Source organism: Pelobates fuscus, chromosome 2 (genome assembly GCF_036172605.1).
Source record: "Pelobates fuscus isolate aPelFus1 chromosome 2, aPelFus1.pri, whole genome shotgun sequence".
Lineage (NCBI taxonomy): Eukaryota > Metazoa > Chordata > Amphibia > Anura > Pelobatidae > Pelobates > Pelobates fuscus.
In genome coordinates, this window is record NC_086318.1 from 183,691,608 (window position 1) to 183,979,965 (window position 288,358).

General features: G+C 38.8%; 1 protein-coding gene across 4 annotated transcripts; it reads right to left on the reverse strand.

Annotated features, from left to right (window-relative positions):
- Positions 1-23,278: 23,278 nt before the first annotated feature.
- On the reverse strand, positions 23,279-188,627 carry COL12A1 (collagen type XII alpha 1 chain). Of its 4 annotated transcripts, none has more exons than XM_063442995.1 (66): positions 188,416-188,626; positions 181,326-181,436; positions 172,851-172,967; positions 172,077-172,220; positions 165,897-165,956; positions 165,150-165,413; positions 164,470-164,634; positions 164,185-164,358; positions 163,789-164,079; positions 163,028-163,630; positions 161,664-161,936; positions 159,673-159,945; positions 158,852-159,124; positions 134,656-134,928; positions 131,549-131,815; positions 130,601-130,793; positions 130,177-130,298; positions 128,056-128,205; positions 127,391-127,510; positions 126,941-127,105; positions 123,976-124,122; positions 123,321-123,463; positions 122,948-123,077; positions 119,768-119,913; positions 119,438-119,567; positions 119,079-119,218; positions 118,781-118,910; positions 118,309-118,451; positions 117,771-117,903; positions 117,642-117,668; positions 116,474-116,616; positions 106,323-106,452; positions 105,588-105,727; positions 104,611-104,740; positions 102,890-103,032; positions 100,533-100,662; positions 94,679-94,821; positions 91,795-91,924; positions 89,733-89,852; positions 87,664-87,810; positions 84,560-84,676; positions 83,776-83,922; positions 83,062-83,136; positions 82,598-82,737; positions 80,662-80,785; positions 80,252-80,395; positions 79,163-79,327; positions 74,220-74,258; positions 73,993-74,131; positions 72,031-72,173; positions 69,087-69,196; positions 57,433-57,582; positions 55,545-55,622; positions 51,370-51,456; positions 49,857-49,910; positions 45,941-46,036; positions 45,461-45,514; positions 45,158-45,211; positions 39,165-39,218; positions 38,848-38,919; positions 32,946-32,981; positions 32,744-32,810; positions 30,703-30,891; positions 30,347-30,424; positions 26,728-26,898; positions 23,279-24,601 (listed from the first exon to the last, which is right to left on the reverse strand). In XM_063442995.1, exons 2-66 carry the CDS (start codon positions 181,396-181,398, stop codon positions 24,432-24,434), a joined length of 9,378 nt encoding a protein of 3,125 aa, XP_063299065.1. In that variant the 5' UTR covers positions 181,399-181,436; positions 188,416-188,626; the 3' UTR covers positions 23,279-24,431. The 4 variants fall into 4 exon arrangements, with proteins under 4 accessions (XP_063299065.1, XP_063299066.1, XP_063299068.1 ...); XM_063442997.1 differs by lacking the exon at positions 23,279-24,601 and adding an exon at positions 25,290-25,774 and having other exon boundaries at positions 188,416-188,627; XM_063442996.1 differs by lacking the exons at positions 181,326-181,436; positions 188,416-188,626 and adding an exon at positions 176,665-176,740.
- Between the last annotated feature and the right edge of the window lie 99,731 nt (positions 188,628-288,358).

Consider the following 288,358-nt stretch of genomic DNA (forward strand, 5'->3'; position numbering starts at 1 on the left):
ATAACCAACTCTAAGTAAAACAGCATACAGTGATATTTAAAATCCCCACATGTAGGATATCCTTCTGGTGATGTATGGAGTGCAGGATTTATGAAAGACAAAAGCACAAAAGAGGGCCCATAGTGTTCTCAGTGAATAAAATAGTGCAAAAGGTAAAAATGAAACGTACTTACAATAAATAGAGCAGCCACACTGCTCTATGAACCAGGCGTGAGTGGAATAATCCCCACCTAAGGATTTCTTTGTAGTACTGGATCTTTAAAACAGTAGAAAACAGCCAGGATAAAAGTAGCAAAAAATAAAAATAAAAATAGAAGGACTGACCAAAAGAATATAGGTAGTCTAAAAATACTTTAATAATAACAAGTTTGTAAAAACACAACGCGTTTCGCCCAAAATAGGCTTTTTCAAGTGTAGATACTCCTGGCTGGTTACATTATATAGGCAGCAGTAATGGCTTGAATTTGAAAATTGGCGCCATAATGACGTCATTAGCATGTGATCGCGATCACATGACATGTACACATATACAAAATAAACATAAAAGATACAGAATGATCGTTTTACATAAATGAATACTTAAAATGGTTACAATCCCTTGTATAGTGCTTATAGACTATTAAAAATTACCTTTTATTTGACAGAAAAAGAGAAAGATATAAATGAATCCAAAGGTGAAAGGTCGCAAAAGCGCGGCCGTGAGTGGGGTCAAATGTAAGAAGTGACCGAGGTGCAGTATGGGGAGTGAGGTTGTGATCGCGTCCCACATAAAGGGCGTGATCTAAAAAAAGGGGGCGGACCTCGTGGCCGAAATAGGGGAATATGGTGTGATCGTGGCAGCCATCTTAGTTGTGGGCAAAGTGAGGGAAAGTGTATTAGATAAAATATAAGTGCTATTTGTAGCAATGTGGATGTGTATAATAGGTTATAGCATTTATATAATGAAGGTGAATGTTAAATAAACTTGTAAAATTTAATAATATTATATATACAATTGATGTTCAAATAAAATGTAATACAGAGCAGATATAAAGTTTAAAAAGGCTATTTGATGGTTGTTAAAATATATCCTAAGGTTATATAACATTATAAGTGGATAAAAATAGCAAAAGAGAACAGATATTTATAATTAATATATATTAAAAAGTTATAGTTATTAATTAGGAAAATTTATTTTAAAATTTATTAGAAATTAAAAAGGTCAAACTCTGCATTTAAACCGTTAGGGGTAAGTGTCTTGAGATTAAAAACCCATTCCATTTCGGATTTACCTAAAATATTCTTAATGTCCCCACCTCTCCATGGGATTGTACATATTTGGATAGGGGTCAATTTGAGGACACTTGAGCTTTTTTGGTGATGTGTTAGAAAGTGTTTTGAGACTGTGTGGTTCTCAAAACCATTTTTGATATTGCGACAATGTTCGGCTATCCTGGTCTTTAGATTTCTGGATGTCATACCCACATACTGGAGGCCACAAGGGCACTCCAGTTGGTATATGACATTTTTTGTACAGCATGCGATAAAGTGTTCTATATTGTAACTTTTATTTGTTATATTAGATTTAAATTTGGTGATTTTATTTGGCACTGACTTTTGGGTGGTTTTACAAACAATGCATTTTTTGAATTTGAAAAAACCTTTGACATTAGATAAAGTGGGTGATTTATTTTTTTTACTTGGTTTTGGTGAAGTTTTTGGTTAAAAGTGTCTTAAAATTAGGGGCACCACGAAAAATAATTTTAGTTTTTTGGGGAATAATTTTATTAAGAACAGGGTCTTCTAATAAAATGTGCCAATGTTTTTTAATGTTTTTTTTATGTTTCTGTTTTTGTTATTATAGTCAAAGATGATGGGCAAAAGTGAGGTAGTATTTTGAGTTTCTTTATTTTTATTTTTATATTTTAAGAGGCTGCTTCTGTCATTGGATTTTACTTTAGTGATAATAGTGTTAAGTTTATCTTCTGGGTAGTGTTTCTCTAAAAATTTGTTTTTTAAAATGTTACTCTGTTCATTAAAATCATCATTGAGTGTGCAATTTCTTTTGAGTCTTATAAATTGACTTTTAGGGGCACTTTCAAGCCAAGGTGCGTGGTGGCAACTTTTTTGTTCAATAACTGTGTTAGTGCACACCTTTTTAAAAAAGGTTTTAGTGTTTAATTGTCCGTCTTTAATAAAAATATTTAGGTCTAAAAAATGAATTTCTTCCTTACTAAACTCTGAAGTTAAAACTATACCTCTGTCATTTTGATTTAGGTGTTTTAAAAGCAGTTGTAGCGAGCTGTTTGTGCCATTCCAGATAAAAAAACAGGTCGTCAATATAGCGGAAATAGGAGATCAGGTTTGCCCTACATTCATGGTCACCCCAAACTGCCTCAGCTTCCCAATCTGCCATGAATAAGTTTGCATAGCTGGGGGCAAACCTGGTTCCCATAGCCGTACCCCTTTTTTGGATATAAAAGGAATCTAAAAACCAAAAGAAGTTATTGTCTAAGATAATCTTAATACCCTCTATAATAAAAAGAATTTGAGATTCTGGCAATCTTTTTTCTGCTTTTAGTATTTTAGTGACTGCTTCGCAACCTTTTTCATGGGGAATGATCGTGTAAAGGGATGTAACGTTGCAAGTCACCAAAATATAGTCTTTTTGCCATATAAAATCTTTAAAAAAAGAGAAGGAGGGACATGGTGTCTTTCAAGTAGGATTTCATATTTTTTACAGAGGGTTGAAGTAAAATATCTATGTATTCAAACAAATTGGATAAGATAGAGTTTATACCTGAAACGATAGGGCGGCCTGGGGGATTGGTCTCGTTTTTATGAATCTTAAGGAGAAAATAGATAACTGGAATTTTAGGATATGGTTTATATAGATAGTTAAATTCTTGTTTGTTGAGAATATTGGAGTTGCTACCTTCCACTAAGTAATGGTATAGGGTAGCTTGGATCTTAGAACTGGGGTCTGTGGGTAACTTCTCGTATATTTCGTTATCATTTAATTGCTTAAGAGCCTCGTTTATATACATATCTTTAGAAAGAATAACAAGGCCGCCTCCCTTGTCTGCTGGTTTTATGACAACATCTGTGTTTAATTGTAATTATTTTAGGGCCTTTTTTTCTAGATGATTTACAGTATATACTCGAGTATAAGCCGACCCGAATATAAGCCGAGGCCCCTAATTTTACCCCCAAAAACTGGGAAAACTTATTGACTCGAGTATAAGACTAGGGTGGGAAATGCAGCAGCTACTGGTAAGTTTCTAAATAAAATTAGATCCTAAAAAAATTATATTAATTGAATTTTTATTTGCAGAGTGTGTGTATGAGTGCAGTGTGTGTATGAGTGCAGTGTGTGTATGAGTGCAGTGTGTATATGAATGCAGTGTGTATATGAATGCAGTGTGAGTGCAGTGCGTGTGTGTGAATGCAGTGTGTATATGAGTGCAGTGTGTGTGTGTGAATGCAGTGTGTATATGAGTGTGTATATGAATGCAGTGTGTGTGTGTGAATGCAGTGTGTATATGAGTGCAGTGTGTGTGTTTGAATGCAGTGTGTGTGTATGAGTGCAGTGTGTGCAGTGTATGTATGAGTGCAGTGTGTGTGTATAAATGCAGTGTGAGTGCAGTGTGTATATGAGTGCAGTGTGTGTGTGTGTGTGTGAATGCAGTGTGTATATGAGTGCAGTGTGTGTGTGTGTGTGTGATGCAGAGTGTGATGCAGAGCCTTGGTGGGGGGTGGGCATTTTAATATATTTTTTATTATTATTATTTTTAATTTTTTTTGTTATATTATTTTTTTATGACTATTTTTATTATTATTATTTTCATTTTTTTTGGTATATTATTTATTTATTTTTATTACTACATTTTTTTGTCCCCCCTCCCTGCTTGCTAGCGTGCCAGGGAGGGGGGCTCCTTCCCTGGTGGTCCAGTGGGATTGGTAGTTCAGTGGGGAGGAGAGGGGGGCTGTGAGAGATGTTACTTAACTCTCCTGCAGCTCCTGTCAGCTCTCTCCTCCTCCGCGCCGTCCGGACAGCTCTTCTGTCAGCTCACAGTGTAAATCTCGCGAGAGCCGCGGCTCTCGCGAGATTTACACTGGGAGCTGACCGAGGTGCTGAACGGACGGCGTGGAGGAGGAGAGAGCTGACAGGAGCTGCAGGAGAGGTAAGTAACATCTCTCACAGCCCCTGTCTGTATTATGGCAATGCAAATTGCCATAATACAGACTATTGACTCGAGTATAAGCCGAGTTGGGTTTTTTCAGCACAAAAAATGTGCTGAAAAACTCGGCTTATACTCGAGTATATACGGTAAGTTATATTTGTCTGATTTTTTTCTTTTGATACTGTTAAAATCTTTTAAAACGAGTTTTTCAAATACTTCTATAGATTGGGGTTTAAGGTTAGTATTTATTTTAGTCGAGGTATTTGTTGTAGTTGAGGTAGTGGTTGGGGTAGACTGTGTGGGAGTGTTGGAGGGTGCAATATCTTTCCCCATAAAAAATCTTTTCAAAGTGGCCTTTCTAACAAATTTATTTACATCCAAAAAGGCTTGAAATGGTTTAAGATGTGGTTGGAGCAAACTTGAGACCTTTGCTGAGTACTGCTAATTGCGTAGATGTGAGAGATATTTGAGATAGGTTAAAAATTCCCCTTTCTTTTTCAGTTTTTTGGTTTTCTATTCTGCTATTTTTTCTCTTTTGCTCTCTTCTTCCACTTCTCCTTCCTCTAATGTATAGCTTCTTTTTCTGACTCGTGATGGTAGGAATGAGAGTGGGTGTGATTGTGGATTGGATCTTATCTCTAAAAAATTGTCCTCCATGTCAATTTCTGAATCTACTGATAAAAGTTGGTATCTGTTTGGATTTGTGATTGGAGATTTTGATTGGTCTGTGAAGCCATAATTTCTGTGTGTAAATCGTGTTCTTTGTAGTCTTGGAGAAAAATCTTTGTAGGTTTTGTTTGTATCATTTTTATAAGAAGTATGATTGCTATAGTCCAAGAGATTCTTATGATCATGGTAGTGGGGTGAGTGTGTGAACTCTCTTTGAGAAACGTGATAATTTTGTCTGGGTTGTCTGTTTAATAGAGGCTGGGGTATGGGTTGTTTATAGGATCTGTTTGCATTATCATAGTGAGATTTGGGATAGTAATGGGATCTATATGAGTGGTGTGATGCACATTTGGATATCTGGTGTTTGGGTGGGTGTTCATGTCTCATAAAATGTGTAGTGTGATTGTTGCGGTGATGTACTGGGGAACTTCTGTTACTTTGATTTGGTAGTGCTGAATTGTATTTTGTATTTTGGTGATAAGTTCTGATTTGGTTGTGGACATAGTCATATTCATCTCGAACATATTTTTTTACTTTGATGTGTTTTGTATCCATCTCTATTTTTTCTATTTTGCTTTGAATTAGGATTGAATTTTATTTAAACACCGGTGTGTGTTTCAACAAGCTATAGGCAGGTTTATTTGGCAGAATAAAAGGCAAAGGATTTCCCATACCGTCCTGTATAGGGCAAAGGACAGGGGAGGCCTTGGCCTCCCTAACCTTTATTTTTACTATGTGGCAGCTCAATTGGCTCAAATCACTCTGTGGCACTCTCCCCCTGGGGAGAGGAGATGGGTGGATCTGGAATTCTCCATGATGGGCCCAGACATGCCACAGTTCCTTATGTGGATTCCTAAGGAATACTGACCAATAGACCAAGCGGTATGCCCGGCGATATGTACGTCCCTCAAGGTTTGGGATGCCGCAGCCCTTAAATATGGACTGGCCTCTGATCCGTCGCCCATGACCCCATTCTTACGAAATAAAGCGTTCCTCCCGGGCATGTGTCCCCGAGATTTCAAGGGTATAGAAAACTCGGGACTGCAACGACTGTGCGAATTGTTTGAAAGCGGCTCCTTTATCACATTTGATGCACTAAAGAGCAGAGCTCCATTGCACCCCTTCGATTACTTCCGGTATTTGCAGCTTAGGGATTTTGCCCGACGCCCCCAGATCAAAGCGGCCACATTGACACAATTAACGTTCTTCGAAAGGATGTGTAAGAGAGAACAATTCCCTAATGGCCTAATTTCATGCTTGTATTCCCATTTGAGCACACGCACATCAGAATGGGGAGATATCACATATACAAATAGATGGGAGGCAGACCTTGATGAGGTATTGGAAGGATTGGAATGGCAAGAGATATGGGAAGTTTTTGGTAGGGAGGTACGGTTAGACCCATGGGTGTTTCTGTTGTCCAGATCCATGGACGGTTGGACAACCGCGGAACAAACCCTTGTCCACAAGATAAATCTGTCGGCTAGAAGAGCCCTGGCGCAGATATGGCTACAGGGGGAAACCAAAAAATAAAACAAAAAATAAAAGACACTTTTCTGATGGATAAACTGATGGCACAGGTGAGGGGGACAATGAGGAAATTTGACAAAGTTTGGGGCCCCTGGATAAATAGCACTGCAAGCGATTGAGACAGGCGGGACTGACGGGGGCGACCTGACTCCTCTAAGGGACCTATGAGCTAGGTGGCGAATTATACTGTCTTGATCTGACCCACGGGGCGAGGTATTACTTGCCCCTATAGGCGACTGTGGCGAACGGGTAACCTGCCCCCCACGAAGCCTCTCTACAGGGCTCCACTCCTCGGGTCCCCCCCCTCCCCTTAACCCTCTATCCTTTTCTCTATTGCCTCGGCCTATCGGGCGCTACCTCTAACTCTTTCTCTCTTTTCCTGTATCTCAGTTTATTATTTTATCGGATAGGCCGCGCACAACGGAAACATTACAGTATGCCGATTGAATCTTGGGAGGGGTAGTTCACTGGAGTACCAAGCTCTGGCGTACTGCTCTTTTCCTTATATCTGCGATGAGCGTGTGGCCTTCCTTACTTACATGTTATCTGACTATTGTTTTATATATTGTTAAACACCAGGCGGGACATCCAAGCGCCCAGAGAGATATGATATACGTGGTAAAATGAAGATAAACATGTCAATGGTAGTCTATGATCGCGAGCTATGGGAGTTCACACCAGCTCACTCCTTTTGCTGTCATTGCATGTAATGTTTTCAGCATGCTCGCTTGTTGATTAAGTACCCTGTGTTATTTTTTGTGTATTGCTTGTGATGTCTTGTACTGGAATAAATAAAGAATTAAAAAAAAAAAAATACCGGTGTGTCGATGAATGGGGATAGTTGTTCTTTTAGATCATTGATTTCTTTGTCTAGAATTGACAATTTTTTACTTTTCTTAATCACTAGTGTGTCCATGAGACCAAATGTACATGTCTTATTGAACCATTCATTCATAAACTCCTCATCCTCTTGATCTGAGGAGGGGAGTTTGAATAATCTGAGGCCTCTGGGAGTGATGCCTTCATCTATATATTTTTTGAAAGTAGTGATTCTTGTTGCCTAAAAATTGGAGGTCTAAAAATGATAGGACTATGTTCTCTATTGTCAAAGACATTTATGTTAATAATGTGATTATTTCTGTAATCAAAAATGGACATGATGACTGTGATCTGAAGGGAAGCAGCTGAAACCAGAGGGAAAATGGTAACTATAACAAAGAGAAATAGAATTTGGGGTGGAACAGCGCTACAGTACTGATCACAGAGGTGAAAGGAGCTGCACACCTGAGGGGAAGGGCAACCCTCAAACCCTTCAATAAATCTGGGAGCAGGAAACAACAAAAATACAGGGTGTGCTAGGTGGAATTGGAGGTAATAAAAAGACAAGTCTCTGAAAATACACAAGGGGGTCTTGGGTAGGTCTTCTTAGGTTGTTGATGAGGTCTTCACTGGTTGATATGAAAAACAAAATTAGACAAAAAGGAAGTCCAATAGTGCACAACCGTTAAGCATAGTGTCACGGACAACACAGAAGAGAAAAATGCCAACTCACAATCAGTAGAGCTATGCCCAGCTCTAGGTAAAACAGCATACAGTGGTTTTTGAAACTCCCCACATGTAGGATATAGCTGGACAATAGGTGATTCTTCAATACTTTGTACAACGACTCAAATGCGTGTCAGCATATAAAAAACATAAAGGAAAAAAGCAGACCAATGGTACAATAACGTTTGACACCTGCAGCTACAGACAAACACTGAAGTCCTGAGAGTGCTAACTTACAATAAAAAGAGCTATAACCAGCTCTGAGTAAAACAGCATACAGTGGTATTTAAACTCCCCACATGTAGGATATCTTCTGGTGATGTATGGAGTGCAGGATTTATGAAAGACAAAAGCACAAAAGAGGGCCCATAGTGTTCTCAGTGAATAAAATAGTGCAAAAGGTGACAATGAAACGTACTTACAATAAATAGAGCAGCCACACTGCTCTATGAGCCAGGCGTGAGTGGAATAATCCCCACCTAAGGATTTCTTTGTAGTACTGGATCTTTAAAACAGTAGAAAACAGTCAGGAAATAAGTAGCAGAAAATAAAAATAGAAGGACTGACCATAAGAATATAGGTAGTCTAAAAATACTTTAATAATAACAAATTTGTAAAAACACAACGCGTTTCGCCCAAAATAGGCTTTTTCAAGTGTAGATAGATACTCCTGGCTGGTTACATTTTATAGGCAGCAGTAATGGCTATATATAACCTTAGGATATATTTTAACAACCATCAAATAGCCTTTTTAAACTTTATATCTGCTCTGTATTACATTTTATTTAAACATCAATTGTATATATAATATTATTAAATTTTATAAGTTTATTTAACATTCACCTTCATTATATAAATGCTATAACCTATTATACACATCCACATTGCTACAAATAGCACTTATATTTTATCTAATACACTTTCCCTCACTTTGCCCACAACTAAGATGGCCGCCACGATCACACCATATTCCCCTATTTCGGCCGCGAGGTCCGCCCCCTTTTTTTAGATCACGCCCTTTATGTGGGACGCGATCACAACCTCACTCCCCATACTGCACCTCGGTCATTTCTTACATTTGACCCCACTCACGGCCGCGCTTTCGCGACCTTTCACCTTTGGATTCATTTATATCTTTCTCTTTTTCTGTCAAATAAAAGGTAATTTTTAATAGTCTATAAGCACTATACAAGGGTTTGTAACCATTTTAAGTATTCATTTATGTAAAACGATCATTCTGTATCTTTTATGTTTATTTTGTATATGTGTACATGTCATGTGATCGCGATCACATGCTAATGACGTCATTATGGCGCCAATTTTCAAATTCAAGCCATTACTGCTGCCTATATAATGTAACCAGCCAGGAGTATCTGTCTACACTTGAAAAAGCCTATTTTGGGCGAAACGCGTTGTGTTTTTACAAACTTGTTATTATTAAAGTATTTTTAGACTACCTATATTCTTTTGGTCAGTCCTTCTATTTTTATTTTTATTTTTTGCTACTTTTATCCTGGCTGTTTTCTACTGTTTTAAAGATCCAGTACTACAAAGAAATCCTTAGGTGGGGATTATTCCACTCACGCCTGGTTCATAGAGCAGTGTGGCTGCTCTATATATTGTAAGTACGTTTCATTTTCCCTTTTAGCACTATTTTATCCACTGAGAACACTATGGGCCCTCTTTTGTGCTTTTGTCTTTCATAAATCCTGCACTCCATACATCACCAGAAGGATATCCTACATGTGGGGAGTTTAAATACCACTGTATGCTGTTTTACTCAGAGCTGGTTATAGCTCTTTTTATTGTAAGTTAGCACTCTCAGGACTTCAGTGTTTGTCTGTAGCTGCAGGTGTCAAACGTTATTGTACCAATGGTCCGCTTTTTTCCTTTATGTTTTTTATATGCTGACACGCATTTGAGTCGTTGTACAAAGTATTGAAGAATCACCTATTGTCCAGCTATATCCTACATGTTGGGAGTTTCAAATACCACTGTATGCTGTTTTTCCTAGAACTGGGCATAGCTCTACTGATTGTGAGTTGGCATTTTTCTCTTTTGTGTTGTCCGTGACACTAGACCCCCTTGTGTATTTTCAGAGACTTGTCTTTTTATTACCTCCCATTCCACCTAGCGCACCCTGTATTTTTGTTGTTTCCTGCTCCCAGATTTATTGAAGGGTTTGAGGGTTGCCCTTCCCCTCAGGTGTGCAGCTCCTTTCACCTCTGTGATCAGTACTGTAGCGCTGTTCCACCACAAATTATATAACTCTACTACAAATTGGGCCTCCTGGGTTTTCAAGGCAGAGTTTTGTGGTTAACTCACTTGTCTGGGACCCCAGGGAGAATATTGCTAGGCATCCCCACTGTTATCTTTTTTTTTTAATTCTTTATTTTATTTGTGCATGGAAATTCACAGATAGCATACCTTGCCACAATAGCCAGAGTATGCAGAGTCAAACAAAGGTATACATTAGTTATGCATTGGAAAAAAAACTGCACTTTTTTATATTATTAACGCTGACCTCTGAGTTATATCTAGGCTGAGTAATAGTAAAAATAAGGAACAGGATTAGCGTAAGACATGTTATGTTGGTAAGCAAACATTGCAGGCTATAAATGAGAGTCTAATATATGCTTAATTAACACGGTTAACAATATTGTTGTTGTCAGGGAGCCCCTTCATTGCTCTAGCAGGTATAAGAAAGGCCTTAGTGGAGTGTGAGCTGTTATGCAGCAGAAACTACAGTCGTTCCTCTATTTGCACATGGGGGTTTACATGAGTCATGCAGGGTTTAGAGTAGGGGAAAAAGAAAAACCAGGGAAGTGAAGCTACCAGAAACAACATATAAGTGGAGCTGTTACCGCTCGTCGTTAAGTTCAACCGATGCCCCTGGGGGGTAATGCATAGCGTTCCAGTGTTGTGCCCATCTGCTCTCTGGCTTGAGGGCTTGTCCTGGGATGCTTGGGGCCCGATCTGCCCATCAGGGCCCGATGGATCCTCCTCGCTGTTGTTAGAAAACTGTGTGAGTAGGCTTGCTGGTTCCTCAGGCTTTCTGTGTTTGTCGGTTGGCTGGACTGGGGTTTTGCTTGTTTGCGTGGGGTAGCAGTCATCTCTCGGCGCTGATGCGCGTGTTTGCTTGCGGGTGGGTAGTGCCGTATTTGGCGCCTTTTATGGGTCTGCTTCTTCAGGCTATTTGTGTCTCTCGGATGAGAGCAGGAGGGCAGTGCCACATGTGTGTACCCGTCCGGGATCTGTGTGAGTGATTGCCTTCCTCTCAGCTCGAGCCTCCTCCAGAAAGCTGCAAATATAGCCTCCAGCCTTGCTTGGATCATGCTTGGTGGCGGTCTCCGCCATTTTGTGGTCGGTTGGCTCTGCCTGGGGCTGCTGCCATTCTGCTTGGTCGGGCTCTCCTGGGACCGAGATAACCCCCATCAGCCCATAGGGGGGGGGAAGAGGGCCTGTGTTCAAGATTGTAGCCGTTGGTGGCGGCGGGGGAGCGGCCGCCTCCTCCGCGCCGTCCATGTTTGTAGGCCTTAAGCATCGCCCAAGTGAGTCCTGCAGGGTAGGCTGCTTGTTTGGTGCCATTGTGAGCCCCGCGATTTCACTTTGTGGTTTGTGACCCGTTTGCGGCTTTTAAGGTCTGTCTGCGGCTTATAGTCAGCAATATGTACCGGGCATAGCAGGAGCAACACACTCCTGCTTCCACTCAGTTCAGTGGCCAGGCCCCCCCCCCCCCCCCCCCCACTGTTATCTTGAAGTCATGTTTTCATGTTTTATTTTGTATGTGCTATTAGTCATTGCATGTGCAGTGCTCATGGTACTCGCAAGTACTAGGAAGTAGCGATTGACGGAGGTACCTGGTTGGAGTGCCAGGCGGTCCATCACATCATATTGCTGGTAAACATAATGTTTATTTGAATGTGTTTCTTTAAGTTTTTTTTATTGCAAGACACTATTAATATGTACTTGAATGCAGCCGCGCCTAACTTAAGAAAGCCTGATTTAAGGAGGGTGAAATGTATTGAAGCGCAGGGTCCACCCACACGCCTCCCCCGCCGACGTCATCCGATGGTGGAGACATATTGCCCATGCGCGGCTGCCGGCAGGGGGGAGACCTAATGCACATGTGCGCCAATACTGCACACGTTCATTAGACCTCCCCATTGGAAAGCAGTGAAAAAGCCACTAGACAGCAACTAGAGGAGGAGTTAACCCTGCAAGGTAAATATTGCAGTTTATGAAAACTGCAATAATTACACTTGCAGGGTTAAGGGTAGTGGGAGTTGAAAATATTTCAATAGCTGTATCTCCCCCCACCCCCCTCACTAATTTTGCAGGATACCTAACACTGCTCAGAAATAGACAAAACATTGATTGAGTGACCAAGATTTACAGCAAGGCTAAAGGAATAAATGCAATGTAAAATGTTGCTGCACATTGTGGGACAGCTAGTAGCTTTCAAATTGAATAATGGAAAATACCATCAAAAATCATCCCAGCAAGTCCACCCCTAAATGTGTCTAAAACTGTGATTCCAAAAGAAATCTGGTCTGGATTTCAAATACACATAGTTAAACAAGGTAATTTGGGGGCATGCCTAGTACATGCATTTATCAGCAGTAGTGCTCCTGTAAAAACAAAAAAATATACAAAATACAGATTTTATTTTTACTTTACAGCATCATCACTGCTGAGAAATACATGTTCCAGGTGTGTCCACCAAGTCCATTTTTTCTGTGTAATTTGGAATCCAGACCAGTGGTATACTAAAGGGGGGGTGGGGGGGATGGGAAGGGGCTGTGCGCCCTGGGTGCCACTCACTGAGGGTGTGTGCCATGATGACCACGGTCGAGTTTAGGATGTGTGATCTGTGCGGCTCCACAGGTCGCCATGAAAGCCAACACAGCTCACACAAGCAGGGACAGGTAGCCGAATTACTGCAAAACCACACCGGGTGCACGGTAGGAAAGTCGGGTCGGAACTAATCAAGAATGGGGGGCAAGGCCTAATAGTGTGTGTGTGTGTGTTTGTGTGTTTATCTGGGAGCTGCTTGATCTGGATCTCTGGGTTCCGAATGACTGAATCTGCACTGGATGAAATGGATCTGTGTTTAGCATCTAATATGATTCCTAACCAAGAAATGTATCAGCTCTGAAACTATTTAACTTCTTAATTCTAATCTATGTATGCTGAGCACCTGCTAAACATTAATTCTGTCAACTTATCAGCAAAGACTCATATTTTCTTTGTCATCCTATTAACCCTCTGTGAACCTTGACATCACATTAACCATTTCTCTGCCTTCTTTCTTTAAACATGTTCCCCAGGGAGAAAAAAACTGACAGCAGGCTTGTGGGCTCACGATGGACAGGCTGTGACTCAATATGATGCACTCACCTGTCACAATTAGACTGGGTACACATGATGACACAAGAACAGATATGGCAAGGGATGATGGTAAATGTAACAGGGGAGGTGTATGGACAATGGTAGGGAGGGCTGGAGTGACATTGGCACCATGACATGTGGGAACTAATTCTACAGATATAGGCCCAAATCTCACATGCCCCATGGTGGCATCAATGCTTTATATGCGGAGGTACAGAGTGACAGAAATATTAATTAGCATGTGATACATGAGCTGGGAAACATGACTGTCCTATCCGCTAACATACTGAGGCCACCTTCTTCAAACACCACATTCTCCATAACACTGACCCAGACAAAATCAGGATCTGCCCCTAGTGCCAAATGCTCTAGGTACACCTCTGATACAGACCAGATACATTTTGGGTTGAGTATCCTCCCCCTCTCCTCTAGATACACCTCTGGAGAATTGCATGTTTTTTTCTATGTATATTTGGAACCTAGATCAAATGCTTTTTGGATTGAGCACCCTGGACTTCCACTTTAGGTTTCCCTTTGGTAATGATTACAAGAAATCATACATTTAGGAAGAGTTTCTGGGAGCAGTTTACGCATTAAGTATTGCAATTAATATGTTTATTTCCCATGCCATATGGGGTAACTAAATACCCATATTTGTTTGCCAAAATAGATGATTTTAAAGGGACACTCCATTGCCAAAATACTTTTTTTTTTAAATCACTGATTAGTATAAATACCCCAAAGGAAAATGTCTATGCACTTAATTATGCATTTTTTTCATTGGAGCTATATCTAAAAACATGTTACAAAAGATGCATCTCTCGTGTCGACTACCTTTGCAAGCCCTCTCCTTCTTGTCCAATCACAGACTTACTAATGCAGCTCAATAAGAAATCTTTGCAAGGTAGAAGCTAAGAGTAATTACTGCCTCTTGACTGATGTTCTAGCCCTAAAAAGGGCTTTTTGGGGTGCTGTTCTTACAGCAGAGATCAGATGAGTCCTTCAGGACTGTAGTGGACACTGAATACCCTAGCCTAGCCATCAATTTCCCTATCTAATGAGCAGCAGCTACACTTTCCCTCCTCTCACTAAGAATTCAGCTTCAGAATGAATCTAAAATGGATGCTGGGAGGGAGGTGGGAGGGTGTGGAAGGGAGGGTCTGCTGCTAATTTGCTGGAATGTGTCTGCTGACCGCGAGGCACAGGGTCAAAGTTTGCTCAATGATGACGAATAGGGGGCGGATCGAACCGCGCATGTGTTCGCCCGCCGCAGCGAACGCGAACACGCTATGTTCGCCAGGAACTATTCACCAGCGAACAGTTCGGTACATCACTAATGACCAGTTGTCTGCTGGAAAGCTGGGGTGGTGAGGGACAAGATTTTTTTTTTCCTTTAAGTAACCTTGTAAGATTTAAATCATGTTTGTTTGTTTTTTTTGGTATAAGTGTGTGTGTGCTGTTCCTTAGTCTCTATTTTGTATATCTATGTATATATATATATATACAGGTGATACTTGAAAAAATTGAATATCGTGCAAAAGTTAATTTATTTCAGTAATGCAACGTAAAGGGGAAACTAATATATGAGATAGATGCATTACATGCAAAGCAAGATAGTTCAAGCCGTGATTTGTCATAAGTGCGATGATTATGGCTTACAGATCATGAACACCCCAAATCCACAATCTCAGTAAATTAGAATATTGTGAAAAGATGCAATATTCTAGGCTAACAGTGTCCCACTCTAATCAGCTAAGTAAGCCATAACACCTGCAAAGGGTTCCTGAGCCTTTAAATGGTCTCTCAGTCTGGTTCAGTAAAAATCACAATCATGGGGAAGACTGCTGACCTGACAGTTGTGCAGAAAACCATCATTGACACCCTCCATAAGGAGGGAAAGCCTCAAAAGGTAATTGTGAAGGAAGTTGGATGTTCCCAAAGGGCTGTATCAAAGCACATTAATAGAAAGTTATGTGGAAGGAAAAAGTGTGGAAGAAAAAGGTGCACAAGCAGCAGGGATGACCGCAGCCTGGAGAGGATTGTCAGTAAAAAGGCCATTCAAAAGTGTTGGGGACTTTCACAGGGAGTGGACTGAGGCTGGAGTCAGTGCATCAAGAGCCACCACACACAGACGGATCCTGGACATGGGCTTCAGATGTCGTATTCCTCTTGTCAAGCCGCTCCTGAACATCAAACAATTTCAGAAGCGTCTTACCTGGGCTAAAGAAAAACAGACCTGGTCTGTTGCTCAGTGCTCTAAAGTCATCTTTTCTGATGAGAGCAACTGTTGCATCTCATTTGAAAACCAAGGACCCAGAGTCTGGAGGAAGAATGGAGAGGCGCACACTGCAAGATGCTTGAAGTCCAGTGTGAAGTTTCCACAGTCTGTGTTGATTTGGGGAGCCATGTCATCTGCTGGTGTTGGTCCAATGTGCTTCATTAAGTCCACTGTCAATGCAGGCATCTAATAGGAGATTTTGGAGCACACAGACGAGCTTTTTTGGAATGCTGATCTCATTTTCCAGCAGGACTTGGCACCTGCCCACACTGCCAAAAGCACCAAAGCCTGGTTTAATGATCGTGGGATTACTGTGCTTGATTGGCCAGCAAACCCGCCTGACCTGAACCCCATAGAGAATCTATGAGGCATTGCCAAGAGAAAGATGAGATACATGAGACCGAACAATGCAGAAGAGCTGAAGGCCACTATTGAAGCATCCTGGTCTTCCATAACACCTCAGCAGTGCCACAGGCTGATAGCTTCCATGCCACGCCGCATTGAGGCAGTAATTGCTGCAAAAGGGGCCCAAACCAAGTACTGAGTCCATATTCTATATTGAATATAAATCTATATTGTTAGATTTTATCGCTTGCATGTTTATTGGGTTTGTAGTTTTAGATGTTAAAGCTTACAGGGTTATTGAGTTTGTAGTGTTAGATTTTCTAGCTTACAGGGTTATTGGGTTTGTAGTGTTAGATTTTATAGCTTACAGGGTTATTGGGTTTGTAGTGTTAGATTTTATAGCTTACAGGGTTATTGGGTTTGTAGTGTTAGATTTTATCGCTTACATGTAGTGATGTACCGAACTGTCCGCCGGCGAACAGTTCCCGGCGAACTTAGCGCGTTCGCGTTTGCCGCGGCGGGCGGACACATGCGCAGTTCGATCCGCCCCCTATTCGTCATCATTGGGCAAACTTTGACCCTGTGCCTCTCGGTCAGCAGACACATTCCAGCCAATCAGCAGCACTCCCTCCCTTCCACACCCTCCAACCTCCCTCCCAGCATCCATTTTCGATTCATTCTGAAGCTGCATGCTTAGTGAGAGGAGGGAAAGTTTAGCTGCTGCTGATTATATTGGGAAATTGATAGCTAGGCTAGGGTATTCAGTGTCCACTACAATCCTGAAGGACTCATCTGATCTCTGCTGTAAGGACAGCACCCCAAAAAGCCCTTTTTAGGGCTATAACATCAGGCTGCTTTTTTTTTTTTTCCTGTGTAATGTAATTGCAGGTGCCTGCCTGCCAGCTTCTGTGTGAGGTTCACATTGGATACTGTGCCTACTTGCCCAGTGCCACCACTCATATCTGTTTTAACAATAGGTTAAGCTTTACATTTAAAATAAATATTTTATTTTCACTGTAATAGAAGAGCAGTTGCCTGCCTGCCAGCTTCTGTGTGAGGTTCACATTGGATACTGTGCCCACTTGCCCAGTGCCACCACTCATATCTGTTTTAACAATTGGTTAAGCTTTAGATTTAAAATAAATAATTTGTTTTCACTGTAATAGAAGAGCAGTTGCCTGCCTGCCAGCTTCTGTGTCAGGTTGGATGCCTTGCCCATTTGCACAGTCAGTGCCACCACTCATATCTGTTTTAACAATTGGTTAAGCTTTAGATTTTAAATAAATAATTTTTTTCACTGTAATAGAAGAGCAGTTGCCTGCCTGCCAGCTTCTGTGTCAGGTTGGATGCCTTGCCCATTTGCACAGTCAGTGCCACCACTCATATATGTTTTAACAATAGCTTAAGCTTTAGATTTTAAAGAAATCATTTTTTTTCACTGTAATAGAAGAGCAGTTGCCTGCCTGCCAGCTTCTGTGTCAGGTTGGATGCCTTGCCCATTTGCACAGTCAGTGCCACCACTCATATCTGTTTTAACAATAGCTTAAGCTTTAGATTTTAAAGAAATCATTTTTTTTTCACTGTAATAGAAGAACAGTTGCCTGCCTGCCAGCTTCTGTGTCAGGTTGGATGCCTTGCCCATTTGCACAGTCAGTGCCACCACTCATATCTGTTTTAACAATAGCTTAAGCTTTAGATTTTAAAGAAATCATTTTTTTCACTGTAATAGAAGATCAGTTAGTTGTCTGCAAGCGTCTGGGTGTCAGGCCTACTTCAGCGTGCTTTGACAGTTGCCAATCATATCTGGTGTCTCTTTAGCGTGCTTTTACAAAGAAAAAAGGTTTCCAGTGTAAGCTAATAGCAGACAGTCAGTGTCCTTCAAGCGGCTCTGTCAGGCCTTCCTTCAGCGTGTGCCCTGCACAACCCTGCCAGCGTACTTTGACAGTTGCCACTCATATCTGGTGTCTCTATAGCGTGCTTTTACAACCAAAATTTTGTTTCCACTGTAATAGAAGAGCAGTTGCCTGCCTGCCAGCTTCTGTGTGAGGTTCACATTGGATACTGTGCCTACTTGCCCAGTGCCACCACTCATATCTGTTTTAACAATTGGTTAAGCTTTAGATTTAAAATAAATAATTTGTTTTCACTGTAATAGAAGAGCAGTTGCCTGCCTGCCAGCTTCTGTGTCAGGTTGGATGCCTTGCCCATTTGCCCAGTCAGTGCCACCACTCATATCTGTTTTAACAATAGCTTAAGCTTTAGATTTTAAAGAAATCATTTTTTTTCACTGTAATAGAAGATCAGTTAGTTGTCTGCAAGCGTCTGGGTGTCAGGCCTACTTCAGCGTGTGCTCTGCTTTGAGGACAGGTGTCAATCCATACCTGCCAAGTGACCCTATGTAGGGAGGACAGTCTCTATTCTGCTCTGTGTCAGTGTGTATCATGGTCTCTGTGGACGGGGAACAGTCTCTATTCTGCTCTGTGTCAGTGTGTATCATGGTCTCTGTGGACGGTGAACAGTCTCTATTCTGCTCTGTGTCAGTGTGTATCATGGTCTCTGTGGACAGGGAACAGTCTCTATTCTGCTCTGTGTCAGTGTGTATCAGGGGTTTTGAGGACAGGTGTCAATCCATATCTGCCAAGTGACCCTATGTAGGGGGAACAGTCTCTATTCTGCTCTGTGTCAGTGTGTATCAGGGATCATTAGGATAGGTGTCAATCCATATCTGCCAAGTGACCCTATGTAGGGGGAACAGTCCCTATTCTGCTCTGTGTCAGTGTGTATCAGGGGTTTTGAGGACAGGTGTCAATCCATATCTGCCAAGTGACCCTATGTAGGGGGAACAGTCTCTATTCTGCTCTGTGTCAGTGTGTATCAGGGATCATTAGGATAGGTGTCAATCCATATCTGCCAAGTGACCCTATGTAGGGGGAACAGTCCCTATTCTGCTCTGTGTCAGTGTGTATCAGGGATTTGACTATCTTTATTCAGATTGAAAAATTACAATTCCAGGAAAAATTTAACAAACATTTACAAGAACATGTTATGCACATCATAGAAACAACGTAAACCTCTTTAAAGCCACAAACTTAAGACAAAAAATACGTACACACAATGTGTAAGGGTTTGAAATAATATTCTGAATCCTTACACGTTTACTTTATCGTTTGTTTGATTTTTGTGAACCATATATAAACTACAAGCAGCGTGAAAACTATAAAAACTCAAGTGGCCATGCTGATCAAATTAAATAGTATGCTTTACACAGCGTATAAGGGTGATGTCACAGCACAACGGGAATCTAACAGGGGAAGAGGTGAAAGTCATCCTCCCCCTCCCACGACCCCGCCATATCTGCCAAGTGACCCTATGTAGGGGTAACAGTCTCTATTCTGCTCTGTGTCAGTGTGTATCATGGTCTCTGAGGACGGGGAACAGTCTCTATTCTGCTCTGTGTCAGTGTGTATCATGGTCTCTGAGGACGGGGAACAGTCTCTATTCTGCTCTGTGTCAGTGTGTATCAGGGCAGGGCTTTGAGGACAGGTGTCAATGTTAGGTGATTTCTGCCCTTTATGGATTAAAAGCAGACTCTGCATCAACTGTGCAATTTTCCATGGGAGTTTTGCCATGGATCCCCCTCCGGCATGCCACAGTCCAGGTGTTAGTCCCCTTGAAACAACTTTTCCATCACTTTTGTGGCCAGAAAGAGTCCCTGTTGGTTTTAAAATTCGCCTGCCCATTGAAGTCAATGGCGTTTCGCGCGGTTCGCCGGTTCGCGAACATTTGCGGAAGTTCGCGTTCGCCGTTCGCGAACCGAAAATTTCGGGTTCGCGACAACACTACTTACATGTTTATTGGGTTTGTAGTGTTAGATGTTAAAGCTTACAGGGTTATTGAGTTTGTAGTGTTAGATTTTATAGCGTACAGGGTTATTGGGTTTGTAGTGTTAGATTTCATAGCTTACAGGGTTATTGGGTTTGTAATGTTAGATTTTATCGCTTACATGTTTATTGGGTTTGTAGTGTTAGATTTTATAACTTACATGTTTATTGGGTTTGTAGTGTTAAATTTTATAACTTAAATGTTTATTGGGTTTGTAGTGTTAGATGTTAATGTTTATTGGGTTTGTAGTGTTAGATGTTAAAGCTTACAGGGTTATTGGGTTTGTAGCGTTAGATGTTATAGCTTACACGTTTATTGAGTTTGTAGTATTAGATGTTAAAGCTTACAGGATTATTGGGTTTGTAGTGTTAGATTTTATAGCTTACACGTTTATTGAGTTTGTAGTGTTAGATTTTATAACTTACATGTTTATTGGGTTTGTAGTGTTAGATTTTATAGCTTACAGGGTTATTGGGCTTGTAGTGTTAGATTTTATAGCTTACACGTTTATTGGGTTTGTAGTATTAGATTTTATAGCTTACATGTTTATTGGGTTTGTAGTGTTAGATTTTATAGCTTACAGGGTTATTGGGTTTGTAGTGTTAGATTTTATAGCTTACACGTTTATTGGGTTTGTAGTGTTAGATTTTATAACTTACATGTTTATTGGGTTTGTAGTGTTAAATTTTATAACTTAAATGTTTATTAGGTTTGTAGTGTTAGATGTTAAAGCTTACAGAGTTATTGGGTTTGTAGCGTTAGATGTTATAGCTTACAGGGTTATTGGGTTTGTAGTGTTAGATCTTATAGCTTATAGGGTTATTTTGTTTGTAGTGTTAGATGGTATAGCTTACAGGTTATAGAGTTTGTAATGATAGATTGCAAAGCTTGCAAGGTTATTGGGTTTTGTAGTGTTGGATTTTAAAGCTTACATGATTATTGGGTTTGTAGTGCTAGGTTTTAAATCTTACAGGGTTATTAAGTTTGTAGTGTTAGATTGTAAAGCTTTCAGGGTTTGGGGGTTTGTAGTGTGATTTTTAAGCTTACAGGGTTATTGGGTTTCTAGTCTTAGATTGTAAAGCTTACAAGGTTATTGGGTTTGTGGTGCTAGACTGGGGAACCCTGAAGAAATCATGTTGAGGGTTTTATATAGATATTGTTGTGGAGCTGGGTGTTTTAACAATTCCAGGCATTCTATATTGACTGCAGCCTGAGACTATTAATCACTAAACACATACTGTCCTCAACAGCCCCAGATAAAGTAATTGTCATTGTCACCAAACACAAATTATAGCAATATCTTTAACAAGCAAGTTTATCTTCCTGATAAGCACCTTTAACCTGCACTAATAAATAAGTATACAAATAAGTACCGTATATACTCGAGTATAAGCCGAGTTTTTCAGCCCATTTTTTGGGCTGAAAAACCCCAACTCGGCTTATACTCGAGTCAAGGTCTGTATTATGGCAATTTGCATTGCCATAATACAGACTGGGGGGAGAGGGGGGCTGGCAGAGCTGTACTTACCTTTCCTGCAGCTCCTGTCAGCTCTCTCCTCCTCCGTGCCGTCCGGTCAGCACCTCGGTCAGCTCCCAGTGTAAATCTCGCGAGAGCCGCGGCTCTCGCGAGACTTACAGTGTGAGCTGATAGAAGGAGCTGCACAGACGGCGCGGAGGAGGAGAGAGCTGACAGGAGCTGCAGGAAAGGTAAGTACAGCTCTGCCAGCACCCCTCTCCCCCCCACTGAACTGCCACTGGACCACCAGGGAAGGAGAGCCCCCCTCCCTGCCATATATCAAGCAGGGAGGGGGGACGAAAAAAAAATATATAAATAAAATAAGAAATAAAATAATAAAAAAAAAATTAATAATAAAAAAAGGGGTATAAGGACCACTATGGGAGGGGGGGGGTATAAGGACCACTATGGGAGGGAGGGGGTGGGTTAAGGACCACTATGGGAGGGAGGGGGGTATAAGGACCGCTATGGGAGGGAGGGGGGTATAAGGACCACTATGGGAGGGAGGGGGGGGGTAAGGACCACTATGGGAGGGAGGGGGGGATAAGGACCACTATGGGAGGGAGGGGGGGTATAAGGACCACTATGGGAGGGAGGGGGGTATAAGGACCACTATGGGAGGGAGGGGGGGGATAAGGACCACTATTGGAGGGAGGGGGTATAAGGACCACTATGGGAGGGAGGGGGGGTATAAGGACCACTATGGGAGGGGGTGGGATAAGGACCACTATGGGAGGGAGGGGGGGTATAAGGACCACTATGGGAGGGGGTGGGATAAGGACCACTATGGGAGGGGGGGGGGTATAAGGACCATTATGGGAGGGAGGGGGGGGTATATGGACCACTATGGGAGGGATGGGGGGGATAAGGAACACTATGGGAGGGAGAAGGGGGATAAGGACCACTATGAGAGGGAGGGGGTGGGATAAGGACCACTATGGGAGGGGAGGGGGAAGTAAGGACCACTAGGGGAGGGGAGGGTAAGGACCACTAGGGGAGGGGTGAGTCAGGACCACTGGGGGGGGGGGAGTGAAGGAACACGGGGGTGGGGAGGTAAGGACCACTGAGGGAGGAGGAGGGGAAGTCAGGACATATGGGGGGGGGAGGGGGCGGCAAAAATTGTTTTGCCTACGGCGGCAAATATCCTTGCACCGGCCCTGCACACACTGCATTCACACACTGCATTCATGCACACACACACTGCATTCATGCACACACACACTGCACTCATACACACACGCTGCACTCATACACACACACATACGCACACACTGCATTCATTATACACACACTGTAAATAAATATTCAATTAATATATTTTTTTTAGGATCTAATTTTATTTAGAAATTTACCAGTAGCTGCTGCATTTCCCACCCTAGTCTTATACTCTAGTCAATAAGTTTTCCCAGTTTTTTGGGATAAAATTAGGGGCCTCGGCTTATATTCGGGTCGGCTTATACTCGAGTATATACGGTATGCAAAACATTTGTTTTGCTTTCTTTTATACAGCTTGTATACCGTTTTTACAAAAAAAAGGAAAATTAATTCCCTTGCTATTCTGTTTCTTTTTTATTGTAGTTGAATGAAAATAATGAAGACATGTTATCATGGGGACTCGTAATCTGCTCTTTAGCTATTTCCCATGTTCTTCAGTCAGTCTTAAAGGGACACTATAGGCACCCAGGCCACTTCAGTTTACTGAAGTGGTCTGGTTACAGTGTCCCTTTTGCACTTAGTACTGCAGTATAAAACATTGCAGTTGCAGAGAAACAGTGAGGATGTCAATGAGGAAGGACGTTTAAGTGGGTTTTAATAAATCTAATACAGGAGCTAGTAATTGTACGAACCCCCATGAACAAATGGATGTTTGAACTATGATTGTGACATTGCTGTACACTAGCTGAGAAGACACTGCCAAATAATATACACATAGAAACACAAGAAAAGCAAGCACACATATATTTTCAGTAGTTTTATTGAAAAACGCCTTTGGTTTCAGAAATAAATAAAAAATATAAGGCAGTGAAATTCACAATTTGCAGTTAAAAATCTTAAAACAGCAAATCTATTTTCATAGTCTTGCAAACAATTTCAAACTGCTTTGAGAACTAAAATACTATATTCTGAAAAATGTCCATACTAAATATACAGCACAAACATGCAATTCCTTTTTTTGCAGGACTGACTGCAATTTGGCATACATGTAACTGTTTAATGTGTCTACAATATAATCTGGCATCTAAATGATGCAGTATGTTCAGCTATGTTGAAAGGTTTCTGGATTTTAAAAGAGAAGCATAGTATAAAAGCAGTATATCTCCTATAAAGTATAACTGAAACTTGGAGTAGAGTAAATTATGAAATAAAAGGACTGTTGTTGCAATGTATAGGATCTGTTCCACTCTCCGTGCAAAGACTTTCAAATTATTGTCCAAACAGGTAAGAGTGGAACATCTGAAGTGTTCTTTGGTTCCTAACATATAACATTGCTACAAACTGTTGTCTTTATTTAAGCACATTCAAAATTAAGGCACTGCAAGCACAAAATAATTTACAAGCACACATAAAGCATTAGAAGCTTTGGCTGTGCTCAAAGTTCAAAGAACCTGAGACATTAAACTTGTGTTGATACTATTACCTGAAAGCAATATAACTTACAATTTGTTTTGAGTTCAATGTTCAGTGAGCCTGAGCATATAAAAATTGGGTTTTATGGTCAAAAAGCAATAAACCATCTGTACTATAAATTTAGAGAGTATAGATCAGGTTTGTTAGGAATTTATGTTTACAGCTTATAGGTCTTTTGTGTTCTAAGGAAAGATATCTTTGGAACAAACACATTGTTTGCGTTATAGTTACAGAAATTAGGAAAGAACTTAATAAAGTTTGAGATTCAAAGAGTCATGTATTTGAATATATTCTAAAGTTGGAAATAATTAGGAAAAAGTCTATATATCTCATTTTTGAAGTAAAATGTGTTACTATGATAAAGTGCATGACCTGATTGATGTATTCTGGAATGGGAAGGCATGCAATCCACCTGCTACAGATATCTACCTTCACAAAAAAAACAATGAAAATTGAACATATACTAAAAATAAAATACTTTATATTAATTCACAATTTTTCTTGCTAAGGACCTCTTCCACCGCATATGTTCAGCATATCCAGCCATTTCATGTCCATAGTCATCAAAGTCATCATCAGTCCTTTCTAGCTGCATTGGTATTACGTAGGGTTGGTTTTCAGGTTCCAGGGGTCCACTTTCAGGCTGGTAAGGTTCTGGTTGAAAATATTTTTTCCGATTGAACAAGATAATTATCTAATTGCATAAATCTATTTATATTTTCATGCAATTTCTTTTTTTAACATACAAATAATTTGGGGACTATATATTTTTTTAACAAAGCCAGTAAAATAAAATTTCATTGAACCACAAAAATGCTTTAGATAAATACGTTTTTGGTGGGGTTTTTTTTTCTTTTTTTTTTTCTCAACCCAAAACTGGTGATAAAACTATCATTAACACAAAAAAAAGTACAGCGTTATACAATATTAGCTGGTTAAAGGTGAGTGTCAAATCAGTCATTGGCGGTGTATAACACAATGTTAGTCTAAAGTTCAGGCTTAAGTAAGCTTTGGTATTCCAACTGTTTCAGAAGAATAACTAATATTATCGTCAGCTGCATCTTCAGCCATTTTACACTGGTCTGATGTTCACTTTGACAACTAGAATTCCAAAGATCACTAATGCCTTCTTTAGCATTTGTTCAAATTTATTTTCTTTTGCAGTTTAGAGGCTCATCTGAATTGTGATACAATAAAATATGATGAATTACCATACACCATTATTTATTGTAGATACACATAACTCAAATGAAATGGATTGTTCGAGCAGTAATGTTGTTATTCAGATTTGCAGTAGCACCGTAAATCTTGTAGGTTGTGAAATATTGTTATTGTAGCAAACAGCAAGAAGCAAGCTTTAATGTATTAGCTTATTGTAAAATAATGTTAACAGATTTTAGTGGATATGATCTCGTACAAATCATTTACAAGGCACAATTAGTTTATTATTTACATAAATCATTTCTATTATTATTTTTAGGTTAAATCTCTCTCTTTCTTTTAAAAGGGTTACCTCTGAAACAGTAGTTAGTAGTTATATTGGCCCCATGTATAACTGAGACCTTAAAGATTTCTTGTATTTGTCATGGCTTTTTTTTACTACAGAGATGCAACAGGCTTTGTAAGTTGACAATGCTGTTCTTGATCCCACTTGAGAGTTGTTAGTATGATAGAGTCTCCCCTTTCTATGATGCCAACATAAAGTCATTAGCTATATCCATGGTGTAATTTTCACAAAAGTATCATTTCAGAGTAAGTACGTGCAGGATTTTCATGAATTCAAACTGTAAGCAGCACTGGAGACTTAGAAAATGTGTTAGCCGGAACCTGAAACAGGTCAAAGATGATGTTAGTATGTAAAAGTAAGAGATAAATATATTATTTTCCACCTATACAAACATACACGGTGTACAGTTAAATAAATTAAAATTATTTTACTGAATAAAAGGTGCCAAATTAAAATAGTATTATTTAATTTTTTTACCTATTAGAATATTTTTTTTAGTTAATATTTTGTCAACAGTGTAAGTAGATATCAAATAATTCTTTAAGAAGGAAATAACAGGTTCTAAAGATATTCCCTATGAGTATGATTTGGGAAATCCCTCAGTACTGCACCTCTGATGGTTGGAGAACACAGGCTTAGAACACACAAAAAGTGCAAATTAATTAATTTCATGTATGCCTCTAAGGGACACACCACTGCCAAAATAAAAAATAAAATAAAAAATAATTATTTAGTATATGTGCCCCATTTTTTTGTATTTTTTTTATTGTAATACCTTTTTTATTAGACTAACAGATTTTTTTACGGGAGAAACTCCCTTTCTCAAGTCTGAAGTATTTCTGAGCAAGACGACACATAGAATTCAAAGTTGAGTTGTGATACAGGGGTTAAAGCGACATGAGTGCAGATAAGACACAGGTATTACAGGATACAAATTGTATCTGTTTTTTACATCTATATCACTGGACTAATACGGCTACAATCTCTACTTGAACACTATATATATCTATATATATTGATATATATATATATATATATATATATATATCTATATATATTTTATATTATACCACTATATATATACATATATATATATATATATATATATATATATATGTATATATAAAGTGGTATGTATATATAAAGTGGTATAATATAAATTGCTTTGGATTTTATGTGTTGACTATTAGCATTGTCATAAACATGATGATTGTTTTGGTAAAGACCCTTGTTTACATCTGCTGTAGCAAGATTGTTCTGCAGGGTTACATACCTGGATATCCTTGGCCGTTGTAAGGGATACTCGCACACATTGATGCATCACAATATCCAGCTGGACCAGGGGGACCTCTGATACCATGATTACCTGGGCGACCCTGAGATCCTGGAGGACCTGTGGAGCCTGAAGGACCTGGTGGCCCTGTTCTGGAATCACCCGGTGGTCCTGAATTTATGGAAAATAACAATTCACAATGCTTTTAGGTTTGTATTCAATTGTTTTAGTACACAGTGAATCATGCATAAGACCTGTCTAGACACATCCTAGTATACTAACCCGAAGAAGAATGTATATCCGGTATCAATGGAAACAATAAAATTAACCTTAATTAATTTTTTAATTAATGTCAGACAAATAATTGTTTTCAATTTGAGTTTCATATTCATAATCTAATTTATTCTGAGCTACATTTGGTGAGAAAGGACTAAACTAGAGACATCAATGAAGTATTTGGTTTGTTTCCACTTTTAAGATATAAAGACCTCTGGGGACACAACTGCATAAGAAAAGCACACTGAATTTCAATTAAAACCAAGAAGTGCATCAACTCTGCTGCCCCACAGCCCAAGGGCAGGTGAAGTAATGTTATTTTTGGAGCAGTCTCTATTATGGTTAAATGAAATGTAAAGCTTGAATCAAGTGAGGATAAAATTGTAGCAAGCTTCTTGTAGATCTCATAATGAAAAAATCATGTTTTAACTAGTAAATTAAAGACAGTAACAGCCAGACAGTTTGTTTTCCCTGCCAAGACACCCGCTAATAATCAATGGATATAGCAAGGAATAAATTAGCAACACTGCAAATTGAATGTTTAGTACTATTTGTTAATTTGTCTTCTGTCCAATGATATTTTAAAAGTAACATTGCAACATACAATTATTTATGGATTTAGAAGATAAAATAAATATCCATCTCTATATAAAAGTAAAAAAATGTTTAGGAAAATAAAATGCTTTAATATGTAACAGTATTGAAGAAGATGGTTTTGTTACCTTTTCAGTTTTGCAGTGTGATTGTACAACATAGAAAATATCTACAAACTTTTAAAAAATGTACAGCACATATTTAAAGAAAAACTAGATATTGAATTTGTTATTTCTTTCCTTATTTATGACCATTTATTACCACATAGTGATTTTTACAAATTAATTATTTTCCTTTATATTATTTCATTTGCACATGACACATGGGTAATGTCACAAAGAAGGGATGACAGGAACTAAAAATAACTTTAAATTGGGTTAAGTTAATTAAGTTCTCCAAACTTAATGCAACAATTAGTGGCTCCTAAGCTTTTTTAACAGTGACCCATTCCATGTACACAACATTAGACTGGCAACAACTCTTGTTTCAAATCAAGTTTCAGTATCAGCTCATGTTGTGTACATGAAATAAATTATGCAAAATACAATTAAAACACTATTGACAATGGATTCTGCCCCATACTGGGGATTGCAGTTCAATTTCAGTAAGGATTAATAGTGGGCAGATGCCATGGGTGACTAGTATGTAACTGGTTCAAAAAGTTCGGTCAGCTCTCATTACAAAATAGATTCAATAAAAGAGACACTTACTGTCAAGAACCACAAATAGTCTTTGAAAACTGGTGTCCTCAGTATTGTGACATAACAAAGGTAAAATCATGTACCAACCTAACTATAGGTTTTCTTTAAGACAAATCTCCAAGAGTGCAAAACTTTTTTAAATTTCATGGTACTTGTATACATGGAAACTGGGCATTAGAAAGCCTTGTCTAAAATTGCATCTTTATATATATATATATATATATATATATATATATATATATATATATATATATATATATATATATATATACCATATCAATGAGAGCACAATTCTTCCAGAGATTTCATAGTTGGCTTTATTTGCAAGTGAATGTTCTAATAAGTGAAGATCCACTGAAAATAGCATGGGAACTGAATGATGACTCAGAACCACGGGCATAGATCATTTGTAGGCATTTATTTCCCACTGTAAATACTGTTTCTTTGACAGATTCCCTATTTTACAAGTGAATAGAATGTTCGAAACAATGATTAAATGAAATTTTAAGCAGAGAAAAGATAGAGACATACAAAGCCATCTAAGCTCTGTAATAAGACTGGCGAACGGCATGGGTTTTCAATGAAAGCAAACCTTCGTGATTTTAACGTCACCAGTGTAAAAGGGAGTTAAAATAAAAAAATACACATTAATGGATAAATTAAGAAATTCTGCCAGCTCCCAGGGTATGCTAGGGAATGTATCAATCAAACTGTTTTTTCAAATTTAAAAATATATATTTTCTAGAATAATGCAGCTAACATCGGCCCCCACAGAAATTCGTCAAGGGATTGAGGACTCCTTTCCTAGCTTGCCTTCATTTGTGATCTAGTAAAAGGACCAGAAGTCCAGTGATTCCAAAAGAGGCATTAGGCAGAGGTACTATATCTAGAACTCTGCCCATTGTGCATTTTATGCATCAAGAATTCTAGGGAGATCGCTACAGGTGCTTGTGTCTGCTCCATCAGGATTAGGATGTTCCTTCAAATAAAAAGCTTTCTTTGTAGACACCCATAGTAGCTGGACACCATTATGGAGCTTTATCACATGGTTTATCACACAATTTTCTTGTCAGTAAAAGTAATCTATAGAGTCCCTTTTTACCCCCAATTGGTCTGAACACACTTAGCATGCAGTTTTGTTCTTACTAGATTGCAGCTAATAAAAATATATTACCATTATCAATCCCACTCATATTACCTATGAGGCCGAATAGCTGAGTTGACATTCAATTTCTCTTATTGGGGCATGAACCATGTTCAATTGCTGGATTACCACTAGTAGGAACACCAATAGCCTGTTTATATTACGTTTCTATTTGGGATATAGGGTTTATTTAGTTAACAGTAGTTTTTTATTTGGAACTATACAAGACTTGACTTGAATAGTCTGTGAACTTTCCTTTCTTTCTTCCATTAACTAGATGAGATATATTTTATCAGCTTAATTTGACTAAAGAGTTCCGTATAGAAAACATCATGCTTCCAAACCTTCTATAATATTAATATAATACAATATTCATATGTACATATTTGCATGAGTTTCCATTAAATGATTTGATTTGCAGATCATAGAATATGATTAAATGTCTTACAAACTATTTAGTCACCAAACATCAATGCAGGGTACTTGTATTTAAAGACACTCACTTGTTTAACCTCAATATGATAATTATAGTATTTTAATATTATTCTAGCTGCCATTCAATAAGAAGCACTAATAACTTTAGTGCTCTAGGAAAGTTATAAAATGTGTGAAATGTTTGAAGAGGCAGAAGCAGGTATAATAGAAAACCCTGCTCTCAAGGGCTTTCAGTGTATGGGATTAACCTATGATTAACGGGTCTGGTGATATATAATTCACACCAAAACATTTTAACATATCTGGAATCTTTTCTGAAGGACATAATTTAAGAGTAATATGATGCCTTGCTACTACAATATTGCACATACCTTTAAATACGTATCAAGAGCTCTTCATTGAGGTGTTGCATTTTTAGCTTTCTGTCTAACCCATAGAAATTTGTACAAGAGAAAATAAAAAAACTAACCTGGAGGCCCAGTCAGTCCTCTGGGTCCTTGTGTTCCAGTTCCTGGATTGCCTCTCTCTCCTTTCTCTCCTGGTATTCCTGTTGAACAAACAATAAGCACACAATGACAATGCATATTGGCATATTGGTCTAGTTCCATGTTATGCTATAAATTGCACACTTTTCTAAAAATGAATCCATGCATTATATTCTTACATTCTGCCATCATTCTGAGTAATTCTACCACATCTTAATTTGTAGATATGTATGTGTTGCGTTCACTGAAGTCTATGGATTGAGATTGTATATTGTCCTTAAGCCATATCCTATGTTCCATTGTGTTATTTTTGAGGCCTAATCATATCTGTATAACATACCTCTTTCTCCAGGTGGTCCTTGAGGACCAGGTGATCCTGGGAATCCAGGTCTTCCTGCACCTCCAGGCTCTCCTCTAGTTCCAGTGCTACCTTGTGGACCAGGAGGTCCAGGAGGTCCAGGCTGATTACGGTTTGAATAATAATCATTTGGAATCTGGTTCAGAATCTGATTAAATCTGCTTGTGTGACCTGAAAGCACAAGAAAGAATGACATGTTAGACACAGGAACCATTTTTCTTTACTCTAACAAATTAATCTAAACTACATTGACAAGTTCGTGTTTTTGAACCGTTAAGAAGCAGGATATCAGATATCAGTATATTGTCTCATTCTCATTTATCTGATTACAATAGCTGTAAAAAATGTAGTATGTGAGTGAAATGATCCACTTTTAAAAAGTTAACAGCATTGTATGGGTGATGCAAGCTCAGTAAAGTATAGTTGTATTAGAAAATTTTAATCTGAATGTATCTATAATACATTTAACTAGTTAAATCACAATTTCATGGGAGCAAACAATGTAATGTAAAACAATGTGTTGCACAGTCTCCTAGGAGTCTTTCACTTAAGCGTCTGTTCATTGGACATCTACCCAGTAAATACTGACTTTTAAAAAAGGTACAGAACTATCCAACCATCGTTATTAGAGCTGACACATTTTGGATTGTCTTAGTTATGTATTGCTACATCCTTGTATTTAAATGGTTCCGATTTATGTAGTTATTTAAGCTTAACAAACACTCTGAAAAATACAGAAGATTTGGGGAAAAAAATACCGCCTTCCACTGAAAAGATAATGTATGTTACAATAATTGCATATTTTGGTCTACATACTGCAAATGAATTGTCAACTCACAACAAAAATGCTAAGCCACAATGGAAAATCACTATATCTATGCAATACAATGTCCCATACATACATTACTCATGAGGAAATGCTGTGAGCTACATAACAAAGTATACATGTTAATCAAGAAATACATGTATCAATGAATTATGGATCATTAGCTCTATTCTACTTTAACAAGTATGTAAAAGTAAGTGCAGTGTAATACAGTACCACAATGGCATGTTGCCAGACTGCAGGGACAGTAGAAAAACAAGGCGTTTGTCTGCCAAGATTGTCACACAGTACTGGGTATTTATGTTTCCTGCAATTATTTTATTCTAATACAAATGTGGCATTCCCTTTTAAGAATATATTGAGAAGAGTAAATATTTTTTTTTACATTTTAGTTTCCACAAGGGATCTATTTTTAAAAGAATGGATGTGCCATTGCCAATTTTAGAGCTAAACTTTTGCAGTGTCCCATGGGACCTGGACCTATGCCTAGGGTAATGCAAAATTCATTGACAGCTTCTCAGATTGCGCAGCCTGGGACCAAGATACTGCCAACTGAGTGCGGTGAGTTTCCCCAAGCTGACCTCCTGAACATTCATTACCAATAGGGATTTAAATAAAGAAAGATAAAGCAAATGAAACTGTACTAGAACATACTAGAGTGTTATGCATCTAACTAGAGCCTCAAAGCCATAATATCATGATATAATGTGAAAACCACCTAAGATAACATCATATGTGCACTAAGTATGAGACACAGCACAATGTGTATGATTCAAGATAGAAGATTAAATACAGGCTATTTTTCTTTAAAGTATTTATTACTTGTAGAAACCTTCTCTCCCTCTCACTATCTTTCCCTCTCTCTCCCTTTTTTCTTTTAAACACCTATATTACTTTTTTTTTCTTTCTGATTTTTGTATGTGAAGATTTAATTATTACCTTGTCATTACTTATGTATAACTAACCTAAACTGGCAATACAACAATGTAAAAAAAGATTATACACAATAAATGAGTTTTTATTTTGTAATGTACTATGAGGTTATATTCCATAACAAATAAGAAGCATGATGGATCTATTCACGAAATAGTGAGTTGTGGGCAATAATGGAGTTTGTTGGGAGTTTTTGTGAGGGCCTGTATGTTGCTCAATTTTACAGTTAGGCTTGCTTCAATATAATACTTCTTAAAAACTTACTGTTTATCATCTGTTCACATACTTGTCTTGCCACCGATCTCATCATATTCTGAGAAGCAATATCTCCCTAGAGGACACAACATGTACATAAATAAGCATATCAAAGTTTATACTGTTTTCAACACAATTGCATTGAAAGAATGTGTATAGAATACCAATAGACTTAAAAATAATGGAGATATTAGATTTTTGGTGTACTTACCCTTTCACCCTTTTCTCCTTTCTGTCCTGTCGGACCCTATAAAGAAACAAACTAGCATTATTTATATGACCTTCAGAACAAAGAGAGCAATAAAAGTGACTGACACCTTCTGTATAATTCTTGTCCTCATTTTAAATCTGAGACTAATGTCTCCATAAACCTCAGTCATAAAATCTACATTCCTGCTCAGCTCCCCTGAAGTTACATTAACTTTTACTCATTTTAATGAATAAAAGTGACACTTTCACCTGACCTCAGCTTTTAAAGGTGTCTCATCCGTTAATAAAACAAATTCCTAAAGAGAACAGTTCAATATCCTGAACGTTATAGTGTCATTTTTCATTATAGGAAAAATAATTTGTATGAAATCTGTCACTTCTCATAAATGTGTTGGCACCCATATCAGGCTAGAGAGTTGCATTTTACACTTTAAAAGATGTCTGCAAAAGTAATGAAACAAAATGGAGGCATTTATCCTGTTATTAGTAAAACATGTTTATTTGTCTAATTATTAAGAAACATAATACCTAAAAATATTACACTAAACATATTACCTTATAATATATAGTAAATATACTTCATAAAATAGCCATGATTCCATTAAAGTAGTTATTTTGTGTGATGTGTAACTTCTAGTGAAATTAATTCCATTAGTCTATTCTTAAGGAGTCATACATACATATCTAAAATACTGTTTCCTGGAGTATAGGTTATAGTTCTTATTAACCTATCTAGGAACTCAAAGTGTATCCAACATATTACACTATCATTATTATATATCATATATAATATATATCATATATATAAATATAATAGAGATAGTGTAATATGTTGGATAAACTTTGAGTTATATTACACTATCTCTATTATATATCATATATATATATATATATATATATATATATATATATATATATATATGATATATGATATATAATAGAGATAGTGTAATATGCTAATATATATATTAATTTTTTTTCTATGAATTATAACAAAACTAAATGTCTATATGGGATTTTAAGATCTGTATCTATGATCTTGCTGTAGATAAAAGTTTTGTAGCTTTTTCTGTTATGCTAAGTTTCATACTGCAGACATTTAATTAAATATTAATTCCTGCATATTACAGGCTGGATTCTCTTGGCAGAAAAAATGGTTTATTCTGCTTGCTGAATAGCAATTCCTCCATTTAAATATAATATTGAATTAATGTTACTAAGCTGAATAAACCATTACTCTACTAAGAGAATCCAACCTACTATATGCAGGTCATGACTAAGGCCATGTAGGCCAAATGTTTTTGTTGTATAGTGTGTGCACCAATAAGCTTGATTATGTAAAACCTCCATTGTGTAGCCCACTGATTATACTTAGACATAGAGTTCAAAAAGATGTTAAGAAATGCAGACTCACAATTACATAAAATTATTTTAAAGCTGTATAGTTACAACCCCCCACTCCCCCCTTCTAAAATAAGCATATCATAAGCATAGAATCTTTATGAAAGATTCATATTGATTGTGTTGGAATTTCACTGAAATTCCAATCCAGTCAAAAGATATACTGGGGCAAAGTAGGGACTACATAGTCTCAGGTTTTCTCCTACACTTGACACTGGACAGAGCAACTGCCACAGAGTAGTGTAATTTCCCCCGACTCCTGGTAGCTGAAGGGCCAGGAGCCAAAGAGGGCTAGCCAGAAGAGGATGGCTAGTCCTCTTCTATGATGGAAAGGTTCAGGTAAATAAAACTCCCATTTGAATGCCCCTCCCCTCCTCCTGGCCAGATCCTCAGTGACAATGTCACCATTGGGTCACCCCAGACAGTGACAGATCTGTTTTAAAGGTAATTATTTCACGTTGCAGCTCACAGTAAATTATATTGAAATGTATTTGACAATAACGGCTTAGTTAGTTCAGATTGTGGTGATAATATCATATGGGAATAGAGTCAGAATTAGTGTACAAGAGGTAAACTTACTTCCTAATGACCTTTTCATTTGCTTAATGTCTGCAAGCACCGTGTACATATATTTCAAGCAACATGCAACTATACGATAAAGTACACCAACAACGCAATTACTTTTATTACTGTTAATTATAAAGCGCCAACATGCACTGCAGTGTTATACAATGTGTTTTGAGAGATATGAAGGCATAGTTTGCCAATCATAAGAAATCTCTCTTTTTGTGACCCACTATTTTTTATGTATACCATGCTTATACAATATAATCTTTGGTGCTATTGTATCAAATCAATATATCCATCTAATTTAGCTGCTTTTAACAAATTCACTGCCAAGAAATCATTCTACTAAAACTATTACACATGCATTTTGTAAGTTTGGCAAAGAAAACTTACACCCCCTCCCTTGGATAATGAATTATCTTTGAACCTGGGCAAACTAAGTTCAATGCTGTGTATTAGAGAAGCCAAGTACTAAAATTGGTTGCGTAACATGTTTTAAATAAATATTTGTATTAAATCAGTGTAGGTGGTCCTGAGAATAACATTAACAGAGGGAAGAAATGCCCTCTCTCCTTTTTTCATACCTATGAACCGAAGGTCAGTGGATGGAGAGAACAGCAGGAATTCCCAAGACCCTTGTTAATCTTGGGTGAACTATTTGATGTATCCTCAACTCTGCACTCTGTATGTGGGAGTGGAGGGGTTAAATACACTAAACCAGGAGAATGTCTCTCCCTTTCTCCTTTCCTCTTTCCTGACTGTACAGGATATAGAGGTTATTAAAGAACAATCAACTGGATAGATTATTATATTATGTTATAGAAAAGCTGACATACACACATTCTATATTCCGAGAAATCCACAGTTTTTCATATTACTTATATTACAAGGCAACAAAGTATGCAAAATACTTGTACAAAAACAAAATGTTTTTTTTGTTTGTTTGTTAGTTAGCATAATCCCAATAACTACCTAATTATACTGCCATTTACAATTATTAAAATAAAAAAAAAACTAACTAAAAGCTTAAAATGATAAAACATTCAAGTTAAGGAGATATCCAATCCTCCTTTCTAATTTGCTTCTACACTAAATCTACATAACCACTTTGCTCGGAAACCACAGGAATACTGGGACGAAGCATGGAAAAGAGAACAAATGCCAATTAATGTATGGAACAAGAACATGATGTCACTGTCTGTTCCTCCAAATTTGGTCTGCAAAAACCATACCCTTTATTGTGGCTCAAATATTCTGAATAGAATACAAGTGCAATTGCTGTACCAGTGATAACTTGCATTTGAATAATATTGTTCTTCATTGGATGGAAGGTCTGTGCTTATATTTCGCTTCAGTTGAAGGATACTGTGGTCTTTCTTTACTGTTTGGTTGTGGGATCTATAGATTTTTGACCTTATTCCAAGACTATAACTCACTCACACAAATGGTCAACTTTAATAGCTTCTCTGTAGCAGAGGGAATTCATATCACCCACTAACCACACATTACTTGTATTACTTGTATGTGTCAGGCAAGTGATGGTGAGCCACTTTGTATTGCAGAGGGCTGTAAAGTTTTTTTAGATTTAGCTTTCTATTTAGAAGATTCTAAGTTTATATACTCAACTTTCACAATTTATATTGACCTTATATGGTCTGACTACCCAGCATCTAAATTGAGAACAGCATAATAAAAAAAAGTAATATTCCATCAGCAGTTCTTTATTTCATCAAGCTTCTCATTCTACTTTACATAAATGTTCAATAATCAACTCTTTAAACCAACACACAGAAACATCTGGAAGCCACCCATATTAATTTTCCTTTGCCCTTTCATCCTGGCATGCCAGTAATAGAAAGTATTTTAATACTTTAAAATGATTAAAACCAGCGGCAGACATCAAAGTCACCAAATGCCTTCGTAACAATGCCATTTAATCATGCACTAATTAACGTTAAGACTTTCCATTTGAAAATATTTTCAGTTTTCTACATGTATTAACAACTTATTTTCCATGCTAATGCAGCAAATTTGAAGTTGTTTACATTCCCATTTGCCATACTGAGGTTTCCAAAGATTATTTTATGTTGTGAAATCATTTGGGGGCAGTAGAAAATAAGATTTTTATATACATTAGTATTATGAAAACATCAAAACATAAGTAGTACAAGTAGATGGACATTTATTTTATTATTCCCACGAGAAGCTACCAAAAGTGTATAAACTTTATTAAATGAGCTGTCAATTCAATAACTAATAAATTGCATTTGTGTATCAATCTATGTATTTTTACATTTTATTTGTATAAAAGAGAGGGTAAAGGGAATGGTGAATTGGCTATTGTGAGAATGCGTAGAGTTGTTCTCCCGAACAATAGCTGCTATTATTCAACTCAGCTACTGGTAACAAAATGATGGGAGAGGAGCTGGGGATATATACAGTTTATATCTCCTCTGTTTCTCTCCCTCAATGTCATTATTAGAATACAATACCTCTTAACATGCAGACTCCGCAATTCTGGACTGGTGGGTAGAGTCCCGAGGAGGCATCACCAGTCACATGAGTCGTGTCGCTAGTATTGACCACAATGGGTGGAGCCGCCCAGAGTATGGTGAGGTCTCATCAGAAAGGTAGCATAAAAAGAGGTTGGTACACCACCTGACAGGCAATCTGGCCACCCCAAATATCAGGACCATGTAGGAAGTGCTGCTCAAGCACTTTCTGCATGGTCCTAGTGCCTGCTGCACAGTGCGAGTATAATGATGTGCTTGCATTGTGCTGTCCTGGACAGTTCCCTGGTGTCCCTAGATGCAGGACACCAGGGTCTTAAAGATCGATGACAGAACAGCTTCCCAAAATCAGGACTGTACGGCTTAATTTGGAACAGTTAAGAGGCATGGAATAGTGTTGAGTAATAGCAGTACCTACAGTGTTCTGGCACTTCTCTTAGATTAGTTGTCACCATACTGCATGTTAAATGTCAAACCAGACATTACAGAGAACAATACACAGATGACATCAAAGTAATCCACAGTGATATCAAACTGCGCATTATGGGGAATAACTGCATTTGTGATATCACTATTCATGCACTATATGATTCTAAAGCATGATGATAGACAGACATAGTCATGTTTGTCCAATAATTCAGATGTCAAAATAATATGAATATTGCGGTATGCAGTGAAACTATTTAAAAATACACTTTTCAGAGTTTGCTCTCTTCTTTAAGTAAGAAGCAATATTGATTAGCATTTACTTCTGTTTATTTTAAATATGTATTGTTGGTACAATTGCTTGCTGCAATACTCCTTTATTGTTAATATGTAATTTGCCTCTCTATCAATATATACAGAATACATATACATAAATATATATAATAAAGTATATATAATATATTTTTTTTTCTATTTTTTTTTTTACTTGGCTTGGGCTACAAATATCTTTAAATATACCATCAAATAACTGAATTAAATAATAGAAATGTTAGCATTATTAACACACTAATATCATGGTTGATGGACAGCCAGCCATCAATATGCACTGAGCAATAATTACAGAGAGATTTAATCACAGTGGAATCAAACATACGTGTGTGAAATTGCCTGTGATTTAAAGAGCAGGAGCAGTATGTAGTCTCAGAAAGCAGAGGAACATTTCCTGTAAAAGTGCTGATCTGGTTCTTTGTGTTTACACAGTACAGAAATATATGTCTTGGCAGATGAACTTGGTACGTGTTCAAATGGAAAATGATTACCACAATTTCCAAAGGACCAACTAACTCTGTAAAAAAAAGATGGATTGCAAATTCTTACATCTAGGAGTCTAGCTGTTCTTACAACCAGCAAGCTTAGCAAACAAAAGTGTTGTCACTGAGAGTATGTTTGTCTATCCCTCCTCTCGGAGCCGAGGTTAATTTGTAGGTATTGTCTTACCGTTAATCCATTATCTCCTGGTTTTCCAGGTTTTCCGCTTGGGCCTGGCACTCCTTGAGCTCCTGGAGCTCCCTACAATGCAAGAGAAAGCCTAAGATGAATTCAAACTCTGGAAATGTTATCAGGATATTGAATGTTAGATTAACAGTCTATTTCCACATGAATAACTGATGGAAAAATGTTTTAGCATTCTCATATTTCATGCACTAGCAAATATATTTACTAAAATGTCATTTAGCTGCCACTGTAAATGCATGTGTGCAGAAACTGATGACAGGTTGCCTACTTCTTAAAAGATAGACAATAATGTAACTTACCATTGGACCTGGTGGCCCTCTGGGTCCCATAGCACCATCTTTTCCTGTAAAACCCTGATAACATATAAAAGAAGATAGATACAATCATTACTTTTGCATGAGATGGGCATTTTTAATATTGCATTATTTTCTGTAATATTATTTATTGTCTCTTACTGAAATTGTAAAGGAGATAAAAGGTGAATGGTTTCCTAAGTGTGGATTAACCCCTTAAACGGTTTTCTGATCAATACTAACATTTAGACTAAAATAACTAAACTCTTACTTATTTAAAAAAATGTTGCTACCATTCAGAGTTTAGTAAATAACGATGCCTTATTTTAAAAATATTTTATTAATGGCATTAGACTCCTCGATATATCTATCTTAATAGTAAGAAAGAACTCATTATGAGGCATGAATATATGTTTGTTTGTTTTTTAAATGGCAAGTCTACTATAATTCAAAGATACCCTGGGGTAGATTTATAAAATCTTTCTGAAAAGTATATTTTATTTGAGTGTGTGGGGGGGAAGGAGGGAGGGTGGGTGTATATAGTGAATATAGTCCAAGAAGGGTCATCTTTCACCTTTGTATATTCAGATTTGTTTTGCCCCTCTATGATTATGTACCATAAACTAAGAGCGTTGTGCATACATCTCATACAAATTAGGCCTGCCTTTGCACTACAAAAAGGATGCCAGAAACTAGAATACGTTTTGGCATAAAAAATGCATAAAGATAAAAAAGTGGAATACACAACACAAAAGTACTGTCAAATAAAAATGTCAGAAAAGGAGCAAAAGGAATAAATACTGGTAGTGGAAAAGACTCAGGAAAAAAACTTCTCACTGGCTCAGATTATTTGACAACACTTGGTTGTTTCTGATTAATTTCTACAAAATTGTCAACCCTGACTACCTAGTTTCCCAAGTGTAGATAAGAAAATATGTTTTGCACCAACAAGTGCCATGAAAGTACATATAGGTGTGTTTGGTTTCAGTCTCTCATAATTATTATTATTTTTTTTAAGTTTTAATAAATACTTTACATTTCAGTTTGGGAATGTAGTAGTCTTGCCAGATTTCTAATTTATATATACATATTTTTTGACATGGATATTAAAAAAGCAATACATTTTTATCTTATGGATTTTTAAATATTTTGAAGTCATAATTTGTTTCTGTTTGTTTTTTTAAATGCCCCATTCGACAGTCTTATATACTTTATTGGACATACAAAATGCTTATTTATAGATTAGAACATCAAGCCTGTTTTCTGTTGTAAGTAAAATAATTACAGTGCGAAGGTAAAAATCCCATTCTCTATATGAGGTTAGGAAAAAGGATTTTAGTGTTAAGTGTCTAATAAAATCAAATCATTTGTTTATCTCTTTTCTGTTTCTTTGATATTTGCGTCCAACTTTTTCCTTTGGTTTTAATCCAAATAAAACTCGCCTTTCTTAATTCCCCCCATTGCCTCCTAAAATAAAACAATAAACCGCCCATCACTTTTGAGAAGCAAGAATGTGGTTTGTGGAAGTAGCATAGTGTGTAATTTTGGTCCATCTTTTAACAAAAGGGTCTGTGGTGTCAGAGCAACATTTAAAGTTGTATTGTCTGCTAGTAGACTCAACAGAGGTGTCCAGAGAAGATATAGCATCATCATTGAGTACAGGGTAACACCATGATTATTGTCAATCTCAGTGACATAATTAACAAATTGAGAATGCACCACAGAGAACTAATGTTTTAGAACATGGTGGTACATACACTGAGAGCATAGATTAGTAACATGATAACAGCAAGAAACAAATAACTCAAACATATATCACGATGCAAACAAAGACAAAAATCGTGTTAATAGAAGGGCTCAAATAGTCTTATACTACTAGATAATTCTAAAAGGTATATGCCACTGCAAGCCTGTAAGGTCCATAACACAATCAGCATGAGTGGATTTTCACAAACTTGAATTTTTACTCGCTTATCTAATCAACAATGCTTTCAGTTTGGCCACTTGGGTCTTAAATTTGAATTTCATTTTGCCATCACTTTACATTTACAACAATTCTCAGTTTAGTAAACAACCCTGATAGTGTTCATCACCCCATGTCGTCATTGCCACCCAATTCCTGTCCATCCAAAGGACAATTTTTGTCTGACCTTTTTCGAAACGACTCATTTCTGCTTTTTCGTCTTTCTCAGCTTAATCCTGTGTAATACACTCTGCTTTCTTCTTTTTCACTGTTAGTTCTGCTTGTACCTCAACTTCCGCAATGAGACTGCCTTTGGGCACACTGGCTTCCATTTCTAACCGCAGCATTGTGGGTCTGCCTTGTGTTACTTGATATCACACGTAACACTAATTTCATTATTATATACATATGTCGCTCTTCTGTTACAGATTTAGCCACAAATGGCTAGGCTGAAATGGCATGGGAAAACTTTTGTCCATACCAATTGAAAAAGCCCCATCGGCGAAAACACATCTTGAACTGCACATAGACAACAAGGACTTAGTGCTTTTGTTTTACTTTGTTTGTTTTTTAATGTATGTTTACACTTTATTCAATTTTAAATTCATTTGGAAATAAATCCCATTTTTATCAGCCATGTCCTACTTCCATTGTATACCCTGATTCCTGTAAGGAAGTGTCACCCTATAATTTGATACTAGACAAATATTTTGGGGCCAGTTATCGAACAGGCTCCAAGTAAGGTGATCAGGTATCTGTATAAAATATATACTTACCTGTTAAATACAGTCTGCACCTTGATTGCTCTCTTTTGTGTTTTATATCCTCATATAGCACTGTGGAGGAGTACTGTGAAGCCTTCTAACATCACAGAAGAAGGTATTTGGTGCCACCTTAAAGGCCCAGACGTCCCTTTTGTGTAGAGTCTATACCGAAAAAAAGGCTCTAACGAATGTGAATTTTTCGTACACTCACTTGGGTGCATGTATAAATAGACTTTATACATTTTAAAAACAATATTGTACTATTTGTAAGTATACTCTTTTCTCTTACATGTTATCAATCCCCCGTATGCATTGAGGGGTAAGTGTTTCAATTATTACAAGCGCTGCACTTGGAGTTTTCTGTTTTGAATGGTGGGGTTGATCACCTAAGCATTAAGTTCGTTTTTTTGTGAAATGGCACATGAACAGCCACAAGACAAAAATGATTTGGGCTTTTCAGCTAAGGATATTCGCTATCTATTTAATGATGAGCTTATATCAGAATATCAAGGTGGTTTCTAACAACCCTGGATTTCTTTGGGCTGTTTGTAAAATGCAGTAAAAGTTCCAGTGGTCTTCAGTGCAGGTAAACTTGTCAATAACTTGAATCTGGCATGTTTCCAACAAGATGTGCCAAAGTTCCTATTTAAATCTACAATGGCTTATCTTAAGGGAGCTCCGAGTACGTTGGAGATACTATGAGAATAAGGATGTACTCTGAGCACTCTTTGCTGCTCTATTAACAAGTTAATCCTTGGACTACTAGGAAAAACAGAAACAGATGGAAATAAAATTTAAAAAAAAACTTAAATATCTCAGCTAAGCTAAATAACCCTGGTTTTGCTTGGCAAGCAATGTCCACATAGTCACACCTCCGCCTTGAACTTCAATGATTCTAGAGAGCTCTTGGTTCTAAAAATGTATATTTAACGGATTTCTGTTATCTTTACATATTTTATTATTTATGTTATTATATTTGTTATGATGATCAACTAAACAACTGTAATAGTAAAATGCAAGCACTGGGGAGTTTCTATGTGGATTATTTATTGTAAGAAGGGATTACAGGATAGACGTTTTGGCTGATGAGGAAGTTTTCCAGCTTGAGCGGTAGAGTGGCTGTTGGTATTTTGTCTAAAGTGTATTTATTCTATAAGGAATTATGGACCATTATTCCACAGATTCCAGAATAAAAAAATAAATGTAGTTTTGTGTCCAGGGCATCATCCATCACCTTGTTATGCTTGTTGGCATGCTTATGTGTGTTCAAACAATGTGTATATGTAAAGATGAACAAACTACTACAAGTAATTGTGGATGCAATTACCTGGAATGTCAATCACATGTTTAGCCTACCACTGCATCCAAGCACATCGGTTTTAACTTCCCAAAATAGGAGATGCATGGGCACTTTAAGCATACTGTTATATACATTTGCCAGTTGAGCTAAATCTGTTAGGTAACTTTAACTATTCAAAAAATAATTATTTATAGAGTGTTTCATTTAGAGCAACATTTTCTTTCCATTTTTTTCTTAACTTGTAAGTAAATAATTTAAGTCTTTATGCTCATATGCTTTTCACTTAAGCATTTATATTTTATTTTTTACAATTTACTTTATAAACTAGTTGCTTTTTTATGCCAGGTTTGTTCCTTTTTTATGTCAGGTTACCTGTATTGTGCCAAAATTGAAATGAATGAAATACTAACTAAAAATGTGTAGATTTGTACATTGATATACATCAATATTGGCTTTCTCAAGGAACAAACCTTTCTTAAACTGTTTTGTGAATGGAAAACTAGTGATAGGCTGATAGTGTCATGTGATAGTGATAGTGATAGTGATAGTGTCATGCACAGGCGTTGGCTTCTCCAAGTCTTCCTCAATGGAACTTTGGACATCACCAGACACGGGGGGGCAGTGTGGATGGGCAATGTCTTAAATCAATGTCTCAAATCATTCATAAATAGTTTACCCTCTAAAGGTAAAATGGAACCCCTTCAGCAACCGGGGATTGGGAGGTGGGATGGAGAGGGGACCTGCAGTGCCAGGAAAACAGATTGTTTTCCTGGCACTGGAGAGTCCCTTTAAGGCAAAAAAATGCAACAAAGAATTGGCTAAAAATTTAAAGAAACACTTGGCGGACTTGCATCATTTTAAAACATATAATACTATGTTACTCTGTAACATTGCAATATGCAACTTGATTCCAACCAGTCATCTCCACTTTAAAAGGGAAGCAGGGAAAAAACTGATGGCAAATACTTATGCAGATGTTTATGGGACACACTCCCATATGCCTTTCAAGAGGAGAAAAGAGTATACACTGAAACATGCATGGACAAATAGATGTATTTGCCTGTATATGCATTCAAGGAACACGTGACAGTTCCTAAAAATCTTTAAGTACAGGGTTGCATTTTTTTGGCATGTATAGCTTGCTGTACTTATCACATGAGTTACATACAACACTTTTATTGACATTGATACAAGTGTCAGAAATGACTGCCAACAATTGCATTTCATGAGTCATGATAACATGAAACCAATAATACTACCAATGTTTTTTTTTTTTTTAAATGTTGTTTTCCCTGTGTTATTTGTTTATTTACTTTAAATTTTATAATAAATTATTGTTTAAAAGCTAAGGAAATTGCTTTATTGACTGACAAGTGGTAAATTGGGTGTCAATGGAACATTAATGCCCTCCTGTCATTACATACCGTCCTCCTTACTGTTTCTTTTAAGGCAGTAGTAATTAATGTTCACCCAAATGATGGATAACAAGGTTTGGGGATGTGACATAAGAACAAATGTTGGATCATATTCTAAAATGTAAGCATCCCCCAAGAAAACCAATGGAATGTTTTTTATGATGCTCTTATAGAACTTCACCCTAGAATTGCTTTTTATGTACATTTGGGGAGTTACACTGCAGTAACAAAAACCTACAGGTGTAAAGTCTCTATCAGCATTAAAAAACTAAATCCACTTCGGATAACAGAGTTCAAATAGATTCTTTACTTTATCTGGAATGTGCATGCTGTTGAGAACATAGTTCAATGGCAAGAGCACATATTTAAAAAAAAATGATATTTACTATACAAACATAAAATATTTCTCATTCCTTATACTTTTTTTCCATATCATCATTTATAAACTATACAAAATAAGACTAATGACAGCACAAAAGGATAAGCACATTAAAAACACATGCCATTTAAAAAAATGCCAGTTGGCAATAAACTATAAAATTATTTTATCAATTTACCCTTTGTCCTGGTGGCCCCATAGGACCAGGTGGTCCAGTTACTCCAGGTGATCCCTGAAATAAAAATAAATAAAATATTTAGACAAATGTGCACATGTAGCTTTGATCAGAGATTAGTAGCGTGTTCTACCCACAGTTAGCTTGATATAAGATAAGAACCGAAGGTGATCCTGAGCTGATGAGAAATTAAGATAACACATTCATACTGCTTCAGTTTGCTTTCAGATAGATTGCATTTAACATGAACAGTAGAAAATGTAAAGAGAACATAACACACATATACAAATAAATAAAAGATCATACCATCCTTCCTGGTATTCCTGGGTCACCAGAATCACCCTTAATTCCTTGACGACCCTATATGACCAAAAAAGAAGAACCATTTATTAGTAAGTGTATATGAATTACGGTTTAGGAGCCCTTTAATTTCCCATATATGTATTCTGTTCAATGTATTTACTAGTTGTACTAAGTAGTTTTACATAAAACGTGGTTCTCACAACACTTAAAACCCAACCATTCGGCTTCCATAATATTGTGGAAGCTTCACTTCCTCATCATCCATTCAAGCCTGCACAGTAATGAAAGGCTGTGAACAGTAATGAAAGGCTGTAAACTTAGCTATAGTGCTTATATAGTGCCTATAGTGTTTATGAGTACAAATGAAACATGCCTCAGAATACAATTATTAAAATGCATTGTTATGTACACTCTTCTACTCTGTGTATCAGAAGGGTTTACCTAGATCAAGTGTATTTAAGATGTAGAAAAAAATAAACTTACAGGTTCTCCAGGAATAGAGAGTCCAGGTGGTCCTTGAGGTCCAGGTGGTCCTTGGGGTCCAGGTGGACCTTGGTCACCTCGCTGACCTGGAGGTCCCTATAAATAGCAACACAAAGTGAAAACAAAGTGAAAACTTAAGGGCTTTGTTTTAAATATATTTAGTCCAAGATGTTGTCATAGGTTCGGTAACATGCATTTCTTCACATTTGATAGCATTTACATAAACACGTCATTTTCAGCAATGTAATACAGTAATCATTAAATAAGTGAAGCTTATATCAATGAAGTGAAGACATAGTGAAGAATAATAAACATCAAGTGGGTGGTCTGCCTAATATACTTATTTAATTCAGGGTAGACCTCATCTGCGTCTTGGATGCTCCCCAGTTAGTGTAAATAAATCCATTGATCCTTGATTTTAGATATGGGTACCTTAAATAATTTATTTAGCCCCCCTCAAAGTCTAGAACTGCCCCGGGCTATTAATTCTAGGAATAGAGGCCCATATTATTGGAGTCATGAATTGTACATCACTTGTGAAATACAAATTACAAGTTTTCTTCAAAGTTATCCTTATATCTAACACTATCAGTAACCTTTTATATTCTAAATTATTATTTAGTTAATTTGGAACATGTAATTCAACAGAAAGGAGCTTACTTCATTTTAGAAATATGGAGCCAAGATAATTGTTTAACCCCTTAAGGACCAAACTTCTGTAATAAAAGGGAATCATGACATGCCACACACGTCATGTGTCCTTAAGGGGTTAAGCATACTTTGTACATCTACTAAGATGTATTCCTGATTGTAAAACGTTCTGAAAAAAATTGTGGTTTCATAGCCAGTAACTGAACACATATTTGCTGAAAGGCACGTATGGTTTGAATGCCTTAAGTTAAAAGGAGTAGCCATTGAACACAATCACTTAGGGTTATTCTATAAACAGAGAACTTTCAGGAAATTAACAGTAAATCACAAATGTATTTCAAGCAAAGTAGAAAAATAAATGGAAAATAATAAAACAAATGAAGAATTGTTCCAATGTGGCCTAAAATGTGGCCTAAAAAAGCTCTGGTCAATTCCCAACAATCTCCGGTATAGTGAGTAACCATGATCGTTTATCCTTACACATCATGCTCAATTACAGGGTAATGCATATTATCTTAGCCAATCACCCTGCTCAATTACAGGCTGATACAATATGTGATCCTATAAGCATGCTCAATTACAGACTGATTCAATGTGTGAGCCTATCAGCATGCTCAATTACAGACTAATTCAATGTGTGAGCCTATCAGCATGCTCAATTATAGGCTGATACAATGTGTGATCCTATCAGAATGCTCAATTACAGACTGATTCAATGTGTGAGCCTATCAGCATGCTCAATTACAGACTCATTCAATGTGTGAGCCCATCAGCATGCTCAATTACAGACTGATTCAATGCGTGAGCCAATCAGCATGCTCAATTACAGACTCATTCAATGTGTGAGCCCATCAGCATGCTCAATTACAGACTGATTCAATGCGTGAGCCAATCAGCATGCTCAATTACAGACTCATTCAATGTGTGAGCCCATCAGCATGCTCAATTACAGACTGATTCAATGCGTGAGACAATCAGCATGCTCAATTACAGACTATTTCAATGTGTGAGCCTATCAGCATGCTCAATTACAGACTGAGTCAATGTGTGAGCCTATCAGCATGGTTAATTACAGACTGATTCAATGTGTGAGCCTATCAGCATGCTCAATTACAGGCTAATACAATGTATGATCCTATCAGCATGCTCAATTACAGGGTGGTACCATATGTGGGCCTATCAACATGCTTAATTACAGGTTGACACTATATGTGAGCCTATCAGCATGCATCAGACCTCAATGCACCTGGGAGGTCTGGGATGTCACACCGATATTGTCATAAAAGACAGCATGTGAAAACAGAAGCCTGTTGTATGCTTAAGGTGAACTGCATTTTGATTGATTTTTGTCTCAATTCAAAACATCAGTGACTGAATTCAATTACTTAAAACACATTGACATCTGTTAATAATTTTCAAAATCTTCCATAGACCATTATACAAAACTTTGAGACAAAAAAACAGTAGCGTGTCTTATCTTGGATAATTGAATCCAGTCCAAACTTTTGTGAACAATACAGGAAATGGCATTTTTTTATATTATCCTTAAGAAACTCTGATATCAACCATACACAACTTTATATCTATGATTTAAAACAGAGTTTCTCAGCATGGCAGGTTTCATTAAATGTTAATTATTTATTAACTATTGCCTATTCCATGCTCTGCGATGTTTTGTAAAACCTCCAGCTTTATTAAAAGTATACTGAAACAAAATTAATAATACTACTGTTTCAGTATAATAAGTTTGATTGGCCTTGCATGGCCAAACCATTATTATGGATGCTACATGCATTAAGCACGCCAAGTCCCCGTCGGGCAAAAATTACTAATTTCACTGTGAGCAGTGAGCAGTGAAAGAATATGCACCCCACTTACTTTATTTGTATCTTTTTCATAGGCAAAAAGGTATAATGTATCAATTCATATACAGTTTATTTGGGGAAAGCTGTTGACAAAGCACTTGTATAGACCAACACATGTTCAGTGTTAATGTCTACTACCCTCATACCATACCATCAAACAGTATTTACAAATAAAATATGAATTAGGTAAGTGGAATTGACTTTCTGGTGTACATCATGATGGAGTAACTACCGTATTTATCGGCGTATAACACGCACTTTTTCTCCCTGAAAATAGGGGGAAAATGATGGGTGCGTGTTATACGCTGATATCCCATATTTACTTACCTGTCTTGAAGCGTGGGCCGGTGTTCAGCACGCACCACGGTACTGGAACTTAAATTTCAGGTTCCGGTTTCCGGCGGGACTGAAAGAAAGTGTGCACACTATTGTGTGCACACTTCCTTTCAGTCCTGCCGGAAACCGGAACCTGAAATTTAAGTTCCAGTACCGCGGTGCGCGCTGTGAAGCCGGCCCACGCTTCAAGACAGGTAAGTAATTATGGGACAAGAGGGAAAGTGCATTAGGGGACACTATGGGAGGGGGGGGAAGAATACTATGGAAAGGGGGGGAACACTATGGAAAGGGGGGGAACACTATGGGAGGGGGTGGAGAATACTATGGGAGGGGGGGAAGAATACTATGGAAAGGGGGGGACACTATGGGAGAGGGGGGGGGAGAATACTATGGAAATGGGGGGAACCACTATGGGATGAGGGGGGAACACTATGGGAGGGGGGAGAATACTATGGGAGGCGGGGGATAATACTATGGGAGGGGGGGGAGAATACTATGGGAGGGGGGAGAATACTATGGGAGGGAGGAGAATACTATGGGAGGGGGGGAGAATACTATGGGAGGGGGGGAGAATACTATGGGAGGGGGTGTAGAATACTATGGAAAGGGGGGGGAACACTATGGGATGAGGGGGGGAAATACTATGGAAGGGGTGGAAATTTCCTGGAATTTCCTTCTGAAAATGAGGTGCGTGTTATACGCCGGTGCGTGTTATACGCCGATAAATCCGGTATATCCGAAGAGCATTGACTGCAGCTGATAGTAAATGCCTGATCTTTTTTATGCTAGAGATACTGTTCAAAAGCTATTTTTAATACATTACTATATCAGAAAGATGAAGCTGATCACTTGCAGAGTTCACTATGTAATTTTGGTTTGGATTTATGAAGTGTAACTTTCACTCACAGTTGTGAATTTCCTTTGAGCAACAACAAAAAAATATTTACTTAATGACCACTTCATCAATAGCTATTTCTAAATAATAGGATTCTGCATAATAGGAGTACATATAAAATATATATATATATATATATCTACACACTGCAACGTTAAAATATACTTACACTAGGACCATCTCCTCCCCTTTCACCTCTGGGTCCTTTGTTACCAGGCATACCCTAAAAATAGAAGGGGAAAAAATTGAATATTTGTTGCACCATCTTGTTAGAATCTTTAACTCCTAATAAAATATCTTTGACTCTGAGAGGTCTAGGATTTAATTTTCTTGCACTTTAAAAGAAAGATATTTCACATGAGGCCATTCGAAATTCTTTACATGAGCACATTTGTGTTTCATTATCGCTGCCAATCTTACTCAGTCAGCTTGTGAGTTTGGATAAGCACTAGTTTCCTATTGAGAATCACGACTTGTGCTTTATATTTTTCAGATGATTTGTGGAATTATAGTTTAAAAAAAGAAAATTGAGAACATGTCAGTACTGGAGGGCTGATAATTGTATCAATATATATAATATTTACTGATCCTGAAAAGGCAAGCCTGCTCCATTTATCCATGAATGTAAACAAAGAAAAAGGTGACACCATGAAGAAGGCAAAACAATGATATCACATAACTGTAACTGCATGGGGTTATATTAGAGGTTAGCGAAAACAATGAGATCACCCAACTACACTGGTGCAAAGTCAAACAAGAAGTTAAAATATGTCTTTAACACACAGTGTGAGTTCCACATTATCAGAAATGCTAGAGCTTTATTTGGTAGAGTTATATTGACAAAGCAGTTAAACATTTTAAAGACTTCAGTGAAAACATTTCTGTTTTTCTATTGAGTTCATCAATGTGGACCCAGGAGATAGAAACCAGTTAGGAGAGGATTAAATGTGAATGCTAATAGAGGACATGGGGTTCAGTTGGGGAGTGCTAAGAAGTAGGGCTAGGGTAAGCAACCTTAAGTACTTCTGATGTTGTGGACTACATCTCCCATAATGCTCTCAGAGCCATAATGCTGGCAAAGCATTGTGGAGATTTAGTCCACAGCTTCCGGAGTTCCTAATATTGCTTATGTCTGAATTAGGGGAATATTTAGAAAGCTATAGGTCAGAAAGGAGGGTACACTGAATTAGTGTAATGCGTTCAGTACTACATCCCACTCACTAGTTTAGAATGGTATAGCATGAATGTTGGTCTCCTTGTGTGTTTACATGTGTCTTTTACAGCGGTTAATGTTTTACTTTCCCAAAAAAAAGATGTTTTTGTCCCACACATTGAAAAAATATTCATGGCAACTACAGCATTGTGCTAGGCTGTTATCTATGTTTAGTTGAATGTGATAATTCCTCATATAAAGTGGACTAGGGTCATATATGTAAGTAGTTGATATTCCTAAGTAAACACTGATCTGGATAGAAATGCGGAAAGAATAGATAGTAATGTGTGATACATGTTGTGTTTTTGTTGAATAGTTGGAACAGTCTTTGTTTCTTTCCATCTATCCTCTTTAAGTTAAAACTAACCAATTAACATAAAAATTGTAACCACTGAAAAGTAAACTGTCTGCTCAGTTTTCTGAGTTAAAAAAATGATATATTTATATAAAAAACTTAAAGCAAACTCACGGATGGGCCAATGGGTCCAGGTGCTCCGATGCTGTCTTGAGCACACGTACAGGCATGTGGTAAGGGTGGGCACTTGGCTTCATCTCTCTAAAAAAAAAGACACACTACATGGTTAAGTTGTTGTTATTATATGATATCGCAATGCTTTGTAACGAAACACATTTATTGAATTAGGAAATACCATAATAAACACCATAACATAATAATATTATAATTTTTTTTCTAAAATACGAAGTTTTAGATTCTACACATTTCACAGCATCGATTATGCACAAGAATATGTATTTTTGTTTCAATTACCAGAAAATTATTTTTGTGTGCGTGCGTGCGTGCGTGCAAGCATGCATACATGCATGTGTTGTATTTTTTTTGTTGTGTTTTGGGGAAGACTTTTTCATATTCTTTGCCTCCACCATACCTGACAACCCTTAAGGTTATTTTGTATTTTATTAATGATATATTATGACCTATGATCTCAGGCTATGCTGCTTAAATATATGCATGCCTCAACCTGCATTTCTGTACAATATAACTATGTGAAATGATCACCTTGTATCCAGCTATGTTAATGAAATGGGACAATTTAAGAAGTAGAAAGTGTTATTTGCATAAAATGGGGGGGGGTGCTAAAATGTAGTAGGCTGTGAGTATTTGTTTCTTTCATAACATTTTGCTATGACTATGCAGGGTGCCAAAAAGGTACATTCCAAGATATTGTAAAAACTACACTTCCCAAGATGTATTGCCAGCCTTCAGAATTGCAAAGCATCATGAAAGATGTAGTTCTAGAACATATCTTTTGGTCATCCTTGCACTAATACACACCTGTGCTAAAACATTTTAATACTGTGAACAATAGTTACTCTTTACTGTTAATTCGAAAGCAGAGACTAACATACAAAGTACACACAAACATGTCTTAATCATTGTAAAAACATGACATGTGTAAAGGCAAAAATCTGATAGAATGATGTGTCAAGAAAAGGTTGAGGGGAAAATATACAGGAATCAAATCCTATAATTTTATTCCTACAGTGAGGGGGAAAAGTATTTGATCCCCTGGTGGTTTTGAACATTTGCCCACTGACAAAGAAATGATCTGTCTATAATTTGAATGGTAGATGTATTTTAAAAGTGAGAGACAGAATAACAATAAAGAAATCCAGAACAATGCATATCAAAAAAGTTATATATTGATTTGCATGTCAATGAGAGAAATAAGTGTTTGACCCTTTCGACTTAGTACTTGGTGGCAAAACCCTTGTTGGCAATCACAGAGGTCAGACTTTTTTTGTAGTTGGCCCCCAGGTTTGCTCACATCTCAGGAGGGATTTTGTCCCACTCCTCTTTGCAGATCCTCTCCAAGTCATTAAGTTTTTGAGGCTGATGTTTGGCAACCTTCAGCTCCCTCCACAGATATTCTGTGGGATTAAGGTATGGAGACTGGCTAGGCCACTCCAGGACCTTAATGTGCTTCTTCTTGAGCCACTCCTTTGTTGCCTTGTCTGTGTGTTTTGGGTCATTGTCATGCTGTACTACCCATCCACGACCTATTTGCAATGCCCTGGCTGAGGGAAGGAGGGTCTCACCCAAGATTTGACGGTGTATGGCCCCGTCCATCGTTCCTTTGATGTGCTGCAGTTGTCCTGTCCCCTTAGCAGAAAAAATACCCAGAAAGCATAATGTTTCCACCTCCATGTTTGATGATGGGGATGGTGTTCTTGGGGTCATAGGCAGCATTCATCCTCCTGCAAACATGGCGAGTTGAGTTGATGCCAAAGAGCTCGATTTTGGTCTCATCTGACCACAACACTTTCACCCAGTTCTTCTCTGAATCATTCAGATGTTCATTGGCAAACTTAAGATGGCCCTGCACATGTGCTTTCTTGAGAAGGGGGACCTTGTGGGTGCTGCAGGATTTTAGTCCTTCACATAGTGTGTTACCAATTGTCTTGAGATCATTAAAAAGATCCTCCCGTGTAGTTCTGGGCTGATTCCTCACCGTTCTCATGATCATTGAAACTCCACAAGGGGAGATATTGTATGGAGCACCAGACTGAGGGAGACTGACAGTTATTTTTTGTTTCTTCCATTTGCGAATAATCGCACCAACTGCTGTCACCTTGTCACCAAGCTGCTTGGCGATGGTCTTGTAGCCCATTCCATCCTTGTGTAAGTCTACAATCTTGTCCCTGACATCCTTGGACAGCTCTTTGGTCTTGGCCATGGTGGAGAGTTTGGAATCTGATTGATTGATTGATTGCGTCTGTGGACAGGTGTCTTTTATACTTGCAACGAGCTGAGATTAGGAGCACTCCCTTTAAGAGAGTGCTCTTAATCCCAGCTCGTTACCTGTATAAAAGACACCTGGGAGTCAGAAATCTTGCTGATAGGGGATCAAATACTTATTTCATTTATTGACATGCAAATCAATTTATAACTTTTTTGAAATGTGTTTCTCTGGATTTTCTTTTCGTTATTCTGTCTCTCATTTTTAAAATACACCTAACATTAAAATAATAGACTGATCATTTCTTTGTCAGTGGACAAACATTAAAAATCAGCAGGGGATCAAATACTTTTTCCCTCACTGTAGATGCAAGTTGTATTAAATCCAGTTCAGTAAAATCAATAAACTTCAAATTAGATAAAGTATTATTTTCCTTGGTCGTAAACTATAAATATTTCATTCAATTGCAAATACTCTTTAAACTCTTTATACATTTTAAACTCTTTAATACAGGCATTTCACGCAGAGCACACAATACAAGTACATGTGATGTCACAGAGTGGTAATCAGCATCTTTCTTGGCTTATGATAGGTAAACAACATTTATCATTATCATTGTGGGCACAGGGTAAACCGTTGTTTGTAAATGGGCTTAAACTCGATTCATGTTATATGTAATTGAGATGCTACACATGGTTTGAAGTAGGGAGTGCTTCTCTAAGTATGTTTGTTCTATTATTTAAAAATTGGCAAAACTGTATTTGCTATTCTAGCCTTCCTTTGTATAACTTAACAGTTTCTTAAAGTAATTTGATATTTGAAAAGCTTTTGTGACCTTTTAAGTTTTGAGGATTTTTTTTTTAATTAATGACATTCAGATTGGCTACAAGTAAGCATCTCCCCCTGCACATAGTAAAGAAGTATTTATTCAATCAAAAGCACAGTAGATACATTTTAGTGATTTATCATTAAAGTGGTCTAATTGCTTTAGCAGAAAAAAAAAAAAAAAACTTTTCTTGGCAGCCTGTTTAGGGGCTTTATTTCTCAGGTGACATTTTACCATTGTGAAAGGCAGCAATGATTTATCATAGACGTGTAATCCTACAAAACAAATTGAAGACAAATCCTACAAATGCTTAGATATAGTTTTTTAACTTATTGGAGATAACTAAAAAATGTAGACATTGCTTGCTAGTAATGGGTTTAGCAACTGTGTGTATCGTCATCTAAGATCCGTAACTCTTCTACTAGATTACTATTATTGTAAGATGTGTCTGCCTATAACACCTCTACATCTTACTGTCTATGTAACAGTAGGTGTTTCTGTATAATGCAACTCAGTGCTAGTCCACTATCTGTAAAAGTCACATATGATTTTAATATATTTTGTGTAAAATCACTTTAGAAATTCATGTCGTGCAACATATTATTTTGTTTACAAAATTTGGGATGATCATTTTCACTCTGGAAGCTTTCGCCTACTACCTACCTAAAATGTTTATAGTTTAGACTGGCAAACTAAATACTTATATTCAATTATTTTATAAAATAATATATGCATAGTAATGGAGAACTATGATAAAATGTTAAATCAGGCCTTGCTTTTTGACCTATGAATACCCAAAGGTCAAGTCTCTAGCCGACATCTCCATTTCAGTTACAACAGGAGTAGACAACAGGTATTTATCTAACTTTGGACAACTTCAATTTCCATGATGCTTTGCCACCCAACAGGCAGAGCATTATGATATTTTTAGTTCTACAACAGCTGGAGAGTAACCTGCTTCCTACCACCAAGTTATTGTCATGTATGATGCATTGCAATATGATTCATTTACTTGCATTACTTGATAAGTTCATATCCAGAATTAGATCTAAGATCTAAAAAGTATAAAATAAAATATTATATAATTTTAAGGAAAAAGTCATTATTTTCTCAACTCACCATTGATGGAATATCACAGCATCTATCCCTACTGGTCCAGGTGACAGTGCACACAATGTCAAACATCTGGAGCAAGAACTGAGGAGAGGGAAAAGAGAATTGTGTTTATTTGTCAGACGGCTTGTATATTTCTTAATCAGACATTTCAAGATATTTCCCTAGCGTCTGCATCTGAGTAGATGACAAATGAACATCTGCAAGAAATTACAAACTATGATGTCAGCTGGTAAAATCATTTAAGTACTACTTGTTTGGCAGGGGTTTCTATTGTTTAACTGATATTTCTTGTTTTATTTGATGTGGCACATGAGATCGCAGAAAAAAACAAAGGCAAAGAAAAATAGGGAAAATTAAACACTGTCAATTTAACAAAATATATGTTTTGCTAGTATGTTTAGACATCAGAATAAATACATAAATAAATAATTAAATCTATCTATCTTCATATCTATCTGACGGGTATGGGGTATTAACGTTTGAGCAATTGCTGTCTGTCCACCAGTTAGGGCAGGGGTGCCCAAATGGATGTTTTGAAATGACAACTTCCATGATGCTTTGTCTTTCTAAGAGCATCCCAAAGGGCTGCAAAGCAGCATGGGAGTTGTGATATTACAACATCTAGGGAGCTAACCTTTGGGCACCCCTAAGTTAGGGCTTAGGCCTCACTTGTGGCATGCCAATGGAGCCAAAAATCTAAAAAAAGCAGATGGTACAAAATAGTGCAAAATCGTTTAAAATATAACGAATTGGCTCCATTGGAAAGATCCTTACCATCTCTAAATGCCCTGGAGGGGAGACAGGCGCATTATTCCTTACGTTTTGTAAGTTCTCTACCTCATGGAGTTTTTATCTTATTCCTATGTACTTCACCATATTTTTTCCTTTCTATTTGTAGCTTTATACCATACCATCATTTTTGCCACACAGGTTGCATTGTTCTTATCTGGGTGTACCACATAACCCCGTATCCTATTATATAGTATATCGTTTTTTGTCTCAGTTGGCTAGTAAAAACTGACCAGTCTCACACTACCGATGGGGTTTTAACTATTTGCTCGCTTGCTGACAGTGCTATCAGTAGGTACATTTTGCCTCCAAATGCAGATGAATTTCGTTTGAGATTTTGCTTTCAACCAAATTTGATTTTAGTGAATTCAGTTGAAAGTTGGTATTTGATAAACGAATGAATGCCACATTTTATACATGATTCTATATTTTATATACAACTTGAATTCTAGCTATAGTCTTATTGACAGAGAAGATCAAGCTAAACAAGACAAAAGAAATGCAAAAATCTGAATATTTTTCTAAATATAGCTCTATACGGGCCTATTCTGAAATTAGACTTATTGTGACATAAAAAATGCCAAGCATGTTACGCCAATATTTCACATTTAAAATTATTTCAAGTTCCAGTTTAATATAACTGTTTTTTGTTAAGACATTTAGTCTCTTTAATAAGTATGTATGTATGAAATGGTGTTGCATGTTTTAATTTGAATACCATGTGAAATATTGTGTCCCGGATTGCTCTGCATTTTGTACCCTTTATTTATTTCTATACAAAACTTTTGTCTCAGTCTGCAAGTTAAAAATTGGAGGTCTATTTACAAGAAGCAGAGGTACATCTGTTACAAATAATATGCATAGTTTGTCTCCATCTTTATTTCATTGCATTTTAATAAATCATTTAAATTCCCCACACAGATACAATCTAGTTTATGAAGGCATATGAGAAAATGATTTCATCTTAATTATATAAACTTCCATTTTTATTACTCTTGCTATTTAAAAAAGCAATTTTTTAGAGGAAAAAAAAAACTCCATGGTTAAATTAAAAGAATAATTTCTATTTTATATTAGCCATAATTGTCTATAGAATTCTTACTGGTGCTGATTTCTTGTCACCCTTTGCTAATTTCCCAAGCACTTCGTATCCATCAGTGGTAATGTTACCAGCTTCTTTAATTTCCTTTTCCGCAACTTCACTGCAGTCCACATAGATGCGTACAAATTTTGGAGATACCACAATATTGACCTGAGAAAAAAAGAAACAGTTTTATAAATTTTTGAAGCAGTTTATGTTTTTGTTAATAATCAATATGAATGTGAAGTGTATCATTATTTGTTTAAAAAGAATATGTATAATTGTCAGTTTGTGGTGGTACAGTATTTACGTGATATCTATGGAGATGAACTGTGATATCGTGATGAGTGAGCATGAAAATGATATGGTGTTTAGCCTAACGAGACAACCTATTATTTATGGAATTAGAGAGTGATGGTGGGATTCACAATGAGCTTTAATACTGCAGACATTAGTAGACCTGCAACCCCTCTCATATCTGCATAGAAAAAGTGCAGAGACGAGCTACAAAATTGATAAAAAGGAATGGAGCATTTTAGTTATGAGGAAAGGTTAAACATTTTTAATCTCTTTAGTTTGGAAAAACAGCGCCTCAGAGGGGATATGATAACATTATACAAATATATTCAGGGCCAGTACAAACCATTCTCTGGAAATCTATTCATAAACTGGTCTATTCATAGGACACGAGGTCACACATTTAGGCTTGAAGAAAGGAGATTTCATCTAAGGTAAAGAAATTGTTTTTTTACCGTAAGTGCAATAAGGATATGGAATTCCATACAGATGTTTAAACTGTAATTGGATAAATACTTGCAAAAACATAACATACCGGGATATAATTTATAATTAGTGGTGGACATCTGACTGCTATTTTGGGGTCAAGGAGGAATTTTTTCCTAGTTTGTTGCAAAATTAGAAGTGCTTCAGACCAGGTTTTTTTGCCTTTTTTTGGATCAACAGCAAAAACTTATGTGAGGAAGGCTGAACTTTATGGACGCAAGTTTCTTTTCAGCTATGTAACTATGCAACTATGTAATCTGCCTTTACTGACCTGAATAATGAGAAGCGGAAACTTTTGAGATGAATTGTGGTAGCAAGTTATAAATCTCCTACAGCCCTTTCCACAAATTTCCCAATGGATACACAGAATGGCTAAATGTATAACTAGAGTATGTCTCGGTCTAAGTTTTATCTGAGCACTCCATTGGCATAAAATATGTCCCAAAATTACCCTAGTTTCTAAAATGACCCAGTGTGACATATTGTGAAATCTACTGATGCGTAATGTAATACATAAAACAAGACAGAGATTGAAGTATATAATGAACCACACATGTATTAAAATCTAATTATCAAAACATGTTTGCCAAGAAAATGACCTTTTGGTAAAGCTGTTAAACATTAACAACAATTATTTCCAGCAAACTGAACAATCCTGGAGACCCACCATCCTCAAAACCACAACAATGTTGTCAATCTTCCATTTCAACACAAGAAGACTTTCATGGTCTGATGTCTCCAGTGTTTCAATGTCTATTTAAAGCAATGTTATTGTATAAAACGACTCCAATAAAATACTTAACTTTTGAAGTGTTAAATCATCAAACAAAAACTAATGGCCAAGCTTTTGAACTGTGCATGTGTTTTCTAATTATCTATGTATCATTAAAATATAGATACCAGATGCCTGGGAGAACACAAGACACTAGCTCCCATATGAAGTGAGAATACTATGCTTTATGCTCCAATCACAACAGATAGGGCATGAGTTTAGAGTGAACTTGCTAAAGCAATGCATGCTTGATGGTCAGTCATCACATCTACCTTCTCAAGCAAGCTGAGCATCAATGAACCAGACAGCATAAATCGTTATGTTCACTCTATCTATCTCGATGCGATTTGATGAGTAAAGAACATCCAACATATATTTCATAAAATTATTTACTATACAGCCAGGTCACTGGTAAGCAGATTTGAATGTGCATAACTGTGTTAATGATATAGCCAACCTATCAATTTAACTTGAAATTTTTCACGTCTGACTCCAAGGCTGTAAAACATAATATTAGTACCCAAAGAATATTATCAGATAGCAATTCATATAGCACACAATCTGAGACTGGCTACACTAAAATCCAGCTTAAGATACCTTAACATAACATACTTTGTTTATTTCTATTTTTTGTTGTGATTAGTAAGTTGTTAATACGAAAAGTTTAGCTCAACGGTTTTCCTTTATATTATTAAAGATTACTTGTTGTGAAGTTTGCCATGATACACATCTCTAGAGCTTAACTCATCATTGCTTCATAGAGCACAAAAGAATTGATGTGCGTTCATATCTTTGGTCGATTAATCTTGTGAGATCTACAGCATATACAAAATGTTACATCAAGGATTTACCCACAACAATAACTCCAGACGTAATTAAGTTTGCAAATCATCTGTATTATTACATTAGCACCATAAACATTTTAAACACTACATGACTCATGAAGTGTCTGTATCATCGTGATAAAATGAAATCTGCCTAATTACTTATCAATGAGGCTTTAAGTCAGCTACATGTCTTTTCATCAGGGCTCCAAAAGTTTGTGCATGCTTGATGTCCTGATGAAATATGGTGACATTCTTAATCTGTACATCTGGTCCACACACTGCACATCAGTGTGTTTACTTTAAATCCCTTGATAGAACTTGTCACAACAATAACCTCACACCATACACACAAGCCTCCAGTGAGCTACCACCGATCAAGGCCCTCGGATTTTTTTCTTTTGTTTATTTGAATTTGAATTCTTCTATTATCAAACGTGTGTGCATGTTTTATTCATTGTATTTGCATTTCAACATGCTAGGGTATTTCAATAAATCTCCCTGAATATTTTTTTCTTTATTTTTTTTAAAGAAAAATTAAAATGAAATTGTCTAAATATTTAAAGATTAATTAGTGGAATCTTAAAAGTAGAATGTAAAATTACCAGTGAGCAGAATATCAAAATGTATAATCGTAAAAGACATTGTAGGATTTATTAACGTTACAGATTAATTTTAATGATATTCCCAATGAGTAATGTCAAATAATAAAAATAGCTATATTGTATGAATCAGTGACAGTTAATATATTTATTTTTCCTTGTTTTCCTACTATTTTAGCAAAAAATTGTGTTATTTAAATACAAGTCTATAACACTGCTAGCAGCAGTTCAGACTGTGCAACAAATTAAATATTTTATCAAGCGTTTTAAAAGACTGTAGCTGATTACCTATAATTTATGCAAACAAGTTATTTTTGATTGCAGAACTAGAATACTCTAAACAGAACGTTAGTTGGACTAAAGGAATAGTCCATATTCCCCTCTTGGGCTTAGTGTAGATACCCTTACATCATTAACACCTTTAATTAACTATGAAAACAAAACCATAATCTGGTATTTAAGACTTTTTAAAATCGGTTTTAAAACACACTATATTTTCTCTACATTTATGAATATAATAACAACCAAATGAGGTTGAAAATCACAGCAACATAAGCTGACTGAGCTCACATTCTGTCTGGAAACCCATATGGTTTTATTCACACTAAACCACAGACACGTCCTCTGAAACACCGAGCACTGTTCTATTCAGTAGGTTTCCTCTCAGTACCAATCATTTAAGATTTATGGTATTGTTGGTATATTCCACAATATCCATGGAAATAATCACCAGCATTGGAAACATGGATATTTCTGAACCACCGCTGATGCTTGGGAGCGCCTGAATGTCTCCCTGCAGCCATTAGCCAATAATGGATTGTTCTGTGGAAGGTTCCTGAATATTTATTTAATGTCACTTGAGGTGTTCTGACTGCCTCCTCTGCTACTATAGTCCCAGGAATGCATTAATTAAATAGTGAGTTAATAATATAGGATTTACACTGGAGTTGTAATCACGGGATCATAGACATTGTAGAAATAAGGAGTAATTCCATATGTACATAAAGGTAAAAGATGGCACCATTTCAGCTACAAGATGTAAATACAATAAATGTGATTTATGTAGCAGTTAACTAGGCAGAATTAGACTTTATTTTGACATAGTGTGCCAATAATGCTATCTCATTTACATCTAATGAGGTCACAGGGAAGAAGTTAAATCTAAATGCACGCTTCCTTTCTCTCTCCCTTCCTGTGTGTCATCATGGAAAGGTGTTGTTGTTAAACGGGGTCTTGCTATGGGTGAGATCTAATGGGGTATCATGTGTTTAGTTGTAAATAGTGGGTTTGTTACTCTAGTTTGTTTGTCTGCCATTTACTTGTATGTTGCTGAGTGTTTGTCTCTGAATAAATATTTGTTAAAGTAGATAGACCAAAGTGAATCTATTTTCTTATAAATGGTATTTCAATACTTCATAAGACACTACACAGTGGTGCCTTTGGCATGGCCTTCATAAGCCCAACCGTCCTGTATCCCAATTTTATACCTCTCAATGGGAGATATGCCATAGCACTTACTTTGTTATACAAATTTTGTGTTGTTTCTCCTAACTCTTTTCTTATTTTATGTATCCCAAATGCTATGTTTTTAGGTTAATGCAAACAATCTGAGTAAAAATTAAGATTATAAACGTCGGTTCATATTTCCCAAAGACTCACAGAGCAATTCCTTACAATAGAGCCAAACATCTTTCTGCATCTTGTGACATTGCTAGTTCAACATCTAGAGAACAGAAAGGCTTTAAAAGTCTATGACCTAAGCCACAATTTCCCGCTCACGCCAAGTCTGCACTAATTATATTTTTCTGGAAGACAAGCAAACTGACATAAAAACAAACAAGGAAGTTGTTCTCTATAATAATGCCAAACTGTACAGACATCATAATTATCTTTGGAATATGACAGAGCAAAGGGAAGTAAAATAAAAGCTTGTTCTACTACATGTGTTTCCAAAACATATTTAAGGAGGTTTCTACTAATGCTGACTAAAATATGTCATACAAAATCACAATTAAAGAGACATCTCAATCAAATCAAACACACGATCTTGCTCCTGGTAAACCTCCCAAGTTTGGCCATTTCAGACAACCTATAGCAGTGTTTGGTTTGGGATGATTGGAACTATAGTGCAGAAAATCTGGATCACTGGATCTATAGGATGTCTGTCCCTCAAGTAATAAATACCAGTATTAGAAAAAGGGTCCAGGCACTCCAATGTCTTCAGACATCTTTATTAGAACATGTGGAACACTGCTGGCCCTTGGTTCAGTTAAGCACCCTGTCTTAAGGGAATTGAGTGTGGTTCCTTTTCAATTTTTGCAATTGTGCCTCAAGTAATGTACAGAGTTAATCAAAGTGAGTTTTCAAACCAATGAGGCCTTAAAGTTGAAATTCACTTTGAATTCTCCCTTTAGTGAATAACTTGGTCGGTTTTAGGGCAGTATTATTTTGCAATGGTTATATCATTGAAGCAATAGAAAAATCATACTTCAGGTCATGCACACATCTGCTAGTGTATGTTCTGCATTGTGTATATATAAGAAAGAAAATTGCACTTCTCATGGTTTCAAGCTTTCAAAACAAACATACTTGAATCTACCTTTATTGTTAACAGGATCCTCAACTAGCATGCTTTGCTAAATCATATCCATGCTTTATAAACATGCATTCATTTTGTATATCACATGGGATATTAGAACTGCTATGTTCTATGAAATTGCACGGTTTTCTGTAAAATGTGCATAAAATGGGGGCGGAGCCAACTGCCGAAGGGGGCGGAGCCAACTGCCGAACCGACAGGTCGCATCCACAGAGAGCTCCCGGCGAAATTGACCTAAAAGACCCCAAAAAACCCGACATATCACCCCCAAAAGCGGACCAGCCACCTACATAGGCAGTGAACATGGGCAGGAAGAGCAAGAAACCCAAGCCCGATCCACCCCGACAGGGCACCAGCATAGGGGACCTGTGGCGGCGAGCGCATGGTGCCTAAGAGCCTGTCATGGCCGCCTACATGGACGACTTGGAAGATTCAGACGACTTGCTCTCTGAGCCGGACGAGATATGCCTGCCCGCGATGCGGGCACCGGAGAAACCTACCGTAAACCCTGCTCTGCAACCCGACACAGCTCCGGTCACGAAATCGGAAATGAAGGAGCTGCTGGCAGAACTCCGACGAGGCTTTCAGGAGGACGTGGCGGACATGCGGCGGGACATAAAAGGCCTCACCGATCGCGTGGCAACCGTGGAGCACAACTCCCACACGCATACTAGGCAGATAGCCTCACTCCAGCAGGAGACGAAAATGTTGCAACAACAACAAATAAAGGTGGAACAGGCCATGGCAGCAATGGAAGACGCCAGACGCGCCCAGAACCTCAAGGTAAGGGGCATAGCCGAATCAGTCCCTGAAGCTGAACTCCCCCACCTAGTGAGGCGTCTGGTGAGCACAATATTGCCGCCAAAGCAGGCCAAAGGAGTAGGCCTAGAGGGCATATTTAGGATCCCTAAACCACCCACTGCCCCACCAGCAGCAACCAGGGACCTAATCATTAAATTCCATAAGCGACAGGACAAGGAATCCATACAGGCCGCAATCCGAAACACCGCGCCGATCGTCTTCGAGGACATGACCTTATCAATTTATTCTGACCTATCAAGGGGGACTATGGCCTGGCGATCTACCCTGAAACCCTTCACCACCCTGCTCCGCGAGAACGACATCCAATACAGATGGCGCTCACCCTGTAAACTCCAAGTGCTGCACGGAGCGGCCACACATCTAGTAATGGACTTGCAGGAGGCGGAAGCCCTCCTCCCCACCCTAGGCCTTCCAGCGGACGCCATGCGGCGACAGCGTACAACCCACAAGCCACACAGATGGAATCCTGCTACCTCCGAACCCTTTTTTCCAGGCGGACCTGTCCGCACTACGCAGACTGTCACGACCGCCTGAATCCTTCAGGAGGGGACTGTCCAACAACTAAAGCGGCTAATGATGTGAATGCCTTATTGTTCGCATTTACCTATTTCTTCTGCTCCAATTAATGTTCTCAGATAGCATTCTCAATCTGTATTTTGTGTAAAGTACTACGTTATAAGCGAATGTTCGGGGGATGAGTCCCGGGGACGCACCCGCCATAAAGGCTACAGTATGCACTGTAAGCCATGCCTTAGACTATGCACGTGCGGCTCCATTGCATAATTTTTACCGAGCCTATAAGCCACTGCTCAACTACACCCCTGCGCAGACAAAGGCAGTGAGATAGCGCAGCGGACTCCGCACAGTAAACCAAACACCTATAGGTACCGATATTTGCAGACTCGCATTTTAGTTATTTTAGTTTTAGTTTTTCTGTTTCTATAGACCTAGCTCGATTAGCTTAGTAAAATACATGCATAATTGACACACAACGTGCTTAGCGAAACAAGAGTGTAGACCTTATTCTGGCCCGCGCACTGGACGAGCGAGACCGCTTTGTATTCTGCAGGGCTATTGACCTTATCTTGTGTTTAATTTTGTATTAACCCGTTGTACCTCCTTGACTAACCTGTTCTTCAAGTAATACATACTTAAAAATGTGCCGAAACCCTTATGCCACAGAAGCTCAGTTAATGTATCTTAATTTTTACTGCATAACTTAAAATGTACTGTATACCATTATGCCACGTTATGCCGGCTTGTGACTGCTATTGTGGCTGACCAAGCCGATTGTTATATAATGCACAACAAAAATAAAGAATTCAAAAAAAAAAAAATGTGCATAAAATTCCTTAAGAGCAAGGAAGGGGATATACAAATTTTCACCCTTCAGTCGCACAAAAGTATATGCTGCCATTAGCAGTTGAGCAAAAAAAAAAAAAACTATGGAGATAATGGTTTCTGTCTTAAATGCCTTTAAAGTAAGACTATGTATTTGATTACCTAATTATTTTTCCATGCTTTCAGAACACCTTTAGGTCTAGAAAAAGATTAACTGTTATGATGAAAGATGTGCCATTCCATCCTTTAGGCTCCAGCATATTTCCCATGCAAGGTATGTACACAAAGTACTGGCATGCAGCAAGAATCACGTCATTATAAATTCATCAGATTAACTGTTGATCCTGGTGCTGTCACAAATTGAGCAGAGACTATAATTTAGAATTAGTGGTGATATATTTATTTGATCTATGTTCACAAAATTAAGGAATGCAGATATCCAATTACATTGCATGTGTTAGAACTCGCTAGCAGAAAAAATATTTAAATGGAAACTTTAGCTAAAATGTTAAAAGATGCTAAAAAAAAAAAGTTTTCAATATCAAAGGATATTTGGTAACTTGCACAATGTACATGCGAAGCTTTCAAAGTTATATCAGCAGAATTGACTGAGGAAGCAAATTTCTTAATCACACTTTATGATTAGCTTAGTGGTACAGAAACCAGCTGTTTGAAAACTGCCCAAAAGTCATTTTGAAGAACACATATAGCAGAAATTAACTTCCATCACCTGGTGGAAAGGTTTTTGAAGGAATGGAAACATTTATGCATTCATATTGCTGAATATGAACATATTTCTCTCATGAAACAGTTGAAATCTTAATCCATCCCAGTTTACATGCATGACCATGACTTAAGCTGGAGTTGACTCTGTTTTAATGTATTACTATTATTACAAAGAAAATGCATTCAATATATAAAATAACCCAATAAAAAGTAAAAAGATCACATATTTGAAGTTCCTTTAAATCCCCAGAATCCCATTATTTGAACAGAGCATATCCCATAAAACCTTGACTACCATGGGTTCCTTGGGATTTTAATTTGGTTCTTGGAAAAATCTCCAGTCATTGCTGTAACATAATATTACTATATGAATGGAACGTGTTAATACTATCTTTCAACAATATTCATATGAGCAGCCAAGGCTGTGAAAGAGAGAACCTATAAGAGAAAGTGGGAACTTATTTAATACAAGAACACCAAACCAGTGTATCGAAGAAGCTTTTTTTGCTTCATGTAACATTGCTTAGTGATGGTGGGGTTACAGCTGCATCCATTTTTACAAATTGCTCCACTTATAAGCAATTGTATGCACAGGGACAGAAGACTTCCTTTATATCCTATTCATGTGATTTATTTATAACTGCCAGAGGGTCATTTACAGCTCCTGGCGCCTTAGTCACAGGAGCTGATGTCACTGCTGAACTCTTGTGCAAGAGTACAGCATTGAGGTCTATGGAAAATCCTCTATATACAGAACCAATTCCTTGCAGCCGAGGTGACACTTCTTCACGGCGGTAGCACCACCAGTGTCAATAAGTGTTAAGCAGAGTTGAGTAGTAGTCCCTACTTTGTCCCAATATTTTTTTTTTACTGGGTTGGAATTTCAGTGGAATTTCAACAAAGTCAATATGAGTATTAATAAGGATTCTATATTTTTTAAGGATCATTTTTAGTGGGTGGGGGATTACAGTATAATAGAACTCATAACAAATGTCTAATCTTTATATACATTGCTACATATCTCCTTTGCAGATTTGTACATTCTATTTTTTAATTTCCTTCCAGTGTACACTAGAAGCCTTCCATTAATATATCAGTACAGGGCTTGGACAGTTCCCTGTGATTCTATTAAGGGCTTCAGCAATGCAAATGCACATACTCAAAGTGGATAATTATTAATTTACAATTACAACTGATTGCTACAAGACTCATTGATAATCATAAATAAATGCTTCCCTTAACAACCATATACTAAAGCAATGCTCTTTTTTTTCTGCACAGCAGTAAGCACGGTTTATCTAATCTATAGACTAATTTTATTATTCACTCCATGTCAAATCGTTGTTACCAGTATTATGAGACACTAAGGCAATGGTTTGCACTTTCCAGAATAATAGAATTACATTTTAGTAAAAGTTTCACTTTAATTCCGATGTTGTAAAATTTGCACTGCATTCAAAAACTATTAGTGCATGAATTTGATATCTAGTGTTCCAAATAGATACAAGATAGTTCCAAATAGACGTTTGTTTGCATTCCATAAGAAAGGATTTCATATTTTGACAGCATGAAGATTTTTACTGCTGTAAATCAACAAATTCAGAAAAAGGTCAAACATCTCTGAGGCTTAAGACCTGTCAATAAAACAGCCAAAATATTACTATCCAGACAAACCAAGACCACCGCAGATATAAGCAGTGAACAGCTGTTATTTAGTTTACTGGTACTTTTCATTACTTCTCTCTAGACTTTCTATAAAAGTACAAAATACAATGAAAACAAACTGGATACGTAATGAATAATAACTGTGTCCAAAATATCACAAAGCAATCTGCTGCCGTCTTAAAAACGTATATTCTCTCAATGCCTCTTAAATAGGTTTATGCTGGCATTGGGATAATGTGTTTTTGATGACACAATAAACTGCAATCACCAACCTTTTATGATTATTTTTCAGTTTCCAATAAATACCATGCACATTTGACAACATTACTGTAAACAACGATATCCCCAGGCCTAACCTGTATTAGCTCTATATTAATATATACTTTGAGTAGTAAAGTTAAAAAAAATGCTTCACTAACTGAGAAGTGATGTAGAAATCGGAGCAATCACTAAGATTATCTATAACATATTCCAGCTAATCCACTGGTTCCCATGGCTTGTCACTGTTTTGGCTACAACATTTTTTTAAATCTTCATATTGCAAGCTCTCACTAATCGCTGTGATTATATATAAATATATATTTATGATATATGTTATTAAATCTCAAATGTACATTTCAATGTATCTAATATAATCAATCTGTAGATTTTAGTAGATGCAAGTTTGATTATACCTCAGACACATAAGGAACATAATTTAAACATAGCCAATTTTTTAATCAGCATGAACCACTTTGTGCTGTACTATAACACATTCACAGGCATTCAAATGTTTAACAATGGCATTCCTTTCTACAATATCCAAAATTCAGTCTCTAAGCTCTATGTTACCATACAAGGAAGAGCATGCATACCCAAACAATGGATACAATGGGGTCAGTTTTCAGTTTACAATTCGTCATTGTTATAGGTAGATTGTTACCCAAACGGTCACACTTTATTTCCAAGAGCTACCTTTGATTGTTTTTCTGAAGTGATTAGACAGCCATTGCCTACATTTTCATAGCAGTTTATTTCTGCTTATGTACTACTGATCGGAATTACAGTTTACACTCGGTAGCTAACATGACAAGTCATACAAGCATACAATATGGACGGAGGGGAAATAGGGCACTAGGAGAGACATTGAGTTTTGAATGTAAGCAAAGGGACAATGCCAGTAGCCTACTTTCTAAAGAAACTGTCCAATTCCATTAAAACCACAATGCAATTGAATCAGATGTATTACTAAAATCATAATGATTGTATAAAAGCTTAAAAGTGGTAACAGCAACTCAGCTGAATCCCCCAGGCTGATACTTGATGCCTTTGATCTTATTCAGTATTTGGTAAAGACTTTAACTAAGCTTTGATTAGACCAAATAACATCATTATTATGTGTTGTAACTCTTTTCCTCTTTCCTCATTTGGCATCAATAAATTAATTATGTGAGCTACACTTTTGGAGTTATTAGTAACTTGATTTTACAGGAGCAGATGAATGAATGTTTTACACAAATGTAGCTGTCAATTGATGTATATATTTAACTTGAATTGGTTACCTTGTGGAAGCTGCCATAAAATAGTTTCTTAATTTCATCACCATCAAAGGTTACTGTTTGTGTTTCTCCATTAACTCCTTTATTGAAGAAAGACAATGTTTTTTTGGAGCCTGGAAAATAAATAGGCAAAACAAAATGAAAAAAACGGAATTTTTCAAATGGCACAATTCAAAATAATGAATGCTAATTTGAATTCCAAGATGTATGGCAATCACATTTAAAAAAAAAAAAAAAAACATATCAAGCAATATTTCACATCAGACACACAGTATAGAATCAACCAGGTTGGAGTTTCACAAGTCCTCCTACAATCTAATCAAAGAGAAACTATAGTATTTTTCAGGCAGCATAGGGGCACATAAGATTTCATGGATGTGACATCCAGTTTGCAGACCATCAAATGGTCAATAATTAAAGTGTGTGTACTTGTATGCCTGTATATTTTATTAATTGAGTTAATTTGCAGTGACCGTTCATATGTGGAATGAGTGCTGTTGTAAAGTTGAATCACTCTGCAGCATAATTCTTTCACCGACTTTTTGCAACTACTTTGGGAAATCCGTCTCTACAATGAAAGGATCACGTAACCGGACATTCAATGAGATTCTGTCACTGGCCAACTCTTCATAATTACTTTTTGAAAACATGGAGTCATGTTGGACTATGGAAAGTTTACAATGCCAGCTCCAAACACCATTACAGTACAATACGGGAATAGAAAGTCATTACATCATTTCACACACTGTAATCTCACATCACATATGCTGACTGAGTGCCTAGACTTTAGCATTGTAAAACCAAGGATTTCTAGTTTGCAAGGGTGCTTCCAAAAAAAAAGCCATACAGACTTTTTTCTTTATGTGTGCCTATTTTCGGTGTGGTACCGGAGCCAAAAAATATATTACCTTCATGTGTCTAAATTATATATTGATGTCGCTCATATTCTGGCAACTTTATCATCAGCTTGTAGCTGACAGCAGAACTGCTTTAGTAATATGGTTAAGTTGTGTTGTGTTTTCATTACATTTCAAGAACACTTGCCCACCATTTTAATATAAAACAGAACTAAACTAAAACATTTATACAAAGTTTATTCTCAATCAGCATGTGAATATACTGAGGTAGTGTTAATTAAACTTGCACTGTGCACCGGTTGAATGCAAAAATTAAAGGAAATCAGTCATACTTTTTTTTATTATTATTCAAAATGAAAGACTAAATGTACCAAAACCTCTGTGTATTGCTTTGTAATGCATAGATAAGAGATAATATATATTTGCAGTGCAACTCTTGGCTTACTATTACTCTATGGAAGCAGCCATCTTTAAGCCTCTTTCATCAGAAGCTCAGCTTATACAAGAAAAACATATTATAATCAAGAGCTAGCTCAGAACAAACAAAACTGGATGATTTCATATCTTCAAAGTATGCGTAGTGTTAGCAAAGTAGTTGTGCTTCTGACCAAACAAGACTAAAGGTTGCAAAACTCAAATAAACCAAGAAACGCACTAAAAAGAGTTATTAAATATATGTATATATGCCTCACAATATAATTTACACATAGACTATATTACATGCATTCTAATGATAAAAACACTGTCATTTTTTTCTTTAAGGAATTATTTGTGTTAGCAGAGATACACTTAAAGCTGCACTGTCAACCCAACTCCCCCTGAAAAATTAGTATTTCATAAGGGTAAAATTTTGATGAAATACTCAATTTGACTATGTTGGAATTGGAGATGGAGATATACTGAGATAAAGTAGGGATTGTTTTGTTTTAGTATTTTTCCTAGGCTTAACAAGTTTGATAAAAGGCAGAGCTACCTCAATGGAGCCACGTCTCGGGGGATTCCATACATGAGATGATAATGCTGAGCCGAAGCACCAGGAGCCACAAGGAACAGGTTCAGGTCAGTATGACTCACCTTCACCTGCACCCCACGGCAACTAGACAACCAGTGGAGCAGTCACTGTCAGGGATCTTAGCAGTTTATGCAAAGACCCCAGCCAGTGTCAGAACTGCTGTAACACCTGTTATAAAATGGCAGTTCTCTTATTGATGCCTATGAGAAAAATACAACCAAGTTACAAGATATAAGCTTAACTTGTTTATAGAATCTATTCCCGAGTGGGTTTCTTTTTCACAAATTTAGGAATTGAAGAGAATTGAACAATTTATTGCACTGTTTAGATGAAAAACATCTCTGAAATAGAAAATAGGCTTTTACACCTTGACATCTTTTGTTGCCTTTAGTCAAGGCAACTGTTTGTAGCCCATGCTTATTACTCAATTTAAACCATAATGTTTAATAATTTTGTGCTTGGCTATAGTTGTAAGCAGGTTCTACCTTATCAATTTCATCATAATCAGATACAATAACACATAAATACTCCTTGCTATGTCTGTTCTAGAAACCAGCAGAATATTTTAATGGAATGATTTAGATGGGATTTTGACTACCAAACAAAAAAACACTTTTGGCAACATGCAGACTGCTCATCCAATGATGGTACAATTAAGAAAACAAATTAAATCAGACTAGATCTATAAAAAGTTACTATGAACTAAATGCCTGGAATTGTTGTCTGGGAGGATTTACCATCGTATCATAAACTACTCTAAATAAAGTCTTGAGATTGCCCAGCAAATCATGAATTAAAGCTCACAAAACATTTCTGAACAAATTAGATGTTTATACATTATCTCTATTGTGGAATTTTAATGATAACTTGTAAACTTGGTTTGCGTTATCAAGTGTAATTCATTGATAGGGGAGTGGACTCTAGTGTATTCTAGTAAAATAAGCTTGCATCCTTGGCTACATTAGCATTTCTCTAGCAATACTTAGATTTATGCAGACAACTGGAATGCTGGAAAACCATCTGATGGATATGAACCTATATTTTGTTATTGAGCAAAAGCTGTGAAACAAATACTTACCATCAAGGCTTACACCTGCTTGAGGCTTGTAACCTTTGTCGGTAATCTGCCATATTGAAAATGGTTCATTGGGAGTTTCTGGCAGCAGACGGAATAACAAAATGATGGTGTATGAGGGAGGCAGTCCGTCAGGATGTAGCTCTCTGTGTCAAGCAGTAAGATATCATCAGGAAGCAGTTAAATGTGTTAAGTACACTACTGTATGTAACATGAATATTGTTAATGCCCCGAGACATATAAAATAACATTTCAGAATAAGACTAGTTTACTCAGAGTGGTTTTAATACTTTTGTGACAACACTGTCTGAAAGATGATTTGTATCACTAATTCAAAACACATTGCACAAACTATTTTCACAAAAAACTATTAATGGTTTATCATCCTCAATTGTGCAATAATAGCACTCGAGGTATTTCACAACTGTAGAACAATACACCAATAGTGACGGGTCCAGGTGCAGAATAAAAGCACTGGACTCAATCATACAGCCTAAAAGTCATCCTTTCTTTGAAAAACAGTTTTACATAAAAACACACTATCTAGGGGGAGCACAGAGAAGGGAGACACTAGCTCGTTTTTGCTGTGCAAGTCACTTCCTGGAAAGGAAGCCTGTATGACTGAGTCCAATACTTTTGACCTGCATCTGCACCCAGTGCTATTGACATACTCATATGATGAGTGGGAGGTGAACCCACTTGTCTGGACTCTCAAATGGGACCATTTTTATTGTAATATTGTTTGACACTTGATCACTGCACTGTATATTTTGGAATTTTACACCTGCAGCCCATGAAACAGGAAGGTTGTACATGTTAACATGAATGCAACAGAAATGATCTAGTTGGCAAAAAGCCCAATGACTTCATCCCAATGGTACTTTTTGTGGGTCCTATTAGATATGTGAAGTATCTACTTAAATCATACCCCACATCATGACCTTTCTTCAACATTAAATATTAACATGTTCTATGAATCAAGTTATGTCAAGAACAAAGTTATTTACTAAAGTGAGAATTCAAAGTGGAGTTTATATTTAAGGCCAGAATAGCCAAATTGAAAGCATAGCTGTCATAGAGAATTTTCCAATTTGGCTACTTTGACCTTAAATTTAAAATTCACTTTGAATTAATTCTGAATTCTCACGTAAGTGAATAAACCTATTATCGTAAACTCCATATCTTCTCTATTAAGCAAACACCATGCTGTAATAACCCAGCATCTGCAGCATTATTTCAGAACTTTCAGCAATAAACCAGTGCATTACAACAATATTAACCACACTCTATACTGTTTGATTACATCCTTTCTCTCAATATTTCAGGGGACTTAAAGTTAACAATGAACGATTATAAATCGGACCTGGGACATGTCAAAATCCAACTTATGGCTCCAGCCTAGGCAAGGTCAAACCCAACAACACCCATGAGAAAGGGTTCCAAGTCTAGCAACAAAGGAGCAGTACCACTTTCAAGGTATAGGTTTTCACTCCCAGAGTCAGTGCTATAGGACATATAAAATACAATACAACTATATAAAAACGTATTTTAGGATCTAGTAAAACCAATGAAGAGGTTTTCAGTTGCAGTAGTTTATGCAAAGAGGTAGAGGTGTCCAACTTATCTGGTTACAAACACATGTTTGTTTGTCCACCCACTGTAAAGCGCTGTTGAATTTTTTGGCGCTATATAAATAATAACATAATAACATCATAATAAAAATAAAAATAATAATAATTAATAGATTCATTAAAGGTACAGTATCCACTCAAAACAGGATGATGAGAAGCCATAATTATCTCTAGGGTTCTAACAGAGATAATTCCCCCCTACATTGAAGACTATTATTAATGATTGGTAGAGTCTGATATTCTCATGGACTTTGTTCTTCCCTTATGGTCACCAGTCACATTTTCTACTTTGGTTGACAAATTTCCTTCATCTAATTTAAAAATGGATACTTACGAAGTAGGAATAGAAAGTAAAGAATCTTGGTGAAGATTGTAAGCAGGGAAGCTGTTAAAAGATCCTGGCTGCATGGACACCCCTTGGACAGAAGCAAAGGTCTTCTCTGTAAGATTATATGCTTCCAGCATCCTAAAGCCTATAGGGAAACATGTTATAGCAGTGTTAGAAACATAAAGGCCGTCAGCATGGTAATGTTTTCATAATAAATAATACATAAGGCTTACCAGGTGAGGTGTATCCTTCCAGGTAAATAAGAGGACAGGCTGGAAGGCAAGCAGATATTTTGTGTTAGTTGTCTGTGGACTGGAATTGTTTATTGTATGTATGAAATTATCAACTTGAGTAATACAAATGTATATTTGATATACTCAATGAAATATAACCTATTTAATGAATTTCCGGGAATCAGTAGAGCTTTGTGATTTATTTTGTTTTCACCTGGATTAAAATGTTTTAATTTTATTAAGCATTTCTGGTTTAATTATAATATATTGGCACTGTAAAGAGCTTCTGGAAATTTGGTTTATTAAATCTTTTAAAAAGTTAGGTGAGACAACTTCTAGCATATCAAAAATGTATTTCAGATGTTCAGCTTGTTGTAATTTAAAATATAAGATTAGTTTACAAAAGATTTTTTTTATTGATGTTAAATTCCTTATTCACAACTTGATTTGAACTTGGAACATTGCGTGATAGCATTTTTTTTATAAATCCATGGAAGTAAAATAATTTGATTTTCAAAATGTGCCTGTTCTTCCTAGAATTTCACTCTTCTGGCATGTATCTAAGAGAGAGGTCAGCATGACCCTTTTACTCACAAATTCACTGCTTGCCAATATTTTTTTTTCCTGTTTGTGGCATAATCCCACATGAATGTGGTGTTATATGAGATATTTTACAAAGAAATAAAATAACCAGATAAAAAAAATAATAATGTATAGACTAAAGTTAAAAACAAAAAAGTATATATATGTAAAGGTTAGTTATGTCTTTAAGAACTGATAATCTAAAATATATTTTGAAGATCAATTTTTTTTTTTTTTTTTATTAAAAACAGATTCCCGTCAATCTTGACATTGTTTTGCATCTGGATGATATATTACTTTAAATGTCTATATAATTTCAACAAACTTTTAAGAACAAAGGGAAGTCCATTGAAATCATAACAGATACCAATTACAGAGGGCATGTTTTCATGCAACACAGAATAGAGATATATGGGCTTGTGGCTTCCTGCTCAAGGAGAATGGCCACTTGATTATTGGGCTATGCTGCATGCTCTCTTCAGACATATTGCCTAATAAGCACCTGCCTCTACCCATGGGGAAATCGAAAAGGCCTCACATGTCACCTTCCACCCCCAGATCACAGAGGGAACTCCAAACGCCTTGCTTCTGCAATTTTCATAATTTGCAGATGCCGGTGGTAGACGCCTCTTCTCTCAACAGAGTAAAGACAATATGGCGCCTATGTCTCTGGCCTCTACGGCCACAGACCCAAGCACAAAGGCGGTTTCACTACCCGCTCTACAACACTATTCACATCACAACTGGACTGGTATTCCATATTTACCTCCTTCCCAAAAGAAGGAAGACTTCTTAAACTTGATTTCAGAAGAAAAGCAAACATTCTGGATTAAACTTGCTAAATTGAGGCAGGAGATGACCTGCCAGGACTTGACTATCCCTGCTACAGACAATTTGGCAAGAACTCATACCTGCTGAATTCAAGAATTAAGGTACCACATGGAAAATCTTGAAAACTACAGCAAGTGGCATAATATTAGGTAAAAGGGTAAAGGGAAGTGGAGGGAACTAAAAACCACAAACCACTACTCGCTGATCTCTTTAACCACATATTGGGATGCTCTCATGACCACCCAATAAGTCGTAATAGGGCATACCCTAGGGACATTATATGCTGTGTAAATGACTGATTCTTCAAGGAAGCTATCAACATCCAGCTACCACAGTCCCAGACTGGACAACTCTACCACTGATGGATGCACTGAACCCTAATCAGTCCAGAGCACCACTAACAGAGAGGGATCTCAGACCCTTCCCCTGAACAAGCACTATATGTGCTGCCATAAGGGCCACTCCTCTTGCGGCAAAATATACCATGCAGCATATATCTGTTTTATGTTCCCACATCAGGGAATATGATCTACCTAACTAGGGTACCTTTGTCTGTCAGGTACCACCCTGGCCTCACGGATCTACATTACATTTTCTTAAGATACTGTTTATCTTTCCTCATGTTTACCCTAATGTTAAAATCTTGCCTAAATGTTAGGTTTCCAATGTGAAGACTTGGTATTTACTAGAATGAAAAGGTTTTTTGTTTGTTTTTTTTTTTATCTCTTATTTATGCTATACAGAGATTTGAGGAACGATTAGCATTGTGTGAGGTAATACCAACTCACAACAGTTACATTTTTCAGCCTACAATTAGGGTCCAGGAGCTTTAACATTTCCACTGGTTTCTATGACAACTAAACCCAATATTCCCGCTGATTGCCAGATACAAGGATCTTCCCTGGTAAAATAAGCATAGGTGTTGCTATAGGGCTCACTCCGCTTAAGGCTAATTACAACACACAACACAAACCTGTTATATACTCCCACATATGGGAAAGTGATCTACCTAAATGGGGATCCATGAGGGACCTACAATCCTGCAATATTGTTTATGGAGATATGGCTACTTAAGCAATGCCGGGGAGGACTTAGCATACTGGGACATTCTTTGGACTACTAGGAGGCGAGAGGAATACCAACAACATGACTGCTAGTCAATTTTTTATTAGACAATATTTTGGATGTCCCAGTGTGCTGGTGCACTCTATCTATCTGGAAGGAGCATACACTCAGTAAACTTGGACTTTCTCATTGTTCTGCAACACAAGGTGATACACACTGTAAGTTCTTGTCACTAAGCTCCATAATTTTGTTGGCATACTTGAGGGATGGTGGGCAGTGGGGTCTGTGAGCTCTTGTCCTGATTACAATTCAGATGCAACCCACAGTGGGGTCCTGAGACATCTCTTAGGAGACTCTATGGAATAGACTCTTGGGGCACATTGTCCCTGCCTCCTTTTCCTTACACTCTTATTTTGACAGTTCTACTCTATCCTCTTATGTGTCCCTATATCTCCTCCCCACTTCCTCTCAATCCACCATGGATGCCCAACACCTTTAGATAATGTCTTTTCATGCTAAGGGACTAAACTCCTCACAGAAAAGTGCATGTGCACTGAGGGATCTTAAAGCACGAAGAACAATGGTGGCTTTCTTCCAGGAGACGCACTCCCCACAGGTTTCTTCGCCCACAATCCTGAAGCTCACACAGAAGGAATGGCTACTCTATTGTCCACCAATGAACACCTGTAGTGCCCTCCCTCCATGGCGGCATTCCTATAGCCCTCTGCCACTCCCCACCCCCCCGCACCCTTCTTCTGTATTACATTTCCTTTCCGACTACTGTCCGCTCTCTCCTTTCAATGTTTTATTGACTTACTTAATACCAATAGGCATACACTCAAACTATGGCTTAAATCTACTGTTAAAAGAGTAATAACAGCAAATGGCAAAATGCTAAACCTAGTTTTTGATTACTGTACACATGTTTTGTTTAGTTTTTATGTTTAGCTTTGATAATATCTAGTTTTTGATAATATCTATGTAAAACGGTACCACTTGTTAATTTGCTGCTCAATAAACATTGTATGATTAAAAAATAGAATAGAGATGTAAACAGGATGTTACACAGTTTGGCTGAAAACTTCAAAAACTGTTATTTAATGAGCCATGGATACTGGCTTTGTTATGACAAAGGCACATTAAATATAATTTGTCTTCTAGAAAGATGTACTGAAGCACCTGCAGCTGCTAAATGTATTGATGCTTGATAGAAAACCATCACCCTTACTAAAACAAGATTTTCAGACCAGCTGAGACACACATGTGTATTTGAAATGTAAACTGTCCTCTGTCAGATTTTCGACCTTGGCAGAGGTCAAAGAAAGAAAAAGGTCCAAAAAACAAGTAATAGTGTAATCAACTCACCGCAATCCTTCAAAATGTATACTCCTGAGCTATGCATTGATTTACAAGATGGTTCAGCACACATTTAACACATGTAGGGTATGTATTACTATTGCTTTAAGACTAAATGTGAGAGATGTAACTTTTCTTTGCTGTTGTTGCAGATGCAATCAGGTTGCAACTTTCATAACTTTATATCGAATACCTACTGTGGCACTTCAAGAAGTTCAGTTTCACACAAGATACCACTGAATCTCAACGAATGAGATAAATATGAGACACTGAAACTTTTTATTAAATGTTTAAAAACGCACTTCTTAATTTACGCTAGTATAAATGTATAAATATGGTGCTAATAAAATCAGGGGATTAATCACCATGCAAACAAATGGAATGTTTATGTTGACTACATTGGTTTCCATGGTATTTATTCCATTTTAGAAATCTTCCAACCTGTCTTTTAGATAAACATTTATAAAACTGTATGCCCTTATTTATACATGGAAATATTTTGGACCAAAAAAATAACTAGAATGACAGTTTATTAAGGAAAAAAACATGATAATGTTCACTGCTGGGCAAATAAATGTATAAAGTTCCTTGCATCTTCAATGAAAATCAATGCCTTAGATTACGGTGGCATAATAGAAACATAAAAATGGAATTAAGCTGTTGCTAATTCTCCACTTTTCTGGTTGACAGTTATAGGAGATGCAACCATCCGAGCTTTGCTTTCAATAATCTTTTTTTCAATGTTTTTAAACATTCATAGAGAATGTGAATGTAGTGAGCTTTTGAATTTCTTGTAAAAATATTTTACATTTATCACTTTCCTACTATACTATTTATTACATTAAGCATTTAGAGACAAATGGATAAAAAAAAATGTCACCCAAAATACAAGTCTAATTCTAAAATATGTATATGGATTTTTTTTCAATATTGTAATTATTATGTTATCTTGTATTTTATAACAAATTTATTTTTGTGTTTGTTTCTTTTGAAATATTTAATTTGAAGTTTATAGCATACACAAATTTTGTATGACCTTTGATTTGACCATATTTAATTTTCATGATTTCTGAAATAATTTTTTTTTTTTTATTAATATACGTTCTTACTTGATGTTGCTGTTTCGCATACAAATGTAATTAAATTGTCTTCAATCTTGTCAAAAGCATCAAAATCATCGACAATGAAAACATGACGTTCACTTGGTTTGCTGCCTATATTTCTCAGCTCGTTGTAATCCACATCAGCCACACCAATCACGAAGACACTAAAGCCTACAGGTATAATGGAAACATAAACAGTCATAAAATGCATGGATTTATCAAGAAGGTTTAAATGCAACAATCTGGAAGTGCTCTGCACACAGAATTCCAGCCTTTCAAACTAAATAATAGAAGATTGTTTCTGCAGATGAGGTGAAAATTATTCTATTCACTAGCAGGAACTCTGCATTTTTTTAGTCAATTTTAATCATTTATGGGGTGAATCTGTCAAGAACATATGGCAAGTTTACTTTGGATGGTTATTAAATTTTGACTGTGAGAGCCAAATTGTTAGAAAATATTGCTAAAAATATTTTTGCTTAGTTTTGATTCTTTGCAGTCATCTATGAGCTGTAAATTCTAACTGTACCTGTGAGTATGTAGGATGTATGTATGCCTATTTTAAATTATTACAATACATTTTATAAGCAGTTATTTAGCTCCATCATTTTCTTCAACGTGTTGCTATTATATGGGGAAATTTAACAAAAACACAATCTATGTGAAAGAGAGAGTGAAATGGACATTTGAAACAAGTGAAGTTTACAGGGACAGGAGGGATACTGTAGTAAGAGGATAGTCACTATAGAAGATCATAGGCTTCTCTAAAGATGCAGGTTTTCATGACTTATTTTAGGGCTGGAGGCTAGAAGAAAGTGTAAAAAGAAACAGGGCATGGTAGGGCATTCCAGAAGAATTATGCAGCCTATAAGAAAATCCTGCAGAGGAGAGTAACTAATGTGGAAATAAGAAGAAGGCAACAGGTCACTCGCAGCCCAAAGGGAATGAGAAGGGATGCATTTGTTAAAGTAGACATGTAATGATGGCTTTATAAATTAGTGTCAGCAATTTGAACTGAAGGATCCTGTAGGATATGGAAAGAAAATTTAAGGTTTGGCAAAGGGGGAGGTGTGAAAATTATCAAAGGTGTCTCACCAGAGTGCTGTATGTCCTTGGCAGACTTCATTACTTCATCCTGAGATCTTCCATCAGTGACTACCACTAGAACCTTAGGAACAGACCTTCTCATACCATTTTCAACTGTCAATACTTTGTCACGGACAAACTTTAGAGCTTTGCCTGTAAAAAAGACATACATTTGTGTAGATATGTTAAAGAAGCACACACTGCAAAGGTTTTCATATTTTAAAACACATTACCAGCAGAACTCACTAATTTGACAAAAGCTTGGACGTTCTCAATACGAACTAGAGGAAGTCCTTACCTTTAAAGCTTTCTTTCCAGTCTCCTTTTAGATTGGAGATTTCAACAATATCTTTTCTATGTCTTATAGGGTAAACAAAAGATGAACATACTAGAGAAACACGTTGTAGTTGATTGTATACCTGTTTTTGTGTTTCCTCCTCTGTATCTGATATTTGCAAGAGCTCCAAGAGCCTGGGATTTGTCAGCATATGTATTCAGTTTAAATTCAGTTTGAGCTTCATCGCTGAACTGTACGTAGGATACCTGCAATAATTCACACAGAAGGTATTCAATAACTAATTCTTACAAAAAAAAATTGCATATTCAATCAAAACAAGTGAATATCGGTTTTCAATTTAAAAAAAATAAGTCATTTATTTTCACAAATATTTGGTAAGGCTGTGCATTACTAATGGCATAGCTATTTCAATTATGTCAAAATAAATGATTATATAGATCTAACAATTAACTAACAAATTAATAAAGCAACAAAAACAGATAACATTATGTTAATAATATTATGAACGGTACACCATTGCTAATGAATAAGCATAATATGGCAATTCGAGGGATAAAGCATATTGATATCTAGTTTGCACTTTTTGATCCAGATAATTTTCTAAATATTTAATTATATTTAGAAATAAGTGATTAAGGAGACTATGAAAAGTGCTTTACTTCATCCTAAAAAAAGTGTTTGTCTATTTGGCATCATGTAATGGGATATTATAGGAATACATTAGAAAACACTTTTGAGTCATCAGTGCCTATAAAATGGTCTCATAGTTCCATCACTTAACAATGAAAAGCAGACCTAATGATTACCATGAAATGCCTGTCCATATTATTAAAGAGCCCCTGTCATGTGTAACGATAGGAATGAAGCCATCATTGGCTTTTTTTTTGCTTTTTTTTTTTAAATATAGGCCATCTACATTTAGAAACTTTAATGGAAGATGCATTTTTCATTGTTCGGGAGTCCACATGTTCTCCTTGGACAATAAAATTGTGTAATGGTGAATTTTAAGCTTTGCCACAATTTCCAACTTTTTAAAAGGCATAATATGTATTTTTATTGGGACTATGCTAGTGAAGTTCTGAGTCAAGTATATTTTAACTGTTTAGGTTTCACTTTTGTTGGATTTTGTAACTATCCATCAATCATGATTAATGACATTTGTTACCACTGTTCCTCTTTACTACTGCAGATTTTAAAAAATTCAAAAAGAAAAAGAGGTCAGTGCAATTGAAGGTGTGCAAAGTCTTACACACACTCTTTGAAGGAAATCAATAAGTAAGAAATGTTTTGGGTTCTCGCTTTCTCAAGATGCTCTTTCTGCGTTTTGTATTTTGTGGATCCTAATCCTCTGAGTAAGCAAAATAGAGTTGGCATGTCAGCAGCACTGAAGAATATTTTTTTGTATCTTTTTACCACAGTATTATATCCTCAATACTCCTGTGTGGATGCAAATTTCACAAGTGTGGCACATGCGGTCAATATTTTTAAGACATGTTTTCCTTTGAAACACAAATAACGTATGGGGAATAACTAAGTGTACCTAAAAAATGTTTTCCAGCTATTTCCTGAGATCAGATTATGTTGATAAATATACTGGCATGGCCTTCTTTGGTTCCTATCGATCAACACTGCTCTATTTGAAATATTTACCGATAGGCACCATTAAACAGTCAGGGAAGAAGGGCACACATGTAAACTGCTTACCCCACATCAGAAAATACAGCCCTAATATAAGCTACTAAGAGGGGGAGATTCATCAGAGTGTTGGCGTTATGAAAAATTATGCTAAGTACTAAAAGAGGGGCAGTCACAATGGAAACCAGTGGAACCAGCAGGCTCATAGCAAGGTGACTCCTTTCCTTTTACATATTTGCACCATTTTTGTAAGCATGAAAATTCGAAAAATCAACATATTTCTCTCAAATGTCAGGGTCGTATGTTACTGATCACTGCAATACTGGAGGTCTAAGGTCCACTCAGCAAAGGTTAATGCAGGGCTAACTTTTGATTGCTGAGGGCAAATTCTAAAAATGTTTTATTAATACTATTACTCCCACCTGAATTCCAGCAGGATTAATAACATCGAAAGCTCCAATGGTATTGAAAATAAACTGCCGAACTTTATTGAAGCTTTCATCACCAATGCTCCAGGAGCTGTCAATAAGGAATACGATATCTGCCTTTGCTCCTTTGCATACTATAAAAGAAATGAAGAAAAGTTAGTCTGTGAAGTGTGGTTACACGCCAGAGTCTAAGGACATCATTAAATGCTGCAGAAGAAAAGGGCCATCTAAAACTATTTAACATAAAACCAAGGACAAAAGGTTATGTTTTGGATTCATTTGGCAGAAATGTAATTCCAAATAAGTATAGCTTGAATAAATAATATAGAATAGCTTGTGAAGTGATAAATGTATAATGTTATTTAGTATAATTTACTATATTTAGCACAAGTCTGTCTATATTCAATTATTCCACATGTGTCAAATCAAATTGGAAAATAAATATATCAAATACTTACCATCACGGGCAGGAGGGACGGTAGGAGGTGGTGGTGGTGCAGGGGGCTCCGTTGGTGATTCTGTTGGTTTTATCACTAGAACATTAAAATGAAAAAATGTATTTCCACTGATCCAAGTAATTACTATGTATTTTGAATAGTTTAGCTACTAATTATAATGCAATATTTCTTTAAACCCAGTATAATTGTCAGTACAAAAACTTGCCATATCAATAAATATACATTAGACTAAAAAACAACTCTACTTTAGTTATAAGGATGACTTCTAAGTATGTTGAATGCAGTTCTTTCCAAAGCTTTTTTTTTTATATATATATATATAATTGGACAGCTGCTGTAGCATGGTGATTGTATGAAATGCAGTAAAAAAAAATGGTAGCATTTTGACTGGGCAGGTTTTCATTGATGTTTTCATATAGTTTGGTTAGGGTTAGATGCTGAGGGACATCATTCTCAGGCATGTGAACAGTGATAAGAGCTACAGTCTACAACAAAGTTAAAGCAGTTACCCCTTACTCTAGGTCCCAAATCACCCCAAGCCCCATTACAAAAGGTACTTGTTAATCCGAACTCTATATTCCTATAATATTACATTGTGCTGTTCACTGTGGCACCTTGTGTACTTTAACAATTGCACAGATTGTGATGCTACAGTCCTTTTGCATCAGTGTATTTATCAATACTATGTCAAAGGAAAAAACAAAATAGGCTTACAAGTTCTCTCATTTGTTGAAACTGATGGACCCTCTAGATTAGGTGTCTGCACGAAAACTGTTGCTGTGTATTCTGTGTCAGGTGATAGTCCGTTAAAGCAGTGGGATGATTCGGACCCGGTGACTGTGATTTCTTGACCCCGAGATCCTTAACATGAAAGAAAATTAAGACACTCAAAAACTAATATTGAAAATAAGTCAGAACAACAATCTATAATATGAGGTAGTGTGACACAACAGTGTTTTGGACACAATATAGTACGAACTGGAATCAAATCTATCATGATATATAAATTTTCATAAAAGTTTAGAGTATATATCCTTTTTCATAAATTCTACATATTTTGTATATAGGAGGAAAGATAATAGTCTAGTAAGGGTAAGCCTATGATACCTGATAATAAGAGTAAGCCTATGATACGAGACTCAAATACACCAAAATGCAACAATCATGAGCAATTCTGAAATAGATAATGTATGCATTGGTATAATTATATTTTAAGAAACAATGCACTAAATATTCTATTAATTTTCAAAAAGTTATTTGGTGATACGTCACCAGAGACAGAGTGTTTCTGTAAACCTTTCAACTGTGGTATCTAATCTATATTTACGTGCTTATGTAAGACATGAAGAGTCTATAAATACATTGTTAATGGAAAGTTCTGATACCACTTCTCTACTGTTAAAAGTTATTATAGCTTCTTTCTGAAATAAGGAAATTATCCACAGCAATAACATACATTCCATGTTTTGCTTTTCTTTGTTTAACAAGAAATACATACCATCTACAGGATTAAGTTTCACCCTGTAAGATGTAGCTGCTCTGTGAGGTGTCCATCTAATGCAGAATGAGTCCCATCCAACCTGGTAGCTGGTTAAGTCAGTTACATTCAAGTACACTGCAAATGGAAACAAGATATTATTCTTAAGAATTATATTGTATTTTGGTTGGCAGCCAATTACTCTTAGTGTAACCTTCATTCAGTACTGTACAACTGATTGTGTGTGATAACTCATATTTTCTCTTTTTGAGTAAGACACAGCTAAAACAAACATGCACAGCTATGTAAATGTCTACATTACGGGCTCCCAAGCCAGCCCCAAAGGCACACCAGCAGTCCAGGTTTTATCTCTACGGAACAAAACTGGGAAATGTCCCAATCTGCTCCTGTATCTTGAGTAGTGAGTTGGGAAACACTGGTTTAAACAAATGAGCAGAAGAGACACATAGCAGAAATCAAGATGACTTCCTTTCCTATACTGCACAGAATTTTACAAACTGTTTTATGGGTGCCATATTACACAAAGCAGAGATTCAAGACTTAATTATCTTTACATTTAGAAATTAAGAGATAAGGCAGGAAACTATTTCAATGACTTATTTACAAAAAATAAAATACACATTGCTATTAAAGGGACACTCCAGACCCATAAAGTACTTTAGCTTGCTGAAAAGCCTTATGTGGGCAGTGTGTCATATTTAATTCATTTTTTTTAAACTGCAGATTTGAATAGAAATTGACACTTTTGTACTTTGTTACACTCCCTTGCTTTCAAGTAGACAGCGGGTTTTGTTACTTCCTCGTTTAGTTATTCCAGTTTAGCTAAATTCAAGAGGCAGCAATTGCACATGTCTTGCAAAGACTTATAATTTAGCTTCATTGGGAAGCCTGTGATTGGACAGACACAGAAAGGCACTGGGGAAGAAGGGGGGGGGGGGGGGGGGATTGGAAACGATTCAGACAAGGGATCTGCAGCATTTGCAAGCTGTTTTAGATATACCCCCAGTGAGAAAATGCCTGCATGTTTTTATTTGGTTTATATCTACTAAACTGTGATTTTATTTATTTTGTATTTGGGCACTGGAGTGTCCCTTTAATTATAATAAGTGCATACATAGTTCCTTGCAATATATATATATATATATATATATATATATATATATATTTAGTTATTTTTTAAATAGAGAAAGAGAAGCAATGAACTCCAGCCCTCTTTATTTATTATATTGTGATAAACTTGAACAGAAGTACACAGAAGTACAAAGATTAATTTATTATCTATGACAGCAAAGCAAAATGTAATGAAATAAACAGGGATCATGGTATCGAAATAACAACTCTTTATCTCGAATTCTAAAAGTACACCATAGTCACACTTCAAAAACAGATCTATAAATCATACAGTTCACAAGTTTGCTTACACATTTCATAATCATATCCATGTAAACAGATTAACCATGTATCTCTCAGAGATAAATGATCAATTCAACCACCCTGTTTATTCCAGATAGTTCTTGTATGGATGGTTTATTACATTGTGTCACAGAAGGCCATGCTAAATCTTTTTTTTTTTTTATGAAAAATAAACAATGATATCATGATTGGCCCTGAGAACTCTGGGAAATCATAGTGTAATACAGAAGAATGTCTATAAATAGCCACTAATTCTGTTGATATGGCATAATCAATTATTCACATCATCACCACATCATGTCTTTAATAAATCATGTCTTTGCTCTTGTTACTGATCTACATCTCTCCCGTAGCATTCAGACAATCCTTGCCTGGGAAATTTAATCTCTATACTATCACTAGGTCAAAATGCAAAATATTCTTTTGTCCTACGTTTGGCCATACAGGTAAAACAAGTACTTTAGCGGCTGACATATTTCTTTGCCTGTTGTGTCACTTCCAAATCTTAAAGGATCACTTTAGTGTCAGGAAAACAAACCCGTTTTCCTGACACTACAGTGCCCTAAGGGTGTCCCCACCCTCAGGGCCTCCCTCCCTTGGTACTGAAGGGGTTAAAACCCCTTCAGTTACTTACCTTTATCCAGCGCCGGGCTCCCTCTCCTCCCCCTGCCGATGTCAGCTCCTGAGTGGAGCGGAATGCGCATGCGTGGCAAGTACCGCGCACACATTCAAACAGTACATAGGAAAGCATTTCTCAATGCTTTCCTATGAATGCTCTGCACGCTAGATGCGAAAATCGCATCCAACATCGCAGAAGCACCTCTAGCGGCTGTCAGGAAGGCAGCCACTAGAGGCTGGATTAACCCTGCTATATAAACATAGCAGTTTCTCTGAAACTGCTATGTTTGCATCTGACGGGTTAAAACACCCAGGCATTGCACCCAGACCACTTCATTGAGCTGAAGTGGTCTGGGTGACTATAGTGTCCCTTTAAATAACATAATAATAATCACAATTGCTGTCATTTGTGTTGTTCTCGTATTGGTCTTGGTCACAATAAAAATGTTGACTTTAAGGATACTGTCATTATATCAATACTTGAATGTTACCACATTTAAAGTGTTCCCTTAAACGCAAGCCTACTTTTTTTTTTATAAAATAACCACACAAAGAAATTCAGAATACCTTTTATAAAATGTTCCCTTGTCTCCCAATTTGATAGGACTTTGAAGTAGGGTTTTACTAAACTGTCCTAAATGAGAGCAGGGCACACCATCACCATAAAAGTTTAAAACTGAAATAGGACATCCTTATTTCAGTCATTAATGTTACAACCCAATAGTAATCATATGCACTGCTGATGTCAAGGCATGTATCTGAAAACATTTTTATTGCAGTTGCACACACAATATGTAGCAACAAAATGTAATATTGGTGAGCCCAACAAGTTATCAATCCTACATCAAAGCATTACAAAACATATAACAGAGGATCCAATAAAAGTCTCATATCATCATACTCTCATTAGGATATCTAATAAAGGTGATATATGTGTAGGTGTAATAAATGAGAAATTAGTAAATTTTGGTTATACATATTCGAAAAGAGCTAAATTGTTGTGGCACTGAAAATAAAAAATAACATTGGTCCCCAAATAAGTTTATACATCTCTATATGAAATTTTAACTTACAAGTTGTTCCGTCACCAGACAAAGGTCCACTTAATCCTGTGTCATACTGTGCATAAACTTTCACATCATATATGGTTCCAGGAGACAGGTTTTGCAGAGTGTAAGAACTTACATCACCAACAAACACTTCAAAAGAATCATCAGCATCTAGAATTTAAAAAAATGAAAGTCTACGAAACATATCAAGTAATAAAATCTAAGCCCCCCAAAAAAGAAACTTTAAAAAGGTAGGCAAGGTGCTTAATATTTTTTTTTTTTTTAAATCAAACAGTGACACAGCTGCAAACACCAAAAAAAAAAGCAAACAGTAGAAAACAAACAAACAAAAAACACATAAAACAGTGTTGCACTCAATATTACATACAATGTGACATAAATAATTCTTACATAGCCATGTCAAATTCTGATGTGCCTAAAAAAAAAACTCTAAATAGCGCAGAAAATCCTTATATAGCCACATATAATCCTCATATACAATAATTTTCTGCAATGTGTAGTGTTTTTTTTATTTTTGGCGCATCCAAATTTTACATGGCTATGTGATAACTTTCTATTTTATGTAACCTTGTATGTAATAATGAGTGCATTACTGTTTTTTGTTTCTTTAATGAATTCAAAGCATTCACAAACATAAAATTATATGAAATACCAATATTAATAATACAAAACAGATTTTAGTTTATATTGTTCATACTCAAGATTATGGCCATAATATACTATGTTTGGATACGCTTTTCAAATGATTCAGTATTTTTTTTTTTTTAAGGTTCTAAAATATATATTTTAAATTATTAAAATATGAAAAATATATCAATATATCAACATATTTAAATATGTCTTGAAATATTGTCATTTGATACGCGTATCCAAATATATTAAATTGAGGCCTATGTTATTAAATTTTAACTCTGCATTCTACGGCTGTTAAACATCATAGGAATTGTATTGTACCAGTTTGCCCATCACCTACCTACACCTGTATATTAATAAATATTTGTATATATACTGGTTCTAGAAATGTATAATCCACCATAATTACAAGCATTTTGATATTATCCGACATGTGAAGCTGGATCTGTCATTATTGAAGAGGCTAACTCACTTAATGTGACTGGAACATGTTGGAGTAGACAGTGGCAAATCCCATTCTGAAAGGCCAACCATTTATTTCAGTGTCCTATTCTAGTGCTTGTCTATTCCATAATGTTGAGTGTATCCCATTGCTCGTCATCAGCAATGCAACTCTTAATAGTACACAGAGTAACTGGATTTAAGAGTTATTGTGTAAGGGCTCTATGACTTCAGATGCAGCTGATCCATACCAGTGTACCCTTCAACTTGACTTCTACCATTTCTTCATTCTTACATTCCCTCCTTCTGTAATTACACCTAATCCTAAGGTTATCATGTGTGCCATGGGTGTGTTGTATGTATTCTTAAATAATGTATAATGACTGTATTAGAATATCAACCCAGTCTAGCTCCACCTGATTGTAAGGTTTATGTGATTTTTACAAAAATACAGACTATGTGAACTCTGAGAATGGCAAAAGCTTAGAGAAAATCAGTAGTTTGCTCTTTGGTTAGTCTCTGGTCGCAAAACTGTGTTTGCACACTTGTGCCATTACAAAGAACTTATATAATTTGCATATCACACTGATGCTATGCATAAAGGTAGTGAGTTCCCACTGCACAAGAGATATAACAACCCTGAACAATTGTTTCAACCTTCTTTCGACCTTGTCAGCCAGGTGAGGCTGATACCCGTCTAGGCACAGTGAGCACGGGATCCATGTCTGGATTACCCTTTTAGCTTAGGAGAGCCAAAGCAAATGCATTGCAACAATAACAGAGAATATGAGAACTCTGAGAATGTGATTTTTACAATATCATAATAACACCATGTAATCTGTGATTATATTACCAATTTACTTCTTGATGTGTGTTTTATCTTAAAACTGTGTAAAGCTCCCTTATCTAATAAAAGTTAAATAAAGAAATACAAGATCACACAGCCAAACCAATTACATAAACACATTTAATTTCAATCAACATTATAGTTTACTCACTACGTGGCTGATATAAAAGCTTGTAGCCCAAAACGGGAGATGCAGCTCTGTCCCATGAAACCCTGAATCGTGTATACCATTCATCAGATACTCGTAGATTCTGTGGTGCAAGCAAGCCAACTAAACCAAACAGAGTAAGAGATAGAAACATATGTAATTCCACCAGAAAGGGAAAACCTTATTTATTTGTACAAATTTGAGTATATTAAATGGAAAACCAATCGTATTTAACCAATTTTTTCATAAGGTCATGTGCTGTCATGGTCATGTTTCTACCAGTTTTAATATTTGCCATCTTTTCTGCTGTGTCCAATGATATCATTGTAAATCAAATATGATTAGCAAAATTAACTGAACTAAATGCAAATTAATTTGCAACTCCTAATTAATAATGTCATATCTGGTGAAAATGGTGTTGTTTCAACTGACTGAACAGATCTTACTTTCTAACTTCTGATGTCTGCGTCTGCTTTAGATGTCAGGGACCACTAAATGGTCCAAGACCACATCATCTCAATAACATGGTCTGTGTGCAGTGGTACTTTTCTTTTAGCATTTCAATATAAACCATTGCCATTTAGTAGATACAGCAATGTTTAGATTATGGGATTATGTGATGTGCAACGTTCACAACAACATCAAGCATCATCAATTGCTGCATTGAATTAAATTCTTCCCTAAGTGAAGCATTTGATAGGACAACGCATGTCATCCCCAATGCTCCTCTATGAGTAGTATTGAATTGAATAAGAAACCAGGAAGCAACACATCTAGGATGACATTGCATGAGGAAGAGCAGGCAGCAGCACCAAGTGAGTCTTGGTACTGGAAGAAAGCTAAGTTCGGAGCCACTGACGGCTCCGAACCCAGGTTCGGAGCCACTGACAGGCTCGAACCTACCAACCACGTGCAACACTGCCCAATCCACACTAAACCTCAGGATGCCCACTTTCTCCTCCATCTACCCTCCGATTTAACCAGGCCATTCCCCGCCGCTGTGAAAAAACGGGAAATCAACTAACCTAACCAAATACAGGGAGGGTGGGAGGGACAACTGACAGGTAAGCTTAGGTTCAGTTAAAATGGCCACTTCATATAATGTCTGGTAAAAATACTCCCCTTATGGCTGCGCCCTACCCAGCATGCTAGCTGTCACTAACTTCCTGTGGCTGCTATGCCTACCTCCTTGCTCTGTCAAGGCCTATTCCTCTTAGCTGCGCTGATCCATGGGCTACAGTTGTTCTCTCTTTGAGACCATGCAAAAAAAACTTTATTTTCTACACATTTTTTTTTTCTCCTCATAGAATTATATCCAAACCCAAACAACCTGCGGAGCTAACCACTTTCAAGCTGGCATATATTTAACAAAGGGGTAATTACAAGTTACTTACTAACATATAAAGTGGCTAAACACCACACTTATATACACTGGCACTTTAAACTAGTAATTAGTCCCATAAAAATGTCAACATCTGTCAGAGTTTTCATTGAATACATTTCCTGTCTGTAATCTTATCATTGATTATCAATCAAATCAGTGGAATATGCCAACAACCTTAGGTTGTAAATTCAATTATGCTTCTTAAGTATTATTCCAAATGAAATTTGTTTTTGACCTGTTATTGGCAAAGGTAAAACTTTAACTAAGGGTTCAATGGCAGCACAAAATGACGATTGGCAGGCTTAAAACAAACATATGCTGATATTTAGTTAATATAAGCATCTGGGTCCAATATAATGATTCTGAGATTATTTATATCACACAATGCAAAAGGGAAACACACAGAATTTCTATGCAAATTATAAACAACTGTACTTGAGCTCTTTCAGAAACTAACAAGGGACATGTTTAGCATGCTCCAACATTAAAAATAGATAGTGAGCACATCTTATTATAAGTCAGATATGTAAAGACACCAGACGAACTAAATCAGTTATAAATCCAAACCAAGAAATATTGCAGAAAATTCCAGGGCATCAAAATGTTAGCAAAGGCACATACAGAGTCAAAAATGTATTTCCCCAATGTGTATGGTGGCATTTAACAGTGGAAATATCTTACCTGTTTTTCCATTTCCAGTTAGTTGTCCTCCATCTCCATCGGCATAAACAGCGACAACAGTAATCTTGTAAGGAGTGTCCGACAAAAGTGGCTGCAACACAACATTATTTCTTCTGCCTGGCACAACCGTCTATAAAAAAAACAAAAAAAAAAACAACAGGAATAAAATTTACACTTTATAACACCAAAGTCGTTGTCTTTGTATTAAAATTAATGTCTTCACTGAAAAACATAGTCATCCTGATTTCATTGAGTCTGTTATTTGGAAAAATGTACTGAATATGAGAACATTGTCTTAGGTAGGTAATTATGGTATAACTAAAGTCTGTTAATATGATTACAAAAGCGTATTACAAAAATGAAAGTCTCACTTGGCAAATTACAAATTATTGTTGGTGTTTTCAGGGGGTGCTGGTAATTAATTAACTGTGCTATAGTATTCATTCAAAAATAAAAATAAATAAGAAACATTTTATAAATAAAACTTAATATAAAAAGGCCCTTGAATAGAAATAAGTGGGGTACATATATATTAAATATTTCTTAGACTCAACTACAGACAATGTATTGCACATCTGTTCAGAAAAAAAGCATCTTCTATTTCAATAGAAATAATATTGTCTTCAAAACTAATAACATATGGATATAAGTGGTGTGTCAAAGCCTGCAGTCTGGTCTGGTTATATGTCTGAATCCTTAGAGATTCTAAGAATGCAGCACATCATTCCTATTAAAATGTAATGCATTTTGTATAGAACCATGGGATATAAATGTATGGATCTAATTTACTTGACGTTATAGTCAAAATGATGATTACTATGATATTATGCTTTTTTATGTGCTGTGTTTTCATATGTAGCCCATATGTCTTTTAGATAGTCTTTGCCTAGTTGTGTCATTTATTTCAGGTTATGTCTTTAGATTTCGCTTGTCAAGTCTTTTTTAATCACTTTTGGGTGTAGAGATTAAGTAAATCCCTCATTCAAATTTGGAAACTTGAGAATATTAGCACCATTTGCCTATAATAAATTTAGATGATGGAAACAGCGCTTATTAATAGTACGTAAATAATAATATAAATATATCTTATTTAATTAATATAGCTGCTAAACATTCAGATAGTCCTATCCAAAATAACATACAAAACAAATTAAGAATGTAGCGCTTATGTAAAAAGAAATTAATCACCTTTTAGAGTGTAGGAGCAAAATTTCACTGAAAAATCAGCAGGTAGAATATCTATAAAAGATAATCATACATAGTATAGATCACACTTATATATATTGGTTGATATGTGTATATAATATATAAACTCACAAAAGGAGAGCTATGGACCTAGCTCTAGTTTGAATAGCCTCTGGGTCCATACAGGTGACCCACCCCTCTTCACGATATAGTTCTGAGGTCTGTGGATAAATAGAAATACACCCAATTGCGCAGTATAGTTGCAATATCTCTAAAAATATATATAATTCTCTCAAGTAGGTACTCACAAGTGTGGAGTCAAGATGTATTGACTCAATTTTGTGGCGTTGTGCAGGTTTGAAACAGCACTGCCCATTCAATATAACAATATCAGGAACCAGGATCGTTAAAATAATAAACAGATTTTATTAATACACTCTTATATATAAATAAAAGAAAGCCTCAATGTGCTAAAAATACCGGGACGCGTTTCGCCACTCCAAACGTGGCTTCTTCAAACCGGATTGTGATAAAGCAATCCGGTTTGAAGAAGCCACGTTTGGAGTGGCGAAACTCGTCCCAGTATTTTTAGCACATTGAGGCTTTCTTTTATTTATATATAAGAGTGTATTAATAAAATCTGTTTATTATTTTAACGATCCTGGTTCCTGATATCGTTATATTGAATGGGGAGTGCAGTCCCGAACCTGCACAACGCCACAAAATTGAGTCAATACATCTTGACTCCACACTTGTGAGTACCCACTATAGAAAATTATATATATTTTTAGAGATATTGCAACTATACTGCGCAATTGGGTGTATTTCTATTTATCCACAGACCTCAGAACTATATCGTGAAGAAGGGTGGGTCACCTGCATGGACCCAGAGGCTATTCAAACTAGAGCTAGGTCCATAGCTCTCCGTTTGTGAGTTTATATATTATATACAAATATCAACCAATATATATAAGTGTGATCTATACTATGTATGATTATCTTTTATAGATATTCTACCTGCTGATTTTTCAGTTAAATTTTGCTCCTACACTCTAAAAGGTGATTCATTTATTTTTACATAAGCGCTACATTCTTATTTTGTTTACCATTTGCCTATAAGTCTGATTAAGCAAAGAATGTGAACAATTTTCCCCATCTCTATTAATGTTTCTTAAGCTAACATAATGGCTATCAGCAACTACCCAAACAATGTTTGAAATCTGATGTAGTCATTTAATATGGACATGTTGGAACTCTTCAGCTTTTGCTGCTTTACAATTGCCAACATCTAACTATTCCTCTTCAAGATGATGATTGTTGCATGTTGTCTGTATTAACTATACTCTTACAATATGTGATTGTCAATAATCATCACACAAAAGTGAAGTAGAACCCTAAAGACACCATAGGCTTTTCTACCTTGATCCAGGTTAAATGGCTCTGAATATTGTGAGTATAAAATTCAAAAACACTACTTTATTATATATTTTTTGCTGTAAGTAGTATACACTATGTGATGTTTATTTTTTCGGGTTTTTTTTCCAAGCACATGTTCTATACATACTTTTGACTGATAAATTAAAATCACAATTTACACACTCTTCACTTTTTTTTTTTTACTGATTATTACTTTTACAATATGTTGCCACATATTTTGTAAACAGAGTGAAAATAGCTTCTCTGTTTAAAGAAAACTTACAAATTCATCGATAGGGTCACCGACAGTTGGAGAATAGATGATTCGATACTGTTGAACTGGTCCGTCAGCATGATCCCAACTTACAGAAAGGCTGTCAGTTGTTTCTCCAAAAACTTTAATATTTTTTGGGCCACTTCTGGGTACTAAAAAGATAATAAAACCAAACAGCTATAGGTATTATTCTTTAAACTGCAATAGCACAATATTAATTACCAACATACGAGTACAAAATAAAGAGAAATCCAAATTTCCAACCACATTCTTGGTGTCTGGTTACTATACAAAAGCTGTGGGATAGGAAGCTGCCAGCTAGAACATACTTGTTGATTATTATGAAATAAGCCTACCACAGAATGAACAAAATGTGGAAATAGGCATACCATAAGCATTTGGAAAGTGTTCTTTTTGCTTCAAGAATATATAAAGAAGTCTGCAAAAGCAAAGGAAATTCTAATAGAACGCATACCTATATTTTCCACTGGGAATCCTTTAAACAGCATCACATAGCTGAATTACCAACTACAAACTACAGATGTATTATATTAAGAGGATGCTCTACCCCAAGTTTATTTTTTTTTATACCCAAGTTAGAACAACATCACTTGAGAGGAGCCAGATCCCACTCAAACAGAACTGAACTCAATTTACAATTCACTAAGTAGAATCGACAGCCTTCAATCAATCAGTGGACGCTCATCCATTAAGACAGGTGGGGTTGGAGGGGTATCTTATATTTTTACAATTGAACCAGTGTTTTAAGATTTTTTTTTTACAAATATTTAAAGTAGGATTCATAAATGTATGTTTGTAAAGATTTATGGTGTTGAACAGGGCACTATGTCTCACACAATCATGGATTCCGTACATGCAGATTAGTGGTCAGTGGAGTCTAGCTACTAAAACATCACCAACCTCCACTAATTTCATTTAACTTTCATCTGAAAAAGCCCAAACTCGACCCCAACTCCCCATACAACTACCACCCTATATTGCTACTGATGTTTGCCTCCACGATCCTTGAGAGAGTTGTGTATGCAAGATTAACAGACTTCCTCGAATCTAACTCTCTGCTTGACCCTTTTCAGTCTGGATTCCGCGCTCATCACTCTGTTGAAACAGCTGTGACCAAAGTATCCAACGATTTAATCGCTGGTAAATCTTGCGCCCATTACTCTATTCTAATTCTCCTTGATCTATCTGCTGCCATCAACAGCTTCTTCTCATTCTCCATAATCTCGGTCTACGAGATACTGCTCTCTCTTGGTGCTCATCCTACCTCTCCTAGCGCTTTTTCAGTGTTTCTTTCTCTGGCTCTGCCTCTTCTCCCCAACTCCACTTTGTTGGTGTCCCCGAAGGTTCAGTCCTTGGTCTCCTAATATTCTCCATATATACTGCCTCCCTTGGTAAATGTCAGGGTACCTGTAGTCTCTACCTCTGATAAGAGGAGACTCCTGTGGCAAGACACTTTGTTCCTCCTGAACTCCAACGGGAGCTCTTACAGTGTTTTCACGAGAGTAAGGTGGCGGGGCATCCTGGCATTCGCAAGACATATTCCTTAATCTCTAAAGATTTCTGGTGGCCTTCTTTACGAAAGGATATTAAGGATTTCATTGCAGTGTGTGAGATCTGTACTAAGACTAAGCAACCTCATACTCTTCCATGTGGTCTATTACAGCCCTTGGGCATTCCAGAGAAACCATGGTCCTGTTTGGCCATGGACTTTATTGTTGATTTGCCTATTTCTAAAAGACAGACTGTTATTCTCACTGTAGTTGATAGGTTTACTAAGATGGCTCATTTTGTGCCTTTACCTAAACTTCCGACTTCTCCTGAATTGGCGGAAATATTCGCTAAAGAAATTTTTCGTTTACATGGGATACCTTCCGAAATTATTTCTGATAGAGGTTCCCAATTTGTTTCACGTTTCTGGAGATCCTTCTGTTCTCAATAAGCATCAAATTGAATTTTTCTTCTGCTTATCACCCTCAGTCTAACGGAGCTGCTGAACGTACCAATCAAAAAATTGAACAATATTTGCGTTGTTTTGTTTCCGAACATCAGGACGATTGGGTCGGTTTGATTCCTTGGGCAGAGTTCGCACACAATAATCTTGTTTGTGATTCCACTCGCTCTAGCCCCTTTTTCATGAATTATGGCTTTCATCCTTCCATTCCTCCCTTGGTCTCTCCTTCCCAAGGGGTACCGTCGGTTGATGTTCATGTTGCCAATCTGAGGAAGTTGTGGGATCAGACTCGACAAATTCTCCTACATAATTCCATGTTGTTCAAGAAACACGCTGATAAACGCAGAAGGGTGGCTCCTGTTTTTGTTCCTGGTGATAGGGTATGGTTGAGTACAAAAAACATTTGTTTAAAGGTTTCTTCTATGAAATTCGCTCCTCGTTACATTGGTCCTTACAGGGTCCTGACTCGTATTAACCCGGTTGCGTATCGCCTAGTACTTCCATCTGCCTTACGCATCCCTAATTCTTTTCATGTTTCCTTGCTGAAACCGTTAATTTGCAACAGATTTTCCTCCACTGTTTCCTCCCCTCGCTCTGTTCAGGTTGAGGGTCAGGAGGAATACGAGATCAATTCCATCATCGATTCTCGAATTTCTCGAGGGAGGTTACAGTATCTTGTCGACTGGAAGGGATATTGTCCTGAGGAGAGGACTTGGGTACCTCAGGAGGATGTACATGCTCCTCGCCTCCGCAGGGCTTTTCACTCCCGCTTTCCATCTCGTCCCGGTTGCTTCCGCCCGGTGGGCGTTTCTGAGAGGGGGGGTACTGTCAGGGTACCTGTAGTCTCTACCTCTGATAAGAGGAGAGACTTAGACGTTTTCCCGTTCAGAAGGGCTGTTTCCTCCGTTCCTCGTGGTTCCTCCGCGAGGGATCCACGCCCTTTTATCACGTGACGCTCAGTAGCCGACGTCATGACGCCAAGCCTGCTCGACCTGTCACTCAAACCCTGAACACGAACCAGGACTCGTCGGGGGTGTGATTACCTCCTAGAACCGGGGTATTTAATAGAGCTTCCCGCATTTGCTCATTGCCCTGTCGTGGTTCTAGCCAGACTAGTCACTCAGTGCTCTTGTATGTCTATTGTCTCTTTGGTTCTGACCCGGCTTGATTGTATTACTCTGCTTATCTCTGTTATCCTTTGACCCGGCTTGTCTCTCGCTTACCTGTCTTCTTGTTCCCTCGACCTCGGCTTGTCTCTGACCATTCTCTACTTACTCCTTACGTTAAGTCCGGCCATTCTAAGGTCCGGTATACGTACCTACTACACTTTGTACTCTGCGTGTTGGATCCCTGTCCCGATCCTGACAGTAAACTCATCAGCTCCTTTGGCTCCCATTATCATTTATATGCAGATGACACGCAAATCTACATGACCTCTTCTGATCTCTCTCCTCCCATCTTGACTCATGCCTCTGACTGCCTTTCCGCGATTTCCAATTTGATGGCTGCTCACTTCCTTAAACTCAACCTGTCCAAAACAGAACTTCTGGTCTTTCCTCCGTCAAGTGTTGCTACTCCAGTGTCTGCCTCCCTCCAAGTCAACGGCACCACCATCACCTCTACCTCACAGGCTCGCTGCCTAGGTATTCTTTTTGTCTCCGACCTATCCTTCACCCCTCATGTCCATTCGATTGCCAAATCCTGCTGCTTCCATCTAAAGAAATTAGCTTGAATCCGCCTCTATTTAACACCGGACGCAGCTAAGGTGCTGGTCCATGGCATTGTTCTTTATCGTCTTGACTACTGCAATCCCCTTCTCAGTGATCATACGTGTTTCCCAGATTGCACCACTGCAAGGCTCATTTTTCTGTCTGCACGCACCTCCCACACCCCACCCCCACCCCATGTCAGTCCCCACATTGGCTTCCAGTTAGATATATGGCTCATTTTAAGATTCTGGTGCTTGCTTACAAGACCCTACATAATGTTGCTCAAACCTACCTATCCTCCCTAATACAAAAGTATGTCCCGTGGAGGCCCCTTCGCTCTGCTGAAGACCTACATCTATCCTCTGTCCGTACTCGCACATCTGATGCTCACCTCCAAGACTTCTCTAGGGCTGCACCTTTTCTGTGGAACTCCCTTCCCTTCTCTGTTAGACTTTCACCCTGTCTCCACTCCTTCAAAAAATCTTTGAAAACACACTTCTTTAGGAAAGCATATAATTTAAACTGTTTAAGGATTTTCAATCCCCATGACTTCTCGTCTGCAACTGTCAAAAATAACCTACTAAGTTCTCAGTGATTACTATTCTAGCAACCTATTTTATTACCCCTACTTATACCCTTTGTGCCACTATACCCCACTCCCTCTAGCATGTAAGCTCATTGCGCAGTGCCATCAACACCTCTGTTCCTGTGCGGCCATTTGTCTTTTTACGACTACATGTCTGTTAGTCCACCCATTGTACAGCACTGCGGAACTTTGCTGGCACTATATAAATAATAATAATAACAGTTACTTACTTGACATAGGAACTCATCTTGACAGTTAACAGTTAGATTTAAGCACTTTTTCCCCAAAGTTGATGTTACATTATATGGAGACTTAATCTATTCTTTTCTTTCAATTGCTGACATAGCTAAGTGAATAACTGTGAAAGTCACTCAGATCAGGATGCCACCACCCCAGCTTTTAGGGAAAAAGAGGTTAGAGAAAGTGGCAAATAGTTTAGATGCAAAAAACTCTAAATACATCTTGGTGCATTGAGCTCAGCTAACTTTATTCAACAAAGACCTAGGCCGGGTAAAATGTATAACTGTGCTGAAGGATTTTTAATGATACACAAGGTATTAAGGCTGAGTCAATGCAACCCAATCTGGGTGTAAAAAAATCAGGAGTCTCTTTATTTTAAAATGCAGCACTCAATGATATTGTAATGTTACCAACCCTTAGCAAACAAGCTGTGGTCATTTATGAATTACTTGGTATACAATCTAATTCAATGCATTTTAAATGGCAGAATTAGCATGAGGAAAATGGGAGAAGAGAAAATAAGGTACTGGCAGCTCTATATCACAGGAGAGAAAAGGTTTTGAATACCGATGAGCGCGTTGGGATACACATCACCGGAGCAAGTCGAGGCAGCGGGGAGGTAGGTGATTTTAGGAAGCATTGGTCCGGTTGCACAGGATATAGTTATCTTATGTGCACAATGTAGTAGATTGTGCCCATGGGTTAATTATATCTTGACTGCAAATTAGTTAAACCATGAGCTCACGTTAAATGTCTTGTGGGCAAAATCTCAAAACTGTGTACATGAGATAGTACAGTGTGCCCATGGTTTAAAGGAAAAATAAACTTCACAATGTCAAATAGTTTTTTCCCCTAAAAAAGAAACTTTTTTAATGTGCGTTTACACCAAATATAAAACTGGCATTTCATAGGAATCAAGTACTATGATTCAGTCCATATGATGCACAGCACAGTGACAAAAATATGCCACAAACATAAGCACTCAGAGTACATGCATTAAGGATAGTGACACCAATTATGTAGAAGTAAATACATCTGCATGGGCCTCGTCTTTTGCATCATACAGAATCCCATGAATATAAGCATGTTGTTTGTAATGTCTGCCTTTTTCGTGGTTATGTTGGAGCCAAAGCCTCTTAAGGAAAAAAAAAAACTACTGTATAAACCAGACCTCAGCTAAGCAGGAAAATATTAGTAAAATTGCAGTACAGTAGGAGATAAATTCTTGTTGCGCTTTTGTTTCAGTTATCACCAGCTGTGCAGTACTAAAGCATGTAAACATTTTTTATGGGTTCCATTTCTGGCCAACTCTTTGTTGGTGATATAAAAATTATATATCACAGATATTTTACTTACGTGTTTTTCCTTGACTTTCGCTTGGATTCCCTTCTCCATCAGGATAAAGAGCCACCACATTCACTGAATATGGAGTGTCCGGACTCAAACGTTCCAGTAATACATTGTGAGTGTTGCCTGGTACTATGACCTGGAAATAATGTCAAACAAAATGTGATAATTGTGGCAATTGGAAATGTATGGCTCTTGTATAAGACCACAAAAACAAATCACCAATGTTAAAATAATTTTGAAAGCTCAATATAATTTTCCTAACAAAACAAATTTATGTGTGGCTATTACACTACAAAAAGGCCTACACCTTTTAACAAGAGATTTCAACATACTTCCACTTGTCCTACCTAACTCTTACATTTAGATTTTTTACTTCTATTAAAAAGGAAGTGGGTTGTAAATAAGTATATGCCTTAGATGCCATATACTTGCTTTTGACAGATTAAATACTAGAACACATAATTAAACATATATTCACTTAATGTAAATTAGAGGTCATATTTGGGGAGTAGCCCTAAATTGCAATTAAAGTTGATGCATACTAAAAGAATAGCCCTGTAAATGTCTGTATTTATCACGTAGTATAGAATTCTGACAATTGTTAAGCACCGATCTAGCTTGGCCATTATAGACTAAATCACTGGGGCTCCAAGTTAAGAAAACATGATTATATTTCATCCGAAATTTTACTTTTAGAAAGTTAACCAAGATGTATACCTGTCAGGATTACTGTATTATCCAGCACATAGAACTGTATAGCACAGATGACAAATAAGTAACGTATTACCGGTCCTTAGAATGTCCGGATTTAACATACATAGAATAGTCAAAATACTAGGCGAGGTCAGGGAACACAGAAAGGGACGCAGTGATGAGGAAAGCCAGGAGTCAGGATACCAGAATATAGAGAAGTCAATAAACAAAGCCAAAGTAAAAAAACAGGTAGAAAACTATAAACAGGATCGCGCTCTCGGACAACCACAAGGAAAACCACGACAGGGCACTGAGCAGGATGAGAACTAGGCCTAAATACCCCTCCTCTAGATCTGATAGGCTGTAACTGGCCTTTGACCCCAAAGTCAGTTACCAGGTTTCAGTTGCATAATTGCTGCTCAGCATTAACCCTTCTGTGGATTAGGTTGCTGCTCTGCACAACTTTTCCTGTGTGGACAGTAAATGTCAATAACCACATTTTTCTAAGCGGATGAATACGTGACAATACCACCCCGGCAAAGCAGTACCATATGAAATTGATCTCCACAGATGCCTGCTGGCATCAGTGTGGCAACAAGGGAACCTACATCCACATGTGGTGTTCCTGTCCAGTGATAGTGACCTTCTGGTAAAAGGTGATAGAGAAGGGATCTCAAATTATGCAACGGAGACTATAACTAGCATGTCTGCTCTCAAGGCCGACTGAGGGCCTAACCAGGCATGAGCAAAAACTCTTGAATATGATATACCTAGCGGCCCGAAGGGTCATGTTTAAAGGCCCTTACACTTACACTAGTCACTAATAAATCAGGGACAACTATCCCATGTCAAGGTAACCGCCCAAGAGTGGAATACTACCAAAACTTTCAGCAAAGTTTGGGATCTGTGGGAAATATTCGACACTAGCTGAGACCCCACCTTGGACACTATGGACACAAGATGAAGAGAAGGCCAGGGGATAGAGGGCAACACACTCTAAGTCCAGTCAATGCAGCAACTTTCCTTTCTTTTCTTTCTTTCACGTCCTGTACTGCATAAACCCTGATTAAAGCACTCTGGGCCCCTGGGGGAGGAAGCGGCACCTCATATTTCAGGGATTTCCAGCCAAACCGAATGGGGAGACCTTATAATCCAACCGCCTGAGAGCATGGGGAAGAAAGGGGTTCGACCCACCACCTAACAAGACAGCTAACAGTTCTATCTTAACTTCACTCTATCTCTATCCCTAACACCTATTTTTCCTCTCCTATTTCCTACTCTACTGAAAATATCAAATGAGGCAGTAGACAGAGTAAACCAGCGAAGTTCAACGACAGACCCTCAACATCGCCTGAGTGCGATCTATCATTCCTTATTATGTACCAAAGGTTCATTTAACAGTATTACCATGAGCTGCAATGTTACACGCAACATGCTGTACAATGTTATTGTCTCTTGACTTCTGTACTCACTGAACAATCTGATGTTTACCTCATCTACTTGCCTTTTTTGAAAATAAAGATAATTTAAAATAAAAAGTTAACCAAGACGCTGATAAGTAAATAAGATGAGAGCAATCCATGACAGCCTAGTGACATAGAGTGACGTCAAATTTAAGACATGAGAGCTCCTTCTTTGAGTGCTTGAAACCACAAAGTAAAAATACTCACAGACTCTGTTCCTTGGGTTCCCAGCAGTGGAGAATAATTAACTTTGTATTGCTGCACAATTCCAGGGGCAGGGTCCCAGCGCACATTCAGAGTGTTCGGTGAGGGGTTGTACACTTGCAGGTTCCGTGCTGATCCTCGAACCACTAAATTAGAAACATTATCCCACAATGTCAACATTAGTCTAATATGTCTTAATAAACAGTTCCTAAATAATTAATGTCTAACATAAATACTTGGAAACTTACAAATTGCAATCAAGTAAAATACTTAGCTAGGCATTTTTGACCATGACAAGACTTGGTAATTTTGGTTCCAATAATGCAAATATGTTTATTTAATTTAAACAAATAAACTTATTTGACCAAGAGTTTTACAAGGTGCCATATGACAGAGACCAACTGATTTAGTGGTCGAGTAGTATAAAGTGAAAAGTAAAATGCTGAAGAGGCTGTGAGAACCAGTTTGGTCAGTGAAGACATAAGGTGAGAACTGTGTCAGCTAGTTAGTTGGTATCAGTAATGTGCGAGGTATATAGGGCTGTAATAGCATAGTGATGTCTTGACAACAGTGTAGCAAATGTGTTCAAAAGGCACATCACTTTCAGAGGCCTTCACTTTCTTTGCTACTCATTAGCACTTGCTGTGATTCATGACAGAAATAAAATAATGATTAAAATGTTATTATAATTGTCTAAACATAATGGAAAATAGTGTAATTTGACTTTGATCAATATAGGATGTGATGTGTATTTTTACATTCCTTTCTGACAAATAAAATATCTTGAGAGCTCAACCAATCTAATGATGCCCCTACTACATAGTTATTTGTTATTCACAATAATTTTATCCTAATTATATACATCAAGCATACGAATGCTGCCTAGCCACTAGGTAATCACTTCCATTAAGTGCACAGCCTAATTAAATCATGTTTGAGATCAAAAGGTTGATAAAAGCAAGTTTAGCAGAGTAACCCAATGTCCCAAATCGTCAAGAAAGAAGCTTCGGAGACTGTGCGACCTTCTATATCCTTATAGATCTGTTTATTGGTGCATATTTTAATAGTCAAATACATTTACCAGGAAGGATATTTAGGAAGTGGGGGATACTAATTTTGGGATACAGGAGAGGCTATTGATATTGAGGTATAAGGTAACTAAGAGAATATGAGAAAAAAAAGGCAAAGGAGGGGGAGGATATTAGTATGAAAGGATAGGAATATTGATAATCAGAGGTAAGTTGCTTGATACTAATATATCTATGGAACGTAAGCTCGTTTGAGCAGGGTCCTCTTCAACCTATCATTCCTGTAAGTTTTCTTGTAATGGTCCTATTTATAGTTACATCCCCCCTCTCATAGTATTGTAAAGTGCCACGGAATCTGTTGGCGCTATATAAATGGCAATAATAATAATAATATGATAAGTGAGAGGATATCGATATTCACAAGGAGAGCTGATACAGATCTTAGGAAAGACAGCTATGGGAATGTATAAATATTCATTGTGAAATTACATACTAATATTAATTCACTTATTTAACAGTACTCTTGTTGTACTCAGGAGGAGCACTTAAGCTTCAACACACATCTTCTATGTACTCATTTCATTTCATTTGGTAAGTTTTTATTTGACCATCTACATTCAGTGCCATAAACAGCAATTACAACTTGTAATTAACTCTATAAAAGTAATAAAATCAAACTAGGATGGCTTTACATACATGTTTTGCCAGTTTCTGACATACGTCCACCATCTCCATCAGAATAAACAGGGACAACTGTCACTGTGTATGAAGTGTCAGGTTGGAGACCCCTAAGAACAGTATTTATTGAATTTCCAGGCACAGTTGTCTGCATAAAGATTAAAGAAGAAAAAAACATAACATACATCAACATTAGTTTGGCACTGTGAGAATAATTAAGCAATCTACGGGCTGGAAGTTTGGAAATGGACGATGTAAGTCACAGCAGCAGGACGGACATTGGTTGTTTGGTATTGTCCAATGTTCTAGTAGTATAAAAATGTCAAATTATCCATTTGCACGTGTCCCAGACTCGGTTCTGCTGCAGTATTGTATTAGGAATGTGGGAGAAGTCTTTATCACATAATAGATAGACTTGATGTAATTTATAAAGCTTTTATATTACTACCGACAGATACTTAATAGCAAAAGTATTTATTCAGAGTGACAGCTGGTGCTTTAGAATATGCTAAGGACCTATGGTTTATGTAAGCAGGCACAAGAAAGTACATTTCCTAATTTACTTATTTTCAGTGACATCCATCTTAGATATGCAAACTCCATTTTCTTTCTGAATAATGATATGCATCTTTAGCAAAAATATATACCGTATTTATATTTCCATGGTATGTATGTGGTAAAATATTTATCAAAAATGTATAAGTAAGACAAATAGTTATTTATTACCTAAACGGTGAGTTGTGGTGTGTTGACAAAAAGTTGGAAATATTAAGCCAAAATCTGTTTGTTTAGGAAGAACACCTGAGTGTTTTTTTTTATTTTAACTTGGCTGCTTTGCATTTAATTCTTTAAAGTTCATCTTTATTGAATAAACATCTTGGATTAGATCTCATTTTATTCCTTGTCTATTTTTTTTTCAAAACAAGGTATCCCTTGCAGGAAAAGTTTTGAGAGCACTACACATTGACCATCATCAAAGACACCAATATAATTACCATTTCCTCGGGCCCTCCAGCTGTCGGCACATAGTAGACTTTATATTGGCGCACATTTCCTTCTGCTGCCTCCCAGCGAACATTAAGAGTACTTGTTGTTGGATCATACACCCGGAGATTCTTCACAGTACTAAGAGGCTCTAAAATGCAAGAATGTATACAGTTAAAGCTAAGCTTTGTAAAAATAGAAAACGTGTGTGCAATATGCACAAAAAAAAAAAAAATAATAATAACCTGTGATGAGTTTCCAACTGGGTTGCCAAATGTAGGCCAACTAATCCATTTTGAACAAAGCTGGAGATTTTTTATAATTTAGTTGTTTAGTTTTTTTTGCTAAACTTTGTTCTAAAGACTGAATTTAGCACATATATGTTTAAACATTCAAAGGTGAATTCACTAAACTCATTATGAATCTAAACGCTGATAATTCCTTGTTGAAGAGAGAGCAAGGATATAGACTGTTGCATGTAATAGAAAGCATTAAGGAATTTGCAAAGATAGTTATTTTAAATAACCTCAATGGCAATGCATGGTATTACAAGTAAAAGGGAAAAAAGCATCCAGGCCTATTTTATGCCAGACGGCATATGCCATCTGTATCATTGCCAACCACGCGTGAGCAAAATATAAACTAGGAAATCACCACAACAGGCATTTTGCCACGACAATTCCGAGCCTACAGCAATTGGCTGTACACAGAGAGACTTGTGGCTGGATTAATAAATAAGTGCTTACTTGTCTTTCCTCTTCCAGAAATTCTCCCTCCTTCTCCCTCAGCATATTGAGATGCCACCGTGATCGAGTACTGCGTATCTGGCTGTAACCGTTGCAGGACAACACTGTTTTGCTTTCCTCCGACTGATGTCTAATAAGGCAATGAATGTATTAGACACTTTGACTGTAATGTTGTTCATTAAGCACTTTCTTTTTGCTTTCCAGAAAATGATACTTTGTAATTCTTGTAGCTATATGGAAAATTGATGACTACATGTTCTCTTTAAATCAGCACTGCTCAATATTTTATGGATTAAAGTCTAAGAGAACAAAAAGCTTTGAGTTATACTTACAACTGGCAGCTATCCTTTACTTAATGGCAAAGAGGTGTTGAAATGATCATTTATAATGGGCATTGAAATGCCCCAGTTTTAAAGTTGGACGATGAACAATGCTGAAAATACAGTTACCAGAGTTATCAAAGGAACATTCATTTTTTACAGAGTTTTATTTTTTTTCCCACATGTACAGCTGAGAATTCTTTATACATAGACCTTTAAACCTGACCCATGGAGTTCCCATAGGCCATGCTGACATAGCCTTCTGAGATAAACACGTAGGAAGATGGCTGTGCCTTTGCCAATATTTTAAATCAGTATGCTTTGCCATTTAAGATTTAGAGAAACAAATTCAGCTGTAAGAATGTGTTTTAGTAGCAGCTGGAAACAACTTCAAGGGCAGGCCAGTTGCACAATACAATATTAAAGAGAAATAATCTTAAATGGTATATCATGCTAGACAGCACGATTCTAGCTAAAGTATTTGTCAAATAAAGTATTTTACTAGAGATAATAAATGATGGCATTTCTTCTCTTAAATTGCATTGGTCAATTTCAGCTCCTGCAAATATTTTCTTGTGAAAATGTGCGTGAGTGCATGAATACTTGGATCTATTACAAGTTGCTGCTGGATTCTCTAAGAATAGAGCAAGTGTTTCTTCTGCTCACTGAATAGCAGTTTCTCCATTTAAATCTTCAGTAAGCTGAGTGGACAAATTGTTTGGATAAGAAAATTCAACACTTGATGTCAAACTCATCCTACACTATTTACAAAAAAGAAATCTGCCTTTAATAGTTGTATAGTAATATTGGCATTATGTTTTAGTGATCCCTACCTGCAGGCTCACTATCTGAGTTGACCCTATACACAGTACTTGCGTCTGGCTTTGTGGGTTCACTCTAATGCCTCCTGGCTCTTAAAAAATAGGTCTGCATGGTCTTTCTTCCATGATCTCTCCCTTGTTGGAGAGATGTTTTTACCTCCTATGACCAACACTGTTAAGTGTAAGATTCATGCTACTATCGCCAAAGGTTCAAGTGGCTTTGTTCAATGGCTAGCTATTGCTGGCACATCATATCGGGGTTCATTACCTCTAAATATGTCTTTCCTGTACCCTGTTTTTTTTTTATTGTAAAGTCCTTGCCTTTTTACTCTGGACATGTGTTGTGATTAACTGAATGGATCTTCATTTGCATTCCTGATATTCAATACCTCATGCTTTTTGGACTGCATTTAAAACGTATTTTCAGTAAAATATATATCACCAAAAAAAAAAAAAATCATCAATAACTTGTGTTGAACTTTTTTTTATGTGATTTTTTTTTTTTAAAACATACAAAAAAATGTAAGAATTGATGTCACATTTCTAGCCAGGGCATAACCAAGGTATACCATGCACTGGAGGAGAAGCAAAATTTACATTGGTTCCGTTTCTACATGTCCACGCACTACGTTCAATACAAAAAAATGTATAACAATGACTGACTGGGAGGCAAGACGAAGATGCCCAGTTCCAGAATAGAAGTAAATACAGGTGTGTGTATATCTACGCACTCTTTTATTTACATATCTTCAAATCTCTGTTGTTTTTTCTTTGAATATAAAAATAAGAGAGCCTGGTTTTAAAAATGAGAAGCTGACAGTTTCCCTTTGCATTTGTTCTGATCTATTGTACATAGATAACAATAGTTTAAATGGATGACAAATATGATTACTAAAAACTTAAATAGTCTGTGAGAAAAGATTAGTAACTGCCCTATGATATAACTTCAATTTCCTACACCTTAAGCTCTTACATTCCTATTTTCTTGTTGTCTGTTATTTAAGGACTAGTATAACTTAAAAAAATGTTGGCATGAACATAATTCTTTTTTTTTTTTTTTAAATAAAATAAAGTTTAAATATCCATTTGTTTTGAGACATTTTTATAAAGGAAAGCAAAACATTTCTGAAATGTTTGTAGATTTTCATTAGTGCTCTGAGAAGTCTATATTTAACTTTATAAATGCGCTTAATTGGCACAGTTTTGCCAATAAATAAAAAACACTGGCAATCATAAATGCCCCTATAAATTCCACCACGAGCCTGTTTCATTAGATTCTTTTTAAAACATCTGGCTTACTTGAAAGCCACCTTCAGGCAAATCCCCATAAATGGTTTATTATGACACCTCCTAGGCTGTATGGTATCTCTGAGGCTGTATTAAGTTTATAGAAAACCCATTTAAAGGCACTTCAAGCTGTCAAAAGTAGTGCACTTTTTTTCATAAAGTCTGCATTCCTTGTTTTATAGTTCCTTTCACTGTTCATTAACCATGTGCAGTTGATTGGTTGCCACTCACAAACTGCACATTACTATTACAATTGCTTGTCTTTGGTACTTATTCATCAGAGTATCAACCTCACTGGTTCTAAATATTTACACCTTGTTCCAAGTTTACCTAAATTCAGTTATAGAGTTTGAAAGGGGCAAAATATCCTTCTGATTCCCCTTAGCTATTTCAAATAACGTTACTGATGCAATTTAAAAGCACCATAACAAATGTAAATGTAATATATATATATATATATACTGTTTTTTTTTTCAATTTAGAATTGTAATACTGTAATATATTGTAAAGAGGTTAACTAATGTGTGTGAGCATATTTCACAACCTCCATGCCTCCTATACAGATGCTATCTTGAAGTATAGCAGTGATGATATTGGTGCATTCCTATACATCATCACTCATATTCGGTAAAATATGCATTTAAGATAGAGAGTGCATCAAATTACATCTAAATATCCAATTACAAAACATTCAATGCTGAGAGTACATTTGATTACTAGGCATTTGTATATCTAAGTTCCTTCTGTGAGAAGTTAAAATAGCAAACGTGAAATTTTCAGTTATATACGGTATGTACAGTTATGTCCTAAACACAACATTTAACATGTATTTAATTTGTAAATGTCATTGAATTTAAATCCCAGTATTTATAACGAAATAAAATGCTTTGTCTTTAAGGTGCATGGCCAAGTCAGCAAAAGTTCAATTTTGGTGGCATGATCACATTTCCTGTATAAAAATATACAGCTTTACTTATGTGTCATACTCAATACAATCCTGAAATACATTTTAATTGACCAGTTAGGTAAAAAAACTTATATGACAAAACAGATCATATAAAAAGGTATCCTTTACTTTTACAGCTAACTTTTTTTTTTTTAACTCTTAACTTTTAAAGGCAAGCAGCAGGCTGCAGCCACAATACTTCCTGTTTTTAGCTTTAAATTCTCTGCAGGTATCAGCTTGTTAATGGCTGTCCCTCTCTGAAATGGCATTGTGAGGGAAGCTGGCTTCTTCTGTAGAAGCCAGATGTTGATCCAGCCACTCGTTCAATGGACGATAGTGTCAGCTGATCGCTCTCAGCCAATGAATGACATTCTATGCATATAAATAAATAGTAGTCACTTTATTTGAGAAGCCTTAACAAAGGCTAGTCATGATCAACACATTAGTACTATCAGTTGTAAGGCACTAATAAGGGACCCGTTTTTACTTGAGGATTACTGAACCATTCTTCCTAATCTGTATTTTGTTGCCAGTTGGCAGAACAATGGACATTGCGACTCACGGTTTGATTATTTAGATTTTCTAAGTGAGATTTACAACATAGGCATCCATAAAGACAAATACTGGAGACAGAAAGGGATTAAGTGGAATAGGTAAGACAAAACAGAACTGGCTTGGAATTGAGAAGAATAAGATGTAAAAGGATTCACTATCCTCCTGCAATAACCATAAAATAAGAGTCTTGGAAACTGCCTTTTGTGGTTTGTTTTAAATTATAGTTAAATTGATTTGGTTTTAAAATGGGAGATGGATTCTTGCGAGAGAGAATCATTAAAGTGACTCTGTCACTGTGATATAGCTTTTTCATAAGAAAAGAATCTTTATGAAATACTCATGCTAACAGTGCTAGAATTCGACATTCCAACACAGTCAAAAGATATCATAAGACAATGTAAGGAATAGTCTTGAAAAATACTTGAAAATATTTGGAATTTTGTAAACACTCACTGCTGTCACTAGTGACAGTTGTGGAATTTGGGCATCTTCTTGTACTTAAAAAGAGGTGGTCTATAAAGGATCATGTTTTCTTGCAGGATCCACAGTAAAACTCAACATTGCACTTGTGTACAAGAGTACAAGAAGTGATGCGGCTCCTGGCAGATGAAGCTACGGGTGCTGAAGAAAGAAGATGGTGGTACCCAGAAGGATAGGTTCAAGCAAGTATATCTAACCTTCAGCTTTAACCTGAGGGCACCTCACATCAAGCGGGAAGTCACCCTTGGGGGTCTTTGCAAAACATGCAAAGCGCACCATAGGTGACACAGCCACTTTAAAAAAAAAAAAAAAAGATGGGTAGGAATAAACAAGACTCCTTTAACTGATTCCAAATTTTCTCTGTATAACCCTCTAACTGTACTGTGCTTTATAACAGTCATTCTACAAATGAGTTTTTTTACTTTTACCATTAAGAGCAGATGATGGATCTATTCTGACTTTTGAAAGGTAATTTGGCCTGGACTAAATTGTTCTCGTCATGCCAGACAGCTATTTTTATATGGGGTAAACTATTTTTCTTATGTCTTTTTTTTTCATTGTACAAACATATCAGATAAAGTGGGGAGAAGGCAATATTTCCTGCTGAGCTCAGAGGATTTTATTATAATTCCTTTGATTTATTTTTAAACAAATATGTTCTATCTTCATACTTTCCACAGATGCGTTTTTATAGAAACAGCTGGAAGTGCTTTGATCTAAGCATCCATACTATTAGATGATAAAAACAGTCTTCAACTTCATGTTAAATAAACACAAATTTCATTCATTTTAGGGCCTACCCACAAATGTTCTCCAACTGGTGTACTCACATACCATTTCATATTCGATTCAAGACAAATACTCATGATGTTAACAGTACTACTATGAAGGTAGTCTTAGTTGGTAGTAGGGATGTCCCGAATGGTTCGCTGGCGAAAAGTTTCTGGCGAACATAGCTTGTTCGCGTTCGCCACGGATGGCGAACATATGCAATGTTCGGTCCGCCCCCTATTCGTCATCATTGAGTAAACTTTGACCCTGTACCTCACAGTCAACAGACACATTCCAGCCAATCAGTAGCAGACCCTCCCTCCCAAACCCTCCCACCTCCTAGACAGCATACAATTTTGATTAATTCTGAAGCTGTATTCTTTTTTTTTTTTTTTTTTTAGACAGAAGTGTGTTATATTTCAGCATGCTAGGCTGAACGTGTGTATATCATGGCTAGTTGCACTGAGGGTATGAGTATATAGCAGTACATTGTTGTGAAAGATGGCTGTCATGTTCAGGGTGTAGCTTGCACGTCAGAGGCGGCTCTCTAATTAGGCGGTTTAGGCGGATGCCTAAGGTCTCGCGCTGGCTGGGGCCTCGCGGCCGCCTAAACCGCCTGTGGGCAGACTGTGTCAGGTCCTCGGTCACTGACTCTCACTCTCACATCAACCCCCCTCCTTCTCACATCACCCCCCCCTCCTTCTCTCATCACCCCCGCTCACTCTCACCATCACCCCGCTCTCCCTCTCACCATCACCCCCCTTACCCTCTCACCATCACCCCCCTCACACCATCACTCACCATACACACAACACATTTCAGTCTCAGACAAAAACGCAAACATGCTCACAGAGACATACATTCTCACACACAAGGATACTCTCTGTCAGACACACTCTCAGGCACATACACAGGTAAACTGTGCATCAATGTGTATATGTAACACTTTTTTGTTAGTGGGGCCTCATGTTTGAGTTTCGCCTAAGGCCTCATAAAGTCTAAAGCCGCCTGTGTTGCACGTTATCAACTGTGTATTTATATCAGTAGCTCCACCACTAGCTATAAATCAAGTGTGAGTCGCCCCATGAGATGAGACTAGTGAATAACATAATACATGAACGGTTAAGGTAAAGGCATGTAAGGAACTACGACAATAAACTCTTTAGGAGGTGAAATAATGACATGTTTAAACGCTTGCTACTTCACGATTAGTTAATGTGCAGAGAGCAGTTCATGTGATCAAAGGCATGGTGTGGAGGATCAGCTATAGTGGGACATGCTTGGCAGGCTGCTGTTTACTGCTTGTGCTCATCCGATCCCTTCTGGGCGCCAGGTGCAGACCCTGGGAGTCCCTGATACCTGGAACAACGAAGGCAAGTCTCTGGCTGAGTGCCGGGTTCGCGGCTTGAGGTGGTGGAAGCTTGTTTTGTTGGGTGGTCGGATCTGTCCCGATGGTGCTTCACTGTCAGGATCGGGTCAGGGATCCAACACGCAGAGTACAAAGAGTAGCAGATACGTATACCGGTCCTTAGAATGGCCGGACTTAACGTATAACTACGATAGAATGGTCAGAGACAAGCCGAGGTCGAGGGAACGAGAAGACAGGTAAGCGAGAGACAAGCCGGGTCAAGGATAACAGAAAGACAGGAGAGTAAATACCAAAGCCGGATCAGAACCAAAAGGCAAGAGAATAACAAAGCACTGTGTGACTAGGCGGACTAGAACCACGACAGGGCAATGAGTAAATGAGAGAGCCACTGTTAAGTATCCTGGCTAGGGAGAGAAGACACGCCTCCGGCGAGTCCTGATTCGTCTCCCGAGATTTGAGTGACAGGACGTTCCGGGTTGGCGTCATGACGTCGACCTCCGGTCCTCCTGCTATAAAAGGAAGTGACTCCCTCGCGGCCGGCGTTAGCAAGACCGAGTGAACCGCGAGGGGCCGAGGAGACATGCCGTCCGGACGGATAAACTTCTACGTCTCTACCTCTCTCAGAGGTAGAGGCCTCAGGTACCCTGAAGTCCAGTGCGGGATTGTAGTGGCTTAAGGTGGGGGCGAGTGATTGACGTGGGGCAGGCTCTGCATTTCTGTTTGTGCCTCCGGTCCCGTCTTCAACACCTTTTGCGTTGGTGGATTTTAATGGGGACTGCTTCGCTTAGCTGTGGTGGAGTTTGTTGGGGCTTCCTGCTTGTTATTTGCTTCCAAAATTAATTAAAGAGTCTGTCCAGTTTAGACTCAATATCCTGCCATGCTTTGCTGGTACCAGGAGGACACGCGGATGCCGCCATATTGGGAGAGTCGCAGATGAGTATGTCAGCCTGGGCGGCTGTGCTCTGTGCGTCCATTAGCTCCAGACAGCCTCTCAGGGGTGGACCGGGATAACCCCCACCGGTCCGAGGGGGGTGGGTAACGGAGCTCCTGCCGGGAAGTAGCTGCTCCTGGGCATCCCAGGATCGGGAGATCGACTGCCTCTCCCGCCCGGTGAGCACCAGGTCACACTTGCCACGCGGAGGTAAGTAAGACTTTGTAGAGTTGCTGACCGCTATTAAGCATGTCGGGTCAGTCAGGTAGGAGCAACATTGCTGGGTCATCCCCTTCTGGGGTGAAATTCGCTTGTTGATAGCTGCGTAAAGTGAGATATTGAGGGAGCTCACACGAAGTGCATCTTTCCTCCATGACAGCTAGGCCCCGCCCCCCGGAAGCTGCATTCTTAGTGAGAGGAGGGACAGTGTAGCTGCTGCTGATTTAATAGGGAAATCGATAGCTAGGCTAGTGTATTCAGTGTTAACTACAGTCCTGAAGGACTCATCTGATCTCTGCTGTAAGGACAGCACCCCAAAAAGCCCTTTTTAGGGCTAGAACATCAGTCTGCTTTTTTTTTTTCCTGTGTAATCTAATTGCAGTTGCCTGCCTGCCAGCGTGTGTGTCAGGCTCACAGCATATACTGTGCCCACTTGCCCAGTGACACCACTCATATCTGGTGTCACAATAGCTTGCATTTAAAAAAAAAAAAACACTTTTTTGACTGTAATATAATAGCAGTCAGTTTCCTTCACACATGTGAGTTTAAGGGCCTGCCAGGGCACAGTGTCACACCAGTGCAACTCATATCTGGTGTAACAGTAGTGTACATTAAAAAAAAAACCTAGAAATTTGACTGTGAAATAATAGCAGTAAGTTTCCTTCACACGTGTGCGTTTCAGGGCCTGCCAGGGCACAGTGTTACACCAGTGCAACTCATATCTGGTGTAACAGTAGTGTACATTAAAAAAAAAAAAAAAATTTGACTGTGAAATAATAGCAGTAAGTTTCCTTCACACGTGTGCGTTTCAGGGCCTGCCAGGGCACAGTGTTACACCAGTGCAACTCATATCTGGTGTAACAGTAGTGTACATTTAAAAAAAAAAATACAGGGGGCTTGTTGTCACCTTTCGGGGACCCTTGTGTACGTGGCTGGGTGAAGGAAGAGACCTTCCATGACATCAGTGAGGACAAGGAACGGGACATGGCTAGCTTGGTATCCAACCTTGTGCAAATGGGGAGTTTGCGGTTGTGCAAATGGACTGTTTGCGGTTGTTTGCGGTGCGTTAAACAGGGAGTTTGGTCTGTCACTGTGAAGCGGGCGTAACCCTTACACTACCTGATCGATACAACATCATACCTGATGTTTTAAAGCACGTTATTCCAAACTATTTAGGAATGTTAGGTGATTTATGCCCTTTATGGAATAAAACCAGACTCTGCATCAACTATGTAATTTTCCATGGGAGTTTTGCCATGGATCCCCCTCCGGCATGCCACAGTCCAGGTGTTAGTCCCCTTGAAACAACTTTTCCATCACTATTGTGGCCAGAAAGAGTCCCTGTGGGTTTTAAAATTCGCCTGCCTATTGAAGTCTATGGCGGTTCGCCCGGTTCGCCCATTTGCGAACATTTGCGGAAGTTCGCGCTCGCCGCTCGTGAACGGAAAATTTTATGTCCGCGACATCACTATTGGTAAGGAGCAGAGATGGCACAAAAACATTTCCATTGCTTAAGTCACAATAAGAGAAAAGAAGAAAAAGCCTGATGCATTTTGCCGATTGCAAAAGGATTTACAAAATAAAATGTTGTTAAGGTTTTTCTCCTGCTTATAAGTCTGGTTATAAGTATGTGACCACATTTTAGGAAAGTTTTCCTTGATAGCATTTGTGACTATGACAATTGTGGCTCTCTAAAATTGCTGTTATATTTTTTTTTCTTGAACTTGAGGACTAACACAGTGCATTGTTGATTGGTAAGCAATTGTATTGCAGATTGTATTGTCTCTCTGATTGTATCTCCTCTTAAGGCTACAGTGAATTATCTCATAATAAAAGGTTTGGATAATGCAAAACCCTTTCACCTTTCGATTCCTCAACAAACTGTTTTCTGTTCTTTAATTGTACAAAGGTGTCAGTGGATTCTGATGTACTACTACTATAATTTAAAATTCCTTAGATCTGTATATAATTTACTTCTCAATATTGCTCCTTCCAACTTCTTCTGAATTATTGGCCTCTTTATCCCTCCTCTTCCTTACACCATATTTGTTTCTCATACCCCTGCCCCATGATTTCCCCAATTACTCTTACTCCAAGCCTCCAACTATTTTAACAACTTCTTCCAGCTCTCTTACACCATTTAATAACTTCCTAAAATGTACTTCTTTACAAAAGTCTTCTTTAACCTTTCATTATTCAGCCCCTCTCTTTTCAGTCAACTGACCTCCATACATTGACCGTTCCTCAGTTATAATACCACCAACTCTAATTCCAAATAATTCTAAAGTTTTTTATCTTATGATAATTGTACAATATTAATTAATTCTGTATAATCTTCAATAATTATATAATTAATTTACTGTCTAAACCATATTATCATATTGTATCAACCGAGTCTGACCAAGTCCAGAAGATTTTAAGGTTTTATGTATCATAAGAAATTAAAACTCACTGTTTGTTCAACGGCATCACCATCAAGAGGCTGATAAAAAATTCTGTATCGTTGTACTTTGCCACTAGCATGATCCCATCTTACAGTTAAACTGCCAGAAGTTGCATTGAAGACTTGGAGGTTACGAGGGCCAGTTCTAGGACCTGAAAATGAAATGCCAACTATTATAGTAACAAAAATCTTGATTGAAAAAATACATTAAAATGCCAATAAAAATAATATCACATTCAGCCTTAATGGGAGTGCAATATCCAACTGTTCTCTATTAATGAATGTCCATTTTATATTATTTGTGCCAAACTTGTTGGATAGTTTTTGCTGCTAAAAGTTAGAACGCAAAATTGATTCTATGCTTCTACTTTTTTGTATGGATTTATAGATGGAGGCCTGGCTATTGCTTGGTTACTACTGGAAAGAACCATAGAATAGACACACAAAGACACTTCAATGCTAATAGAAGCATTATTCAACTCTGAAAACAATCTCTGTAACATTTTATATCTGTCAGCACAAGGAAGGAGAACCAGTCAGTAGATGTACAACCAGCCACAATGCAGGAAGTAACAAAATAAAATGTGATTTAGAAGCATTTCACAACCGTATATCGGGCCTTAGAATGGCCGGACTTAACGTTAAAGAGAAAGGTCAATAAACAAGCCAAGGTTGGGGAAACAGAAGGATACAAAAAATGAAATACTAGCCAAATGTCAGGAATACCAGAAGCAGGGAAAGTCAAATACAAGCCAAAGTCAAATACCAGAAATTTCAATTAACAGGAACGCACTCTGTGACAACCAACAAGTGGAAACCTTGACAGGGCACTGAGAAAAGGCTAGTCAGGGTTTCAATATGCCTCTCTGTGTATTGATTGGCTAGTATGTGACTTTTGACCCCAAAACATACATGTGCGTCAATGACGTGACGTCACACAAACGTTGGCGCCATCTTTGTTATGGACAATAGGAATACATTATATAACTCGGGACTGCAGCGGCCGGCGTCCTTTAGACACGCCGATACGAGCACCAGGGGGCGTGACACAAAAATAAGCAGTAAAACATAGTCATAATATAACTTCAAAAACATGGCCATTTACATCAGAATAAAAACATTACTCTCTCTCTTTAACATATGCTCTGAAAGTGGCATTGTAAATTATGCAACTTACTTGGAGCTGCAAGGATCACATCTGGCACTAGAAAAATGAAAAAAAAAAGTTATACTGAGTAGTAATATTAGCGATATATGATGCACCAATTTTAGCAATATTTTTTATGACAAAATAAATAATAATTACCTGTTCGTGCGTTCCCAATTAAATCTTCACTTTCTGATTCATCTGGGTAAATGGCAGTAACTGAGACTTCATAAACTGTGTTTGGATCCAATTCATCAAAAACAAGAGTGTTCTTATCACCATCAACAATTGTCTGTAAAAAAAATGTTTTGTTTGAAAGAACACAATATGGCCATATGGTTTAACTGAATCCTCACATTTGTTTGCCAAGTAAAGGTGATTTTAAGTAGCCTTGTAAAATTATAACACTATTTTTATTTGTGTGCACTGTTCCTTACTCTGTGTTAAGTAAAGTGTAATCACCATGGCAATCAATGGAACACGCTTCTACATTTAGCACTTTGTAATACAGAATAGTACCTGGTTTGCCTTGATAAATATCCCATTATTTGTGTAATTCCTTAAATCTGTCCAAAACAGTGATTTTTTTTTGGGGGGGGGGGCTGTTCCCACACTTTGCCCACAGTTTCCTGTTATTAGTATATTACTGGTAAAATGAGTTTAGCACATTTCTATTTTTCTGAGTTTTGGAACTTACCTCACTCTTTTTTCCTGGTTTCCCAACTGGAGCCCATGTTAATCTATATAAGGCTACATCTGGTGCTCCATGTTCCCAGGTACCGCGAAAACTTCTATTTGTTATTTCAGAAAACTCTAGATTTGTAGGAGCTGGTACCGGTGCTATGAACATTTAAAAATGAAAGAGTTACTTTGGTATTGAACATTTTATGTTTTCTTACATTTTTGTCATTTCATTGTTTTGATTTATGCTTGAACTGTGTTGGATTTATTTTTTTTGCTCAATAACAAGCTAAAATATTGAAATAGAAATAGGGTTTGGTAATTTTCAAGGAATTAAAATGCACAAGGATGATGTTTAATAGGCTTTCTAATTACTAAAGTGCAACATGCAAAATCTGATATAGCCACATATAGAACTGTCTTAGCAGGACAGGGGAATCAAGATAGGATCTATCTCACATTTCAAACATAACAATGGTTCAACACACCTGTGGTCCCTCGAGTAGGTCGTGGAGGAGATTCTCCCTCATCATATACAGCTGTCAACTTGATGTCATACTCAGTTTGCGAAAACAGATCAGTGAGTGGAGAAGTTGTTATTGCTCCATCCACTTCCAGCTAAATAAGAAATTGATATTTTAAATAGTTGTAAAAAGCAGTAAAACTCAATAATGGTCTAACATGTTATTGTCAGGAAGAAAATGAACACTTGTTAATTAATAAAACTATAAGAGATATAGTCAAGGTAAAATGATTTTAAAGGGTTGCATAATGTACATGTCATACCTCTTTGAAGTCTTCTTCATCTACGGTTTTATATTTCAGAATATATTTTCTGACCTTCCCAGGGGCTGCATCCCAGTGCACATTCATTGAGCTGTGAGTTATATCTCTGAGTCTTATAGCTCCCACACCTTGAAGGGGCACTATAAAAAAAAAAGTAAATATTAGGCAAATGTACTAACCTGATCATAGTGTCAAACATTTAATATGTTTTATCTATGTGTGCTCCCACTGTGTGTTTGGTTTTCTTTCTTCAACACCAGTGTGCTAAAATCCAACCACTACTTTACTCACTATTGCATAACATATTTTATTCTACAGCATTTACTAAATGATAAAAAGATAATTTTATAAAATCTTACAAGTAACATCCTGAGTGGTAAGAGGATCGCTAGTTAGTTCATCAAATAAGGCATAACCAGTCAAGGTATACTCCGTATTCGGGACTAAGTCATCTAAAAGCACATCAGTCACAGATGGTCCAACCCGCATCTGTTTTAAAGATAAACAAAAAGAAACATAAAATCGAAATTATGATGCATTAAAATAACACATAAAACTAGAGAAAGTAATTCCTTTGAAGACAATGTTAAAACCATCTGCCTTTATTAAAACGAGGATAGTTTCCTGAACCATAATACAGTGGTTTTAACATTTTTATGGCAACTGACAGATAGAACAGAATTCCTCACCTCTTTCTCTGTTGCAGGTACACTGGCGTTAACAGGATCGTATAACAATAAATATCCAGTGGCACCCTTTACACCATCCCACCTTACTTTCATTGTTTTTGTTCCAACATCGTAAGTGTTAAGGTTTCTCATTGAAGGGATGGGCACTGTTGACATAAAAAAAGATCAGTGGATTGTGGTTTAACATTACAAAACTTAAAATTAAAAATATATACATCATGCCATTATGAACGGGAGGAAATTATTGACGTTTTAAAGTAATATTAATTATTTGTATTGTTTAATAATGATGATTTTTACTTATAAAGATCCCACATGCCCCTCGGCTCCGTTCAATGAGTAAACAAAGCACACAAATAATTCCAAGACAAAATTTAAATAAGGAACAACTGGAGAAAGTCCTACTCAAACAAGGTTGCAGACTAAAAAAGTTGGCAATAATTACAGGTAAAATGCATTCCATTGCAGGTGACCACAATACATTTAAAATTAATTCCAAATGTTATAGAAAATCAGTGTAATAACTGCAACATTAAATGTGAGAAGAATAGTAGGTCACCAAGATAAGCTCAATAGCATCATTCATTATGGACATTAAATGGGCCATGTGTGCAGTTGCAAGACAGATGAATAGAGGGTTGCCATATATGAGACAAGAGATAAAAAAAAAAAAAAAAACATGTACAGGTGCTTTAGTTGCATCTGCAATAAAAATGGATGAATATGAGCTATTTTTTAAGATGAAATCTGCACGATTTAAAGACTGATCAGATATAAGTAGTGATACAGGGGTCATTATCATAAAATATGCTAGGGTATAAAACCTACAGAGTAGTACATACGGCACCACGGCTGTGAGTGCCTAAGGCTGGCAGTACTTGTGCCTATTTCCTGGGCATTTTAATTTTGTGGAAATGCACTGACTGACATTTGGACTGGTTATGGACAGGATATGGTTGCAGTGCTTAAGATCTGGCAACACTAATATTTCCATGAGTGATGACCTTGTACTTATTTATAACAAAATACAATTTCTACATTTTTACAGTTCCATATGCAGGACCTAAAAATATATATTTCCAGCCTATTCACCAAAAGCATATTACTAAATAAACTCTATATGAAGAGGACATTGCATTTATTAGTTATTTTAACTTGAAAAAAACTGTTAACATGGATTTAAAAAGGAATTACTTCTCTATGTCTTAAGCCAATAACAGTAACATATTTTAGACCTCTGGTAGCAAAATCTACATTCTGTTATATTTTAAAGGCATTTTTGGGTCTGAGACTCAATATTTAAGCACTGTTCTAACCATATGAATCTTTGAAAACTACTTATGTTGTAAGTGGCGAACACCTTCTTTTACATCATATTTAGAAATAGATTATAATACAATTGCAATACCAAGAAGTATGTTATAGTGTTGGCTGTTTGCTTAGGCAAAAAAAGAAAGAAAAGATAGCAATAAAAAATGTAATCCTGGTAGAGTTGAAGTTTATTCAATGAAACAGAAATGATGGAAAATTGGAAATGAAATTGGCCAAAATAGTTGAACTGGAAAAATGAATTACTTGGGGGTATTTTTTTTCCTAATTGTGGTCTTAAATGACTAATTCCCTTGTCAATTTTCCCCAATTCCTAGTTTGTCATAAAGTACCAATTATCTAGAACCATGAATGTGTTGGCTGATTAAAGGTATTAAGATACAACAATAAAATTACGCTATTTACTGGCTTTGTTTCTCATTATTTACTATTATATGGTGAAACATCATACTTGTTAGATCAATCACCTTGGTCATTTCCCGGTACTAAACATGTTTCAGATTTATACAATTACTTGTCAAATACCTTTAGCCACTCTAAGCATGAGTAAATTGGGACCACATGCATTAATCTTATATCTGAAAATGAGTAAAGTGTTCAAAAATGTGGGGTGGATGACCCATGCAATTACAATGGAAGAAGCACATTTCCTTAATTACAGACACAGAAAATAATTATCTGTTTGCGATGTTCCTTACTCAAGCATTATACCATTAATGGTTTCCAGGAGCTCACTTAACTAGATGCACAGATAACTTGTATAAAGTTGATTCTCCTTTAATTGCATTAATGGTTCTCTAGTTTGTTTATTTGTAAGCAACTGTTGCCATGGTGGCATTCACAGACTTTACTAGGTTCCTAAAATCAGCATGTCTTGAGTCTAAAGCAAAATTTTATAATTCCTTCCCCCCCCCCAAAGACTGCTTCAAAAACACCGTAACTCCTTAGATTCTGTCCCAATTGGCTCCTACTTAGAGTTGAAAATTATCTGCCCTTTGAAGATATAATTGGCCACACCAATGTCACTATTTTCTTCCTACCAAGTGTCACCTTCTCGCAACTTCTCCCCACTTTAATTTTACAATTTGTCCCATCTCACCTCGGTTTCACCCTTGTCTTCACCATTGTGTCACCCTATCCTCCTCCAGATGCCATTATTAAATTCAACTCCACAGAACCTTGGTGTGTCCTCTCACCTCATTCTTGAGTTTTCCCCAACCTATGTTTCCACTGTTCCCCACCTACTGACATAATGTCTCCAACTCCTTATCTGATTTCTCACCATGTCTCCACCTCAGTCTTACCCATTCACCAACTCCTCGCCTTAATGTCATAATTACTGAGTGAGAGCCAGTCTCTGTCTGCCTTTTCAAGCAAGTCCGAGAGTCTAAAGCTTTACAAAACTTAATGGTACTCTGTTTGTGCGTACTGAAAAGAGGAAAGGCTAACCCGACTATAGCAGAAATTAAAATCTGAACGGTAACATTTTGACTAAAATAGATCATCTGAAAGAAATTCAAACTTAGTATAGTCGCTTGATCTTAGTTTAATTTTTGCCATTTGGAATTTGAGCTCACTTCAATTCAAAGTTTAGTGCATCATCCTGTAAGTTGCTGCAGATGAATCCATATATATTAAGCTACTCAGGTTTTCTGAATTTACATGTATAACAGGAATAGAATGTCATAGTAAAGACACGCATACTTCTTAAATAATTATAAATACAGTTTGGGCAAAATGTTATATTCACATTACATACCCTTTGCTAGAAAGTTGTAGTGAATTTTCAAGGCAAATAAAAAGTGCACTATCTACATATGGGTCTCATGCTATTTGTGAAAGATAACTTACAGGTTGTCTCTCTGCCAGATAGAGGCTCACTGCTTTCCCCCTCGACCACAGAGAACACATTCACAAAGTATTCCGTTTCTGGTTTTAGATCAATCAATACAGTACTTCTTTCCGATCTGCCGACAATTACCTGGAAACAACAGCTTTATGTAACCACAAATGTATTTTGGAAAACGTTTATAAATAAAAAAGACTTTCACAGTAAATATATTTATTGTATTATTAACAGTGAGCAGCCAGGTTTTAAATCACCCTTATACTAATGTGGAACTCAAATTGAAAATAATAAATTGATTAAATAACAAGGACTTAAATCACAATCTAATGGTTTAAAAAAAAAAACTAAAAATGACTTATTGTTTGAGAACCTCACCTCCTGCTTTCTGCCTCCAGACACTGGATAATATTCCACTCTATATCTGTCCACACTGTGAGAAGGTGGAATCCATGAAACTCTGAAAGTCCGAGGGGTAGGCTCCGATGTCTCCAGGTTTGATGGTGGCTCTAATTCATCACCTATGTTTAAATTTAAATGAGATTCATCATTTGAAATGTTGATATACACAAAGACAGGGTAGGCAACCTTCGGCACTCCAGATGTTGTGGGTTACATCTCCCCTGATGCTTTACCAGCTTTACGACTGTGGAGAGATAGTCCACAAAATATGGAGAGCCGGAGGTTGCTTACCTCTGCACTAAGATTCTTGCAGAATTAAAAGTTATGTTCAAATCATTGCTGTATGACATGAATAAAGAACGTTTTCTTGATATTAGGTTTGGAATGTCAACATATATAGAATGGAGTGCCAGGGAACGGCAATATACACTATTTTAGGAGTACTTATATTGTACTTCAGTGATGAGCTTCCTTGGGCATTTCCTTAGAAGATAATAAATGTGTGGAAAATGAACAATTTCAATTACTATATATATATATATATATATATATATATATATATATATATATATATATACATACAGTTCTTTCATAAAATTTGCATATTACAATGATATAGTATAACATTTACCTGAGCCCTTAACACTGTTGCACAGATTTGTTGTGAGGTCTTCGACAATATTACTAAGGAGAGAGAAATCTGCAACATTGTACACGTATATATCATCTGGATCGGTAGCAATCTCTTTCAGCTCGTTTTCATCTGCATTCTTGATACCTGTTAAATATTAGAAATTAAATAATTAATGTACCATGTTATTGACACCTCAATTCATAAAGATGGATGAAATATGTATTAAATGAATTCATAAATTGAAACTGTAAAATCCATATAGATGGCTGATGGATGGATGAATTAGTGGATAGATGGGTTGTTTTTTTGGTTTTTGTTTTCAAGTGATGCATTTTTTTATAGATACTTTTTTATCAAGCGATGCAGAGAGTGTATAGATTTTAGGGCAAGTAAAGTTGACCATCTCCACATTGTAAAATGTCTATATTTTAAACTGAATGTTATACATTACACAATTAGGTTAGATTTAAGCAGTAGTAATGTGTTGGGAATATTATATTAAACTGTTTTATGTAAAAAAAATAGACTGCAGATGACGGATTTACGGTAATTTAAACTTAGTCCAATATATATGCTACCAAGTTCCCTTCACTGATTGCCTGTCGGCTTTCTTTATTCCACATTCCAAAAGCTATAAGAAAGCTATAACGTCCATATTAGAGATTAGGATCCTAAACTGACATTTTATAATTTTGTTACCTTGTAATTCATTTAATTTTCACACAATTTGTATAAGCATTACCTGAATAAACCTATTTCATTTGATAGCATGTTTTGCTCAATATTGGATCTAAAAGAAGTCTATATTTAGATATTCATGGCCAGATGGTTTATAATGCACTGGATTTTTCTGCAGAACATGTCTGGCAAAAATTCCGATGGAGTTTTTTCTGGTTTAATCTTATATTAATCCTTCTTCATTGAACTAGAGGTCATATGTTTTACAGCTCAGTGTTTAGCGAAATGCTAAAAGTACATTCATCATGTGCCATTAAAATATTTTTCTTATTCAGCATTACATTTACGTACAATGTATTGAGACATTCCCAGTAATAGTGCATTTTACTCCTTAAAAGATTCTAATCTAATTCTTATGAGGCACAACAGGATTTATTTGAAAGAGAGCAGTGATCAGTCACAGTGATACTCAGTAACACTTTGAACTATCTGCAAAATGTATTCAAACCTCTTTTCCATAACACATTAGATGACCCTAACAGTATTAGTAAAAAATCATAGGCTTATTGGTTTCTTGATTTTTTGTGTAATGTGTGCAATTCATTATCCTCTGTTGGGCAGGAGGTTGGCAGATGTTGCTCATATCTTGGGCATTCAGCCAGCCTCACAGCAAATAATTTGAGCCTGGAGGGAAGTTGGCTTTTTTAACTTTTTTTTTCATTAAAGTATGTTACTGCTGCACTCATGCTTTGCCAGCTATACAACTTTGAAAGTGAAAAAAAAAACAGAAATAAATAAAGCATAAGAAAAGAAAATACTCTGTTTCATTCATATAGTATTTGTAATTCTATGTCTGCTAAACATTGGCTGGCTACACAGAAGCTGTTTCAAAGTTATAAATTGTAATTGTGATTGGATTTGAGCATAGTTAACCCCTTAAGGACACATGACGTGTGTGACACGTCATGATTCCCTTTTATTCCAGAAGTTTGGTCCTTAAGGGGTTAAAGCAATGGTAATGAATTCTATTTATTTTTGTTTTGTGTTTGTTGTTTTTGTTTGTTTTTTAATTAACAGAAACAATGCGGCAACTTACTTCTACCTGCTTTGTGGCTTGTATAGGGTAGTATAGTATAGTCAACAGCTTAAAGTTATGTGTGTACATTTTGTGAAGGTTAGTAGCCAGTGTCAACTGGTGAAATTTAAAGATAGTGGGGTGCTAGACTCTACCCGAATTTCACTCTGCTCCTGGACTTGTTGGATTCTGCTAATATCATCCCATATACTTATCCAATTAGATTTCACACCCTGTTCAAAACTATAAACCTATAATATACGTATATGAAAAGCAACAACCACTTTGAAGAGGCCAGACTCCACTCCTCAAAGTTATTAACCAATGGCAGTCCTAGAAGACAGTACAACAATATGCCTGCTTGTGTTTTAGGGAGTTCGTGATCTGACAGCCCAATGCAAAACGAATGGGTGAAGTCAGAAATTCTGTTAAAACAAGCTTAACATGTTTGAGAGGTCTATACTTGGAAAAATATCCCAACTTCTTGAAATTATTAGTTGCTTAGTCTGCTAAATAAGCAATGAAAACTCTAATCACTTAAGGGTGCACAGACACTGGTTCCACCTACACCCAACAATAGCATAAACAAATAAGAATGTCCAGCACAAACCTTAAAGTCCACAGATCCTTAAATAAGGTGTCTTAGAAAAAAAAGGTTATGAGAAAGGCATTTTGTGCATGGCCAAAATGTCAGCTTTTTTCATTGACACCTTCATAAAGGATGTGAGGACTTAAAGGTGTGAGCAGGACAATCGTATTACTTATAGTTACTTAGCATGTCAGTACTATCTCCAGCCATCAATAAAGGGTACGGGGACAAAACTGCAGAACAATAACACACACTGATCACTGTTCCTTAACACAACAGATTTTTTTTTATTGCAACAAAAACTGGGGGAGCACTGATCCACATGCACATATGGACCAGCCTGCACTAGTAGGAGCTATCTTTAATAATAGTTATTGTGAGGACTAGGTAGACAATTGCTTCCTGCTTTTAACCTTTTACCAAGCAGACCAATGATATGCCAATGTGATACTATAAGCCATATAAATCCTTAGGTTCCTAATCGGTTAATAAAGTAGGAAAATGGGCAAATCAATAGTTAGAGCTATAGACATGTTTGTGTATTTGTTCCTTTAAAAATAAATTAATTTAATTTGGGATGAGAATCACAGGACATTTCCCTAAACAATATCTCTTCTTACCAACAGCATATAGCTCTATTCCTTGATCCCGCAGTCTTTTCGATGGTGCAACAATATCATCTTGTGATTTTCCATCAGTTATGAGTACACCAATTTTCCGTGACTTAGTCCTCATGCCAGCCTCTGCCTTGAAGTTATTGTTCAGGATGAAATTTAAAGCTAAACCTATTGAAACATCAGTGCATGTTATAACATATAATTAGAACATGTCATTTATAATACACATCTTGCACGTGTAATATATATTGTTATTTAGGATTATTTTGGTGAAGGAAAGTAAAGTACCTTTCACGAGTGTGTTTATTTGAGCTGCTTGTTTTTAATGTTTTGCACACACTTAATATGTTCTTGTTACGGAACAATAACTTGATGATAAAATACAAAATACCAATAAATATAGCCAACTTAATCTTACAAATTAGAAGAATGTATTCAATAGTGAACATTTACCTGTAAGAGTGTTGCCTCCTTTATAGGGCAAATTTGTCACAGCATCCAACAAAGACTGCCTTGTGCTATGAGCATTTAGTTGCCATTCAGTTCTAGGGTCTCCACTGTATTGGGCAAGAGCTGAAATGAAAATATACACAGAAATCAGAGTTAGTTTTCAAAGGTTTTATTTTTGGCTTCAGATCTCAAGAACATCAAAATATTTGGCAGTTCAGGCTCTAACTGCACTAGATGAAGAAAACCGTACAGGAAACGACTCGGCCAAAAGCAATCAATAAATATGTGCAATTCACAGGAAAGTATTTTCAGAATTTCAAACATAATCTTCACTACCAATGGTTCATGTTAGAACCATACAAAGATGTATTCTCACTTATACACATAATATTGTGGTGAGAGCAAAACATGATAAAACTCTCAATAGATTGATGCAGATTCAGAATTTATTGTTATGCATCACCTACAAAAATATATATCTTATAAAAATATATATGTCTTGGGCACAGCAGTACTGAGGAATATGTTACAACAATTCTCCCAAAATGCTCTGCTGGATATGCAAAAGAGCACAGATGGGCATCACGTTTCAGACTTTTCAGACCCTGTTTTTCTGCAGGCACCCTTAACAATAGAGCACTTTTATTTACAGGTATAAATAAACTTACCAATCTGTACTCTGTCTGTACCAATGTCAAAAACTTCAACCAGTCGTGAGATAAAGCTCCTGACAGTTCTGAAATTTGGTCGTCCAATACTCCAAGAGCCATCTACCAGCAATACTATGTCTGCAGCAGCTTTAGTTTTGCATTCCAAGCCTGCCACATTACAAAATAATAGAATTTAAAAGTGAGATCAAGACACTGGTGCTTTGTAAAAATGTTTAAAAAAAACATTTCTGATTATCATCTGTAAAACAGCTCCCCATGTAAACTATAATGCACCCCCGTTGCTCTCCAATAATCTGTATATAAATGTATTAAATGTGTTCAAAATATAATAGTTGTAGTAGCTTTTCTAGATATAAGTATAACAGTCAACATGTTCACATATATTAAGTCATTAGGTAAAAAAGAATACACATAGCTGAGGAATAAAGAACATATAAAAGCACATACACATCACATATAAAGACAAAAAAGATGAACGAATGAAAGGAACACATTTTGAAAGAGTTATTAGAGGACCAAGGTGACATTTACAAAAATAAATCATCAATTTAAACTCTCTGTGGAGGAAAAAGTAAATTTAAACATGTAACAAAAACCATAACATAGCAACATATAATACATTATAAAAAAAAATAAAAATTATATTGTTCTTCTATCATTGATATTTTTTATTTTCCGTTGTGTCCTGTGATGGTTAAGTGACCATTTCATTTAGAGAGCTCCTGCCACATTCATTACTCGTGACGTGAGATACTTTTTTCAGGAATGCTTCATAACATTGATCCAATATTGTTGAAAGTGTGAATATATTCTTAGTATTTAATGATACTACAGATTTTTTTCTTCTGTGTGAAAAATAAAATACCTAGACTTTATCAAAGAACAGAAACAAGTTACATTTATGAAACAAAACACAGACAGCATAATGTGTCACTACAAACATATTAAATAAATGACAAATTATTATTACAAGTATTTTGAGCCCATGTTATATCTCATCTGCAAATCTGGGGAAATTACAAAATTCAGTGGATATTGAAGCAGTTTTCTCTTATTTCTTTAAAATGTGTATCTATAGAATATTGGCACTTGGTAAATCTCTCATTGTGATAAAACTTATAGTCAATTTGCAGTATTTGTTTGTTAAAGAGATGATTGTTAATAAAGACAACTCAGATACTATTATTTTGTTTATTATAATAAAACAAAAATTGATTTTCTGCTGGCTTTTAAGAAAACGGGTTCAGATAATAGCAGCTATGTACATAAATTACAAGGCCAAAATCAATTAGCCAATTTGACTATTTCAACATCAGTTATTGTGGGAATTGTATAAAACTAAACACACAGCAAATTCAATTTACATAGAAAAGTACTGACAGCAGAATGGCCTCTCCTACAGCAGTCAAGGACGCTCAGTATCACCTTTCCACCAGATGAGTTCATCCCATTTCTACCTGCTAGAGCTGCTCTGGTCAACAGGACAAAAGTGTTGATATTGTGAGGTGAAAATATCCAGGGTCAACAACAGCTCAGATGCAAATTGGGAGGACATATAACAGGACAGTGGTAGTGGTTAAAATATAACAAAAATCCTCTGTCCATGGTTGTACTACTAAAATATATCTAGAAGCATCATCAGAACAATTACAGTCTGTTATGAACTTCACACAATGGTTTTCTATAGCCAAGTAGCAGCACTGAAGCCTAATATGCAAAATGTCAAGCTTAGGCTGTAGTGGTTTTAAGCTTGCCATTATTGGACTCTGAACCCTGGAAATGCCATATAAGGACTAACAAACAGTGCATCATCAGTTAGCAATCTGATGGGTCTGGCTGATTCCAAGAAAGCATTACTAGTCTGACTGCATGGTGCTATGAGAAATGCTTGGTTGGGGGACAAATTCTGATTTTGATTCCAGTGGAGAGAAATTTTTATTTTACCGCATGCATGCCACTGTGTCCAAGCAATGTGTCCCAAATCTTGACAGTGCCTTGAACCCTTTACTTCACTTCCACAGAATGTGGAATGTGTTTTTAAACTTAAAGCCTGAGAAAGTATTATGATTGACTGTCCAGTTTGCTATGTTCTATTAGGGAATTTGATTGTCATGTTACCTGTAGGACCAAAAACAACATCAGGAGCATCGGACATTGTAGTCATTTCCTGTCCAACCAAAGGAAAACTTTCTCCTTGATCAAACATTCCTTTAACAAGTACTTTGTAAGATGTTCCAGCCCTGCAAAAGTAAAAAACTATTTTAGAAATATAGACAGAAAGGCAGATAAAATCGATAGATAGATAGATAGATAGATAGATAGATAGATAGATAGATAGACTATTCCCTAGTCTTCAATCATTTAAGAAGTCCATCAAACCCCATCTCTTCAGAAAAATGAATGGCCTCCCAAAGTAACTTCTACCTCACAAACATGTTGCTTGCTCTCTCCTAAAGGGACACACTTTACTCTCACTTCCAGTCCTGCTACTTTCCCACATTGTTATGTTTAATATCAATAAGTTGAAAAGAAGATGTTCTACCTGAGCTCTTCTAACACAACAGTATTATCATACGGTCCAACTACAAGTTCTCCAAGTTGTCTATCATCTCCAGATGGATGGAATGTGATTTTATATCCTTTAACTTCACCAGGAGCAGGCTCCCAGGTAACTCTGAAAGTTGATGTAGTTGGATCAGATGTTTTCAGATTTCTTGGTGGCTTGAAAGGAGAAGCTAGGAAAAATTATAGCAAAAATATATATTGTAGAAAAATAAAGCTAAATATTTCTTTATTTTATAATTTGTATCATTTACAGTTTATATCACAAGCAAAATAACAGTTTCTTAAACCTAATACATTTTTTTAAAAGTACATAAAATTATTTCACATTTTTTAATAAGGTAATCAAATGTTCTATTGCATAAAGATATTATCAAATGTTATTCGGCACACATTTGCAGATAATATTCCCCATAACTATATACACAGTATATAATTCTGAGTTAAATATTATGTTAAATGTACTCAGAAAAAAACTGAACATAACCATTTATCTCAGACCGCACGAATGATTCACTGTTAACACAATACCAAATGGTTTTATCAGCCTAAATCATTGAAACAAAAATACAGGATTTTTTAACTCTGTATCTGCTATAGAAATGCTTAATCTTGGGAGTGCTCCAGTATAGTCCCATAGGAAATGAATCCCCACCTACTATGGATACATAAATATTGAATTCATATTTATATAGGAAATGCTTACTGAATTATTTGTTTAAATGATTGAATTGTGGACCAGTAACACAACTAATCACATGCACCGCTTCAACTTTATCTAACTGTAACTTTTCTACAAGTATCAACAAATTATGTTTTTTATATATATAACAAGATACAAATTTTATCTGTTTTTTACATCTATAAATATATATATTATTTATGATTATATATTTCAGTATACAAAATTTGTTCATAACAACCATACCTGTTGTCCCGTCTCCTTTTCTAGCTTTTCCTTCCCCTGTCCTATACACTGGGATAACTGTGATATCATAGGTCGTTAGAGGCTGAAGTCTTTTTAACACCGTAGAGGTGGCTGATGGTGGCATTTTAGCAACTAGTTGCCTTCCTCCAGTTCGTGGACGATAAATAACACGATAATTTACAACATCCCCTGGAGCTGGTTGCCAGATTACTTTCATTGTATTTTCTGTTTCATCGTTGACTTTCAAGGTCTTACCCTCTGGAGATACTAATTGACATGAAAATTAAATATTATAAAATAAAATACAACTTTAATGAATATAGCCCACTTAAAATTAAGCTAACAAAAAAAAAATTTCTTCATTAACTACCGTATTTATCGGCGTATAACACGCACTTTTTCTCCCTGAAAATAGGGGGAAAATCATGGGTGCGTGTTATACGCCGATATCCCATATTTACTTACCTGTTTTGAAGCGTTCAGCGCGCACCGCGGTACTGGAACTTCAATTTCAGGTTCCGGTTATTGTGTGCACACTTCCTTTCAGTCCCGCCGGAAAAACGGAACCTGAAATTATAGTTCCAGTACCGTGGTGCGCGCTGTGAAGCCGGCCCACGCTTCAAGACAGGTAAGTAATTATGGGACAAGAGGGAAAGTGCACTAGGGGACACTATGGGAGGGGGGGAAGAATACTATGGGGGGGGGGGGTGAAGAATACTATGGGGGGGGGACACTATGGAAAGGGGGGAACACTATGGGATGAGGGGGGGAACACTATGGGAGGGGATGGAGAATACTATGGGGGGGGAAGAATACTATGGAAAGGGGGGAACACTATGGGAGGGGGGGAAATACTATGGAAAGGGGGGGAACACTATGGGATGAGGGGGGAACACTATGGGAGGGGGGAAGAATACTATGGAAAGGGGGGGAAACACTATGGGATGAGAGGGGGAACACTATGGGAGGGGGGAGAATACTATGGGAGGGGGGGGAGAATACTATGGGAGGGGGCGGAGAATACTATGGAAAGGGGGGGAACACCATAGTGATGAGGAGGGGGAATACTATGGGAGGGGGGGAAATTTCCTGGAATTTCCTTCTGAAAATGAGGTGCGTGTTATACGCCGGTGCGTGTTATACGCCGATAAATACGGTAAGTACTAAACTTGTTCATCTGAATCTATCCGTCTGTAAAAAAATCAATGTGGGGTTTTGGCTCAGTCGAATTTGGTCCATGCAATAGTTTTCAGGAAGAATGATTGAGATGAACCACAATGGTCAAAATTGGACAGTGTACTGCAAGAAAAAAAATGTATGTGCATGTTTTGCAGTACACTCAATGGTGCATGTTCATGTAATTTGGGTCACAAACCAAGTGAGAAGAAGTAAGAGGAGAAATAGAAGATGGAAAAAGAGGGAGCAGTAACAAAAAAATGTGTGTGTATATATATATATATATATATATTTATTATATTGTTATTAAAAAAAAAAAAATATATATATATATATATATATATATACATATATAAATTCCATTTTCATTTCATTTTTAGTGCTGCCCCTTTTTACCCTTTTATTGGTCACTGCTCACTTAATCTGTGAATAAAATTAACATTTAGTGGCTGCCCCCTAATGATCAGTCATTGTTTTTCCAATCACTCATCTTTTTTGAGTGCACATGAGTCTACTAACTACTAAATTAATGGATCTACTGCTTTATGAAGGCATCAGTGGTAAATTTATTGGGCATGCTTAACATATATACTATATGTGGATATGTGTACTCCATATGTCTCATAATATTATAATATTAATTTAGTAAATCAGGCCTTTGACTTATAATTACTCAGGTCTTGCCCAGATAAATGTGCCTCTTTGTGTAAAACACATTACATTCAAGGGTATACAAAGACTTCTTCAATGTAATTTCTCTATAGAATGATGGAAATTCAAGACTTTGTCCACATGTTTCACACATGCTTTGGAAAATAAAAAAAATGCTTGGGAAATTTCCCACCAGATGTCTTCAAGAGAATTTCCTGAAATTCTTTAGATATAAATTTTTGACAAAAAATTATTTCTCTCTAAAGGCTGCAATGCTACAGCATGCCCAAATACTGCAAGATAATGCAATTGCAACAGCTGCACTGAATCCACGACTAAGTTCAAACTATACAATCAACTTAGTAATAAGCTGGCATACTTAAAATTACTTTTGCAAGCAGGGTTGAGACCAGTTTATGTGGTTGTTTATGAGAGTTTTCAGATACTGATATCCAAAAATGTTAATGGAGTGAAAAGTGAAAAATATGAATGTCATATAAACCAAAATGACTTTAACTGTGTTAATTATTGTGTGAACATTGTGTCTTGTTGATTGAAATGTAAAATGAGTATTAAAAATACTTTCTTTGCAGGATGTTGTATAAATATACCAAGTCAAAAAAGTTAATTACTATAAAGTCTTTATATCATATATATGGAATTTTAACTGTAAATATATTCTCAAACACGAGCTTCAAAGGAGTTCTACCATTCAGATAATTCTTCAGCGATATATTTTTGTCAGCTAATTGGATACCAGACATATGGAGCATTTCTTTTTATTTTTGTTTGTTTAGCTGGGAGTACACCTTTACTATAGGCACACGTAATTTTAAGTGAAAAAATGCATGCCCTTGGCCATAATGCATTGTGTTCTCACAAGGTATGGCCTCTTAATATGAATATGTGCACAGAAACCCATGTACGACAAGATGAGAAACCAACACAAAGCATGAAATATATAATGTATACATTTTCTAGATATTCCATATCAGTGTGATTCTAACATGTTTGCAAAGTAGCCCAATCATCGAGCTATCAGGACCAAAAACTCCAGGTAAAAACCTTGAAAGTTCTCAGCTTGTCCACATACATTTTATATACAGAAGCTTAAGCTTGTCCACATACAGAAGCTTAAGGTCTGGATAAAATGTCAGTAATACAGTAAAGCAACACTATTCACCTTATTTAAACAGGTTCACTCCTTTAAGCGTGTGTTTCAGAGTGTGAGTGTGTGTGTGTGTGTGTGTGAGTGTGTGTGTGTGTGGTTGTTTGCATACCTTCAGTAGTAGCTTCTCCTTCAAGAGGACTTCCTTCTCCACTTTTGTAGTTGGCAAATACTGAAATTGTATACTTTGTTTCAGGGGTAAGGTTATTCAGGACCGTGTTTGTTACATCACCAGGAACAATCTTTTCCCCCGACTCATCATCATCAAATAGAGATTTCCATGCAATTCTATAACCACGAACCATTCCAGGTGCCGCTGTCCAATATGTGCCAATTGTTGTATCTGTTATGTCTTTGGTTATCAAGTTTCTTGGTGAGCCACGTTCTAGATTGAAATAAATGTCAGTTACAGTTACTGTATTGAAGAGCTTTCCAAAATTTTCCTTATGATACTATGATAATGCTTATGAATTGTTTATGAATATCAATGTGTATATAACGTATGTATATAAATATACAGACAAAAATAGATAATATATATTATCATAGAAGCACACAATTACAATGTACAACTGTGTAAAGGTAAGGAAAAGGCAATGGAAAATTCAATAAATGGAATTAAGTCACTACAACTTCTAGTTGTTTTAAAAAAAAAACATTTAAATAAACCACAACTTCTTAATGGAGACGCTTGACTGGAAACTAAATGGGCCGAGATGCTGACAAAGTATTTTACTTTCCAGTTGCAACAAAATATTTGAAGAGAAAACAATGTGGTTGCTGCAAAGTTATTACTGGGTTGTAAGCATTTCACACTTTGAATGGTAGGCAGTGTGTCCCATGAAAATCAGTAAGATGAAAAATCTTTGGCTCCGCAGAATGGATAAATATGTCAATTCTCGAACAGTTTGATTTAACACTCCAGTTGTACAATGATATGCAGAAAAAGAGTACTTGTTACTTTGGATAACATTGGATGAAAACATAATAGGACACTCCCTTAAAGCCACCATATGGAATACCAAAAAAGTACATCTGGATAGGTCTACTCAAACATGCTGAACTACTAGATGGCAAGGCACAGACACCTCTGCAAAACTTCAGGTACTCAAAACTCAGACACTTCTACCATTCGATCCAAAACAAAGCCGCCATTCATAGAGAACTTACATGGTTTGAAAGCTTATATAATGATAAGACCACCATAGAGAAAGCAATATCTTTGCTATACGAACACGTAGAGAACAATCACACTTTCAAAAGATCCTGGGAGACCATTCTAGAGAAGACTATATCAGACTCCTTATGGGAGAAAATCCTGATACTAGCACACAAAGCTCGGTGAGCACCAGGTACCAGGTACCAGGAAACCAACTACAAACTCCTCTCCTCCTGGTACCGCACACCGAAATATCTCCACAGGGTGTTCCCCACTGTACTCATCAACTGCTGGAGATGCGAAGGGGCGGTGGGAACAATCAGACACATATGGTGGGACTTCCCCCGAGTAAAGCCGTGCTAGGAGTCGGTGGGCACCACAATTGCAGACATATTGGGAGAAACCTTACCCCTCGAGATAGAACACGCACTGATCCACGCCACCCGTCCCCTCTAGCTGCTTTTAAAAAAATCAATCTACCGTCACCGCCTAAACACAGCCAAATCAGTGATACCTGCCCTCTGGAAACAGGACAAAACCCGGACAGTGGAACAGTGGTTAAATAGAGTTATGGAAATCCAATCGACAAAAGCAATGCAAGCATCCCTGACACTGATACGAAACACACAGAGCGCTGGCAACCATGGTTCGTGTATGTGACGGGTGCGGGTGCTGCAAGCGTAGGGTGTGCTGGGGCCGACCCACGAGACCATACATGAATACTTGACTATGTGAATCCCGTATCTCTCCGTCTCTATAAATTCACCCTTCTAATCTCTTCACTGCACAACTTACTGAGGACCTCACGACATTAGTTTTATGACACCCAAACACAAACCGAAGTGGCCCCGACGGGAATTTGGGGACACCAGGTTAAAATAATCACCATTAAAGATGATGGGGACATACCAAGCCAAACCTAGGAAGCTCAGCCTAAACCAACATAGGTGAAAAAGGTACTAGCTTTGACGCACACATAAATAACCACTACCTACCAGCTGTAATACGAACCACACATAGAGAACCTTCCATATCCATTCGAAAACACAGCACACATGATTACCAATGACACACTCATGTAATTAGACACACTGCTGACCTGATACAACGACGAACACTTAAATCCTATCGGCAACTTTGCAATAGCAATATCTGTCACGTCAGAATTCTTACTTAAAGGACCACTATAGGCACCCAGACCACTTCAGCTTAATGAAGTGGTCTGGGTGCCAGGTCCAGCTAGGTTTAACCCTTTTTGCAGTAAACATAGCAGTTTCAGAGAAACTGCTATGTTTATCTCGGGGCTAATCCAGCCTCTAGTGGCTGTCTCATTGACAGCTGGTAGAGGCGCTTCCACGCTTCTCACTGTGATTTTCACAGTGAGAAGACGCCAGCGTCCATAAGAAGGCATTGTTAATGCTTTCCTATGAGACTGGCTGAATGCGCGCGCGGCTCTTGCCGATCATGCGCATTTAGCCGGTGACGGAAGAAGAGGGAGGAAAGTCCCGGCGCTGGAAAAAAGGTAAGGGATTAACCCCTTCCTCCCCCCTCAGCGCCACGGGAGTGAGACCCTGAGGTTAGGGGCACCCTCAGGGCACTATAGTGCCAGGAAAACTAGTATGTTTTCCTGGCACTATAGTGGTCCTTTAACCCCTTAAGGACCAAACTTCTGGAATACAATGGAATCATGACATGTCACACATGTCATGTGTCCTTAAGGGGTTAAAGCACTCTTTATGTCTCATTACACCACTACCACACAGTTAGGAGACCTGCGAGTCACACACTAGCAGTAACTGGAATGTTAATATACTGCCCCTTATTGTTCAAGCTTTAATAATGCTAGGAAACAGTGAAGAGCCTGGCTAACCTCCCCACCGGAAGGGACCCACCCACCTACCGAGGAATGCTGATGGCTTTAGGTACCACACTAAATTAGTCCCTAATGGGGTGTACGCACTATGCATGTTGAATACCAATAACCAAGCTAGGCCTCAAAACCTACAAGTTGATACGCTATAGCACCTCATATGTCCTATGACTTATTGATTACTGCATCTCTATGCTCCATTGAAATGTTAATACCCAGTTATGGGACCTGCAAGTCTCACATTCGCTACTATAGCACCGTTATACTATTGTGATTATATATTCCTGCCATAATAAAGCCTTGAATCACAAAATCTCTTAATGTGACATAGTTTTTATAGAAAGAAGGAAAAGAATATGGGACATGTGTGAAAGTAAAGGGACTTCCCTGTGCCCCTTTTTATGATTCCCAGCATAACCAACTGATATCCACGTATTCTTATCTTCTTTATATAGAACAATTGCAATTATAAAACATTATAATTTCTGGTCTAACTTGCAAAATAATATAAAAATGTCTGCTCCTAAAATAGATTTTACTGTGGAAGAGCAGAGTAGTTGGCTGGGCTGTTTAGCTAATCAAATTGCTGCTTTAATTTCTCACGTAGACAGTACTTTTTTTCTTAACACACTTGAAACTTGATTGTCACTGTTGCTACTTGCTGATAGCTCATAGGCCACAAGAAGGCCTTACATTTAGTTCAGGATGGCTTCTTTTTCATACTCAACAGTTAGTGCATAGCACTGCTATATGTCAGAGTCAGCAACTAGCTTAAATAATCTTAAAATAACTTTTTTAACCAACTTTCCTTCTGATGTAAAATTTAACCATACATTTCAGCAAAGCATAAACAATAAAGATTGCTTAATTATTTAATGTACAGAGCAAATATAACATTATTTTAAGTCACAAAGTATTTAGCAATGATGGAATGCTTCCAGGAAAATATATTTACTGATTTTCTTTTTTTTGCTGTATGAAATATATTTTTGTTCCATGAACTACAAAGAAAAAGAAACTAAAAGATTACTACATGGCAAAGGAATTTACTCTCCTCATTGTGCTGCTATAATTTAAATTGTACCAGTTTAGCAATCTATCACTATGCTTGTAATCAATAACATCAACATATTTTTTTAGACATAGTTTATAGATTTTACTTCCTTGTTTAGGAAAGAATAGTATGTATTTCATTTATTTTTATGAAAAAATAAAAACGAGAAAAAAAACAGGCTGGATTCTGAAACAGGCTGGATTTCCACCAATTTGGAAATTATCATGAAATCACAAAGGCATTACATATTTTAGTACTGTGACAGAACACTGTCACTGAGTACCATGCCCACTGCTTATTCGTGTGTTTTCCCCTGTGTAATGTACAGTTCCCCCGGTATTTCTATGTATTTCGTGTTATATACCCTGTTGACCGTTCGGGAGCGCTCACGCGAACGAAACCCGTTCGTCTCCTGAACACGGACAACCCCGGTACCCCATTAGAATGTTCACAACAATCAACCAGAACATTCGCACCTGCATCATAAGTGTGAAATCACAAGGGAAGTAACTAATGAGTGCTCCCCTGGGTGGCCACCATTCGTATAGGCAAATGCCACCCAGTGGGGAGCATTCGTATATCAAAAGGAGAGGCTTCTCTTGCAGGATCTTCGCATCAGGACTCCACAAACGGGTCCCTTGGGTTGGTGGGGACACTGTTGGGGTACTAGCGGTTTGGGTCGCACTACCTGCTCCTAACAGAGCTATAATCACTGCTCTCCCTACCCGGGAACTGCGAGGCCAGGCTCATATCTGCCCAAAGAGCTCTCTCCCCGGTGCTACCTAAGTGGAAGTATGCACCAGAGAGAGAGACGCTGAATTCCTAGAGCTGTGAATCGGCTTTGCAGCCTCAGGTGTCCCACTGGCCGCCTGGAAGTCCATGACAACTAATGGGAGAAGGAGCGCCCATTTAAATTGGGTTTGCGCCATTCTCCTGATAGGTCGGCACGAGTGAGCGCTGATTGGTCGCTGCGGGGCACAGGCGACCAATCGGAGAAGAAGGGCCCATTCAAACAGCGCCCATTTCTCCTGATTGGGCAGCGAAACCCCTCTCCTCCCTGAGTGCCAATTGAGGCACCGGGCTTTTGCGCCCTTTCTCTTGATTGGGCAGCGACACCCCTCTCCTCCCTGAGTGCCAATTGAGGCCTAGGGCTTTTGCGCTCTCTCTCTTGATTGGGCAGCGACACCCCTCTCCTCCCTGAGCGTTGATTGGCACGAATTGGTTTTGCGTCTTTCACCTGATTGGCTATTGCTTGGTTTAGGCGCGAAAGTTGAATTCACCGGTCTAAACCAAGAAATCCCATTGGAACTGATTTCAGGGATGTACAGAGCCTCGAGCCCAGACTTTACATGATGGTGTCTCAGGCTCTGTACATCCGATAGCCCCGCTATTAACAGGGATCTTAGATGGGACCCTGGGCTATTCAGTGATGTGTGTTTTATATGTGTAACTCCTTCCCTTCCCAGGGTGCAGAGCCCCTGAGTGTTCCCCATATTTGTAATGTGTTTAAATGTGTGTAACTGCATGTGCTGTTGGTATCTCCCAGGGAGGGAGATGGTTATCTGTATGCCATCCCTCTCCAGCCTGGGAGTATGTTGAACTGAATGGAGACCCCCTGTGTGTGGTCTGTGCATAAAAGAAAGCTGTACCAATAAAGCATTGTCAGTGTTTTTACCTCCAGTGCTGTGTCTCGTCCTGTTACTGGGGGGAAAGGGTTAATCACTGTTCCAGCTCATGGAGGATGCAGTGGGAAAGTCCTTGTAAGGACTAAGAAGCACCCAGGGCTTTGTGTCGTCCAGCCCCTGGGAGTGCATAAAGCTAGTCCCCGTATCCGTTCCCCAGCTAGGAAGCAGTCCCTGGTGGAGGTACCCAGCCGGGGTACAGGGAGCTCCATTACAAGTACAATATAAATAAATTAGGAATATTATACAACTCTTTTTCTACTTTTACGTTATTTTGACAAAATCCCGCAACTTAGTCAATCCCCCAAATTACCACATATCTGAAAGCAAAGGGCCATAAAACTATTTAGCCAAAGCATGCCAAATTGACAAAGGCTTTCTACATATAAACATTGACAGATAATGGGCGAATTAGATTTTTTCATTATGACATGAAAAGGGGATTCCTCTGGTTTTTGCCAAGCTGATTAAAAATGTTTGACAAAAACAATGACATACTGTTTTCTAGCATCATACCGACTATAATAAGCTACAAGTAAGATGTGAGAAATCTCTCACAAGTAATCTTTTGGAGTTTAATGGCATATAAATTATTTTCTTACTAAACCATGCTATAAAATAACAATCAAATAGCAGATTTGGAGAGGATGATTAAAACAAAAAAAATAATTGTGCAAATATCAGGATATCGGGTGGAAAAAAATAGGAATTATTTCTACTTATTTTGAACCACATTTTGAAATTCACCACAAAGAATAAGGTCGTCCACTTTTAAACAAATCTTTGCAATTGTCACTTGCTATCTCAACAGACTCTAACATAAAAAGCATTCTGCCTTCAGACATGAAATAAAACTTGGTTAAAACTAACTAATGAAAATGGGATTTAATCATGGTTCTAAATATTTATTCAGTGGTGTTAGTTTCAGATGGAACGCGTATTTACTGCCTTCTCTGAGTCAGCATAATTGAAAATGCATGTTGTACAAGCCCAATGAAAATAGTTAATGGAGCCATTGTCTTTTTTCGGTCAAACGTAATATGTGTCTTTTTCTTACACAGGATCGTTTTACCAGAGTAGAATCCAGATGCAGTGCTTTTTTTTTCTTGAAACACTGTAACACATCATAAAACTGACAAAATGTTTAACAATAATCCTTTGCCATTAAAAATTCAGATTTATGTTCCTGAACCAAACACATTATTGAAATTTATAATGAAGTGGCAATTAAATGAGGAACCAGCGGGGTATTTAAAAGCAGTGGGGAACTAGCTTGGGCAGATTCAAAAACGTTCAGATAATAGCAAAATACCATGCTGTGAGGCTTGTAAAGTTTCAAGTAAGAGTTACTTCCTAAAAACCTACATGATTGATAAAAAAAAACGTAGATGACCAATATATCACATTCTAAAATATACTTCTCAATGAGTATTTATGCAACCAAAAACAGTCCAAAACAGTCTCTTTCTTTCTATCTATCTATCTCGCAATCTATCTATCTCTCTATCTATCTATCTGTCTATCTATATATATATATATATATATATATATATCTGTATGTCTATCTATCTCTCTATCTATCTATTCTGTCTTTCTGTCTGTCACACTCACACATATACTATACATCACCTTCACAGCATCAACTTTTAGATCATTACACAGTTCTTGATCCACATGAGGATCAACATTATTAATATTTGCCTTATTTTTAAAGAATACTAAAACAGTTAATTATAACATTTATTTGTATTTTTGTGATTTTTTTTGTCATATTCCATAATGTTGTTGCATTTCTTGAAGGCATAATTGATATATTTAAAAAAAATATTGAATTATGTGCATTGTTCATATTTATGGCAGTTCACTCCAAAATGTGTTTTTCATAAATCTGACAACTTCGAATATCTTTATTTGAATATTTTTTTGTTAATCATGAGGTTTGCTTAAAATGTCAAGAACCCAGACGCTGACTACATAGTTCAAGAAATGAATGAATCAGCATAAAATCTTTACCCTTTATGCAAAGAAACATCTCATTGTTATCTTCTCAGGGAAAGCACAATTTCTACTAAGCGCTTCCTGTTATATGCAAGGACTTTATTATGCAGAAAAAGTCATTCTCTATGTATTTCAGCCTGTAGGAGGGAAGTGATTTCTAAAAACATTTTGTGTATCCTAAGCAACAGAAAAAAAAATACATACTTTTAAGAAAATTGACTACTTCCTGTCTATGACCAAATGCTGCCTATTAAATATTTTAGACGATATACAGTCATTTCTTTAAATTAAATATGGGCTTTTGAACGGGGGTTTAATGTACATCTCTTTAGCTAGTTATACAGGCTTATGACTACAATTCAGAATATGTGATGCATCATACTAGAATTTACCATTTCTAAATAATAAGAAGTAATAAGAATACCTCAACCAATTGCCACTTTGCTCAACTTTACTTGAATGTATTTGAATGGACAGAAAGAATTCCCATAGGGGCTCAGCAAACCTAATTTCTTCTTCTATTAGCAGTATTAGTAGAGGGCTATAATAATAATAATAATGCCCCTACTTTTTCCTCCACCATTTGGCTTTTGGGAGAGTTATCTGGTGGACTAGGGACGCACTAAACACTTAACCAAATACAGGGCATGGATATGCACAGCCTTCTGTTCCTAAAATAGATGGAAACAGGGGGGTTCCTTGGCTCTAATATAAACTCTGCACCTTTTTGTTTAATAAATGACCAGATTATAATAAGATCCCTTGTTCTAGATAACATTAGCCCCAAGTCCTCATATCCCAAGTAGGTCAAGAATCCCCAACTCCCAAGGAAGTCTAGAATCCAAGAATGTTGTGAGTCAATGAACATTCTCTGGTTTTGGGGATTCTACTTGTTTTTGCACAAATGGTTCCATTGTGAATCGACTCATGTTACTGTAATATTTTGAGTTTTATGTATTTACTGTATGTGTAAGTGTTTCCGTTTAGTGCTTTAACTTAAAGCTACACTTTCTATCCATTGCAGCACTGTAATATTTATGATAGCGTTGGCTAGCATGTAGCACTTGAGTGCAGATGGATTCACATACCTAAAGTGCTTAATGAGTGTTTCTGTCCTTAAATGTAGGGTATCTTTAGTCACTATGAGGGCAAACACTTTTTGACATTAAATAGCCTTTTATAAGTGAGTTAGGATTTAGTAAAGTGGCAGGCATGTCATTGTATACGGATTTCTCCATCCAATTAGGTTTTATGGTAGAAAAAACAGGTACTTGCAATGCCATGAAATCTGGAGAGTGATGTTATGCTAATGTCACAGCTTGGTTATTGCACTTCAGTTATGTTATTCAGATTTTATAATGTAACTATTGTTTACGCTTTAAAAAATAGAACTCACTTTCTGGATTTTTGGAACAAATGGTTATATTCTCGAAGATTTACAGTTGTTCATCTCTGACCTGGCTTGCAGCTTTGCTATTTACTGCCTTTGGAAATATTGGGGCAGTTAAACATCGGGATCAAAGTCTTTGCTTACTGTTGAGACAACTTTGCTACAAGTGGTCAAATGGTCGATAATGCTCTTGTAACATTTGTCTCAATAACTATGTGACAGCAGGCTTTCAGACTAGAAGTGGAAACTGGATAGTTTACTGAAATGGACTAGGAATATTTAATAAGGCAGCAACATTTTCATTTTCATAATTATTCACAAAACCAGGAATTGTCGAGAAATGTCACGGGAATTGCACAATTTTGGCCAAAAAATCCATACTAAAAACATATTGCAAATCTGCTATTTTCTTCAGATTGGCTACTTTGGGCTAAAATTTGTTATTCCCTTGTCAATTCTCCACAATTTCCATTTTAGCTAATAAACCTGTTTGGCTTATTACATCTAGATAAGCTATATTTTTATTTTTAATCTAAGCCTTTCTGTTCCCCCGATAAATCAAAAATGTTATGCTAGCGTTGCTGCTTTGGTAATGAGCATAAATCTACTCATTGTAAGTCTTATCAACATCTTAAGATGGTTAAATGTAATCATTGTAATAACTTGTATCTGAACTACAAATTATACTGTTCCCTTACCACAAATATTGACGCTTGGCATTCTTTGCAAGAACTGGAACAGTGAGATAAAGAAATGTTAACATTTTTTTTCTTGGCTTTTGAACTCATAATAAAATGATAAGCATTCTGTCCAGCTCTAATTAATTTCCAGATGCCGCTCATCACATTCTAACCAACAAAATAGGAGCACAGATAGTAATATAAACCTGCAACCATCAAAACATATATATGCATGCATACATCACGGGGCTAGTTTAATACACTGGGCAGGATATTAAGTTTTGTCTGCCTTCAATAATGCGAGAATTGTATATAAAGGCTATTCAATAAAGTTAGAACTAGGGCCGGATTGGGGGAAAAATTTGGCCCGGGCATTTTTCAATCACAACGGCCCCCTGAGAAGGGGGAGGGGCCAGAGAGGATGTGTTTTGTCATCAATGATGACAAGCACGCCCCCTCTCAAAGTGAGCATGTTTGTTCAATGCGCAGAGCCCCGCTGAAGAACTCTAGCATGAGAAAAAGGCCCTGTATTTGTTCTGCTCAGCGCAAGCAACTTTATTAACATGCTTGCGCTGTGTTTGCTTTTAACTTGTCTCATGGAATACCAGAGGACAAAAGGGACAGGATAGTGTATTGTGCATGTGTTTGGAGCCAGCTTGTGGGATTGCGTGTGTGTAGAGTGATCTGATTGTGGTGTGGTATTGTGTAAATAGGTCGATTTCATTCGTGTTTGTGGTGTAATATGTGTGGCTAGGGGCTGTAGAGAGTGTGTGTATAGGGGCATAGTGTGTACGGGCTGTAGTGTGTGTGTGTGCCTTTCCCACCGGCCCATGAAGGCACACACAGCAGGGCCGGCGCTCGGATAGTACTGGCCCTGCAGGGGCTGGCAGGGGAGATCCTGTGATCTCCCCTGCTGGCCTCAGCCCATGGCCATCATGGCCCATTGGGCATTTGCCCAGTATGCCAGGTGGCCAGCCCGGGCTTGGTGAGAACTGTAAAAACTCAAAGTGAATATAATAATGGATGAGGCCAATTATAATATAGCAAAAACACAATACTAGAGTTTTCACACTGGACTCTTAATCTGATTAAATATTTAGACATATTTTCTCTGATTACGCATAGGCCACAATAACATTTTACTTTTCCTTTTTATTTACATGGATGCTCTAAGCACCAAAACATTTAAGTGTATCTTAAATTAACACTTCATTGTACATTTTTTTTTTTTTTTTACATTTTAGTACATATACCTACAAAGAAAGTATCCATCTATTTTCTTTTGCATGTTTTCTCTGGGGGTATATGAATGGCTTTTTTGAATAGATGCAAATCTAGTATCTATTGCATCCTTTTTTTCTAATTGCAGACTTAAAAGGACAATGTAGTCACTATAGCCATTTCATCTCTTTGTATTAGCTATAGTGCTTGGAGTCACCTGGCACTGTCCCTCCAAGCAGTGTTAAACCGCATAAGAGCAGTTTTGACACTGTACAAGTGTCCTCGTGGCCACCCACAGACCGGGCCCCTTCTGAAGGTATGGCTAAGGCAGAGATTACACACTTCCTTGAAGTCATACCCATTCAAACTATCAGTTGGAGCTTTGATAGGTTAAGAACAGTCAGCTGACACTCTCACAGAATCAAAGCTGCCCATTTCTGCTCAGGCTAATATCCCCTCATTAGCCAAAGAAGCACAGATGTGATGGGCAGCTGGGGAATCTCATTTAGCATTAAAACATAAAAACATTAAAAACTGTTTAATACTGAATGAACTGATGCCTACAGTGTTCCTTTAATTTGACTGAAAATGATTAGTTGTTTCTCACTGCTTCTCACAGCTTACACATATCTCATTGAGTTGTAGTGCATGTGACTCATTTGAAATTCAAATTGAATTTATGTGAAAGAGGTGGGAATTGCTGGGAATTTGAAGTGAAATTTAAGGCCAAAATAGCCAAAATGAAAAAAGGAATGATCAAATTTGGCTAGTTTGACCTAAATTTTACCACATGACAGGAGGCTTCCTATTTTGCATTACTCTCTTTACTAAACTCCACAGCAGTAAAGAAAGTGAAAAACCATTTAAACCAATGAAAATGCAACAGGGAGTATATTATCCCAGCAAATAGGCTTCTCCTCCTCTTTCTTTACTGCTCCATCGCAGACAGGTCAGAGTTTTTGGCTCTTCCCTTATCATACCTGATCTGAATGTTTATTTTATTTTATTATTATTACCACTATATTATATATTTGTTATCTGTATATTTCTCAACTAATCCTGTATTTGACTTCACTACTTTATCCTGTTTACTGGGGCTACTAGGGTTACTCTCTCCCTAGTATTGACCCCCCCCCTTTTTCCTTTTCTCTATTTTCACCTTTGTTTCCCACTCGTTTTTCTTTCCGCCCCAGGTTTATTGCCCCCTTCCCTACCTCACCGTCACTCGGCGGCCCCTTCTGGCCGCTTTTGCCACGGCCCGATTTCAGCCGCGGCTATACTCGCGGTGGCCATCTTTAATCCCGCGTCTCGCGAGATTACGGCCGCCATCTTGGATTCGCTGCGAATTGCCGCGAGTTGCCACACAGGACGGCAATACCGACAAGCTACTGCAGTGACAACTTTCCTAACAGTCTGCTACAGAGGTCAGTTGAGATAAGCTGTTTAAAGGCACATAAGGTGATTAATCTGTGCCTGACTGGGGTGCTGCCCCTATACTGTGCTGCTAAGGAGGTCGCTTTGTGGCCACCTCTATCATACTGGGTGAGGCCCAGAATATAAAAAATCACAACAAGTGGTTAATTCTGCCCTGCTGGAGCTAATTTACACTACAGAGCCCATTGGCACTATACACCCTGCTGGGGTGCTTATACAAAAAAAAATTATTATACTCATAGACCCTGCTGGGGTACACTTTCTTCTCCTGCATACCACTACCCATACCCTGCTGGGGTACCATTTAATTACAACCCTGCTGGGGTTATTTGGTTTACATCCAACCAGTTATTATACCTTTTAGACCCTGCTGGGGTACTCGGTATTATCATATCACTACTATACCCGCTGGGTATTATATATATCTGCTAACCCTGCCGTGGTTCTTTGTACTCAGTACAACATTTAAACCTAATTGCACCCTGCTGGGGCCCGCATAACGATATCCATACAGTCAATACTGACTAAAAATCTGGCATACTGACCTCTACCACCTACGCCGTGTGCCAAACACATACTCAGGCATTATGGAGACCTCTCAAACAACAGATCTCCAAAATATGGTGAATGAGGCAGTTTCCGCTCCATGGAAAAAGTTCTCTCCAAAATGATGGCCTCTGGTTCCGACAAGAGGAAACCATCAAAAACCCACCTATCCTGCCATGATTCGGATTCTGATGCACCAGAATCGCATAAGAGCCTAGAAGCCCACACTGGCAAACGCCATTGGAAAGGAGATAAGGGTCACCAAAACCCAAACAAGGGCAAACACCCCGCTAAACGCACTAAACCCGCTACAGCCACCACCCCGAACCCGCAACATGAATATTCTTCTAAGGAAGAAGAGACTCACTTTAAATCCATGGCCATCTTAGATGAATGGCAAGCGGACAAGTCTGACTCTAATGAGGACGCTTGGGGCTCGGACTCCAGATCCCAATCCTTTTTTCCGCAGAACATGTTCATGGGAGAACCCCAAGAACCAGATACCGCGGAACCCCCACAGGAAGACGAAGACACCATCTTCGACCCGCTGGGACAAAAACTTTTTGACCCGAGAAAAATAAGACATCCACGCTCAAGGGACTGGACACCACCAGACCACCTAGCGAGGTTCATGCACCTCTGGATACGAAAATCCATGGATAAGACAGTCCACAACCGATTGCGGTCAGAGTGCCCACGACCTTTTCTACCTGACCACGTTGCGGAAACACCAGAATTCGACCAGGTGATGACAACCTTTATGTCACGAGGTGGCCGTGACCCACGCAAAGGTGTGCAGAAAGGCTTTAGAGGGGTGAAAGATAAACTTCTGGATTCAGTAGGACCACTGTCCAGAATAATGTACTTGGCCGACGATGCCCTGGCCAAAGCCGATCAATTCAACGCTACTATGATACGCGAATGGGCTCATGATGTGCGGGAGTGGGCACAAAGATGCTTCTGCTTTGTGGGTAATGCCAATGTCGCTTATCATCCGAGCGATGTAAAGCAGCACTTCTCCGCATAGACGGGAAGTTGGTGGAGTTAGGCACCAAAGAACTAGGTCCTCTGGCACAGGGCAAACTATTTGGAGATCCCTTCGTAAAGGTTTGAGCAGACATGTAAACATATTCACAACTCTAAACAAGGCTCAGACTTCAATGCAAAGAGTCTTTAGACAAAACCCCCCCAACGGTGTCTTTCGACGGGCTGGCCGCCAAAGGGGCCATGCAGCCAGCCGCTTCTGGCCATCAGGCCCCCGCTCTACGAGACCTCAACCTTTCTACCCAGAGGTGGGATATCGACCATCCTCCTACACTCGAGGTGCAGACAGAGGTCGCGGACCACGCGGTCCTCAGGTAAGCAGCCATTTCACTCACTTTTTTCTTCCAATGCGTACAGCAGGTCGCATATCTCTTTTCTTCCAAGAATGGACCTCCATCTCCACGGACGCATGGATCCTACAGACAATACAAGGCTACGTCATCGACTTCGTAGACCAACCACTACAGAAGGAACTACCACGTCCCATCAACTGCTCAACAGAAGATACCTTTCTCATCAACAACGAACTACAAACCCTATACTCGAAGGGCGCGATCGAACCCGCCTCCGAACCTCGAGGGTTCTTCAGCATCATCTTCTTAGTAAAGAAGAAAACGGGAGATTTCCGCCCCGTCATAAACCTACGTCACCTCAACGAATACGTCACATACAAACACTTCAAGATGGAAGGCATACATCTTCTACGGGACCTCTTACAAGACAGAGATTGGTTCACAAGACTAGACCTCAAGGACGCGTACCTATCAGTACCCGTCCACCAATCCTGCAGAAAATTCCTACGGTTCCACTGGCAAGGCCTTCCTTGGCAATTCACATGCCTCCCCTTCGGCCTCAGCTCAACCCCATGGTGCTTCACCAAACTACTGAAGCCCGTGGTCGCACATCTTCGAGCGCAAAGAATTCGCTGCATTATCAACCTGGACAACCTCCTGCTGTTCTGCTCAGACAAATGCAGACTGATACGACACACACGCTATACCACAGATCTCCTGTCATCCCTGGGCTTTATAGTGAATTTTCAAAAATCAGCTATCTCCCCATCGCAGACAATACAATTCCTGGGATTCGAGATAGATTCCACCTCCAGCACTCTGCGACTACCGACATCAAAGATCGCGGCCATCCGCAAGGGATTACGCAGAGCCATCCGTTGCCACACCATTCCACTCCGTGCCCTCGCCCGCATAGTGGGACTTCTCTCTGCTTCCATACAAGCCATATTCCCCGGCCCACTCCACTACAGGGCGATGCAATGCCTCAAAGCCTCCTTCCTCAGGGTAAACCCCTCATACGGTCAACCAGTCCCGATGACAGAGGAAGTCAGAGACGAACTCAGATGGTGGTTAGACAGCATGGAGGCATGGAACGGCCGAGCCATCTTCGGAAAGACACCCGACATAATATTGGAATCAGACACCAGCCTCTGGGGATGGGGCACGACGAGTGAAGATACATCGACAGGAGGCGCCTGGACCTCCCAGGACCTCAACATGCATATAAACTGCCTAGAACTCCTAGCCGGGTCATTCGCCATCCGCAGCCTAGCAAAGGACAAGTCGGACTGCTGCATCCTCCTCAGGATGGACAACATCTCCGCAGTCTGCTACATCAAACGCCTGGGCGGAGCCCGCTCCCGTCTCCTGTTAGAAATAACGAAAGAGATCTTCGATTTCTGCCTACCCCGCAACATCTCCCTTACAGCGGAATACCTCCCAGGAGAGACGAACCTCGCGGCAGACTGGTTCTCACGCCACTGGCGGGACACCAACGACTGGAAACTGGATCCACAAATCTTCGACCACATTGCGGAACGCCGAGGTCCACTTCACCTGGATCTATTCGCATCCCGCAATAACAGACAGACGACACTTTACTTCAGCTGGCTCCCGGACCCGGAGAGCACAGCAGTGGATGCATTCCTCCAACCTTGGCCCATCACGGGAGCTTACGCCTTCCCTCCCTTTGCCATGATAGTGAGGACCATACACTACCTGAGACGTCAACAAACCTCTCTAGTGCTCGTCACCCCACTATGGAGGGGACAACCATGGTTCCCGGACCTTCTAGCCCTATCATACAACGATCCTCTCCTACTACCTCATCATCAGTACATTCTCACAGATCCGAAAGGCAACCCTCACCCACTCATCTTGGACAACCGTTTCAACCTGGTGGCTTGGACACTTTCAGGGGTGCCTGGCAAGTCGGTGAACTATCGCAGACTGCTAAGGAACTACTATGGGACTCATGGGCTCCTGGAACCAGGAGATGCTACCTATCTGCTTGGAATTCCTGGTCCACTTGGTGTATGGAATGGAACCTCATTCCATTTATGGCCTCTATTCCAGGCATTTTGAATTTCCTATCTCACCTGTTCTCATCAGGTCGATCTTATAGATCACTTAACGTAATTCGTTCAGCTATCTCTGTGGCTCATGTCCCCATACTAGGGATCCCGGTAGGTAAAGACCCACTGGTATGTCAACTCCTACGGGGCATCCGATTACAACGCCCCCCAGACCCTAGATACTCACGACTCTGGGACGTCAAAATAGTCCTCCAATTCCTGAGAGACTGGCCACCTAATGACAGGCTCTCTCTCCGACAACTCTCAGCAAAACTCACAATTCTGCTCTGCCTAGTCTCCTTCCGCAGGGTATCGGACATTCAAGCGTTCAATATAGACGCGTTCTCAGTCTCCCCAGAAGGGGTAACATTCCGGATATCCCGTCGCACGAAGACGGACTCCACATCGCTGTTCTACCCCTTTTTCCTTACCGATCCACCAAACTCCGGTGCGGCCATGTCTCTTATTCATCAGCGTTAAAAAATGCAAAATAGGAAGCCTCCTGTCATGTGGTAAAATTGAAGATTATGCTAGCGCTAGTGTACTTATAATCTTAATTTTAATAATGACAGGAGGTGAGTATTTTCCCACCCTTCCCACCCGGAGAGGAGGGGAACTACTCTATTCATACATCTTCACTTTTCTCCATTATCTCCGGTTTTTTACTCTCCCTAAACCGCTATGTCGATATGTTGTCTACATTGTTATCATTAGACTTTCGAACTGCTATAATACAATTAGCACGTAAATCATACTATTTCAAAGTTATCTGATGGATCACTGTCATGACTACAAACAGTTTTAAGACCAGTGCCTAACCTTTTCATATTCTCCTTTCAGTTTAACTTTGTAAGAAGGTGGACCACCTACGGCATAACCCTAGGATTACGATTCCTCACATAAAGACCTATCGGATGTTCACCCGTTGGTGCCTGTTTTTCCGCTCATCCCGAGAAATTTCATCATTACCTTTAACAACCACTGTTGATGTTTTGCTACAGACTTTACTTGATAATCTACTTCCCTGTTCCGATGTCGCTTCCGAAAGAGGAGGGGGAGCCTAATTGCTGGGATAATATACTCCATGTTGCATTTTCATTGGTTTAAATGTTTTTTCACTTTCTTTACTGCTGTGGAGTTTAGTAAAGAGAGTAATGCAAAATACTCGCCTCCTGTCTTTATTAAAATTAAGATTATAAGTACACTAGCGCTAGCATAATCTATAATTGTGTAATCAGTTTCAAATTTACTTTGCATTCACGGCAATTTAGATAGACCTGTATGTAAATTTCACATTTTACCCCACAATAGGCAAATTAAAAAAAATCCTTAAGTCAGCTATGCTTTTAGTTGAATTATTTTTGAATTTGCAACAATTCACACTTACGCGAGGGTATTTTTGCTTATAGAGTAGTGTGGACTATGATACATATTACTCTCACTCATGAAGCACCATGAGGCAATGAGGATCCCAGAGAAGAAGATGGTGGTGGCTGTGAGACACAGGTTAAGGTAAGTAACTTTCACCTGCACCACATGGCCACCACACTGTCAGTGGCAAAGTCACCATCGGGGATCTATGATATATGCAAATAAAATAGGCAACGATCCCATAGGCGACAAAGATGCTTTAAAATACAGCTAGGTAGAACATTTTTAAATATGCCACAACATATAAAAGGTTATCCTGGGAAGAGTTCCCCACATCAATGCTAAATCGTGTTTGGGAGATATGGTATTTTAGTTATTACTAACTGCCTGAAAACTAACCAATGCTAAAATATACTGTGCAAAATAGTATTTTTGCATTAAAATGATATGCAGCAACAGTAGAAAAATGTTGTTAAAAAGTACCCTTTGGCTTGGTTTATCTATCTGGTACTGCTCTTTTTTCTTCGTCTGCTGAACATGTCCTGTGTCTGCTTTCTCTCTGCTAAGAACAGCAGCTAGATCCGCAAAAAATCTGAAACAGCTGGCAATGGCACAGAATATGACTCATATACACGTAGTATCCTAAAACAGATGTTTCGGATTAAAATCTGGCTTCCTATTGTTTATAACTATAAAGCAAGGTAAAATTAAAATGGTTTCCAACTAAACTTCATCAGATCGATATCTGCACACAAGCTGTTTTTACAAGTAATCTTGTATTTAAAGTTAATTAGTACTATAAATATATTTCGGAGATGGGTTTATTTAACCTTCTAAGGACTAATAATGATCATATTCCAAAAATGAAAATACCTATTTATTTATTTAAAGGGAAATTCCATCACCCAAGTAATAAATAAATAATTAAATCACACTACTTATTACATATAGCATCAATGAAAACACGTATGCATTTAATTATGCATTTTTTTTTTTATTGGGGATATATCTGAAAACAGATTGCAAAAGCTCTGCAGATCGCTTGTCTGAAGCCTTTGCAAGTTCTCTGCTTTTCCATCAGCAAGACTTTCTATGGTTGTTCAATCAGTCTTTGCAAAGCAGTTACGCAAAGCAATTGCCTGTCTCTTGAGTTTAGCTTCACTTAGCTAATCAAACCAGGAAGTAACATGACTGGTTCTCTGATTGACAGCCAAAGGGTAGTACCCAGGTTAATTTGTAAATGTGGCAAATTCAAAAGCAAGGTGCAGTTTTTGTAAAAAAAAAAAAAAAAAATATGACACCTTCTTCACACATAAAGCATTTCAGCAAGCTAAATTGCTCTAGAGGGTCTAGGTAGGTGACTTTGATATCATGTCTATAGAATGGAATAGCGTAGGATGTTGGTAAAGAATAAGGCTGATTTTTAGTGGGTTAATACAAGTTGCAAGAGTGCTAGATATTGGGTTTAAACTACATAGCACTGGATGTGTTTTAATTGCCTAATATGTTGTCATTTAACATAACTCTGAATTGTACCAATTACATTTTAATGGCAAAATTGAGGCAAATTTTGGAAAAATTCTCCAGCTCAACTATAGACAGTCACAGCTTGGATATTTTTACCTCTGTTTTGCCATACAGGTTTCTTAGACTTCGGAGTTTAGTGAATAGCTCTGGGAATTTCTGAATTAAGGACAAAAGGAATGATAAACTGTTTACATTTGCACTCGATGTATTTTCTATTTTTTTGTTTTAACTTGGATATTGCTGGTCGTACATCTTTCATTTGATGCTCGTCTCCCTCATCAGGCTACGTATGGACTGTTTTGCCATGTGTTACATGACGCCAGCAGTGAGTAGAAGAAACATGGCTGAATTCTCTTGATAATTAACTCTTTGCACTACAATGACTATAACCACATTCCCCTTGTCTAACATTTAGACTACTTGCTGATTGCTAGAAAAACAATCAAGCTGTTTCTATTTGAGAGATTAATGACCAAGGAAACGGTCCAAGGATGGAGAGAGCATCTGTTATATCATTCTCCAGGGTGTGAGTACAGTCCCAAGACAGAGCTCTAGGGAACCATGTAAGAAAGCTTTGAAATCTACACACAAAGTCAGACTGCAATAGGTTTTCATGGAAATAATTTGTTTCCTGCCTAGTTCTACTAGTTTATTACCAAAAGGATATATGCAACACATGATCTGTGGTGAGATCATTACAATATTTCCCTCAAACACAGACTTGTGCATTTGGCTCTGACTTCACTTTCTCACAATGGGGGTTCTGTATATAGAGCAATTCTCATGCAACATCTAAAGTGAAGCAATTAGCAGGAATATTTGATGAGTTTCCATGGTGATTGCTCCACTGTTACTGCACTTAGCCCCACAAATGCTCTTTATGCCAATCGGATGGATAGCTAGTGCTCTGGTCTGAAGAGGACAAGACACAGTCATTTGTATTTGCTTTGTAAGAAAGACAGTGCAGAGTGAATATATAGACAGGGTTGCTGAGAAATAGAAGGACACTCCATCTGGAATACAAATTACTCCCACACATACATTTTTATTGCAATATGTAACTAATGCATCGCAAAAATATGTTAATACAGATTTAAATAAATGTAAGTCTGAAAAGTTTGCACTTTCACTCTTTGTATATGCTTATGTGCACGTGATGACTTTGCCTTCGTGATGGTGTGTGAATGGTAGGTTTTCTACATTGTACTTCCTACATAAAGTCAATGTGCACTTGTACGGCAGGCACATGGTAATACCTGGTCATTTCTTCTACCTACAGCACGCCACATTCTGTTGGAAGCTAAATTCTCCAGGTTATGCTTGCAAAGTCAATCAATTAATTAAATGAACACAGCAAGATCCATAACCACTATACCCTGGCACCCTCTTAATGTAGGTGGACAAGCCATTTGCAAACAATTTGTTAGTTACTTTGATAGCTTAGTTACATAGTTACATAGCTGAAAAGAGACTTGCGTCCATCAAGTTCAGCCTTCCTCACATATGTTGTTGCTGTTGATCCAAAAGAAGGCAAAACACCTAGTCTGAAGCACTTCCAATTTTGCCACAAACTAGGAAAAAATCCTTCTTGACCCCAAAATAGCAGTCAGATGTCTCCTTGGATCAAGTAGCTGTTACCTCACTAATTAGAAATTATATCCCTGTATGTTATGTTTTTGTAAGTATTTATCCAATTGCAGTTTAAACATCTGTAGTGACTCTGACAAAACCACCTCTTCAGGCAGAGAATTCCATATCCTTATTGCTCTTACTGTATAGAAACCTTTTCTTTGCCTTAGAAATCTCCTTTCTTCCAGCCTAAATGTGTGACCTTGTGTCCTATGTATAGCCCTACAAGGAGCTTCCATTAGTTCGACAGACCCCAGGTGAGTTGTCAAACAGTTCCTACTCGATTTGACTACTTAAACTGGGAGAGCACCTGGGCACTGCTGGCACCATAAACACAGAGGACTATAGTAGGTATGATACTTGGAGTATTCCTTTAACTAACTAGTTCCCAAAATATGAAAAATGTACACCATGCATATTATACAAGGTAAGTAGTTTTACCTTACATAGCAATGTGCTTGTAAGTTATCTAGGTGCTTGGAATTTCCCTTAATTATCATCTCTATTTATAATGCTTCTCTAGAAAATCTGAGTTGGACATAAATATATGAAAATGTATAATGTCATACCGATTCTTCTGAATGCAGAATGTCAGCTTTTAATGCTGAGGTCTGGGTCTGTTCAAAACCACAATTTACTGTTTCTGCATTTTTACTTTTACCAGATGTCCCATAATTCCAAGTTGCCTTAGGCGCCTAGCTGTGTTGCCTAATGTAAATCCAGCCGTGATCACTATCAATTTCTTTCCTTCCGTGCATGCATATTATAGATGCCCTGCATTCAGTCAACTGTAGAGATGGATACACTTTGCCTATATATTGTATAACCCTGAACCACTTTCTTTTACTCTGCCACGTATGTCACGTAGATAGATAAATAGCCATAAAACCCTTTAAGCATGACTATATGATATTAGATTTACACTGGTAGAAATGTGACTGTAGGATTGTATTAATAAGACTGAATTATAAGATTTTAAACTTATTTGAGCAGGGCACTTGCTACTTTCTGCCTCTGTACGTCCAACCTTTCTTTTTTTGCAACTTTTTGTTTGTTAGTTCATCTGTTGTCGAGCGCTGTGGAATATGTTGTTGCCTTATAAATAAGAATAATACCACACAGCACAGATAATGATTAAGAGGAATCTAAATAGATTTGTTTTTTCGTTCATCCGCAGTACAAAAAGTTCATCTAGGTACAAATATAATGTTTTTATTACAGTTGCTCCGTAGCCAAAGCAAGTCTTTAGCCTTCAGCTACAGCTATGGAATTGTAAGTAATTATTGTCTGTGTTGTAATCCGATGGCACATATTTAAGCACTCTGGGTTGGGCTATTCTCAATTTTGCTTTCAGCAATGGAAAGAAAGAAAGTATTTCACCTCTGTTTTAATCCGAACAAACAAAACCAAGACTGACTTAATATATTAACAACTTGAAATCCAGTCTGTGTTTGCTTTTCAAATCTATGCCTCAAGGTAATAAAAGAGAACTTATGCCAAAGTTCTTCTTACCACCTCCTCGCCCTTGGGAGAGTAGATCGCAAAACCAGTAGCATTCAACAGCAGTATATCCTTATTACATTTCCAGCTCTTAATCTTCCTGTATTTTCCATTACATTTTCTATCTGGACTATGACATGTGGTTTTGGCATGGCTTACATAGTAAAAAGTGGAGCCTTCAAACAACTGGACAAACAGAGAATTACAGATCTGCCTGCAAATTTCATTAGGTCTCGGCAATCATAAGATAATTTTAACTTGGCCATCATTAAATAGTAAAGTAGCTCAGACTTTTAATGCGGTGGGGGAAGGGGAGTTTAGAGGGCTGGAACATATCAAAAGTCTTTTCACCCACATAAGCTTAAATAGTTATTTTCCTTCAGTGCACAAACAATAAAATAACTTTGTCAGCTAAAAATAGAGTACATATCCCATTAAAGATGTAAATTGTCATCATTTAAGAAATATTCAAGTTTTTTCCAACTGTCTTTATATTTTATTTGCACAGCTAAAAAATGTGTGAAGAACGATTCACATGGTCCATATATGTATTTTACATTCTTGAGAGATTAGTTTCTCAATCGGCAGAAACTACTTTATAGACTGTTATATAAATGGTAGCTAGAAAGAGTGGAAGAATAAATGGAAGTGTTGCCATTACTTCTAATGGTAATCCTAATCCAGATTTGCTTACTAGCCATTGGCAATGAGAAAATTCAGCCCCTGGTGAGTATGCCATTGGCCCTCCAGTTTAGTAGTGGTAATTAATGTTTAAGTCTGGCTACTAGCTTAAGATATACACATTTTTCCCTTGCCCTAAACTTCATACAATGTTTCAGTCTTATGATTTGGAGAAAAAAAAATTATTAAAAATGAAGACATTCAAAAAATTATATTTATTTCTGTTTTATTATTGTATAAATGAAATCCTAACATGTTTAATAATAGCAGTGGTGACAAGGGATAAGCAGCAAGGGATTTGGTTATTAGCAAAGTCAAGATGTAAAACCAATTTGGAGTGGTATGTTCTTAGACATTCTTAGAATAGAATATTTAAAAAAAGTTACTGAACTGATGGCATATGGTTAGAGCCCAATGATGAATGAAAGCGTCAAACAGAGTTGTCAATATTTCTCGATTACTTGAATCAGTCCTACAGGATTATTAAATAGCAGATTCCTAAACAATGTATTGTCACATTGACCAAAAAATGTTATAATTTAGAGCAAACAGCTGAGTAGGAAGATTCTCCAAATTGTTTATTTTTCCACTTGGCTATTTTGGCCTAAAATTTGTAATGCTAGTTTAGTAAATATTAGCCAATTCTTGGTTTATTAAATAACCCTGCTTATTTGTGCTCCTCAATTCGGAATCATGTTGATCAATATTTTCATAGGAATCAGGAATTTAACCCATATTTTAAGATGAGTTACCGTGGAGTGGCGTTATGTGTTATGTCATCAAATAATTGATATGTTGTTCATTCTCCGACCTTTCAACTTTCAGGAAGCCATTGCAATGTCACCTAACTCTTTGCTTGTCTCTTATGTATTTACTAAAATTAGACTACTGGGAACTATAGTCTAGTTCACGAACAACCGGTAATTACTACTGATCTATAACATGTGTGAACAAGTCTAAAAAAAAAGTAGAAACTCTCCAATACAGCTAAATACAGCTCTATACCTAAAATACAACTAAATACAGCTCTATACCTAAAAGTTCACATTTCAAGTTTAGTATGCTAATATCTCACTCTGTTGATGAAGGCATTTTTTTTAATTAAACTAATCTCTTATGTGATGTTAAAGAAAAAGCAATAAAATATATCTTACCATCAAGAGTTGTTCCTTCTCCGGGCAGGGAGGATCCAGCTCCTGAATTGTATAATGCCTTTACAGACAGTGAATATATGGTGCCTGCATCAAGGTCCTGTAATATTGTATTGGAAACATCTCCTTTCAGGGTAACTTCTTTAGGTTCCCCTCCTTCAGCTGGGGTGTAAGTAACAAGATAGTGCAATACTTTGCCTGGAGCTGGTGACCATGATAACTTCAAACTAGATGTTGTAGGGTCAGAGACAATCAGATTTTTTGGTTCTCCAAGTACTGTAAAATATTCAAAGAATGTGATATATTAAAAAAAGAGGCTATATTTGTAAATACAGAATTTCCGATTGGTAGGAACATTCTATGAGATACAGGGTTTTAGTATTTATTTCCCCTTTTTAATATAATATACTTATTTTCACTGGCTGAAGCCCCAGTTGGGAGTGATGTGTGAGTATCTGTGCAGTAGATACATTACAGTTTATATATATCAGGGCAGGATTTGTAAAGAGAGCAAAGACTGTCTAGATAAGTGAAGAGGAGTGGAGTCTTAGGTTACAAAAAAGAGTGGGGTAAAGTGATGGGTCAAAGGCTGGAGCATTTTTCTTTGTGCTTAAGCCACAGGTACTTATGGAACCTAAGGACACCCTTGTAAACCTAGTTCTAAACAGCCTTAATCAACATGTAATTATTCTACTTTCTTCTACTTGTGTAATCACACGTAATGTGTCAATCATTTTCTAAAAACTTGCTTGCAACTTGCCATCAGCATGTGTAGACATACCTCTTATTAGCAAATACTGTATTTCTTAATAGATTTACATTACCTTCCTCTGTAGCTCCAAATCCTGTTAGAGCCTTTCCAGGACCTGAGTAATATTCAGGAGTCACAGATACTTGATACTTTGTATCAGAGAGGAGGTTTTGTAATGTTGTAAATCTGTTATTTCCTGAGACTGTTACTTCTTTTCTTTCTCCTCCAGCTACTGGTCGATAACCAATCCTGTATCTCAAGACATTACCAGGAGCAGGTGACCATCCAACTTTAAAACTATCAGTTGTTTCATCTGTCACTCTTAAGTTTCGAGGTGCACCTTTTACTGTAAAGATAAAAAATAAATAATCAGGTATTCAATTCTAGATTTATTAACTCTACAGAGCAAATGCACTCTACAAAGCAAGTTATTTCATTGACAAAGAAAGGTTTGGTAGGCTGTATGTTTTGCAAACATTATTTTCAATATAAATTTCTTTTCAATATACATAATAACAAGGTCAGTTCAGAGAGCTAGGTATCTCCTCAGTTACAAGAGTGAAAATATGCACTTGCATCACAATTCTAAGCAAACTTGCAATAGGCACCTTGAAAACTGCTAAATAGGGTTGCAATGTTCAGACAATGTGTTGGTTTCAGCACCCCACAACAGACTCGCCCTTCATGGTATGGCTCAAACTTATTACATGCATTGAATGTTCTGGAGTTACATCTTCCAAACTGTGTTATCATATGTATTTTATAGAGGATATTAATATGATTGACATAAGAGCAATTCAAATGTAAATTTAAGAACAACTGTTGATTGCCAATAAACCTTAATGCAAACATAGAACTAATATAAGATGTAACCACCCTGACCAATTATTTTTTTATTATTCCAAATACTGCCCATCCTTTCATTTCTGCTTCTGAATTTAAAGAAGATGTAATCATCAAAGGAACAAAGCTACAATACAGTCTGTATAACAGAGTTATAAACTTTGATGAAGTGTTGTATATGTCTCACAAAATATTTGTTTATAGAAATATGTTTAAGCTAATCAAGTCATCGCACATCATTAAGCAGATAACAACTTGACTCAGAACATGTCAGAACTTTGCCAACTTGCATTTATTTCATGATAGACCATCTGATAACAAAGAAGACTTCTCAGCAAGCATTCACTAACAGGCTCGAACGATGAGTCATTTCATTTCTTCCTCAAAACACTGTTTATAACATGTGCACTATGATAGTTTATGCGACATGTATTGTTTATTATCCAATAACTTCCCATTGTCACCACACACTGTAGATCAGCTGGTGTGTCAGAGAATACATATGTCAACCCCTGACTTCTACGGAGACTGAAAATACCAAATGGGTATTAAAAATGCTAACTCTTTCAGGTGTTATCTGCAAACTTTCAAACATTGCTTCAATTAATTACTTAACAACCACAAACAATACTAATTGCCTGTATTTAATTTGAGAGACTCATGTTTTTATTAATATAGCAATGCAAAGGTTAAACCATTATATTTTGGTTTTTCAGAAGACTGATGAAAAAATTTTTTATGTCATGTGATTCATAATTACATGAAAGACACTAGTATTTTATCATGCTACCTACAAAAATATACTTTAGATGGGTTGGCATATATTACTTTCTTCATAGTAAGTGGTTACCTCTAATGTGCACAGGAAGCGAAGCCAGGACAAAGAGAGAAAACAGTTATCAGTTAGGTTAGTGATTGAGGAGGATGAAAGCAAGACGATTTCTGAATATATATATGGTCAAGTGAATGAAAGAACAAACGAAGACTTAGAGGGTATCATTGAAAAGAGTCGGACTGGGTGAACAAGGGAGCAAGATGGTAATGACTATACATGGTATGACCATATCACAGGCTCCTCAGTAGTGCATAATGTGATAAGCGATATTTTAAGCACCACATTCAAACTCTAAGTTTGGTAATCAATAGTAACAGAAAAACACATCTAATTAAAAATATATACAATGTTTCTATTAGTGTGTTCCTTTCATAATTATAAATTACCTTCTAAAGTTGTCTCTTCTCCATTCAAAGGGGGGCTTCCTCCTAGATCATATTCTGCAATAACTGTAACATTATATGTTGTTTCTGGAAGTAGATTTGAGAGAACCGTGGTTGTAGTGTCCTTTGGAACATTAACTATGAAATCTTCTCCGCCCACAGCGACGTGATATTTAATTACATAACTCCTAACATCATCTGCTGCTGGAGACCACCTTACCCGGAAACTGGAGGACGTCACCTCAGAGAATGCCAAGTTCTGAGCAGGAACCAAAGCTACAAGAAAAATTTCACAAAAAAACAGAGATTACACAACTTTGGTAATTATTTGTGCGAGTTTGAACATTGCTTCCTGGACTGCTAATTGTAACAATATTGCAAACCTATCTAAGTGTTCTCGGTCACAATGGATGAAAGTGATATTGATAATGTAAATATCATATTATTTGAAGAAAACTGGAAAGAAGAGGCATTCTCGGGTGCCATGGAGAGCATATTTTCTCTCAAATCACTTTATATTGTTTGACAAAAAACAAGATACAGCAACCTTTGACTCTTGGCAGCATAACTATGACACTGAGATGTAATATGGGCTCAGCACACACAGAACATTGTTGAGCAATTTTTCAACATTTATTTTCAAGGCTATTTAAAGTCTTATATCTTTTGTACAAAATATTGATATTTATTCACATTATACTTGTGTTTAAAGGGAAACTCTATTTTTCACAAATGTTTCCTAAGCCCTAAAGCTAATGAATATATGCCTCTTTAACCCCAGCACATACTTCCTTTATAGTGCTTGGAATTATCCAATCAAATGTTGCTCATATACGAGGACTGAGAACAAATCACCAGCCCAAACCTGGTCATTTAATTGAGATTTAGGGTTTATTCTACTGACAATAATTCATAAGTTATGACTGTATTATTTCATGTGCTGTATTTACATATACAGTTTTAAAATTGTAACTTGCTATATAAGGGTATTGTGGACTAAAAATGTTATCAGACTTCGTGAATCACTGGATGAAGTTGATAGGATATTTATTCAACAAAAGATGTTTAGCAAGTTGTTGCCTCGTTAGCCCACTGCATCAGAGGTATATCTAAACTCCCACCAGCCTCAGTCAGAATCTCACTGAACATGATAGGAGTTATAGTACAGCAGTGACAGGCAACTTCCTGCACTTAATTTCATGGGACACATATTACCAAAAGAATGTCTTTTTTTTTCTTCAGGTCAATGTATCTAGTAAGGACCAGGGCCAAATCCATAACTGATTTGAGTTTTTATTATTTATTTTCCCATTCTGGACTGTTTACATCATGAAGTAGACATGCTTTGTTTTGTTTGTCTTGTTTACCTCTCTTCTTCAATTCATCTAACTGCTGTTCAATTTTTAGACAGATGGAGTTTGTAAGCTGTAAAGATATCTTTTGGAAAGCATCAAAATCTTCTACAGTGTACACATGGTTATCAGCAGGCGGAGAGGCAATTGCTTCCAATTCAGTTCTTACTGCATCTTTAACTCCAACAGCAAAAATGTCCACACCTAAGTCCCGCAGTTTGATTGCTGGATCTTTAAAGGCATCTGATGACTTCCCATCAGTAATTAGAATCATGACTCTTGGAACATCTGACCTTGCCCCTTTGCTTTCAACAAACACCTTTTCTCTCACATAGGTCATCGCTTTGCCTGTATTGGTTGAGCCCCCTCTGTATGGGAAAGTGTTCACTGCCTGTAGAATGTCTTCAATTGTGTCATACTTGTTTAGAGTAAATTCAGTAAATGGATCTCTGCTGTATTGAACAAGACTGATCTGCACTTTGCTGGGTGAGACGTCAAAACTTTTTACCAAGACTTCCAAAAAAGCTCTAACTTTAGCAAAGTTGGCAATGCCAATGCTGTATGAGCCATCAACAAGAAAGACAACATCAGCCTTTATGTCCACACCTTTAGCACACTCTGCAAAACACAAAATAGCGTTTGAAAAAGCATGAATATTTATGTGAAGTAGTATTATACCTGTTTAATCAGATAAATATTTGTTTCACTAAGATGAGTAAATCTAACATATTTTGCTTGGCGAAACGAATAGGAAAAGTAGCAGATGACAAACTTACCAACTCGTATTCTGACAGCCAGGGTTTTTTCCAGTGTTGAGACTGGTTCACTTGCTGTGAGCCCTTTCATTGCATATAAATTAATCTGGTATTCAGTATCTGGGGACAGATCCTTCATAGTGATGCTTGTGGTTTTTGGATCAAGATTTAGAACGTGTTGTTTACTACCCGCAATCATTGGAATAAGCTGAATCCTGTAGCCTGTGATTTGGCTTGGGGAAGGTCTCCATGTAATTTTCATGGATTTGGATGCAGTTTCTGTAACCATCAAACTTGAAGGAGGCTCAACAGCTGTTGAAAATGAAATGTATCAAAATTGTAAAATCTTTGTATGCCTAGAAATGAGATGGATAGATAGATAGATAGATAGATAGATAGATAAATAGATCAGCTTACCTTCTTCTCCACTAACAAGTTCGCTCAGTTGCTCATCAATCCCTGAACAAACTTGAGAAATTATTTCATTTTGAACTTCCACAATAGCATCAAAGTTGGCAACACTGTAGACATGTTTTAAAGAAGGCAGAGAAGCCATTTGTTTAAGTTCTTTTGCATCTGCAGCCTTGATACCTACAAAGAAAAAGGGCATTTGGCAGAAAATGAGTGAGAATGTCTACTATGCTGAAGTTTACTTGGAAAAAATATATGTTTAGTAAAATTAACAGATTTATTTAAAATTACCAAGTGTGAAAACTTCAACTCCTAAATCCCGGAGTTCTTTTGCAGGGATTTCCACTTCATCTTGGGATTTTCCATCCGTAATAATTATTGCAACTCTTGGAAAACCTTTTCTTGAGCCGGCAGATTCAACAAAGGATTTCTTAATAAGAAAATCAATGGCCTCACCTGCAATTTAATTTTGTATTCTTTGTTACTTTGCATTAAAATTAATTACTAAAATAATTATGTAACTGTTCATTAACAAAAATAACATACATTTTGTGTAACAGAATATATTTCTCATTAATACTTGATGACCATGTAATGTTTGTTCATGTGCAAATATATTACCTGACTATTACAAATCAACACTTTCGAACCTGTTTCACATTGCAAGAATCATACGAGATAAAACTAAGTAAATCCAAAACACAAAATGAAATGAAGGTAATGACAAATATGAGTTCAATGAAGTGGGCATCTCACTATTTCTAGTGCAGAGAGGGAGGTAAAAGACGTATACGTGATTAGCTTACTGTTCCTGATATACTAACCATTTTCTAACATAGTGAGTCTTTACTGAACAATTCACAACATGCTTTTTAATTCAATAAACAACTCAATAGACAGAGTTATCTTATTTCAAACTTGCAATGATTAGTTTCAATACTTCACTTTGAAACTAAAAATAAAATACTTACCAGTCATTGTATTTCCTCCCTTGTAAGGTATTCTTTTTATTGCTGATAAGAGATCATTCTTTTTATAGTATTTATTCAGGGTAAATTCCGTCCTTGTATCAGAACTGTACTGGACAACTCCAACTCTGGTCCTATCTTCTCCAATGTCAAAAGCAGATACCAAGGAAGTCATGAAATCCAGAATGTACTTGAAGTTTGTTCTCCCCACACTCCATGAACCGTCCACAAGAAATACCACATCAGCAGTTGCACTTATAGAACAGCCTTAACATTAAAATAATATATATATATATATATATTAAAATGAGGCAATTTAAGCATGGATCATAGTTAATTTTAGAAGAAAATATTTATTTTACAAAGGGTATATGTGACTAAAGGACATCACTACTCATCTTGACATATGATCTGCTCTTGATTTGAGTTATTATTATAGCTACAAAAACCCAATTGTTAATTATATATAACACTTCTGTTAGGGCTATACAGTCTCCTTTGAATTTACACAATGCAAAATGGGAAAGACGCTATTAAATTGAAATGGGGGGGGAGGGAATGTGTCTGTGGAGCACGTTTTCAGTAATTCAAGTGAAGTTTTAACACACTTCACAAAGTAGTAGGCATGTTACACAACTGGAAATATCACCCTTTATAAGGATCAATAAATATAACCCAAACTAACTGCATATTATGTATAATTACTAGAACACTAGTATCAAATTACAATAATATGTATAATTTACGTACGTGGTTGGTCAGTTAAAGTTGGTTTCTGTTCATCAATGGTCACTCGGCCTCCTACTTGAACTTAAAGCAAAATATTTTCATTAGATACCAAACCTTTACCTTGGGAGAGAATTAATGTAAATGTACAAAATAATGGAAACATATACAATAATATCCTTCCGGTAGAATGGTAGCCTATTTTATAGAGTAATCATTCAACTTTCACTAATTGCACACAATACATACACAAGCAATTCGTTGCCCTGTTTTATAAAACTGGATAATTGTAATTACTTTTCATACTTCATCTGTTTCCTTCGATTTGAAAATAATGCCCATTATAAAAGAGCATTTGTAGACCCATCACATTGTACATGGGACAAAGTTATATTACAATTTAATAGTAGCATGATTTTTAACCCAGGACTAAGTGTTCTAGAATACCCAGATCGAACACAGCCTTTCTGTCTTTTTTTTTTTTTTTTAAAGAAACATATTCAAAAAGAAGACACAAAGAAAGAAAGAAAAGAAAAGTAGAGAACCACTCATTAAACAAGCATGTATTAGAAGATATAATGATGAAATACTGAATTGTTATAGGCTATACAGAGGGGAATCAATTCTCTCCATATAAAATAAGCCACATTTCTATCAAAGCTACAGAATATAAAACACATCTCAGATGAAAAATAGGGTTTTGGTCACACATTGTGGCCATAAAATGCTTAGCCTGCCAACTCTGGCAAGTCTTAACCTAATGTAATTACACTCAAAGGAGTTAGTAGAATTGTGGGAAAGACTAAATGTATACAGAATAATCTCCTAAAAGAATAAATTAGGTTAGAAGTTGCCAAAACTGAGGTAATTTGATGGAGTTGGCAGGCTACGCATTTTATGCCATGACATGTGAAATACTTTTTTTTAAGTAGCTCTGATGTATCTCTACTGTGTTTTACATTGAGAATGCTGCTCCCACTATGCATCTTGTATTTCTCAAAGTCGGTTAAATTAAGCCCATGTTGGAAAAATTCTAAAATTAAAATCAAGTAATTAATACTGACTGTTATCTAAGAAAGTGAAATGTAATGCAATCATGCCCTAAATCTTTATCAAAGCTCAATCTCTAGCTTCCACTTTTCTCTTTTATATTAAATTATCTCTATTTAATTAGTAGATAATCAGTTACAAAGATCTGCCAATGCGTTGGACAGAATCTTGTTTTCTTACTGACTGGGTTGATTCATAAAGTGTCAGTGTAAGATGTATGCTTGTAGCTGGCCTAAAGTTTTACTATTCACTACTTGCCAATTATGGTAACATATGTCAACATATTGACGCAAAAATTATAGGCTTATGGTACGTGAAATTGCGTACGTGAGTGCTGTCTTGATCCTGGAAAGTAATGCTAGATGCCACAAATGCCACAAATACATGTTAAAATAGTTGGGCTCTTCGGGACTTGTGAAACAGGCAGTGAAAAAAGAAGTAGGCCTCAATGTATTCAGTATTCTAACAGTTTCCTCGAGTTATGATGTTAGATAGATAATCGCAGAGGGCCAATTCTCTCAGACATGTAGCTGGCAGCCCTAGATCTTATTTTTTCAAATGCATGCACAGTCTCAAATCTCTCTATCACTCCATTTCCTCTATCTTACAACCACCTCCTATTATTTGTTCTTGAGTGCCGCCACACCCAACATGCTCAACCTAACCACCCTCAACTCAGAAGGAACATGAATTCTCTTAACCTCCAGCAACTCTCAACTGATATCCATACTGAACACTCATCCATCCCTACCTTCTCCTGTCCCTCTCTGGCTATCTACTCATATAATGCTGCCCTCACCTCTGCCCTTGATGCTGCAGCCCAGCTCCAAGCATGCATCTCAAGGAGGGTATGCCTCCAACCGTGAAGCGATAAGTCAACCCACTACCTGCAGTGATGTTCCCGAGGAAATCTTGCACCTAGTCAGACTTTGCATTATAAATTTGTTTTGCATTCATACAGAGCAGCCCTCACCCTTGCTAAACAGTCTTACATTTCCTCTAATATTAGGTCATACTCCCGCAATCCTATGTAAGTATCTTTAATACCTTCAATTCTCTTCTTCAACTTGCTGTGACCACACCCCAAATTAATCTTTCAGCTGATAACTTTGCATGTTACTTTACTGACAAGATTGAACAGTTAAGGAATGAATTATCCTCCCTTCACTCCTCTCTATCTCAACCTCACTTGGACCATACCATCCCTACCCTCCAAGCCTTTTCTGCAGCTACTGAACAGGAGGTGGCAGCACTTCTCCTTTCCTCTCGTCCCACCACATGTCCATTTGATCCCATGCCGTCTCACCTCATCAGATATCTGACCCTTAGTCTTGTGCCATCCTTAACACACATCTTCAGCTGCTCTCTTTCCTCTTAAGCATGCTACTGGTGTACCAGTCCCATAAAAGCCATGTCTTGACCCAGTTTCCCCTTCCAACTATTGTCCCATATCCCTGCTCCCTTTTTCCTCAAAGCTTCTGGAAAGACTTGTCTTTAACCGACTGACTTGCTTCCTCAATTCTAACTCTCTCCTTGACCCTCTTCAGTCTGGTTTCTGCCCCCACAGCTCCACAGAGACCAGCTTGATTAAAGTTATAAATTATCTAATTATGCAGCTAAATTCAAAGGCCACTAGTCCATACTAATTATTCTCGACCTCTCTGCTGCCTTTGACACTGTCGATCATAGCCTCCTTCTCCAATCTCATCAATCACTTGGTCTCTGTGACAAAGTCTTCTCATGGTTCTCCTTCTATCTCTCCCAAAAGTCATTCAGTGTCTCCTTTTCCAATGACACCTCCTCCCCTCATCCTGTCTCAGTCGGAGTTCTTAAGGTTCGGTTCTTGGTCCCATTTTGACTCTCTTTATACTGTCTCTCTTGGCAAACGTATTACTTCATTTGGATTCCACTACCACCTGTACGCTAATGACACCCAGATATATCTCTCCTCCCCTGACCTCTCCCCTGCTGTCCTACAATGTGTCACTAATTGCCTTTCTTCCATCTCTGACTGAAATCCTTGTCTTCCCTCCTCCTAATACTGATCCTCCTCGTTCACTCTCCTTGGCTGTCTTGGCGTTATACTTGACTCTGGCATTACCTTTGAGCCTCACATCCAGTCTGCCACCAAATCCTGTTGATTCCATCTTAAAAACATTGCCCGTATCCACCCCTTTCTTACGTAAGATACTACTAAGGAGGTTGTCCATACTCTAGTAATCTCTCGCATGGATTCTTGTAATGCTCTCCTAATTGGTCTTCCCTGAAGCTGCATTGCCCCGCTACAGTCTGTAATGGATGCTGCTGCCAGACTGATTTTCCTCTCCAGTCGCTCCTCTCACACCTCACCCCTCTGTCAGTCCTTCCATTGGCTTCCTGTATCCTATAGGAGCCAATTCAAAGTACTAATCCACACCTATAAAGCACTGAACGATTCTAGCCCTCCTATATCTCTTCACTGATGCATAAGTATGTCCCGTCTTGGTTTCTCCACTCTCTCTATGACCTTCTCCTGTCCGCTGCTCGCACCCATATGGCCAACTCACGCTTGCAGAACTTCTCATGGGTGGCTCCCTTCCTTTGGAATAGCCTGCCTACCAGCATCAGACTCTCCCCTAGTCTTCAATCATTTAAAAAGTGCCTTAATACCCATCTCTTCAGGAAAGCTTATGGCCTCCCAGAGTAACCTCCACCTCACATACCTGTCCCTTGCTCTCTCCAAAAGGGCTGCACTCCTCTCTCCTCCAGCTCTGCCTCACTCCCACCTTGCTTTATTGCTATTTCCTGTCCTATTGTGTTTTATACCCCACCTCCTCTAGACTGTAAGCTCGTTTGAGCAGGGTCCTCTTCCTCATATTGTTCCTGAAAGTTTTTGTAATTGTCTCATTTATTGTTAAATCTCCCCCTCCAATAATATTGTAAAGCGCTACGGAATTTGTTGGCGCCATATAAATGCCAATAATAATAATAAGAGGGAGACATTACAGAAGCCTCCCCTCGAATGGTTAACTTGTTTAGTTTCAAAGCTGGAATGTACTGACAAGCTGGCTGTTTCACTTTACTTTAAGAAACAGTTGGTTCTAAGTTGAAACTTTAGAAACAAAGACAGGCAGATTTATTGGATGAAAGGCAACAATGTTTCGGCTCCTAACAGAGTCTTTAGAAAGCCAAAACACTGCTAGTAAAACGTTGCAAATGCTGAAACATTGCTGCTCTTCGTCCATTAAATCTGCCTGGATTTTGGCACTGTGCCCAGTCTTTTCCTTTGTTTGTAATTATGTTTGGAGTTTAGTCAGCTCCTCACATGAAATATGGTCGCCATTTTTAATACATTTTAATTAACCTTTCCACTTAGTTGAAACTTTGTCTCCATTGCATGTGCCAGTAACTCTCTAACCTTTTGAATTATTTCCTACTTAAAGGAACACTATAGTGTTAAGAATACAAAGCTGCATTCCTAACACTATAGTTAGTTTGCCCCTGTACCCCCCCCCCCCCCGCATTTCACTCAAAGAGTTAAATAAACCTTTAAAAACTAATCTTATTCCACATGTGGTCCCTTGGAACATCTCTGTCTCTGCCTCCTCCGATGTCATCACGACATTGGGAAGGCGCATTTAGCCTTCCCCATAGGAAAGCATTGAATCAATGTGAGAATTGTTGAGAATTCAAAGTAAATTAAAAGTGATTTTCAAGTTTAAAGTCAATTTAAAGAAAAATTGGAAGCAGAACTGACTTGAAGAACTTTTCCAGTTCAGCAATTTTGAATTTAACTGTAAAATTCAAATTGAATTCACTTTGGGTTTCTGACAATTCTAACTTCAATAAGTAAGCCTGATAGCAAACAAAGCACCCAGGTAATTGAAATTGGACCGTTTAGTAGGTACTGGACATGAAGCAAGGAGTAGTATTAGAACAGTCACTTGATATGCATATTTAAGTATAGCAAATAAGTTAAGCAAATAGGTACTTTCATTTGCTTACTAAATGCATGTTTTGAATTCCTTGTTATATATAACAGAAATTGAGCAGAGTAGCACAATAGAGTAGGACCATAGTATCCCATATAGCATGTTGCATTGTATTCATATTATATAGATTTTATGATTAAGTATCATGGCAAAATAAATTGGGTGGTATGTATCGAAGTAAAACTGGAAAATACAAAAAAATGGTTCTATATGTTGGCGCTATATAAAGGGCAATAATAATAACAAATAATAACAATAATATATGTTGAACAGTTTTCAAGGAAACCCATGGATTGCTCTTGCTAATTGTTCACCATGAATCTGTCTCTCTGTGTTATAGCTCACAGTTAGCAGGTTTTACGTAACATGGATACATTTGTAGTTGAATGCTGACAATGGGCATACCTTTGTTATGAAATGTCAGCAACATTACTAGCATCTCACCATCTATGTAAGTGTTTCTTGTAGAGAACATGTGTTTGACTTTCACATAAAGTCTACTTCCACTATGGATCCGTCACAGCGTGATACCATAACATGCAGAGTTCAGGACAGCACGGGTAAAGACAAGTAAATAGTGTATAACCTGGCCTTACACTGTCAGGAGTTAACATTGGATAGAGAAAAAGCAAAGTCGGAAACGAGCTGAGGTCAGGGTAACAGAGAGACAGCAAACACGATAATAGGCAGGAGTTAGGTACACAGTAATCATTCAACACAGGAAAGGGTTAAAGATAAGCGCAGAGTCAGAACAGAGGCAAGGTCAATACTACAACAATATAATACAAGAGAACAAGGAATGTACTAAAGCATACTGGGACAGAAACCACAATAGGGCACAGTGCACAGGGCTGGGGAGGTTTAAATATCTTTAAGGTACTTGTGACTGGTCCACGTTAGGCCTGCTCCCCAAAAATCTGTGTGCATGGGGGCACTGGAAAGACGTGGACCAATGGGAGCCTGAAACTATCTGTGGCAAGCAGCGATCTTAATTAAATGCGATGGGCCATACAAGCATTCATTACAGTCTGCACACACAGCCTGTTCAGCATATGGAATGACCGAGGCACACGTGGCACGTGTGACTGCAGGAGTGCTTGAGCCGCACGTGGCTCAAGCAGAGGATCACGGCCAGCCAGTTAAGCGGGTAAGTACCGCTACAGGATCTCTGTTAAGTACTTACTTGTAAGCTGTCCAAACACAGGTACACTTTCCTCTTCATCATCATAAGAAACTATTGTTACTGCATATTCTACATCTGGTATAAGCTCAGTCAGCACAGTTTCGGTTGCTGAAGCTGGAATTTCCAATTCTTTGACTGGTCCATCTGTAAATAATTAAACAAATTATTCAGTTGTCATATGTCAAGAAGTGAAGGTTCTCACTTTTGGTTTACAATCCAATAAAAATATTTACATTTTACAAATCATCAAAATTATTTATTTTCCTATATTTTACAGTTTAAACAAATATGTTGTCTTTATGGGTTATATGAGAACTTTTAATATAAAGATATTTTCTGGTACTAATTGGCCACAGATTTACTGGAAAACATTGATATTCTAGCAGAAAATGACGTATACCTGAAACTGACAAAAAAAGAAAAAATATTTATATGTGTAGCCTGGTGTTTGCTCATTGTGTACTTATCTTTAATTGTGACAATCAAAAATAATTTTTAAAAAGCACCTATATTTTTTTCAAAAAGAACAATTTTACATAATGCAGCCATGGGTGTAGTGTAATCTGCAAAAATTACTTATATGGCTCTATCTGTTGTAAATTGACTTTAAGTGTTATCAATAAAAAAAAATTAATTAAAAAAATAGGAATGTCCGTGTGTGTGGAGATAAGCAAGATTCACATAGAAGTATGAAGATGCCTAAAATAGCCAGAACACTTTGTAAAGTCTCCAACTTTGTAAGGTGTAGAAAGCAAGATAATTAATATAACTTACCAACTGTAGGGACTAATGTGATCCTGTAACCTCTTATTCTTTCAGCTGGCCTTTGCCATGTCATTCGAACTGTGTTTTCATTTACTATTTCAAAGTTTAATTCTGTAGGAGGACCGACTGAAACAACATGTAAAAATAAAACATTAATACAAAATAATTGCATAAGTATATAGCAAATGATATTGCGCCCCCACATACACAGAAATGTGTATTTGTTTTGTCTTCTCAAGAAACATATACAGCACATTACTAACGCAGGCAGTACCTGCAAAAGTAAGACATGCTGTATTATAAACCATGGGGTGTGCAATAGCATCAGCTATTTCACTAGAGATTATCAATAATTATTGTCAATAATGCTGAGAGCAGATACACAATCACAAGAAGCAGCGCTTACAAAGCTGGCTTTGCATACGTTTCCAACATCATGACAAAGTATTGTTGGAAACAATTTGAGAAAAAGCTGACATAACGACAAAACACAGTAAATGCGGTTTACAAGGCATGGCACACACACAAAAAAACACATAAACATAAATTTTCAGTTGCTAAATCATTCGAGAATGATCAGCATAATCAAGCACATTAGAAACACATTTGATTGAATCACAGAACGTTACAAGATGTGAAAACATTCGATATGACAACTTTGTACATGCTGAGTACAGATCATGCCAAATACATTCACTGGCTTGCAATGAATCAATACACACAGCAGGGTGTCTCCTCTGATGTACACGCCATATTTTAATATTACCTGAGTGTTAAACAGTTTGTCATGTAAGGACTGCAACATTTTTTTATTTAACACTTGCCCTGCAACTGTTCGGTATTCAAGCATCAAAGTAAACAAGATGACAAAGCATCATGGGAAATTTAGCCCTAAAGCAGTCAACCATTTGGGCTACCATTTGGGGTTCTTAGAATGTATGCTTGTTAGAGCATTTTATTCATTGTTTTATTTATTGTATGCCTTGTTATAGGTTAACACAGCTCTTTTGTATTAGACAGAGCTACATACTATGAAATTGCCTTTCAACAGTGAAGATTAGCCCAGATATACTGTTGCAGTTCACTGTAGAACCGATTTTACAATGCATTCTTTTAAACATTGTCTTGGTAAACTGAATTTGTAAACTACTTTACTATCTTCAAATCTATCTCAACTATCACCGATATTATTACCGATAGATTGTATTTCAGAAACTCTATGAAGTAGCCCACAATTACAAAATGCTCCTTTGTTTTGTGATAAATCACAGATGCTATAAACAAAACATGAACATGTATGTAATTGTGACACGAGTATTACAGAAATGGCGTACTTTCTAATTATTGATGTAATCTGATATACACTATACACTATAGAACTGGGATAACCCATTAAAGGACGGAATACTATGTTTGCAAAAGGTACACATGAGTCCCATACTTGAAGCAGCATTTTAATGACAAAATGCCAGTATGGGTTTTTAACAAAACACTGGTTAATGATGGAAAGACAAAACCAGAGCATGTTGATGCACATTTATTTAGGGGAATACGAGCAAACAGTAGACAGGGTACTTTGACCCACATGTAACTGCATACAGGAAAAAAATCAAATGAGCCAATGGAAGAAATGATTGGAAAGTAAAAAAAGTATTTTGCATGTAGTTTATTTCATGGCATCATGCAATATTCATGAAATTTCGATTTGTTTGAGCTCTCCAAAATGAACAAAAGCCTCCATGTACAGATTGCGTTACATACAGACTTTTTGTGTCTTATTTTATAATGATATTCACTCGTTTAGTAAATCAAGCTTATCATCAGTTCACATTAGTATTTCTTCAATATTTATTTGGGTTTATATATTTATATATAATTAAAAAAAAAAATATAAACAAGTAAATGTATGTCAATGGTTACATATTATGGAGAGGGCCAACTATAGATTAAAGAATGCTTTGACTATTCTAGTCTTGAGTAGAATTTGCATTTGGCATGCATTTGAAATGAGAATCTGAGAATTATTATAATCATGAAATTTCTATTCTACATGTGTACCTTTTAACTTCTAATGGTCATTATTCTATTTTAGGATAAGGAGAATTAACCAGGCCGACATCCCAGTACAATGGTTTTCCATGAAAGCAATCTATCTCAAAGGTCAGCCTTGATGTAAAATCGTAATTTGCAAATACTGGCTATTGTAGTTAAAAAATATAAATTTACTTCTAATTAAGTCAGGAAGAATAAGTCAGAGCTTGCAACATCTGTTTACTAAAGCTTTCAAAGAATAAAGAATATTCAACATATGATATGGCCATAAAGAAGTCATTTTCCATGTCTATCCATAAGCTACCATGAACTGATATTAATTATGTTTTCATCTTGGATAAGGCATTTCATGCGAGGCCAGATTATTTTTTTTTCAGTGCAAATTTATTTCATACTATCTGTATTTACATCTTGTTATTTCATAACTTCTATCTATTAAACAGATGTTTTATTTTATATTTTACCTCTGATATGTATGCATGTGTATACATTGAGATGGTTTAGCATGCAAGCTGGCCTCAGGCTGGTTCTCAGTAATTATTCACTTCAAATAGGAATATTGGAATATTGTTAAAAAAAAAAATAGAGTATAACTATTTCTATGATTTCTGCATTAAACCATCTTTAACAATTTCTAGTAATTCTGTTCTATAATGTATTTATATATATATATATATATATATATATATATATATATATATATGTATATATATATAGAGAGAGAGAGATAGAGAGAGAGATAGAGATATGTATATTGTTTTTTTTCTTTTTATTTCTATTATTATTTTTTTGCTTATATATTTTTTTTATTTGTTATTAGAATTAGCTGTAAAATGTTCTGTTTTTAGCAGGTTGAGCAAAGTTTCCTTGTACTCTTTAGGTTTGTACAAGAAGGGCTAGTTAAAAAATGTTTAAAAACAATTCAAGTATTTTTTTTCCTTACTTTTAGATTTGTCCCTTACTTTTAGATGTTGCAATTTGCAAGTAAATGCAGTAATAATAATTGGACCATATATTTTAGTTATACTTATCCTTTGCTTATCATTAACATTTTGACATTTATTGTTTAAAAAATTCCTTTAGGTATCACTGCAGTGGGATATATATTTTACAAAGATAGTTTAGCTATTATTTTGTTGGACTGAGATTCGACATGCTTCCTAAAGTATTATTATTACACTGTTGGGCTATTTCTCTTATTACTATTCCTATATTTTCTGTCTTCAAATGAGTGGTTGAAATATATATTTTTCCTATATTTAAAGATACCTAACACTTACTTGTTATAAAATATCAAATATAAAGTACTTAACATTTCCAGCTAACAATACACATGCACTAAGATTATAAAAAGACTTGCATGCTTAGCAGAAATTATAATCCTTTTATCTATGTTCAAAATGTTAGCGTTAGGGAGGCCAAAAGGTAGATCCTGGTGTAGAACTACGATTCGCAAGATACTTTCCCAACCTCGTGGAATTGTAGTTCGGCAATGGCTGGGAGACTGTCTTTTGGCCACTCCTGTATTAGGATAAAGCCGTAGTCGTGATATCAAATGCATGCAGAAGCTGTTTTAAAATGTTATATTTTTATAATATTAATCTCTACGTTTAGAGCTTGTAAATAAATCTAAGCTTATATAAGGAATATCATTATAAAATACTATTTCGGTAGCAATGGCTCAGGACAAATTTAATGCAAAGGCAGACACAACTGACCTGAGCATGCTTCAAAAAAATGGCTCAGTACATGGCGAAGAAGAAACACCAACCTGTACAGAAATTTGACCTGTTGCTGTAGAACATTAGGCTTTAACTGCTGGTGAACAGTAACAGCCCAACATGGTCAACTCCAAAAGACCGGATTCCGAGAAAAAATGACTGTGGGAAAAAATCTTTAGCATCTGAAAAATCTTGCAAAAATGTTCAAGAACATATGGATGCTGTGTTCCAACATTTCCAGTGGAATTCCCATCATGTAAGACCATTTCTGAAAATAGCTTCTGACATATCAGTGGTACCACTTCATTTAATAGTATAAACATTGTCAGGAATGCATACCTATCCATATGCATCATCATCGTCATCATCTTAACAAGTACATTTTTTTTCAGGTAACCTTTAAAGTTCTTTCTCATCCCTCCGGAGACACTCACAATGTTATGGAAAATTAGTCAGAAATAACATTTCTACTTAGCAAGTCCAAGAATGGTTAAAAGAAAAGTATAATTTAAAATAAGCAAATCAACCATTAAATTGTTCCATCTTAAAGGAATGAGCGATATCTGTTAGGAGATGCTGCATGTAATTTAAATTGCAACTAGAAACAAATAGCTATAAAGACTGTAGCTACGGTGTGCTTCCCAGTGTTTATACGTTACGATAACAATGGTTGCTATTGCTGTCAGCGAAGGACATTTTGTCAGTGACAGATATTAGCATAAACAACACTAATAAGCAGTTATATCCCAAAATGGAAACATTGTGAAAACACATCGTACCCAGATTTCCTTATAATAATAATGAAAAAGACTTTTCTAAATGGTAAGATTACAGAATGACGTGTCTACATACTGTTTAACAAAACTATTGTGACAAGTTAAAGTGTGATATTAACACGTTGGTTTTGCTAGCATCATTTATTTCCCGTTCGTGACATTTCAACTTTTATAGTGCAACTTTATTGTCTGATATTTGACTGTACGATGAACAGAAGAACAGGACCAGGCAAAACAAAACTGATTAGAGATAAATTTTGGGGTAACGATCATAAGTAGAGTGATCACCATGGAAACCAATGGAATATTCCTGCTGATTGTTCTACTATTAGAGCTTAGCCCCAGAATATACATTTAATTTCCACCGGGTGTTAGATACAATCATTTAGTATAATTAACATTATATGGATTGCCCAAAATAACATTGGAATTGCAGTTCATTGCACCATGGTTAAAACACTCCAGTGTATTTAATAACTCATAGCATATCCCTTATAGTCTTTCCAGCTTATATTTTACTTTAAAAAATGAAAAAAGCCAAAGACGGGTGTTTAATAAATCATGTTTAAAAAAAGAAGAGGAAACACAGAATGTATCACTGCTTAGTACATCATCAGCAACAGTGATGAATGTCGTGAGTAGCAGTTTAAAGTCATTAAAGTCTTGTTTTACATTTATAGGAGAGGTATTTTCAGGCTTCTGTAATATAACAAGATACACCCTGTAATTTAGTCTTACTTTACAGTGGTTTTAATTGGAATCGAATGTAATTAAATGTAAACTAAATCTCATTCATTACATTAAGTAATTGAACTAAATCGTTACATAAGATTTGCTAAAGCAACATTGTTAGAGATATGCACTTTCTTTAACTGCTATTCCCAATATGATCAGCCAGCTGAACACTGGGAATAAGAGCTGTAACTAGAGAACCTATCTATCCATAAATGCAAATCCAATGCAAATTCAAATAAACATCATAACATTCTTGTTGCCTTGTTGTCATTTTGCAGGGTTGCATGTAGAAAGCGTGATCAGTGGTACAGAAAAACAACAAAAGTGTTCTCCACTACTGTCAATGTCCCATCCTGCATAGCAATGGTGGAACAAAATGTTCTCATAGGCATTTCATTATTCAAAAAAATAAACTTACATTTGGCTAAATTGGAAATGTTTGGAATTTTCTCCAGGTGCATATGAAGATCAAATCAGAAGAAAAATCATTGTGTAATAAATCAAAACGCTTACTGGGTCATACTCAGATTTTCGATGCTTACGTAAATCATTTGGTCAAAAGCCAAAAGCAGAAAGCTCTTCAAGAGGCGGGAAGAAAATGCACCTGACATCACACCCAAAATCTGAGGTTTCAGTCTCTCCACCTATACTCAATGGAGACCTGGGAAGCGGTCAGGAAATCCCATTATAGAAGTCTAATTTCAGATGTTAATGTAATTTGGTAGGGAATTTTAATATTAGCAAAATTAGCTGATTTGAAGTTTGACATCAGCAGTCCTTAGGAGGGAAATACTGTACTAATTGATCTTAGTTAAATAATGATGTGAAACATTGGATTAGGCCTCTATCTAAAGACGCAGGGGTATATTTTAGGTACAAGTACATGTGTCTGCCTCTGTGATTGGCATAGCACTGTGTATGTTTAATAGTGCCACTTACCTATCTAAAGTCTTGCTGTTAACCAAGCAAGTTATGTAAGCATAAGACTGATGTATATTATACAATCCAAGTTATCAGCTGTGTTGTTTGTGTGTTTGTTTTCATATAAATATAAGCTACATTTTATGTGTTTTTATTTTTATGCTGAATTACTTTTTTAGATGTATTATGTATCCTGTTCCTTATCCCAGTGAAAGATTGTTAATCGGTTTTGCAAATTTAGGCAAAACTGCATGTTAACATACAAAAACACAAATAATCTATCCAGTCCTTCTGTTCATAAACAATCCAGATATCACCTTTTACACTCATGTCAATCAATATTAATCAGCAGATTAATATTGGTAAAAATTATTATAGAAGAGCTACTTAACCCCTTAAGGACACATGACATGTGTGACATGTCATGATTCCCTTTTATTCCAGAAGTTTGGTCCTTAAGGGGTTAAAAAAAAGTATTTACTAAGTTATGAGACTATATGTGTATTTTTAGTTCCTGGTGTCTAAATGACAGTTAGACACGTTCTAATGGCTTGAAAAGAGTAGAGGTATGCAATGCGTATCCCTCCATTACTTGTACAACTAAAACTACCAACATACTTTGCAAGCCTATTGCATCATGGTAACTCTAGTTCTACGATTGATGGAGGAGCTTTTCAACTACCCTTGTAACAGGCCGTTCTAACATGAAGATAGGTATAATACCCATTACTAACAATAACCTCTACATATACAGTAATGTCAAAGTGAATTACATCACTTACTTTTTCTTAAAGGGACAGCTTAGGCAGAATGAGGCACCATAACAACTTCATCTACGGCTAACTTCATCTAGGAGGTCCCAGGTGTACTCTTGCCTTCAGGGGTTAATCTCGCTGATTGGCTGAAAACAATCAACCAACATACTCAGCCAATCAGTGACTCCCCATTCACAAAACTAGCTTGGAAAGAAACATACATTTTCCAAGTCAGTATTATGAATTGCTAGTCACTGGTTGGCTGAGAGGGACAGCTGGCCGCTCTTAACCAATCAGCAGCACCCTTGGTGGCAGCACTCTGTGCTTCCTAAACTTTCAGAAGCCAGATGCCATCTGGGGCGAGTTGAGATCAGTGCTAGAGGCAACTTTGGTGTTAAACCAATCGAGAACGGTTTACCCCTAATGGTAAGAGTTTGCACAGGGTCCTCCTGGCACCATTACAACTTCCTTTAGATTAAGTTGTTTTGATGCCTGGAGTGCACCTTTAAACCTTTTGATACTATAGGTAGTGCTATCAGGCCCTGCCATTAACTGTGGAGGTTTGTGCCATGCAACTTTGTTCAAGCATTCCCGAATAAATAAATGGCCTGTAAAGCCTTATTTTTAAAGTAACTGGGAGTTATGGATACAGAACAATTCTGGAGAAAAGTAAAGTTGTAAAAGAAGAGGAATATTACATTAATTCCCATGGCAATTGCTCTACTTTTAAAACTTTATCAATATATCTTAGTGTTTCAGTTAAACTGTATGTGTCTGGGTGTAAGAAAGAGAGGTGTAGTATGATTAGACATTTATTGACATACATAAACAGTGGAAGGTGTTCATTATTAACCCATTATATCAATAAATGACATATACTATAGCATGTGAACATCTACATCTATCAGAGCATTCATACTGTTTACAAATCAACCAAAAATAAACAGTTTTGGGTACTGATTACAAAATCTCCAAATTATAACATGTATTTATTGCCTGTGTGCTGTATCTAAACAAAGGATAAAAGCTGTAAACACAAAGTAAACATGTTAGTAGGTATAATACAAGATCACAAAGGCTATATTTTGCACAAAAAAAAAGAAGACAGAGGCACAACATGTACGCACACTTTATAAAAAAATGTTTTATTAAAACTTGGATGTTTCTGATTTCACATTGCGCCAGTGCCAAGTAGGAGGGGTGTGGTAGTGCTAGAGGGCTCCTGATTTTTTTTTAAGATTCATGCTTACACACGTTCTTTCTTCCAGAGCCATACTTCTTGGAGAGTGCAGCGATCCCTTGCCAAGTATGTATCTCTGTTAATGTTGTACTATAGAGAATATGCATTTGAGTTTTTATCCTAGAGAAAAAAATTGTTACGAACACAAGACATGAGAAGACAAAGAGAAAAGACGAACAACAGAGATGAAATTAAATGACTGGAAGACAGAAATAAGAAAGGAGTCCTGACACTTCTACACCATTATTCAATGTGTGTGTTATATGGAGAAAATGATCAGTTACCTTCAGCCTCTATAGATGATAAGAGCAGTACAGCACAGAGTGCTGTCACTGCTGAGCAAAGCCGTATTTTCATTTTTCTGTCTTTATCGGATCACAACAACATGAATGGATCTGTAATCATAAAAGGAATAATGTTTAAGAGAGGGAATCAAAGGTTATTATATTATTTTTATCTCAGCTCCTACTGAGCTTGGAACGTGCTAGTGTCATGCAACCAGGCCACTTGTCTTGGAATCAGCACCAGATGACCACAAAGTTCCAGACAACTCTTGCCTGTAGCAACCTGTCCAGTATATAACTCTAAACTAGAGGCCTAGCTAAAGTGGTAATGTTATTTTTGAGTTGTTATTTTTTGTTCATTCAAATTTTATATTTCTGAAAAAAAAACTCACAGGCTGCATTGAAATTTCTGTAATGCTCCACAGCAATCATAAGTTGCACAACAAGATATTATGAGACTACTTTATCTTAAGTCCGAGACATTTATTTTCAAAATATGTTGTCTAGAACATTCCTGTACACTAGTGACTCAGCTTATGGCAGTTTCTTCTGCTAGGTGCTAAAGATATTGCTGAACCAGAAGTTGTAGTCCAGGAGGACAAAGAGTTTCAAATAAACATGTCTCCGATCGTCCTCTCTTTCTGGGTGCAAGAATGTTATCAGGCATTTTTGCACTCTTGTCTTCTTGTCATTCTTGTTTTTGGGGGTCGTTGGAAATACACCACTAGTCATGTAGAGAATTTTCACTACTTCGACTCATCAGAACTTCGATAGCAGAAAAACAATTCGGGAAACGAATCAGACAAACCAAAAGGGCATAGAAAATGTGCCAATCAGTATCCTTCAAAATATAAACATAATATAAATAGTATGCATATATTTTGCAATACACAGATAGGAGCATTTTCCCACCATTTGGATCATAGATCAAGTGAGAAAAAGTAACTAAAAGAGAGAAGGAACAGTACAAAATCTATATTTATATATTATATATTTATTAAAGGGACACTCTAGTCACCAGAGCAACTACAGCTTAATGTAGTTGTTCTGGTGAGTATACCCTGTCCCTGCAGGCACTTTGATGTAAACTCTGTCTTTTCAGAAAAAAAGGCAGTGCTTGCATTGCTGCCTAGGGATACCTCCATTGGAAATCACTCAGACGGTCACTAGAGGTGCTTCTTGGGTCAGTGCTTATTGTGCAGCACTGACATTCAATGTCTCCACGCTCTGCGTGAAGACCCTAAACTTTCCCAATAGAGTTGCATTCATTCAATGCATCATTATGAGGAAATACTAATTGGCCTCCTATGACGAGATCATCAGTATTGATGATCTCAGCCAATCCAATGCTTTTCTGTGGTACCCGGACCCATGCGGTGCTTGAATAAAGGTACATGTTTTACCTTTTTAAAAGGGGCAAGGGGGTGTTCCTGACTCTATAGTGTTCCTTTAATGTATAACCTATAAATATCGATTTATTTATTTTTTAAATTTATTGATTCTCCTTTTTTCCCATCTATTGCTCATTTTTAGTTGATTAGTGAATGAAATCAACTTTAGTGACTGTGCCATCAACCAGCTTTTTCCCCATTAATTATCTCTTTGTTTGGGGCCATTCACGTAATCATGTATCAAAATGAACATACATTATACTAATTTTGTTTGGTTCACGTTTGACTACATTTCGGCTCAGAATTTGGGAATTCGAACGATCAACTGATCAGCACAAATTAAAATGAATTGCAGTTTGCAACAAAAAGAATCTCCAAAAGTAGTACATAGTATATGCAATACTTAGACCAAAATGGCAACTTGGTTTATTTTGAGATATTCTCCAACTCAGCTATATTTTCCTGTGTATGCTATTCATTTGTCGATTTATTGCAGCTAATAGAGAATAGATAACACTTTAATTAAAGTGGTGTTATACATTATTTTCAAATGAACAACAGACGCAAGTTTCAACTATGAATAAACTCTACATTAATGGGTTTATGTTGACATTATGCACTGGCTAATGTAGATTATCCAGTAAATAAAGACTGTGGCAAAAGGTTATACAGGCTAAAGCAGCATCAGCCATTAGGAACCAGACCAGTTTCCCTCTCAATACTAATTTGCTTTCTTTGACATCAAAAAGTGGGCTGTCAAGAAAAATCCTACATGCAGTAGGATGGAAAAAAGGGCCATCCATGCAACAATACTGCTTAATGGAGAAATACAAAATATTGTATTTTTCAAGTATTTTTCTAGGGTCGTGTTAGGGAAGACTCTGACACATTAAGGGGTATGTGGTAAGGTATATTATTTTTAGTAGATTATTTGCATTTGTTTTTAGTGGGAATATATTATCAGGGGAAACAGACATGGCCCTAGCACTGGAGTTGGAGAGGTTATGGGCAATGTTATTTCTATAGGGCCTTGGTATCACATAGGCCTTTTATAGGCTGACAACCATACCAAACAGTGCATAGTTGAAAACATAGTGAGATAAGTTATTGTGAATTCCTTGGTCTGTACTTTAACCCCTTAAGGACCAAACTTTTGGAATAAAAGGGAATCATGACATGTCACACGTGTTATGTGTCCTTAAGGGGTTAAACACATCTTATAGGTTATGGTGCAGGTACAGGGGTAGCAGTGGCTAACTTTAGATGATAGCCACATGGAGGTTTTTCTCCAACACAACCACTCACCTGGCATTAAAAAAATCAGTTCAAAGTTAATTAGTGGATAACCACCAAAATTATTAGCGGTTCTGTATGTTTGTGCTGTTGGATTTAATAAATTAACATTTTAATTTGGCATATTTAACATAAACAGTTTTCATATCAGAAATGTGTTGTTTTATTAATTAGAATGGTTCCATGCACAATAACTATGTTTTTTTTTTTTTATATTTTAACGGCAACTCCATTTGTAACCTCACATTGTATAATTTCAGGGCTAACCAGCAAAGATCTAAATTTGATGATTTATGGGGTTATCCTCTAAACTCCAAGATTCCAAATTATTGAAAGAAAGTTGCTTGAACAACAATGCTGAAGATTAGTTCAATATGGTATCTTAAAGTTACTGCATACAGAATTGAAGGGAGGCCAACTCAAACCATGCAGTAAAAAAAAACAATGTAGACCAACTTTAACTGACCTGGACAGCCCTCTTAATGTTGACTGACTGTTAGGTAATGTTCCTTGATGCTAACAGGAATAGCCTGCTGACAGTATTGGGCTGCCAGCTGGCACACATTAAAAAAATAATAAATAAAATCAGCATGGGGTTCCCAGGAACTCCACTCAACCAGGAGGTAACCATGCAGCCCCCACCCCATTCTCGACACAGGGGTCCAAGAGGAAAATCACGTGGTCCCTTGAGAAGATACTTTATCGATCAATCAATCTAACATATCTAGTCTAAAATGACTACTGTACATGGAGGAATATTAATTTAGTTATCCATTACTTATATACTGGTATAGTATAGCATACTCAGGCACTTCAGGTTAGTTAAATATTTATTTCATTTTTTATTTTATTTTTTTAAAAGCTGGAGGCACATTATTTTATAATTACCCTGATATTCACATGGATAGTATTTCTCTTTTTCTGGTATTGGAAAGCCAAATAGGACTGCCGGGACATCCTAATTTGAAACAGTTATTTAATGTCTGCATGCCTATAAGGTTTCGGCAAGGAAAATGTTAGACATATAATCTTATTATTATTATTATTGAACCTTTGTCCAAGTAATATGTAAATATTGTATGGGTAACAATTGACAGATGACTTATTTTTGGTCAATATTGGGTTAAAAACAAAAGACTACATTTTTAACCAACAGTTGGTCAGACGCCAGAAATCCCGGTAGTGTAAGACTAATTCCAGCTTCCACAGCTTCCAAGATTCAAGTATTTTCCAGCTTAGTCTGAAAATAATTTACAACTGGAATTTGTAGATTTTTATTTTAACTTTAAATCGCTGAAGATAAAACAACTCTATGTCTGCCTCTAATAGATGGACTTGGTAGAAAGGGAAAAAGATTTTCAATAAAAGCTTAGAAAATACCATTATTACATCAATAATACAGAGCAGCTCTTGGTATATAAACCAGTGTGATGCTGACAATGTAAGAAACATGAATCATCAGTCTCCCTACCACCAACATGGTTGAGGAAGGAACCCTTTGGACCCAAAGGATAGCACAACCATGATGTAATGCCCACAAGGGAGTCTTTCAAGTCATCCAAGGATTATAAAACATCCTGATTGCTGCTACAGATGTAGCCAGAGCAGTAAAACAGCAATACAAATGTAGAGCTTGTAGGATTAAGGGTCACAGTTTAGAATCCCTCGATTAATCATCTAGCCAGACACAATAGGGGTATTTCAGGTAAAGATGGCAAAACCCATTAGCAAGATAGACAGGGGCAGAATCCCATGAGCTCAGATACATTGCACAAATAGTTTCTGGGGAACAATTACCCTATGCTGAACTAAAGCCTGTGATTATTCCTTATTTTAACCCTCTGAGTGCCAAGAGGCAAGCAACAGACGTTTTGGCCATTAAACCAATGGAATGCATCTTCCATATTGCTTCCTTTTTAGAATTTTACCACAGAATTGCTCTTCAGGCATCAAATCTATAATGAATTGAACACATTGGTCTAATAATTACTCCTTGAATGCATCAGGTAAATCAATTCATATTAATAGTTGGTTGAAATATTTCACAGCAAGGCAAAAAGAAGACGTACAAGTTCTAAATAATACAATAAATGATTTAAAAAAAAAAAAAAAAGTAATACAACTACAAAAGAATCAACCAAGACAGGGTGGGTTAGGGAGGGAGGCACATTTTACAACATCTTCATCTTGTTAGCCACAGTAAAGCAATACCATCCTATCAATAACAGCCCTGTTTCACTCAACAAAAGGAAACAAGTAGACAAGCAGGCGAAAGGCCATATAATAGGTTTAGTGTTGCAAATTAGTCACAGTAAATTAGCAGAGAGATTAGATCTGTACACAGTGATTCATAAAAAAAAAGTCTCATTTTCAAGCAGGAGGCTGACTTTGCTACACACAAACAGCATCAAGGACATTCGTTCTTTGTTACTTCTGGCTACGATAACATATTGCCATCTTCTACTTTAGATACAACAACTTAGTGTTCTTTAATATAAACTAGAAATGTACTGCGACAGGTATCATATAACACAAAGACTTTATTCTGTCTCACAGCGACACCTATAGGTTAGAAAAAGAATGAATCGTGCTTTAAGAAATGAAACAGATTCCTGTGATGGTATAAGCCTTTTGCCAAAAAACTTTTCCTTCAGTTTTCTACTTATTTTACACATTTTTAACCCCTTATTGACCAAACTTCTGGAATAAAAGGGAATCGTGACATGTCACACATGTCATGTGTCCTTAAGGGGTTAAAGGAGGTTCATTTAGAGACGTCTGGAGTGATTGTGTATGAGCTGACTAGTCCCAATACTAAATATACTAAACGGAAATGATATTATACTTGGATATGTTGCATTGAGATCTTTTTTTATTATTATTTTAATTGAAAGCAATGTAAAGCTTTGGAAAATGAACACATGGTGAGATCAGTGCATTCATTTGCAATCAGGTGCTGCAGTAATGTGTTTTAAAGCACAGCACTCCTGGCTGTGGATAATGGGTATGACTGCATGCACAAGGAATTCGAGACGGTCAGCTCTTTATTACAAACCGACGTGCGCTGATCCTGTAATAAATCATCAGAATTTTCCAAAGTTATCTTCCATATGATTTTTGGACTTTAACACCTTTGTTACCAGGAAAGGTGGGTAGGGGGCTAAAATTTCCAAACTGGACGCTAGGGCATTTTTTCTTATTTTGTCTTATTTAGTAAATATGTAGCCACATTTGGTGCACAAAGTGCCATTTGGTAAACTATCAAAATATTAACCCTTTGAATATCAGAGGTGTGCTCAAGGCATTGAGCAAGCCAGTTAAATACATCGCTGGCACTCAAAAGGTTAATCGTGCATTAAACAAATAGTCTCATACATGCTTTAAAGCTTTCGTGATTTAGTTACCAAAGCACATTTCTTTTAGGATTAGATTACCAAATGTATCTATGCTACACACCAAAAGCATCGTCTCATTTCCCCAGGATGTCCTAATTGAAAAACTGTACCAGGGTTCCAGATGTCCCAGTTTACATTTTTCTTTCAGAATACGTCATGCATGTCATGACGTAATACACAAGTCATGCGTTTCTGTCCCCAACTTACACAGACCTTTGTTCTTTTAATTGACATCGAACCAGCACATTTACTGGAAAGTCAAACTACAAACAGAACATTTAATCCACCCGAAAGCATTTGCAAACCAGCAGAGACATTTACGGAGAGCAATTTAACTATTAAATTACTAACATACAAAAAGCAAGAAGAGTGGAATAGGGCTGACTCTGGCAGTCGCGTTCACCATCTCCCGTTAAGCCCAGGCAGAGACTAACAGGGTAAGCGTGATGGGGAGTTGCGCTCTGCACCGGTCTGCGCCAAGTGTCCACAACTCCCATTATGCTCAGCCAAAGTTTGGTTGGTTGAGAGTGGTAGGAGTTGTAGTTTCTAAGCAAATCGATGCAGAGCTGCAAATATTAACTATCCTTATTGCATCCATGAGGTTTTTATTTTTGCGTTTATAGCATAGAAGAACAAAGGGCTAAACTTATACTTCATAAAAGTAAATCAACCACAACCTCTTAACACAATAAAAAAAAAAAAAGCACAAATCAAAAACAAACAAGCTGTATTCCAGCTAATAGTTTTAAAAACAAGAACAGTGTAGCTGAAAGAACAATAAACTGGACCAATACTAAAAGCAATGCTGTGTTCTTTTTGAGAATGCTCCTAGAACCCCACTTACTGATGTAACAAACTGAGAGTTAACCGATCTCTATATAAAGACTATGTATGGGAATAGCTGGAGCTCTGCATTTCAGGAACTAGTTTAGCAGTAGCAGCAGCTTAACCCTACTACACTATGACCCTCCTGATCCCAGAAGAAGACACAGCAGTGGGGTCCTGGCTGACCTGCTTTAGCCGCTGCTCTGCTGAGTGGTCTTCTGGTACCTCCTCGCGGTCCAGCTAAGGATACAGTCAGAGCGATGCTCAGGGTCTCCTCCTGCGTTCCAAGGATGCTCCGTGCTGATGGACTGTCTCCTTTCAAGTGGGAAGCGCCTCTCCCCAATCTGCTCCTTAAGAGAGGGCTGTTCCCAAATCTCGTAAGCTCTTACGAAATAGCTGGGGAAGGTGGACTGTTGCCACTGGGTGATGGATTCAATGCTTCTGTATGAGGGGGTGGGGGGGGTGGAAAAAAAGGGGGAGGGGGTATTCTTACTTTTTTGGAAAGTTCCACATACTTTTCAAAATTCCTTCTCCATGATTCCTGCTCAAGTACTAGTGCCAGGGGGTCCTCTGTGTCTTCTCAGAGCCAAAAAGAGCAGCCACACTTGGAAGGAAACTGGAAGTCCTCTTAGGTTTTCCCTGGCTCTTTCACAAAGGGAGTTCTCAGACCAGAAGAACAATGGAGATGGGAAGAGAGGGGGGGGGGGGGGGAGTTTTAATATCCAAATTCTGTTTGTTTCATAATACTCACACAATAACCTATGAGGTTTACAAATCCCCAGACCTTGTGGTGGGTGCATTGAAAAAATGCAGGTTTTCCATTAAGTAACTGTCTGCTTATTCCATGCATTTTGCTGTGCCTTGTAGGTTTATTTGGCAGGAGCTGAGAACATTTGTAGAACTAATAAAAGTAAATTGTTTGGAGATGCAATGATTCTCACAGCCTATTTCTTTCAATGAGTTCTATAAAAAAAAAAAAAATAGAAAAAAAAACTTTTCCACCGACCCTGAAAAACACATAACTCCCTGGTTTGCTGGCTGCGCTGGAAAAAAAAAATATATACTGGGGATGGAAGGAAACAGTGTAGCTATGATCGCAGTGGGGAACTGATAGAGGACAATCTGTTTACAGTGATAAGGCAGACATAGTTTCGGAAAACATGCAGTTCATATAGGTATATTGAATGATGGGCTTGTTTGTGTGTGTTACATATTGCCACCATCCACAAATGTACAGGTAGGTACTTAGAAAGCCACAGAGAAACAGTTTGGGATACGGCTGTGTAAATCTACAAAGGGACATAAAACAAAATATAGTGTGATACTGTGTAAAAACACAAAATAGTGTGCAACAATATATACACTAGATGTAGACAGATAAAAGCGTTCTTAGGGTGCCTCCCCCGATGTAGTGGGGGCCCATGAGATCCCTCTATTTTAATAGGGTTTAGCCTGGTGATGGGGTAAGGAGTCAAACATTCATCATCTTCTGAAAACAATCTAGCACCACCATCATCAAGGCAAAAGAAAAGTAAACTGGGTGAGGGTGATGGGAGTTGTGGAGTACACAATCTAGAATGGCAGAAGAACCCAGTACTTTTGTTATTTCTTCAAAGGAAGTGTCTGGAACAAGATCTACACACTCAAAAACATCCACGAAGAGTCCAAAATCACTTTAAAAGGAAGGTTTTGGAATTGGCAGACACATTTCTGATCATTTATCATTTCTCCAACAGCACACAAGTATCCAATCCCCATAAAATGATTACAAAGCAAGGGGAAACTGTTACCACAAAAAGTTGGTTTTTGTGGATAGTTTTGAAAGGAAATTACCTCACTGTCTCTTGATAAAACCAGGCTAATGCACATGCCACAGGAATGCATATCTCAAGTGGAGGTGGCCACACATAAACCCTTCTTTTGTATAAAGTTTATAAACTTGCACACCAAGTAGGTTTAACCATTTCATGAGTACACAGTGGAGATTCTAAAAACCATCTTAAAGGGCAAACGTCGGTTCTCTGCAAATTACATCACTTGATGAAATGGTGAACATCACCTATAATGTATATTAACCTTTGTTTCACATTCGGCTCCATTTTCTTTTATTTACTAAAGATATACAGATAAATCCCAATCCAGTTCAGTCATGGCACAGCCAGGGCACAGATTGTTTGCAGGAAGTGCAACAGAAGCACTCTTTTTCTACTCCCCCACTTGATATGTTCAATGACAGAAGGACAGAGTTTATAGTAGTGATTGACATAAAGTCAAGATGGAGGCACTCATTTAAGGCAAAGTGCATTAGGGTCCTGGCGGAGTGTGGTTCCATTACAACTTGGTAATAATTTCACAGCAGAAATAGGTGCTGGTTCCATAACATATAAAATAAGTGCGGATTCCACCAAGTGTGTGAGGTGTCAGTCCTTGATCATTATTTAGCCGTGGCAATGCAATTATATAATACAAAGTGGGTTCTAATCAGTTACCACCAGGATTAAATATCCAGTAATACACAGTGAGTTTCAAAATTTAGTAAAAAAAAAACTGCGAACTTAGAAAATTTGTTGTACAGTTTGGGGATTTTGACCTTACATTTGAAATGCACTTTGAATCCCCAGCAATTCTTATTTTAGTGACTAACTCTGTGAATGTTTTCATTATAGAAATTAGACTACATTGACCTAATCTGTACATTTTAACATTCCACATTTGTACAATTTTACCATATAGAGAGAGGATACCCCAAACATGTTCCATCAACATTCTTATCACAAATAGTGACAGCAACAGAACATCAACCCACAATTAAAATAAGAAGCAATCTCTCCATCGTTATTCGGCTATACTAAATGTGATAGGGATATCTTATCATGTCCACTCTAGTTGCAGAATTTACAATACTGGTTCAAACCTAATGGAATATTCTGACATTTTATAAAATATCAATAACAACACATTGCCCCAAGTTAGCCTGAATCATAGCATGACAACTCTGAAATGCATAGACTAAAGACACATGAAATGGTAATTTAGATCCAGACAAGCACTGAATAAGCCCATCAGCAACTGAATAATAATTTATCACATAATAAACAGACTAATACAGGTAATATAGTGCAGCACACATGTTAACATTCTCAGATCTTGTGCTAGCTGCCCTAACAAGCAAGAATCACACCCCTCTAGCTGCAGACACAACTTGCTTTTAAATAGCTCACCCCCGGGCATATTGCAAAGAAACAGAGTGATTAAATTTTACAGTGTCGTGAAAACAACTAAAAAATGGTGTTGTTTTGATCGTCATATTTATTTCATGTAGTAAAACAATTAAATAATAATAATAATTTAAACTTGAACATAACACTTGTTTGAAAGCTGTACGACAAGTGTCATTATTCTGTCACGTTTCAGCAGACCTTCACGTGACTGCAGACAAAGTGAGATAAAGAGGTGGAAGGTTAAAGAGGAACTGTCACTTTTTTTTCTATTTTTAGAGTTTTATTATCATTATTATTTATAAAGCGCCAACAAATCCCACAGAGCTGTACAATTGGTGGACTAACAAATAAGTACAGGTTACCAGACGAGTTGGACGCACAGGAGCAGAGGCTTACATACTCAAGGGAGCGGGGTTTAGTGACACAAAAGGTAAGTGTAGGGTAGAAAAGTAGGTTGCTAGAATAATATTCAATAGGGGTTAAGTGGGTTGTTTTTATTGTTTTTTTTTTTTTTTTTTTTGAATGACAGTTGCCAGAGTGGAATCTTGGTGTAGGAAGGGAAAGCTGTTAACAGTTGAATGTATATGCTTTCCTTAAAAAGTGAGTTTCCGTGATTTTTTGAAGGAATGGAGACTGGGTGAGAGTCTAACGGAGAAGGGAAGGGAGTTCCATAGGAACGGTGCGGCCCTAGAGAAGTCTTGGAGGTAAACATCAGAGGATAGACATAGGTTTATTGATCCAAGGGGAACATTACTGCCTTATGATTTTTACCAAATAGCAAGTACAAATCTACATAACTATAAACTATAGTTTGCCAATATTGTAATAATTGCACAGTCATGTGATTTATAGATACAAATATTTTCCTTTGATACCTCTCCTATAATTAATTTACATTAGTGAAAATGATTTGGACTCTTTTACAAATGTGTCAATCTCTGGTTCATTTTGACTTCACAATGGACTTAGCTAATAAGCAGATCTCATGAGGGTCTATTAACTAAACTCAGATTGGTGGAAAATCAAAATCCAAATGGCAAAATTTAGATAAAGATCTATAAAAATCTCCAACTCAACTATTGTCAAAGCTTGGCTATCTTACCTTAAATTTTTTCCACTGAGATTTAACCCCTTAAGGACCAAACTTCTGGAATAAAAGGGAATCATGACATGTCACACATGTCATGTGTCATTAAGGGGTTCTTTTTTCTATTTACTTGCTTCAGTTATTGTTCTATCTTGAGGAGTAATCTCTAAAATATATTTTTTTAAATAGTGGATCGCTCAATCAAGGATAATGTATTTTCTTTTTTTCTTCAATTCTTTGATCCCAAGATAATATTTAAATATACTTGCCCTTTATTGGCATAGTGTATTTTATAACTCACTGGGTGCAATTGTCCTGATAGTCTACATATCTTAAATCCTTTTCAAAAATATTGAAAACAACCCAAAAACAAAATGACTTTCTTTCATTTGTCAATCAATTCTTTGGCATAGATGCTATGCTGAAATGGGTGGCAGAAGAAACATCCCATAGGTCATTCTCCTGCTGTCAGATTTCCCTTACCGATGCTTTTAGCACTTCCTAGGGAGTAGGGGCAGCGGGAGGGGAGGCTGACCTGGGCTACTGCCTTGAATTGACCTCTGGAAAGTTATTTTCCTTAATGTCATTAGTCTTGAGTCCCAAGACCTGGGGCTCTGTGTGCACAGCGTACAGATGTTCTGTCCCTCTGCAATCGCTTGTCATGCTGGATCTTTAGCTATAAGTCAAAATGAAAATTCTAGTGGGCTGTGGTTTATTGGGCTAGCCACTGCATTCAGACAGCCTACTTTGTGGTGGAATCCTTATTTTATTCCTATGATGGACTTCCGGGGGAATAAGCATATTGGGGTTAGGCTGCTTGCAACTTATTCATTGGCGCTAATAGAAGAGTATCGTGAGGTAGCACAACGAAGTATGCGATGCCTTCACACAGATCTTTGATAATGCTCCCTTGTAGTGTGGAGAAACTGGAAGAATGAAGGAGTGAACCGATTGTCTGTTCCTCTTGCTCCTACTAGATCTGGAGAACAGCAGCTGAGAAGGACTTGATCTAGACTATGGCACCAGCCGGCAAAGCTCCCTCAGCTTTTTGTGTCCATCTGTGTATGTGTGTGTTTTGGTGCCTGTCTGTGTGTGTATATTGTTCAGAATTCAAAATGAATTTCAAATTATAGTCCAAAATAAGCCAAACTGAAAACATAGCTGACATAACAAAAGTTTCCATTTTGGCTATGGTGGCCTAAATTTTGGAAGGCTCTATAAATTCTGAACAATTAAATTATTAGTAAACAATAGATGATAAAGGCTTTGATTTAATAAGCTTTCTAAAAGAGTCAATACTATTCAAAAATCTATCCAAATGGTTTATCTACAAACACTCCGGTGGACCTTAATGGTAAGTTCTCTACATAAATCATTTGGAAGGTTTTTCTAACAGATTTGAAACTTTTGGAAAATTTACAAAAAGTCGAGGACCTAGTGTATAATATTCAATAGTAATAATGCAACTACTATACCTCATCCGTGGTGTTAGTACTAATACCTTTATTCAGACACATACAAATTATCCATTGTCTATGAAAGTGCAAGAAGAATATGTAATATGATTTCCCCTAGGCTACTTTGATTATAATATACAAAAACTAGTTTACTTAAAACTTGTTTTATTTGCAATGCAATTAAATAATTTTAAGGTTTACACATTTTCAACTTCACAATAACATTCTAGTTTAAGTTCAAATACTTATAGCAAATTTAATTATACAATAATCACACAAATACACTTTTGCATGAATGTTTCCTACAATCTGCCATAATGCATTTTCACAAAACTAAGCCCAAATAGTTTAACATGCTATGTTGTTTAGCAGTGTAACAGCGCAATCTAGTGGTTAGAAGTTTGTGAAAGGGAAATTGTGAAAAATGTAAATTAAAATTCTCATTTGTGCATTTTCTGATCATTAAACAGGATTTGACGATATCTGAAATGTCTGTGAAGTTCTCCGGCAGCTTCTCCCTCTCTCAAACCATTTATGGTGGTGGAAGCCCCACCAAAAAATTTAGATGGGTCCTTTAAACCATCAATAACCAGGATAGACTTGACAAACACTGCCCTCAGAATTTTTATACTGTATGTGTGTTGGAGTAGATTAGGGCATATTGGCGAATGCACCCAGGGGTCATCTCTAAACTTCTTTCTCATGAATTTGTCCAATAACCTCTCGTGCCCTCTCCAAAATGTTGTTTCAGTTTCATAGCTGGCCCCTGTTACACATGCCTCTAAATATTGGTGACATATGCCAATGCAGGTTTTACAGTCCCGTGTCAGCAATTTTAATGGCATTTGACTAACTGAACAACCAGTGCTGTTCAAATTCAGATTAAATTGATGCTGCAACTGTAAAAGTGATACTTCTGCAGTATAAATAAAAATTGAGCTAGAGGTTGGACTTTGCATGCATCTGCGAAGCTCAATTTGTGTTGAGCTACTTGAAAACAATTCAATACAGTACCAGGGGAAAATGAATTAATCCACTTGCACCATAACCACTACAAGATGCTCCAGTGTTTATGGTGCTTAGCAGTAATACATAATATTAGTGTAGCACAGATCTGAAAATCGGTAAACCCTTATGTATTACACGTACATGCAATACGGACAATGTGACTGGATGACTACAAATCAGACATGTTTTCTTTCAGAGATATAACCTCAGAGATATAAAGTCATTAATATAGATTTATTTTTTTGATACAGACTTCAGTCTATGTAATTCTATTTTTGCTGCAAACTCTAAACTAAGCTTTTAGACTCTCCCAGAATTCCATTGTGTCCACATGATGTGAATCAACATACGGAACCTTTCTTTTAATCTATAGTTCTCTTCTGGACACCATTTGTGAGTCATCCATGGCAGGAAGAGGTAATTTAATCCACATAATTTGGTCAATACCTCATATATACAAGTGATATACTACCCTGAGGAATCACAAACATTCTGATATTAACAAAGCATAGAGACAATACACACCCTTGTCCAAAAAATACATTTTAATAGCTGAATAAAAACTACTTTAAAGATTTTTTTTTTAAAGTACAGCCTAATACACACTGATCATATATTGCTTAGTCTACTATTGCTTTGTCAAATCACTCCCTTTCTGCTAAAGGTTTATTTTCCTAAACTGGATATGACATCCACATATTTGTTGCTTTATTGACAGTGAGAAATGTCTGATAAATAGGGCCTATGGCCTTCATGTGTTACCCAAAACATCAGCTCACTGCCCTTAGATTCTGGAACAATATAAACTGGAGCTATATATTATATTTCACCATTTAGTAGTAGTCTGACAAATGATTTTGAGTTTAGCAAATTTCCAAAGCATGCTATTTAGCTAGAGAATACCACCTATACATGTTGAAATATGTAGAATAAAGGGCTGGAGCAGTTTTTCTTGGATTGTGCCGGAGCATAGTAAAGGCCCTTTCCTGATTCAGCAACCAATATTAAATGTACAATGCAAGGAGCAAAGAGCAATCAGATGTCAAGATGGCTGTGGAAGAACATGAACATCCTGTACACAGAAATAACCTCAAAAACCTTTTAAGATGATTTGAAATGCTGTACCAGGCCAATTACATAATATGAGTGTCCCAAGTCACTTATTCTCTCTTCCTTGTGCAAATTTCTAATATCAAGTATTTTCAGAAGAGATGCGTCTAGCATTGCAGTAAAGTAAAAGATCCAGTTCAGTGTCCATGATTTTAGAATAAGATGCTCGATGAGCATGTGTTCACATACCTCTGGTCTTGAATTTTCATCTTTCAACCTAATATTAAATCAAGTTTATCATACAATGCAAACATTATCTTAGGATAATGCATCATTCTCTTTTGCTCTTGGTGCCTGTCCCAGAAAAGGAATATTCTGTAATTCACTCACATTTTAATACACACAAAAGATTGGAGGTGATATTGTTTTCAAAACCTCATATTTTATTACAATGAGTACTGTCTTACATCAATACATCTCTAAACTATGACTAAAGCCTTTGGTCCTTTCTTCATAAATGTCAAATGTTTTACTTTGAAACCTCAGAAAATTTATTTGAATCTTAATCTTCTCTGGTTAAAAGGACAACTGCATCCCAGACTCACTGCACCAAAAAAAAATCAACCATGTCTTTATTATTTTTTATTATTATTATTTCTTGTTACAGCACTATCCAGGATACGATTTTCATTTCTGGTGTGTAGCTTTTAAAGAATATACCTATTGAGATATACGCTTCAATTTATTTACCAATGAAAATGAATTGAAAATGTGTGAAAATCCCACTGACTGAGAAGCATAAATACAAAAATCAAGATAAATAAAGTAAATTACTGGAAAGCCAATTGAGAAATTAAGATCCGCATATTATGAAGGATTCATGACAGTAACATAATAGCCCGGCAAGTTTACGAACCATCACTACCTGTCTCCACTTAATCTCATTGACAGTATTTATGGCCGTGGATTTATCAGCATATTTTAAATAACAGCCACATTTTCCAATGTTGAAGCTAGTCCAGATGATCACCACAAATATTAAGTGAACAGGTTTGCGTAACCGTTCCATACCCCAGAGCTGTTTTCTGTAAGATTTTCCAGATCTTAGATTGCATAAGATAATTGTTACAATAGAATAGCTTAGATTGGAATGCTCGTGGGCCCTTCTAAAATATGCAAGTAAGAAAATTCAACAATTAACGCAGTATATTGCAGTGTCAAATTAAAATGGAAAATACATCCATCCTTGTACTGCTATACCCTGTGGCAGGATACATTGACTGTAGTGAAAGTTCCTCCCCATGATATCGCACATTAAAACCAACATTCCTGCTTCAATATTCTTCAATAGCTCACGGGTAACATAGGAAGACTCTGCCATGACATATTGCCATTACAGAAAATATTAAATCGCAAATACGGAAATATTTTCCACATAATTAATTTGCAGAAAACATTCTACAAGGTATTTTCTCCTTTTAAGAGGATAAGAATGGTATTAGAGAAATTAGAAGAGCAGAATACTAATAAGAGGTGCAAGCAAAATAACTTTATTGCAGATATTTTCAGGCAGGGGCCCCCATATCTCCAAGAGAAAAAAATATGCTATGGGGTCACCTAAACACCATAAATACTACCTGCCGATGTAGTGATTATGGTGCAATACAGCTGCAGAAACTGTCCCTTGGGTTCTGGGTCACACTTTTTTTGGAGTATTTTGTTTGGAGCATCCACATTAGCAATACACAAGCAGGGGGCTATGACAATGGTAACCCTGCTTTTGTTCAAACAAGTCAAAAATAGAGAATGCTGCCTGCAGCCTAATAGTACTATAATCACTACATCGGCATGTACCTGTTATGGTGCTTAGACAGACCTTTTAATAATTAGCATTCCTGCAGATACTTTTTCTGCATTTATGGAATGCAGTTGACAATTAGAACAGCTAAAATGTCGTTTCAAGTCTTCAGAATCAAGCATCTACCAAGATTCAGTGGCTTATGGCAAAAATGATTGTGCCTTGATATGTCCAAAATCTAAACTAATAAAAAAGCAACTGATATAAGTAAACTTTTTGACTGTATTGTATCAGCCAGGGAGGGATAACAGAGGAAGGGCTCTTAGCACAGTGAGCACACTGCAGATTTTATTTTGCGGGATGTCCCATTGATGTTTGGTGTATTTGTAGGTTTGCCCTCAGATAGAATTGAATTTGTATTCCGATGGAATTTTTTAGTAGTTACATTACAAAAACATTACACCAGGTTGCTTAGGCATACCAATGTTTTTTTTTTTACCTATTCCTATTGTAAGTAAAAAAAAAAAAAAAAAAACATTTATCATTGTACGCTAATACAGTATCTAACAAAAGTGCGTACACCCCTCACATTTTTGTAAATACTTTATTTTATCTTTTCATGTGACAACACTGAAGAAATTACATTCTGCTACAATGTAAAGTAGTAAATGTACAGCCTGTATAACAGTGTAAATTTGCTGTCTCCTCAAAATAACTCAACATACGTAATTTAATTTAATTAAGTAATTTAATTTAATTAAGTAATTTAATTTAATGTCTACATCGTTGTCAAAAAAAGTGAGTACACCCCTAGGTGGAAATGTCCAAATTGGGCACAATTAGACATTTTCCCTCCTCAGTGTCATGTGACTCTTTAGTGTTACAAGGTCTCAGGTGTGAATGGGGAGCAGGTGTGTTAAATTTGGTGTTATCGCTCTCACACTCTTTCATACTGGTCACTGAAAGTTCAAAATGGCACCTCATGGCAAATAACTCTCTGAGGAACTCTCTGAGAGCGATAACACCAAATTTAACACACCTGCTTCCCATTAACACCTGAGACCTTGTAACACTAACGAGTCACATGACACTGGGGAGCTAATTGGGCCCAATTTTGACATTTCCACCTAGGGGTGTACTCACTTTTTTTGACAACGATTTAGACATTAATGGCTGTGTGTTGAGTTATTTTGAGGGGACAGCAAATTTACACTGTTATACAGGCTGTACACTTACTACTTTACATTGTAGCAGAGTGTAATTTCTTCAGTGATGTCACATGAAAAAATATAAGTAAATGTGAGAAATATACTTTCAAGACAGTTACATTTTTCTGCCCCTGTTGTACTATACTGAGTTTATTCTCTGTGTTTCCATTTGTGTAGAAAGGTACTCAAAAAATACTGTGTAAAACTGTCTCAAAATGTTTTGTTTGATTTCTTTTTAAACCATCTTATGCGTATATTTTAATGCTTCAATTTATTTTACTTTTTTCTAAATGCAATTATACAAAATATGTAAACATTTATATACCGGTAATTATGATGTTACAAGGAAAAACATCCTAACTGTAACGCATGTACTGTGTAGCATGTGAATTCAGATCTTTTGTCTGAGTAGGAATCACTAAACAATAAGGCATGTCACAAAATCACCGTTCTGTCTAAAATAACAAGGCTAGACTTTAGTTTTATTACATGCAGTTAATGGTGCTGTGTCATAAGCACTGAATGAGTCATGGAAACATCTGTCTGCTGAAGCAATATCTATAGCTTTTTTTTATTAACCCTAAAGGTACCAGGCCATTTTTGATGCAATGTGTTAAGCACAAGAGTAATCTTTTTTTCAAAGTGTTATTTTAACTGTACTTTTCTTGGTTCTCTTTTTTTTTTCCTAATTCTCCTATAACCACACACATTATATAATTTCTTTAAAAAAATATTACATACACAAACAAAAAGAGAATGATAGATGGATGGATGGCTGAGTAAAAGGGGGAGGAGGACGGACAACAAATAAACAGATAGATGGGCAGGCGGACAGATAGATGGATGGATACAGAGTGAGAGGATCAGGGTCGATCCTTGGGTCACTGACACCTGGGTGCAAGAAAAATTATTGTGCCTCCAGGTGAGTGTAGCTATATAGCTAACTCCTCTCTTTCACAAAAATAACACTTCTAACCACACCCATTTTCTGTGGAAACCTCTCCACCTTTTTGGGCCCCCAACTTTACAAGGTGTCATGTCACCCACTTACTACAGTGCCAGCTTTGCCTCCAAAAAAACATATCAGAGACATGTTTGTGCCTAGCTTCCCAGTGCCATCTCTGTCCCCATACAGCTTCCCAGGGTCATCTTTGTCCCAAAATAGTTAATCAGTGCCATATTTGAGCCCAAATAGCTTATTAGTGCCACCTTTGTGCCGGGGTGGATCCAGAACCTAATCTCAGAAGGACATTTGTAGTGTGCTGTAGTTGGGCGACAGAGGCAGTAATTAAGGAGTTATGAGTTGTAGTAGGGGCTAAGCAGTGGTGTTTTATGGTTTGTGCTGCGCTAGGCATGACAAAACTCGCCCCTCCACATCTAAATTTATCTTCCATTTTAAAATCAACACGCTCTTTTCCTGACAAACACATGTCCTCACTGATGCATACAGTTACATACACTAACTGACAGATATACAGCCATTGGCACAAACAATATCACTTTCACTGAAACACACACACTCACTGACAGACAGATACACACACTCACTGACATACACAAATACACTCTCACTGACAAATTCACACACTCTTTGACAGACACACATACAAACTCCCTGACAGACACACATACACTCTTGATGACAAACACATATACTCTTTCACAGACATAGATACAAACTCACTGACAAACACATATACACTCTGTATGAATGATAGGATGTTTCAGGGATTCTGCTGGTGTACCTAAAATAGAGGATAAGACATAAGCGTTTTATGGGTGCCTCCCCACGATGTAAATGGGGGGTGTTATTAGGTGTCCCTCCTCGAGTGGTAGCCAGTGGGGTATCAGGGTCAGCGAGATGATCCAAAAGACTCCAACCAGATGCATACTTCAAAGGCAATTTATTCACTCATAAAATCAGGAGGTGTCCAAAATAAAAATAAAAACAAATATAAAAAGGTCACCGGTCCTACGCGTTTCGTCCTTATACAAAAGGACTTCCTCAGGGACCTCTTTCAATAAAAACAACAGTTACATGTACAATAGCTAACAAGGCATCCTTAAAACGCTACCAAAAAAAAAGGTCTTATATAGGGCTAACCCCTTCAAGTCATTGGTGGAATAGTGGGTGTCTTCCCTCTTCTGAACTTCCATTCGTTACCCGGCATCTTCCTCCAGGTGTAGCTCCTTCGCCAAAGATTTTAAATCCTTCCCGCATTATTCGCTGCCACTTCCGCATACGTCACGTGTTACGTTCTTATCACGTGACCGGTGTGTGTTCCACACTCGAAAAAAACATGGCTGTGCGTTCCACCATAATCATAAAGGAATCCACTGTTATTTACACACATTGGTGATACCCGGGAATCTGAACGAGAGGGCTATTAGATGCTGCACACAAACAACAGCAGTCATGATGATAATATTAATATATCCTCTACATCTAACAAAATTAATAAATCAACGAAAATTAAAATTAAAAATTTAAATTGAATGCAACAACTTCCTATCCAAGCTTGCATTCAATATAATCATAAATCTACACAATATACATCACAAGCTATTATCTCTTGTAGCATTAATGGTTTAATATTTCTAGTCTCTTTTTCTTATTTTAAATAGTATTTAATAAATTTGTGACATAAATGTGAATATATAAAATTTAAAGTGACATTATCCTTAATTACACATCCATATTGTGTCTAACATAATTAATTGCTATTAACCAATCAATGGCTTTCCAATTAAATTCTCAAAGTAATTATCCAAGTGGGGGGGAGTCTTATATCTCTCTTGAACTTAATCATTTCAAAAAACAGACTATATCCATATCTACATTTAACCCCCTTGGAGTAAGGGTGCCCAATCTGTGAATCCAATATGACTCTCTTTGAGCTAATCGTTTCTCTTTGCTGCCCCCTCTCCAATGTGGTCAAATTTGTTCCACCCCTATGCAACGCAGCCCTTTCAGAAAAAAATGTGGGCAACTGTTGCAATGGAGGGGGACCGAATGGGTGTCAAGTTTCTTCTTAATGTTATTAATATGTTCAAGGAACCTCACTTTCAAACACCTCTTCGTGCGTCCAACATACTGGCTGCCGCACGGAAACTGGAGCAAATACACCACAAAGTCCGAGCGGCAGCCTATCTCCGACTTAATGAAAAACTGTCTCCCAGTGGTGGAGCTAGTATACGACATGGCTTTATCGGTATTCACTTGTGAACAAGCTTTACAGTTTTTACATCCTTTGAAACCTTTTGCACCCTTTTTATTCTTAGATCCGCTCTTTAAGGCGTAACTTGGTGCTAATACATTTTTTAGATTTTGTTTTTTCCTATATATAATCTTTGGTTTCTTTGGCAAATTTCCTCCTAAAATGGGGTCCTCCAACAATATTGGCCAATATTTACATAAACTCCTCCTAATTTTAGGATGATCGGTGTAGTATTGTGTAAAAAAAGATTGTTGAAAATTTTCCCCTTTCTGTCTATCACTGGGGTGATCCATCAAACAATAATTTCTATTCTTTTTAGACATCATATGAATCTCCCTTTCAATCCTTTTCTTATTATAACCTTTTTTAACACGTTTATGAGCTACATGTTGCATGGGTTCAGGGGATGGTTGCCTAGGAGCAGGTAACGCTAGTAGTGCAGTACTGGGTAGAGCAGGTAACACCCGTGTATCCAGCCGTCTTTGACTATGCCTCTCTCTAATACGGTTATCAATAAGAATCATAAAGTCTATAACATAATCTAGAAGGACAGGCAATTCCCTGGATGCTATTTCATCCAATATATAAGCGGCCGCGAGGGAGCTGAAGAGGGAGCACCCAGGGTACAGTGCTCCCTCGCGCGCCCGCAGGACCGGCCAGCCGGGTGACTGCCCCCCCCAGGAGCCCAGCAGCACCACTGGACCCCAGGGAATCCCCTCAGATCTCCCACAGGTAAGGAGGCTGGGGGGATTAAATTTCAAACAAAAAAAAAACGTGTGAGTGTGTTAGTGAGTGTGTTAGTGAGTGTGTTAGTGTTAGTGAGTGTGTTAGTGAGTGTGTTAGTGTTAGTGAGTGTGTTAGTGTTAGTGAGTGTGTTAGTGAGTGTGTTAGTGTGTGTGTGTTAGAGTGAGTGTGTTAGTGAGTGTGTTAGTGTTAGTGAGTGTGTTAGTGTGTTAGTGTTAGTGAGTGTGTTAGTGTGTTAGTGAGTGTTAGTGTGTGTGTGTTAGTGAGTGTGTTAGTGTTAGTGTGTTAGTGAGTGCGTTAGTGTTAGTGTGTTAGTGAGTGCGTTAGTGTTAGTGAGTGTGTTAGTGTGTGTGTGTTAGTGAGTGTATTAGTGTGTGTGTTAGTGAGTGTATTAGAGTGAGTGTGTTAGTGGGTTAGTGTTAGTGGGTTAGTGTTAGTGTTAGTGAGTGTGTTGGTGTTAGTGTGTGTGTGTTGGTGTGTGTGTGTTGGTGAGTGTGTTAGTGTTAGTGTGTTAGTGAGTGTGTTAGTGAGTGTGTTAGTGTGTGTTAGGGAGTGTGTTAGAGTGAGTGTGTTAGTGAGTGTGTCAGTGAGTGTGTTAGTGAGTGTTAGTGTGTGTGTGTTAGTGAGTGCGTTAGTGTTAGTTAGTGTGTTAGTGAGTGTATTAGTGTGAGTGTGTTAGTGAGTGTGTTAGTGTGAGTGAGTGTGTTAGTGTGAGTGAGTGTGTTAGTGTGTTAGTGTTAGTGAGTGTGTTGGTGTTAGTGAGTGGGTTGGTGTTCATGTGTGTGTGTTAGTGTTAGTGAGTGTGTTAGTGAGTGTGTTAGTGAGTGTGTTAGTGAGTGTGTTAGTGTTAGTGTGTTAGTGTTAGTGAGTGTGTTGGTGTTAGTGAGTGTGTTGGTGTTAGTGAGTGTGTTGGTGTTAGTGAGTGTGTTGGTGTTCGTGCGTGTGTGTTAGTGAGTGTGTTAGTGAGTGTGTTAGTGAGTGTGTTAGTGAGTGTGTTAGTGTTAGTGTGTGTGTGTGTTAGTGTGTGTGTGTGTAGAGTGTGTGTTAGTGAGTGTGTTAGTGTGTGTGTTAGTGTGTGTGTAGAGTGTGTGTTAGTGAGTGTGTTAGTGTGTGTTAGTGTTAGAGTGTGTGTGTGTTAGTGTGTGTGTGCGTCTGTCACTGATTGTGTGTCTGTCAGTAAATGTGTGCGTCTGTTCATGAGAGTGTGTGTGTGTCTAAAGCACTTACCTTTCTCCAGCGCCGGACTCCCTTGGCGCTGGGGATCTCTCCGTCCCAATCCGCCTCTCAGCTCCGAATGCACATGCGTGGCAAGAGCCACGTGCACATTCAAACCGCCCATAGGAAAGCATTACTCAATGCTTTCCTATGGACGTTCAGCGTCTTCTCACTGTGATTTTCACAGTGAGAATCGCAGAAAATCCTCTAGCGGCTGTCAATGAGACAGCCACTAGAGGCTGGATTAACCCTCAGTGAAACATAGAAGTTTCTCTGAAACTGCTATGTTTTCAGCTGCAGGGTTAAAACTAGAGAGACCTGGCACCCAGACCACTTCATTGAGCTGATTTGATCTGGGTGTCTGTAGTGGTCCTTTAAGTGTATGTGTTTATGCATGCACTGGCGTACATACCGCGGTCCCGCCGCATGTGTTGCGGCCCCAGCCCGCGCAGAGTAAGCGCGGGGGGGGGGCGGCCCACGGATCAGTTTTCGCAACGGGGCCCCATGGGTTGTGTGTACGCCACTGATGGTGACAGCTATGTTTATGAACATAGCTGTTTCCATCCGTTGGTTTAAAAAAACATTTGGTTTTGATCTCACTTCCTTCACAGAATAAAGTCAGATCCAAGAAATTGATTTCCCTATGGTCCCATAATGGAGAAAGTTTCAAATTATACTCATTTGAATTTAAATAACCAACAAAGGTCATGAATTCCGAATCTGACCCCTTCCAAATTATGATGACATCATCTATGTATCACCGCCATAGGACCAGGTTCTCCACCCAGTCATGCCCTGACCACACGCAGAGGTCTTCCCATCTGCGCATGTATATATTGACATAACTGGGGGTGAACCTGGTACCCATGGCGGTCCCCACCAGTTGTAGAAAAAACGATTTGTCAAAGAAGAAATAATTATGTTCCAATATGAACTGAATAACAAAAAGTATGAAGGTTTTAAGGCCTAGAGAAATGTCTCCATCCCTATCCAGATACATATACACTCTCACTGACAACACACATACACACTCACTGACAAACACACACACTCTTTGATAGACACACATACAAACTCACTGACAAACACATATACACACTTACTGACAAACACACATACACACTTACTGACAAACACATATATACTCTTACTGACAAACAAACACATACAAACTCACTAACAGACACACATACAATTAATTATTTTTATTAAATTTTACTCCACCCAACCTCCCTACCTTTGGGAGTGCTGGCATGGAGTCTCTATGTCACTGTGGTCCAGTGGGGCTGTTGAGCGGCTGGGCGTGCGGTCCCTGTGGTCCAGTGGGGCTGCTGAGCAGCTGGGCGTGCGGTCCCTGTGGTCCAGTGGGGCTGCTGAGGGGAAGGGCGTGCAGTCCTTTCAGTCCAGTGGGGTTGCTGGACTGCTGAGCGGCTCCCTGCTCAGTTCCCTTGCGCACCTCTTAGTGATGCCGGGGCCAGAGTGACGTCATATTCCAGCTCCGGCATCACTGTGGTGTGCACGAGGGAGCTGAGCAAGGAGAGCTCAGGGGAGAGTGTTCCCTTGCCATCCGCCTCCATCCCAAGAAGATGCCAGCCCCGGGGAGGGAGGGGTCCAGGGTGACCAGCCAGCCAGCTCCTGGGCCACCCAGGACAAGAGGCTGAAAAGGCATATGTCAGAGCATTTGGGGTGCAGGTTTTTTTTTGCTTCAACCTCCCCCCCCCCCCCCCAAAAGTGCCGCCGTACGCAAATGCCTTGTCAGCCTCAGGGTAAATACACCACTGGGGCTAAGGGATGTAGTAGGGAGATCTGGGCTGTTGTAGAGAGGTAGAATCTGTAAATGAAGGGTTAAGAGCTATAGTGGAGGGTATGGACTGACATTGGGGGTTAGAAAGGGACTGTAGTAGGAAGGGTTAGAGAATAAGGGCTGCTGTTTGATAATAAGAGCTGCAAAGGGGGTTAGGGCTGCAGTGGAGTAAACGGGCTGTAGTAGGGGGTTAGGGCTGTAGTAGGGAGCTAAAGACTGTAATGGGGATAAGAGTTGCAAGTGGGGGTTGAGGGCTGTAGTGAGAGGAATGGGGCAGTAGTGGGGGGATAGGGGATACTGGGGAGATGATATGGGCTGATATGGGTTGTAGTGGGAGGATAGGGGCTGCATTTGGGGGGTAAGGACTGTAGTGTGGGATAGGTGCTGCAGTGGTTGTAAGGGACTGTAGTAGGGGGATTGGAGGCTGTAGTAAGGATACTGCCGCCAAGAATCCACAAACCAGAATACAATATTAATAGCAGGGTACTTAGTGACATTAGGGAGTTCAATAAAAAATGGAAGAACTATTAGTGTCCGGGGACTGTGCACCCGAATTGTAACTGAAACTAGGTTATCACTTTGTGCCATGGCATTAAGGAATTCAAATGGGAAGGAACAGAAGGGCTGCTAGCCACATATGAGGTAAAGGAATTGGAGGAAATACTATACCTCTATCTTGGTTAAAAGGTGACCTGCAGCTTAGCTTCCCTTAGCATCCTTCACTACACTTTAATTTAGCCTACTGTCGGGATCCCGCGGGCGGCTGTGAGGGGAGGTTGCACTCCGCTCGCAGTACTCACCCTCCAGCCATCCGCGGTCCCCTCCTCCTCCTGGGTTCGGCGAGCGGCATCCTTCCAGTCTCGGATGCCGTCCGCATCTTCCTCCACGTCCCCCAGCGGCAGCATGCATGACGCTGCACGCTGGGAGACCTCCCAAGATATTACACGCCGGGGTCAGTCACCTGACCCGGCGTTAAAGGCACAGTGCCTCAATCACAGTTGGAGGTTTAGATATCTCCCATGTGTGATTGTTAATTCTGATTGGAAATTATCCAATCAGAATTAACCATATGGTTTAAATACTTACCTTTCCTGTTCCTCCCTGCCCTGTTGTGGTCTTTGCTTGCTAGTATTGTTACTGAACTTGTGTTTCTGGTTACGTACTCTCTGGCTTGTTAATCTGACTTTGTGACTTTCTCCTACCCTTTGACCTCGGCTTGTTTCTCGTTATTCTGTCTTCTGGTTCCCCTTACTCGGCTTGTCTCCTGACTATTCTGTGTGTGCTTAGCCCGGCCACTCTAAGGTCCGGTACTGCACCTTTTCTGTGTGTGTGTGTGTTAGCGTGTTGGGTTCCCCGAATCGGGACATTACAACAGGGCCATAATGGAACCTGCTGACAAACCACAGCTCCTAGTTAATCAGGAGGCTAGAATGGAGGCTTGGACCACCGTATGGATCAGTTTGCTCAAGCTTTGCAAACCATACTGGCTCGTACTACACACTTGCAGCCTGCCGTTCAGGATGCTGCTGCTGCTGTGCCCGAACCCATTCCCACTCCAGTACCCGTTCCTGCTCATGTAGTTCATATGACGCCGCCACAGCGCTACAGCGGTGACCCAGCATTGTGTCGTGGTTTCCTCAACCAAATCGACATCCATTTGGTGATGAATCCACGTTCCTATCCCACTGACAGATCTAAAATTGCCTTTTTAATAAACCACTTGTCCGGGAGAGCTTTAGCATGGGCCAACCCCATGTGGGAGAATACGTCTCCTATGTCCTTTGCAGATTTTCTGACTGCTTTCAAACGCACGTTTGATCAACCCGGTAGGGTTGCTTCTGCTGGCAAAGCTCTGCTTAGGGTCCGACAGGGTAACAGATCTGTAGCGGATTACACTATCGAATTCCGCACTCTAGCAGCTGAAGTGGTTTGGAATAATGACGCCCTCGTAACAGCCTTTCAGGAGGGTTTGGCCGCTTATATATTGGATGAAATAGCATCCAGGGAATTGCCTGTCCTTCTAGATTATGTTATAGACTTTATGATTCTTATTGATAACCGTATTAGAGAGAGGCATAGTCAAAGACGGCTGGATACACGGGTGTTACCTGCTCTACCCAGTACTGCACTACTAGCATTACCTGCTCCTAGGCAACCATCCCCTGAACCCATGCAATTGGGTGCTACGGGGTTAACTGAGGCCGAAAGAGCGTACCGTAGAAGGGAGGGGTTATGCCTTTATTGTGGGAAGAGGGGGCACCACTGTAATGCTTGCCCTAAAGTACAGGGAAACTGCAGCACCTAATGCCTAGAGAGGGGTCGGCCTCGGGTGTTATGACTTTGTCCCCTCATGTGTCCATCTCCAGACTGTTTATTACGGTTTCTCTTTTGGTCAATAAAACCACTATAACAACCAAAGCCTTGATCGATTCAGGTGCGGCAGACAACCTTATGGATGAGAACTTTGCCAAAACCGCAGCCCTGACTTTGATCCGAAAGGCCACACCCTTGGCCGTTGAGGCCATAGATGGTAGACCACTTGAGAAACCTCTGGTGACCCATGAAACCCAGGTAATAGTTATGTCTGTGGGTGCTTTCCACAAGGAAAGGTTAACCTTCCAAATATTTGACTCTCCTACTGTCTCCATCGTTCTGGGATTTCCCTGGTTAGTTAAACACAACCCTGTACTTGATTGGGGTTGTTTAGATATACTCTCCTGGGGGGAATCTTGTCAATGGGACTGTATGGCTCATGTACGTCCTGTTTGCTTACTTAACATGCCCACGGCTAAACCACTTTCGGTTTCTGTCCCTTCTGTATATGCAGACCTTGCCTTGGTTTTTGAAAAAATGGAGGCAGATAAGCTACCTCCACATTGTGCGTATGACTGTGCCATAAACCTGTTACCGGGTACTATGCCTCCTAGGGGAAAGGTCTACCCTCTTTCTGAGAAAGAAAACCAGATCATGGAGGAGTACATACGGGAATCCATAAGTAAAGGTTTTATTAGAAGGTCCTCCTCCCCTGCTGGTGCTGGTTTCTTTTTTGTGGCAAAGAAGGAGGGTAATTTGAGGCCATGTATACACTACAGGGGTCTGAACAATATAACGATTAAAAACGCCTACCCTATCCCCCTCATCACTGAGTTGTTTGATCGTGTTAAAGGTTCTAAGTTTTTCACTAAATTAGACCTCAGGGGGGCTTATAACCTTGTCTGTATAAAGGAGAATGACGAGTGGAAGACAGCGTTCAACACACGCAGTGGGCATTACGAATATCTGGTCATGCCTTTTGGACTGTGTAATGCTCCTGCTGTGTTTCAGGACCTCATAAATGATGTCCTTAGGGATCTATTGCATGTCTGTGCCGTGGTGTACCTTGATGACATACTTGTGTATTCTCCTGATTTGAAGTCACACCATAACCATGTTAGGATGGTGCTCAAAAGGTTATTACAGAACGGACTCTACTGTAAGTTAGAAAAATGTTTATTCGATCAGAACTCTGTGCAATTCCTAGGATATATAATTACTGAACAGGGTTTCAGTATGAATCCTGCCCAATTGTAAGCCATACTGTCCTGGCCACTTCCCCAAGGACTTAAGGCTATCCAGCGTTTTATAGGATTTGCTAACTATTATAGGAAATTTATAAAAAGCTTTTCACCCCTTTTCTCTCCTATAACGAAGCTGACTAAAAAAGTTCTACACCCTAGGGTTTGGACTACTGAAGCCATTAAGGCCTTCGAAACTCTCAAGAAAGCATTTGCCTCTGCTCCAGTGCTGCACCACCCTAATCCTTCTCTTCCCTTTGTTATGGAAGTAGACGCTTCTGAGTCGGGTGTGGGAGCAGTCCTGTCACAGAGGTTGTCGTATGACAAACCCCTCCATCCCTGTTGTTATTTTTCTAAAAGGTTGTCTGATCCAGAAAAGAATTACGATGTTGAGCTTGATGGCACCATATATTGTTATAGAAGGTAGGGCCTCACATAGGGAGCCCCCCTCCCCCTCCCCCCACCCTCTTTTCCCTTCTTCTCCTCACATCTAATCTACTTTCTATTTTTTATGCTGCTGCTCTGCTTCTTCTCTTCCCCCTCGCTTTGCTCTGTTTTTCCACCTTTTTCAGTCTCGTCTTATTCTTTTTGTTATTTTCTATTTTTTCTTTTATAACACTATCGCTTCCCTCCCCCTGGTTTTTCCATGGGAGGTGGAGTTCTTTCTTTTTTACCTTTATTAGACCCGGAGATACGGTTGGATGAGCAATGTAGTCTATGAACATGTTGGGCATTTATGGAGACTGGTATCACGGTCTAACGGCCGCGCCAGTCGCACTCTACACTACCTCACTCTCGACAGCGTTCACCTTGGGCATTGGCTGGGGCTAGGCATGTGATGGCAATATAAATGTATATCATATGAGCAGATCCACTGGCTGTAATGTTTCGATGTTTCCCGGATATTTTATGGGCCTCTCCCACGGTCAGTGTGCCTCTTCTTATGTAAATGGGCAACATCAGAGTTGAGACTGCCTTTACTTATCAACATAGAATTCGTTTCTGACCATGTATGGAACGCTGCATGCCCTCCAACTCACTGTTTACTGACGGTGTTGTATTTTTTATTTTTTGTTTTTTCCATTCTCCGTTATAATCTTAAAATTTGTGCTGTGTTAACCTGTGATATTGTCAAATATTGTAAAATGCACTCAGATGCTGGTTTGGATCTGAGTAACTGTTTTGATACATGCACGACAAAAATAAAGAATTAAAAAAAAAAAGAATTACGATGTTTGGAACAGGGAACTATTAGCTATCGTGTTAGCTTTTAAGGAATGGAGGTACTTATTGGAGGGTTCTAGACACACAATTATGGTTATAACAGATCATAAGAACCTCTCCTATATAGCTGATGCTAGAAGGTTATCTGCCCGGCAGGCTAGATGGTCTCTATTTCTTTCACGCTTCCAATACATTATTACCTATAGACCTGGTTGCCGTAATGCCAAAGCTGACGCTATCTCTCGACAGCATGAACCATTAGAATTTGTTAACCCGACTCCTGAACCTATTGTACCTGCGTCTCAGATAATAGCTGCTACCCGTTTGGTTGTTTCGTCTCCTTTCCTTGATAATATTAAGACATACCAAACCCAAGCACCCCCTGAGACGCCGGTTGGTAAATGTAACGGATCGCCTGGCACCCCGACTGGGTACCTCCGTTAAAGGATGCTCCTAGCGCTTCCTGAGGACTCCAAGCACTCTGGCAGACACCACAATCACCGAATCAGAGAAGCATATGAATCCTCTCAAGCCTCTGAATGCTGTAGACAGTTGAATAGGAACCATACGAATAGGTTTTCAATCCTAGCAGTCAACTGGAACAGCATACAATAAATCCTTCCCCCAATAATGAGACGACACTTCACTTTGAGGGTAAAACAGGAACTCTGGACTGGCTCATCCATCCTGGCTTTTATTTCCATCTCACACATACAGGCCACACCCAGGGGGAGGCATAAAATAACCAATCCGAGATATGGTACAACCCACACATCCCCTCCCCTTAGCCTGAGAGATAATCCACTTATTATACAGTTTAAAACATAACTTTTACACAATATCTGTAACTTCAAAACCATACATCACATTCACATAAAAATACATATCCACAATCAATCCATTCAGGGGAACAACATATTAAAAAATGGCATGGATCAGACCAGGGGTTCAAAAGTTAGTAAAGTATCTTTTAAAACCCCTAGCTTTCCAGGTTTACAGGGCCTTCTCTGTGCTGGAGAAGTAATTCAATTATCTCCCAGCACAGAGACAGACTCCATTAAGCACATGGGGACACAAAGACAGTCAAACACTTTAAAATACATAAATTCACCTTTTACACATAACATACAGACATTTCACCTATCCCCAGATAGCTGGGATCTGCGCGCACAAAACTACCGAATAGCGCGCAGATCCTACTCACACAGTACAATTGCCATGGAGCTAAAGTCTTTCCCATAGTCTTTCATTATATGAATAGGCTCAATGGTATAGCTATCTGGGGTATCACATTCCCATAAAGTCTGGTCCATAGTCCAAAGGCAAGAGGCGGGCAATCAGCCCCCTCCAAGGACATGTGGCGAGGTCGGTTTTGCCACAATCCCAATCTGTCCATAGATGAGTTTAAAAGGGCCAGCAACAGCAATATACAGTATAACAAGCCCAAATATAAATCTTTAAATGTACCAGTTTTCCAGGGGCCATAGTCAGCGAGTAAGAGGCAGGCAGCCAGGCCCCTCCAATGCCCAGTGGCGAGGTGGGTTCCGCCACAGTAAACTACACGTTAAAGCAAATGACAGAAAAAAGTTGTTAACTTTATTTCACACCGCCAAAACTGCTGGTCATCCGGGGGTCACCAAAACCTATAAGAGCCTCCTTCAACAGTTCTGGTGGCCTTCACTTAACCGAGACGTAGTGGATTTTGTACAGGCTTGTCAGGTCTGTACGCAGTGTAAGTCCCCTAATGTGAGACCCCAGGGTCTACTGATGCCTCTATCTATACCCAAGAAACCATGGACTCACTTATCCATGGATTTCATTGTAGACCTTCCTCTTTCTGATGGTCAGACAGTGATATTGACTGTGACGGATAGGTTCTCTAAAATGGTGCACTTAATTCCGCTTAAGAAACTGCCTTCTGCGGTTCAGCTAGCTCAGGTGTTTGCCAAAGAAGTGTTCCGCTTGCATGGGGCACCTCAGGATATTGTATCTGACAGGGGCCCTCAATTTGTCTCTCGGTTTTGGAGGGGCTTTTGTGTTGAGATGGGGGTCTCCTTGTCGTTCACTTCCTCCTATCACCCGCAATCTAATGGTGCGGCCGAACGTGCTAATTAGTCTGTGGAATTGGATCTGCGCTGCTTCACTAATGCGCACCAGGACAACTGGTCTCGCCTCCTTCTGTGGGCTGAATTTGCCAGGAATACGGTGTCTCATTCGTCTACTGGCTTAAGTCCTTTTGAGGTTGCTTATGGGTTTCGGCCTTCTGTCCTTCCCGGTGCGTTCTCCGACAAGGGAATGCCCGCCTTGGACCAGCACCTCGCCTCTTTGCGGAAGATGTGGGATCAGGTCCATGTTGCGCTGTCTCGTTCAGCAGCTGCTCAGAAGAAGTTTGCTGATCGCCGTAGGGTTGCGGCCCCTTCTTATGTTCCGGGCGATAGGGTATGGTTGTCCTCCAGGAACCTCCGTCTTAAGGTTTCTTCGATGAAATTTGCTCCCAGATTCCTTGGTCCCTACAAGGTGTTACGTAGGGTTAACCCCGTTTCCTACTCCCTTGACCTGCCTCCTTCCATGAGTATTCCTAACACGTTTCACGTCTCGCTTTTGAAGCCCTTGCTGTGTAACCGGTTCTCCCCTCGGGCGGCCCGTTTCCCCTTGCGCTGTCCCTAGTGAAGTGTACGAGGTGGCTGCCCTTCTCGACTCTCGTGTTTCTAGGGGTCGGCTGCAATATCAGGTGAATTGGAAGGGGTACGGCCCTGAGGAGCGGTCTTGGGTTTCGAGCTCTGATCTGCACGCTCCCTCTTTGGTCCGCTCCTTTCTTGCCCGGTTTCCTTTGAAGCCTTCTGCTTCCCGCCCTCCGCTCGCAGTACTCACCCTCCAGCCGTCCGCGGTCCCCTCCTCCTCCTGGGCTCGGCGAGCGGCATCCTTCCAGTCTCGGATGCCGCCCGCGTCTTCCTCCACGTCCCCCAGCGGCAGCATGCATGACGCTGCACGCTGGGAGACCTCCCAAGATATTACACGCCGGGGTCAGTCACCTGACCCGGCGTTAAAGGCACAGTGCCTCAATCACAGTTGGAGGTTTAGATATCTCCCATGTGTGATTGTTAATTCTGATTGGAAATTATCCAATCAGAATTAACCATATGGTTTAAATACTTACCTTTCCTGTTCCTCCCTGCCCTGTTGTGGTCTTTGCTTGCTAGTATTGTTACTGAACTTGTGTTTCTGGTTACGTACTCTCTGGCTTGTTAATCTGACTTTGTGACTTTCTCCTATCCTTTGACCTCAGCTTGTTTCTCGTTATTCTGTCTTCTGGTTCCCCTTACTCGGCTTGTCTCCTGACTATTTTGTGTGTGCTTAGCCCGGCCACTCTAAGGTCCGGTACGGCACCTTTTCTGTGTGTGTGTTCGCGTGTTGGGTTCCCCGAATCGTGGCACCTACTATCCCCCAGTACTTCAAATGAGAGTAGTAGGTGAAGAAATAGGGAATAGGGTGCATGTCACCAGTTCAGCACCTCTTGTATATGTATAAGTGCTCTACAAATTATTTTTCAGTTGTGTCCCGCACACGCGTTGTGTGACATGGAGAGGCAAATGCAAATGTGACTTCTTACTGAAATTGTCCTTGGGAGCCCCACACTCATATTTATTTATTTATTTATTTATGTAATGGATTTTTTTTTAACTTCTGCCTGATGTTAATTATGTATATAGTGGACGACTGATGTTACGCACAGAATGCTGGCAACAGGCTTCCAGTAGCAGCACACAGCACCCTGACCCCCCTAACACCCAACCCCCATGCTTCCTCCCCTCAACCCGCTCTCCATGAAATCAATTCCTTTCCAGGTAAGTGGAACAACATCAGCAGAGGAGGATAACCTTTTAACTAGCAATGCTCCTACTTTAGTGGGGTTTTTTTCCACATGCAATCCCTGTCACAGGTAAGAAAGTCAGCTGTGAGAACTTATACTTTATATGGCAAGTTGGCAAAAAAAAATTTCCAAACAAATGTAAACCCTTGCCAAAGGTAAGAAGTCAAAACATTGTAAAACAGTTTGACTGCTTGCGATAGGAGGAGACAAGGCTCTCCTGGAACCATAACCCATACATTGCTCTATAGTAGTTATGGTGTTTAAAGTGTCCGACTAGTTACCAAATGACTTGCATTCAATGGATAGTTCTATATGTCTGTCTTCATATTTACTGAACATATCAGTGAGATTTATCAAAGCAATAACAGGTGCTATTCTTGGTCGAACTGCTAAATAGGAACCAGTAGAATGACCTGTATGGACTGTTTGCTGTTGTTGGTCTTTTATGGGCTGTTATTTGCTTCCAGGGCTGTTAGTGCATCATAAGTCGTTTTAACTCGTTGTAGGTTATGACCTAAGCGTGGATGTAATATAATAATCTGGCTCTTACTCAACTGAATGGATCATTGTCTAATCACATATCAGGGCATGCAATTCCCTGTAGAAAAATTTGCTTTGGTTTAGTGGTAATAAGATTCAGCTTGACTCTATTGTTCTTGCATGCACAATTTGTCAGGGATTATGATGCAGAGTGATTTTACCAGGTGGATTTGGCTGTAACTGAAAATATATCTTATAGATATGGTCTATGTCTCACTTTACAATTGTACAGCACAGTTTGATCTCACAGCTCAGAACACATTTTGAAATGTATTAGATCACTTACTTCAGAAACACTCACGCCATGTTTCATGAAGGTCAGGGCTGTCAAACAGGTAGAATTTATATCCTTAACCCCTTCTACTGCCAAGCACTTTTGCCTTGAAAAGGTTTTAGCATAACATTTAATTATACAAAGGGTGTAAAGCTAGCATATACACATACAGTATAATAAAATTTAATTTGTGTACAGATTGCATTTCAGAAAAACTTGAAAATTATATAAATTTACACAGTGCTTATTTATTTATAATTGAATATTTATTCAACATTTTTATCAAAATACAAAACACAAAACAAATATATATGCATGGCCTATCAAAAGCAAATCGATCTCTTGAGGCAACATATTACTATCATTAAAAGTAAAAAAAAATATTTCAATAAACTATCATAATTAAGGAAGTCTTAAGGAAGCATGAAAACACTAGTTGATCATGTATCATAATTTAACAATTGCTCACGTACAAAAAAGCAAAACAAATAAAATACAATATACATATAGTGTTTATTTTTTTATTATTTGTTCATCCTTTATGGATATTTTGGGGGAATTAAAGGCTTTAAGCTGTGTATATCCTTTATCTTGCAATATTTAACACAGGATCTAATACTTTAATATAAAATAAAAACATAAAATTGTCTGTCTTACAATATTTGTGACTAAAATAGATAAATAAAAATGGTCACAGTACCTGCCTATATGTATTTGAAGGATCCACAAGGCATTACAAGAAAAATTGCAGCATACTGAAAAATGACATTGGCAATAGAATGTAAAGAGAATGTTTACAATACAGTAGATACTGTTGAATAATACCTTTATAAAATAAAGGCAGTTAAAAAGTGCTATTGTAATCTTTATAACTCTAGAATGCTAATGTAATGTCGACAGTGAAATGGCACAGCCTCCCCCCTGCTTGTGGGAATGATTACACACACTGAAATGTTCTTTACTGTTTGGAAGAAGGGAGTTAGCTGATATTTTCAGTACACTTGCAGGCATTAAATAAGTGACTAGTTGCTTCTAACAGAGTAATTCATTCCTTTACAAACTGTTAATCATTCTTGAAGTATACAAAATCAGGGTTAGTGAGGCTTTATATGCTATTTTGTTTGTCAAAGAACATAAAAAAATGTATACTCGATACTGGAAGTAATGGGTTAAATTATTTGGGCAAAAATATATACATACATGGTTTCAAGAGAAGTCAGTGTCCTTTATATTTTCTGAAACATCTGTGTGATCCATTGGGTGTTCCCTAAGGTGGACCATTTTACGGTAATACCTATCCTTAGTATACTACAGCTATGTAGGAGATTATGCTAGACTTTACACTAGACTACACTTTACTAGACTTTACACTTTTTTTTGTGTGCTTTTTGCTGCCAAAAAAAGTCAGTAGAAAGCATATCTGCTTTTTGTGAGGAATCTGTCAAATATGAGAAATATGAGCAAAGTGCTTAGAATACATTGCAGTCACAATTTTTACAGATATTGCACACCATTGAATAACCTTGAAATACAATTAGGGATTATTCTAGCCTTGGTGAAGGAATAATCTACATTTTATTAAAGACAGGAGGCGAATATTTGCTTTACCTTCTTTACTGAAACCTCCAGCAGCAAAGAAGTAGTTAACATAACTTTTCAGAAACCAATCCGAACAAAAGAAAAGTAGAACAAAACTCTCAGGCAGACCCTCCCACTTTCTATTTCTTTGATGAGGTTGAGCAGGATAGCATGAAATCCAAATTAGTCAATCTGTAGTGGGCACAATCAAACTAGAAACCACCAGAACCAGAAGAAATCCTGATTACACTGCAAGGAAAAAGAAACATCGTGAAAGTAAACTGCCAAGGCAGAATGTCATACAAAACACATTAGTACTGCAGTACGTTAAGACATAATGAATAAACTCAAACAGGCAACTAGCACCAAATCACAGTAAAATTCAACCAAACAATACAAAATCACAACAAATATCCATAATAATAACCCACAATCCAGGGAGGGAAACGTCAAAACAAAAAGGGGGGCAAATATTCGCCTCCTGTCTTTAAATTTTTTTTAGATTTTTCCTTCACCAAGACTGATTAATCCCTCATTTTATGGCAAGACAGGAGGCTTCATATTTGCTATTAACGCCCAGACATAAACGCAGAAGAAACATTTAAGCGCAGACAAAAATAAAACGCGCAAAAAAATCGACTCCCTAGACCGATTTGCGGCTAGGAGAATATCCGGTAAGGACCCACCGAATACCAGAGTCACCAATACTGCAGTGCCCAGAATGAGCCAGAGACTGCCTAACACGGACGCACATATAAAATCAGTAGCCACCCACAGGCGGAGAAATGAAGAGACCAAGTCACGGAGATATAGGTCCATAGACAACAAGCCACCCAGAGATGTAGACCCATTCTTAAAATAAGAGTACGACACAGATGAAGAAATAAACTTAATTCTGCACAATACTGAAAAATGTAAAACCGTCAGGGGAGAAATAGAAAAAAAACCTCCACATCAACAGTGTGAATATCTAATGGGAAGTCACGAGACAGAGGTGAAAAATCAACTTAGCTGAACGATGACCGGGAGACCAATCTCCGTTAACTTGTTAGTTCCCAAGGAAAACAAAAGACTACCGATATGTCCATGAACAAGGAATACTGTGAAGCAGGGGTCTCGAAAGATACATACCTCTGTGCAGTCTGCAGACCGAGAGGCTTATCCCAATGCAAGAGCCTTGAGAGGGAACATAGGTCACTGAAATGGTGGACCGGAAGTCAAAATTGGCCAGAAAGAGTTACCTTGAAAAGCAATTCAGCCAAGGAGTTCAGGACGCCCACGACTTGGGCTACAAAGGGATCAAAATGTCTCTGCAGACACCAGCAATATCAGGCCTGCCGGATGTGCAGAGAATCACATAGTGCCCGGCGTCCAACAGTCCCAGGGCAACTCTCAAGCCACAACTCTCGAACATCAACATGTGTGCGATCCCAACCAGAGTCCAAAGGAGAAACCCGGAGGCAGGAAGCAGTAATGGGTCTTTGCACGACAAACCCCAAATGTAGAGGGAACCACGGCTGACTCCTCAACAGTGGTGCGGTCCAGAGTATCTACACTCTCAGTAGCTTGGTTTGATGAAAGTCCTATGCATCATGGAGAAAGCCAGCAACATATATGCCCTCATGAACGGCCAGACCTGAATGAACGCATCAACCGCCACGTCGTGAGAAAACCAGGAGCCAGATGAGGAACAACACCATAAGTGGTTTGCCCTGGACATGAAAAAGCCCAGAAGGAGCGGAACCTGAAGGAAGTCCAGCATGCTAAACACTGGGAATGAAGCTGTCAATCATTGGTGTTCTACCAGTGCAAGGAAAAATTTAGGATGAAGTCCGGAGGGGAGCCGAAATTGCCTCGTTGTTCAAGGTCCCCATTTTTCGAAGCCACCAATGGAGTTCCAGGTGCGCCTGGTCCGAAAAGAGCAAAAACAGGCAGCAGGAAGCTGAAGTTCTGTGATAGCGATCCGTCAGGCGCAGTGGTGTATCTTGGTTTTATGCTGCCCTAGGCAGGACAAAACTCAGACACCGCCCCCCCTGTGCACGCCACCCCCACCCAACCCTTCCCCCCCTGCCCCGCCTTCTAAACATTCACTGACAGATACGCATACACTAGCTAACAGAAACACACACTCGCTAACAGACAGACACACACAGTCAGACACACACAGTCAGACACACACTAACAGACACACACAGTCAGACACACACACACACACACTAACAGACACACACAGTCAGACACACAGTCAGACAAACACACACACTAACAGACACACAGAGTCAGACACACAGTCAGACAAACACACACACTAACAGACACACACAGTCAAACACACAGTCGGACACACAGTCAGACACACACACTAACAGACACACACAGTCGGACACACACACTAACAGACACACACAGTCAGACACACAGTCAGACACACACACACACTAACAGACACACACAGTCGGACACACACACTAACAGACACACACAGTCAGACACACAGTCAGACACACACACACACACACTAACAAAGACACACAGTCAGACACACACACTAACAGACACACACAGTCGGACACACAGTCAGACACACACACTAACAGACACACACAGTCGGACACACAGTCAGACACACACACACACACACACTAACAGACACACACAGTCGGACACACACACTAACAGACACACACAGTCGGACACACAGTCAGACACACACACACACTAACAAACACACACAGTCAGACACACAGTCAGACACACACACTAACAGACACACACAGTTGGACACACTAACAGACACACACACTAACAGACACACACACAGTCAGACACACACACACTAACACACACACACAGTCAGACACACACACACACTAACAGACACACAGACAGACACACACACACAGTCAGACACACACACAGTCAGACACACACACAGTCAGACACACACACTAACAGACACACACACTCGGACACACAGTAGGGCACACACACAGACAGACACACACACAGTCAGACACACACACACTAACAGACACACACACTAACAGACACACACAGTCGGACACACAGTCGGACACACAGTCAGACACACACACACTAACAGACACACACAGTCGGACACACAGTCAGACACACACACTAACAGACACACACAGTCGGACACACAGTCAGACACACACACACTAACAGACATACACAGTCAGACACCCACTAACAGACACACACACAGTCAGACACACCCACTAACAGACACACACACACACAGACGCACACACAGTCAGACACACCCACTAACAGACACACACACACACAGTCAGACACACACACACACAGTCAGACACACACACTAACACACACACACACACTCACATTAATACTCCTCATTTTTTTTATTTAACCCCCCCAGCCTCCTTACCTTTGGGAATGCTGGGGGGCGGTTCTCCCATTCCCTGGTGGTCCAGTGGCTGCAGGGTGGGCGGCTGGCGAGGGAGCACTTTCCCCTGAGCTCTCTGCTCAGCTCCCTCGCGCGCCGCCCGCAGAGTGAGGCTGGGAGGCGGAGCCGGAATATGATGTCATATTCCGGCTCCCAGCCTCACTCTGCGGGCGGCGCGCGAGGGAGCTGAGCAGAGAGCTCAGGGGGAAGTGCTCCCTCGCCAGCCGCCCACCCACCCAGCAGCCCGACCGGCATGTCGGTTAGCCGCAAGGCTAACAAGGCATTTGCCCTGGGCGTTTGGGGGTTGCTTTTTTTGCCGCCCCCTGGAAAATGCCGCCCAAGGCAAATGCCTTGTTTGCCTTGCGGCTAAAACGTCCCTGGTCAGGCGTAGTAGGGCCCAATAATGCATGGATCCTGGGAAGATGTCCCAAATGGAGGATGAGGGCAAACCCATCGTCTGTGTCAGTTCCCACAAAGTGACCCGAGGGCTTCGGAACAAGCGTCTGACATCCTTCCTGATTGTGGCCATGTTGGATAGAGGGAGACAGAGCACCGTCTGAGTCAAATCCATGACGAAGCTCAGAAACCGGACCGACCAAAAGTGCACCAGATATGACTTCTCCACGTTGATTATGAACCACAGATCCTGGAGCAGAAGGACCATGAGGAACATTAAGACATCGCAGGACAACAGGTCCCGTGTCATCAGTAGAATCTCATCCAAATAGACAATACAACGTAACCCCCAGGCTCTCAGAGCCATCATGACTGGTTTCAACAATGTGATAAAGCACCATGGACCGAACCGAGGCCGAATAGAAGGCAGGGAAACTGCTGAATGTGGACTAGCCACCATAACATTGTCTGTCGTCACAATGAATCGGCACAATGAGAAAAGCTTCCCTCAGTTTTAAATGCAAGAACCGAACGTCCACGCAGAGCAAATCCCTAGGAGATAAATTCCTGCCATCTTGAAACATTAATAAATGCACAAAGGTTGAAAAATTGAGACATAAATAGAAAAGGCAAATAAGGATCAGCGCTAAAACGCCACAGGGGATTATATTTATAAAGAGTGTAGGCAGCACACCTATAATAAGTAGGACATGTGGAGAATAAACAGAAAGGGAAACTCCAATGGTATGGTGCATATATATATATATATATATATATATATATATATATGTATATATATATATATATATATATATATATATATATATATATACTGTGTTACAGAAGGTATATAAATGAAATACTACTCACAATATCCAGAGCTAAAATCCAGCTCTGGTTTAGAAAGCGTGAAGTGGAATCCACATAATCCCCACTCAAGGATATATGCAGTTCTCCAAGCTTTTAATCTTTTGTGGCAGCAGAATAGTCCAACCCAAAAAATAAAAGGTGATATAATATAGTGCTCATTGTATCTTTAAGTGTCAAAGTAAAATACATTAAATTTACACACAATTTGCCAAGAAGACTCACTGCTCGGTGTATAGTGTATGGGTGGTGTGATAAAGTGAAGGCAGAGAGGCCATTTAACCCCAGGGGGAGTATATGTAGTTTGTGTGTTGCACAACACAAAGCTAGGTTTAGTTATGGGCCCCTGGGGTGGAGCATTTGGAGAGAAGGGTGGGCCAATGCTCCACTCCACAGTTTAGTGGTTTTCTTGGGAGACATAGATCCAGGACAGGGTTTTTTGGACTGTCTCCAACCCACTGCTCAGCTGCAGATAATCAGCTGTAGCAGTGGGAATAAACCCCTCCCTGCTAGGCAGGTAAAAGGGGGGATTGCTGGCTTCCTCCCAGGAAGCAGGTAGGAGAGAGGCTGTTCTCTCCAGAGAGAGAGTCAAAGAGACTAGGCACTGGGAGTGCAGAAAGGGAAGCAGTTAAGGCTGGCTTGGAGCACTGGGAGTGCAAAAGAAAAGCGGTCAAGGCTGGTTTTGAGCACTGGGAGTGCAGAAAGGGAAGCAGTCAAGGCTGGCTTGGAGCACTGGGAGTACTGAGAGCGGACAAAGAACTAGGTTGGTGAAACCAATATTGTTTTGTTTTAGTTTAACCCCTGAGAGATAGGGAACCTAATGTTAGTTAGTGCCCAGACGAGCTAGGTTTTTGTTTATAGGGATTTGTGTTATATTTATGTTTTCATTTACTGCTGTCTCCTGTGTGGATTTACAAATAAAGTGCATGGAGTATATGCAATTACAAGGACTGTGCCTGTTGTTTACCCTAGAGGACCGTGCTACCTGCTAACAAGGATCACAGTGGTATAATCCCCACCTAAGGATTCTTTATGCTTCTTAGGAACAACAAAAGGGATGTCAGGCCAAAAATAGTAAAATCTAAAAAAAGGAATATGGCAAATGCAAAATGCCACGTAATATCGCGGCAAATGCAACTGCTAGGTGAAAAGCAGCCACCAACCGGAAGAGCACACAGGATACAGGCGGGTAAGAACATGGCACGCTGAAATCTAAGCGGGGGAGGAGGGACGCAGGAGTGCGGACAGTGGGAAAAGGGTGTGGCGAACTCACAAGAGTGCCACGACTGTAGCAATGTACAGTGAGGGGAGACCAGAGCAGGGGAAAACCCACAAAGTAGTCCACATTAGCCCAAATGTCATACACAAAACTAGATGGTAGATAAAAAAAAGAATATACTGGACTAAATACAGCAGACATCAAGGCAAAATGCAGCATATATTACAATATGAAAAATAGAGTAAGAAACACAACCCTGAGCAGACACATTCTCTGAGTTAGGGAATGCTCATCATGCACACCGTCCAGCACCACACAAAACTGGATGGAATAAATAACCAAACATACTAACTAAATACAGCTTAGAAATCAATTAAACCATGCAGCATAAAGTAATACATGAACAATAAAGCAATAAACAGCCCGGAGCAGACACACTCTCTGAGTTTGGGAATGCTCGTCAGACACATAGCCCAAGAGCCCCAGTAAAATCTACTCACAATTTCAAGGGCACCTTTTGCTCAATCATATCAGCTTGGGTGGTATGATCCCCACCAAGGATATATGTAGGTAGATGTGGAGGTTCTTTTAGATTAAACATTTAAATTGCAGGATAATAAATACATGAAAAATAAACATAACATTTTCTATTATCTATTACTGAAATTGTGAGTAGATTTTATATATTTTTTTAAAACGTACTATTGTTTGAAACAGTAAGCACTATATCTCTGTCAGGATCGGGACAGGGATCCAACACGCAGAGTACAGACAGTAGAAAGGTACGTATACCGGACCTTAGAATGGCCGGACTAACGTACGGAGATATAGAGAATGGTCAAAGACAAGCCGAGGTCGAGGGAACGAGAAGACAGGTAAGCGAGGAACAAGCCGGGTCAAAGGGTAATAGAGATAAGCAGAGTAATACAAACAAGCCGGGTCGGAACCAAAAGGATAACTGGAATACAAGAGCGCTGGGTGACTAGACAGGCTAGAACCTGACAGGGCAATGAGCAAATGGAAGAAGCACTGTTAAATACCCTGGCTCAGGAGAGTGGACACGCCTCCGACGAGTCCTGATTAGTCTCCAGACAATTGAGTGACAGGTCGGTCCGGGTTGGCGTCATGACGTCGACTGCTGGGCGTCGTGTTACAAAAGGAAGTGGATCCCTCGCGGCCGGCGTGTAAATGACCGGAAGAGCCGCGAGGGACGGGGGACACAGTCCTTCTGGATGGATAAACTTCTAAGTCTCTACCTCTCTCAGAGGTAGAGACCTCAGGTACCCTGACAGTACCCCCCCTCTCAGATACGCCCACCGGGATGGGAAGCGGGAGTGAAACGCCCTGCGGAGGCGAGGAGCATGAACATCCTCTTGAGGTACCCAACTCCTCTCCTCAGGACCATATTGTCAGGGTACCTGAAGTCTCTACCTCCGAGAGAGGTAGAGACTTAGACGTCCATCCGTCCGGACGGGCTGTTTCCTCTGTTCCTCGCGGTCCATCCGGTCACGTAAACGCCGGCCGCGAGGGACTCACTCCCTTTTCTAGCATGACGTCCGGAAACCGACGTCATGACGCCAACCCGGAACGACCTGTCACTCAATCCTTCAGAGACTAATCAGGACTCGTCGGAGGCGTGTCTACCCTTCCGAGCCAGGGTATTTAAACTTGCTTCTCCCATTTGCTCATTGCCCTGTCGTGGTTCTAGTCTGCCTAGTCACACAGTGCTCTTGTATTTCTGTTATCCCTTTGGTTCTGACCCGGCTTGTTTGACTTACTCTGTTTATCTCTGTTACCCTTGACCCGGCTTGTTCCTCGCTTACCTGTCTTCTCGTTCCCTCGACCTCGGCTTGTCTTTGACTATTCTCTATATTCTCCGTACGTTAGTCCGGCCATTCTAAGGTCCGGTATACGTATCCTGTACCTGTTTGTACTCTGCGTGTTGGATCCCTGTCCCGATCCTGACATTACTACAGGGCCAATGGATCCTGCAAGTACAAACAGTCAGCTTGGTCCTTCTGATCCTAGGTTCGAGGCCATGGAGCACAGAATGGATCAGATGGCGCTAGCACTATAGGCGTTATTGTCTCGTGCTAATAACCCGCCAGAGGAGACGCGTACTACTTCTATTCCTCCTGTGAGCTCAGGCCTAGAGGTAGCCACTGTAGGTGCCTCATCCCGTATTACACCACCAGTACGTTATGGTGGCTCACCTGAGAAGTGTCGTGGTTTCCTTAACCAGATCAGTATCCACTTTGAATTACAACCTCGCTCCTATCCTACAGATAGGGCGAGGGTTGGATTTATTATCACCTTACTCATTGAGAAAGCTCTGAGAGGGGCCAACCCATTATGGGAGAATGATAACCCTTTGGTATATAATTATAATGCCTTTGTAGCTGACTTTAGAAGAACTTTTGACCCTCCTGGTAGAAAGGTCAATGCAGCTAGATTACTGTTGCGCCTGAGACAAGAGAACCGAACTCTTGTGGATTATGCACTAGAGTTCAGGTCTTTGGCGGCAGAAGTTAAGTGGAACGAGCAGGCATATATAGATGTATTTTTGAATGGGCTATCAGATGTAATCCTCGACGAGGTTGCTACTAGAGAGCTTCCTGAAAATTTGGAGGATTTAATTTCATTAATTTCTCGTATTGATGAGCGTTTAAGAGAGAGACAGAACACTCGAGAGAGGAACCTTAGACCTTCATTTAAATTAGCTCCCGCATTTCAAAGTCCTGATTCCACTACCTCACTATGTCCTGAACCTATGCAGATAGGCAATACTCGCCTCTCAGAGGAGGAGAGGCAATACAGGAGAAGGGAGGGATTATGCATGTATTGTGGAGTCAGAGGTCACCTACGCCTGAATTGTCCTAATCGTTCGGGAAACGCTCGCACCTAAGTTTCTCTAGAGGACAGGCCTTGGGTGTTTCTATTTTGTCCTCTACGCATAATTATAAAGATCACAGGCTTCTGCTACCAGTTTCTTTAACTTGGGAAAGGGGAATACTAAGGGCCATGGCTTTGATAGATTCCGGTGCTGCTGAGAATTTTATCGATCAAACCTTTGCTACTAAACACACTATCCCATCCCAGTTAAGGGATACACCCTTGGCCATTGAGGCCATAGATGGTAGACCTTTACTTGAGCCTGTTATCTCTCGTGAGACCATCCCAGTTAGCTTAACTGTTGGTATCTTACACGAGGAAAACTTATCGCTTATGCTTATTTCATCCCCTTCTGTTCCCATAGTCCTGGGTTACCCATGGTTAAAAAGACATAACCCTATTATTGATTGGGAGTTAGGGGAGATACTCTCATGGGGCCAGGGTTGCCAGGAGAATTGTTTACGGAGGGTTTCCCCATTGGGTGTAATTAACACACCAGGTAGCTCTACCCAGTCTACAGAGATACAGATACCGCCCCTGTACCTAGACTTAAAAGCAGTATTCGACAAAAAGAATGCTGATACTCTACCTCCACACAGGACCTTTGATTGTAAAATTAACTTACTACCTGGTACCATGCCTCCGAGGGGCAATGTATACCCCCTATCCACTAAGGAGAATTCAGTTCTAGAGGAGTATATTCGGGAGAATCTAGACAAGGGATTCATTAGGAGATCTTCTTCTCCTGCCGGGGCTGGGTTTTTTTTTGTTAAAAAGAAGGATGGTTCACTAAGACCTTGCATTGATTACCGAGGTTTGAATAAGATAACCATCAGAAATGCCTATCCGATTCCCTTGATTACCGAGCTGTTTGATCGTCTGAAAGGCTCTAAAATTTTCACCAAGTTGGACCTCAGAGGGGCATATAACTTGGTGAGAATCCAGCAAGGACACGAGTGGATGACAGCGTTCAATACCCGTTATGGGCATTATGAATACACGGTCATGCCTTTTGGTCTTTGTAACGCACCTGCAGTATTTCAGGATTTGATTAATGAGGTTCTTAGGGAATTTCAACATGATTGTGTTATTGTATACCTGGATGACATACTGATACACTCTAGAGAGGTTGAGACCCACCACAGACAGGTCAGAAGGGTATTACACAAACTCCTGCAGCATGGCTTGTACTGTAAATTGGAGAAATGTAGCTTTGACCAGTCTCAGATAGACTTTCTTGGATACGTGATTTCTGGGGAAGGCTTTAAGATGGACCCTGACAAACTACAGTCCATTTTAGAGTGGCCTTTGCCTAAGGGACTCAAGGCTATCCAGAGGTTTATTGGTTTCTCCAATTATTATAGGCGCTTCATTAAGGGATACTCTTCTATTATTGCACCTATTACCAATATGACCAGACAGGGGGTTGACACTAAGACTTGGTCTAATGAAGCTCTCGCTTCTTTTAAGACTCTCAAGGATCTTTTTGCTTCTGCTCCAATTCTAGTCCATCCTGATACGACTCTGCCGTTCCTACTCGAGGTCGATGCCTCTGAGACAGGCGTAGGGGCTGTTCTGTCGCAAAGGTTAGGGGTGGATAAACCACTACACCCTTGTGGTTTTTTTTCTAAAAAACTGTCTGGCCCTGAAAGTAGATATGACATTGGCGACAGGGAACTCTTAGCGGTCATTATGGCCTTAAAGGAGTGGAGACATTTATTGGAGGGGACCTTACATCCTGTTACTATTTTGACGGATCACAAGAACTTGTCTTATATTGGGGAAGCCAAGCGACTGTCCGCCAGACAAGCTCGTTGGTCCTTATTCCTGACTCACTTCAATTATGTGCTTACTTATAGACCTGGTTCTAAGAACTCCAAAGCCGATGCTTTGTCTCGCCAATATGAACCTTCTACTATATCTGAACCGGTTCTTTCCTCTATAGTTCCAAAATGCAATATTATCGCCAACACGAATCTCAAGATTCACTCTCCGTTACTTGCCGAGATCATTAAACTGCAACATCTAGCTCCTAAACAGACTCCTGAAGGTCGACGTTTCGTTCCTCCTGTTCTACAACTGGAACTGTTGCAATGTTTCCACAACAGCAAGGTGGCTGGACATCCTGGTATTCGCAAGACATATGCTTTGATCTCTAAGGACTTCTGGTGGCCTGATTTACGGAAGGATATTAAAGATTTCATCGGTGCATGTGAGGTTTGTACCAAGACCAAGCAACCTCATACCCTTCCCTGTGGATTTCTGCATCCCTTAGAGGTTCCAGAGAAGCCATGGTCCTGTTTGGCTATGGACTTTATTGTCGATTTACCTATCTCTAAAAAACAGACTGTTATCCTCACCGTGGTTGACAGATTCACCAAGATGGCTCACTTCGTTCCTCTGCCTAAACTCCCGTCTTCTCCCGAATTGGCGGAGATATTTGCAAGGGAGATTTTTCGATTACATGGGATACCCTCCAAAATTGTATCTGACAGAGGTTCCCAATTTGTTTCCCGATTTTGGAGGTCCTTCTGCTCTCAACTGGGTATCAAATTGAATTTCTCTTCTGCCTATCATCCTCAGTCTAACGGAGCTGCTGAACGCACCAACCAAAAGATTGAACAATATTTACGTTGTTTTGTTTCCGAACACCAGGACGATTGGGTTGGTTTGATTCCTTGGGCGGAGTTTGCACACAACAATCTCGTTTGTGATTCTACTCGTTCAAGCCCCTTCTTCATGAATTATGGCTTTCATCCATCTATTCTTCCTTCGGCTTCTTCTTCCCAGGGGGTGCCATCGGTTGATGTTCATGTTGCCAATTTGAGGAAGTTGTGGGATCAGACTCGACAGATTCTTCTGCACAATTCTATGCTGGTTAAGAAACACGCTGATAAACGTAGAAGGGCGGCTCCGGTGTTTGTTCCAGGTGATAGAGTATGGTTGAGTACAGGAAACATCCGTTTAAAAGTGCCTTCCATGAAGTTCGCTCCTCGTTATATTGGACCTTACAGGGTGCTAACGCGCATTAACCCAGTTGCGTATCGTCTAGCTCTTCCAACTGCCTTACGCATCCCTAACTCATTTCATGTTTCATTGTTGAAACCACTAGTCTGTAACAGATTTTCCTCCACATCATCCTCTCCTCGCTCTGTTCAGGTGGAGGGTCAGGAGGAGTATGAGGTTAACTCTATTATCGATTCTCGAATCTCCCGGGGGAGAGTACAATATCTGGTCGATTGGAAGGGATATGGTCCTGAGGAGAGGAGTTGGGTACCTCAGGAGGATGTTCATGCTCCTCGTCTCCGCAGGGCGTTTCACTCCCACTTCCCATCTCGTCCCGGTTCCTTCCGCCCGGTGGGCGTATCTGAGAGGGGGGGTACTGTCAGGGTACCTGAAGTCTCTACCTCCGACAGAGGTAGAGACTTAGACGTCCATCCGTCCGGACGGGCTGTTTCCTCTGTTCCTCGCGGTCCATCCGGTCACGTAAACGCTGGCCGCGAGGGACTCCCTTTTCTAGCATGACGTCCGGAAACCGACGTTATGACGCCAACCCGGAACGACCTGTCACTCAATCCTTCAGAGACTAATCAGGACTCGTCAGAGGCGTGTCTACCCTTCCGAGTCAGGGTATTTAAACTTGCTTCTCCCATTTGCTCATTGCCCTGTCGTGGTTCTAGTCTGCCTAGTCACACAGTGCTCTTGTATTTCTGTTATCCCTTTGGTTCTGACCCGGCTTGTTTGACTTACTCTGTTTATCTCTGTTACCCTTGACCCGGCTTGTTCCTCGCTTACCTGTCTTCTCGTTCCCTCGACCTCGGCTTGTCTTTGACTATTCTCTATATTCTCCGTACGTTAGTCCGGCCATTCTAAGGTCCGGTATACGTATCCTGTACCTGTTTGTACTCTGCGTGTTGGATCCCTGTCCCGATCCTGACACATATCCTTTCCAGTCGACCAGATACTGTACCCTCCCCCGGGATATTCGAGAATCGATGATAGAGTTGACCTCATACTCCTCCTGACCCTCCACCTGAACAGAGCGAGGAGAGGATACCGTGGAGGAAAATCTGTTGCAGACTAGCGGTTTCAGCAATGAAACGTGAAAGGAGTTAGGGATGCGTAAGGCAGATGGGAGAGCTAGACGATACGCAACTGGGTTAATTCTAGTCAGGACCCTGTAAGGTCCAATATAGCGAGGAGCGAACTTCATGGAAGGCACTTTTAAACGAATGTTTCTAGTACTTAACCATACTCTATCGCCTGGAACAAAAACCGGAGCCGCCCTTCTACGTTTATCAGCGTGTTTCTTAACCAGCATAGAATTGTGCAGAAGAATTTGTCGAGTCTGATCCCACAACTTCCTCAAATTGGCAACATGAACATCAACCGACGGTACCCCTTGGGAAGGAGAAACAGAGGGAAGAATGGATGGATGAAAGCCATAATTCATGAAGAAGGGGCTTGAATGAGTAGAATCACAAACGAGATTGTTGTGCGCGAACTCCGCCCAAGGAATCAAACCGACCCAATCGTCCTGGTGTTCGGAAACAAAACAACGTAAATATTGTTCAATCTTTTGGTTGGTGCGTTCAGCAGCTCCGTTAGACTGAGGATGATAGGCGGAAGAGAAATTCAATTTGATACCCAGTTGAGAGCAGAAGGATCTCCAAAAACGAGAAACAAATTGGGAACCTCTGTCAGATACAATTTGGGAGGGTATCCCATGTAAACGAAAAATCTCCCTTGCGAATATCTCTGCCAACTCGGGAGAAGATGGAAGTTTAGGCAGAGGAACGAAGTGAGCCATCTTGGTGAATCTGTCAACCACGGTGAGGATAACAGTCTGTTTTTTAGATATAGGTAAATCGACAATAAAGTCCATAGCCAAGCAGGACCAGGGCTTCTCTGGAACCTCTAAGGGATGCAGAAATCCACATGGAAGCGTATGAGGTTGCTTGGTCTTGGTACAAACCTCACATGCACCGATGAAATCTTTAATATCCTTCCGTAAATCAGGCCACCAGAAGTCCTTAGAGATCAAAGCATATGTCTTGCGAATACCAGGATGTCCAGCCACCTTGCTGTTGTGGAAACATTGCAACAGTTCCAGTTGTAGAACAGGAGGAACGAAACGTCGACCTTCAGGAGTCTGTTTAGGAGCTAGATGTTGCAGTTTAATGATCTCGGCAAGTAACGGAGAGTGAATCTTGAGATTCGTGTTGGCGATAATATTGCATTTTGGAACTATAGAGGAAAGAACCGGTTCAGATATAGTAGAAGGTTCATATTGGCGAGACAAAGCATCGGCTTTGGAGTTCTTAGAACCAGGTCTATAAGTAAGCACATAATTGAAGTGAGTCAGGAATAAGGACCAACGAGCTTGTCTGGCGGACAGTCGCTTGGCTTCCCCAATATAAGACAAGTTCTTGTGATCCGTCAAAATAGTAACAGGATGTAAGGTCCCCTCCAATAAATGTCTCCACTCCTTTAAGGCCATAATGACCGCTATTGAGCGGGTATTGTACCGCTCAGAGCTCTATCTAAGAGCTGAATAGAAGTTCTCTCCTTGTGAGTGTTTTTTCTTAACTTCATTTTACCTAAAACATTGCATATACTGGATTGCACTATTGGTGGTTTCTTTTGTATTTTTTTTTTTTATATATGAGACACCAACAGCTGAATTCCTAATTTGCACTAAAGTTTTGTCTACTTGAACACTAAGGAGGATAAAAGACTGACCTCCAAAAAAGCACTACCTTCAAAAAGGTTTTTATCTCCAAGAAAAAGAGCTTTTTCTGCTGGGACTCTTTATTATTGTCATATCTCAATATTGTTATATCTCACTATTTTTATATATAATATTGTGTATATATATCTCTGCATAAGATGATCTAGTATTTCTTATTTGGTGCAGTCTTTTTTTTCTGTATTTTTTCCTTGTTCCTCTTTGGTTATTAGGGTATCCAAGATATTCTGCGGCCTTTGGAGGACTGTATCTCCCCTTCTTTTTATTCCTGTTATATTTTGTGAGCTCCTTGTGTAATCCATAGATTTTGTTACAAGTTCTAAATTGGATTTAGAAATTTATAAAATAACTTTTTCATTTGTACTTTGGAAATAGTGCGGTTCACTAATTTTGATTATAAAGACAGACATTATTGGATTTTATGCACTCGTACATGGAAAATTGGAAAATAGAATTTAGTCCAAAGTTATTGAGTTGGGAAAAATCATAGCTGATTTGGAGATTTTTTCCAAATTGGAGATTTTGGCCTAATGTTTGCAATTCCTTTGCCCATTCTCCAAAATTGCTTAGTATGTATACAAGTTTCAATACTGATTCACCATCATGCTCTTAAGCATATGAACAGTACTGCATACATATTGCACTTGTGAAAATCAGGAAAAGCCATTCAAAGATTCACTCACTCTTTGTTTCACATAGTTTTCAAATGTAGTGCTTATATTTGTAAAATAAAATACTGTCATATTAGCTCAGTATTATAATGGTGCATTTCTCTAATAATTTCTTAGTGACAAAGGATTCCATAAAACGATACAGGTATGACTAAGAAATAACTTTGCCACTACAAAAATCCTATTGGGAGTATCATTGCATGTACGCAGTGTTGTTTCAAACATCCAGCTAGATAATAAAACTCTCTGTAACGGTGTGTGTGTGTGTGTAACGGTCTGCCTGTAACTGTGTGTGTGTGTGTGTAACTGTCTGCCTGTAACTGTGTGTGTGTGTGTAACTGTCTGCCTGTAACTGTGTGTGTCTGTGTGTGTAACGGTCTGCCTGTAAGTGTGTGTGTGTGTGTGTGTGTGTGTGTGTGTGTGTGTGTAACTGTCTGCCTGTAACTGTGTGTGTGTGTGTGTGTGTGTGTAACAGTCTGCCTGTAATTGTGTGTATGTGTGTAACTGTCTGCCTGTAACTGTGTGTGTGTGACTGCATGCCTGTAACTGTGTGTGTGTGTGTGTGTGTGTGTGTGAGACTGCCTGTGAATGTGTATACCTGTCTGACTGTAACTGTGTGATGCTGCCTGTAACTGTGTGTGTGTCTGTGTCTGTGTGTGTGTGTGTGTGTGTGTGTGTGTGTGTGTGTGTGTGACTGTCTGCCTGTGTGTGGCTGTCTGCATATAACTGTGTGTGTGACTGCCTGTAACTGACTCTGTGTATAAGTTTCTGCCTATAACTGTGTGTGACTGTCTGTAACTGTGTGCATGTGACTGTCTGCCTGTGACTGTGGAATGTTGCCTGTAACCATTTGTGTGTGACTGTAACTATGTGTATGACTGTCTGCCTGTGACAGTGTGTGTGACTGTATATGTGACTGTCTGCCTGTAACAGTGTGTGTTACTGCTTGTAACTGACTGTGTGTGTGTGTGTGTAACTCTCTACCTGTAACTGTGTGTACCTGTGACTATATGTGTGACTGTCTGCATGGGACTGTGTGAGTGTTACTGTCTGCCTGTAACTGTGTGTGAGGGGGTGCACGGATTTTGTACAAGGGGGCAGGGGTTTTAAAAAGTTTACAAATTTGTGCAATACATCTTTTTAAAAAAGGAAAAAAGGAAAAAAAAAGAACACATTTTGCCAAACCCAAGACCCGCCCCGGGTGCCACATGCTCTAGATACGCCACTGCTCCAAGTCCGTCTGGGTGCTATTTGCACTCTGCACTTGCTTGGATAGTACTTACGTGTGCCTGTGGCATAAACCCTCATCGATGCACTTGAGCATATTTTGCATCCATCATAGTTGTGTTTCTGTCTCAGTTGTGCTCCTGGTGCATATATGAGGACACTATCTTTTTTGTTTTTTTTTGTTTTTGAATCAGTAATCCTTTCTTGCTTACAGGTGCCCAGAGGCAGATAGAGCACCCTTGCCCCCAGTCTTGTTTTCACTTTTGTCTGTTTTCTTGGTGCCTACCTGGCTCAGGATGCATTATTTTATGTTCCATCCTAGTGTTCCATTTTTGCATCACCTTAGCTGGTTTCATTTTTCTCTGCCTTATCAGCATGGAAAGAAAAGGTAGCAAGCCAATTATTCTAGAGAACGTTTATAAATGGGTGGTAACCCCTGAAGACTAAACTAAACTAAGGTACAACAATTAAGTGTGTCCCAAAAGGGAACTAATACGTAATTATTAAATAGATTAGTTCCCTTCTTGGATACACTTCATTGTTATACCTTAGTTTTGCCTAATCAGCATGTGTCATTTTTGCTCCTTTGGCTTCATCATTTTGGTTTACATGCTTGCAGTGTCACACCATACCAATTTAGTAATGGTGTATGCCGTTGCTGCAGTATGTCCTCATTTCTAGTGAGCTGGTCTTGCTCCACTTCCTTTCCACTCTTACCAAGCCCTATATTTGTGTTTCTCAGTCTCCTGCCCTACCTTGTTTTGTCTGTTTTCTGTACACAAGCTTCAGAATGGCTGCTATACAGATGTCATGTGTAAGAGGAATGCGGATTCTGCAATTGGATGTTTTAGTGTATTCTGGAGCCTTTCTGGCCCTGTTTGTTTTTTGTCCTGTCTTGCCTTTATGTGCCTTGTTTGTGTGCAGAGTGCAGAATGCTGACCTACATTAAATTAAAAACTATGAAATAGTTTCTTCCAATTCAGTGGCTGATGGTTTGACCTGGTATGGAGTACATTTGCCATGATTCAACCTGTTTTAAGTCATTCCCTGCAAATTGTGCTTTTGATACCAGCTCTGGCATGTCTTCACTGGATCAGTCATGACAAAGACAAAGTGAGAAAAAAAACTCTTAATAAGTAGCTACAAATAGGAAGTTGATATTAAAGGTATACTATAGTACCAGGAATACAAAGCTGTATACCTGGCACTAACGCACGCCCTGCCTATCCCCTCCCTCGCTCCTGGATAAATGAAGGGTTAAAAAACCTTTATTCACTTACCTTAACCCCAGTCCTGATGACCCTCAGTGTGCCAACGCTCCGCCCTTTCCGATGTCCCTTAATGAGCAGGCATTAATGCGCATGTGCAGCAAATTCTGCACGCGCATTAGACCTCCCCATAGGAAAGCATTGGGAAAAACCTGATGCTGAATGTCCTCATGCATGAGGACATCCAGCATCAGATACAGGACCAAAGGTCCATTTCAATCCAGGAAGCCCTCGAGTGGCTGTCTGGTAGACAACCACTAAAGGCTGGCTTAGTGCTGCAATGAAAACATTGCAGTTTCTCTGGAACTGCAATGTTTAACATTGCAACACTAGGTGCAAAAGGGACACTGCACCGATACCACTTCAATTAGCAGAAGGCGTCTGGGTGCCTACAGTGTCCCTTTACTACCGTGCTACCTATTCATATGTTTAAATGCCCATAACAGACACTATAACATTTGTGTACATAGTAATCACTTCCATACTGTTGCAAAGAAATGTATATTTCCAGAATGCTTAATAAACCATGATCCACTGGTGTAATTAAAATATCAATATGTTAACATCTGCTTTTAGTAAATATACATGTTAGAAAGCTGTATCATATAGATCCAAAGGCACTCTGATTTATGCAACAATTCAAAACATTTTTGTAAAACGCAAAGGGTGTGTATAACTGCGAGATGGCTACCAATGGAAATCCATAGAAAAACATATATTACTTTTTTACAATTGCTCATTCTTGGATGCACTTGAATCATAACCAACATATGGTTGCCTTAAGAGAAATGTAACATGAGAATTCTTAGCTCCCTGGAATTGCTGAATTCATATGTGTAATTTGCAGTCACTGATAGGTTGCTCAGTCACCTAGCAACATTTAATTTCTGTAAAACTTAGAGGAGGCTTCACTAGGGGAAGCGTGGGATAGTCTCATGCAGTTTAAAACACGTTCTCCTGCACATTTGGTTAACATAAATTCTATATTTATTAGCTGCCAACCAATTATATCAGTAGTAAATTCTATACATTTTACAAAATGCCTTCTCATGCATATCCAGTATGACAGATCTTCAAGCTTGTTAGAATTCTGAATGGGCCACTGCACTGATTGGAGTGTTTTAATATGTTAAACAAATGTGATGAAAAACAAATGCTGAGGAAGCTACCATGTTATCTCTATCCTATAGGTTAAGATGCCCTCTAAAACCAAAGTATAACTTGTCTGTGCCAAATTGTATGCAAGCCCCTCTTGTATACTGTATGTGTGTGCAGTTGCCAGTCTGTTTTCCAATAGTATGGCAAGAAATGTCTCTTCCAGCCTCAGTCCAGGCCCACTGAAGATGCTTGAACAAAAATGAAGCTCTCCAAAGCACCCAGGGCCCTATCACTACTGTCCAAGGTTAGATGGCCTTAGACAAAAAAATTGAAAGTTAAAAGAACAGTCCACGAACAATAACCAATACACCTCACTGTAGTGGATTTGGTGCAAGGACTTCCCTGGCACCCTTCCAGGGTAAGCAGTCAAACTATTTGCACATACAAATACAGCCCTACACTCAAACATCCACTACTTCTGGTTGGCAGCAGTGGCTACAGTATTCCTCACCCAAAATACATAAAACTAAATAATTAAACAAGGGAAGAAAAATAAATCAAAAGGAAATTAAAACAAAAGAAAAACTGGTTTGACAACATTCTTAGATTAGGCTGAGCTCCAGGCACAGCCTCCAAGAGAGACGCAAGTTCTGAATGGATTTCCCATTAGCACTAAGTTAGGTCCTCTGGTGCACGGCCAGAGCAATGGCTGAGAGCATTAGCTAACTAATGAGACAAGCACAAGGCAGAGCTTCATGTTCTCCTGAAGGTGGTGACTGGAGCCAGGCAAACCCCAGGTAAGTTGTCAAACCATTTTTAAGATGTTTTGGTGCTTGGAGTGCTCCCTTCCTCATTTTCCATTTAACACCATCTTGTTAGAATAGCATATAGGTGTGTAAAGGCACTCAGTTAAATGCCAAATCTTTGGTGCCTGTGCCGGAGAAAAGTACCAATATTCCAATATTTAGAAGGTAGAGCCATCAGAAAGTGTCTTTCTCAAGCTTGACAAAGATGCAAATTGAAACATTCCCACAACTTTTTTGATGACTGAATAAAATCACAATTATACCACTTTGCCATGTGCTGTTGCCTTTATCTTCTGTTCTAACCATCTAATATTGGACAGCAGTGGTAGGGATAAGGCACAAATATGCAACATGCATTCATGTGACTGCACAGGCACCTGAACCTTGGGGACCTTGGAAAGCCCAAATTTTTGCCTAACTGCTAGAAAACTGGGAATGGCAAAAACAAAACAAAACTGGGAATGGCACTTAAAGACACAAGACCTTCATCAAAGCGCACATCATGCGCCTATGGCTGTGTTCTTGGTTGACTGCATGGCAAAACATGGAACATATGCTCTGGACTGACATCTTGGGAACTTTTTGGACACAATCCTGGCATCTAACATTCATATTTTGGGAGATATATGAATTCTGTGATACTGTGATCATTTAGGTCATCATTCATAGAAGGTTGCAGATACAAAAGGGGCATGGAATTAAGCTCTAAAAGATGCACATGATTGTATTTTTTTTTTCTTCTTCCCTTGCTTTTCTACCTCCCTGAAAGATGCTGAAAACCAGAAAACACAATTTGTGATCATTTCACCTATTATAGTAAAATGTATTGAATTATATTTGAAAGACTCAGTTTATTTCACTTGTGATATCACACATATACTGTAGGATACGTTTCTATAGCATATATATGACATATTTATGGGCATATCTGTATTTTTATGTTGTAACCCAAGGTTTATATGCAATAATCTTGTAATTGTTTTGCTGCCCAAACATGCATTAGTAGATATATAAATATTGTACTCTCTGTGCAGATTCTCCCAGCAAGTCATACATCAGTTTTGCAGAATTTGAAGTATGCAGAGCTGATTACATAATAAAGTTCTAAGTTGCTTTAAACTTTACCTACATAAATTGTAAACATATAAAGTAAATCCAATATTCCAGTGAGAGATATAACTACTAAGTTATTTTTATTACCTAATATTATATACTGTATAGATCAGGGCTTGTCAAATTTGCTAGGAGCCAGCAAAAAAAGTTAGGAGCCTGGTTTTTCAATGTCAAAAATACAATTCTTATAGGGACACTATAGTCACTAGAACAACTACAGCTTAATGTAGTTGTTTGCGTGTCTATAACCTGTCTCTCCACACTTTTCAATGTAAACCCTGCCTTTTCAGAGCAAAGGCAGTATTTACATTGTTGCCAAGTAACACCTCTAGTGAAAATCACTCAGATGGCCTCTAGAGTGCGTCATTGGTCAGCAAAGCGGGGGGGGGGGGGGGAGGTGAGTAAAAAACCCTTACATGTGTGATTGAAGGGGGACCAGTCACACACACTCACTCACTGACACACACATGCTCACTCACTAACTGACACACACATTCACTGTCACCTACCTGGAGCTGGAGTGGTTCGGCTTTCCCTTGGGTCCAGTGGGGCTTTAATCATCTCCCTGCTCTGCTCCATAGAATGCTGTTTAGTGATGCTGGAATTACATTATATTCTGGCTCCCGGCATCAGTGGAGGACGCGCAAGGGAGCAGAGCAGGGAGGCAGGTTCCATGAGCCTCCCGGCTATGCGCACACCCCACACTCTTTATCAGATGGCTGGCCGACCGACCGCATGTCTATGCTCTTTATGAGCCAGCCGCCCGCCCGCCCGCCTCCACTCATAGGCAGCTGACCACTTCAGGCTGAATGGGCCAACAAATCCCAGACGCAATGACTGAAATCCTTGTCGCCATAGCGACTTGGGATTTGTCGAGCCTTGGTATAGAGCATGCCAACTGATTAAAAGAGGAACAGTAATTGTATATGCTTTGCAAATTAATATGTGTAATTCAGTACTAACATGCAGCAGGGGGGTGGCCCACTCTGGGTGCAATCTATAAAAGAGGGTGCTGTCAGTGTCATCTGCCACATATACATTACTGTAACAGTCAAATGTGATTGTGCAGAGAAATTTATTTTTAATTGGAGTTCCTATAAAAGATGCAGGTGATGTGAGCTGTGGTCGACATGGGTACATTAGTCAAATTTGTATCCTGCTCCTATCTTTCCCCAAGCAGTACATGGAGCCAAGAAGAGACTACAGAGATTTAGTTCCCGTTAAATCAATAAATCAGGTCGAAAAATAGGGTGGGGGATATTAAATAGCATGGGGAGAAAAGTAAATTATGGGGCAGAAAGAAGAGAAGTGTCACAAATGGAAGGGGACACATATGAGTAATGGAGCCTGACACAGAAGGGATATTATGGAAGGAAATACATAAGTTGGGGATGCGGACAGAGGCACAAGTGGAGGGTAGATACATATGGGGAGGGAAGAGAAGCACAAGGTATGGGGGCTAGAAATATATAAGGAGACCTAAGTGAGTGGAGAAGTAGAGATGGACAACTAGAGGGAAAGAAGCATGTGGTTGGGATAGAAAATGGGACAGAGACTAAGACAGTGACAATTTGAAAGTGGGGGATAAGTAAAAATGTAGAGAGATGGGGAGGGTAAAGCGATCATGATGGGGGAGAGACAACAGCAGGATTGAAATGGGAGGAAAACACAAATGTGGGATTGAGAAAAATGACACAAGTGGGGAAGAGTCACCCCAATGGGGGAAGATATTACAGGATGACAAAATTTGGAGAGATATGAGGGAAACAAAAACAGAATAGAAAGGGGGAAGGAAGACACAGGTGAGGGGTAGTGTCATAACTGGGATAAAGAAAAATCAACGTATTCTTTGGATGCAGAGAAACTTGACATTTTAGTCAAACCACTTTACAGCTTTTAACACAAATTGGAAGGGTTTCACCTGTACTTCATTTTGGTGTGGGATGAGTAGACCTGCAGCTGCAGTCAGATGCTCTATTATTCAAATATTTACTAGTATTTTCCTTAGCTAACCTGTGGACCTATGGATCTTGTTCAGTTCATTAATAGCATGTTCTAGAAAGTCCATCACACTGCCTAGACCCTTCCATCTGATTGGCTGGAAAATGTACCTTGGCACTCCGATTTGGAGTCTTTCACTGGTAAGGCTACCTTATTATTTCTTATCTTAATGTGTACTATGGATTGTATGGATTCAACACAATGAAGAACTCTGCCTACTCAATTTGACTTCAAGGCTTTGTGTACCCATGGATAAACACCAGCGCACACTGGTGAATAACTCTTAAAGTTTAAACAATGAGACCGGATATGTGTACCATAACCACTGTGTCACTGCAAGGGTAGCCGCCACCTGCGGTTAGAAGAGTAAATATTAAATACCTATTGAATAGACAATAGTAGTTGCAGGACTCTGTGGAGATAGTCTTTGTAGTTGCAATGCAATTTCACAAAGTAGCAATATTATGTAACAAATGTCTCAGCTGTTTGTATCTTTTCTTCCCATATGAGGGCAAGAAAAATAAAAAATAGCTGAAATAATCTAGTAAAGGTTTCACCATATATATCAACCAATACACTGAAGAATAAATACATTTGGGGAAAGGCATGTATTATCCCACTGGTAGTAGAAAAAGCTATGTCAATTATATTTGCAGCCGACAGATTGCTTTAAATATAGAAAATTTTATTAGCAACAATTCACTGTCAATAACTAACACACCTAATATAAAAGACAATAAAAGTTCCCAAGTGTGGAGAGCAATTGCTGTCAAGTTCAGAATTTTGAGTGTCCAAAAGATGTAAAAATCTCTCTCACCGGCCAGATGAAATCAGATCTGGACCTCCTCGTGTTGCAGACAGACTTGCTGACAGCCGCGTGCGTTCCACTGCGGCTCCGGTTTGCGTTCCAGCTTGCTCTCCTGGGAATCAGAGTAGAATGCCGCCTTACGCGTTTCGTGATCATAGGATCAGAGGATGAAGTGATCCTATGATCACGAAACGCGTAAGGCGGCATTCTACTCTGATTCCCAGGAGAGCAAGCTGGAACGCAAACCGGAGCCGCAGTGGAACGCACGCGGCTGTCAGCAAGTCTGTCTACAACACGAGGAGGTCCAGATCTGATTTCATCCGGCCGGTGAGAGAGATTTTTACATCTTTTGGACACTCAAAATTCACACTTGGGAACTTTTATTGTCTTTTATATTAAGTGTGTTAGTTATTGACAGTGAATTGTTGCTAATAAAATTTTCTATATTTAAAGCAATCTGTCGGCTGCACATATAATTGACATAGCTTTTTCTACTACAGTGGGATAATACATACCTTTCCCCAAATTTATTTATTCTTTAGTGTATTGGTTGATATATATGTGGTGAAACCTTTAATAGATTATTTCAGCTATTTTTTTTCTTGCCCTCATATGGGAAGAAAAGATACAAACAGCTGAGACATTTGTTACATAATATTGCTACTTTGTGAAATCGCATTGCAACTACAAAGACTATCTCCAGTCCTGCAACTACTTTTGTCTATTCAATAGGTATTTAATAGTTGTGTACCCATGGTTGTCAACTTTTGTCAATCACATTACATCAAACTTCCTATTGCATTCTTAAATCAAAAATAGTAAAATATTAATGCAAATATTGTTTATGCATTACCAGTAAAGGGGTAAAAAAAAACAACACTGGCAATTTGATTAGAATCTACTCTTTTAGTGATCAGAGAAACCACATCACAGTTGTATAATGCATGCAAAGTATGCATACTTCACACACACACACACACATATATATACAGTATGTAACATAAAAATGAAAAGAGCTATTTTAAATTTCAATTCTTGTCTTTCAATGCATGTAGCAAGTTTTCTCTTCAACTCCTTTTCCAAAGAGTTTGTGTTTCTCACTATAGGATGCCAAGTTACTTTAAATAAACTATGCAAGATAAATAATATAAATAAGGAAGCTGACATGTTCAGAATTCTAAACAGATTTTTTTGGGCAAAGGAACTGCTGATAAACGATGGAGACTGCTTGTCTGAGTGTAAATAAATGAACAAATATCTTATAATGAAGACAAACATACTTATATTCAAGTTCAAAAGTTAATTTTGTGGATATTTCCCATGATTACTATGGATATTGTTTTAGCAATAGAGGTTTATCCATGTATGTATCCATTATCTAACATTTAAGTAGATGATATCAAACAATAGTGCCAGCTTTAGATTAAGAAGGGGTTTTCAAATCTGTGCATGAAGAATATCTTTCCTGGATTCTCTGAATCAGCGTGCTTAGAGGCATGGTTAGAGGCCGCACTTTCAAGCTCTCAAATAGGAGAAAAAAAGTGAAAGAAACAACTTGAATAGGAACATGTTATTATGGTGCCTACAGTGTTCCATTGATTTGCAACATAAGGCTGTCACTGCCTTAAAAGAGAGTTGTCACCAGGGACAGGGCAAAGATTTTTGACTGCCCAGGAGAATGGGGTTAAGAGGCACAGAAAATGCATCTTCATCTGTGTGTCTCTTAACTCTCTTTTGAGTTTCTTACCCCCCTTTTGTGTTTCTTGTCCCATCTTTTGAATATGTAACTTTTATTGAAGTTTCAACACACAAGAAGGGACAAAACTGGCAGACAATTGTCTCAAAATATATAATTTTGCTTTTGGTAAAAGTTAACAAAGTATTTGTGATGTAGATTAATTTAGAAATAAACAAATATGTTTAAATGTCTATCTGTTCCTGTCCAAATCTGAGATGATTAAATTGCGTATACGCAGAAGTAAGCTCACACTGACACATGGAGTTCAGGTTAAAAGCACTTCAGAAAATTTAATGCAATCCGGTTGGAAAACAGTTATGCAGATCTTTTTAAAGGCAAAATGACATCATCATTGAATATCAGATAATAACAAATAAACATCATTAATTGGATTAAATGTTATGTGACTATATCAGTGTCCACCCATCAATATTATTAATTGGCTCAGGGGTTTGAGTGACTAGCTAGGTGTCCTCCCACCTGGAGGTGGTATTGTTCTGGACAAGGGTGTGGACAGAAGGCTCAGGCGCCATCTTTCCCAGCATGAGGTTAACTCGGTGGAAAGGGGGGCTTGAGCGTCATTTTACACAGTCAGTGATGTCAATCTTGTGGTCAGGTGCAAGGTTCTTTTATGAATAGAACATTTCATTAGTACAGTGTTCTCATGGCCTTGGCTCTGGCCTTGGTTATACTTTGTTGCATGTTACAGGAGATTCAATAATTCCGGAGTCAGCTATGTCTTTATAGAAAATACAGTCTCTGTTCATTGTATTAAATGTTGCTGGGAAATTCTGTCATGTAATGTAGTTTAAGATGGAGAATCTGTCAGGTAATGAGGACAAAATGGAGGGTTTGTTACAGTGTGAGGTTAAAATGGAGTTAGTACAATAATTCAGTACAAGTTCAATAAAGATTTTTAATAATTCTACATCAGTCCCCCCTATGAAATGTTAATATTCTAAAAGATAAACTTTATTGGTTAGTTCCAGAAGACAGGTTAGCCCAAAGGCACAAAACCCTATGAAGTAACGATTCTTAAAGTCTTCTTAGTTCTTCAGAGGGACATCATGAATAGACAAGCTTACATTACCATATGGACCTGTGTTATCTGGAATATAGGCACAACAAGTCATGGTGACAGGTAAACGTTGTTGGTTGCAATAGATATAATAAATGCAAATCAAAATATTATTATTATTATTAGCAGTGACGGTTGGGAAAATGGACTCAAACTTTCCTTTTACTGCAAAATCATCTGGTACCCCCCTTGGCACACCTATGGCATCAATATATATATATATATATGTGTCAAACTTTCCCTTTAGAGGGGTGCTCCTCTTTATGTTCTGAAGCATGAATGTGGTGTGTCAAGAGTACCTTGTCATGTATTATGTGTATGGACATAATAACCTTGGCTAGGGCGCATTTGCTTATGCATTGTAGTATTAAACCTGTCCCACGCTACATCAGCGTAGGTGGACTCGGATCATTTAGTCAATATTAATAGCACCACAAACTCAGGATGGGCAAATAATCCTGAGGGAGCTTGGCGTTTGGATCTCTTTAGCTTCACGAGGTCTCCTTTTGGGGTCCTCGGCTTTCCATCGATGGCAAGTGGTCAGGCATTATTATGGCCATCAAACACCTACTTGTTGGTATCTTTTTTCTTTAGAGTCAAAAGTGTGTCAAAATCAACAAATGTTACTTCTCATGTTGCAGAGAGAGAGAGAGTCTTGAATCTGGAACAATGAATCCACTGAGTGATCTCTGCAACTTTCACAATGCACTATTGGGTATATGGTCTTGGTTGTCACATTGATGACCGGCTAGGCTTCTGGCCATCCTGACAAAATGTCTATTATAACTAGTGCATATTTGACCCAGTAGCTCTTTGTCACCTGGATTCTTGAAAGGGATATTGAGAGTTAGCTAGGTGCTTAGGAGTATTTAGAGATCAAAGAGTTCATGAGGGTCTTGGATAGGTATAAAGTTCCATGGGCTCACTGCCCAGTACATGTTTTTGGGTAAACAGAGCTTGAGAGTGTTGGAGTACAGCCCGTCTTCAAGGGTTGCCCCTTTCTGTTTTTCCAGCTTTGTATTTCTTCAGGGTCAGCAGCTGCTTTGTCATTCTTTCAGAAGCTTGAGATCTGTAGGTAGGATCTACATGGTGAGTATAGAAGTTTCTTTAGCGGACACCCTTCTGTCCACTTCCCTTGGTGCACTTGTGGCTTGGTTGGCAGCTTTTAGTCAGCTGAGTGGTGCTTCTTATCTTCCAGATTGATCCAAAATAATGTGCTGCACCCAGGGCATATCTTGAATCAGTGTAGGTATTGGCATGTCTTCCTTCAGGCATTTTGTATGCCACTGAGAAGGCTGTCAATTCAGCGTCTTGAGCAGATGTGGGTGAGGAAAGTGAAGATGCTTGACGTACCTGATCTTCTGTAGCAACAACAAATCCAGTATGGTACCTTTCCTCTTTATCCGCAAACAGAGTGGAGTCAGGATCTGGTAAAGCTACTGCATGCTCTGTTTAAAGGTGTCTTGTTTCTTCTTTCATCTGTTCAAAGCAACCATGAGGAGCAGTAGAAGAGGTTTCCTCACCTATTTCTGTGTGAGATTGGGGGGTATTTGTCTTTCTATTTACAGTTCTCTTGCTGACCCCCCTCTGTAGAGAGTTGTGAAGTGATTGTTCATGTTTTGTTCTAATGAGTCAGGTTCCTTTCATGAGATTTCTGGGGACTTAGTGGAGAAAAAAAAAAAAACATGAGGGACAGCCACCTCCCTTACAGGTGTCTTACTTCCATGGGAATCTGGGTCAGGACCGCACTATTTCCTTGAGAGTGCCCAAAACAGTTCTTTCATGTCTGAAATAATTTTTCGTTAGTGTGGTATTCCCCCCTGGGAAGTGGCGGAAGAGTGGCCAGAGCAACTTTCCTTCAAAATATAATGTTGTCAGGTAGAGGCAGAGTTGTCTATGAGCGGAGGAAATTGGTAAGGAATAACAAGGGAGGAAGCATATAAAGGATATAGATATGGTGGTGGGGAGATGGAAGAATGAGTAGTGGATAGAGTGAGAGGGAAGAAGGTGGAGTAGAGGGAGGAGTAGGAGGAGGAGAAGGAGGAATAGAGGAGAAGTAGGAGGAGAGAGGAGAAGGTGGAGTAGAAGGAGAAAGTGGAGTAGAGGGAGGAGTAAGAGGAGGAGAAGGAGAAATAGAGGGAGGAGTAGGAAGAGGAGGGAGGAGTAAGAGCAGGAGGAAGGAGTAGGAGGAGTAGAGGAGAAGTAGGAGGAAAGAGGAGAAGGTGGAGTAGAAGGAGAAAGTGGAGTAGAGGGAGGAGTAAGAGGAGGAGAAGGAGAAATAGAGGGAGGAGTAGGAAGAGGAGGGAGGAGTAAGAGCAGGAGGAAGGAGTAGGAGGAGTAGAAGAGAAGTAGGAGGAGAGAGTGGAGTAGAGGGAGGAGTAGGAAGAAGAAGGAGGAGTAAGAGCAGGAAGAAGGAGTAGGAGGAGGAGAAGGTGGAGTAGAGGGAGGAGTGGGAGAAGTAGGAGGAGAGAGGAGAAGGTGGAGTAGAGGGAGGGGTAGTAGGAGAAAGTGGGGGACTGTAGATGAAGGGGAGGGATCGGTGGGAGGAATAAGCGGGGGTGGGCAGGTAAGGGAGCAGACAGGTGATGTAGCAATGGAGGATACATCAGAAATCAAGACTAGGTAGAAATGCAATGGAGGCTGCAAATAGCCCATGTACAACAACTATTAACTGGCCCTATGCTTTCCCTAGAGAAAAATAATAAAAGGCTAACATGCTCATCTTGTCTCCACAAGCCTCGAACGTTTCACTCCGTGGGTGTCCCGCAGCGGCTAGCCCACTACATCTCCCACACCAGACTTGTGCCCGTGGAGACAGACGCTATCCCTGACTCTCGTTCTTTATTTTATTAATTTATATCTAACATCTCAAAATGTAATTCCTACTTATATCACAAATATACATTATCACAATTTTATGTCTCGCAAATGGGATAAAATTTATTCTACTCTTCACTGATAATGTATTTTTAAAACATACAAAATAGACAAATAACATTGTCTTCTGCAAAATAAATGGAAAAGATAATGGAGATTTTGTTAAGCTTATAAATGGCTATACATTAATTCACATTTCTTGTTCTCCAGTTTCTGGCTGTTAATGACAATGTACAATGTAATAGAGCAGCATGGAATGCTATCAGAATGCTTGGTTGCATAGGGAGAGGTATTAGCAGTAGGAAGAGGGAAATGCTCATGCCATTGTACAGAACACTGGTGGGACCTCACTTAGAGTACTGGAGACCATATCTTAAGAAGGATATGGATACCTTAGAGAGAGTTCAATGAAGGGTTACTAAACTGGTTCATGGATTGCAGGGTAAAATTCACCAGGAAAGGTTAAAGGATCTTGACAGGTATAGCTTGGTGAAAAGACGAGACAGGGGAAATATGATAAAAGCATTTTAAATACATAAAGGGAAACAACACAGTAAAAGTGGAGACTATATTTAAAAGAAGGAAAAACTACCATAACAAGAGGACATAGTCTCAAAAATAGAGGGACAAAGGTTTAAAAATAATATCAGGAAGCATTACATTACTGAGAGGGTAGTGGATGCATGGAATAGCCTTCCGACTGTAGTGGTAGAGGTTAACTAAGTAGAAGTGTTTAAGCATGCGTGGGATAGGCATAAGGCTAAGCACTTGCTGCTAGTAACAGATCTAGAATTAATATACTATAATGCCCAAAGTCTCAATTCCTATGCATATGCAATAATAAAATATCTGGGCTTACAACAAAAATTATGTTAGTCAGTCTTTTAATCTGGAGGCAAACATTATCCAGTAAAAAAAAAAAAAAAAAAAAACAGATTGGAACACACTCCCACCTTATTCATTTGTTAATAGTTATGCTTATAATGTTAACTGGTCAAGAAATCTTTGTTTATTAGAAACTTCTTTTAGTAAATGTTCTTTAAGATAACCCCTCTTCCAGCATGTTATCATTTTTTTTTTTTTTTTATATACAAAGTTAAAACACACTTGTTACTTATACGTGAATCGATAGACATATATATATTCTATCTATATATATATATATATTAACCATTACTTGTCATAGACACTTTCCTGATATAGGGAAACTAATAGTAGGATTCACGATATATATATGGGCGGATATGACCTCACTAAGGGCAGAGTGAGGGCAGGAGCCAGGACTGACGTGTCTCTTTAAGGACAACCTTCTTTTGTTCTAGGGGCCATTTTCTTTTAGGGCATTTCAGCTGACAAATGAAAGCATTATACATTTAACAGCCCGTGAAGTTTTGAAATAACATGGTGCAAAAAATAAATAAATAAATAAATAAATAAACTCACGGGATGCAAACAATATACCTACAGCCATTAATCACTTTTCCTCTTCACAATCTAGCTTAACAACTTTGCATATTCCCTCTATCCACATTGCATAGCAACAAATCACACTTGCCTTTACATTTTTAACTCGTCCAAATAATTCTCTATTCCTGCATCAGATTCACTTTCCTAACCTTCGTAATCAACACTGAGCTATATCCCCGACTCCCTATCTTATACACCAGTCTTGGAGAAAATACTTTGCACCGCGAAAGGAAATACAGCCTCAGAAAGGTGGAATGTATTTTTGTGAGCTAGTCTCCGACTCGATCCTCCACTGCTTTATCACAAAACACAAAAAATTCCATTGCTAACTCTTAACAGTAGCTTCTGAATAACTCTACGGAACACTGAAGAGACAGACCTGAAGCGCAAGCATGCCACCCCCCTCCCTCCTCCCCCCCGAACCTCCGCACACAGAGACCAGAAGCAAGAGAGAGAGGGAGGAGGGGGGGGGAGAGAGGGAGGGGGAGAGAAGCAAGAGACGAGAGAAACTACAGGCACAAGATTTAACCATGTCAGCACTGGAAGGACAGTTACGTTACAGGTATTGCAAAAGCAAATAGACACAAAAAAAAACCACAACATTTAGACAATTCACCTAGGGTACCCATACTTATAGCAATAATTGAAATAATCCCTGATCCAGTCAGGTCAATCACAATATAGTAATACTCTCAGTGAAACTCAATACAAAACCCCCACCCTCTACCAGGGTAATGGCTAACACAAAATACAAAAACAATTATTATAATATACATATATTCTTAACCCTTTGTGATCTAGTTCTTCCTCAGCCCAACCTTCCTGCTGAATTCTAGCTGCAATCTACCACATGAAGGCACAGCAATTTTACACACTTTAGCAATCTTTTCAACTAGATCACACGCGCTAGCCAGCCCTTATTGGGCTTTTCTAACCCTGTTCCATTCCCCTCCTATACAGGCATCCCAGATATAGGGGTAAGAAGATTAAACAGATTATCTACAATGGTCGGCTGCCACTCAGAAAGGGTGGGTCCCTCCAAGTGCATCTTCCCAAAACGCAGACTAGTCACTAATTCCGTGTACCCGAGGTGGTAGCCACGGATTGGAGTGGGGTGAGAAGTGTGTGACCAATCACTTCTCTCACAAGAGAAATAGTAGAGGATAGTGTAATAGTACAGGAAGTGTAGAAAAGGTAAAAAGGTAAGGAAAAATCCTTAGAGACAGACACAGGAGTTTGAATGACTCCTAATTAAACAAACAAGACATCAATACAGTTGAAATACAGTGCATGCATCACAGTTCAAATAAAATCAACAGTAATCCCTTTCCTTTACTCGTGTGCTTACTCCAAAGTCACCTCCCTCAACCCCGTAGTGTCCCCGCTCGGAGAACGACTTCCTTAAGTCTCACTACCAAAGGCCACGGAAAACAACTGACACCGGTCCGAGATCCGTAAGCCTCCCTCGTTACAGCAGCCCACGAAAAAAAGGGGCCACCTCTATCCTCACTCTCGTAGTGCCCCTATGAAACCCACTCATAAGTCCCACTACCCCGTGGTGATGAAGACAGCAATGCCTGCCCGAATCCACACACCACAAATAAAAAATTGGAATGGCTCCAGCCTAGCGCTCAAAGCTGGAGGGTACCACCTCTCTGCAAGCAGAGTTACGTGCACAATGAAGCTAGCTAGGCTATCAAGGTGACACAAAGAAGGATCCCCAGGAAACTATGAGTCTACACAATCTCCACAGACCCAACTCGCCTCTTTTTCCATACAGCCACAGCCACGAGGCTCCTAAAAGAGGTAAACAGGCAAAGAAGACCCCCAGGAAAATTTCCACAGGTCAACCCCCCTTTTTCCCTACAGCCACAAACACGTGGCTCCTAAAAGGAGTAAAACAGGCAACAGGACTCCAGGCAAATCCCCCGGGTCCACCCCCCTTTAACCCAAAAGGGGTAAATGAGCAAACAAGCAAAACAGAGAACCCCAGGCAAGACCCCCGCAGGTCCACCCCCCTTTATCCCAAAAAGGGGAAAACAGGCAAAACAGAGAACCCCAGGCAAAACCCCCGCAGGTCCACCCCCCCCCCCTTTATCTCAAAAAGGGGAAAACAGGCGAAACAGAGAACCCCAGGCAAAACCCCCGCAGGTCCACCCCCCTTTATCTCAAAAAGGGGAAACAGGCAAACAGTTCAAACACACCCAGGCAACAGATAGACTAAATGCAGGTAAACAAGTGAGTAACGAGACACCGGGCAAGATATTACCTGTCTTTGATGTCTTCCCGGGAAGCAGTCACAGACACGTGGACGGGTCAATCAAAGGGGCCGGAACATACCGGTGGCTCTGCAGAAGTCTCTACCGTGTACCTGGAGGTGATCAGTCTCCTTTCCTACCCCCAGGATTCCCCCGTCCAACAGCATCTTCCTTAGGACGGCTCACCGGCCAGACATAGCCCGATGCCCCACGTTGGAAAGCGCCAAATTGATGTAGATTAATTTAGAAATAAACAAATATGTTTAAATGTCTATCTGTTCCTGTCCAAATCTGAGATGATTAAATTGCGTATACGCAGAAGTAAGCTCACACTGACACATGGAGTTCAGGTTAAAAGCACTTCAGAAAATTTAATGCAATCCGGTTGGAAAACAGTTATGCAGATCTTTTTAAAGGCAAAATGACATCATCATTGAATATCAGATAATAACAAATAAACATCATTAATTGGATTAAATGTTATGTGACTATATCAGTGTCCACCCATCAATATTATTAATTGGCTCAGGGGTTTGAGTGACTAGCTAGGTGTCCTCCCACCTGGAGGTGGTATTGTTCTGGACAAGGGTGTGGACAGAAGGCTCAGGCGCCATCTTTCCCAGCATGAGGTTTACTCGGTGGAAAGGGGGGCTTGAGCGTCATTTTACACAGTCAGTGATGTCAATCTTGTGGTCAGGTGCAAGGTTCTTTTATGAATAGAACATTTCATTAGTACAGTGTTCTCATGGCCTTGGCTCTGGCGTTGGTTATACTTTGTTGCATGTTACAGGAGATTCAATAATTCCGGAGTCAGCTATGTCTTTATAGAAAATACAGTCTCTGTTCATTGTATGAAATGTTGCTGGGAAATTCTGTCATGTAATGTAGTTTAAGATGGAGAATCTGTCAGGTAATGAGGACAAAATGGAGGGCTTGTTACAGTGTGAGGTTAAAATGGAGTTAGTACAATAATTCAGTACAAGTTCAATAAAGATTTTTAATAATTCTACATCATTTGTAAGACACATCAATCTAGGAAATGGATTATAGATAAATAAATGAGTCTACATGTTGATATTAAATATGTTAGCAGAGACCTTTTCTTTCCTTTTTCTCCTCTATTTTTCCTCCTTTTCTCCACTTCTCTTCTTCTTTAAATACTCAGTATTACTGAAACTTATTTTCAAGTTACAAAAGCATTAAACAAAAATGAAAAGACTATATCTACACAAAAATCATCCACATTCATCCATACCTTTCATAGCACCATAATGGGGAATATTGTTTGGTCAAGCTTGTCCCAGGTTTAATTTCTTTAAATTTAGATGGGTGCCCTTTGTCATGAAAGAACTCAGTTTTCATTTACTGTTGATAATCTTGCCCACACATGAGCAGAAAGGGATCAGAAAGAGAAAGGAGTAGAAGCGCGCAATAAAAGCAGAAGGTAGCAGAAAGATCAAGGTGGAGAGAAGACAGGGTCAGAAGAAAAAGAAGACTGTGTCAAATGAAGGAGAAGAAAAGGAGATTGGAGCAGGAAGGACAAGTAAAGTGAACCCTCCACTTTTTTTCTGGACACCACATCATAAGGCTTTGGTACCTGGGCTTGGCAGGGTAACTTTGGACCTTCTCATCTCCCCAGGTAAAATCAAATATCAGTGTTAATGTGTTCATTTTTATTTACTGAGTGTCAGGAAGCACAGAGTGCCGCTGGGTAGGGGTGTCGCTGATTGGCTTGAGCGGTCAGCTGGCACTCTAAACCAATCAGTAGCTCCCTATTCATAAAAAGTAAAAAAAAAAATTATGAACCGGGAACTAGCGATTGGCTTAGAGTGTCAACTGACCACTCCAGCCAATCTGCAGCACCCTTGCCTGATGTCAATCTGCATTTCCTGACACTTCATTTCAGAAGCCGAATACCACTGAGCGACCTGGAGATCTGGAGCTGGAGGAAGCCTTTGGGGTTAAATTCCTGTGGACACCCATGTAGAGCCTAACTATATTTGGGAAAGAGACCCCCTCCCACCCTTCCTCTTTTGATTTCTGAAAATAAGTTGACCTACTCTTGGCTTTTTCCCTTGCCAGATATATATTGCTAGTGTTTTCTGAAAATCTTTAAGGTTCTGTGGATTAACCCAGAGGGGAATATTCCTGAAAAGTTAAATAAATTTAGGAATCAAATAGGCAACATTAGCTACATTTATCCTACCTAGCCAGGATATGTCCAATACAGGAGTCTTATAAAGTGCCAGTATGCTATTTAAAAAGAAACCACTTACTCCTTTTTTGGCGTCTAAGGCTATCATTGCTGACTTAATTCCTCGATCATTAAAGGAACACTATAGTCACCTAAATTACTTTAGCTAAATAAAGCAGTTTTAGTGTATAGATCATTCCCCTGCAATTTCACTGCTCAATTCACTGTCATTTAGGAGTTAAATTACTTTGTTTCTGTTTATGCAGCCCTAGCGACACCTCCCCGGCTATGATTGCCAGAGCCTGCATGAAGAAAAAAACTGGTTTCACTTTCAAACAGATGTAATTTACCTTAAATAATTGTATCTCAATCTCTAAATTGAACTTTAATCACATACAGGAGGCTCTAGCAAGCTATTAACATAGCAGGGGATAAGAAAATCTTAATTAAACAGAACTTGCAATAAAGAAAGCCTAAATAGGGCTCTCTTTACAGGAAGTGTTTATGGAAGGCTGTGCAAGTCACATGCAGGGAGGTGTGACTAGGGTTCATAAACAAAGGGATTTAACTCCTAAATGGCAGAGGATTGAGCAGTGAGACTGCAGGGGCATGTTCTGTACACCAAAACTGCTTCGTTAAGCTAAAGTTGTTCAGGTGACTATAGTGTCCCTTTAATCAGTGAAAAGTAACTTTTAATAATTTTCTTATATTATCTAATGTACTCCTGGATCCCACAATTCTACGTTGATCTTGATATTTTATTTCAGGAATAACTAGTTTAGGCCTGTTAGCCAGGATTTTTTTCATCAATTTTAAAGGGACACTATAGTCACCTGAACAACTTCAGCTTAATGAGGTTGTTCAGGTGAGAACTATAGCTCCCTGAAGCCTTTCTCATGTAAACACTGTATTTTCTGAGAAAATACAGTGTTTACATTGAAAAGCTAGGAACACCTCCAGTTGCAGTCACTCAGAGTGAACCAGAGGGACTTCTGAGTTGATGGAGGCATAATATGCCTCCATCCACTCAGATCTGCTGTGCACGAGCATCCTGTGATTCAGTATCTCCTCCCAGTGAATGCAGACACTAAGCTTTCCTCATAGAGATTCATTGATTCAATTCATCTCTATGAGGAGATGCGGATTGGCCAGGGCTGTGTTTGAATCATGCTGGCTCTGCCCCTGGTCTGCCTCCTTGCCAGTCTCAGCCAATCCTATGGGGAAGCACTGTGATTGGATCAGGCTATCACATGTCAGCAGACTGCTTGTTTTTCCTGAGACTAACAGCATGCAGATTTACAGCTTCTGGCTTGAATACAGTAAGATTTTTACTATATTTATGGAGGCATGAGGGGCCCACGGGGCTAGATGGTCGTGTTAACAGTATAGGGTCAGGAATACATGTAGTTGCACTGGTGACTATAGTGTCCCTTTAATATCTAGATCTATTAGAGATATAGGTCAGTAGATTTTTGATTCTAGTCGTAAAATCAAATGACATTGTTTATACACTAGTTAATGTCTACACCTCTAATCAAACCCCACATCGATGTTTGGCAAGTCTTATGAATAAAATATATAAAGTAGCATTAGGCATGGTATTAATAGGATGCAATTTCAATGCGTTATCGATTATAATTTAGACAAAAACAACAACAAATAGGATATAGACCCCCAAATTAAAACTTGACAAATGTCCATGCAGAAATTTTTAGAAAAATGTTTTTATATGACTGCTGCAGAACACAACACTTTGGAGAGAGAGAGACTAATCTTTTTTTTTTTTTTCCATTATCCATCAATCTAACTCCCAAATTAATTATTTTCTGACTAAAGCTGAAAATTTGGAACAAGTTCAAGAAACATCTATAGGTTCGATAACTTGGTCAGATCATGCCCCAGTTTTTATGAAGTTATATAATAATCGAGAGTATAGATCGATGGATAAGTGATGACTTAATGAAGGCTTGTTGTATTTTGATGCAAATCTAAAATAATTATCTAATCATGCAAATAGATTTTTCTTAAATAACAATAATGGTGAAGTTTTAGATTTGACTGTATGGAGTTCTTTTAAGTGTGTTATGCGAAGGGAACTCATAAAACTTGAATCATTTATTAAAAAGAAAATGGGAGAGAATTGAAATAATCTAAATATTCAGTTAGCCAATTTAGAGAGACAACATAAGGTGTCTGTGGATACTTCTATATTACAGGATATCATATGTGTTAGGGATAATATAAAACAAAAAAATCTGGATGAAAATCACAGAACCATTACAAAATTAAAACAGAGGTGGTACTACTCAAATAATAAGACAGGATTACTATTGCATACCTCCTTCCATGTAACGTGGCCGAGTGGACTGCAATAGAGGATCTTCTGTATCCTCTACCCGGTCTGAACGGAATACAGAAGATCCTCTACCACTGTCTGCCTGTCCACAGTACGTGGAGTGACTGGCAGGAGGAGAGTGCAGTGCTGTGTGCTCCCCTCCGGCCAGTCATCCGAAGCCTGGACATTGTGCCCACCCCCCAGGCCGATGTGCCCTAGCCTAAGGCAACCTTAACAGGAATTGTAATAGTATGTTTAATTATCCACTTTATTTAAAAAATATGTTTTTGTGAGCTCTAAAAAATTATATTAAATACAGAAGATAACATTTTGCAGTTCATTTTATCCTGGAAATGAACACCTCTGTTTTGGCTCAATAATCTATCATCCTTGTGTTAGAGTCTGTTCACCATTAGCCACTGACTGAACAGAATTATGACATCAATTGCTAATAATTATTTGTTTTGACAAATCTTTATTTTTCATTTTCATTGTTACAGAAAAGAAGGTGAGAGAGCATGACTGAGACATATCAGAAATATAACGGTTGTGTATTTCTAGCGGTAGCCGCTATTGTGTAACATTGAAAACTATGACATTGTACAAAAGGTAATCAGATACCGTTGAACTGAGTTTTGAGCACATATATGTCCTCAGACAGCCTATATTTAATTGAGTTGTCCTATCTAAGGATGATCGATTCCTGTTGGAGCATCCCATCAACAGTGTATTGTGATTAGAGCAGTGTATCGCATCAAGTGAGGAGTACCTGTCAGTTCTGTGCAATGGCTAGCAATATCATGTAAGTTGGAGATAGAAGGAGTAATAGGGACTTCACGGCAGTAAGCAAGGGGAGGGTCAATTATTTGTTTTGTACGCTTTCAGTGTTTGGGTAGGGTTCTCTGTGTGCATGCGGTGCAGGACATCTGGCATCCTTTACCAGAATGTTAACAGTTTATAGCTTAACTCTTGAAACTTTGAGCTTGTTGAGTATTTGTGTGTGAGGGTAAAGATTTTATACCACTCTAGTACTGTGAGTGTGATTCCCATGTACCTTTCCATTTACTCATGGACACTAGAGGCATGTTACCGTTACTTGTCATCAGCGTAGAATATAAAGTGGAGTCAGCCATCTTTCCGGGCATAGTTCTGCTAAGGTCTTAAGTTGGGTGGGAGTGCACCATTGTTACGTGTACATCCAGTCCATTGCTTGGAATCCAGTTAAATTGCCCGGGCTTCAGCCGTCCGCTAAGTCAGGGTTATTTGTGATGGGGGTGAGTGGGTTGGGCAAGGAAATCAGTTTTGCTAGTACCAGAGGGCGCACCATACCCCAAGAGTAGCATCTATGATAGTAAGATTTGTGTGTAAGGTGCTTAACGTTGAGCCATCTAGCCATAACTCGGAATGGATTTTACCTTCTGCTTGCTGGATCTCCATGTCTGATAATATTCTAATAACATTTTGGAGTGCTCTGAATTTGATATACCTTGGAGTCGGTATGAATTATTCTAAATGCTGCTAACACGCTCAATATGCTAAACCTCAACACATAACACAAGATAAGAGTGGAGCAGTACAGTGAAGTAAACGTTTAGGTGATGAACCCAAACCAAATATAGATTGTGAAAGAGTTGTAGTAATACTCAATAGTCAGTAGATGGCCCCAGGCCAACACAAAGAAATGCATAAAAACACATAATGGTGCAGACTGCTTTAAATGAGTAATGCTGGAGACATTTGCTCTAGGTGGCTGAAGTAGACAGATATATACAAGAGACAGAAAAATAGAGGGAAAAAGACTCTAGGTGAAGTACGTTTGGTAACAAATTGAGACAATTTCATATACAGAAATGGATAGGTGTTCACCTTTTCTACAGCCTTAAGGCCTTAAGGCTCTAGAAAAGGTGAGCACTTATCCATTTCTGTATATGAAATTGACTTAAGGCTCTAGAAAAGGTGAGCACTTATCCATTTCTGTATATGAAATTGACTTAATTTTTCGTGGAGAAAAATTAAAATCTGCAGAAAAGGGGTTTTGCTATCTACCTTAAAGACACAGAAACTTTGAAGTTTAGAGCCTTAAATCTGGAAAAGGCTCTAAGAAATGTGAGTTTATTTCCATTTGCAACTCACAAATTATTTTCTCCCATAATATACAGTATTACATAATTATCTGTATCTCTCTTTTGTTTTTCATGTATACCCCCAAAATACGTTTGTAAAGAGGGGTACGTGTTTTATGCACTTATTTGAGGAAAATCTATCTTATACATTAATTATGCGCTGCACTCAAACTGGACGCTTGGAAGGTGGAAACACCAACCAGACTTCAAGTTTATTGTTTTTTTGATGAAAAAAATTATTTGTATTTGGCAATAATAATCCTTATCATAGCCAATTGACATCAAAGTTGAACACTATAAAGTATACATATTATTCCCTATGAAGAGTTGGGGCGAAGACAGAGAGACTGTGAGCCTGAAAGGCAAAGTGATTGCTAAACCTGTATAGTAAGAAAACTTATTTTATCAAAGTCCTTTTGGAGCCTCCAGGAATCTTCACAGGGGTAGGGCCATCCCCACTAAATTGGCACAGTACATGTACACCCAGAGCCAGGATTGCTAGGCTCAGAACAAGGTGAGCACTCTATTTTACCTTGTTAACACTTTCACCCCCAGTTTAAAAAGACTACACATTGGCTCGTCTCTTTTATGTTTCTTTTTTGAGATTCATTTTACAACGTATTGGAGGTGTGGTGCTGCCATAAAAGCATGCCGGCTTGATTAGGGAGCCAGTACTCACACACAGGCTCCTTAAAATGTGAATGTCCTGACTTCAATATCATATATTGTGTTCGACTTTATGTACCATCTGCACTATACTGTATTTTTTGGTTGTTTATATGCATCTCAAACCAAGCTTTTAATCAAGTTACATGTGGTAAGTCTCCCTCACATACGCACTATATATACAATTTGTTTAGCGCTCCCCTTATAAGTGTAGGCTCTCACTTACACCAGTTTATAGACTTTTTGACTTTTTTGTGGATAAGAGGATATTTCCACATTAGTGTATAGAGCTGCTTCCATTTTATTAGCTTTTAGCACTTTTATTGTTACACACACCCCTCCGTATAGGAGGTGTATTTTGATTTGCAACGGAGATATTATGCTCATTTGCATAGGGATCTTGTGCTACTAGCTGAGTGTGGGATTAGCAATAGGTGCCCTTGAAGGCATGGGAGAAGGTGTCTTCTGGGATTGGAAGGGGGGATTATTTATAGGTGCCCTTGAAGGCACGAGTAAATAGATAGTGTGGGCCTAACAATGAATGCAATTTAAACATTATGTGCCTGCCTAGCTATGGTGTGCCTGACATTGAATGCAATCTGAGCATTAGGTGCTTGTTAAGGCACGGATAGCAAAGTGCTAAGAGATTTTGTAAGAAATATGGATTAAATTTGATGCACCACAGACCCTCCTAATTTCTTAGCACTACCAGTCTGTTATCTAACTCTGACATTCCCAACAAAAACTATCCGTCAGTAATTAGAACGCACCCATGGGAGCAGTGTGCAACCTCCTCCCATATAGTCAGATAACTATATACCTGTTGATGAATACACTTTCGTACACAAGCACCACTGTATATACTATGCAATTTTACTATTTAAATAAAATGTATTTATTTTCTTTATTTTTGTTAAGATAGCTGACACTTCATTCAGACTATACAATATCCCCCCCCCTTTCCCCCCCTTCTCCTCCCCCCCCCCCCCCCTCCGTCATTAGAGTACCAGTTAGACTATTGGCCAGTTATTATTTTTTTTCTTTTCAGCTTTATTTGTGGTTTTTATATTCCTTTTATGCCACATCTGCATCAGTGAGCTGCTACTACCCACGCCAGGACTCCCATACAGTGCATCTGGATCCTGACACACTTCCTGGAAAATTTTGCTGCACCAGTATATCCACAGGCGGGGATCATACCACCCGAGTGATACTCTTTGGAGCTGATCAGAAGCTCCAAAAAACTGTAAGTGCATTTCTATATTTTCTTCACCAAGTATAAGTATCTACTACACTATATTGTGTCTCCTGCTCTTTTACATGCACTGAGCGCCATCTGGATCAGAAGACACTCACAAGGCGCTGCAACCCTCTTTCTTAATTTTGCATCTTACCTACTTCTAAAAAGAAGAGACTCTGGCTTGGGTTGTCCTAGCTGCCTACTAACATTATCGGAAACACTAGAAATCCATTTCTTATTCATAGTGTTTACATTACAGCCTAGGCATACCACCACTGGCCACTCTTCATATGGTGCTCCCTGTGGCTGATTGGCCAGGGAAAGCCTTGTGATTGGCTCAGATAACCACTTCTGATTATGTCAGGAAAGCAGGCAGATCAGGCCCATCAGCAACAGACTGGAAATAGGGTAAGAGTTACTATAATTAGGGGGACTAGGGATAGCTAGGGGGGCTAGATGGTGTTTTGAATACTATAAGGTCAGGAATACATGTTAAAATAATCCTTTAAAATGTTCTAACCGTGATCTAAAATGTGAAGGTTTTCATCAAAGTAAATACTAGTAGTTTTCATGGAAATATTAATTTCAGAAGACCATCAAATTTAGAGTGGTACAAAAAAGAAATAGAAGTGAAATAGAACACTATTTTGTATTGGAAAATGGGACTGGCTGGGTTTACATTTGTCCCTAAGTATGCCTAGAGTACTTTACTATTACAGTCCTGGAATTTTTTGCAGCAACGACATTCAGCATCCTCAAGGTCTGCATGAAGATACAGAATGCTCACAGTAGAGGTGCATTGGTTTGCCGCAGTGTGGAGATTGCTGCACATGCACTATGGCAGTTTGGGTGTGTAGATCATACCCCTGCAGTCCCATTGCTCAATTCTCTGCCTTTTAGGAGTTAAAACACTTTTGCTTCTGTTAATTCATTCCTAGACACAACTTGCTGTGACTCGCACAGCCTGCATAAAAAATTGTTTAATTTTCAATCAGATGTTAACTTGCCTTAGAAGTTTTTTTCTCATGTTCTGTAAAAGTAACTTTACTTACACACAGGACATTTATGCAGACTCTAAAAGGCTATTAAAGGGAAACTATAGTGCCAGGAAAACAAAGTGGGCAAGAGCTTATTACCAACTCTAGTATTATTAGCATGCAGTGAAATATATCTAACAGCTGGGCATTCCTTGTACATGTCAACCGTTGGACCAACCGTAGATATCAAACAGACCCTCAAAAGAAAAGTGGACAAGAATAGTGTAATACTGTAACTTTTTCAGAAATTATAAACAGTAGGAAATACACTCACAATAAATGAGTTTGATACCCAAGCTCAGCATTTCGGGCATCTGGTGGTATGATCCGACCAAGTTGATATACGTAGACACTGAGCTACCTAATCCTGATAGTATATTTAACTAAAAAGAGAGCAAAATAGTGCTATTTGTGATTTAAAAACCAAGCTTTGAAAGAATGAAAAAAACACACAAACTATTATACCCAACAAATAGCAAAATCCAAAGAAATAGGAATAAGGGAATAATCTTGTAAATTACAGTAATTTCTTCCTTTAAATTGGTACAGAAAAGACTCCTTTAGTCTTCTTAAAACATATAAATAAACACCAGTACAAGTGGGGGTTAAAAAAAAAAAAAAAAAAACTTCTAAAAATTAATTAATTAAAATAAGTCCTACACGTTTCCTCCATATGTATGGACTTCTTCAGGGTAAAATATGAAAGTTGTACAGTCTCCACAGCCGTCACCACTATCTGAATTCGTAGGTCTTTGCTGTGATTCAAATATCCCGGGTAAACACTCCCTCTAGGTGCCTTTAGCCAATCCCAGAGGGAGCTTTTTGGGATGGAACAGTAGACACATTAGAGAATTTTTTGCTTTTATTAATTTGAATAAAATGTTATCATTTTAGCTTGGTGAAGTTGTATATGTTCTCTTTTTAGTACAGATTTCTGTAGAAATTGCCACTTTTATTAATTAACCTTGTTACACCCCATTGAAAGTCAAACACCTGGTCCTGTTACTTCCTGGTTTGGTTAGCTCAGTGGAGCTAAACTCAAGAGGCAGGCAATTGCCTAGAGCACCTGCATTACAAATACTTCTTATTAAGCTGCACTAGGAAGTCTGTGATTGGACAGTCGCAGTAAGTCTAGGGTAGGTTATAAGGATGAAGCTTGCCAACTTTTGCTAGGCAGCCCCCACCAAAAAAATGTAAAATAAAATTTTGTTCCTCTAATGGGATGCTAGGTGTGCCCAAACCCATAGCTTCCCCCACCCTGAAAGAGAAACTCCAGACTCCTAAAACACTTCACGTTTTTGAAATGATTTATGTGTTAAGGGTGTATCTTTTTTTTTTTTTATTTTACGTTTTACAAAAACTGCAGATATTAATAGAATCAATCACAAAGTTGTCCCTAAACCCCTAGATTTTTTTATCAAACGACTACGAAGTGGATCAGCATGAAACTATGTATGGTCTTGGCTGTAAAGTTGTAATTAACATTATTCAACCCCCATTAAAAATCAGGTTTATTGTCAAAATGTTCGTACAAGAAAAGAAAGGTGCACACAATACCAGTAAGGTGAAAACCAGCTCTAACACTTAAGTGAAGGAATCCCTTTACCTTCACAACATAGAACATGCAAATAAAACAGAAATAAGTGGAGCTTAGGTTTACCTTAATAAACAGTAGTATGATATGGGTAGACTAGGTACAATGGCATATATCTGAAAAATCAAACAAGCAAATCTAAGTGCAGATGGTTATTACAAAAATAGATTAAGGTGAATAGAGAATGGGTAACTCACAAACGTAGAGCCAATAAATCACTTGGCTCAAATGGTTAGCGCCTCAGGATCTTCTAAGGTGGATCCAACACCCTCTTTTTGTCACCACTTGATCTCCTCCTCCTTTACCCAGTAGTTAGGAATGGATAGGAAAAGACTCCAATTGAAGGTATAGACAAAATTTATTTGAATGATAATTATAATCAATAAAAGATAAAAAAATTATTAAAAATCCATATAAAAATTCGTATAAGATCAGTCCAAAACGCGTTTCGCCAGTACCTGGCTTCCTCAGTTGGTATAATGCTCTCTGTATCCTCTTTCTCTTTTATATGCTGTTTAATTGTAGCATTGCCGGCATCTGCCGAACCGGAAATTGACTATGTGGAACGCATATATGGTTCGTTGGAACGCACGTACACGCTGACGTGCGTGCGTTGGTCATGTGATCCGGCTGCTCTCCTCCCTTATTGTTCGTGGAACGCAACATATGCGTTCCACTGCCGGCAGTCTTCACAATCGGCTGTTCTGCTTCTTCTTTCTTCGTTGAACGCAATATATGCGGTCCACATCCGGATTGCCTATTATCGGCAGAGAGTCCTTAATTCTACTAGCCATTGGGTCTCAATGGACTCAGATAAACCCCTAGATTTTTTTATCAAACGACTACGAAGTGGATCAGCATGAAACTATGTATGGTCTTGGCTGTAAAGTTGTAATTAACATTATTCAACCCCCATTAAAAATCAGGTTTATTGACAAAATGTACAGACTTTTAGCTGTTTGCAATGAACAAACCAAACAAAAGTAGTTGAAATAGCTCAACACAACAAATGCTTCAAGCGGTTTTCACAAATCCAACTGAAAATGCAACTTATATTGACTTCTCCAGAATTATTCCACCCCTTCATGGCAAGCATCTTTAATTCTTAATAGAGCACCCTTTTGCTGTTATGAATTGCTGCAAACAGGATGCTTCTCCAGAGGTTATTGTATAATAATCTCGCCATTGAATTTACAATTTTTTGGTTCAGTTGTTCCTCTTATTGTCAACAAAGAGTTGTCCTTTAATTTTCTCATTTTACTCATGACATGTTTTATAAGAATAAAACAGATCTCTGCATAGTGTCTCGCAATCCTACTAAATAAAATAAAACAGAGACAGCCTATGAACTATGCGGTTTTTCACATTGATTTACATGAAGGTTGAAGTGTTCTGTGTTTTTGCTGTGCGTGTTTACTTCTTTGATCATCAGAGCGTACTAGTGATTTTTTTTTTATGACAATTTCTACAAAAATTATAACAATCGCAGAAAAAACATAGTTCTGACAGATATTTCATGGCAGCCAGATGTTCACTGATTTTGTCCACTGTTTCCAGATACTATCTGTCCCTGGAAGTGTTCCCTGAGTCCATCTATTTATCACTAGTCATTATTTGGCCTTTTACATTCCATTAGCACATAAAAACCAAATGGTGCACACAAGACTTCCTTCTAATGTAGTATGGTGTAATGTCTCTCTAATTATAAAGTGCACTGGTAATAACAGGTTTAAAAGATACCTCTAAACACCAACATCACTCCAACTCATTACAGTGCTAATGGTAAGTCCCTATCTGTTATCCTTTAGTTTCATGCTGATCCACTTTTTTAGTAGTTTGATAAAAAAAAAATGGGCTCTTCCTGGAACCCTAGGACTGGCACTTTTCAACTGCTTGGAAAATTAGGAAGTTTTACATTTAAACATGATTTAGACATAATGTCCAGCCTTGGATGACAATGATAGGCTGAGTGCTGGGAGCAGCTTAGAACAGCATTATCAAAGTCGCTGCCAAGACACCGGGCTATAAGTCTTGGGTAAAGCACTGTTTTTATGTCAAGTCACTTAAAAAGTTTTAAGAGAACATGATATGACTCAGAACACAGTAAGCACTACAATGCACTGTAGTGCCTATGGTGCTTAGACTGCTCCTTTAAGGAATTAATATATAATTCATCATAATTCTAAACCGTATATTTTATTGTTTTAGTAGGTAATAAGTTGGCTACAACATGCCAACCAGCTAGAGGAGCTGTTAAGCATCATCGGGTCCTCTGACATGTGCCCTGTTGATAAGTGCCACATAGCTCTCATAAAGCAGAATTCAATTGAGCATGTGGGGATTTACCGCTGCATGTCAGTGACAGCTCAGTCAGCACCCAATATTTTGTATGACTGGATCTCACACTATAGCAGTAGCCTTTTGTTCTAGAATATTGGAGCAATGTAAATAAGGGAATAGGGACTGGGTTGGTATGGTTGATCGAGTGTTTCACTGCATTTAATTTCTTCATGAACAGGACATTCCATCTGTGAAATTGTTCTATTTAGCACTAAGCAAAACCATGCTTATACTGTATGCACTATAAGTGATGTCAGTTTGGTTTTCTTCCAGTTTCTTCCAAGAAATTGTCTGGTAGGCAAATATGGAGAGTCTCTTAAAACAGATGAAATGTGTGCTTATATTTTTGACACAGAGTTCTCTTTGAAATTGATTTGTTCATGTTGTAAGGAAATAATATTCTTAACAATACACATTTAATGGCACATTATTTTTAAACTTAGATCAAAGAGCTGTGGATATGGCATTGACATTCATGTGGGTAAGGGGATAGATACATCAGGAAGTATTTACTACTTTTTAATAATGCAGATAGTAATAATAAAAAATATATACTGATATTTTGCATTTAATGTTCTCCATCTGCCAACCTACATACTCTGGTGTATACAGCTCTAGTCACACCTTGCGACTTGTACAGCCTTCCTAAACACATCCTGTAAAGAGAGATATACAGTCGTGTTAACTTCCTTTATTGTACATCCTGTTCAAGCTAGACTTTCTAATCTCCTGCTCACTTAAAGGGACACTATAGGCACCAGACCACCTCAGCTTATTGAAGTGGTCTGTTGCAGTGTCCCAGTTCCCTTAACCTTGCAAAGGTAATTACATGTGGGTGAGCATTCATTTATTGCACTACAAGGAATGCCCAGCTGTTGTTAGATATATTTCACTGCATGCTAAGAATACTAGAGTTGGGCATAAGCTCTAATACATGTGGGTGAGCATTCATTTATTGCACTACAAGGAATGCCCAGCTGTTGTTAGATATATTTCACTGCATGCTAAGAATACTAGAGTTGGGCATAAGCTCTAATACATGTGGGTGAGCATTCATTTATTGCACTACAAGGAATGCCCAGCTGTTGTTAGATATATTTCACTGCATGCTAAGAATACTAGAGTTGGGTATAAGCTCTAATACATGTGGGTGAGCATTCATTTATTGCACTACAAGGAATGCCCAGCTGTTGTTAGATATATTTCACTGCATGCTAAGAATACTAGAGTTGGGTATAAGCTCTAATACATGTGGGTGAGCATTCATTTATTGCACTACAAGGAATGCCCAGCTGTTGTTAGATATATTTCACTGCATGCTAAGAATACTAGAGTTGGGTATAAGCTCTAATACATGTGGGTGAGCATTCATTTATTGCACTACAAGGAATGCCCAGCTGTTGTTAGATATATTTCTCTGCATGCTAAGAATACTAGAGTTGGGTATAAGCTCTAATACATGAGGGTGAGCATTCATTTATTGCACTACAAGGAATGCCCAGCTGTTGTTAGATATATTTCACTGCATGCTAAGAATACTAGAGTTGGGCATAAGCTCTAATACATGTGGGTGAGCATTCATTTATTGCACTACAAGGAATGCCCAGCTGTTGTTAGATATATTTCACTGCATGCTAAGAATACTAGAGTTGGGTATAAGCTCTAATACATGTGGGTGAGCATTCATTTATTGCACTTTTTTATTGTCCCCCTCCACACAAGAATTTGCACTATTATTTCTATTTTTTCTTTCCTGTATGTACCTGTGGACCTAGCGCCATCCTACTGGAAATTTGGATACAAAAATATTGTGGACTATTGTACTATTATCCCTTTTATATGGTATTTGGTGCAACCTGTGTTTTTTTTTCTCTACATGTATCTTGGTTTAAGCAGGGCTGTGCCCCCCCCCTTTATTAGTTTGACACTAAGTTTATATACTTGTAGCCAGGTCCTAAAGGGCTCCATATAAGGTTAACATTAATTTGCTATTTTAAAGTCTTGAAACTATTACACCCAGATTGCTGCTCTGTATTTTTACTTCCATGTACCATTTGTAGAATATACTTAAAGAATACAAGAAGGTCTTATTTGCCACATTAAAGGCACAGATGCGCCTGATTTTAGAGCCTATATTTAAAAGGTTCTAAAGATTAGTTTTTTTTTCTCTTCATTAATCTTAGTGTGTTTTATTCACATTTCAAGCAATATTACACTACCTGGTATTTTCTATTTTTTACATAAAGCTACCCCTGCAAACTTTGAGGGGTAATTTGATTTTTAATTGAGCGCTGCACTCACACTTTCTGTTTCTTCAGGTGGGGTTGGTCACCTAAGCATTAAGTTGAGTTTTGTTACTTTGTTTGTTGTGGGAGATTGGGAGTGCCCACCGGGTGTTTTTTTAGCTGCTAACTATCACAAACTCTACTTTTGAACGCCATTACACTCACACTATTCTTTTGTATTTACATTTTTTTTTTTTTACTGTTGAGCTTCAGAGTATTGTTGATTTTGATTAGTTATGTTTTTCGAATAAGAATAAGCACTACAAAATTACGTATTTCACAATTTATATCTATTGCTTGTCCTAGCACATAGCTGGAGAATTTGGATTGAGTGTTCTGGACAAAGAAACAGGCTGACGTGACATCATAGAGACTTGGAACTTGAAACAATGGAAATGTTTTGCAGGTAAAATACTTTAAAATACTTTTTATTTATTTATTTATTTATTTATTTATTTACTATGATGAGTTAAAAACTGAAACTTAATAAATGAAGACCAAAGTAGCTTTGAGAAAACTCCCAACTATGCTCTGAATATACCACTAATCACTGTTTACTGAATAAACTGCTTGGGAAATATTATACTTGATACCTAGATGACATAATAAAATTCACTTTAAAGCTGCACAATCATCAAAAATGGCTAAAGTGCTTTTATACAGATCAAAACTACATATCCCTTATGTAGACATTATTTCAATCTGCTAAAGCTATTTATAAATTCTGAGTATTTTTTGTGGGTATACATGAACAGAACTAAACGGTTTTATATATATTAAATATATACATATTATAAACAAAAAAATTATACATAACATTGCAGTCTCTTAACTCAATACTTAGTTGAAGAACCTTTTCATCATTTATAGCCTTTTTGGTGTCTTTTTGGTGTGACGTGACAAGCTTTGCACACGTATATTTGTGTAGTTTCTGACACGTTTTGCAAACTTATATTTGGGTAGTTTCTGCAGAACAGCTCAAGCTCTGTCAGGTTGGATGGAGACAGTTGGTGGACTAATTAAGTTCAAGGCATTGGTTCTCTGTAAGCCACTCTTGTGTTGTCTGGGCTGTGTGCCTAGGCCGATTGTCCTGTTGGAAGGTGAACTTTCGTTCCAGTCTGAGGTCCTGGCACTACGGACCAGGTTTTCAATAAAGATATCTTAGTATTTTGCTCTATTCAGATTTCAATTAAAAATGACCAGTCCCTTACACTAAAAAAAAAAAAAAAAAAAAAAACACCTAAAAGCATGATGCCATCATGCTTCACTGGGTACTATTGTGCATACGATGAGTGGTGCCTGGTTTCCTTCAGACATAAGGCTTTGAATTGAGGCCAAACTGTTAAATCTCAATTTCACCAGACCCAAGAATCTTGTTTCTCACAGTCTGAGAGTCTTTAGGTGCTCTTTTTGCAAATCCCATGCAGGTGTCTTTAAATGTGAAAAGGATTAATTTTGGCCAGTCTGCCATAATGGCCAGATTGGTGGAGTGATGGTTGTCCTTCTGCAAGTTTCTCCCATCTCCACACATGAGCTATGGAGCTTCCCCAGAGTGTCCATTTGGCTCTTGGTCAATTCTTTTACCAAGGACTCTTTTCCCCCAATTGCTCAGTTTGCTCTAGGAAGAGTCCTGTTTCAAACATCTTCCATTCAAGAATTATTAAGGCCACTAAGCTTTTGGGAAACGTTTTGTAGCCTTGCCAAGATCTCATAATGCTGTCCCTGAGCTCTGTGAGTCACTGAGACACTGTGTGTCTTTTACCTCATGGTTTGTTGTTTGCTCTGATATGCAGTTAAAGTTGTGAGACCGTATATACACAGGTGTGTACCTTTACAAATTATGTCCAATCAATTTTATTTACCACAGGTGGACTCCAATCAAAGTGCACAAACATAGTAAAAATGATCCAGAGAAATTGGATGCATCTAAACTAAATTTTAAGTGTCAAAGAAAAATGTTTGAATACTTATGTCAAATATTTTCTGTTGATGAGGTGACTATGAGAGGATCAGTGTGAAAAGGGGACTGTGTGTAGGTTGACTTTGGCAGGGTGAGTGTGAAAAGGTGATGGTGTGAGGGTAAATGTGGCAGGTGAATGAGTGTGAATGTGAAAAAGTGAGTGGGGGTAGACGGTGGAATGATGACTATTTATGTGTTGGGTGACTGTGGTAAGGGGTGGGAAGGTGACCAAATATGGGGACTGAGATGTGGTGAAAGTGTGTGGAGAGTCTGTATGTCGGTATCCAGCTTGACCCACACACGTTACTTCATTTAAAACAAAAATATTTTACATTTGCCCTCAGGGTCGGACAGGCCATCAGGCACATGGGGCAAATGCCCAGTGGACCATGTGCCTAGGACTGCAGGGGCTTTTCAGAGGATCTCTCCTGCCGGCCCATTTTGGGCCAGTGCTATCCAAGCTACAGCCTTGCTGTGCCCAGGGCCGTTTGAAGAAATTTGGGGGCCCCAAGCAAAATAGACATGGAGGGCCCCCCCCCCTCCACGCCCTCCCCACCTTACGCACGCAAAGCCTACAGGAACCACAATAATTAACATACACCACCCCATAATTAATACACCCCCATAATATACACCCCCCATAATTAATCCACCCCCCCATAATTAATCCACCCCCATAATTAATCCACTCCCCCATAATATACACCCCCCCATAATTAATACACTCCCCCATAATTAATCCACCCCCCATAATTAATATACACCACCCCATTATTAATACACCCCCATAATTAATATACACCCCCATAATTAATAAACCCCCTATAATTAATAAACCCCCCATAATTAATACACACACCCCCATAATTAATATACACCCCCCATAATTAATACACTCCCCCATAATTAATACACTCCCCCATAATTAATCCACCCCCCCATAATTAATACACTCCCCCATAATTAATACACTCCCCTATAATTAATCCACCCCCCATAATTAATATACACCACCCCATTATTAATACACCCCCATAATTAATATACACCCCCTATAATTAATACACTCCCCCATAATTAATATACACCCCCCATAATTAATACACTCCCCCATAATTAATACACTCCCCCATAATTAATCCACCCCCCCATAATTAATATACACCACCCCATTATTAATACACCCCCATAATTAATATACACCCCCCATACTTAATACACCCCCCATAATTAATACACACCCCCCATAATTAATATACCCCCCATAATTAATATACCCCCCATAATTAATATACACCCCCATAATTAATATACCCCCCATAATTAATATACACCCCCCATAATTAATACAACTGCCCCATAATTAATACACCCCCATAATTAATATACACCCCCATAATTAATACACCCCCATAATTAATCCACCCCCCATAATTAACATACACCACCCCATAATTAATCTACCCCCCATAATTAATCTACCCCCCCATAATTAATCCACCCCCATAATTAATCCACCCCCATAATTAATACACCCCCCATAATTAATATACACCCCCCCATAATTAATATACACCCCCCATAATTAATACACTCCCCCATAATTAATATACACCACCCCATTATTAATACACCCCCATAATTAATATACACCCCCATACTTAATACACCCCCCATAATTAATATACACCCCCCCATAATTAATATGCCCCCCCATAATTAATCCACCCCCCATAATTAATCCACCCCCCATAATTAATACACTCCCCCATAATTAATACACTCCCCCATAATTAATATACCCCACCCCATTATTAATACACCTCCCATAATTAATATACACCCCCCCATAATTAATACACCCCCCATAATTAATATACACCCCCCCATAATTAATACACCCCCTTTAATTCATTAAATAACATTACATAAATTACAAAAACACATAAATTACTACTCACGTTTTGATGATGCCTTCCCTCCGAGACGACCACTGGATCCTTGCGCTGAAGATCCGTGAAGGTGGATTGACGGCGGCGCTGCGTACGGCGTCATCACGCCGCGTCCCAAAGACTCCTCCCCCTTCTCAAAGGTGCGGTTGAGGCTGAGCGCAGCGTGATGATTGGGGCCGGGGGGGCGACACATGACAGTGAAGTCATGGCACCCCCCTGGACAGTGGCACCCGGGGCGGGCCGCCCCCCGCACCCCCCTTAGTACGCCACTGACGAGAAAGGAGTGCTGCAGCCGCCTGAGGCTCTCTATAGAGCGCTCAGGCGGCTGCAGCCTTATAGGAAGCACCGGCTCTGCTTGGGGCCCCAGGCCAGCTCGGGGCCCCAAGCAGTTGCTTGGTTTGCCTGTCGGGTAGCGACGGGCCTGGCTGTGCCATCACAGGCCATTGGAGAGATCAAATATCTCTTTTTAATACCTTTTGCCCAGGAAGGGAGACATTGAAGCACTTTTAAACATCAGCACCTAACACGCATATTGCACCCCTCACACACACACACACCTCTCATGCTCACACTACACTCCTCACACACTGCACACGCAGGATGTTTAAAAATTAACCCCTGACACATACATTGCACCCCTCAAACACTAACGCTCACATGCACACACACTGCACACACAGGATGTTCAAAAATCAACCCCTCAAAAACACATTGCACCCCTCACACACTAACGCTCACATGCACACACACTGCACCACTCACACACACATTGCACCCCTCAAACACTGCATCTCTCCCACACACTGCACTCCTCACACATACACAAACACTGTACCCCTTACACACACACACTGCACCCCTTTCTCAAACACACTCACTGCATCCTTTAAGAGACATTGCAGCATTTAAAACAATGATGCTTATCCATAAAGAGACAGTGCCAAATTTAACAAAAAGGATGTGAAAACCTGACAGTTGTGCAATTACTGTTGTGCATGTCTCTAGTTGGTTTCCAATCTGCATATCCATAGTTAGTCATTTTAAGTGCTTTGATTTAAAAACAAAAAGAAGTCTGAAACACAATGCCTGCTTGTGCGTATTTGCATGTCTAGCTGTCTGTGTTCAAATTATACACGGGAAACATTTTTTTTATCCCAAAATGTATTTGAATCTATTACTCTTCATCTATCCAATACATGATCTACTATTTATATGCCATAAGTTCAAGTCAATAGGTATTATAAACCAGTCACCAATATTAAAGCAAAATACATTTTTGTTTATATTAATATCAGCTCATGCTTTATGGGAGGAATTAGCAGGTACTGTAAGTATAAATTCCTCACTAGTCAAACTATCAAATATCCCTAATAAAATTAATTAAATTAAGGTATGTTCCTGGAAGCATATTTTATACATCAGCCATAAACCACTGTGTGATTAATATTTGGACATTTCATGGAATGTTCTTAAACCTCTAAAAATAACCAAGGAAAGCACTGTTCCCATGAAGTGGTTTTGGATTAATGTACATTTTCCAAAAATGTTCCTGAATTACTGGGGGGGGTTTAGCGAAGATTTTTGGCTGCTTTGTGCTCCCACTCACTTATTTACACAAAGATCTAACTCCTTTCTTCAAATGTGTATCTTGTTTATAAACAGTCAGCAGTCACATTATCAATATAGAGCTTTGAATCTGCACAGCAACTACTTCTCAATCTCTGGCCATATAAACATTAGTGAAGTTAATGACAATAATGCTGACACACTTATGTAAGCAAGATCAGAAACCAGAAAGCCACAAGTTTACTAACAGCCTATCATCACAGCATACCAGCAAGGTTTGGAAAAATGCATATAAACATTAGCATCACATGAGTAGTAGCTATAATTACAGATCTTCTACAGAATTTTATTATGTGGGATCCTAACAAACACTTCTGGCGAATGAAAGTCTGGAATTGTACCAGAAACTTTCTGTATTTGGAGTCCTGCTATGGAAACCTATCCTGTTAAAAAACAAATTCCAATAAGACACACAAGGCTATTTCATATGTTATATTTGAGTTTGGCTATAGTTTAACTTGGTCCACTTGTACCCATGCCCACCCAGATTCACCCAATACTGCAATGTTATTAGGAATACTCCAAGCATGCAGTAGTGGTTATGGTGCACAGCCCCAGTATAAGGAGTCAAGCTGCTTTCTCACCTGGGATCCACCCTGCATCACTTCCTGCCTCTTCCCATCTGGTTGAGAGAGCTGAGGATTTTTCTAGGAGCTTCCATTAGTTTTCCAGAGCTAAGCCCCGCAGCTCAGTGGCTGACAGTGTCAGTTAATGTACTTCTAATCCAACAACAAGGCGGTGTCCTCCATGCAGCTCCACCCTGCCCTGATAGAGGAGTACTATGGTGGATTCATATCAATCTCCGTGCTGCTCCAATAGAATGTTTCTTGTAGAGAAGCATTGAATCAGATGCTTCTCTATGAGAATCTCTCACTTTCTCTATAAGTCTCATCATTTTAAATCCAATTTTCCTAATGGAGTTAATGAAAGATACAAGTTGCATCAAATATGTCGCAGGATGCTCAATCTTTTTTAAGGGGGAATGCCAGCATTGGTACCTCTACAAATGGTGCTGCGACAGGATCTGACCACCATGATGATTGAACCTACATTTGAGGACACTGGGGACCACATATGAGCTGTGGCTGGACAGAGCACATTGACGAATGGACAGGAAAGTCCCTGACACTCACTCAGGGCAGATCATCAAGAGAGTTGACAAGTTGGGGTTGGGGCGCATGCTATACATGTAATAACAACATATTAGACAGCAGGGCAAACTCACTTAACCTATAACTATTACTTAGCGTAATTCAAATTCATGGTGGTCAACTATGTTAACACCATTCCCCCAGGGGCAAGAAGATTTAAAAAAAAAAAAAACAGCTCTCCACCCTGATACATTGTGATCATTTTTATTTTGATATTTGGTATGTGAGTTGCATTTTTTCAACTATTTATCTATGCATGTTTTATATACTAATGATCAATGTATTTGATACACGTAATATTAATGGAGTTCTTTGTAAATCTAGTGGCTTGATATTGTTTCTAAAGTATTTTACCTATATTATTCGAGTAGCTGATTTAATATAGTGTGTCATTGTGCTATTAGGGTTTTGTAATAAGATTTTGACGTAGTATGGAATAAAGACTGATTTTTATTCTGTGCATTGCGATCCTTGCTATACATATCCCACCATGGCCGTGATTGGCGGGAGTCTTTCTTCCAGTACAAGAATGCAACTAATTTCATGGCAGAAACTGCAAATACATAGTTATAGACTCTGTAATATGGGATAATAATGGAGCACATCTTCTACTATCTTTGGGCAGACCAGACATATAACAGACATTGAAACATAGAATGTAACGGCAGATAAGAACCATTCAGCTCATCTAGTCTGCCCAATTTTCTAAATACTTTCATTAGTCCCTTGCCTTATCTTATAGTTAGGATAGCCTTATGCCTAGCCCACGCATGCTTAAACTCCCTCACTGTGTTAACCTCTACCACTTCAGCTGGAAAGTTATTCCATGCATCTACTACCCTCTCAGTAAAGTAAGACTTCCTGATATTATTTTTAAACCTTTGTCCCTATAATTTAAGACTATGTCCTCTTGTTGTGGTAGTTTTTTTTTCTTTTAAATATAGTCTCCTCCTTTACTGTGTTGATTCCCTTTATATATTTAAAGGTTTCTATCATATACCCCTGTCTCGTCTTTCCTCCAAGTAATACTTCCTGATATTATTTGTAAACCTTTGTCCTGACGTCGGAGCCACGTTTTGCTTGTTGCCAGTTCATGTGGATTGTCATCAACTCCTGGGTGGTGGGTTTGTGGTTGGTATTATGTGGATACGTGCTTCCCGATGTGTTGTTCATATCCTGCTTTTACGTTGAGTGCGTCAACACTTTCCTGGAGTGGGTGGTGCGGCAGGAGGCAAGGATTGGCTCGTTGATGTGTTACCTTGATGGCTTTTGTGTGTGGGCCTTCACTGACTTGTCGACTCTTGCTCGACTCAGCAGAGCTTTAGGGTCCTCTTAGAGCATGATAAGACAGTGGGGCCCAGTGACGTGCCTTAGCTCCTTGGGTATCAAAATTGACTCTGTGGCCATGGAGTGCTGGCTGCCGCGGGATAAGGTTGAGAGGGTATGGCGATGGCCAGGGGTCTGAGGAGGATGCAGCTGTGCAAGCTGCAGTCCCTGTTAGGGAGGTTGACCTTCCACTGCCGGATCAGGCCATGGGGTAATGGTCCCGCAGGCGCCTGGTTGCCGCTAATACCGGGACCGCGGCATTTTATCCAGCTTTGGAGGTCTGGGTTTCCTTCCTGACCGAGTATATTGGAAGGTCATCTTGGCAGGCACCGGGGGTGTCCAGTTCGGACTTGCCCCTCTATACGGACGCGGCTGGCTCTGCTGGTTGGGGATTCTGGGATCGCGCTGGTGTGCTGACATGGTCGGCGGCGTGGTCCGCCTCTGGCTTGACCAGGAATCTTGCCTTCCTAAAGCTTTCCCATTGTGGTGGCATTGGGTTTGTGGGGTCGGGAGCTACAGGACCATCGGGTCGTTATTTACTGTGCCAACCTCGGGGTTGTCCAGGTGATTAGCCAGCTCTCGGCCCCCCTTTTCTCTTTTGGTACTTCCCCTGCTCCAGCGCCTGGTGCTCCAGTACCCGTGTCTTCATGTGTCATGTAGGTCCGGTTCCTCTTGGGCCAAAGTACTCCAGGGTATGGGTGGAATGGCAGGCGCGGAAGTCAGAGGTGAGTGTATTTGCAGGTTCGCCTGCTCGTTACAAGGTCTGTTGTGACTACTGGAGCGTTGGGTTTCGGCGGATATGTCGCCCTCCTAGGCAGGACAAAACTTAGGCGCCCCCGACTCCCCGCGCCACCCCCACCCAACCCTTCCCCCTGCCCCGCCTTCTAAATACACACACATTCACTGACAGATACGCATACACTAGCTAACAGAAACACACACTCACTAGCAGACACACACACTCACAGGCAAACACACTCACAGAGACACACACACTAACAGACACACACTCACTCGCAGACACACAGACACACACACTCACACTAACAGGCAAACACACACACTAACAGGCAAACACACACACAGTCAGACACACTAACAGACACACACACTAACAGGCAATCACACAGTCAGACACACACACACACACACACACACACTAACAGACACACACACATTAACAGACAAACACAGTCAGACACTCACACTAACAGGCAAACACACACACAGTCAGACACACACACACACACTAACAGACACACATTAACAGACACACACAGTCAGACACACACACACACTAACAGACACACACAGTCAGACACACACACACACACAGTCAGACACACACACACTAACATTAACATATATATATATTTTTATTTAACCTCCCCCCCAGCCTCCTTATCTTTGGGAATGCTGGGGGGGGTCTCTTTCTCCCTGGTGGTCCAGTGGCTGCCGGTCGGGCTGCCGGTCGGGCTGCTGGGCTGGTTGCAGGGCGGGCAGCTGGGCTGGCGGGTGTCGCTGGCGAGGGAGCTCTTCCTCTGAGCTCTTCCGGCTCCCAACCTCACTCTGCGGGTGGCGCGCGAGGAAGCTGAGCAGAGAGCTCAGTGGAAGAGCTCCCTCGCCAGCGCCGCCCGCCAGCCCAGCTGCCCGCCCTGCAACCAGCCCGCCCAGCATGTCTGTTAGCCGCAAGGCTAACAAGACTTTTGCCCTGGGCATTTGGGGGCGGCGTTTTTTGCCGCCCCCTGGAAAATGCCGCCCAAGGCAAATGCCTTGTTTGCCTCATGGCTAAATGTCCCTGCCTCCGGGGTGTCCTTGCGCGTGTCCAGTTTAGTTTTCTGGTTAAGTCCCAGGGTTGGGTGGCTGTCACCATGGAGTTTCTGGTATGTCATGCGGTGTAGGGCCCGTGCAGGGGTTGGTTTCTGTGGATCCAAAGAGGCCGGTTTTGGGGGCCCTATGGGCACAATTGTGCCAGGTGCTCCCAGAGGTATGCCTCGCCGTTTCTTCTTTTATTTGGGGCCATGAGGTTTGGGGTATTGGTGGGTCCGACCTGGTCAGCCGGTAGGAGAGGATTCTGTTTGCGGATGTCTGGGATGGTCAGGACCTGGTGTCCTTCAGGACTCATCCATACAAGACCGACATCCTTTGCAAGGGCAGGTAGGTCCCGCTGGCAGCGGTCCCAGGATTGGACGCCTGTCTGGTCTGGGCGCTCTGGTCTGGGCCCGGTCATGGTATATGTGGAGGGGAACTTCATTTGTTTGGCGGTCATTCTTTCCGCATTGGCGCTGCGACAGAGACCTCTCGGCTGAGTATGCTGCATCGGGATGTGCGGAGGATAGGAAGGTGGGACTCTAGGAGATTTGTTCTGGCGTGCGGGACGTTGGTTTGCTCCGTTGATTTTTTTTTTCCTTCTCAGGGCAGATGATTAAGTACTCGACGGTGGAGGTTCGGTGGTTCAGCGCCGGGGGGAAATGAAGTGGGTCTGGCTCCTCCCGGAAGTTGTCAGGTTCTCTCACTTGCCGGGGGGTGTCATTGGTTCTGGTCATTCCCCTGGGGGGTTACTGACCTGGGGACGGTGCCGCTCGGAGACTTGGTGGAAATAGGGAAGCGGGACTTGTCCCAGATCCTTATGTCATTTCCGGGTTTTTTTGCATGGTGTGGTCGGAGGTTGTGGCGAGGAACTATTGGCAGCAAGCACACATCTGGAGTGCGTTGGAACGCTGTCGCGAAGGGTTCAACCGTTGGGTTTCGCGGTTCGTTATAGGGGTTTTGGGGGATGCCCATTTCATCAGGTTTTGAGAAGGAGGCGGCAGATTTGTTGCGGCCGGAAGGGGTTCATTTGACTGAGGTCGGGCTCAACCGTTTTAATCTGGCCATTCAAGAGACGGTGGAACAGTCCATGGTTGGTTTGTTTGGGGTCCCCCGCTGATTTTAGGCTTAAAACAGCGGGGTTGTGGCGGGGGGGGTGTCCTTGCCAAATAAGGGATGGTTTGGTAGATTAGATGAAAAAGGGGGATAATGGCCGGGTCTCATCCTCCACCTGTCTCTTATGGTGAACCTGGAGGAGGTACCAGGTTGGACGTGTCCCCACTGGGCTGTAAGTCGACCAGTGGGGAGCATAATGGTTGGGCCCCACCGAGTTGGTGGGGAGCCCTGAAAAGGAAGATGTTTTTTATAATGCCGAGGGGGGAGGTGAGAGCCTTGGGGAAATTTATTGGCAAGTACGGTTTATTTGGTTACTGTATGACTATATGCAAATTGTTTATGTTAATTTATGATATTTATTATTTTGTTATATGTTAAAGGAGTTATACAGTATTTGGTTGTGTTAATAAATGATGTGGCCTGTTTTCTCCAAGAAGTTGTCTGTCGTTATTTGAAGGGGTAAGTTATGGTTTTATGGGGGATGAAGGGAATGCTATCCAATGCCCACTACGTACATACAAGTTTAAATATGTGAGCTACCAAAATCCCTCAAAATGAGCCATAGACCTATATTAATTTTGCAATAGAAAAAAAAAACTGCACTGAGCAGGATATAAATTCAGCCTTGTATGTTCATCAAAACTTGAGAAGAGTATGAAAGGGTGTCATTCTCTGCTCAGGAGATTTACCTAAGCATAATATTTTTTTTTATTTATTTTTTTACAATCGCACCCATCAAGATCACAAAATACACTGCTAAACAGCAATGTGAAAATAAAATAATACCATAAACATTAAAATAAATTTGTGTTTAAATAGTTCTTTAATAGACTCAAAGTATACTATGTGACAAAACCCTGTCACGACTCCTGGTCCCTCTGCTGGCGTAGCTGCACACAAACTAAGCTGACAGAGATGTTTCAGACTTACCTTGGCCCCGGCGGGCAGCTTCCCGGTCTCCCTCCGTTCCAGTCCCCAGCGGGTGCAACATTCTTAGGAACACCTTCCGCTGTAGTTTGGGCTTTTATAAGAAACTTAACTTCGACCACATCAAATATGGTGCCAACGTGCGTGCAACTTCACGTCAGGGACAGCCAATTACAGCCTAAGGAGGGTTATTCAAACCCATATTACCTTTTTTATCAGTGCCCTGTCATGGTTTCCACTAGCTGGTTATCCAAGAGTGTGTTCCTGGGTTTTTTCTAGTATTTGACTTTGGCTTTGTTTTGACTTCCCTGATTTCTTATATCCTTGACTTTTGGCTTTCTCCATTGTTGTGTTTCTTTCTGTGTCCCTGACTATTCTCAGGTACGTTAAGTCTGGCAATTCTAAGATCCGGTTAAACGTTATCCTAGGTGTGATACTATTCTGCGTGCTGGATCAACAGTAATCCAGACAACTCGTGGTGTCTACTTTCACAAATAGTAGCAATTATGGGATAATTTGAACTGTCAAACTGCTACAATGCCCTAAAATTCGGAGAAGGCCCATCAAATCCATCTATCAACATTCTAACTGTAAAAACTGAAATAGTCAGGTCTCTTTTATGGCACTGTAACTTTGCATGATAGGGCCAAAACCATACATTTGGGGTATTGTTTTATTCAGAAGAGTTTGTTGATCACAGTGGCACATATCAGATTTGCAAAATGCTCAGCAAAAATGTAAAAGAAGCTAAATTTTTATTTTTACCACAAAATGTGACATAAATTTATGAACCATATGAGATTCCCTGGAGTGCCTACTTTCAGAAATAGTAGGCCTTTGTGTGTCTAGTCAAACTGCTATTATGCGCCAAAGACATATCAAAATTCTAACTGTAAAAACTGATGTGATCAGGTCACTTATATGATACCACAGCTTCATGAGCAGCCATCCCTATAATCCAGGATCATACCCTTCAACTTCTTCTTTCTTTTCTGCTCTGGATGCAAGCTTAGTATAATTATAGCGGAATGGACGCTTGCTAGACACTTTTTATTTCCCTTTTTCGTCTGTCCGTACCCCTTGCAGCAGATCTTCCCCCTATCATGTGTTTTTCCCCTGTTGTTCCGTGTGGTTCCTTTTTGGGCGTTCGGGAGACTTCATCCGAACGAAATCCTTTCATCTCCCGAATGAGGTCCACCCCTGTGCCCCATTAGAATGTTGACACCAACCACTTAAATGTGAAACTGCAAGGGAAACAATTAAAAAGTGCATCCCCTGGGTGGCGTTTCGTATAACCGAACATGTGGCAGAGAGAATGGCAGCCATCTTGTCTCCCGAACGTGAAGCAGTAGGTCATTGAGTGCCTGGAAATCTTTTCGGCTAGGAACACTGGTCAAAATTATATACCGCTGCCCGTTCCAGTTCCAGTTCCCAAACATCTACACGAACGATGTTCGTGAGATATGAACTACCGAACAGGGGTAGCATTTGTATCCTAAAATAAAAAGATTCCCTTGTATGGTGTTCCCACAAGAAAAAACAAACACAAGTTGGAAGCTAGTGAGTACAATCCACCGCACTCCACCCAAAGGTAATAGTGTCGGGTGTACCCACTACTCTTCTGTACCGCAAGGAGACTCCAGGGGCTTAACCCCCACATCAGTAATTCACAAAACAACAACAAGACTGCCACTGGTCTCAGTGCAAATGAAGCCCTCATCTTGGTCACCCTGTACCTGTTAAGGTTAAATAAGACTGAATCTCAGAGCCTATATTCACAGGTGAAAGAAAATAATTGTAAATCCAGAGTATCTCTATAGTAGTTATAGTATAATTACAGTGAGTGATACAATATATCTGAAGCTAGAAATCATTATAGCAAAAAATGACCTCAATAGGTCTAGAAAGGGTTCCAGAGGAGAAATACTGTCAGACAGCAAATATAGTAGACAGTAGTTATATCAAAGGTCAGTTTCAAATAAACTTACAATAGAATTTTATAAAGCCTCTCTCCCTTTGAATACTTTTTAACGTGTTTAGAATAAGTGAACTACTGGGGTATGGGTTTGGAAGGTTATACTTGATATTAATTATAAAAAACAAGGTTTTAAAACATTAAAAAAAGAGTACAAAGAAAGTCACGTGACGCGCATCTAATTACTTCTGCGTCACGTGATCTTGTGTGGACTGCATGCGTCATGAATGAATGGGACGCATATGTGGTAGGGAAAAGGGAGGGCTCTGAAATAATAAGTCGTTGCATCACCCCGCGGGAGGAGCCTCACGGCAGAGGTATGTAGGTGCCTTCACTGCCCTTACCAAAAAGGTCTCCACCAGTTCTGTTCACTTCAGGGGCCTCCCCACTGGCCATGCCTCCTTCTCAGGCTCACTCAGAAAGAGTTGAGGCCCCCCCTCCCCTTTGCCTCCCAGAGGTGTGCTTACCAGGACGCAAGGACTCAATCCCCCTTCTTCCCACAGAGGGGTCATCCCTGGCGTTCCAGAGGCTACAGAGAATCCTCCTCATCTAGACAACCATTCAGTCACCATCTATTTTACCCTATTCCCCATTACATGTGGGGGGGAAGACTCACCCATTTTTCTTAAATTTGGTCAGCTGTCACCTCGGACACCTGGGTCCTCCAGACAGTCAGAGGGTACCGCATAGAATTTGTAATGACCCCTGTGCAGTTGTGTCCTAACCGTCCTATTCTATTCTCCAGCTCCAACCTGCGCATGGTCAACGCAGAACTGGAGGCATTACGCCCTAAAGGAGCGATAAAACCTACATGTCTGACCCCTTATGCATACGTAAGCAACATATTTCTGGTTCAGAATAAGGGCGGACATATGCGGCCTGTGATCAACCTCCATTCCTTGAATGCCCTGGTGTGCTACAGGCACTTCAAATGGAAGGTATTCACTTTCTCTGCTGCTTACTCCTCACCGGTGATTGGATGGTGAAGCTGGACCTCAAAGAGGCCTACCTTACGGTTCTGATTGCCACAGACTCAAGGGACTTCCTGCAATTACTTTGGCAGGAAGAGAAGTGGTGGTTTACTTGCCTGCTCTTCGGCCTCTCATTGGCACCTTGGTGCTTCACCAAGCTGTTATGACCTGTTATGTCTCTGCTGCAGGCTCACGGTGTCTGACCTGGATGACATTCTAATACTGTCCCAGGATCCAGGCCCTCTTCGGCTCCATCTACGGTGGGCCGTGGACCTCCTCTATCAGCTTGGTTTCCTCATGAATTTGGAGAAGTCACAAATGACCCCTGAAAGAAAGATGGAGTTTCTGGGATCCTTGATCCACTCGATCTACGAGAATTTGAATCTGCCTGCCTCAAGTTCACTCAATCAGAAGGGAGATCCATTGGAACCCTGTCTCATCGTCGAATTTCCCTGAGACAGTTGGCTTGTGTGATTGGCCTCCTGGCCGCGTCGGTCCGGGCAATATTCCTTGGGCCCCTGCACTACCATGCTGTCATGCCTTAATTATGGTATCCTCTTACTTCCTGGTTCCACAGAGCTTAGCCACACCTCTTTATGACACGGTCTCCCTATTTAATCTGACCGCACCAGCTGATCGACGCTGGATTAATGAACTACGTTCCGTACTCACGAACCGGCTGCAACATCGTTGTGAAAGCCTCTGTTACCGGACCGGACTGGAAGACTTCAAGTTCCCTTCACCTTTCCTCATCCACGACTAAAGCTGAACTCTCACCATTCAGGATAAACCGCCTCTGAGGAGATCTCGGGAACCAGTGTTCTATGTGCCGGAAGCTAAGTAAAACCTCTGTGATAAGCGTTGCATCTCAAAGCTGTTATTTCCTGTCTCCAAAGTCCTTCGTTAAAACAAACCCGTTACAGCTAACTTCAACTCATACTTTGTCTCAGTTAGCTGCATCTGTCTTACTTCAGTTAAAGTCTATGGAACAGCTATTGTAACTTCTTAGCACCTAATTAATTAATACTACTAAAGGACTCTTTCTGATTCAGTCATCGTTTACTACTTAAAGCTACAGTGCATATAATTGTGGACTTCAGTTATCGTTTACTACTTAAAGCTACAGTGCCTATAATTGTGGACTTCAGTTATCGTTTACTACTTAAAGCTACAGTGCCTATAATTGTGGACTTCAGTTATCGTTTATTACTTAAAGCTACAGTACCTGTAAATAGGAATTAAAGTCAATACCTTTTACTTTTTATAATAAATATTCAAACTATAAGAAATCTGCAGTTGTGTTCCTTCATAACAAATGTTTAGACGTGACACATGCCCTTCAATGCCTCAAGATTTTCCACTTGCACAGAGGCCTATCATATGGAGATCACATCTCCATGAACACAGAGACAAGAGATGAACTCCCATGTTGGATTCTCAATCTGGACGTCAGGAATGGCAGAGCCATCTTTGGCCTGCAGCTGCAGGTGTCCATAGAGTTGGATGCGAGTCTTCACGGCTGGGGAGCCCGTTGTGGCCTGGTCTCCGTGGGCGGTCGCTGGTCTCCCGAAGAATCACGTTTGCACTTTAACTGTTTGGGACCAGGGCCGCCACCAGAAATTTTGGGGCCCCTAACTGAGCTTAGGGTCTGGGCCCCTGGGGGCCCGCCTCCAAAACCGCCCACAGAGACCGCCTCCAAATCCCGCCCACAGGAATACACACACAGACACAAACACATTCACTGATACAAAAGGACACAGATACACACACACACACACACTGATACATACTAACAGACACACATACTGATACGCATATAGGCATACATACTGACACACACATACTGAGACATACACACATATACAGACACACAGGCGTACATAGTGACAGACACATACTAACATAGATACAGACACACATGCATAAGGACATACAGACACAGACACACATGCATAAGGACATACAGACACAGACACATTCATAATGACATACAGACAGACATTCATACTGACATGCAGACATACATACACTAACATTCATACACACATAATGACATGCATACAGATAGACATACATGCATACAGACATGCATACAGACATACATTCATACTGGCATACATTCATACTGGCATACATACATTCATACAGACACTGACATCCATACATACACACATTCATAATGACATACAGACATACATTCATACTGGCATACATACATTCATACAGACAGATAGACAGACATACATACACACATTCATAATGACATGCAGACATACATACACTGACATTCATACACACATAATGACATGCATACAGATAGACATACATGCATACAGACATACATAAAGATATACATACAGACATACATAGTTACGTACATACATTCATACTGGCATACATACATCCATACAGACACTGACATCCATACATACACACATTCATAATGACATACAGACATACATACACTGACATTCATACATACACACATTCATAATGACATACAGACAAACATACACTGACATTCATACATACACACATTCATAATGACATACAGACATACATACACTGACATTCATACACACATAATGACATGCATACAGATAGACATACATGCATACAGACATACATTCATACAGACAGACAGACATACACACATTCATAATGACATGCATACATACACTGACATTCATACACACATAATGACATGCATACAGATAGACATACATGCATACAGACATACATTCATACAGACAGACATACAGACAGACAGACACACAGACAGACAAACATACACACAGACAGACATACACACAGACAGACATACAGACATACATAGACACAAACAGACATACAGACAGACATACAGACATACATAGACACAAACAGACATACAGACAGACATACATACAGACAGACATACACAGAGACAGACATACATACACACATACACACATACATACACACAAACAGACATACAGACATACATACACACAGACAGACATACATACAGACAGACATACACACATACAGACAGACATACAGACAGACATACATACACACAGACATACACACAGACGGACATACATACACAAACAGACATACAGACATACATACACACAAACAGACAGACAGACAGACGTACACACAGACATACATACACACAAACAGACAGACATACAAACAGACATACACACAAACAGACAGACAGACATACACACAAACAGACAGACAGACATACACACAGACATACATACACACAGACAGACATACAGACATACATACAGACAAACACACAGACATACATTCACACACAGAGCTCATTTTCCAGCCACCCTCCTGTTTCTCACCTTGTCTTAGCAGGAGGGTGGCTGGCTGGGGCTGATGGGACTGGCAGTCAGCTGGCTCTCCCTCTTCATTGTCGGTCGGGCGGGCGGAGTGAGCTGGGAGGAAGTGACCACTTTTTTTTTTTTTAGGGGGTCCGGTCGCGCTATACCACGGCCAAAGCGCTGACCGGGCTCCTGAAGATATGGGGCCCATCGGGTGGCCCTAAGTGCATGGGCCACCCGATGGGCCCCATCAGCGTGCGGGCAATTGCACCGGCGGCAGTTCTGCCGCTACACGTGGGGCCCGGGCAGCCTATATGGTTGTCACCCCCTGATGGCGGCCCTGCTTGGGACTGCTGGCGTGCTCCTTCGCCCTTCAGAGCTTTTCAGGCAGTTATGCCAATGTCCAACTCCACATGGACAACGTATGGCTGTCCGATACATCAATGACCTTGGCAGGACCTATTCAGCGGTCTTAGCTATGTTGGCACAAGGTTTTTGGGATTTCTGTTTGGCCAGGAATATCATGGTGTGGGTGGAATACATTCCCGGTCTATCCAACGTCACGGCTAACTGGAACTCCCTTTTCCTATCAGATCCCAGTGATTAGCGACTCGACTACTCAGTCTTTCTCTCCCTTTTCCAGCTGTGGGGTCCACTCCGTCTGGACTTGTTTGCATCCCGACTGAACCAGCAATTGCCTCTGTTCTTTAGTTGGCGACCGGACCCGGAGTCGATGGCTGTGGACACCTTCCTCCAGGACTGGAGTGGACATCACATTTATGCTTTCCCTCCATTCTCCATGCTGCCCAGAATGCTTCTCCATGTTCATCTTCAGCGAGTGACGATCAATTTCATGGCACCATTTTTGCCAGCTCATGCCTAATTCCTTCAGGTCTTGGAGTTGGCCATCGATATCCCCAGGCTGCTCTCGTCTGACCAAAGGTTCCTTCTGGACCCTTGGTGAACAGGGGCAGCTCACTCTCTTAGCGTGGCTAATTTCCGAGGATCATGGGATAACCCTGGACTTTCCAACTCAGCTTGACGCCTTCTGGAGGATTAATGGGCCGCCAGCACCAGGGCCGCTTACCGCTCAGCCTTGTGCGTTTGGGCTGGCTGATGTGTGGCTCAGGACGTGGATCCCGTTTCAGCCCCTGTCACTTAGATACTTCAGTTTCTCTCTTCTATGTTCGATTCAGGTCGGGCGTATCACATGCTAAACGTGTACAGATCTGCCATTTCCTCCACTCACATGGGCTTCAGTGGCTTAAACATCGCCTCCCACCGGCCTCCCGGGATTTTTAACTTGTTCCTCGCCCTGCGACACCCCTTTCATCCTGTATCTAGCCCCACTTTGGCCCGATGGGTCAAATGGATATTGTCCTCCGCGGGGGTCGATATCCCGTTTCGGTGCCCACTCAGTTCGCAGGGCGTCCACATCAAAGGTAGTATCTCTTGGGGGTCGACTCAAGGATTTGATGCGATCAGCTGATTAGTCGCGGGAATCAACCTTTTGCGAGTTTTACGTCAAGCCTATATCCCATGTATTCTTGCCTGTGGTGGCGCAGTTTTGAACTTTGCCCCCTTGTCTTGACTTAAAATTACATGATTTTGCTATTTTATGACGAAAAGTCATGATTTTATGAAAGACATGGAGGCGAGTATTGTCCCACCCTGTTTTCTATGGCTGCATTCTCCCTCCCTTATGTCTAGTTGGCTTTTATGCTTCATTGCAGTAACTTTTGTTCCAGTTCTTAGGTGGCTATATCCTCCGTCAGGTTTGTACCATATAGTTTACCATTGTCATTTCTATTGATACAGTATGGTTGGATTTTTGTATTTCACTGTCATGCTCCCTTGATTTTACGGGTTGTAATCCCTGTTTACTTGATGTTATACTACAAGTTGACTTTGTGATGTCTAACCGGGGCTACACCCTGTCATTTATGGTTTAAAGCTTCATGTTCCCTAGGCTTTTGGGCTGTTGGTTTTCGGTCGCCTCACTGTGTTCTTCCTTACGGATTGCACTACCGCTCTTCTCATTGTTGGAGATATTGGTATGCCGCAGTTCTGATTCCTGGTTACTACTGGTCAGATGCTGATCTGTTACTGTTGGACTGTTGATTCACCAAAGAAAGAGGAAGTTGCAGGGTGTGATCCTGGATTATAGGGATGGCTGCATGTTAGCATCCTTTTTTCTCATTGGTTTCTCTTTGCTACTGTATGTTAAGTAAAGAAAGAAATATGCACAATATGAGCCTCCGTGTCTTTCATAAAATCATGACTGTCATGAAATAGCAAAATCATGTAAGTTTACTGCAATATTTAGCAGAGATTGGCAATTATATGGCTACATAAAAAGTGTCAAAATAACCCAAGTAGCATAGCCTGTGATGTCTTTTTTTTTCTACTATAAAAATAAACTGAACTACATACTTCATATGATGTACTCTGTACAAAAGGACAAATAAATCAGTTTGGATTTATTTTCTTAAGCTATTTGTATTTTTTTAATAATCATTGCAAATTCATATATGTATATGTCAAATCAAACTAAAACCCCTTATGCCTTTAAAAAAATAAATATAATATATGTTGGTGCAATAAATAAGAAAGATGGAAATTGCGATTGAACACACAAATATATAAAAAAAGAAAAAAATAGCTTGTTTCCTTAAATACAAAACAAGCAAACTGTGATCATACGCATTATTCTATTGCAGACAATAACAAGCTAATGACAGAGGGGGAATAATAATTTGTACATTAAACAAACTGTGCTATTAGCAAAAAAATTTTTTAAAACATTTACAATTTTTTCAGGAAGTGTGTAGGGAGGCTGTGTGAGTCACAGCCAGTGGAGGTATGGTTAGAGCTGCATAAACAAAGTGATTTGAAGCGGCACTGTCACGCCGTACTTATCCTTTCTCAATTGCGTCATCTTCTCTTCCACTTTCCTACTCTGTGTTTCTTTTTTTCATTTTACAGCTATTTCTAACTAAAAACTTAAATAATTTCACTTCCTGTGTCTAGGAAAGTTTTCCCATAATACTCGCCTTTCCTCTGTATTCTCGTGTTGCCTCCTTTCGACCTTTCATGTAGACCTGGGCGCCGCTAAAATGATTGTTGTGATTAGTTTTCAGACAAAATTAAGTAATTAAATGCCCCACTATGTCCTGCAAGTGGGGGCTATTAATCTAAATTTGGGACCTAATGTCCACCCCTAGCCCACATACATTAATGATAATTGAGGAACTAAAACGGGTCGCAAGAGTATTCAGAGAACGGACAGCAGCTGAAATAGCCTGCCCTTCGGTGGGTCCCCGCTCAGAACTCAAGCTGGTTTTAGCTCATCTTGTGCCATTACAGAGAGAACATATCTGAAGCATATCAGACTGGTCCCACCCATACAGGCAGTCCAGATCCGAAATGCCAGCAAGTTCTCTCTGCACGAGAGATACAGCAACCCCAGACAATCGTTTCAGCCTTGTTAGGCATCATCAGTGAGGCATAGCTGATATCTCTCTAGGCACCGTGAGCAAGGGGTCCACGTCTGGATTACCCTTTAAACTTATGGAGAGAAAAAAACAGGTCGCAAGAGTATTCTGAGAACGGACAGCAGCTGAAATAGCCTGCCCTTCGGTGGGTCCCCGCTCGGAACTCAAGCTGGTTTTAGCTCATCTTGTGCCATTACAGAGAGAACATATCTGAAGCATATCAGACTGGTCCCACCCATACGGGCAGTCCAGATCCGAAATGCTAGCAAGTTCTCTCTGCACGAGAGATACAGCAACCCCAGACGATCGTTTCAGCCTTGTTAGACATCATCAGTGAGGCATAGCTGATATCTCTCTAGGCACCGTGAGCAAGGGGTCCACGTCTGGATTACCCTTTAAACTTATGGAGAGAAAAAAAACGGGTCGCAAGAGTATTCTGAGAACGGACAGCAGCTGAAATAGCCTGCCCTTCGGTGGGTCCCCGCTCGGAACTCAAGCTGGTTTTAGCTCATCTTGTGCCATTACAGAGAGAACATATCTGAAGCATATCAGACTGGTCCCACCCATACGGGCAGTCCAGATCCGAAATGCTAGCAAGTTCTCTCTGCACGAGAGATACAGCAACCCCAGACGATCGTTTCAGCCTTGTTAGGCATCATCAGTGAGGCATAGCTGATATCTCTCTAGGCACCGTGAGCAAGGGGTCCACGTCTGGATTACCCTTTAAACTTATGGAGAGAAAAAACGGGTTGCAAGAGTATTCTGAGAACGGACAGCAGCTGAAATAGCCTGCCCTTCGGTGGGTCCCCGCTCGGAACTCAAGCTGGTTTTAGCTCATCCCCCCCCCCCCCCCCCCAGTGATTAT

Coding starts and splice junctions, on each gene's coding strand:
- COL12A1 (XM_063442995.1), bottom strand. CDS start 181,398: ATGAAAATACGGCTTTGCTCAGCAGTGACAGCACTCTGTGCTGTACTG. Junction 165,414..165,896: donor AACTTTAACTGACCAACCAC/GTACGTAAATTA, acceptor TTTAATGTTAAG/GCTGTTCTATAAGTGCAACT. Junction 124,123..126,940: donor AATAGAGCTATATGCTGTTG/GTAAGAAGAGAT, acceptor AATATTTAACAG/GTATCAAGAATGCAGATGAA.